Source organism: Phyllobates terribilis, unplaced genomic scaffold, assembly GCF_046119375.1.
Source record: "Phyllobates terribilis strain yellow unplaced genomic scaffold, ASM4611937v1 Scaffold_1__5_contigs__length_1240528914, whole genome shotgun sequence".
Taxonomy (NCBI): Eukaryota; Metazoa; Chordata; class Amphibia; order Anura; family Dendrobatidae; genus Phyllobates; species Phyllobates terribilis.
Window position 1 is genome coordinate 47,743,735 of NW_027362761.1, and position 255,277 is coordinate 47,999,011.

The 255,277-nt window shown below is 44.7% G+C and overlaps 2 protein-coding genes across 4 annotated transcripts; both read left to right on the plus strand.

Moving 5' to 3' along the window:
- The first annotated feature begins 52,279 nt into the window (after positions 1–52,279).
- THAP1 (THAP domain containing 1) lies at positions 52,280–67,268 on the plus strand. 2 transcript variants are annotated; one of them, XM_073651760.1, is made up of 4 exons: positions 52,284–52,393; positions 52,477–52,601; positions 60,835–61,030; positions 65,665–67,268. In XM_073651760.1, exons 2-4 carry the CDS (start codon positions 52,531–52,533, stop codon positions 66,103–66,105), a joined length of 708 nt encoding a protein of 235 aa, XP_073507861.1. In that variant the 5' UTR covers positions 52,284–52,393; positions 52,477–52,530; the 3' UTR covers positions 66,106–67,268. The 2 variants fall into 2 exon arrangements, with proteins under 2 accessions (XP_073507851.1, XP_073507861.1); XM_073651750.1 differs by having other exon boundaries at positions 52,280–52,601.
- A 20,007-nt stretch (positions 67,269–87,275) lies between these two features.
- Positions 87,276–211,548, plus strand: LOC141165822 (coiled-coil domain-containing protein 17-like). Of its 2 annotated transcripts, XM_073651773.1 has the most exons (13): positions 87,281–87,683; positions 92,975–93,100; positions 93,960–94,092; positions 112,300–112,453; positions 115,211–115,336; positions 116,815–116,954; positions 122,615–122,755; positions 147,452–147,633; positions 147,739–147,824; positions 149,433–149,642; positions 175,645–175,867; positions 179,784–179,894; positions 211,329–211,548. In XM_073651773.1, the coding sequence occupies exons 1-13, from the start codon at positions 87,549–87,551 to the stop codon at positions 211,467–211,469; spliced, it is 1,908 nt and encodes a 635-aa protein (XP_073507874.1). In that variant the 5' UTR covers positions 87,281–87,548; the 3' UTR covers positions 211,470–211,548. The 2 variants fall into 2 exon arrangements, with proteins under 2 accessions (XP_073507883.1, XP_073507874.1); XM_073651782.1 differs by lacking the exon at positions 115,211–115,336 and having other exon boundaries at positions 87,276–87,683.
- The last annotated feature ends 43,729 nt before the right edge of the window (positions 211,549–255,277 follow it).

The window sequence follows — 255,277 nt, forward strand, 5'->3', positions numbered from 1 at the left end:
ACGAGCCAGTGGGACATTCCCTCATGAAGGCCTATTCATAGTGTTGCCCACTTAGCCTCCAGACTATTCTCTAGCTATCATTGCATCTAAGACAAAAGTGGAAGGTCTGTCTTTGTTGAAAAGGACTGACCTCCCTTTCAGCCTTCACTGCCGTCTTTGAAAATGGATACGTGAGGTCAATGTAGCACCAGAAGCTAGGCCTCTGACTTATAGCCCAGTGTCGTGCAAATGCCTTCTGATGGTTTATATAGACATTGTTTGGCACTTTAGACTTGGTATGTGATGTCCAATTTTACTTTCAATTGCGAAACCTTTGGTACAGCAATTTCTCAAGTGTCCTAGGAGTCGTTTTTCAACATGACATTGCCAGGTCGCATATTACTCATACAGTACTATTTTGAGTGGCCTGCATGGCCTGAACATGCTATCAGTGGCCTTCAGTGTCTCTGAACTTGCCTCCCATTAAGTGCACATGGGATGCCAATGGTCGGCATTTGCAAAGGGAGCTGCCACCAGCGAATCTTGGTTATTTGCGTATCCAAGTGCATTGAACATAGAAGAACATTTCACAGACGACAACAGATAACCTCATTGATAGCATGCCAAGGTGTGCAAGTGTGTGTATTAATGTGCATGGTGAACATACTTGTTACTGAATGAATTGAGATTTTGAAAAATGTTGTTTCCATTTAGTTATCATTTGCATACAATGAACATGTATATCGATTTGTTAATTTCCATAATTTCATGACTTTTTCTTTTTTGTGCTGCAATTTAAAAGTTGAGGAATGTATATGTGCATGTGCTGCAATGGGCACATCACCCAAACTGTTCCAGGTCAGTTAAAGGGAATCTGTCAGTAGGATCAACTCTTGTAAGCCATTTATATGGGCATGGAGGTCATATGAAGCTGAATAAAGTGATACCTTCATATGTGCAATCTGATGTCTTATTCCAGAGAAATCCACATTTTTCTTATATGTAAATGAGCTGTTCCAGGCTATGGGTCGTACACTGATTTGCCTGAGAACCCTCCTCCAGAGATTATTTTAAATAAAAGGGAGCGTTACCAGTGTGAGACATGCGCAGCACACAGCACAGTAAGACTGAACTTTATCTCATAACAAACACGTTAGCAGCTGCAGCTCTCTCTCTGCTATATTGCAACACTATTGCAGCACTGTCTGCCTGTGAGATGGACACTGAGAGGAACCTGCAGATGTGTCTGTTATAATCAAACACATCTCTGCAGGGAGATCAGCCATTACAAATCACACTGCAGATCAGTGTTCGATCCATAGCCTGGAACAGCTCATTTACATATGAGAAAAAAGTGGATCTCTCTGGAATAAGACATCAGATCGTAGATATTAAGGTATTATTTTACTCAGCTTTCTACGCCCAACATGTCCTTACAGACGGCTTAGGAGGGTTAATCCGACTGACAAATTCCCTTTAACGATTAATTAGGTTTGTGGTGCCATGTAATAATTGTGTGTTAGGATGTCACCCAGTGTTTTACCTCTTCTCACTAAAATGCATGGTTGAGCTATAAGATATGTAGTTAGATCTGGATCCTGTTTAATGTAAGGCAATGCTATTTAAGGCTACGTTCACAAGTTGCGTTTTTGCTGCATTTTTTATGGAAATTAAAAGCTGCTTTTTACAGTACCAGCAAAAGCTAGGAGAGTTCAGAAATTTAATGTGCACACAATGTTTTTTTCCTGACTGAATTGGAAAACTGCTGCTTTTTTGAAAACTGCAATTCTTTCAACATTTTTGCAGTGTTTTTTCACCCATAGAAAGCAATGAGTACGTGCAACAAAACAGTTGCCATCAGTTTTTGCTGCATTTTTAGTGAAAAAATGCAGGCACAGCAGGATGTGAAACATATTTATATTTGTGATTTATGTTTAAACCAAAATGTCTTGGTCTCCTCACCTGAGAATGGTTGTTAGGTTTAGTACAGTTTAATTAAATCAGTGATATGTGTTAAAGTAAACAATGCATGACATCTCAATGGCAGACCAATGTGTGGGCGATACTTGCGCAGATTGAGAGCATCAATTTCGGATAGATGCTACTGTGCATGCGCTGGCACCATTTTGTTGGAGCAACAGAAAAATATGGCTCCAGCAAAATGGCGGCTGCACCGGCACAGCAGCATCTATTGGCAATACTGCTTAGCTCATAGATATAATGCATGGTGCTTGACTCATAGATATAATGCATAGTACTTAGCTCATAGGTGTAGCAATATTCCCCTCAATAAAGTGTCCTGTGCAATAACTTGGATCAGGTATCCAAACATGTGGAGGTCTGCTCAATGGCGTATCCAGGAATGAGTGCAATACTCTGCCGGTAATGTGTCACATATCGGAGGTAAAAGGTTTCTCCAGGTCTGGAGTGGTCTGTTCGATGGCAGACAATTGGGCAGTCCCCCTCCAATGCATGTCCTTACAATGCATGTGTATTGGAGGGGGACTTCCCAATTGTCTGCCATCAAACAGACCACTCCAGACCTCACAGTAAATTCCTCCACAGTACCCTCCACACGCACAGTATGATGACCCTACTGTACCCCCCCCCCTCCACTTGCCTGGCAACGTATGGTGACCCCAACACAGTATGATGCCCCAACTGTTATTTCCATACAGCCCTCCACACAGTATAATGGGCCCCACATAGTACTATATACAGTATAATGGCCCCACATAGTCCTCCATACAGTATAATGGGGCCCACATAGTCCTCCATTCAGAATAATGGCTCCACATAGTCCTCCATATGGCATCATGGGCCAAATATAATCACACTGTGAGACAGATTTGGCCCGCGGGCCAGAGTTTGACATGTATAGTTTAGATCACAGTTGCTGAGATGAGTGATGAATTTATCCAATCTTTGTTTTGTAATTTGCCAAATGAACAGTACATTATCAATGCCTGAAATTTAGCTAATGATGAATTTTTGCTCTGAAAAATTGTAGAACAGCAGTTGTTCTCTTTCCCATAAACCCAATAAAAGCTTTGCATATAATGGGGCTCACATCACGCACATAGCCTGTAGATAGTATTTATCCTTAAAATAAAATTATGAGAACAAATGCAGCAATGTCATTATTACATCTAAAAGATCTTAGTGAAGCCTTCTCATATCAAAGAAGAATCTAGTAGCACCAAGCCTTTGGTGATATCAATGCAGGTATACAGTGACTCCACATCAAATGTAATCAGCTACATCTGGATTGATGTTAACTCCATCTACCGTATTCTACAGATCATAAGACGCACTTTTTTTCCTAAAAAATTGGGAGGAAAATGAGGGGTGTGTCTTATGGTCCGAACGTAGCTTACCGGGGAATTGCGGTGGTAGTGGATCGGGATCGCAAGAAGCAGGGTCCCTCCCTCAGGAACTCGGCTGCAGAAGTGGTGAGATGCTGCGGGGCCGGTGTCAGCGGTGAGGCAGAGCGGAGTGCATTGCTTTTCCGTTGGCCACGGCCATCTTCCTGAAGCCGTGTTCTACAGGGAATCTCGGCGGCCATTTAACTAAGGCCAATTGCTTCAGGAAGATGGCTGCTTGACCAACACCACAATGCTGCGGGCTCTGGGTGGGAGAAGAGGGTGCCCCAGGAGCGGGGCACCCTCTTCTCCCACCCAGAGCCCGCAGCATTGCTCCACTTCTGCTGGTTTCCTGAGGGACCATGCCTCTTTTGACCCCCACTCCACCGTAAGATACCTATTCAGACTATAAAAGGGGCCCCCATCTTATAAAAAATATTTTTTTTCCTATTTTCCATCCCAAAATTTGGGATGCGTCTTATGGTCTGGACCGTTTTATAGTCTGGAGTTGAGTTGTGATGTTCTTCCGCCACACACTACGTACATTTTGCTTGGATTTTTCAGGAAGTGATGAGGAGGAAGACAAAGGCCCTTAAATTAACCCAGAACATGATGATAAAAAGCTGAAAATACACTGGTATCACATTATTGGACACTCGACAGGCTCTGCTGCAGAAACGTCACATGGAATACCACCAAAAGAGCACATCATTGCACAATTCCAGAACTCCCACCCAGCTGCAACTCGGTCACGACGAGCATGTACCGTCGGGCATACAACAACCAGCTAACCATACTGGAAAAGGTAAATATGGGCTAAGTGGACCATGCATGTGGAGCTGTAATATAGTAGTAACATTGTACAAAATGGACTAACATAAATATATAAAAACAGAAAAAAAAAGAAACGTATTCAATCATAAAGTATTACATGTCACATGATTATTTAAGAAGCACTCCTATGATTTTTTTTTTTCATCAAATGTGTGCATATGTGTATGGTGCGTAGTGTGAGTGTATTAATATACTCAGCGACCGCCGCGCTCTCTGAGATGTTCTGCTCCGTAGAGACATCACTGCTGTTCATGCTCTCCGGGTCACACAGCGCCTTGCAGCATTTTCCTGTACAGTTAAAGTTACCTATCACCTCAGAAAATGCTCTTTACCTGCAGATATAAGGATAATTTGCAGTTAAATACTGTTACAATGCTGCCTGTTGCCTTACTGAAAGTGCGACTACTGGGAGAAAATTAATTTATTTTCCAATGGGAGCGGCCGGCTTTCAGTCATGGGTACGTAGATTGAGCAGCTCCAGTCACCGCTCTGTGACTATTGTAGGTGGCGTCCGTGAGCACACCCCAGGACTCTGACAGCCAGCTCTGCAGCACATCTTTGCAGAGAAAGCTATTAAAGTGCCCGGGCATGCTTACAGCTGCTGCTCACAGTATAGCGTGCGGTGCTGTGACCGCTCCCTGCACCGCCTCCATGACTGAAAGCCAGAAGCTCTTGGAGGAAAGAAGTTCATTTTCACCCAGTAACCGCACTTTCAGTAAGACAGCACTGTAACACTATTTACCTGCAAATTAACCCTATATCTGCCGGGAATGTTAAATAACACACTGGAGTTTTTTTGCATATAAGTTCTGCTAAGTGCATAAAGGCAGTGTGTACTCATAAAATAAATTTATGAGGAAAAATTGATCATGAGCTGTGCACCAGTATGTAAACTTATGAACCCAAGTGTGTATTAGTATATATAACTAAGTTCAGCAATTAATGACGGTCTAGCATGCTATATACATTTTATTATTGAATTACTTGTAGCACTAAGCATTAAGACTGTGAATTGTTTTTAGATTGATTTTTTTATTTCAACTTAACTGACATTTCTGCTCATGTTCTAATGCTAGAAAAAAAAACAGAATTCAAACATTATTTCTTTTCTTAGTAAATCTTTACTACTTCTTTGAATAGAAAATGTGATCTTAAAAATGAACACAAAGCACTTGCGTGACGCTACCACATAGCCTTACAGTGATGCCATGTCTGCATTAGCTGTTAGAATTGAGTTTTCCTGTGACATTTACTAAAACACTTATACATCCCTTCTGAATGTTTAGTTATTGCCTCCTTTACTACATAATTCCAACCTTGTGTCAGTGTTTCTTCTTCAGCTATGGGTTACTGAAATTTTTTCTTGAAAAAAGATGGAAATAGTAGACAAAGCGCAGGGTTAACATATTTTATTCCAATCCAGCTATAGCTGTTCAATGACAAAACATCCAGCATTTCACATGATTTCATTTCCATTGACCGGTAGTAGGACATCTTCATTCTGAAATAAGTGAACCCACAGTTGGCATAAGGCTGTGTGCCCATGATGAGTTTTTTTAAGCGCTTCCGCAGCGGCAATTCCGCTGCAGAAACGCTTAAAAAACGCATGGTAGAAGGCCTGCCATGTTCCCCAATGATAATCCGCATGTGCTGTGCACATGCTGCGGAAATTTCCGCTGCGGATTATCATTGCGGAAAAAAATGCAGCACTACCAATTATTTTGTGGAAGCGCTGCGTTTTCGCCGCCATTGACTTTCATTGGAACGCATGGAATAAGCATCACTGCATCTGTACATGCGGAATCCATGTGTTTCAATGTGCGGATGGTACCCGGGTGTGGAGGACAGGAGACTCTCCTCCGGACCTGGGTACCATAGAACCTGTAAAAAAAAATAATAAAATAAAAAATAAATATTATATTTACCTTCTGATGGCCCCCGGTGTGCTTGTCTTCGCTTGCCGGCAGATCGCCGTGGACTGAAGGACCTGCGCTGACATCATTTAGTCATGTGATGGCACATCCTTTTAGTCTACCGCGAGCTGCCGGCAAGCCGAGACGTATCGAATCAAGACTCCGGGGGCCATCGGAAGGTAAGTATAGATTTATTTTTTACCATTCTTTACGGTCACACTATATAAATCCATGCCGTTTGAATGGATTTATATAGTGTGACCAAGTTGTCCAGCACTTTTTTTAAGATGGATGAAATAAAAATTGATATTTTAATAATAGTTTGTGATATCTTCCTAGGAAAGACAGCCTTATGAGCGCTATCTTTTGTTGTGGTTATATTATTATTGGGAGGTGGCAATTTTTTTGTGACATATGACTATATATATTATGCAAAGAGAAGAGGACATAGTGCTCCACTTTCTGTCTGCAACACTGAGCAGTGTACCTGTAAATCCAGCAATAGGGTTAGATAAAACACCTAAATTGGTAAATAATAGGTAAAAGGAACACAATGCAGAAAAATCAATGAGATTTTTTTAAATCTAATTGCACAATTATTTTCAATATCTAAATCAATTTGCTTTGTGAATTTTAAAATCCACAGGTTACCAGTATAAATTGCTTTTATACTGCATTTAACGTATATTTTTTCTATTGAGTTCAATGGAGAAGTCAACAACTTTTGAAAGCATTTCTGATGCATTTTCATGTGACAAAGAAACAGGAAATTATGTCAGGTCTCCTAGAAATATAGGTGCATCTCACTTAATTAGAATATCATCAAAAAGTTAATTTATTTCAGTTCTTCAATACAAAAAGTGAAACTCCTATATTATATAGAGTCATTACAAACAGAGTAATCTATTTCAAGTGTTTATTTCTGTTAATGTTGATGATTCTGGCTTACAGCCAATGAAAAGACAGTAGTCATTATCTCAGTAAATTAGAATACTTTATAACAACAGCTTGAAAAATGTTTTTAAAATCCGAAATGTTGGCCTACTGAAATGTATGTTCAGTAAATGCACTCAATACTTGGTCGGGGCTCCTATTGCATCAATTACTGCATCAATGCGGTGTGCCATGGATCAGCCAGTGGCAATGCTGAGGTGTTATGGAAGCCGAGGTTGCTTTGATCGCAGCTGTGAAGGGTCAATTCTATTGTAGGTGCTGGTTCACACAGGGATGCAGTCCGCAGGTTCAAACAAACTGGTGGTTTATTAAATGTTCATAAACCAGACAGGAAACTAAAATATCACAGCCTCTTTCAGGCTCCAAAAAGGTATAACAAAACACAAAATAACAAGTCTATATGCAGCACAGCCTCAGCCATTTAAATGCAGATGATTTTCTCTGCCTTCGGCAAGTTCTGAGCTACACATGCAAGCCTGCTCACTTTGCACAACACACAGACAGACTGAGACAGGCACAGACAGACTGAGACAGGCGCAGAAGTCTTAAATCAGGCCTTCCAATACCTGGACTGGAGGTAAGTGAGCAGCTGATCCCCACCAGCTCTTTCAGCTGCTCGGCACCCTGAAGACACATACCTCCCGTCCATGACCTGTCCGGCTGCAACCTTACATACCCCCCCTCTGCCTAAAGACCGGGGGCTTGGCACCTTCTGCCAACATACAATAGACCCTTGATAGGGCATCAGCATTCCTATGCTGTTTCCCCGGCCTATGCTCCACCTGAAAACTAAAATCTTGTAGGGCTAGGAACCACCTAGTTGCTCGGGCATTGTTCCCTTCTTTTCTCGCATCCACCTCAGTGGGGCATGGTCCGACACTAACCTGAACCTTCTACCTAACAGGTAATACCTCAGACTGTCCAATGCCCACTTGATGGCTAAACATTCTTTTTCCACTATGGAGTAGTTCTTCTCACACGTGGACAGTTTCTGACTGAGGTACATTATCGGGTGTTCCTCTCCATTTATATCCTGTGACAAGCCTGTTCCCAGCACGACATCCGATGCGACCGTCTGGACCACAAACTCTTTGGAGAAATAGGGCGCCATCAAGACTGGCTGTTTACAGAGGGCCAGTTTTAATTCCTGGAAGGCCGCTTCAGCTTCAGGGGACCACTTAGCCATAGCCGACTTCGTCGCTTTCAGAAGATCCATCAGCGGGGCTGCTATCAAGGAAAAGTTAGGGACAAACCTTCGATAGTAGCCCACGATGCCTAGAAATGCCCTGACCTGCTTCTTCGTAAGGGGCTGTGGCTAGTTCAGGATCGCCTCGACCTTATTTATTTGTGGTTTTATTTCCCCTCTACCAACCACGTAGCCCAGATACTTGGCTTCCTCCATTCCCATAGCACATTTCTTCGGGTTCATGGTAAAGCCTACCTTCTTTAGGGCGTCGAGTATGGCTTGCACTTTGCCAAAATGACTTTCCCAGTCCTGGCTGAATATGACAATGTCATCTAGATAGGCCTTGCATACTTTTTGTGGTGTGCTAAGATTCGGTCCATGGCTCTCTGGAAGGTGGCCGGAGCTCCCTGCAACCCAAACGGCATCCTGACGTATTGATAACATCCGTCTGGCGTCGAGAAGGCTGTTTTCTCCGTGGCCTCTTTAGACAGGGGAAATTGCCAGTATCCTTTGGTGAGGTCCAGGGTGGTGATGTACTGAGCGGATCCTAGCCTTTCGATAAGCTCATTTACCCTTGGCATTGGGTAGGCGTCAAACTTCGAGACCTCGTTCAGCTTCCTATAGTCGTTGCAGAACCGCCATTCTCCATTTGGTTTCTGCACTAAGAATATGGAACTGGACCAGTCACTCTTGACTATTCAATGACTCCCAGGTTAAGCATCCGCTTCACCTCTTCCGAGATCACCTCTCTGCGGGCTTCTGGGATCCGATACGGTTTTAGGTTGATGCGAACATGAGGCTCTGTGAGTACCTCATGCTCTATGACCTGAGTGAGTCCTGGCAACTCCGAAAACAGGTCTTTATTTCGCTGCAACAGCTCCCGACATTGCTGTTTCTGTGAGCAGGACAAGGTGTCTGCCTCCTTAACATCTTCCGCGTTGCCGTAAGGCTTGGCTACCAGACAAGGAGCTTCCATGCTTTCTCTGTACTGCCACGGTATAATAAGGTTAACATGGTAAATTTTGTAGGGCTTCCCCTTCCCCAGTAGGTGGATTTTATAGTTAACTTCCCCAACTTTCTCTGCCACCTAATAGGGGCCCTGCCACTTGGCCATGAACTTGTTCTCCACTGTGGGCACTAACACAAGTACCTGATCTCCTGGGTTGAACTGTCTCAACCTGGCTTACCTATTATACCCCGTGGACTGTGGTTCTTGTGCCTTGAGGAGGTGCTCCTTCACAATGGGAATCACGTTGGCAATCCTCTCTTGCATCTGGGCAATGTGCTCCACCACGCTCCTATAGGGAGTGGTCTCAGCTTCCCAGGATTCTTTCGCCACTTCCATGAGTCCTCAATGGTGTAGGCCATAGAGTAGTTCAAACGGGGAGAAGCCTGTGGAAGCTTGGGGAACTTCCCTGATGGAGAACCACAGATAGGGAAGCAGACAGTCCCAGTCTCAGCCATCCTTCTCCACTGCTTTCCTCAACATTGCCTTCAAGGTTTTGTTAAACCTCTCGACCAGCCCGTCGGTCTGGGGATGGTACACGGAGGTTCTCAATTGTGCAATCTGCAGTGCCTTGCACAATTCCCTCATGACCTTCGACATAAATGGAGTCCCTTGGTCCGTTAGAATCTCCTTAGGCAGGTTCTGGAAAATATATGGACCAACTCCTGGGCTATACACCTGGCGGAGGAGTTTCGTAGTGGTATGGCCTCTGGATACCGTGTAGCATAATCTAATACCACCAGGATATACTGATGCCCTCAGGCGGACTTGACCAGGGGCCCCTCTAGATCCATCACTATGCGTTCAAATGGGACCTCGATGACAGGTAACGGCACTAGGGGACTACGGAAGTGGGCCACCTGGGAGGTTAGCTGGCATGTGGGGCAGGAATGACAATATTTCAATATTTTCCTGTAGCATCCTGGCCAGTAGAATCTCTGGAGAATCCGATCCTGGGTCTTATCTGCGCCCAGGTGACAACCCAACATATGGGAATGAGCCATGTCTAACACCCTGCGTCTATAGGGCCCTGGTGCCAGAAACTGCTCTATTACCTCATCCCTTGGCTTGGTAACTCTATACAGCAAATCCCCATTCACAGCAAAATGAGGGAACCGACCGTCGGCCCCCGGCTCTTCAGGCACCCCATTTAACACGGTAACATTTTTGAATGCCCCTTTAAGAGTTAAATCCCTGAGTTGGGTAGTTCCAAAGTTTCCCTCGGACACCTCCAGCTCAGGAATATTGGCCTCAGATGATGCTACCTTATCCTCATCGCCAACAAGCACACACATGGGAAACTTAGTTACTATGGTATACTGCGAGGTTTCCTTAGGGGTGATCTGGTTGTTGTCCGAGCAAACAGGTATCCCCACTTTCCTTCATATGTCCCAGAACAACACAAAGTCCCGTCCAATTATTGTTACTTCATGAGACGCAGTGCCACAGTCTGTGTTTACATCCACCTGGGCCACAGAATAGTTCTTAGTGTCCCCATGGATACACTGGACACCCACCACCTTCCCATGGACTAGACGATGAGGAAGTGTGGCACCAACAGTCCAGTCACTCGCACCTCATTTACGGACACTGAGCATGCCTGAGGGCCCAAGCCAGGTTAAGGAACTGCGCTGCAGGCGGGGTAGGCAACATAGGAGCAGCACCGGCCTATGTTGCAGTTTATTGGCTCAGAGTTCATGGGACACCGGGCAGCTATATGGTCAGAGGTATGACACCTCCAACAGAGGATGGAAGGGGACTGATTACGCAGATGCGATTCAGCGGCCTACTGGGACTTTGGAAGCCCACCCAGTGAAGATTTATTCCCCGTCTTTTGAGAGTCATCTCCCCTTTGGGAACCCCAGAAAGGTGACCTAACCCCTGCTTGACCACCCAGGGAACCCTCTATCTCCCGGTACCTCTCCACTAGGCCCACCAGATCATCTGCATTTTGGGGATCCCCCTGGGTAACCCAGGACTGAATCGGCTTGAGAAGTGAAAACCGATTCATGACCACTCTCTCGACCATCTGATCTGGGGAACAAATCTCTGGCTGCAGCCACTTCTGGACCAGGTGCAGAAGGTCAAACATTTGTGACCAAGGAGTTTTGTCCCTGTGGAAGTCCCAGTGGTGGACTCATCAGCCTTAAGTTTGCTGTACTCCTTAGCGTTTTGCATGGCCAAATCAAAGTACGCCTTCTGTGGTTCCCCAGTTAGATATGGCGCTAGAACCTCCGCCCACTGCTCCGGTGGTAGTTTCTCACGGTCTGCCACCCTCTCAAACACACCCAGTAACGCCTCAACGTTATCCCCCGGAGTCATCTTTTTCAATGCCCCACTCATAGTTTTCCTCACCTGAGTCTCGTCGCTTCGGCCTGGTGGTGGTGCGCCTTCTCTGACATGGATGTTCTCCGCCAGGAGCATCATCTGTTCCTGCTGCTGCATTTGTTGCTGTTGAAGCTGGAATTGTTGTATAAACAATTTGTTAGTCTCCTGCTGAGCTTGCTGCTGATGTAGATTCGCCTGTGCCAACTGTTTAATCAGCTCCTCCATGGTTGCAGGCTGCGTTTGTGCTGCTACAGCTGCCTTGACCCAGGACATGCAGTGTCCAGACAGCAATCACCTGTCCTGTGGGATTTATGCCCGCATTCGAAGCACCAATTTGTGAGGGGTCAGCTATGTGGTAGGCGCTGGTTCACACAGGGATGCAGTCCGCAGGATCAAACAAACTAGTAGTTATTAAATGTCCTTAAACCAGGCAGGAAACTAAAATATCACAGCCTCTTTCAGGCTCTAAAAAGGTATAACAAAACACAAAATAACAAGTCAATATACAGCACGGCCTCAGCCATTTAAATGTAGATGCCTTTTTCTGCCTTCAGCAAGGTGTGAGCAACACATGCAAGCCTGCTCACCTTGCACAACACACAGACAGACTGAGACAGGCGCAGCTGTCTTAAATCAGGCCTTCCAAGACCTGGACGGGAGGTAAGTGAGCAGCTGATCCCCGCCCCCCCCCAGCTCTTTCAGCTGCTCATAAAACCCGGGCCTATAATCCGGGCCCATTAAATACCTCTCAGCACTATGTGTGCTGGAGCCTGCTTTTCCGAGTCCTACATCACCAAGGCATGGCACTTTGGGGACACATACCTCCTGTCCACAACCTGTCCGGCTGCAACCTTACACAGCCTTCAGCTCGTTTGCATTGTTGGGTCTGGTGTCTCTCATCTTCCTCTTTACAATACCCCATAGATCCTCTATGGGGTTAAGGTCAGGCGAGTTTGCTGGCCAATCAAGCACAGTGATACTGTTGTTTTTAAACCAGGTACTGGCACCTATCCACACTGCCAAAAGTACCAAGTCCTGCTGGAGAATGAAATTTCCATCTCCAAAAAGCTGTCGGCAGAGGGAAAAATGAAGTGCTCTAAAATTTCCTGGTAGACGGCTGCACTAACTTGGGTCTTGATCAAACACAGTGGACCTACACCAGCAGATGATATGGCTCCTCAAACCTTCATTGATTGTGGAAACTTCACACTAGACCTCAAGCAGCTTGGATTGTGTGCCTCTCCACTAGAGATGAGCGTTGTTCTACTCGAACTGTTCGCCAATCTCAAATTCGAGCTGTTTTGGGCGGTGTTCGAGCCGTTCGGCGAACACGAACAATTTGAGAAAAATTCGGCTGTTCGAGGTTATGTTCGATAACTGTTCGTGCACCAAAATCATAACTGGATTTTTTCTCAGTAATGATGAAAATTAATGTTAATACGCAGTTTGAGTGTACAGCGGGGTGGGGGGAGGGGCAGGGGATGGATCTCTGCAGGAACAATGAAGATCTCCATTTTGTTTTCTCTTTCCCGCATTTACAGTGGGGAGGTGCAATCTGTCAGCCTATCAGCAGCGCACACACGGAGCGAAGTGCTTTTTTTCACACAAGCAAGGGCATGTGTCATTGGCAGTGTATGTCACATGTCCTTGCCCTATAAGACCAAGCCATTTTCCCCGTCGCCACCATTTTCTCACTGCTGCAGCTGCGTGTTAGACGGCACCGCTGTTGCTGTGTGCGCTATACCTTGTTAATTTCAAGCCAATTTTCGCACAAATATACAGATAGCTTGGGAGTAGGGAATAGTTGTGATTGCAGTCCTTTTAAGGACTAGGTTACAGCATTTCCTATGACTTTTATCAGGCAGGTCTGTGCTCGTAAATAGATAGGTTGTGGGAGTAAAGACTAATTGTAATTGGAGTCCTTTTCAGGACTAGGTTACATCAGTTCCTATCAGTTTTTGCCAGGCAGGTCTGTGCCAGTGCTGTGCAAGTTTTTTTCACAGCATTTGGCTGAATCTAGCAAAGCTAATCCTTTTTGGCCTATTGCAGAGTGTGTTAGTCAGTGGAGTAGCCTATCTGTGTTGCAAGATATACCACCTGTGTATAGAATACCAATTTTTTTACTGCACCTAGTGAAGTAAAATCTTTTGGGCATAGCATCATTCTATTAGTCCATCTATACTGACCTCCATCAGGTTGCAAACTGAATCTAATTTTTTTCTGCATCTAGCTCTGAAAAAATATTTGGCCTTCTAGCAGTGTGTGGGACTTGTTCTATTAGTCCACCTATACTGACCTCCATCAGGTTGCAAACTGAATATGTTTTTTTCTGCATCTACCTCTGAAAAAATATTGGGCTTCTAGCTGTGTGTGGGACTTGTTGTATTAGTCCATCTATACTGACCTCCATCAGGTTGCAAACTGAATATATTTTTTTCTGCATCTACCTCTGAAAAAATATTGGGCTTCTAGCTGTGTGTGGGTCTTGTTCTATTCATCCATCTATACTGACCTCCATCAGGTTGCAAGCTGAATATAATTTTTTTCTGCATCTACCTCTGAAAAAATATTTGGCCTTCTAGTAGTGTGTCGGACTTGTTGTATTAGTCCATCTATACTGACCTCCATCAGGTTGCAAATTGAATATAATTTTTTTCTGCATCTAACCCAGCCAATAGTTTTGGCCTAATACCACAGTTTGGCCACTCAGCTCTGCTCGGTTACCATCCATTGTTTTTTTGTGCAAACAACTCCAGAGTTGTGAATTAGTTAACCACCAAAATGAGTGGAAAAAGGCCTGCTGCTGGTGGAAAGGGGAATAGGCGTGTTGGGAAGGGGAAAAAAGGTTGTGTCCGTGGGGTAGGTGTTAAAGCAACAGTAACATCTGCAGAAGAAAGACCATCTTCCAGCCAAACTAAAATGTCTACTTCTTTTAGCGGACAATGTGATAAGATCCCTTTCTTACGGCCACGCCAATCGCTACAAATTCCAGATGAGGCACAAAAACAGCAGGTGCTTCAACGGATATCAAGTGCTCCTTTAAGTGGGCTCTCCTCCACATCAACTTCAACATCACAAATACTCCAGTCCTCAAAGGTGTCACCCAAATCGCACTTGCTTCCTCACAGCTCCCAAATCTCCAGCTGCCCGTCTGAGTATGAGGTAGAACAGATGGTTGAGTCTGCAGAGCTGTTTACTCATACTATAGCCTGGGAATCAGAGGTCGACTCCAGCGCTTCTGTGAATCCAGACGAGGAAATGATCTGCACTGATGCCCAGAATCTTTATGAGTCGGATCCAGGACCAGACGCAGAAGGTTCTGACCATAATGTAGACCCTCATTCCCAAACTGTAACTCCTGTTGGTGGAGACAATGAGGAAGACGATGATAAGACTCAAATACCTGATTGGAGCGACAACTTTAGTTTTTTGTCAGGGCAGGAACAGGTTGGCTCTGAGGACGACCGGTGTGATAACACACAGGGTGATGATGATGAGGTTGGAGATCCCACTTACTGTCAACCCACAGTCAGCCAAGAGATGAGGTCAGCAGAGGAGGTGGAGGAAGATGCTAGTGACGACGAGGTCAGGTTGCGCCTTCCTGGACAGAGACGTAGTACTGGAAGCACGTCAACAACTGCATCCTCAAACACAACTCTGCCTCTCACCACAAGTCGTGGTGGCTCTTCAGGTCGCATGGGTGCTAAGCCTTGCATAGCCTGGGCATTTTTTCAGATCGATAAAGATGACCCAACTCGTGTTATCTGTAACATTTGTCAGCAAAAGCTAAGTAGAGGCCAAAAAATACATAGTTTGAGTACTTCATGCATGAACCGGCACATGGACATGAAGCATAAGTTGCAGTGGGAAGCTCAGTGTGCTACAATGCGGCCTAGCCGGCCGGGCCAACCACCGTCTGCCATATCTTGTGCATCCGCGGCCTCTTCATCCTCTGTGACTGGGGGGACAGCAGTCACACCTGTTTTGGGGCGCAGACCTGCCACCTCTTTACCCGCAACAGCCAGCGTGATTGGCAGGTCATCATTTTCTTTGGAGGTGGTAACACCAGCTGGTGTTGAGCGCTGTCCGACATCGATAGCACCACATTTGGATCAAGGCAACCTAACATGTCCGCCTGCATCTTCCTCACAGACCGGCAGTTTGCCGGGGACACCCTTATCAACCCCGTCTAAGCACAATAGCCAGCCCTCGGTCCCTCAGATGCGGACAAGTAAAAGACCATTTCCTCCTAGCCATGAGAAAGCTAAGAGGTTGAATTTCACCATCTGCAAGCTCTTGGCTGCAGAAATGCTGCCTTTCCGCCTGGTGGACACAGAGGATTTTCGAGACCTTATGTCCGTCGCAGTGCCCCAGTACCAGATGCCCAGTCGGCACTACTTCTCAAAGAAAGGTGTGCCTGCGCTCCACCAGCATGTCGCACACAACATCACCGCTTCTTTGAGAAACTCTGTGTGTGACAGGGTGCATTTCACCACAGACACTTGGACGAGTAGGCATGGACAGGGGCGTTACATGTCGCTGACTGGGCACTAGGTAACTATGGTGACAGCAGGACAAGGGGCTGCTGTCCAAGTCTTGCCGTCCCCACGAGTTGTGCGTCAATCCTCTTTATGTCAAAGTTCCTCCACTGCTTCTGCCTCCTCAACCTCCTCTCGGTCTTCCACCTGCACCCAAAGCCTGTCTGGTCATGCCACAAGCTTTCTAACTGCGCAGAAGGGATCCTGCACACCTCCTTACTATGCTGGCAGTAGGGCTCAACGTCATCAGGCGGTTTTTACATTGAAATGTCTGGGAAATGTGAGTCACACAGCTGAGGAGTTGTGGTCAGCTCTGGAGAACCAATTTCATGAATGGTTGTCTCCACTGGACCTGAAACCAGGGAAGGCCGTGTGCGACAATGCTGCAAACCTGGGTGCGGCCCTTCGCCGGGGCAATGTCACACACGTGCCTTGTATGGCTCACGTGTTGAACCTGGTTGTCCAGCAATTTTTAGCCCACTATCCCAGACTAGATGGCCTTCTGCAGAGGGCACGGTCGCTGTGTGCTCACTTCCGCCGTTCGCATCCCTCAGCTCAGCGACTTACATCTCTACAGAAGTCGTTGGGCCTGCCACTTCACCGGCTAAAATGCGATGTGCCTACCCGGTGGAATTCAACTCTGCACATGTTGCAGCGACTGTGGCAGCACCGACAAGCCCTGGTGCAATACGTTCTGACGTATAGCCTGGGCCAACGAGATTCAGAGGTGGGGCAAATCACGCTGGAGGAGTGGTCTCAGATCAGGGACCTATGCACCCTTCTGCACAGTTTTGAAATGGCGACGAAGATGTTTAGTGCTGACGATGCCATTATCAGCATGACTATTCCGGTGATTTACATGCTGGAGCACATGTTAAACAGAATTCGGAGTCAGGTGGTGGCACAAGAGGAGGTGGAGGAAGTAGAGGAGGAGGAGTTGTATGCGGAAGGGCTAACATCTGCAAGGTCCAGACGGTCGGCAGCACCAAGGCGGCAGGCATGTGAGGGTGGGGGAGATGGTTTTACCAGGGCGCATGGTAGCAGCCAAACTAGTGAGGAAGGTGCAGGAGCCCAGGAAGAAGTGGAGGACGAACTGATGGAAGACTCATCAGATGAGGGAGACCTTGATCACATTTCTGTTGTGCGAGGTTGGGGGGAGAGGACAGAGGAAGGAAGCATGATTGTTACCTCGCCACCAACACAACAGGGACTTGGTGCTCCTGGATGCGCAACACACATGAGTGCCTTCTTGCTGCACTACCTGCAACATGACCCTCGAATTGTGAGAATTAGAAATAATCCTGACTACTGGGTTGCCACACTGTTAGATCCCCGGTACAAAAGTAAATTTGCAGAAATTATTCCTGCCATAGAAAGGGATGCACGCATGCAGGAGTATCAGCAGAGACTGTTGCAGAATCTTACATGTGCTTTTCCATAAAATACCAGTGGTGCACGTAGTGAATCTCACAGTTCCAACTTGCCAACCGTGGGACCGTCAAGTGTTCAGCACTCAAACCGTAACAGAACCATAGTATCTGCTGGTAACATCAATTTTGCGGAATCATTTCACCACTTTTTTTAGCCCATCCTTTGCAAGGCCACAGGAGACAAGAAGTCTGACACATAGTCAACGCCTAGAGACGATGGTACAGGAGTATCTCCAAGTAAACATTGAAGCCACGACTGTGTCACTGGACCCTTGCTCTTTTTGGGCTTCCAATCTGGATAAATGGCCGGAGCTAGCCACTTACGCCTTGGAGATCTTGTCATGCCCCGCAGCCAGCGTTCTGTCTGAACGTGTGTTCAGCGCTGCTGGTGGTGTGCTGACAGATAAGCGCATGCGGCTCTCCACTGATAATGTAGACAGACTCACGTTCATAAAGATGAACAAATCATGGATCCGAAACGACTTTTCTACCCCTGTGTCATCCTGGGGAGAGTAAAAGCTTGATGATTGGTTAAAATCACCCTACCAACCGTTTTAAGCTTTCAAATTACTAATCATGTTTATCTGTATCTTGGCTGGAAAATAATTTGGGCTTTGTAGCAGTGTGCAGCACTGATCCTATTAGGCCATCTATACTAAAGCTTCACCAGATTTAAAATTAATAATAATTTTTAGCTGCATCTAGCCCGGAAAATAATTTTGGGGCTCCGAGATGCGCAAGACACATAAGTGCCTTCTTGCTGCACTACCTGCAGCATGACCCTCATATTGTCAGAATTCGAAGTAATCATGACTACTGGGTTGCCACACTCTTAGATCCCCCAAACTTTTCGATCAACCTTTTCATTTTAATAAAGACCAAAAAAATGGTCATTTTTGAAATTATAAGCATTAGCAGGTTGTTAGAAACTGAAATCAAACAGTTTTCAACTCAAAACTTTATTCTAGGTGATCTTACATTTTCACATAGGACCCCTTGTTCGAAAGGAGCTTCTGAACTCTCTCGTCCATTGAATTTGTCAGGTTTTGGATGGTTTCTGCTTCAATTGTTTTGCATGAGGACAGAATACCCTCCCAGAGCTGTTGCTTAGATGTGAACTGCCTCCCGCCATCATAGACACTCCTTTTAATGATGCTCCAAAGGTTCTGAATGGGGTACAGGTCAGGGGAGCATGGGGGTCACACCATAAGTTTGTCCCCTTTTATGCCCATATCAGCCAGAGATGCAGATGTTTTATGTGCAGCATGAGATGGTGCATTATCATGCAGAAAAATGATCTTGCTGTGAAATACACGGTTCTTCTTCTTGAACCATGGCAGGAAGTGCTGTTTGAGAAAATCCACATACATTATGGAGTTCATCTTTAGCGCCTTCAGGGATCCTAAAGGGATCCGACAATCTCTCTCCCCATGATTCCAGCCCAAAACATTACTCCACCTCCTCCTTGTTGGCGCTGTAGCCGTGTTTGCGTGGGGTGTCCATCAACCAGCCATCCTCCACTCCATCCATCTGGACCATCGAGCGCTGCACGGCACTCATCCGTGAACAAAACAGTTTTGAAATCAGTCTTCATGTAATGTTTGGCCCACTGGAGCCGTTTCTGCTTGTGTGAAGTGGATAGAGGAGGTCGACAGGATGGCGTATGCACAGCTGCAAACCTCTGAAGGACCCTGCATCTTGTTGTTCGGGGGACGTTGGAGGCACAAGCAGCTTCAAAAACTTGTCTGCTGCTATGACAAGGCTTTTTTGCCGCTGCTCTTTCAACCTGACGTAATTGCCTGTAGGAAAGAGTCCTCAATTTGCCCTTATCAGCACGCACACGTGTGTACTGTGAATCAGCTACATACTTCTTGATTGCCAAGACACTTCATCCTGATCATTGCACAATGTTGATTGTAGTCATGCCTTGACCTAAACACTCCACAATTTGTTGCTTCTCAGCAGCCGACACATCCTTTTTCTTTCCCATTTTGGCAGAAAATGTAGGCTGCTTAATAATGTGAGACAGCCTTGTTAAGTAGTCTTGCCTTTCATTGGACACACCTGCCAAACTAATTAGCACAGGTGTCTGCAATTGCTTACAGTGATATAAAGAGCCCTGACACACATCACCATCAATGAGTTTAACTGACAAACAAACAAATTCTTCCCTTATCACTCCTAAACACTTTTTGCATAATAATTTGGAACGCAGTGTACATGTGCTTTTCCACAAAACACCAGTGGTTCACGTAGTGAATCTTACAGTTCTAACTTGCCAACCGTGGTCTGTATGGAGTTGTTCAATAAAGGGCCCAAAATTAAGATAACATAGATGGGAGAGGTCTCTATGAATAGGAATTCCTAAGTATTTGATACCCTGTGAGGGCCAGGCAAAGGGAAAGTTGGACTGGATGGAATCCTATATGGATTTGGGGAGGGAGACATCGAGGGCCTCAGACTTCGCTGCATTGATTTTAAAATTTGACCATGTAACAAAGTGATCTATTTCAGCCATAACAGCATGGATGGATATATGTGATTGAGTGATATATACTAGGACATCATCAGCAAATAGAGAGCACTTGTACTCGGTGCCTCCCACCTCAATCCACCTAATATTGGGGTTATGGCGAATTGATGAGAGCAGGTGCTCCGTCACTAGGATGTATAAGAGAGGGGACAGAGGACATCCCTGCCTTGTCCCATTGGTGATTGTGAAAGGTGATGAAAATGTTCTGATGCACCCCCTGGGCCTTGGGACACCCGGAGCCGGACCCTTTTTGGTGGATGCTGGTGGTTGTAGTCTTTGTGGCGGCGACCCGGTTCCGTGGCTCAGGGTGGTCAAACCAGTGGCGGAACTATTTATGTGGTTTTGATGTTTAAATGTCCGACTACGCCACCCGTGGATTGCGGTCAGAGTGAACCTCCGCTGCAGGGCAGACCGCTGAGGCTGGTGTTGTGGTGCAGCAGAGCGTAGCATAACTCCCCACGGGAGGAGTATAGCCTCAGGGCAGTGTATGCGGAGGATGGGGGTGATGGTGCAGGGCAGCAGCAGTAACGACACGGAGTCAGTGATGCAGTCCAGGGCCTTTACTCACAGTTCTTATTATCCAGACCACGTCTGCAGGTAACGGCTGCCCACGTCGTACTGTGCTCACCAGGTGAGGGGCTCAGACAACTCCCAGATAACTTTGGAGCGCTTCACAGGACCCCCTTTGTGTGTCCTTTGTCTGGCCTTTCTTACCAACCCTTCTGTCCGGCTGCCTCGGGCCTCCTCTTGGTAAACTTGGCGCCAGTTTCCCTGACCCTATGTGGTGCCTTCCTAGCAGGTGTAGCGAGGGGCTGCGCCACATAAAATGTCACAGCCTCCGGTTTCTAGCTGAGGGTCGTTTCCTGCCTCCACTAGTTTCGGGGACCGGTCTCCCCCTTTGGCCTGACCCCTCCACGCAGGTGGATTCGGGCGTGCGGTGGCGACTCGCCCGTCCGCACCCCTGGGATCCCTTCATTCCTCGTTCCTGGAGCCTTCTCCGCTCCTCTTCCTTCCTTCTCCCTCTTCCAGGCCTGGGCCTCTGTTACTAGGCCCGCCTCCGGAGCAGAGCTCTTGCAGAGCCCCTGCTCCCTGCCACTTCTGCTCAGACTTCTCTGCACTGAACTAAGATGGTGCCCACCTTTTATACTCCCTTCTCAATGCACCCAGGAACTGCTTCCTCCCTGCTCCTGCACTACAGGGTTCCCCTTCCTCAGTGTTCCCTCCCCCCACTCCAGCCAGGGACAGGGACTGTCGTGCCCATCTCAGAGGCATATTGGTCGCCCTGCCCCACGGCAATGTGGTGTAATGCATGCAGGTGTCGGGTCCTGATCCACACTCCATCCTTACCTGAGAGTGAGATATCACACCTCTGGGTGAGGTGCAATACCTCTGTAGCAACCGAGCCCTCAGGGTGCTACAGTTCCATTTATCTTCAGCCTAGGTGACGTATTGTGATACAGGGCCGTGATTTTGGCTATAAAAGGGTCCCCTAGACCCCTACCCCAAGCTTTTTAAGAGAATCATATATGGCGTGCCAGGAGACTCTATGGAATGCTTTCTCAGCATCCAACGAGAGTATCTAATTACAAATTTTTAACTGCATCTAGCCCAGGAAATACTTTGTGCCTAGTAGCAGTGTCTGCTAGTCAGCGGATTATCCCGGCTGTTAAGCAAGCTACACCACCTGTAGTTTAGACACTTAATTTTTTCAAAGGAAATGCTTCGGGACCATGGGATACTCAGTGAAGAGCATCAGGAGGCACCCCAAGGCATAGGGGCTGGGACTGGCAGTAGGATGCCTTGCGGTGGACAGCCGAGCTCGATCCTTATAAAAGCTTTTTAACTGCAGCAGCTTTAGTGGACGCTACTGGAGCTGGAATTACGCGGCTGCTGGCATGAGACTTGCCCTCCAATAGATCCTTGTAAATGGATTTAAAGTGTATTCATTCAAATTAGAGAGACAATTTAAATTAAAAAGCTTAGAGCTGCCTCCACCACAGGGGGGCTCGCTCGACCCACCAGCGGACAGGCACCAGTATTGGGAGAGGGGGGCTGGCCATCAGGGTTCACCGCGGCTCTGGCACAAACCCGGCGACACGGAGGTGGCACGGGCAGGAGCGGACTGGCCGTGTCGGCTTCTCACTTTTTGGATTTTAGAAGGGCATGACATGCCTATATCTGTGTCTCCCCCTCCTTTTACTCCTCCACCTCTTTTATTTTCGCATGACTATATGTACTTGTCACTTTTCCATGTGTTAGTTATGTCTTCTGAGCAGTTTGTCAGCTTTTGGACACCTTTGAAGGTGTTTTCTATGTGTTTCTATGTGTTTTTGTTTGCCTGCCATTGGTTTTAACGGTGTTCGAAGGTGTTCGACGAACAGTTCGACGAACAGTTCGGCGAACACACGGGTGTTCGACGAACCGAACCGAACTCGAACACTACGGGGGTGGCTCAACACTACTCTCCACTCTTCCTCCAGACTCTGGGACCTTGATTTCCAAATGAAATGCAAAATTTACTTTGCATTTACTTAGTGTCAATGACTGCCTTCTGGACATCTGTGAAGTCAGCAGTCTTCCCCATGATTGTGGAGCCTACTGAAACAGGGTCCTTTTTAAATGCATAGGAAGCCTTTGCATGTGTTTTTTGTTAATTATTCTAATTTACTGAGTTAATGACTTTTTTGTGTTTTCATTGGCTGTTATTAGTGTTGAGCGAGCACTAAAATGCTCGGGTGCTCGAAGCTCGGGCCGAGCTCACTGTGATACTCGGGTGCTTGACCCGAGCAACGAGCCCAATGTTAGTCTAAGGGAGACCCGAGCATTTTTGCGGCGGCACCCCCGGCAGTCTGTAGAAAGCCTAAAAAGTGCCCAAAACGATAGTGACAGTGCTCAAAAGACATGGGGACAGCATGGGCATCGCCCCAGGAAGCAATTCTGACCCCCAGGTCACTGCTGTCAACAGAATGGTCAGTGGTATTAAGCCACTTTTACGGGCTCACAATAAAACGTTCAAAAACGAAACTGAAACGGTTTTCCTGTGAAATATGTTAAGGAACTTCCTTTTCAGGGTAAAGACTTGTGTATAAGGTAAAATAAATAACCAAAAACAAAAATACTCCTCCATACCTTGGGCTATGTTCACAAGTAGCATTTTTTATGCGTTTTTGCACTTTTGTATTGCTTTCAACCGTGACAAATGCATTCACCAGGAAATGTCATTTTAACATTTTACAATTTTATTTGGCCATGTGCTGTGTGACACATGCATACAGTGCTGAAAAGAGATGGGAACAGCATGGGGAAGACCCCTGGAAGCATCTCTGACACCCAGGTCACTGCCTAAAAGTGTGCCCATCAGAAGTGATCCTTGCCGCATCAGAAGATGCAGACTTGCAACTATCCCCGTGCAAGTCCTTGTCCCAGGGCAGTGTTCAATTGTACCTCCCCCATTCCTTGCAATGCAAGCGCAAGCATGCAGCCTGCCACCTACCCACCCCCAGGCTGCAATACCATACTGCTAGCTTGCACTTGAAATGGGGCCTTTTAGTTTGGAGGAGGCCAAAGCTGGCCACTACCTCATGGCTGCTTCGGCAGCGAGGTATCCATACTCAGTCCCCAGCCACCCGGCGGCTGGGTGTCCACGCTCGGTCCCCAGCTGCCAGGGGGTGGACGGGTGTCCATACTCGGTCCCCAGCCGCCCCGCGGCCGGGTGTCCACACACGGTCCTCAGCCGCCTGGGGGCGGCCGGGTGTCCCTAAACGGTCCCCAGCCGCCCCTATTTCTCCTGGGAACTTCCCCCACACTTTTCTTAGCCTGGCCTGCTTTAGGGCAGCATTGGATGAGCCCACCAGAGAACCAGACTCCTCCGGTGGGCCCTGGCTTCTCCATCAGGGGAGTTGAGAGTGCCAAGGTGAGGAGCATGATGATGATGATAGAAGTTAGCATCTGCTTTGTTTTCTTGGAATGCAAGCGTAATTGTGCAACCTGCCACCCACCCACCCCCAGGCTGCAATACCATACTGCTAGCTTGCTTGCAGTTGAAATTGGGCCTTTTAGGCATGTGGAGGCAGACGCTCTTGGAATGCAAGTGCATGTATGTAGTAGCGGCAAGGCCTGAGGTGGTCAGCGTTTTGGCGCATATCCTACCTCCTCCGAGGATTGCTGGATGTTTTCCTGCTACTATCCCAGTTCTATGACTCCTGTTGAAACAAAGCTTCAGGTGATGAATGATGGATGGGGTGGTAAGGCAAAGGAGAAAGAGCAAGAGGAACAGGGACCATTCACATCAATATCAGGCCAGTCAACCACACATGTCTTGTAGGATATGTTTCTGTACCAAAAGGAGCGGTTCAGCTACACAGTTATAGGGCATGCAGTGAGTGCAATGCCTACCAAAAATTTAGAGGCACTCCAATGCCCCTTGGAAGTGACATGGAGGTCAGAGGGCCTTAACTAAACCGTTTTTCCATTTATAGCAACTGGGTCTCCTGTGCACTGTTGGCCTAAGCAGTGAATGGAAGGCTTTCCAAAAATTATGGAGTACTGCAATGCCCCTAGAAACAGACGTGGATTACAGCATACTAAAAATCTTCTACCCATTATTGGGGAGTGGGTCTCCCTTAGTGTTCGCCTATGCATTGAAAAGCAAAAGCTGACTAAAATTAGGGGGAAATGCAATGCCCGTTGGAAGAATGGTGGAGGTCGCAGTGGAATAAAAAGACAATATCAATGCCCCTTGGAAAAGTGGTAGAGGTCGCATTAGCTTAACAAGACGGTTTTAATGCCCTTTGGAAGAGACGTGGAGGTCGCAGTAGCTTAACAAGACGGTTTTAATGCCCCTTGGAAGAGACGTGGAGGTCGCAGTAGCTTAACAAGACGGTTTTAATGCCCCTTGGAAAAGTGGTGGAGGTCGCAGTAGCTTAACAAGACGGTTTTAATGCCCCTTGGAAGAGACGAGGAGGTCGCAGTAGCTTAACAAGACGGTTTACATGCCCTTTGGAAGAATGGTGGAGGTCGCAGTGGAATAAAAAGAAAATATCAATGCCCCTTGTAATAGTGGTGGAGGTCGCAGTAGCTTAACAAGACGGTTTTAATGCCCTTTGGAAGAGACGTGGAGGTCGCAGTAGCTTAACAAGACGGTTTTAATGCCCCTTGGAAAAGTGGTGGAGGTCGCAGTAGCTTAACAAGATGGTTTTAATGACCCTTGGAAGAATGGTGGACGTCGCAGTGGAATAAAAAGACAATATCAATGCCCCTTGGAAAAGTGGTGGAGGTCGCAGTAGGTTAACAAGACGGTTTTAATGCCCCTTGGAAGAAGCGGTGCATGGGAATATACCTCCCGAAATAACACAGTGGATTTGACTTTATGTTACTCTGCTGTCATTTGATGGTGATGAGAAGTCTGGCCCAATCCAGCCCTTGTTCATTTTGATAAGGGTTAGCTTGTCAGCATTGTTAGTTGACAGGCGAGTGCGCTTATCAGTTATAATTCCCCCAGGGGCACTAAAAACACGCTCCGATAACACGCTAGCGGCAGGGCAGGCCAGGACCTCCAAGGCGTACAGAGCGAGTTCATTCCAAGTGTCCAGCTTGGATACTCAATAATTAAAAGGCACAGAGGAATCACGGAGGACGCTGGTATGGTCGGCAAGGTACTCCCTCACCATCTTTTGAAACTTTCCACTCCTTGTGAGAGTACCCCACGCCTCAGGGCCTGTAAGCTGGGCGGGTCTCAGAAAACTGTCCCAGAATGTTGACACTATTCCCCTGCCTCTGCTGGATTGGAGTTGCGTTTCTCTCGCCTGTACGCCTTGGTTGGTCAACGAACTGTGACCTCTGCCGCTAGCGTATTCAGATGGGAATTTTTTTAACAGTTCTGCAGCAAGGGCCTTCTGGTACTGCCACATTTTTGTAGACCTCTCCACCTCAGGAATAAGAGAGTGAAAATTCTCCTTGTAGCTGGGGTCTAAAAGTGTCACCAACCAGTAATGACTGTCACCCAACATTTTGACAACGCGAGGGTCACGGATATGGCAGCGTAACATAAAGTCAGCCATGCGTGCCAGACTGGTAAGTGCAAGACTTCCGTGTCCTCACCAAGATGATGACTGACCATGCTCTCCTCCTCCTCCTCCCCCCTATCCTCAGGCTACCCACTCTGAACCGACTGCATGACAGTTGTACAGGTACTACCGTCTACAGCGCATGATACCAGCTCCTGTTCTTCCTCCTCCTCCTCTCCCTCATTGTCCCCCAATGCACGTTGGGATGAGATGAGGCTGGGCTGTGTGTAATCGCCCATTACGGCTTCTTGATCCATCTCATCATACTCTGGCTGCAATGCCTCATCTTTAATTCTCTGCAGAGCATTGCAAAAGACAGACAAGTAGGATGCTGATGCTAATGATGGCGTCATCGCCACTCACCATCTTGGTGGACTCCTCAAAGTTTGTCAGGATGGTACATATGTCAGACATCCAGGTCCACTCCTGAGGTCTTATGTGTGGAGTCTGACCTGAATATCGACGGCCTTGTTGCAACTGGTACTCCACAACTGCTCTCAAATCCTTTGCAACATGTGGAGGGTAGAGTTCCAACGTGTGGGGACATCACACAGGAAGCTGCAAACGCTGCTGCAACACAGCAAGGGCGGTGGAAGCTGTAGCCGACTTCCAAAAATGAGCTGACAGGCGGCGTACTTTGACGAGCAGATCTGGCAACTCGGGGTACGATTTAAGAAACCGCTGAACCACGAGGTTAAGCACATGAGCCAGGCATGGTACGTGTGTGATCTCGCCTTGCCTCAGAGCCGCCACCAGGTTACGGCCATTGTCACACACGACCATGCCTGGATGTAGGTTCAGCGGTCTCAGCCACAGATCTGCCACAACTCACAAGCAGTGTGAGGTTTATCACCTAAGCTTATGAGTTTCAGCACAGCCTGTTGTTGCTTGGCTGAGGCAGTACTGCAGTGCTTCCAGCTTGTAACTGATGTGGTGATATCTGAGATGGAGGCTGAACATGAGGAGGAGGAGGAGGATGCGCAGGAGCTGTACACTGTGGGGGCAACTCTGACTGACATAGGCCCCGCAATCCTCGGTGTGGGGAGGATGTGTTCCGTCCCAAGGTCCGACTGGGTCCCGGCTTCCACTATGTTTACACACTGTGCCGTCAGGGAGATGTACCATCCCTGGCCACAAGCACTTGTCCACGTATCCGTTGTCAGGTGGACTCTCCCAGTAACTGCGTTGTTGAGGTCAAGGCAGATGTTTTGGGACACGTGCTTGTGTAGTGCGGGGATGGCACACCGGGCAAAATAGTGTCGGCTGGGGACCGAGTACCGAGGGACGGCCACCGCCATAAGGTTGCGGAAGGATTCCGTCTCCACCAGCCTAAAAGGCAGCATTTCAAACGCAAGCAGTCGTGAAGTGTGCGAATTTAGGACTGTGGAGCATAGGCTGCGAATCTGCGCTTTCGTTCAAAGCTCTGGGATATGGACAATTGAACGCTGCGGTGGGACATGAACGTTGATGCTGTTTCTTGAGAAACTGCCATAACAAGTGAAGACTGAGAGGAGGGGTCATCTTTGCATGCAGTATGGACAGGGAATTGCCTTGCACGCACAACAGGGGGTTCTATTACACACACAACAGCGGTAGAAGCAGTGGTGACACCCGCTGACACTGGTCGTGGACCCTGGGGTTTGCCCCACAAAGTCAGATGCTTTGGTGACATGTGCCTGATCATGCTGGTGGTGGTCAGGCTGGTAGTTTTGTCACCCCTGCTGATGCTGGCATGGCAGGTGGTACAAATGGCCTTTTTGGGGTTATCAGCAGAGTCTTTAAAAAAATTCCAGACTCTGGAAGACCTACCGGTTGTACTGGCAACGTCCCTCGTGTTGGTGTTACGGGGAACTGTTGCCCGTCTTCTGTGTGCGGCCACCACACTGCTTCTTCCTGCCTGTTGGGGTACTCTGCCTCCCTCCCCCTGTGTGCTGCTGGCCTCGCTTTGCGTGTCCTCCTGCCATGTTGGGTCAGTTACTAGATCATCCACCACCTCCTCCTCTTCCACTTGCGCACCACGATCCTCCTCCTCACTTTGTGGCAATTGTGTCTCGTCATCATCCACCTCTTGTGACAAATTGCCAGCGTCGACTTCCTGTGGCCGTGGCTGTTCAAATATTTGGGCATCGCTACATGGGATCTCCTCTTCCACCACTTCAAGCGGAGCAGGCAAGGGGCACAAATATGGAAATGGACCAGTGAACAGCTCTTCAGAGTGTCCAAGTGTGGGATCAGTTGCTGTCTGACGACGCTCGACATGGTGGGAGGAGGAGCATCAGGGTGAGGAGGAGTATGCGGTCGAGACTCACGGCTACTCAAACTTGACCGTGTGGAAGACAGACCGGAGGTGGTGGTGCCCAGGTAACTGGAAGTATTATCTACTATCCAATTAATAACCTGTTCACACTGATCAGTTCTCAATACTGGTGTTGTTCTGTGCTTCCCTAGTAATTCGGTCAAGAAGTGGGAGCGAGATGTGGCTGTTGGTTGTGGCACATTTTCACCTTGGCCACGGCCCCATCCTCTACACGCACCATCACCAGAACGTCCCTTGCCACGCGCCTTACCCATTGTAAATGAAGTAAAATAGCTTACACTCGCACTATCAATGGAAAAAGGGTAATAAAAAGGAGATTAGAACCGTGGAAGAGGAAAACCACAGTTCTATTTCTCTGGCCTACACCAGACTCTTTTAAACAGATATATTGGTGTCTGATCAGTCAGGGAGACACTATTACAGGTTTTTTTTTTACGGCAAAAAATGCAAAAAGCTGGACAATACAGAGATCTGACCCGTGGAACTGCAAAACCCCAGTTCTATTTCTCTGGCCTACACCAGACTCTTTTAACCCCTTTAAAGCCCATGACGTACTAATACACGTCTGTGCCCTGGGACTTAAGAGCCTGACCCGTATTAGTACGTCATTGCGATCGCACACAGGCTGTGCGGGCGCGATCGCCGCCGGGTGTCAGCTGATTGTCACAGCTGATACCCGGTACTATGTGCAGGGAGCGGTCCCGCACCGCTCCCGGCATATTAACCCCCACAATGGTGCGATCGAAGTCGATCGCAGCATTGCGGTGGCTAAGGGGAGGTGATCGCAATACTCACCTCCTCTTCCGGCCTCCAGTGCTGTCTGCCGCGGCTTCCCGGGTGTTGCCATGACGACTCGATGTCGTCATGACAACATCCGGGTCACCAGACAGCAGGAAGATTGTTTGGTCATGCGCAGTGCATGACCAAAGAATCTTCTCACTGTGCAGAGCTGAAAGCCTGCATAGCACAGGGATGGTACTCCATCCCTATGCTATGCAGGTGATCAGAATAAAAAAAGTGAAAGTCCCAGAGTGGGACAAAGTAAAAAAGTAAAAAAAAACTTTCAGAAAGTGAAAACAAAAAATTAAAAAAAATTGTAAAAATATAAAAAAAAAAAAAATAATCCACCAAAAATAAAAATATAATGTACCCATCAATAAATATTATTATGAAAAAAAACAAAACAATAAAAGTACACATATTTGGTATCGCCGCATCCGTAACGACCTGAGCTATAAAACTATCCCACTAGTTAACCCCTTCAGTGAACACGGTAAAAAAAAAAAAAAAAAAGAAGCAAAAAACAATGCTTTATCATCAAACCGCCAAACAAAAAATGGAATAATACGCGATCAAAAAGACAAATCTAAATAAAAATGGTACCGCTGAAAACGTCATTTTGTCCCGCAAAAAACAAGCCGCCATACAGCTCCATCATCCGAAAAATCAAAACGTTATAGCTCTCAGAATAAAGCGATGCAAAAAAATAATTTTTTCTATAAAATAGCTTTTATTGTGTAAAAGCGCCAAAACATAGAAAAACAATATAAATGTGGTACCGCTGTAAACGTACTGTCCCGAAGAATAAAGCTACCTTATCAATTTTACCACACGCGGAGTAGAATAAAAAAAAAAAAAAAAAAAAACAATTCATGAATTGTTGGTTTTTGCTTATTCTGCCTCCCAAAAGCTGGAATAGAAAGCGATCAAAAAATGTCACGTGCCTGAAAATGGCACCAGTAAAACCGTCAACTCATCCCGCAAAAAACAAACCATCACATGACTCTGTCGGACAAAATATGGAAAAATTATAGCTCTCGAAATATGGCGATGCAAAAACTAGATTTTACAAAATATGTGTCTTTTAGTGTGTGACAGCTGTCAATCATAAAAACCCGATATCATTCTGGTATCTCTGTAGTCGCACCGATCCGAAGAATCAGGTCGTCTAATCATTTATACGGCGTAAAAAATAAACGCTAGAGCTCGGGTGGGGTTAGGGTTGTGCTAATGCTAGGGTTGGGGTTAGGGTTGTGCTAATGTTAGGGTTGGGGTTAGGGTTGGGCTAGGGTAGGGTTAGGGTTAGGCAACTAGTGTTGAACGCAAGTGCTCGCTACTTGAGTTTGCATCAGGTGCTCGGGTATGCATTGAGTATCGCGGGTGCTCGAGTCTCCGCCCCATATGCTTCGCGGCCAAAAAAACCTTGTGGGGATTGCCTGCCATGCACGAGCGATCCCCGCATGTTTTTTTTGGGGTGTCTAATAACCATGAAACATGCGGGCGGGGACTCGAGCATTTCACTTGAGCACCCGTGATACATGGTGCAGTACCCGATGCAAACTCAAGTAGCGAGCACTTGCGCTCAAGACTAATGACAACTTATTCAATATGATGACCTAATGTCATCAAATTCTGTGCCGTACCTCTGGGTTCAAAATGTTCACTATACCCCTTGATAAAATCCTTGAGGGGTGTAGTTTCCAAAATGGGGTCACTTGTGGGGGGTTTCAACTATTTAGGCATATCAGGGGCTCTCCAAATGCAATATGGCGTCCGCTCTCGATTCCAGCCGATTTTACGTTCGAAAAGTCACACAGTGCTCCTTCCCTTCTGAACTCTGCCGTGCGCCCTAACACTGTATTTTCCCCACATATGGGGTATTGGCGTACTCAGGAGAAATTGCACAACAAACTGCATGGTGCAATTTCTCCTGTTACACTTATGAAAATGCAAAAGTGGGGGCTGAAAAACATTTCTGTGGGAAAAATGTGAAAATTTTATTTTTACGGCTCAATGTTATAAACTTCTGTGAAGCACCTGGGGGTTCAAGGTGCTCACCACACATCTAGATAAGTTCCCTGAGGGGTCTAGTTTCCAAAATGGTGTCACTTGTTGGGGGTTTCCACTGTTTAGGCACATCAGGGGCTCCACAAATGCAACATGGCGTCCGCTAATTATTCAAGCAAATTTTACATTCAAATGGCGCTCCTTCCCTTCCGAGCCCTGCCGTGCGCCCAAACAGTGGTTTTCCCCCACATATGGGGTATCTGCTTACTCAGGAGAAACTGCACAACAAATTTTGGCATCCATTTTTTTCCTGTTACCCCTGCGAAAAAAAAATTGGGTCTAAAGTAACATTTTTGTGAAAAAAGTTAAATGCTCATTTTTCTCTTCCACATTCCAAAAATTCCTGTGAAGCACCGGAAGGGTTAATAAAGTTCTTGAATGTGGTTTTGAGCACCTTGAGGGGTGCAGTTTTTAGAATGGTGTCACTTTTGGGTATTTTCTGTCATAAAGACCCCTCAAAGTGACTTTAAATATGATGTGGTCTCTAAAAAAATGGTTTTGTAAATTTTGTTGGAAAAATGAGAAATCGCTGGTCAATTTTTAACCCTTATAGCTCCCCAATAAAAAAAAATTGGGTTCCAAAATTGTGCTGATGTAAAGTAGACATGTGGGAAATGCTAATTTATTAACTATTTTGTGTGACACATCTCTCTGATTTAAGGGCATAAAAATTCAAGTTTTGAAAATTGCAAAATTTTCAAAATTTTCGCCAAATTTCCATTTTTTTCACAAATAAACGCAAGTGATATAGAAGAAATTTTACCACTATCATGATGTACAATATGTCACGAAAAAACAATCTCAGAATCAGGGGGATCCGTTGAAGCGTTCCAGAGTAATTACCTCATAAAGTGACAGTGGGTTGTAAAGGGGTTAAACAGATATATTGGTGTCTGACCAGTCTCATGCTGCACATAACACATCTGCATCTCTGGCTGCTATGGGCATAAAAGGGGACAAACTTATGGTGTGGCCCCCATGCTCCCCTGACCTCAACCCCATTGAGAACCTCTGGAGCATCATCAAAAGGAGTGTCTATGATGGCGGGAGGCAGTTCACATCTAAGCAACAGCTCTGGGAGGGTATTCTGTCCTCATGCAAAACAATTGAAGCAGAAACCATCCAAAACCTGACAAATTCAATGGACGAGAGAGTTCAGAAGCTCCTTTCGAACAAGGGGTCCTCTGTGCAAATGTAACATCACCTAGAATAAAGTTTTGAGTTGAAAACTGTTTGATTTCAGTTTGTAATAACCTGCTAATGCTTATAATTTCAAAAATGACCATTTTTTTGTTCTTTATTAAAATGAAAAGGTTGAAAACTCTGCTGTGCATAATAATTTGGAAGCATTTTGAGTGCAGTTTGAGTTTTTTATTTTTTTTTAAATATACTGTTATCATAGGCAGTTTGTACAAAAACCTTTCAATTGTACTCTAATAGTTATTTGACTGGAAAATTACAATGACTGCAATTCATATAGGTAATTTGGGAAAATCTGAGAAAATATTATTTGCATAATAATTTGGAAAACAGTGTACAAGTACCATATTTTTCGGACCATAAGACGCACCTAGGTTTTAGAGGAGGAAAATATAGAAAAAATTACAAGCAAAAAATATGGTTATGACGCACTGTAATTGGGGTAATGTGCCCCAATTATGTACTAATGTCTCCCATGCTGGTATATATATATATATATATATATATATATATATATATATATATATATATATATATGTCCCCATCTTGTTATATATGATTCCATTCCGGGTATATATGGCCCCCAATCCAGGTATACATGGCACCCCCATCCTTGTATACATGGCACCCTTCCTGGTATACAAAGCCCCCATCCTGGTATACATCGCCCCCCATCCCCATTCTGGTATACAAGGCCTCCATCCCATCCCCATCCTGGTATACATGGCCTCCATCCCATCCCCATGCTGGTGTACATGCCTCCATTCCATCCCCATCCTGATGTACATGGCCCCCATCCCCATCCTGGTATACATGGCACCCTTCCTGGTATACAAAGCCCCCATCCTGGTATACATGACCCCCATCCCCATTCTGGTATACAAGACCTCCATCCCATCCCCATCCTGGTATACATGGCCTCCATCCCATGCCCATCCTGGTGTACTTGCCTCCATTCCATCCCCATCCTGATATACATGGCCCCCATCCCCATCCTGGTATACATGGCCCCCATCACGCTGCACACACACACACAAAAATAATACTCACCTTCCATCTGCTCCCTCACAGCGCTGCGTCCTGTTCTGATGCCAGCAGCGGATTTCAGCGTGTGAGCAGTGCATAACTTCAATGCCATGCGCCCCCACACACTGAGGTCAGCTGCTGGAATATTCACTTTTCCACAAGCCGAGGACTATGGGCGTGTGGAGCAGTGAATATTCATTCTCTTTATTAGCGGGCACAGTTAGCCGCAGCGGCCAGCTCCTGCAGCGGCTGGGCGATCACGTGTGCCTGCTATTAAAGAGAATGAATATTCACTGTTTTCCACTCCCAAAGTCCCACCCACCTCTCAGTGGCAGCTTCAGTGCATAGAGGTGGGAGGGAATATGGGCGTGGGGAGCAGTGAATATTTATCCTCTTTAATAGAGGGTACAGCGTTAGGTGCAGCAGCCGGCTACTACCTCCTGTGACCCGCTACTCCAAACGCTGGCTCCCCCCACAGCCACACTATCAGGTACACCCGGACTATAAATTTTGGAGGAAAAAAAGTGCGTCTTATAGTCTGAAAGATACGGTAATTCTTTAAAATACAGGTTATATTTAATACAGAGAATGGATATCTGATAAGTATATCAATAGAAGTCTCTACTAACATGTTTTGGCCTTGCCTTGCTGTACAGATTGGAACCCAATATAGATAATGTTGGTGGTCCTAGTCCATGGTGACTGCTCCTATCAATTCCATTGTATGCCCTAAGGTCCCTTGGATGATTAACACATTGAGCATGCTTCATCCACTTGCCCAGTTTGTACCAATAAGCTCTACAGCAAGGACATGTCCCTTGTCAGACAAGTGTGACATCTATGTCGGCTGCCATCCCTCTATTTCTGCTTCCAATGCAGTGGTTCATGTGCGATTCTGGGACTGGTGGTGCCATTCTGACAGGGAGCTTTTAATTCCATGTAGATCTGACCTGGGGCCCATATTCTGACCATCCCACCTGCTTGACATTTCTGATATTGTTCCGGATCTATTGGTTTTGACCTTGGCCCATATTCTGACCATCCCACCTGCTTGACATTTCTGATATTGTTCCGGATCTATTGGTTTTGACCTTGGCCCATATTCTGACCATCCCATCTGCTTGACATTTCTGATATTGTTCCGGATCTATTGGTTTTGACCTTGGCCCATATTCTGACCATCCCACCTGCTTGACATTTCTGATATTGTTACGGATCTATTGGTTTTGACCTTGGCCCATATTCTGACCATCCCACCTGCTTGACATTTCTGATATTGTTCCGGATCTATTGGTTTTGACCTTGGCCCATATTCTGACCATCCCATCTGCCTAACGTTACTGCTCTTGTTCCGGACCTTTGAAGCAGCTTCTTTACTACTTTTTGCCAAACTACCATGTTTGCCACCCCATGACAAGGCCCAGAAAGTGTCTAAAACAACTAACAATAAATTGATGCTGTTTTGAAGGCAAAGGGTGGTCACAGCAAATATTGAATTGATTTCAATTTCTCCTTTGTTCATTCACTTTTCACATTGTTAATTTGTAAAAATAAACTATAAATACTTCTATTTTTGATAGCATCCGACTAAGTACACCTTGGCGCTGGTGGGATGGCTTTTACGTTTTTTTTATCAAAAACAGTGTTTACCAAATACCCTATGTTATTCATATGCACTATTGCTTTTACTTATTTACTTACAACAGGGTATATGTTCATTTTGTGGCTAAGGTTTTTTTTAGGTCTGTTTAATGGCCAGTGTGAACATGCTCCTACATGTTACATGTATACCAACTTATACTCCAGTTCATTTCTTTTGCCTTAGCATCCTTACTTTGCAGCATTTTTTCCACACCTGCCTAAAACGTTTGCATACTACTCTATGGTGTGGGGCACAATAGTTCGGAGACATAGATAAAATTCACTAATGACGGTGTGAGTCATTAGGGATCTAACAAGTAGTGAGGTTTACTCTTACCTAGATATGTTCTTGATATGCTGTGCATCGGGTGGGCACGTCTCCACTGTAGGCATTAGCCTAATAAGCGCACAAAGCAAGAGCTTCAAGCCATCTTTAATAGAGCGGATCATCCAATTCGATCAAACTGGTTTGAGCATAACATCTTGTTTATTGTCAAAACACATATAAAGTGTTTCAGCTCCAGTAGTTGAGCCTGACAACTATAAGGACATGTGTACACGTTAAGAATTTGCAGCATACATTTCTCCACCAAAACGCGTCACTTGGCCAAAAAAAAAAAGCTACATAAAATAAGCACTTTTTTGCCTTATTTTTGCATGTGTGTTTTTTCCCCATTCATTTGAAAAACACTATAAGAATGGACATGCTGCACATTAGAAACAGCTTCGAGCAACTGGAACTCTGAAATCTTTCACTTGCACAGATCATCGCTAGCAGTGACTTGTGCACTGTATTGGTTTTTACCATTTGTAAAACACACATTAAATATGGTATAAGTCATGAAAAAGTGTTTTTTTTGCCCAAATTTTTAAGCTGGATAAATCTTTCCCATTGTTTTCACAATCTTTGCCCAGTTTCTAAAATTCCTTTAATGAAGTATGCTTCAAAAAGTCAGTTTTATTTCACTTAAAGACAACAAAGTTGTGAAGACAGAAGGGGGCGTAGGAGGGAAAGAGAACTAGAGAAAACAGTGCTGCTGTCTTCTACTTAGGGTAAATGCACATCATGGGTTATTTTCATGCAGTTAATCTATCTTGAGAGACAAGAAACACTTTATGTACATTAAAGATTGGACTGCAATTTCTTTCAGATTGAATAATGCTTAGATGCCTCTACTGGGAACCACACCTCTAATCCCCAAACTTGTTGCGCCAGAACAAGCAAAGCGGACACAATGTCTGGATGAGGATTTTTAACACATTGCTATTTCAGGACTCCTGAAGGTGCTAGTGGAGACGCGAAGGTCAGTGGGTGCTCTCGTCCGCTAGCCTGGCTGTCTTTAGAAAGACCACATGGAGTAGGGCTCATCCCACTGAACACCCGTTTTCCTTTCCCGTGGGCTGAATACTACTTAGACAACACAGGGTGAGGGTAACACAGTGTGGCTATACCTTATTGAACCATCAATAGACAATAACATTATAGAACAGTTCCAGCAAATACAAAAGATGGTGCAAATTACAGTCTCACCCTTCTGCTGGCTTGCTGGAAATTAGAGCAGCTATGAATTCGGGGCTTCCAGGCACAACTACTCCAACCAGTGGCACTCCAATTTTGGAAGGCACCCACAAAGAGGAGGTAGCGACAAGCTTAGGAAGCTGACAGAGTATATTGATGTATGTGTCCAGGTGACTTGATTGACCCTGGGTTCTCCAAATGTCTTTGAGGGTTCAGTTATGGTCAATTAAGCAGATCTGTATTTCTCCAGTTGGTGCCATGGTTTCCTGGCTGCTGTTCTGTAGAGTCTCTTTACCTACTGGAAAATACATCTGACATAATTAAGAAGAAATGCTATGTCGTCATAGTGCTGGATTAGATTCAAAAGTTTCGTTTGATCAAGAAATCATTGTGAAAAGTTTGTAAAATTATAGTAATGACCTTTCTCATTTAAGAATCCACTATGGTTTGAACAAGTACTCATTATTGGCATCTGTCTTTTTAATGTGTCTTTTAATAAGTATAGATTAAAAGAGCTTTTTGTAAGTTTGAGGCCTAGTGCAGTCTCGGTAAGCCCTTGTCAATCTGGGCAAATTCAAGTTGGCTATATCATGGATTGTTCAAGTAACATAAGGCCTTGGTGTGTAGTATTCTGAAATACCAGGAGATAAACTTGTAAAAAACATATTTGCAACCTTGCTTTTAATTGGATTTTGCCCAGTGAGTTCCTAATTTTTTTTTGTAGCTCCTTATTATTTATTGGTTCCAAATATGTATGTGTCACTTAAAAAGAACCTGTCATTTTCTCAAAGATTTCAGTCAAATACGTACCTTGCAAAAAACTCTGAGCTCCCCTGATTCTGCCAGTCTTTTCTGTTTTGCGCTACGTCGCTCCAATACAGAGATATTCTCTGCTTGTAGTTCAACTGGGCATTTCTTCAGTCTTCTCTGGGGGCGTCCGCTTTCACCCCTCCCTGACAATGCCAATCACAGCTCAACAGTGTCAGAGACTGATAGACTGTTAGATCAGCTGCCGCAATGTGATTGGCAGCCTCTGGGAGTGAGGGGTAAAAGAACACAACTCCAGAGAAGACTCTAAAGAAACGACCAGTTGATCTACAAGCAGAGATTTCACATAGTGTGCTCCAAAAGCAACAAATGTGAATATATTTGTAATGGAGCGACACAGCGCAAAAAGGAAAAGTACAGCAAAAACAGGTGAGTTCAGGGATTTTTACACGGTATTTAACGCTATTTTTTGAGCAAATGTCAGGTCCTCTTTAACTCAAGCATGTTCGTGAATATTAATTAAACTTCTTTATTCAAAAGTCTTTTTTCCACCTTAAGCAATAACATATTGTAGAAAGGAAAATTATGAAAACATTAGTACTTAGTATGGCTGATGTCATGGTAACATTTTTTGGCAAGGTAACAAAATCAAATGCTTTTGCCTAAGCTTGTAATGGAATAATGTGAGTTATTTTGGCCCCAACCAAGGAAACACATATGAAAATCGTTATCAAATCTTATTACATCAGATTTTTTGGCAGCACTAGAAATGACCTCATCAAATGTTATATTTGTGTGATACAAACCATGCAGTATGTTAAAGGTCAGCATTCTTATATCTAAATTTTCAACAGTTTAGAAGAAATACTCTCATATCAGTAGTTTTCTTTGCATGAATCGGTTAAAAGCAAAGACAAGGGAATCATTGGTGGAGATTGATTATTATCCTTATGGCCTTTTTGGCTTCAAAAAATTTGGTGCATAATATATTTGCATTTAAATTTACTATTTATTTTACTTTTATCCACTTTTCAAAAGTACAGAAAAAAAATCAAAAAAATCTTAGTGATGAAAAATTTACCAAATTTATTTGGAAGTTTGTATAAACTAAAAAAAATTGGAATATCTTTCTACAGTGCAAAAAAGTTTAAGATTGGTGAAAATCTTCCCCAATAGCTTGTTATAGTACAAAGAATTCTTGTATATTGCAGTTAGATCCTTAAATATTTGGACAGTGAGTGAATCTTTGTGATTTGGGCTCGAAGGACACTGCAGTCCGAAACGCGCGTCGGGGCCTTTCCTGTGATCCCTCCATTATCTCTCATATACAGGTATGTCAGTTTTTCGGGCTCCCTGCTCAATATTGTGCACATTATACTTAAATAGATGTGTCACTACAACAGCATAGTCACACTGATATATGAATTGGTGATTCTTTCCTATATATATAAAAATGTGTCCTTCATGCTGTGATATATACATATACTTTTTTGATTCTGACATACGTATTGATTACTTTACTTTTGTGGGTTTGTAACATATCTTGCCCATTGCAATTGTTCTATGTATTTTGCTTTTATTAGTACGTTGCATTTCATGGTTTGTGATATGGTGGGATTGCATGTGTTTGCAGCACCACTTTGACCATTTATAATAAAGGTCTTTTTATATTCACATTGATTCATGTCTCTTGTATCCTGGACTGGACATTCGGTGGTTCTCCTATCTCCCAGGTCTTTACTGCAGTTGACTTCAGTTTCTGCTCGTTTGTGGATCTTTCTGCCTTAAGTTTTGTCTTAAGCATGTGAAAAGCATGCTCGATGGGGTTGAGATCTGCTGATTAACTCAGCCATTGCAGAATATTCCACTTCTTCGCCTTAAAAAACTCCTGGGTTGCTTTCATAGTACGTTTTGGGTCATTGTCCATTTGTACTGTGAAGCGCCGTCCAATCAACCTTTCTGCATTTGGTTGAATCTGAGCAGAAAGTATAGCACGGTACTCTTCAGTCACATCATCAAAAACACAAGTAACCTAGTGCCCTTGGAAGTCATGCATGCCCATGACATCACACTGCCTTTACCATGTTTTACAGAGGATGTGATGTGCTTTCGATCATGAGCCGTTCCAAGCCTTCTCCATATTTTCTTCTTCACATCATTCTGGTACAGGTTGATCTTAGTTTCATCTATCCAAAGAATGCATTTCCAGAACTGGGCTGGTTCTTTACATGTTTTTGGCAATGTCTAATATGGCCTATTTTTAAGGCTGATTAATGGCTTGCACTTTGTGGTGAATGCTCTGTATTTGCTCTCATGAAGTGTTCTCTTTATGGTAGACTTAGATACTGAAAAACCTACTGTTATGATAGTACAGCAACTCACTCAGGAAAATATGTAACACACTAAAAACTGCAACTGACCCTGCCGGTTCCTGTACAGACTAGAGATCCTGAGCCCACAATCCCTAGTGGTTCCTGCGCGGGCTGAGATAGCCCTAACCACAGACTAGACTATGGCAACTCAGACCTATGCTGCCTGAAAGGCCGTTGAGCGCTTCACGTTCCTCCTAAAGAACCGGAGGGCAGAGCAGAGTGCAAATTACCTACAGAAGGGAAAGTGTGCTGAAATAGAAAGAGATCCCAGAGTGAGTAAAACAAACCACAGAATACAGAATAAAGGATTAAGTACGTACAGTTAGGGAATATGCCGCCTACTTCCTAAAAAGAAACAGAACATAGGTGCAGGGTAAAAAACAAAAACAGCAGAGATAAACCCTAGCTGGTCTTTCATTGAGTGGTTTAAACCATAGCAGTATGGCTAGACATCCAAATGAGACTATCACCAGCAGGAAATACCAGCAGGGGGAAAGTATATAAAGCCGCACCCAAAAGGTGATAGGGCAGACAAATGAGTAAACGAAAACACCTGTTACCCTAAAAAGACTGAAGAAAGGATAACAGAAACTAAACACCCGTAGAAAAGGTGTATCTGCTGCAGCTCGGCGGTCAGAGAAGCCAACCGCAAAGCACAGGCTCAAGGGTTTTTCAGCCTAATGATGGCCGGTTTCACTTCCATTGAGAGCTCCTTTGACTGCATTTTGTGGGTTCACAGCAACAACTTCTAAATGCAAATTCCACACCTGGAATCAGGTACAGAACTTATAGCTGGTTTATTGATAATCGATTAACGAAGAAATAGCCCATGCAGCCCATTAAAGAGCTTTTGAGATAATTGTCCAATTACTTTTGGTTCTTTAAAAAGAGGTAGCTACATATTAAAGAGATGTAATTCCTAAACCCTTACTCCAATTAGGATGTGAACACCCTCAAATTAAAGCTTAGAGTCTACACTTTAACCCCTTCAACAACTTGGGTTTTTCCGTTTTTCTTTTTTGCTCCCCTTCTTTCCAGAGCTATAACTTTTTTTATTTTCCCTCATTAAGGCCGTGTGAGGGCTTTTTTTATACACAGCTCTGTATGTACTGCACAGATAATACAGGGATCACAGGTGACATTATACACAGAAGCTTTGTAAATAGTGGATAGTGTACAGGTAATACAGGGATCACCAGTGACATTATACACAGGAGCTCTGTATATAGTGTCAGTATACAGGTAATACAGTGATCACCAGTGACATTATACACAGGAGCTCTGTACATAGTATATAGTGTATAGTGTCAGTGTACAGATAACAAACTGACTCACCAGTGACATCTCTAGTTGAAGTCCTTCATCTTCGCTTTTCTCCTTCATCCAGCGCAGACCACCATCACTTCTACCAGCCAGGACTCGGTAGTTATCTAGAGCACATTCCACAACTTCTACACTACGCAGCTGAATACAGACGTGCACCCACCATTAAGATATAATTAGTTATTATGCAACCCACCATTCCAAATATAAATATTAATCCACCACTGTGCCCCTACTAACTATAAATAGCCACTTTCCCTACCTAATATATAAATTAATTAGAAACTGTACTCTTTCCCTCAATTCATTACGAGTCACACTCCATAATCCTCAACGCCCCCCACTCTCCCGATTCATTGTTTACATGCCCCCCTCCACCCCAATTCATTTTGTCATGTCCTCTCTCTCCCACCCCCACTTCATCATTTACTCTCCCCCACCCCCAATTCATCATCATTTGTTATCCCCCACCCTCAATTCATTATTTGCTCTCCCCCGTTCCCCACCCTCAATTCATCATTATTTGCGCTCCCCCACCCTCAATTCATTATTTGCTCTCCCCATCCCCCACTCCCAATTAATTTACTCTCCTCAACCTCCACTCCCAATTCACCATTTGCTCTCTCAACCCCCCACTCCCAATTCGCCATTTGCTCTCCCCCTCCACTACCAATTCGTCATTTGCTCTCACCCTCCCAATTTGTCATTTGCTCTCCCCACTCCCAAATTATTTGCTCTCCCCACCCCCCAATTTGTCATTTGATCTCGCAACCTCCCAATTCGTTATTTGCTCTCCCCACTAATCATTAGCTCTCCCCACCCCCACTACCAATTCATCATTAGCTCTCCCCACCCCCACTCCCAGTTCAGCATGTACTCCTCCCATCCCCACTCCCAGTTCATCATGTGCTCCCCCCACGCCCCACTTCCAGTTCATGTGGTCTCCCCACCCCCCACTCCTAGTTCATCATATGCTTGCCCCACCCTTACTCCCAGTTCATCATGTGCTCTCCCCACCCCCCTAGACCATTTAATTAATTATATTTTTTTTAAAAAATGTCATACTTACCTCTCATACGATCTTCTGCAGCAGCACTTCTGGACTGACATCCTGGTGCTCGATGAGGTCATTGCGTACTCGCTGTCTCCAGCAAATCACAGAAGCGGCGGAGGGGCTCCCTTGTAGCTGCATGGCTGTGAAAGCTCCAAGGCTCACTACGCCGAGATGTATGCCGCCGGCAGGGCCCTGGTAAAAGATACCTTGGGGCCCCGGCACAAGATACCCCGGGGCCTGGTGAGCAGAAGCACAAGAGGGGGGTCCAGACCGGGCCCCCACTCTTTACTTCTGTTGACCGGGCCACGTACAGCAGTAAGGGCAGTAATGCCCTGATGGCGGGCCTGATTACAGGTGTAATATCTCCACTAGAACCTGCTCCTGCGGCTTCTGTCACCAGGCACTGCCGTATTCAATCTGTGGGCAGCGCTGGTGATAGAGATTTCAGAACCAGAAGCTCCAGACAGTGGGCTCTGCCCAGCCACTAGGGTTAAGGAGACTGGGATCTGCAGTGCCGTCCAGTCTGACAGTATGGGTGTGTGCTGTCCAGCTGAAGTTATCATCTCCTTGCTCCAGCCAATTGGGGAGCACCACACCCTACTAAAGCTTCCAGCTTGCTGCTGGAAACTGCGTTTTGATCCCAACTGGTTTCTGACTATTCTTACGAATCCCGATTTTGTTAACATCACCTCTCAGCTCTGAACAGGGGCGTACATAAAAATCATGGGACCCCATAGCAAAAGTTCTAATTGGTGCCCCCCCCCCCCCCAAAAAAAAGAAAAAAACAAAAATTAAATAATTGTCGGGGGTCACAGAAGAGCAGATGTCACAACTTTACATCCTTTACATAGTAATTTTGCTCCTGCAGAAGTCCTAGATTCCTCTTTCATTGCCCCTATAAGGTATGATGCCAACAAAAGTGCCCCATCTAAACACAGTATAATACCCCCATGGTGAATTCCTCCACATGCACAGTATAATGACCCTACTGTACCCCACCTCAACTCCCAAGGCAAAGTATGGTGACCACAACACAGTATGATCCTCTGTGACCCCCACACACCCCTCCATGCAGTATAATGGGCCTACATACAGTATAATGGCCCGAAAACAGCTCTTCAAACAGTAAGATGGCCCCCACACAAACCTTCACATTGTATAATAGCTTGCACACAGTATAATGGCCCCACATAATCCTTCAAATATTATAATGGCCCCACATAGCCTTCCATATAGTATAATGCACCCCCCCCCATAGTACTCCATGCAATAAAATGCACTCCCCATGGTCCTCCATGCAATAAAATGCACCTATGGTCCTCCACGCAATATTATACACCCCCATGGTCCTCCACGCAATATTATACACCGCTCATGGTCCTCCATGCAATATAATGCACCCCCATGGTCCTCCATAGAGTATAATTCGCCCCCATGGTCCTCCATACAATATAATGCGCCCCCATGGTCCTCCATACAATATAATGCACCCCCATGGTCCTCCATACAATATAATTCACTCCCTATGGTCCTCCATACAATATAATGCACACCTCCATGGTCCTCCATACAGTATAATGCACCCCCATGGTCCTCCATACAGTATAATGCACCCCCATGGTCCTCCATACACTATAATGCACCTCCATGGTCCTCCATACAGTATAATGCACACCCACATGGTCCTCCATGCAGTATAATGCACCCCTCCATGGTCCTCCACACAATATAATGCGGCCCCCAAGGTCTTCTATACAGTATAATTCGGCCCCCCCATAGGGCAGCGTCAAACGCAAAGGGGGAAAGATGGGAGAGGTTGACGCTCCCACATGACGCTTCCACCTCCATCACTGCTTTCAACTGTATCGGCATCTGCCGATACAGTTGAATGCTGGTCAGGGGGTGGTGCTGGCTGTGCGGGTGGGGCCCATAGCAGTCGCGTGGCCTGCCGCCATTGGCGGTACGCCACTGGCTCTGACCCTATTTGGTGACCATTCCTACCTCTGGACAACAGCCGTTCTGTGGTAGCATTCCACTGGATCTTGTTAAATCAGATCCCTGTACAGGGGTTAAAGGGATTTCTCTGGAAACTACTAGACAGATTGGCTTGGGCCAAGTCCGTCTGAGGTAATCTTTTGAGTCTGTGGCCACAGACAGGCGTTACGATAGGGTGGGGAGTTAATGCTGAGGACACACATCCTGCTGAAACTAGCAGTGGGATCGGTGGAACCACCTCCGCTCCGTGACCATTATGTCCTAACTCAGGAGCCCACTGGGGACCAGTTCAAGCCAGTATATGGAGTGTGATTGTAAGGCCAGGGTCACATTAGCGTATAGCATCGGATGTGATAGGCTAATGACACTCTGCTCCTGCTCTGCTGCAAGTGTGAGCCGAGTGTCAGTGCTCAGTGCTCCTATTCTCTCGCATGAGATATTTACAGCACAGCTGAGTGAATGAGGATGATGAGTTGCATCCGAAGAACACCATACCTACTGTGAAACTGTTTCTCAGCCAAGGGACCAGGATGACTGATCCATGTACATGAAAGAATGAATGGGGCCATTTGAGTGCAAACCTCCTTCCATCAGCAAGGGCTTTGAAGATGAAACACGTGGCTGGGTCTTTCAGCAGGACAATGATCCTAAGCACAACACCAGGGCAACGAAGAAGTGGTTTCGTAAGAAGCATTTCAAGGTCCTGGAGTGGCCTAGCCAATCTCCAGATCTGAACCCTATAGAAAACCTTTGGAGGGAGTTGAAAGTCTGTGTTGCCCAGCGACAGCCCCAAAACATCACTGCTCTAGAGGAGATCTGCATGGAGGAATGGGCCAACATACCAGCAACAGTGTGTGCCAACCTTGTGACGACTTACAGAAAACATTTGACCTCTGTCATTGCCAACAAAGGATAAATAACAAAGTATTGAGATGAACTTTTGTAATTGACCAAGTACTTATTTTCCACCAAGATTTGAAAAAAATTTCTTTCCAAATCAGACAATGTGATTTTCAGGATTTATTTTCTCATTTTGTCTCTCATAGTTGAGGTCTACCTATGATGTCAATTACAGGCCTCTCTCATCTTTTTAAGTGGGAGAACTTGCACAATTGGTGGCTGACTAAATACTTTTTTTCCCCACTGTATGTAGCGCTCCATCCCTTCTGAGCCCTGCCCCGTTCATAAACCGTGGCTGACAACCACATATGCGGTATTACTTCACTTAAGCGAAATGGCATAACAATGAGAAACTTGTGGCTAAAACAACTTTTTTGTGGATAAAATAATTTTTTTTCGTTTTCATTGCCAAATGTTAAAAACTTTTGTAAAACACCTGTGGTGTCAAAACGATCACTACACCACTAGATGAATTTTTTGAGGGTTATACAGTGGTGGCCAAAAGTATTGGCACCCCTGCAATTCTGTCAGATAATACTTAATTTCTTCCTGAAAATGATTGCAATCACAAATTCTTTGGTATTATTATCTTCATTTAATTTGCTTGCAAGGAAAAAACACAAAAGAGAATGAAGCAAAAATCAAATCATTGATCATTTCACACAAAACTCCAAAAATGGCCCAGACAAAAGTATTGGCACCCTCAGCCTAATACTTGGTTGCACAACCTTTAGCCAAAATAACTGCGATCAACCGCTTCCGGTAACCATCAATGAGTTTCTTACAATGCTCTGCTGGAATTGTAGACCATTCTTCTTTGGCAAACTGCTCCAGGTCCCTGATATTTGAAGGGTGCCTTCTCCAAACTGCCATTTTGAGATCTCTCCACAGGTGTTCTATGGGATTCAGGTCTGGACTCATTGCTGGCCACCTTAGAAGTCTCCAGTGCTTTCTCTCAAACCATTTTATAGTGCTTTTGGAAGTGTGTTTTGGGTCATTGTCCTGCTGGAAGACCCATGACCTCTGAGGGAGACCTAGCTTTCTCACACTGGGCCCTACATTATGCTGCAAAATTTGTTGGTAGTCTTCAGACTTCATAATGCCATGCACACGGTCAAGCAGTCCAGTGCCAGAGGCAGCAAAGCAACCCCAAAACATCAGGGAACTTCCGCTATGTTTGACTGTAGGGACCGTGTTCTTTTCTTTAAATGCCTCTTTTTTTTTCCTGTACACTCTATGTTGATGCTTTTTCCCAAAAAGCTCTACTTTTGTCTCATCTGACCAGAGAACATTCTTCCAAAACGTTTTAGGCTTTCTCAGGTAAGTTTTGGCAAACTCCAGCCTGGCTTTTTCATGTCTCGGGGTAAGAAGTGGGGTCTTCCTGGGTATCCTACCATACAGTCCCTTTTCATTCAGACGCCGACGGATAGTACAGGTTGACACTGTTGCACCCTCGGACTGCAGGGCAGCTTGAACTTGTTTGGATGTTAGTCGAGGTTCTTTATCCACCATCCGCACAATCTTGCGTTGAAATCTCTCGTCAATTTTTCTTTTCCGTCCACATCTAGGGAGGTTAGCCACAGTGCCATGGGCTTTAAACTTCTTGATGACACTGCGCACGGAAGACACAGGAATATTCAGGTCTTTGGAGATGGACTTGTAGCCTTGAGATTGCTCATGCTTCCTCACAATTTGGTTTCTCAAGTCCTCAGACAGTTCTTTGGTCTTCTTTCTTTTCTCCATGCTCAATGTGGTACACACAAGGACACAGGACAGAGGTTGAGTCAACTTTAATCCATGTTAACTGGCTGCAAGTGTGATTTAGTTATTGCCAACACCTGTTAGGTGCCACAGGTAAGTTACAGGTGCTGTTAATTACACGAATTAGAGAAGCATCACATGATTTTTCAAACAGTGCCAATACTTTTGTCCACCCCCTTTTTTAGGTTTGGTGTGGAATTATATCCAATTTGGCTTTAGGACAATTCTTTTTGTGTTTTTTTCATTGAAGTCAAATTAAATGAAGATAATAATACCAAAGAATTTGTGATTGCAATCATTTTCAGGAAGAAACTGAGTATTATCTGACAGAATTGCAGGGGTGCCAATACTTTTGGCCACCACTGTAGATTCCAAAATGGGGTCACTTGTGGGTGTTTCTGCTTCTCCGGCACCTTGGACACACTGCAAATGCAACATGGCGTCTGCAATGTATTCCAGACAAATTTGTAATCCAAAAGACAAAATAGCGCTTCTTCATTTTTGAGCCTTGCCATGTGCCCAAAAATCGGTTTTACAACCACATATGGGGTACTGGCGTGTTTGGGAGAATTTACGTAACAAATTGTGGGATCCATATTCTTCTACTACCTCTTGTGAAAATTGGGGGCTAAAACATTTTAGTGGAAAAATGTAATTCTTCATGTTCAGCGTTATAAAACTCTGTGAAACAGATGTGGGTTCAAAATACTCTCTACACTCCTAGATTAATTCATTGAGCAGTGTAGTTTTTCTTTTCTGTACAACTTAACGTTAATTACTGTGAAAGTCCACAATGGTTAACAAACTTCTTGAATGTTTTGAATACTTTGAGGGGTGTAGTTTTTAACTTGGGGTCATTTTGGATTTTTCCAATATAGAAGCCCCTCAAAGTCACTTCAAAAGTAGTTTTTTTTCAGTGAAAAAAAATGATTTTCTGAATCTGAAGTAAGCGGTGACGTCAGCGAGGTGAATGGAGTTCATCGGCTATGAACTCCTCTCACCTTATTCCCGTCACGGCGAGGCACTGATGCTGCACTATCTTGGGAAGCTCATTGCCTCTTCTGGATGCCAGGCTGAATGGTCGCATCATGCCACTGTTCAGCAAGGCATCTTGATGTAGCAGAGTTGGACTCATAGTGGGACAAATGGAATATCGCCAGACAAGTGAGCAATATGGTGTTTATTATTTTTTACAATATGATTATGAGGTTAGTAATGGGGGCGTCTTATAGACCCCTCTCCATTACTAACCCCTGGCCTTGATGTCAGCTGCCAATACAAAGCTGACATGAACCCCAATACTATTACCGCACTTGCCAACGCATCAGGGCAAGTGGGAAGAGCAGAGGCGAAGCGCCAGAATTGGCGCATCGTATGGATGCTCCATTCCTGGGACAGCTGAGGGCAGATGTTCTTAGTCTGGGAGGGGGCAAATATCCATGGCTCCTTTCTAGCCTATTATTATCAGCCCACAGCTGTATGCCTAGGCTTTGCTGGTTATTAATTATAGGAGGGACCCCACTATACCATTTTTTTTTTTTGGGGGGGGGGCATTTTAATTACCAGTAAAGGCTAAGTAGACAGCTGTAAGCTAATATTAATAGCCTGGGAAGCTCTGTGTTTAATAGCCCCTTCGCAGGCTGTAAACATTAGCCCCCAGCTGTCGGCTTTCCCTCAGCTGGTTAAAAAAAAAGTAGATGGACCACACACCATTTTTTCTTTGATTCAATTATTAGCTAAATACGTGTACAGTAAGCTAGCTACACACGCCCTACACTGATTACATATCTCACTGACATCTATCAATCTATCCCATATCTATCTATCTATCTATCATCTATCTCTAAGACTGTTTTCTTAGTAAACTAGCTTGAAATGACAGAGAATTCCTGTATGTAAAAGCAGATGTTAAAAACATATTGCATACACATGTCATTCGGATGTCACACACAAGCTTGGTGAGACAATCGCATTATACTCGCATGAAACTTGCATGACACTTGTCCGACTTTTTAGGAACAACATCGGACCAATTTTTTCATTGCAGATGATTCTGAGCCCTTAAAAGTACAACTGGATGTTGGGCTCCAACTGATGACGGAGTATCCCAGGGTCATGCATGGAAAACCTTTTGGAGGCACCATTTCCTAGGATATTTCTCGACTCTTTGAGAGTCCTGGAGGTCTCCCCTTTTTCTGGTAGCCTCACTGAAGTTCTAGGAAAACATGCAGTTACATGCTTCTACGACAAGTCTTGGATGGCCTTTAGGCTATGTACGCACGTTGAGTATTTGATTGCAGAAATTTCTCCAAGGTTTCTGCATCTCTTGGCAGCAAAAATGCTGCGGAAAAAAAGCGCATTTTTGGTTTGCTTTTGCATGTGTTTTTTAAGCGCTTTTGTACAACAATGAATGCTTTCTGGAGCTAAAGATATTTGTCAGTGTATAAAGTGCTGCCAGGTGATCAGATTGTCATGGGACACTCGGGATTACGGCGGATATGTGAGTATAAATGTGTTTTTTTATTCTAATATCGACTTAGGCTGTGTGCCCACGTAGCATTTTTCAAGCGTTTTTGATGCGGAATTTCCGCAGCGGAAACGCTTGTAAAACGCTTGGTAACACGCACCCCATGGTCCCCAATGGGATTCCGCAAGTTCTAGCGTTTATGCTGCGTTCAAAAATCCGCAGCATGTCATTTAATTTTGCGTTTCCGCAAGCAGAATTGCCTTTGTTCAATGCATAAAAAACGCAAGGCAATTCCGCATGTGGAAAACGCGTGATAAACGCGCGAAAAATGCGCGATAAACGCGTGCGGAATTCCGCATGCATTTTTCCGGGAGAGGACTTGCAGAAATGAAGCAGAAATTTTCTGCTTCATAAATGCAACGTGGGCACATAGCCTTACCGTATTTTTTGGACCATAAGACGCACTTTTTTTCCCCAAAATTTGGAAGGAAAATAGGGGGTGCGTCTTATAGTCCGAATTTTACTTTACCGGTGGTGGTGAAGCGGGGATCGCAGGGTCCTCTGGCGGCGGCAGAGGCGACATGCAGCTGGAGCCGGGACCTGTACCTGTGCTGGAGTGGCTGGTGTTGGTCGGTGAAGCAGAGGAGCCAGGGCCTGTGCCGGGCTGTGAGCGGCATACGGCAGAGGAGCGTGTGCGGCTTCCGGTGGCCACGGCCATCTTCCTGAGGCCGTGGTTTACAGGAAAATGGCCACCGGAGCCAACCGGGAGCTCCGACGGCCATTTTCCTGTAGATCACAGCCTCTGGAAGATGGCCGCGGCCACCGGAAACCGCACACGCTCCTCTGCCGCTCACAGCACGGCAGGCCCCGGCTCCTCTGCCTCACTGCCGCTCACAACCAGATGACAGGCCCCAGCAGGTGACAGGCCCCAAACAGGCCACAGCCAGACACTGGCCCCGCAGCATTTCGCTTCTTCTGCTGCCGCCGCCGGGTTCCTGAGGCTGGAAACAGAGTGACCTGCGATTCTGCTCCACCACCACCGCAACTCACAACTGCTAGAGCACCGGCTTCATGTATCCAGGGTCCGCAGCATTCCTCCACTTCCGCCAGGCCGGTTTCCTGAATGACAATGCCTCCTGTGACCCCCCGCTCCACCAGCCCCCAGGGAAGATACCATACCTACTCAAACTATAAGACGGAGCCCATCTTATAAAAATTTTTTTTTTCTATTTTCCACCCCAAAATTTGGGGTGCGTCTTATAGTAAGAAAAATACGGTACTTTAACTTTTTTTTTTCATTTTTACCCGGTCAGCACAGGCGCTGGCTGATGAGACTACTTCTTCCATCATCGGCGCCTGGCCTCGCTGTTACCAGCGGCAGCAGCCGTAGGCTGGGAGAAGTAGTCTCTAATCAGCCAACGCCTGTGACCCGCGGTGAATTCTTTGTGAGTTTTTGACTAAATTGAGTCAGTCAAATAAGCAGCAAAAATAAACAGCAAATCCGCAAATATTTTTATGCCTGCATTTTTGCTGCGGATTTGACTGACTCAATTGAAGTCAATGGGTGAAAAAGGCAGCAAAACACACAAGGAATTGACATGCTGCAGATTTAAACGCAATGAGCACATCAGGATTGTCATTGCATTAGCTGGCACACTGATTACCTAGTTTTTGGCCCATTTCCGCACGGAAACGATGTGAAAAACGCACAGTGTGCACACAGCCAGAAGGTACAGCTGCCACACGCAACCAAGAGCCTGGCCTGCCTGTGCAAACACTGGCAGGTTCATGCACTCATTGACCTGCTTGCGGACAGGATCTGCAGCCCCCCTTGTGCTGTGCATATGCACCAGGTTCCTTACATGTCAAACATTGGCTTAAAGGGGATGTCTGTGGATCCACTGGGATAAATGATCAGCGGGGGTCTGACCCGTGCTAAGCATCAATCAGCAGAACAGGGCACTATTATCCTAATAAAGGTATGTTCACACATGGCAATTGTAAGCAGAGTTACAAACATGCAGCATTTTACAGTCCCAGCATAAGCAATGAGATTTAGACTATGTTCACACACGTTGGTTTTTGCAGAGTATTTGCTGCAGATTTTTATGCAAATTTTCAGCTGCGTTTTGCAGTACCAGCAAAGTCTATGAGAAACCAGAATGCTCTGTTCACACATCATGGATTTTTTTGTTCAGTATTTTGTGCCTTGCATGTTTTTTTGGACAATATAGCATGTCACTTCTTTCAGTGGTTTTTCACCCATAGGAAGTAATGGGTGGTGAAAAAAAAAATCGCATCAAAATTTGTTTGAGTTGTTTTTATGGCAAAATAGAATGGGATTTTTTTTTTTTTCACAAAACTTTATGTACATGCATAAATAGAGACAGGACAGTGAAAAAAAAAACGCTGAAAAATACTGGACAAAATACCCCTGATGATAAAGTTTTGCTGCAGATTTGTGACGCAAAGAAATCCCATGATGTGTGAACATAGCCTTATTGTGCGGAATTTGAGCCCTTCTGCGTATTTGCCAAGGGGCACCACTTTTCACCCATCAAATGAATAGGTAATACTGGAGCAATATGTATATTTCCTGCCACCACTTTGGTTTTTGGTGCAGAGAAAAAAAACTTTTGCGAAAATCGCAATGTGTGAACAAACCCTTAGCCTGGAGCTGCAATACATTCCAAGTACTACACTCTCATAGAGAATGAATGGAGTAGATAAAGTCCCCGATCTGTCAGTCGCTGCAGGTCCTAGCAGTGGGACACCCACCCATCACCGAGTTATCCCCACACGCAGCATCCTTCCTATGTCTGGAATAAGATCTTCTGAGATCTCCCGCCTCTGACGTCACGCTCCTCGTCCCCTCCCTGAAACCGATCCCACAATGACGTTCAACAGCGCTACACGAAAACTGGGCGTGTCATATGCAAATGTAATCACGTGACTCAAACTGGCAAATGGTAGGCGTGCTCTGAACTAGCAAACGTGACGAACGTTGAAGCGGTGTCAGCCATCTTGGAGTCGGGAGGAGCAGTACCCGCTAATTTCTCGCTCTTTTAATAAACGGTAATCGGCGGTGGGCGATACAAGTAACTTTCGGGACGGTGGACCGAGAAGACTTGGCGTTAATCGTTTGTTTCTGGCTCCAGGAAAATAAAACGGGTTAGCTCATCACTGGAAAACGAGGCGGAGTGAACGGCGCGATGGTGCAGTCGTGCTCTGCGTACGGCTGCAAAAACCGATATGACAAGGACAAACCCATCTCTTTCCACAAGTGAGTGATACGCGGGAAGGCGGTGAGGGCTTTTAGTTTTCCGTGAAGCCATAGTCGCCGCGCTCCCGCCAAGCGTTAATCTGCGCATGCGCTGCCTGTGAAGCGCGAAGGTGAGCGGGGGCGAGCTCAGTGTGGTGCGCGCTCACGTATAAGTGAGAAGGGGGGGAGGCCGAGTCCATCCACACTGAGGCTGCCCTGCGCTACCTGAACTGGTACTTGAAGTAATCAGTAATCAGTGGGGAGGAGCACCATGTCTTTCAGATGGTTGGATAAGGGCTGCTGCTTTCTGGGCTTCCATCATGGTGGCTTTTTGTACATAAAGCCACAAACTTCATATAGTTCTCTACTTCAGATGTTCTGATTTTAGGGGCTATGGGAACCGGTCGTGTGTTTGGGAAGGAAGCTGCGTTAGGACTTGGGTGTTTTTGCCATAAAGCGTTTTTTTTTTTTTTTTTTTGAAGAACGCTTCACATCCACATGTCCCTGGCAGGAAAACACATGTACACTCCGCATGTACAATCCGCATGTACACTCCGCATGTACACTCCGCATGTACAATCCGCATGTACACTCCGCATGTACACTCCGCATGTACAATCCGCATGTACAATCCGCATGCGTTTTTTTCTGCCAGGGAGATGCAGAAACGCTCAGGAAAAATCCAGAGCATTTCTGCATCGTGGGCACATAGCCTTATTTCTGATAAATTGCACAGGTAAAGCAGACAGTTGGGAGCTGATATTATCAGTCTGCGAAGGTCCATGGATATTAGCCTTTTCCCAGCCTAAAAAGACCAGTTCGCAGCCGTCCCAGAAGTGACGCATCACAGTAGATGCACCAATTCTGTCACTTTGCCCGGTTCTTCCCGATTGTCCTGGTGCGTTGGAAATCTGGCTTAATATCTTTGAGGGTTGATGTCAGCTGAGTAGTGTCAGCTGGACTCTTTCTCGCTGAACTTTTAAGTTCGGGTTCGCTGATCTCTAGTTACCATATCACACAGGGAAAGCTCGTCCTCGCCTTCTCTGGTGGCGTTTTTTTTTTTTGCATGATGCCTGCTTTGAATGGTCAAGAGTAAATACCCCAGACAAGACTCTCTGGTAATGCCCCCTTTATTATGGAAATTAGCATATAAATTTTACAAGGCAGCGTCTCCGCAACAGAGATGAGTAATTAAAGTAAAAAAAAAAAATCCATTTTATTGAACACTGCAGCCAGTATTCAGTGATGTGGCCAGTTAAGCATGCTGAAACTGGTGAAATGTCCTTTTTAACCCCCTCCCAGCATGCACCGCCATAATTGTACTTCTTCTCAATCGCGCGGGCTCATGCGGAGACCCTGCAGCAACGCACACAATCAGTGCTAGCATCGATTGCGGGCGTTTAACCCTTCTGATGTCACTGTCAGTAGTGCCAGCGACATCAAGGAGCATCGCAGAGGGAGTGAGCTCCCGGTCTGCTCTTATCGGCACAACGCGAGTGTGTTGTGCCAATGGTCTCCATGGTGACCCCGGGCCATCACCCAGGGATGGCGACCTGTTAACTCATGCTCACCTCCTCTCTGCCTGTGAGAGGCTGCTCTGATGCCCTGCTGTGCAGAAGAATTGCAGAGTATAGGATGGTTATTAGAAAATAGGAGGGGTACTAAAGGAGGAAAAGAATGTGAATAAAATTAAACTTTTAATAATTAGGCTAAAACTGTTTGTAAAACAAAAAATCATACATCCGAAAAGGATGTATATTGGGCCACTGCTGTAATGAGATACAGACATCTGTGACAAACAAGGTCCTGAATTAAATGTAACAGCACCAATTCAAGGTATTCCACAACCAATGTCCCTACAATTAAATGGTTGGGTATTGTATAAAATCTCTTATCTAGGGATCCCATCTATCCCCATGTTTGACTGTCAGAAAATTATTAAATGTGCCGTGTGATGAAGAACATCCTCAGTATAATGGGGGGCTAGAACATAGAAAACCACCGCCCATCAACCTCATGTATTATTTATATCAAATCTATAGGACTGATATGCTTACAGTACAGACCAAAAGTTTGGACACACATCATTTAAAAATTTTTCTGTATTTTCATGACTATGAAAATTGTACATTCACACTGAAGGCATCAAAACTGTGAATTAACACATGTGGAATTATATACTTAACAAAAAAGTGTGAAACAACTGAAAATATGTCTTATATTCTAGGTTCTTCAAAGTAGTCACCTTTTGCTTTGATGACTGCGTTTCACACTCTTGGCATTCTCTTCATGAGCTTCAAGAGGTAGTCACCGGAAAAGGTCTTCCAACAATCTTGAAGGAGTTCCCAGAGATGTTTAGCTCTTGTTGGCCCTTTTGCCTTCACTCTGTGGTCCAGCTCACCCCAAACCATCTCGATTGGGTTCAGGTCTGGTGATTGTGGAGGCCAGGTCATCTGGCGTAGCACCCCATCACTCTCCTTCTTGGTCAGATAGCCCTTACACAGCCTGGAGGTGTGTTTGGGGTCATTGTCCTGTTGAAAAATAAATGATGGTCCAACTATACGCAAACCGGATGGAATAGCATGCCGCTGCAAGATGCTGTGGTAGCCATGCTGGTTCAGTATGCCTTCAATTTTGAATAAATCCCCAACAGTGTCACCAGCGAAGCACCCCCACACCATCACACCTCCTCCTCCATGTTTCACAGTGGGAACCAGGCATGTAGAGTCCATCTGTTCACCTTTTCTGCGTCGCACAAAGACACGGTGGTTGGAACCAAAGATCTCAAATTTGGACTCATCAGACCAAAGCACAGATTTCCACTGGTCTAATGTCCATTCCTTGTGTTCTTTAGCCCAAACAAGTCTCTTCTGCTTGTTGCCTGTCCTTAGCAGTGGTTTCCTAGCAGCTATTTTACCATGAAGTCCTGCTGCACAAAGACTCCTCTTAACAGTTGTTGTAAAGATGTGTCTGCTGCTAGAACTCTGTGTGGCATTGACCTGGTCTCTAATCTGAGCTGCTGTTAACCTGCGATTTCTGAGGCTGGTGACTCGGATAAACTTATCCTCAGAAGCAGAGGTGACTCTTGGTCTTCCTTTCCGGGGGCGGTCTTCATGTGAGCCAGTTTCTTTGTAGCGCTTGATGGTTTTTGCAACGGCACTTGGGGACACTTTCAAAGTTTGCCCAATTTTTCGCACTGACTGTCCTTCATTTCTTAAAGTAATGATGGCCACTCGTTTTTCTTTACTTAGCTGCTTTTTTTTCTTGCCATAATACAAATTCTAACCGTCTATTCAGTAGGACTATCAGCTGTGTATCCACCAGAATTCTGCACAACACAACTAATGGTCCCAACCCCATTTATAAGGCAAGAAATCCCACTTATTAAACCTGACAGGGCACACCTGTGAAGTGAAAACCATTTCCGGTGACTACCTCTTGAAGCTGATCAAGAGAATGCTAAGAGTGTGCAAAGCAGTCATCAAAGCAAAAGGTGACTACTATGAAGAACCTAGAATATAAGACATATTTTCAGTTGTTTCACACTTTTTTGTTAAGTATATAATTCCACATGTGTTAATTCATAGTTTTGATGCCTTCAGTGTGAATGTACAATTTTCATAGTCATGAAAATACAGAAAAATCTTTAAATGAGAAGGTGTGTTCAAACTTTTGGTCTGTACTGTATGTCTGAAATAAATGAAAAGACGGCAGATATATCATTGTCCACGATCACTGTTATAGCAATGCGATCCTATAATGAGGAGATTTCATACATGCCAGAGTAATGTTGGCAATAACGGCTGGCTCCCCATGAGTGAATGGGTGAGCCTCCAACACATGTGCCGGTATTTGCACTTAGGAGGCAAAACCGACACAATGAGAAAGCCAGCCCTTAGAAAAAGCCGGTACCCCCGGCGAAACGCGCGTCAGGGGCTATTGTCCTGTCTGTTTAATGAATCAGCACACTAGGGACTTAAATGCCATTCCCCGGTCCTGTCATTGTGCCAGTTTTGCCTCCTAAGTGCCTTATGATATAAATAGCAGTATGCTGTATGCTGCAGTGCTCTTGTGATTTGATTATCTCTAACTGCACTGATCGCGTGCGCACCACCTGCACACGATCAGTCTGGGAGATCAGTGCGGGAGACCGCTCTAATTCACATGCTGTGCCGGCGGGATACCGGCACATGTGTTGGTGGCTCACCCATTCACTCATGGGGAGCCAGCCGTTATTGCCAACATTACTCTGGCATGTATGAAATCTCCTCATTACAGGATCGCATTGCTATAACAACAATCATGGACAATGATATATCTGCCGTCTTTTCATTTATTTTAGACATAAGCATATCAGTCCTATAGATTTGATATAAATAATACATGAGGTTGATGGACGGTGGTTTTCTATGTTCTAGCCCCCCATTATACTGAGGATGTTCTTCATCACACGGCACATTTAATAATTTTCTGACAGGCAAAGACGGGGATAGATGGGATCCCTAGATAGGAGATTTATACTGTACCCAACCATTTAATTGGTACTGTTACATTTAATTCAGGACATTGTTTGTCACAGCTGTCTGTATCTCATTACAGCAGTGGCCCAATATACATCCTTTTCAGATGTATGATTTTTTGTTTCACTTAACAGTTTTAGCCTAATTATTAAAAGTTAAATTTTATTCACATTCTTTTCCTCCTTTAGTACCCTTCCTATTTTCTAATAGTTATGTACTTGGTGGTTACCGCCTATGTGAATATCGTCCAGTTAAAATCGGACTTTATTTAATTAGAGTATATGATGAGCAATCAGGGCAGGGAAAAATGATATCCCATCCTGCCATGATGTAAAAAAAGTTATTACAAATTGTAAAAATATTTTAAAATATCACCAAATGAAGTACGGAAAAAGGAAAAATGTTAATCCAATAAATACATTTGTGTAAAAAAAAAAAAAAAAAAAATACACATATTTGGTAGCGCCACATCCGGGACGATCCAACCTATAAAACTGTCCCACTAGTTAACCCCTTCAGTGAACGGCGTAAAAAAATAAATAAGCGAGGCAAAAAACTATGCTTTATCATACCACTGAACAAAAGGTGCAATAAAACGTGACCAAAAAGACGAATGTAAATAAAAATAGTACCGCTGAAAACATAATTTTGGCCCGCCCAAAAAAACTCAAGCCGTCATACTGCTCCATCAGCGGAAAAATATAAAAGTTATAGCTCTCAGAATAAAGCAATGCAAAAATATTTTTTTTTTTCTATAAAATAGTTTTTTATTGTGTAAAAGCGCCAAAGCATAAAAAAAATTATAACAATGTGGTACCGCTGTAAACTTACAGATCCGAAGAATAAAGCTGCCTTATCAATTTTACCACACGCTGAATGACGTAAAGAATAAAAATCCTGAATTGCTGTTTTTTGTTAATTTTGCCTCCCAATGATCGGAATAGAATGCGATCAAAAAATATCATGTGCCCGAAAATGAAACCAATAAAAAGTCAACTCGTCCCGCAAAAAAACAAGCCGTCACATGACTTAGTCGGCTGAAATATGGAAAAATTATAGCTGTCTAAATATGGGGATACAAAATATTGTTTTTGCAATAAAAAGCATCTTTAGTTTGACAGCAGCCAAACATAAAAAAACGATATAATCTGGTATCGCTGTAATCGCTCTGACACAAAAAATAAAGTTGTCTAATCACTTATACCGCATGAGGAACGGTGTAAAAAATAAATAAAACCAATTCTTCACTTGCTGTTGATTTGTTCATTCTGCCTCCCAAGGATCACAGTAAGGTTCGGCTCACATTTATCCTGCGCTCTACACTGAGCGCTTACATCGGGTTGTCCATGTAAATCTCTTAAATAAGTGAGTCAGACAGAACCACCGGTGGAGGATTCCATACAATGAGGCAGATGGATTCACTGTGGATTCCTTCTGACCTGTGATCCGGCTGTGTCCGTCTTTTTAGGCGTGTATAAAAGCGCTTTCCGCCACAGTTTTGTGCACTTCTGAAAAGAAGGACACCACTGAACAGAGGCCAGACGGAGTCCAGAGTAACTCTGCTGACTCATTATAGTGAATGGATCCATCAGAGGTTTTATCTGTCACGTCACTCGGAGATTTAGATGGAAACCTCAATATAAGTGCTCAGCGTAGAGCGCCGGATAAATGTGATCTAAAATGTTATGTAAAATGTTCCCAATAAAGGCTTCAACTAGGTCCACAAAAAAAAGCAAATCCCCACTCAGGCCCGTCATCTGTTAACGGAATTATAGGGTGTTTCCACGTTACTGGTAGTACAAAGGCTCTGGAAAAGCGATATGGCCCCTCACCTCCGAAAAAAAATCCAGCAAATTCTGCTCTTCGAAATCCAAATACCCCCTCCCTTCTGAGCACCACCGTGGGCCTAAACCGCGGTTAGGGTCCACATGTTTGGCATTTCTCTAGTGATGAGAGCCTGCCTAATTTATGGGTGCATGCCTCCAGAAGCACGAGCTGGTCACTACAACGTACTGGGCACTACATCGCTCTGATCACTACAACATACTGGTAACTACAATGAACTGGGCACTACAATGGCAGTTTGCAATTTTCACTCAGCAACATCCACTTCTGATTTGTTTCTGGAGAACACCCATGGAGTCAAAATCGTCCCTACACATGTAGATAAATTCCCGAAGGGATACAATTTCCACAATGGGGTCACTTGAGAGGGGATTCTGCTCTTCTAGCACTTAGGTGCTCTGTATATGGAGTCTGCAAATTATTCTAGGAAAATCTGTGCTCCAGGAGGCAAATAGCCCTCCGTCCCTCGCCGTGTGGCTAAGCAGTACTGTAAAGCCACATATGGGGTATTTCTACAATCAGCAGAAATTGTGGGACATATTTTAGTGACATTTTACCCATTTCCCAGGGTGAAAATGTAAAATCTGGGGTTAAAACTAAATTTTGGGTGGTAAAAATGTCTTTTTTTTTTTTTTTTTTTCACTGCCCAATGGTATAAAATTCTGTGACACACATCTGGTGTCAGTATGATCACTGCACCCCTAGATGAATTCATTGAGAGGTGTAGTTAGTAAAATGGGGTCTGTTATGGGGTGTTCTGCTGTTCTGACACCTCGGGGGCTCTGCCAATGTGACCCTCAAACGAGTCCAGCAAAATATGAACTCCAATATGGCTCTTCTTCCCTTCTGAGCACTGTGCCTCAAAAGTAGTTTTCGACCACATATGGGTATCGGTGTACTTAGGAGAAATTGCACAAAATTTTTGGGGTCCATTTTGTCATGTTAACCTTGTGAAAATAAAAAAAAAAATTGCGGCTAAAAGAACATTTTTGTCAGAATTTTTTTATTTTCACGGCTCAACGTTTATAAACTTCTGTAAAGTATCTGTGGGTTCAAGGTACTCGCCACACATCTAGATAAATTCCATCTAGAATAATTATTTATGCTTGGATCTAGTTTCCAAAATGGAGTTACTTGTTGGGGATTTCCACTGTTTAGGCACATTAGGGGCTCCCCAAACGCGACATGGCATTCACTAATGATTCCCACAAATTTTGCACTCAAAAAGTCAAATGGCGCTTTTTCCCGTCTAAGCCCCGCCGTGCGCCCAAACAGTAGTTTTACCTCCATATATTGGGCTTCATCGTACTCGGGAGAAATTGCACAACAAATTTTGGGGTCAATTTTCTCCTGTTACCTTTGTGAAAAAAAAATTTCTAACTTCCTAACAGAAAAAATGTATGTTTCAAAAATTGTGCTGATGTAAAGTAGACATGTGGGAAATGTTATTTATTAATTATTTTGTGTGACATATCTCGCTGGTTTAAGGGCATAAAAATTAACAGTTTGCAAATTGCAAAATCTTCACCAAATTTCTGATTCTTTTCACAAATAAACGCAAGTCATATCGAAGAAATGTTACCACTGTCATGAAGTCCAATATGTCACGATAAAACTGTCCCAGAATCACCGGGATCTGTTGAAGCGTTCCAGTAATTACCTCATAAAGTGACAGTGGTCAGAATTCAAAAAATTGGCCTGGTCAGGAAGGTGAAAACAGGCTTCGGGGTGAAAGGGTTAAATAGGCTGCTTTTTGACCATCTAAATAAGGCTTAAAATGTATAAATGTTATATTAGCAGCTGTGAAAAGGAGTATCCAAGAGAAATCTTTAAAGAGTTGCGTATACATTTTCTATTGCCACATGTATTTCACTTTATTTTTTCTTTAGATTTCCCTTAACACGACCAATTCTTTGTAAGAAATGGGAGGCTGCAGTCAGAAGGGCCGACTTTAAACCAACCAAGTACAGTAGCATCTGTTCTGACCACTTTACACCGGACTGCTTTAAGAGGGCTTGTAACAATAAACTACTCAAGGATAATGCTGTTCCAACTGTGTTCTCTTACACTGAAAATAAGCCGATGGTAAGTTAAAATTTCTGTTTTACTTAATCTTAGAGCAGGGATGTCAAACTCAAAACACACAGAGGGCCAAAATGAAAAACTTGGACAAAGTCACGGGCGAACCAGTATACAGGATAATGGGCCTCACATAGTCCTCCATACAGAATAATTGCCCCACATAGGGGTGGTGGTTCTGGTGTTGCGGGCCAAATATAATCACCCTGCGGGTTACCGTGTATTTGGCCCACGGGCCAGAGTTTGATGTGTGTCTTAGAGGATCATTGTCATCATATTAGACACAGTGCTTAAATCCTACTGCGTTTAACCATGTTTTAACAGCTGTATGAGGAGACTTGGTACCTACAGTGGTGGCCAAAAGTATTGGCACCCCTGCAATTCTGTCAGATAATACTCAGTTTCTTCCTGAAAATGATTGCAATCACAAATTGTTTGGTATTATTATCTTCATTTAATTTGCTTGCAAGGAAAAAACACAAAAGAGAATGAAGCAAAAATCAATTCATTGATCATTTCACACAAAACTCCAAAAATGGGCCAGACAAAAGTATTGGCACCCTCAGCCTAATACTTGGTTGCACAACCTTTAGCCAAAATAACTGCGAACAACCGCTTCCGGTAACCATCAATGAGTTTCTTACAATGCTCTGCTGGAATTGTAGACCATTCTTTTTCAGCAAACTGCTCCAGGTCCCTGATATTTGAAGGGTGCCTTCTCCAAACTGCCATTTTGAGATCTCTCCACAGGCGTTCTATGGGATTCAAGTCTGGACTCATTGCTGGCCACCTTAGAAGTCTCCAGTGCTTTCTCTCAAACCATTTTATAGTGCTTTTGGAAGTGTGTTTTGGGTCATTGTCCTGCTGGAAGACCCATGACCTCTGAGGGAGACCCAGCTCTCTCACACTGGGCCCTACATTATGCTGCAAAATTTGTTGGTAGTCTTCAGACTTCATAATGCCATGCACACGGTCAAGCAGTCCAGTGCCAGAGGCAGCAAAGCAACCCCAAAACATCAGGGAACCTCCGCCATGTTTGACTGTAGGGACCGTGTTCTTTTCTTTGAATGCCTCTTTTTTTTTTTTTTTTTTTTTTTTTCCTGTACACTCTGATGCTTTTTCCCAAAAAGCTCTACTTTTGTCTCATCTGACCAGAGAACATTCTTCTAAAACGTTTTAGGCTTTCTCAGGTAAGTTTTGGCAAACTCCAGCCTGGCTTTTTTATGTCTCGGGGTAAGAAGTGGGGTCTTCCTGGGTATCCTACCATACAGTCCCTTTTCATTCAGACGCCGATGGATAGTACGGGTTGACACTGTTGTACCCTCGGACTGCAGGGCAGCTTGAACTTGTTTGGATGTTAGTCGAGGTTCTTTATCCACCATCCGCACAATCTTGCGTTGAAATCTCTCGTCAATTTTTCTTTTCCGTCCACATCTAGGGAGGTTAGCCACAGTGCCATGGGCTTTAAACTTCTTGATGACACTGCGCACGGAAGACACAGGAACATTCAGGTCTTTGGAGATGGACTTGTAGTCTTGAGATTGCTCATGCTTCCTCACAATTTGGTTTCTCAAGTCCTCAGACAGTTCTTTGGTCTTCTTTCTTTTCTCTATGCTCAATGTGGTACACACAAGGACACAGGACAGAGGTTGAGTCAACTTTAATCCATGTTAACTGGCTGCAAGTGTGATTTAGTTATTGCCAACACCTGTTAGGTGCCACAGGTAAGTTACAGGTGCTGTTAATTACACGAATTAGAGAAGCATCACATGATTTTTCAAACAGTGCCAATACTTTTGTCCACCCCCTTTTTAGGTTTGGTGTGGAATTATATCCAATTTGGCTTTAGGACAATTCTTTTTGTGTTTTTTTCATTGAAGACAAATTAAATGAAGATAATAATACCAAAGGATTTGTGATTGCAATCATTTTCAGGAAGAAACTGAGTATTATCTGACAGAATTGCAGGGGTGCCAATACTTTTGGCCACCACTGTATATGTGATACAACTATACATTTTAGGCACCATAAAGAATTTACTTCATATACCATCCTTGAAGGGGATTTCCTTATATTTCTGGTGCCGGAGATATCAGTGTCTGTGTGTTTCATATGTGTGGCATATTAGTGCCACATCAGTATCACACTTACCGGCGCCTGAGAAAAACGCTGTTCCCAGGTGCCGGGTGCTGAAGGCAGCTCACATCATTGTCGCCTAGCCTCCCTGAGATCAGTGCTATCCACTGTGTACATTGTGTGTAAAATAAAGAAATAAAAAAAACTGCGTGGACTCCCTTAGATTTTTCATAACTCTCAGAGGGAAAGCCGCCCGCTGGGGGCTGATATTACTAGCCAGGGAAAGGGCCATTACCCCTAAATGTTCCCTAGCTATTAATAACAGCTCATGACTGGTTGGTTAGCGTTTACTGGTTAGTTTACAGGGGGACGCCAGAAAAAAAATTGATGTAGGGTCCCCTTATAAATTCTAACCAGCAAAGGCTAAACAGACAGCTGTGGGCTGATATTAATAGCCAGGGAAGGGTCCATGGATATTGCCCCCCCCCCCTCCCAGGCTAATAACATCAGCCCTCAGCTCTCCCAGAAATGGCGCATCAATAAGATGCGCCAAATCTAGCGCTTAGCCTTGTTCTTCCCACTTGGCCTGGTGCATTGGCAAGTGGAGTAATATGGTTGGGGTTGATGTCACCACACGTACTGGAGACACTGACTGCAGCAGCCATTTGTGGCAACACTGTTAAATATGTTACCATTTCTAACTCATTCTAATATGATTATATTCTGCTTTAAAGGGAGTCCATCAACTCCAACATGGATTTTAAATTCGCTATAGAATGTTGTTGGGGACTTAGCCCCTATAACAACCATGGTACTGTGCCTAAGAAATAAGTTTTAATCATATGTTAATGAGGAAGCTTTGGTGCACTGTTACCTCTTTTGCATATTAGGGGCCCTTTCTCCGCTTCTGCTTGACTGTGCTGTCTGAATGCTGCCGGCATGTGTGCGGACGCAAACCGTGGCCGCACATGTTCTCCTCCCTGTCTCCTTTCTTCTGATGCCACTAGCTGCACTTCTGAGTTAATAGAGCAGCATCAGAAGGAAGGAGACAGTGAGTAGACAGCATATACGCCGGCAGCGTTCTGACACTGCTTTCTCTGGGATGTCTAGCCCATTTAAAATGCATTTTCAAGCCAACAGTCACCTTTTTAAAGTGTTTGTCCAATACTGGACAATCCTTTTTTACATGTTACAGTGCTCCACTTACTGGCCTCCCAGGCCAATGCAGTTCCAGTGATATTGGCTCTGTGTCTTCGAGTTCCTCAGCGACTAATGTCACATGACTGGTGGGAGACACAGTGCCGACATCAGTGGAATGACACCAATGAGTCCAGGTATGCTTTTTTCTATTTTCTATGGTGCATTGTAGTATTTAAGCAGGTGTTGTCCAGTAGTGTGGCCCACCCCGTTAATAAAGGGAGCTTGAAATAAGTGGACACAGTATAGTAGAGCTTTTCAGACAGCCAGTGCTATTCTACCCATTCATCAGTCAGCCTGCTTCCAGCACAGCTCTGAGTAATCCACTCAGGGAGGGAGGTGACTGCAGCACTGAGGAAAAGCAGTGTGTAGCTGGAATATGTAGTTTTAATAGTTTAAGAATAATTCCGCCAATTCTGCTCTGTGAAGATTGATGCACTGGGCCAATGAAGATGAAATAAAGACACTGAGGTAGAAGCAAGAATCTGTGTTGGGCTTAGTCTGTATACGAAGTATGCTTTTACTGTGCTTTCTGAAAAATTAATGTAATTATAGGAATAACATTTTAAAGGCTATCTTTTAATTACTGAAATACATTTAATTTCTGTTATTGGACGTTATAAACAAACTTCGACTGCAGTTTGTAACCTGCATGTACATTATTGGATGCTCAGTTTTTAAATTGGTCAGACAAGCTCTAAGGCGGTTTGGTCAAAAACCACCTCTTTTCTCTGAACCCTCATTAGCTGAAATTTGTTTTATTTGGTTGTATACATGTTGGCTTAGGCCACGGCCCCACTGTCCGTATTCGGTCAGTATTTTTTCTCAGGAGTGGAAGCCAAAACCAGGAGTGGTTGATACATGCAGAATTGGTGACTTGTTTCTATTATACCTTTTCTCTGATTGTTCCTCATCTGGTTTTGGCTCCCACTCCTGAGAAAAAATACTGACCAAATACTGATAGTGGGGCCGGAGTCTTAGATTTGTCTTCAGGAAGCCGAGTTAAACCCTTAGCGAGAGATCTCATCTGAACGAGACTTGAGCAGCCTGCAATGTATGAAAATACATGCAGGCTATGTAAGACAAAAGGTTAAACTATTTTCATAACACCAAAATAAGAAGATTTCAAAAAGTGTATAGAGTGTGTGCATATATGTAATCGCTTGGGCACCACTTTTATTTCAGTAAAAAAAAGACCCCAAAGTAACACGGTAACGGGACTTTCTCTGACTTCAATCTAATAAATGACTTTGATTTTACCAGATTAAACTAACAAAATTAGAAAATAAAAATTCTTCTGTCCAGATATCTATGCATCCATATATGTTCTATTAGTATTTAACATACATTTCTGTCATTTACTTTAGACCACAAAGACTATAAAAAAGGAAGACCAAAATCCACCAGTCCCTGCAATCCCAGAAATAGATCCTGCTATTGGTTTGCTTTTGCCTCCTCCATACACCCCTAGTCACATAGCAGTGATATGTGACCACAATTATACAGTGGAAGATACAGTCCATCAGAGGAGGAGGATACAACAGCTGGAAGAACAAGTTGATAAACTGAGGAAAAAGCTTAGAATTGCAAACCAGAGGTGCAGAAGGCAAGAGCGTAATCTGGAAAAACTGGAGAAAGAAGTGTTTGATTATAAAAATGGCGCTGGCTATGTGATTTTGCCAAGCAACTATTTTGAAGTGTACGAGAATGAAAGAACTGAGACCCCGCAATTATTAATATCTAGTCCTGGAGGAAGTGCAGGTGATCACTGTCATGTGCAGACCCATAATCACATAACCATTGCTTAATATAAGTTCTTCACTATATTCTTCCATTACATTTTGATAGCCGGGCTTCGGGCATCTCCTGTTTTGGGCATGCTGCAACAGATTTTGAAGATCTGAAGGGATCACATAAGACTAACAGTGAAAACTGGTTAAATACCTCAATACCTACTACCCTGTTCAATAAAACCTGTTACCTATTATAAAATAGTTCATTGTAACAGATTTTTAGAGCTTGGTGACTATAATAACCATAGTAATCCTTTCATGGTTGCTTAACATTTATCCTGCGTTCTGTGTTCTGTTTCCACAGTTTCATATCCAAACTGATTTTTGTTTTAATTTCATGTTAAAGGGGTATATTTCCATCTTGGTCATTGATTGAGATGGGAATACTTGTCTGTATGCGACAGCCAGAGGTAGGTGGGATTATGTTCTATCCTGTGTCCGAAACTCCCATTTCCTAATTTGGGAGTTCTGATAATGGTGTAATACAACCAACTTGTCTGTTCTATGGAAATCCGTCCACCTTTGGTCACTAAATAAAGACAGGTAATCCAATCTTGGTCATAAATGGCTAGGTGGGAATAACCCATCTGGATTATTAATATATTTAAGAATAAAGGCTTGCAGTGTGTCATGAGGCATCTGTATGTATTGTATGGAGGGATTAGTTTATATAGCATAAACTGCTATGAAGTTTACATGTTATTTTTGAAAGTATCAATTTAGTTGCAAAACATAAATCTATAAGATAAGTTCCCAGTATATCTGTTTAAAACCATATAAAATTATAATATTCCGTGATGAAGCCTCACAATTTTTTTTTTTTTCTACAGATTTTTTTTTTAAATCTTTTTTAAAGTTGGTTTTCTGATATCTGTATCAAAAGGGTGAAGACATTAACTTTTTGATACAGGTGAATTTCTTGTTTTTTTACCACTCACATTAAAGTGACCTAAGTAATTAAATGCAAACAATTGTCTTGTATTTATTTAGGCTATTGGTAAGTTAATGTTCACAAAAATATGGCTGGCATGGTTCTTTCACATAACTTTTTTCCTTTCTGCTGTTGAGATATTTTACTAGCTGTCCAATGTAAATCTGTAAATAAATATACAAGCCATGAAATGATTGTTTTTGTATATTGAAGCCAAGATATAAAAAAATAACTTTTTCAAAACTAAGATTCATTGTGTTTCCATTTGTTTCTTTTAAGGTGAGTTTTTGGGGAGAATTGTGGCTCATAAAGGGGTTTGCTCAATTACATAACTTTTTTGTTTTTAACCTCCTAGTAAGAACTGCATAAAATCCATTCAGTTTTTATTGTCAACTCATTTAGTTATGTGATACCGTTTTCAGTCGCACAGATTTAACTGGTGAAAACCTATTTATTAAACATGCTTTACCTGCAAAAACACCTGTCTATAAACCGCACCGCAAAACATTGGCAATTCACAGTAATTTTGTTAAGTCTCTGATAGATGTATTGTAAAGCTGCTGTTGTATGGTGGTCTTCCTTTGCACAAAATATATGAAATAACTTGGCCCTCAAAATGAACGTATTTCTTGATTTTGATTGCAGTCCATATAACGAGTACAAAAATAGACATTTTGGTCTCAAATCGACCTTCCTCAGTGTACCAACTGCATAAGTAGAGAAGGGAAAGAGGAGAGGACACAGTGTCCAGTGAAGCAAGTGTTCCGGATTGTTTGAGAAAACCCCAAATAGGTAACGTGCTGAACGCGGCATCCACTGTGTACACAGGAACTAGTGGTGGATGCCACGTTCAGCACATTACCTATTTGAGCTTCTTAGAGAAGTAGTCGGACAACTCAGATCCTTATCCCTCCAACGTCATCTGTAGGGGGGGCTTCCATACACATTAGACTGTTGGCCAAAGCAGTCAGTGTCGCCTGGTTTGATATTGGTCTAATATGTATGGGGGGACCTGTAGTCAAATAAGTCAAGTCTGTTCAACACTTTCAACTCCCTCCTCCGCCACTATCCTTCACCCCCAACTGTCATTGAAGGAGAGCTTACTCATCCCCTCTCCAAATCACACCTTACCACCTGTGCTCGTGTTCTCATCCTACCTCCTCACCACCACACTTATACCAGCCCTAACCCATTTCTTTAATTTATCACTAACTTCTGGTACCTTCCCTTCTGCTTTCAAACATGCCACAATTACACCTATCCTGGAGAAACCATCCCTCGACCCTACCTTTACATCCAGCTATCGACCTATATCATTTCTCCCGTTTGCCTCCAAACTCCTCGAAAAGCACGTCCACGCTGTACTTTCCTCCCACCTCTCTTCTAACCTACTCTTTGACAACCTTCAATACGGCTTCTGCCCCACCATTCCACTGAAACTGCCCTAACAGACATTTCTCTACACTCTTCCTTCTAGACTTGTCCTCTGCCTTCAGGCTGCCACGAGAGGTGGTGAGTTCCCCTTCAATGGACATCTTCAAACAGAGGCTGGACAGACATCTGTCTGAGATGATCTAGTGAATCCTGCTTTGAGCAGGGGGTTGGACCAGATGACCCAGGAGGTCCCTTCCAACTCTACCATTCTATGATTCTATGAACACAGTCAACCGCTCCCTCCTACTACAGATCATTTCTTCCCTCGGTATCACAGACCTTGCCCTCTCCTGGATCTTCTCATACCTCTCTACATACCTACCTCCACATTTAGCATCTCCTGCTCCCAGACTACCTTTTCAGCCCATCCTCTCTCTGTCTGAGTCCCTCAAGGCTCTGTCTTGGGACCCCTACTCTTCTCTATCTATACGCTGATGACACTCAGATCTACCTCTGGCCTAGACTTCACCTCTCTCCTGTCCAGAATCCCAGAGTGTCTATCAGCCATATCCTCCTTCTCCCCTCGCTTCCTAAAGCTCAACGTAGACAAAACTGAGCTCATCATCTTTTCTCCATCTCACATATCCTCCCTACCGGATCCATCTATCATAATAAATGATATCACGCTTTCCCTTGTACCTGAAGTCCTCTGCCTCAGAGTAACCCTCGACTCTGCCTTGTTCTTCAAACCACACATCCAAGCCTCTCCACCTCCTGCCTCCTCCAACTCAAAAAATATTTCCATAATCCGTCCCTTCCCCCATCTACTAAAATCTTAGTGCGTTCCCTCATCTCCCGCCTCAACTACTGCAATAGCCTCCTCTGTGACCTTCCTGCTAACACTCTCGTATCTCTCCAGTCTGTCCTCAACTCTGCTGCCCGATTAATCCACCTCTCTCCTTGCTACTCCTCTGTAAAGCCCTTCATTGGCTCACAATTCCACAACGTATGCACTTAAAGCTACTAACACTGACCTACAAAGCCGTCTATAATCTACCCATGTATCTCTGAACTAATCTGATATCTCCCACCACATAATCTCCAGTCCTCCCAAGACCACCTTCTCTCATCCTCACTCATACGTTCCTCACCTGCCTGCAAGACTTCTCATGGGTATCCCCCATCCTCTGGAATTCTGTACCACAACACGTCCTATTATCCCACACGTTCGGAACTTTCAAGCAGAACTTGAAAACCCATCTCTTCAGAACATCTTACAGTCTGAACTGACCCCGCTGCCTCCTCACCAGCACCAGAGCTGCCGCCCTACCAACACCGGAGCCGCTGTTGTCTCAGATATTTGAAAACTAAAGTATATAGTGTCAAAGATTAGATATCATTTTTAAAATGGGTTTAGCCTAGCTCAATTGAAAAAGGGGAAAAAAAGGCAAGTTGTCTAGTGTATGATTCATGGGAGATGTGTGTGTGTCACCAACTTTGAAATTTTTGATAGAATTCACAGCCAACATCCTTACAAAGCGCAGCTGCCAGTTATCAATACTTGCGAACTATCAAGCAGTATGAGGATATTTATAAGCAGTGGTAAACAGAACATGTCAAGTTCTTTGATATGAGCATTATTCATTAAAAAACATTGCTTAAACTTTAGCTCTACTTTTTACAAGAACACTTTTCAGTTTTTATTATAGGGATCTGTTTAGTATTAAAGGAAACTTGTCAGCTGGTTCATGCTGTCCGTGTCCAGCAGCACTGCCTGTGTTTCCCAGAAAACATATTTTGAAAAGCCGGCTGGGATCTCTATCTTGGATGACCAGTCTGATGATTGTCTCCAGCGGCTTTACCCTGCCCTGCTTCCCTAGTTACACGATTCTTTCTTTGTGTGTGTATATTGAGAGACCTATCAGTCTAGGGAGCCCGGGAAGGGAGAAGCCGACGGTGACCTCTGTCAGATTAATCATTTAAGACCCATAGTCCCTGGCCCGTCTTTTCAAAGTATGTTTTCCCTGAGATGACACAGCGTTTCTGACTAAAATATACATGGCTGCAATAATGCGTCCATTGTCTGGAATCATGGTGTATGTGGTTTGGGCAGCAAGAATCAGTTGACATGTTCAGTTTAAAAAATACAGTGGGATTCACCTGGATGATTCGATACCTCATAAGCGTTGATAGGCTATATATGCTAGAATGGTACCTATTTCAATGCTAAATGTGCTGCAAAATCTATATGTAGTATATAGATGCAAGCTCAATTAAACAAGGTCATAGTGTCTTCAGTAGTATTTTACATTAGCTGCAGCAGAATCTACACATATTTAGTACCATCTAGTACAGGATATGTAAACATTTAAAATGTGTTGTAAATTTTATTAATAGAAACAACTATTTTATAAAGGAATTTGTTTTTCTGATAAAGAATTTGTAGTACATTTCCTTTATATTGCTTACAAATTGGTAGGTATTATGAAGGTATTTATAAAGGTCTTTTAAAGGGCCGATTAATTAGCGCCTTTAAAAATGACAGCAATTGGCCATTGAATGAGCAGAACGATTGATTGTCAACTGATTGTTTTCTTTTTTTTATGTCCAAATGGCAGGACTTTGTGACTTTTTTTGAGTTTGGTGACCCTGGTGAGGACATGTGCTAGTCACTGAGAAGGGGCTGGGGGTAAGGTGTATCCATGGAGACACTAAGAACTATTCCATAGCCCAGGTCGACATGCACACAGACTGTTGTTCCGTGTTCTGCTAAGTGGACGTGGTCAAGGACTTGTTGCATGCTACGGGACGTGTTGGCTGTAGTGGTAGCGGCCAGTAGTCCGGTATGCCGCCAGGGGATGGCTGTGGTCACGATTTGTAATGAAGGAAGAAATCCAGCTCTACGAACAGGTTCTTTTTTCATGATTGAGGGTGTGTTTGCACCTGAAACGCGTAGATGTCTGCACAATGCCAGCGCTAATATATTTGCCTTCACACTCTCCTATGTCTTCTGTATGAACTTTGTTTGAATAAAGAAGAATCTGTTCATAGAGCTGGATTTCTTCCTTCATTACTCAATTATCCAGACCGTGGCTGAGCCAGTGTCCGAGCCCCGAACCAATTGGATTAACATCAACTGTGAGCTAGAATCCATTTAATTTATCACCTGATGTGCGGTGTGTAGAACTGTGTACATTCCTCCAATAAATTGACCTTTTAGGCTGTTATCTTCACTTGCATCTAAAGACATATTAAATGAATATTCACATTTTCCAAAATTGTTCTTATAGCAGAATTAGATGTGTAGCTTTGTTGCATTACCACTATTATGTTATGAAGACTCTGTAACTGTGTCTGTAATAAAGCCACTGTGACAGATTCAAGGTTAGAGGCACTGCAACTGGCTTTATTATGGTTGTACTATGATTAGCGCTGTTATGGAGATACTAATACCTGACCTTATACCACTGTGCTTGACTGTCATACTGATACAGTTGGCTACACTTTCTTCACGAATGCTGTCTGGTTTTATTATTTTACCCCAGGAAATACTTTGCCAAAAGGGTGAGGAAGGAAGCACATCTAAGCCAGAGTGCACACCAAAAGAGTAAGGAAGTACCTATGAGCCAAACTGCATACCAATAGGGTAAGGTATTGTCTCTGAGCCAGAGTGCATACCAAAAGAGTAAGGAAGTACATATGAGCCAAAGTGCATACCAAAAGGATAAGGAAGTATCTATGAGCCAAAGTGCACACCTTAACAGTAAGGAAGTATCTATGAGCCAAAGCACATAGCAAAAGAGTAAGGAAGTAACTACACACATGATCAAAATTGTTGGTACCCCTCGTTTAATGAAAGAAAAACCCACAATGGTCACAGAAATAACTTGAATCTAACAAAAGTAATAAATTAAAAATCAATGAAAATTAACAAATGAAAGTCAGACATTGCTTTTCAGCCCTGCTTCCACAGAATTTGTAAAAAAATTAAACTCATGAAATAGGCCTGGACAGAAATGATGGTACCCCTGAAAATAGTGTGACAAAAGGGACATGTTTAATCAAGTTGTGTCCACTAATTAGGATCACAGGTGTCTACAATCTTGTAATCAGTCAGTGGGCCTGTATATAGGAATACAGATACTCTCTGTGCTGTTTGGTGACATGGTGTGTACCACACTCAACATGGACCAGAGGAAGCAAAGGAAAGAGTTGTCTCAGGAGATTAGAAAGAAAATTATAGACAAGCGTGTTAAAGGTTAAGGTTAGAAGACCATCTCCAAGCAGCTTGATGTTCCTGTGACTACCGTTGCACATATTATTCAGAAATTTAAGATCCATGGGACTGTAGCCAACCTCCCTGGACGTGGCCGCAGGAGGAAAATTGATGACAAATCAAAGAGACGGATAATACGAATGGTAACAAAAGAGCCCATGATGATTAAATGTGAACCTCAAGCTCAAGGAACATCGTTGTCAGATCGCACCATCCATCGTTGTTTGATCCAAAGCTTACTTCATGGGAGACAACCAAGGAGAACACCATTGTAGAAAAAAATCATAAAAATGCCAGACTGGAATTTGCCAAACTACATGTTGACAAGCCATAAAGCGTCGGGGAGAATGTCCTATGGACAGATGAGACAAAAATGGAAGCTTTTGGCGAGGCACATCAGCTCAATGTTCATAGATGGAAAAATGAAGCATATCAAGAAAAGAACACTGTCCCTACGGTGAAACATAGAGGAGGCTCTGTTATGTCCTGGAGCTGCTTTGCTGCATCTGACACACAGGTGTCTTGAATCCATGCAGGGTACCATGAAATCTCAAGACTATCAAGAGATTCTAGAGAGATATGTGCTGCCCAGTGTCAGAAATCTTGGTCTCAGTCACAAGTCATGGGTCTTGCAACAGGATAATGACCCAAAACACACAGCTAAAAACACCCAAGAATAGTCTAATGTTTTCCTCTTAGCCATTCTGAAGTGGCCTTCTATGAGCCCTGACCTAAATCCTATTGAGCATCTTTGGAAAGAGCTGAAAAATGCCGTCTGGAAAAGGAAACCTTCAAACACGAGACAACTGGAGCAGTTTGGTCAAGAGGAGTGGGCCAAAATACCTGTCGAGAGGTGCAGAAGTCTCATTGACAGTTACAGCTATCATTTGATTGCAGTGATTGCCTCAAAAGGTTGTTCAACAAAATATTAAGTTAAGAGTACCATCATTTCTGTCCAGGCCTATTTCATGAGTTTAATTTTTTTTTTTAATTCTGTGGAAGCAGGGTTGAAAAGCAATGTCTGACTTTCATTTGTTCATTTTCAAAGATTTTTAATTTATTATTATTTTTGTCAGATTCAAGTTATTTCTGTGACCATTGTGGGTTTTTCTTTCATTAAACGAGGGGTACCAACAATTTTGACCACGTGTGTATGAGCCTGTGGGCCAAAGTGCATACCAAAAAGTTAAGGAAGTACCTATGAGCCAAACTGTATACCAAAGGAGTAAGGAAGTACCTATGAGCCAAAGTTCACATCAAAAGAGTAAGGAAGTACCTATGAGCCAAAGTGCAGACTAATTGTGTAAATTAATACCTGTGAGCCAGCGTGCATGTCAATTAAAATTGAAAGGTATAAACATTATATCATACTACAAAAATATATGAAATGCTATATTAGGTTTTCTATATACTTTAGAATGTGTTTGGACAAATGCTTGTTCTCGTGAAACCTTTTTCTCCACCCTACTTCACTATAAGCATTTACGCTTGGATTGGCTGAGCATCATACTTAAGATTTAGGGTGCTAGTGGCTACCAGACACTTAGTTAATATTGCAGATCAGTGTCTATCAAAAACAGTCTTCAGTAACACTCAATATATGCTGTATCAAATTTTGCACTGGAGCCCATAGAATTCTGGTTATGCCACCAGTTCCTGACAACTTTATGTGAGCCTTGGGAATGTGAGTGCAGACACTGCTTTAACAGCAATGGCACTGGAGGAGACTATAAGCTTTTTTATTTTAAAGGTGCCAAACATGGGTAATGATAAGAGGCTTTCCAAGTAATGGCATGATACTGTGTGGAGGGGCCATTATACTGTATGGAGGGCCATCATATTGTGTTATGGGGGCTAACACTCTGTGGGATGACTGTGTTGGGTACATTATACTGTGTTTGGGTCACTGCGAAGGCATCATACTGAGTTGGGGTCACTGTGGGGCGGTATCATACTTTTCAGGAGGGGTACTTAAGGGTCATCATACGGTGTGTGTGTGTGTGTGTGTGTGGAGGTCACTGTGGGGGGGGCACTTTTGCAAAATTACTTTGTAAGGGCTGCAAAGTTGTGAGATATGCTACCCAACAAATACTGTGAGATATGACCCCAACAAATATTAATGTAATGCCATACCTTTTCTTTTTCTTTTTCTATCCACATAGCTGTATTTTGACTTTTTTGTGCGATGAGTTGTATTTTTGTATGACACCATTAATTTTACCGTTCAATGTACTGAAAAACGTGAAAAAAACGAAGGGTGCTGAAATACAATTAAGTGGAGAAAATAAAATTCAGAAATTTGCAAAAAAATACTTTTTTGGGTTTGTGTCGCCACATTCCAAGATCCATAACATTTTTGTTTTTTCATTCATTGAGCTGGGTGGGGACTTGTTTTTTGCTTGACAAGCTGATGGTTTTATTGATGATATTTTGGGCAATATATTGGCTTGCAAAACTATTCACATTCCCCCTTGGCATTTTTTATGTTTTGCTACGTCACAACCTGGAATTTCACTGTTTTTTTGAGAGTTTGCATCAGTTCATGTAAAGAACATGCCTACAGCTGGGAACATTTTGTTTTTTTTTTATTGTATAGCAAACAACAAATAGGACAAAATAGCTAAAAACTTCAGTGTACATAACTATTCACCCTCTTAAAGTCAGTACTTTGTAGAGCCTCCTTTTGCGGCAATTACAGCTGCAAGTCACTTTGGATAAGTCTCTATGCGCTTTCCACATCTTGCCAATGAGATTTTTGTCCATTCCTGAAGGCAAACCTGTTCCTGCTCCTTCAAAATAGATGGTTTCTTCTGGTGAACAGCAATCTTCAAGTCTGACCACAGATTCTCAATTGGATTAAGGTTTGGGCTTTGACTAGGCCACTCCAAAACATTTACACGTTTACTCTTAATGTGTACTCTAATGTTGCTTTAGCAGTATGCTTTGGGTCATTGTCTTGTTGGAAGGTGAACCTCCATCCCAGTCTAAAATCACTGACAGACTGAAACAGGTTTTGCTCAAGAATATCCACGTATTTCACACCATCCATGTTCCCCTCGACTTGGACCATTTTCTCTGTCCCTGCTGCCGAAAAACATACCCACGGCATATTGCTGTGGGGATGGTGTTCTCGGGGTGATGCGCTGTGCTGGTTTGGCGTCAGATATAGCGTTTACCTTGGTGGCCAAAAAGTTCAATTTTGGTCTCATCTGACCAGAGCACCTTCCTCCATACATTTGGGGAGTCTCCCACATGTCTTTTGGCAAACTCAAAACAAGCTTTACAATTTTTGTGTGTAAGTAAAGGATTTTTTCTGCCCACTCTTCCATAAAGGGCACCTCTATGGAGTGTATGGCTTATTATGGTCTTATGGAAAGATATTCCAGTCTCTGCCTTTGAACTTCTCAGCTACTTCAGGGTTACCTTTGGTTTCTGTGCTGCCTCTTTGATTAATGCCCTACTTGCCCAGGCTGAGTGTTTTGGTGGGTAGCCCACTCTTGACAGGTTTGTTGTGTTACCATGTTCTTTCCATTTGATGATAATGGATTTGATGGTGCTCCGGGGGATCATCAGAGATTGGGATATTTTTTTTTTATACCCCAACCCTGACTTGTACTTCTCAACAACTTTGTCCCTGACTTGTTTGGAGATCTTCTTGGTCTTCATGGTGTTTGTTAGTTAGTGGTGGCTCTTGCTTAATGGTGTTGCAGCCTCCTGGCTTTTCAGAAAAGATGTGTATATACTGACAGACCATGTGACACTTAGATTGCATACAGGTAGACTTCCTTTCACTAAGCATGTGACTTATGAAGGAAATTGCTTGCACCAGAAATTTTTAGGAGCTTCACAGCAAAAGGGGTGAATACACATGCACATGCCAATTTTTAGTTATTTGATCCTATAAATTAAACTTATGCCTATATTTTTCTCACTTCACTTCACCAATTTTGGCTATTTAGTGCTGATGCATCGCACACAAATCAGATTACAAAAATATTTAAACACAGGTTGTAATGTAACAAAATAGGTAAACGGCCAAGGGAGGTGAGTACTTTTGCAAGCCACTGTATATGGCGTTTTGATCTGTTGTTATTGCAATTTTCGGGAGAGGAGTAATGACTAAAAAACACATTTCATTTTGATTCTGTTCATTGGTAACAGCGATTACCAATCAAATGAATTAATTTTATATTTTAATAGATCAGACTTTTATGAAAATGGTATATCACATATGTTTATTTTTTTAATTTCTTTATTTTTATTTGGGGAAAAAGAGTGGTGATTTGAACCTTTGTATTTAAAAAAATATATATATTTTGAAAAACTTTTTTTTTTTTCAGTTTCCATAGGGGACATGAATCTGTGATCTTCTGATCTCTTATATTATTTACTGCTTCACCACAGTATCTACACCACAGTGGATAGTGTAAATATCAGTCTCTTTTGAAGGTCAGCTATATGAGGAGTAAAAAGATGCCGGTAACGGTACTTTCAGCAGACCCCCTGCTGCATAGTAACCCATTGGCACCCCGCAATTGCAAAACAAGGTGCCAATGTGAGTCGGTGAGAACGAGCAGCGCCACATTCCATTTAAATGCAGCTGACAGAGATTGATAGCAGCATTTAAATGGTTAACAACCACGGCCAGAGCTCATCTCCTGCCGTGGCTGTTCGAGACAGATGCCAGTTATTTAATATTGCCTTTATGTGCCGCATGTAGAGAGAGCGCAGCCTCTAAGCCCTCTCCACACGCGATCAACCATGCAATCATGTACAGGAGTCGAAAACTTGTTTAACATCAAAGGACAATGTGCTGCCGAGAACTATGAATTTTAAACTAGCCTAAACATCATTTCACCCAACGAACAAGCATTTTACATTTGGAGGGTATGGATGATTGCTGCAATAATTATTTTAATTATAATCCCTGTGGAAGATGATGCATGTGTGGCGCCCCTGCGGGTTCAGTCGCCACAGAGGTACTGCATCTCACCCAGAGGTGTGGTATCTCACTCTCAGGTAAGGAAGGAGTACTGCCCGGGACCCTAACACCTGCATCCAACACTACACTACTCCAGACCGGCAGGAGGGGCAAGATGCGTCACTCTCCTGCTGAGCCCTGTCCCTGGCTGGAGTGGGGGGAACCAAAGTAGGGGGAACCATGTAGTGGGTGTGGGTGGAGGAAGAAGTTCAGGGGAGCTCAGTAAGAAGTGATATAAAAAGGGAAGCCATGTTGGGGCAGTTGAGTGAGTTCCAGTCAGAGGAGAAGTGAGAGAGAGTCAGAGGAAGAGTTGGGAGCAGGAGCTCTGCTCAGGCGGAGCGGGCCTGAGTGAGGAGGCACAGGAGAAGGAGAAGGAAGAAGGAACGGGAGCAGAGAGAAGGCTCCAGGACTGAAGAAAGGATCCCAGGGGTACGGGCAGTGCTGGAGGCCACCCGTACGCCCGAGTCTACCAGGTGGTGGAGGGATTGGGTCGCAGAGGGGACCAGCCCCTAACTAGTGAGAATTGCAATATTCAACTAGGTAACCGGAGGGTGCAGCATTTCAGGTGCTGCAGCCACAAGCCACATCTATTTCACCGAGAAGGTGGCCATAGAGGGCCCAGGGGACAGAGAAGACGTCACCCGACAAGGTCCGCGGTCACTGGATTGGGACACTGAGTGTGAGGTGCAGGGAGACGGCCAGAAGGAACACACAGCAGGGGGTCCCGTTATGTACCCCGGAGGTACCTGAGGGTTGGCTGAACCCCCCCCTGAGTAAGCACAGAACGACGTGGGAAGTTATGATCTGCAGTTGTAACCAGGAGCAAAGTGAGAACTGTGAGTAAATCCGGAAGACTGCACCCCACTGTCTCTGTGAATTATTACTGCTGCGCCCTCACCCCCTGCACTACACTGCATAGCAACATCTTTAACATTTACACTGCCCTGGAGCTAAGCTCTACCTGTGGAGAGCTAAACCAACTCTGCTGCATTAACAACAGCTCCCGAGGTTCTGCACCGCAGCGGCAGCTCCCTTTAGCCGCATACAACAGGTGGCGTCACAAACATTATATAAAAACTATAATCCCCTTTCCCAAATTCCCCTTTTGTTGACCGCCCTGGGTCACGGACCGGGTCACCGCCACTGTGACATCTCCCCTAGCAACAACCGGCCCGGCACCGAGTACCCCACGGCCCAGGGGGCGCGTCACATGATTACTGCCATGTTTACTGTGATTACATTTGTGGTTTATTCACTACAGTCTGCTAATCTATATTTATATGTATCATTTATTCATTCTGGTTTATTTATGCTAGTATATACCTATGTGTACGGTTTCTTCATGCTGATACTTACTTTTATGTTCAATTTATTCATTGCTTGATGCTGGTATGCATTTATAGACAGTCATGGCCAAAAGTGTTGGCACCCTTGAAATTGTTCCAGAAAATGAAGTATTTTCCCCAGAAAATTATTGCAATTACCCATGTTTTGTTATAGACGTGTTTATTTCCTTTGAGTGTTTTGGAATAACACATAAAACAGAGGAAAAAAAAGCAAATTGGACATAATTTCACACAAACCCCAATAATTGGCCGGACAAAATTGTTGGCACCCTCAACTTAATATTTGGTTGCACACCCTTTGGAATAAATAACTGCAATCAATCTCTTCCTATACCCATCAACAAGCTTCTTACACTTCTCAACTGGAATTTTGGACCAATCTTCTTTTGCAAACTGCTCCAGGTCTCTCATATTTGAAGGGTGTCTTCTCTCTACAGCAATTTTAAGACCTTTCCACAGATGTTCAATGGGATTTAGATCTGGAATCATTGCTGGTCATTTCAGAACTCTCCTGCGGCCATGAATTCCCAGTGGCGTAACTAGAGTCTGATGGAAAAAAAGCGTGATTTTAAAATCCATGTAGAAAAAATCCTTCCACCACCATACAAAAAAGCATACTGTTACGGATCCGGGTGGTGGAACCTCTGTGCTGTGATACAAAGAGGGACCAGAGGGGCGTAACTAAGTGCCTACCTGGACCGACCCTGGCCACAAGGCGGCTTAGTCGACTCCATGAACCAAGTAGGGACCGGGAAGATGAACCAGGTGCCACTCTGGGACCGACCTTGTATGAGAGCAGGCAACTCCCACGGGACTGATGGCCGAGGCCGACAGGCACAGCAGGTGAGCACGGCTGGTAGACAGGCAGGTGATGCGGGTAGACAGGCACGGCCGATAGGCAAGCTGGTGGGCATGGCAGATAAACAGGCAGGCGGGTAAGGCTGATAGGCTGGTGGGCACGGCTGATAGACAGGCAGGCGGGCACAGCTGATAGACAGGCAGGCGGGCACGGCTGATAGGCAGGCGGGCACGGCTGATAGACAGGCTGGCGGGCACGGCTGATAGACAGGCTGGCGGGCACTGGAACCTGAGGACTGAGGAGAGTGTTAGCACACAAACAACAATCTTGCACAGGCACCTCCATTTTGGAGGAGGTGCCTTATATAGGGGTAGTCCTCTGGCCATTGGCCGGGGACTCTTTAGGACGGCGCGCACGGCCCCTTTAAGAGGGAGGGAGCGCACGCACGCCCTAAGCACAGTGCCCGGGGAACTGCGCGCAGTGTGCACACCCCGGGCAGACGCAGGAGGGGAGATGGAGGACGCTGGACCGGGACCGCGGCGGTGAGGGGATCGGCGTCTCTGCCCGGCAGGAGGCTGAGACGCCGACGCTACACATACGCTTTTCAGACACAGTACTTACTAATTGCCATGTCATTCCTGTTATAATGTGTCTCATCCTGAACCCTTTTCCTGGTATAATGTCCCCCTTCCTGGTATAATGTCCTCCATCCTTGGCTCATTCTTGTATAATCGCCCCAATCCTGGGCATTGTTCTTGTAAAATGACCCCCATCCTGGGCCTCTTCCTGGTGTAATAGCCTCCATCCGGGGCCCTTTCCCTGTGCAATGACCGCCATTCCTGGGCCCCATCCATGTATAATGCTCCTCATACTGTCCTTCTTCCTTGTATAATGCTCCCCATCCTGGGCAGCTTCCTTGTGTAATGGTCCCCATCCTGGACCCCTTACAGGCATAATGTTCAGCCGCTCATTTCCAACACATTAAAACAAACAAACAAACAAAAAAAATTCTTCTCACCTTCCTCCATTCCCAAGAAGTGAGGCGTCATCTACTGGAGCTGAGTTCAGAGTGCCGGCACAGACAGCGCATGACGTCACTTCCATGCGCCGCTCATGACTGGAATGTCAGTTGCCGGCGTTTATTGCAGCACAGGGAGCCGGCGGGTTCCTGCCCTGCAATACACTTCAGTTTAATGTGCGTCCTAGGACCCACATCGAGCTAAAGTAGACGTCAGCAGGCCCCACTCCCGCATCCTCTGCAACCGCGATATTTACACTGTTGGGTATACCCATTATCACATCATCCATTTTTCTTTTAGCAAATATTTTTAAATGAGGCACCACTGAGCCAGCACAGGTAATTGAGTGCTGAGCAGTGAGACTCACTAAATTGTTACAGACTGATCTAGAATAAATGTGGTGTAATGTTTAAATGCTATTAGTTTGAGAGAGAAAATACTGGGTGCGGCAAAAGCAGAGGCTGCACAGGTACAAAAACTTAGTGCCCAGCCTCACTAAATTGCCACACACTGAATTAGAATGAACAGTGGTGTGGTGTTGAAATGCTGGTAGTTTGATATATGCCAAAGTAGTTTGGGTATGGCAAACAAATACTATTAAAGTAAAAAAAAAAAAAAAAATACTCACCTAACCCAGAATCCTGGCAAACCTGCCATGGTGAATCATGCCAGGGTATGCACAGGATTTCAGAGTCCCTGCTCGATGACGACATCATATAGTTTCCACCCCTAGTCCAATGCGTCACCTTGCTATTCTGGAGGCCACAAACCTAAAGCGACCTGTGGCCTACAGAACGAAGAACATTAATGCAGCGAGACCATGACTCAATGCTCTACTGCAATGTTTAACTGAATCGGCATACTGTACACATCGATACAGTCAGGGGTGGGGATTAAGAGTTAGGGCCCCGGGCAGTTTAGAAGGCGTGTGCCCCCTCCCTCACCCCCACACACCTGATGTATCACGTGACATGTCACATGATCCCCCTTTGATAGATCATGTGATAGTTCATGTGAAATTAATTCTGCACAATATTAATATATTAATTAGAATTATTTTTTTACATTAATTGTATGACTTAATATTGAGCACAATTAAGTATGCTGACATCCATCTATACACAGCAGGAGGCGGCAGGGCGCCATCTATACACAGTGGGAGGCCGCACGACGCTATCTATATGCAGCGGAAGGAAGCACGGCGCCATCTATACGCAGCGGGAGGCCAGACTGCGCCATCTATACATACAGGAGGCCGCACGTCGCCATCTATACGCAGCGGGAGGCCGCATGGCGCCATCTATACGCAGCTGGAGGCCGCACGGCGCCACCCATATACAGCGGGAGGCCGCACGGCGCCATCTATACTCAGCGGGAGGCCGCGCGGCGGCCCCCAGATAGAGCATGTGGCCGCACGCAGTCACACACACACAAACATATACAAAGACATATACATACACGAATAAACACATTTGAAACGCAAAAATAAATATAACCAGAAATCACACAATGATATCTGCCTGCACACAGACACACTGTGACAGACACACTGTGACACACAAACACATCATTCACCATCTCCCGGCTCAGCTCCCGTCGTCCAGCTCCTCTCCGCTGCAGCAGTGCAGGGCGCACTGTCTTACGTCACGCTAGCAGACACGACCGCGCACAGGGCCGTGTCTCCTAGCTGTGACATGGCCGGGCCAGCACACAAGCAAGTTTATAGGTGCAGTGCTGGCCCAGCCGAAGAAGAAGCAGCGGCCCTGCGCAGCTTCTGGGTGAGCGGTCCGGGAGCCCCCTGCCTGCTGGGAGATGTGCTCCGCACACATTGCCCTCATTATAATCTGGCCATGGGCCCCCCCAGAGCCTCGGTCCCTGGGCGGTAGCCCAAATTGCCCTCATTACATTCCGCCTATGGATACAGTTAAGGGTTGCGGTCACTCCGGGGAAGCACCCTCTGCTGCTACGCGACTGCCTGCATGCCTCCCATTCGTAAACAGTCTGATGTTGGCACTGAATGGAAAACTTCAAAGAATGCAAAGTTCTGTAGGTAAAGATCCATGATGATACCCAGTTTTTATTTCACTAATACATTTTACAGAAAATAATCATTCATGAAATTATTATTAGATACCAAATTAGGAAACTGAATGACAGAGTTCAATAAAAGATTTATATGATGTCACCCATGTAACATGTGATGACAGTAAAAATGACGTAGTAAGCCAGACTGAAATTTATCATTATTTTATTTAGACAGTATGCCTGGCACCTCAGCCACATCCATGCTGGGGACTCGCTGCCATCTCAGCCTCGCTTCATATATGGCATGAAGAGGAGCCAGCACTCGACTTGCTTGCTGGTAAATGGAGATGTTTTTGTTAGGCTAGTGTCTGATGATGATGATGATCATTATGATGAAGATAATGACACTTGCGGTAATTCTGCCTAACAAGATACTGTCAGAACGATAGTTGGGATTTTTCACAGTAGATTAGGGCACATGGAGAAAATGTCTTCCTCACATTGGTGGATTGTGCTGATAATGGTAATTTTGCAGACGAAATAGTACATGAAGAGCTGGTTTCACGTCGCCGTCCATGCCGGCCACATCACTGAGGACATCCAGGAATTCATTCTTCTTTTTATTATATTCTTCTCAATGTCTCTTTACTTTGTCTCTATATTCCTGGTTATTAATGAGGCTTTTCAGCTTCATCAAAATATCCTCTAAAGAAATGTCAGTGGCTGACCTTAAGATATACCTTTCCAGCCAGAACATATTTTCTTTATCCAAAATGTAATCTAATAAATGCAATCAGTTGCAAGATCCAACCAACCAAATCACTCGCTGTGCAGAAAGTGACTGAAGAACCTTCGTGGCAAAGGACCTTGACAACTCGCAGTAGTGACATCACAATGTGGGTGACATCACAGAGACAGCAACCAAATAAATAAAAATCATATTATTTAGGAAATATGGAAACTTACTTGTACCCCAACCATATATTATAATTTTCTATAGTTTGTCACTCACCTGATTTTATCTCAAAAGAACTCTGATAGTCAGTTTCTAGCCACTATAGCCATCACCAGGTCATAAGTTGCCAATTTTTGCTCTCATTTTTATTCCTGCTGATACCCTTAATAATCAATTTTTCTTTGTTTGTTTTTAAGTCCACCATACAGTTCCAGATATATGGAACTTTTTTTTTAAGTGCTATTTTTTATGATCTTTTGCTTGGGGGCCCTCGTTTTGTATGTAGCTTAAAATGTTACCAATAAAGTCTTCAACTCAGCAAAACAAGCCCCCACTGAGGTCTCTCATCTGTCATAGGGGGGCTTTCCACATTACTGGTTGCACAGAGGCTCTGGAAAAGCAACATGGCACCCCCAAAATAAATAAATCAAAATATGCCCCCCAAAAGCCAAATAAACTCCTCCCTTCTGTGCCCTGCAATCACAAGCTGAGCACAACGTATTACGCACTACAATAGCATATTTGCAATTTTCACTTTGCAACATCGCTTGTGAGGTCAGAATAGTCACTACACCCATAGATGAATTCCATGAGGGGAGTAATTTATAAAATTTGGGGCTAAAACCACATTTTAGTGGAAAACATGTTTTTCATTTTCACAGCCCAACCTTATAAAATTATGTGAGACACCGACCTATGTTGTAAACAAGCATATTACACCCCTAATGGGTTTCTTAAGAGGTTTAATTTCCAAAATGGAGTCAATTGTGGGTGGTTTCTGCAGTTCTGACTCTTCAGGGGCTCTGCTAATGGCACCCACTATCTATTCCAGCACAATCTGTGCTCCAATATCCAAATGGCGTTCCTTATCTTCTGAGCCCTGCTATGTGTCCAAACATTTAGGCCCCAATTCATCCAGACTGGCGATTTTCACATCGGTCTTGATGAGGAGGCAGACCCTCATTAAGAGGTGCCTGACCCTTTATGAATCAGGGGTGTCTAGGAAGTAGTGTGCGCCTCCTTGCAGAGTAAGATTTCTGGAGTAAGGAATGTCACAGCTCATCAGGAATTAGATGTTGTGGTGGTGTGCCCTCACTGTGTCCCCATCCTGCACCAGCTCCACCCATTTTGATGGAGCTGTGCTAAACTGGTATGGAAATGGAAAAAGTCTCAAAATGATTGCGCAAACATTTTGCGACTCTTCAAAGCGTTTTATGCCCGAATTTTGCATAGTTGCCTTGATTAATCGGGGCCTTAGAGAATTGCAGCATTCCTGAGAAATTGCACGACAAATTGTGAGGCCATTTCTCCTATTACCCATTGTGAAAGTGAAAAATTTAGGGCTCAAACAATATTTTAGTGGAATAAACATCATTTTTGGATTTCACTAACAATTGTTGTAAATTTTGTGAAATATCTGTGGGTTCAAAGTGCTCTTCACACTCCTAGATGAATTTCTTGAATGTCATTAATTGTGGGGGGGGTTGGGTTAGCTGATTTGGCAAATACGATATGGCATCTGCAATCTACTCTAGCTATATTTATGTTCCAAAAATCAATTAGTGCTCCCTTCCTTCCAAGCCCTGTCGTGTGTCCAAACATTAGTTTTTGAACATATACTGTATATGGTTTCTTCCCTGCTGATACACACTCCTCAACATTGAACTTGCAACACCAAGAAGAAAAAGTTGTGGAATTATGTCATTCATAAGATGGATAGTCATGGTAATGATACATGCATGCTGAAAGAATGGAAACAAATTTTTCAAAACATCTCAATTTGTGTGGAGTGGCACAAATATATGGTAGCCAGACCCCTCTAGTGTCCTTTTCAGGTACGCTAATAGCTCGGTGTCACATTGATTTGGTGGTGGAACTAGTGGTACGTCCATTTCACCATAGTGTCCTCAGAGAAGTTTTTCAACATGACAATGCCAGGTCACTTGTTGTTCATGATACTATAAGCAGCCTGGATGGCCTAAACGTGCTACCATGGCTTGCAGCTTGTCTCCCATCAAAAACAGAATTCCAGCCATACATAGAGTGCCTATATATCACAATAAATTATAAATCAGTTCATACACATTGCAATGACACTTAGGCTATGTTCACACACGTTGGGTTTTGCAGCGTATTTTGCAGCAGATTTTTATGCAAATTTTCAGCTGCGTTTTGCAGTATCAGCAAAGTCTATGAGAAACCAGAATTCTCTGCTCACACATGTTGCTTTTTTTTTGCTACGTATTTTATGCCTTGGTTGTGTTTTTGGGAAATTGAGCATGTCACTTCTTTCAGTGTTTTTTCACCCATAGGAAGTAACCTGCGTTTTTGACAGAAGGACAGTGAAAAAAACGCTGCAAAAACGCATCAAAAAACGCAGGAAAACCTGCATTTTTGACGCAGCTGTTTTCCTGCCAGAGAAAAGTTGTCAGCAGAGTTAGCTACAGAAAAAAACACATGTGTGAACATAGCCTTATAGTTAGCATTATGTACTCATACCCGGACTATATCCGAAACAATTAGTAAAGCCTATTCACAAAGAGATATAGTCATAGGTAGACAAAATAGTACATAGTGAGTGCACAGAGGAAGGCGATATAACATGGCAGGAGGAGATGAATTACAGTAAATGTAGAAATATACAGTATATTATCCACTTGTTATAAATATGGTACTCAGTATTAATTAAAGGGGTGGTTTGGAGGTCAAGGAAATTTTAGTCTAAATCTAATTTCTAATTAGTTTCTCATTGCATGCTGGCATACTCAAAGGAAGCATCATCAGAGCAGGGGGGAAAGGCTGCTGTCACTGTCACAGCCTCTGCCCTTTCCCTAAAACATAGGGTTATTAGTGATGCTCGTTTCAGGGGCAGGGCTAGTCCCTACACGCTGTCATTGTGCGATGTGCACAATCACAGAGCATGATTGTGCACATTGCACAATGACAGTGCACAGGGACACAGGAGGCACTAGACCAGCCCCTGAAATGAGCGTCACTAGTTTCTCGTGCAAAGAAATGAATAAAAAGGATATAGATTAAGTAAATATTGATGTGGGCCACCGTCCTCACAAGATGATGTAGAATACATAGTTATATTATGGTACCGTCTTAGCCAGAAAAATCGATGTAAATACTTTTATGCCCAAAATAACAAAAGTATTCTCGGAGTGATACCTTTATTGGCTAACCAGAAAAAAATATATATATGCAAGCTTTCAGAGCACAGAGGCTTCTTCATCAGGCAAGATTACAAAAATGTAATATTGCCTGAAGAAGGAGCCTCTGTGCTCTGAAAACTTGCATATATATATTTTTTTTCTGGTTAGCCAATAAAGGTATCACTTCCAGAATACTTGTCATTTTGGGCATAAAAATACTCCTCCTAAGATGTACCCTGTGTAATTTCCAGTCTTGCCTGTAGAGGCTGCTCTGAAGCCTTCCAAATCTGTAGCTGTGGTTTCTGATAAGTTGGGAGAAGTTCTACACAAACACAGGTTGCCATCCAGCCCTCATTGTTACAACACTGGGGAGGGGTCAGCTAAGCTCAGGAGCTGGGAAACTACAGCAAGCAAAGGATATGATCTAATTAAGTACTGAAGAAAACTCTTTAGGGATATATTTCAAGTGTTTTGAATTTTTATTATTTAATATAAACATGCAACACTTCAACATCTGAGAACAAACAGAGAAAAGAGAAAACCGATGAATGAAATATTTAACGTTTAACAGAAATCTCTCACAGAATTGGCAGGATGACAGACATATTACGCTGCCCAAGTTGCAATATGACTTTCAAGTCTTCATTATTACTGCAGAAACATAGAGAAAAATTCTGTATTGGTGGAGACATTGGCAGCGTAAGAGAAACACAGACGCCTCAGGACATGGTAAGTTTTTATCTGGTAGTTTCTTTTATTAGTCTTCCTATTAATATCTTTAGCATACATAGCGTATCCTAAAAATATGTAAAAATATAGTCAGGTATTTTATTTCCCATCCATATATAGCACCATCATATCCCCCAGTGCATAACAGACATTGTCATCACTCACTGTCCCCATTGGGACTCTCAATCTAAATTCGCTATCAGTATTTCTTTTAGAGCCTTGGAGAAAAACAACGTAAATGTTTGCCAAAGGAACCTTATTCTGTTCAGTTGGAATATATTATGAATAAGGAACCATTGTAACTGTCTGGAGTTATAAACATATATATATAATACTATATACATTCTTGTTTTTTATCTGCAGCATTCATCTATAGACACCATATCCACCCTAAAAAAGTCTAAAATATATAGGTCCTTAATCTGGATTCTAGCTGTACATCTTTATTACATCATTATTAAAGATTATATTATATGATCATATTGAAAAATATGCGTGATAAACAGTTGAACATTACAGAACGTAAAACAATTGACATCTATACTGGAGTAAATGCAGACTAAACCATCTGTATTTTGTGGTTATATCTCCATTTATCAATACACACATATAGAGTGTGTACTAAAAAAAATGAGGAGCGCCACATAGGGTAATAAGGTCGTCACAACATTATAGGAATATAGCATAAAGGTTCTTCTCACCTTAAGTTGCTGTGAGTGTCAGAAGAATAAAAACAATAAAAATAGCTGAGTTTATTAATTCAAGGATGAGCAGCGGAGATCAAGGTAAGTACTTGCTAGAAGTAAATCCCTCTGGCGGTGAATCCAGTCAGTGGGCAAAATCAGCCTTCTGTATTCGCGCTTGGGGGTCAATTTGAAATTTATCAAGTCTAAAAAGAAACTTATGTTTTACACTTGATAAATGTTATATTGACCCCAAGTGCGGATACGAAAAGTTGTTTTTAGTTATTTCTATAACCTTTATGGCATACCGATATGACACATATGGTGGCCAAAAATGGAGAAAGTCACGCTTACAAATTGTGGACCTGACTGGCCTCCAGGTACAGCTCTGTGTGCCCAGAAGACAGGTGCAGGAGCTGCCTGCTGTTTTCATGCATTAGTCTGGCCGAGTTAAGTGCATGTTACAATTGTTCTTTGTGTAAAATCACTGATATGCCCTATAATATGGGTTATTATTGGGTCAATGTGCTGTCCATTGTGCGTTTGCAAAGCACACTATTTGAACATACGTCTGTCTATACTCGGCATTAGACTGTGCGCACAAAATGCCTCTGATTTCAACCAATTTCCAAATGCCCAATGCTTTATCAGGAACCTTCCCAATATGTTTTTTTGCCTGAAAAAATAAAGTATTTTTGGTTCCTTAAAAGAGAATTCTCAAGTTGTCTCTCAAGCAGCTCATAGCTCTGCAGTCTCCTTACTTCCTGGTTGCTTGTGGGGTGGGTGCTCCTCCTTGAGTGACTGTTCTGATGAGGAGCTTCATCCTACTACAACACATTAACAGTGTGTGTGTGTTTGTTCTGAGTCTACACTGTTACTACTGTATGCTGGGTGCTGGGGAATTGTGATTAGGAGTGACAAGAGCCCTGACAGGAGCTGTGAGTGAGTGGGAGGGAGGAGAGGAGCTAGTAACTATATGGAAATCAATGGGCTGGAAAGGGCTGCCTGATATGTTAGGAGTTAACTCCTCAGCCTGGAGTAATGAGAATACTTGGCCAGGCTCTGGTGGCTTAGCACCTTGGTAATAAGCTGTGTTCTATGTAACATAAAAGCTCTCACAGCAGAATGAAAGCAGATAGAAAAAAACAGTCAATTGCAATCTTTCTTATTTTCATGCTTTCTAACTAAACCAATTTAATGACATGAGAATACCCCTTAAAGGTTGCTAAGGTTTGTTCTAGTTGCACACAGAATGGTCAGTAATAGATCATTCTATGCGCACAGACTGTCATTTTTCTCTACAGCATACAGTGGGTACGGAAAGTATTCAGACCCCTTTAAATTTTTCACTCTTTGTTTCATTGCAGCCATTTGGTAAATTCTAAAAAGTTCATTTTTTTTCTCATTATAGTACACTCTGCACCCCATCTTGACTGAAAAAAACAGAAATGTAGAAATTTTTGCAAATGTATTAAAAAAGAAAAACTGAAATATCACATGATCATAAGTATTCAGACCCTTTCCTCAGTATTGAGTAGAAGCACACTTTTGAGCTAGTACAGCCATGAGTCTTCTTGGGAATGATGCAACAAGTTTTTCACACCTGGATTTGGGGATCTTCTGCCATTCTTCCTTGCAGATCCTCTCCAGTTCCGTCAGGTTGGATGATGAACTTGGTGGACAGCCATTTTCAGGTCTCTCCAGAGATGCTCAATTGGGTTTAGGTCAGGGCTCTGGCTGAGCCAGTCAAGAATGGTCACAGAGTTGTTCTGAAGCCACTCCTTTGTTATTTTAGCTGTGTGCTTAGGGTCATTGTCTTGTTGGAAGGTGAACCTTCGGCCAAGTCTGAGGTCCAGAGCATTCTGGAAGGGGTTTTCATCCAGGATATCTCTGTACTTGGCCGCATTCATGTTTCCTTGAATTGCAACCAGTCGTCCTGTCCCTGCAGCTAAAAAACACCCCCCATAACATGATGCTGCCACCATCATGTTTCACTGTTGGGATTCTATTGGGCAGGTGATGAGCAGTGCCTGGTTTTCTCTACACATACCGCTTAGAATTATCACCAAAAAGTTCTCTCTTCATCTCATCAGACCAGAGAATCTTATTTCTCACAGTCTGAGAGTCCTTCACGTGTTTTTGAGCAAACTCTATGCGGGCTTTCATATGTCTTGCACTGAGGAGAGGCTTCCGTCGGGCCACTCTGCCGTAAAGGCCCGACTGGTGGAGGGCTGCTGTGGTAGTTGACTAGTTGACTTTCTGGAACTTTCTCCCATCTCCCTACTGCATCTCTGGAGCTCAGCTACAGTGTTCTTGGGGTTCTTCTTTACCTCTCTCACCAAGGGTCTTCTCCCACGATTAATCAGTTTGCCTGGATGGCCTGGTCTAGGAAGATATTTCAGTTTTTCTTTTTTAATAAATTTTTAAAACATTTCTACATTTCTGTTTTTTTTCAGTCAAGATGGGGTGCAGAGTGTACATTAATGAGAAAAAAAATGAACTTTTTAGAATTTACCAAAGGGCTGCAATGAAACAGAGAGTGAAAAATTTAAAGGGGTGTGAATACTTTCCGTACCCACTGGATGTCTTCTTTACACAGGACAATATGCTGCCGAGAACAAAGCAATTATTTAATTTAAAAAAAGCATTCACCCAATCAGTAAATGTTTTACTCTTTCTTCGGGTGAAGAAAGCCCATCAATCGGGTATGCGCATCACTGGGTCACACCCAGCTGCAGCCTGAACTTGAAGTGACATCAGCGGATGTCAGAGCCGGCTGAAGCCGGGTCACGAAATGCCTGGTGAGCAGTCGGTAATAGCGCTGTTCACAGGCAACAATGACCACGGGAGGTATTTACAAAACTTCTTATTTCCACCTTTTAAATCGACGGAGGCATCTGATAAGATATATTAAAAACTTTCTTATCTTTGTTTGTACTATATATTTATGGAAAACATATTTAAAGGGTAATTACTATTTAAAGGGAATCTGTCAGCAGGTTTTGGCTATGTAATCTGAGGACAACATGAAATAGGGGTTAAAACACTGAATTCAGTGGTGTGTCACTTATCAAGCTGTGTGCTGTTGTTTACTTATAATGAAGATTTTAACACAAGGACATTATCATAGCTGTGACTAGCTGGCTCATGAGCTGTTGCCTGACCATGCCCTCTCCTGTGATACATCTAAGAACTCTGATTGTGTCACAACTGCTGCACCCAGCAAACTAAGTGATACATCGTTGGATTCAAGGCCTGTTTTCCTACATGATGCTGCTCTCAGATGAGGTAGGAAAAACCTAGTGACAGATTCCCTTTAAGTTAGAATGGCCCTGTAATGACCTCAGTATAATGAAAGATGTTAGTTACGGTTATGTGATATTTATGGTGATATATGCTACTGATAGGAGCCCTACAAAAAAATCTTATTGTTAAAGGGAACTTAACAGTAGATACAGTGGGTACAGAAAGTATTCAGACCCCTTTAAATTTTTCACTCTCTGTTTCATTGCAGCCATTTGATAAATTCTAAAAAGTTCATTTTTTTCTCATTAAAGGACACTCTGCACCCCATCTTGACTGAAAAAAACAGAAATGTAGAAATGTTTGCAAATTTATTAAAAAAGAAAAACTGAAATATCATATGGTCATAAGTATTCAGACCCTTTGCTCAGACACTCATATTTAAGTCACATGCTGTCCATTTCCTAGTGATTCTCCTTCACTATGTTTTCAACTTTAGATTTTGGAGAACCTGAAGCAGAAGCTGTTGCAAGGTGGTAATTGATTGAAAAAACTGATTATCAACGCGATTATCAATAAATTGCTAATTTTAACCCATTTGGATCCAGCAGAATAACCCCACCTCTTTTTTCAGTCAGACACTGGCTTCATGATTTCAGCCATGTTGGGATGACTCTGAAACTCTGCAATGTTTCAGTGAAAAACATACTTTAAAAGCCACCAGAAACCAAGCCACATGGGTGACTAGTAGAAAAGGCTGGTCCCCGGTGGCCTCTCTCCGCTCGCCAATGACAGACAGGTCTCACCCTATACATGCATGCAGGAAGAGACTTGTTAGTTAAGGGGAGCCGGCTGAGAGAAGCCGCTGGGAATGGGAACCAGCCTTTTCGACTAATCACCAATGTGGCTTTGTCTCTTGGGCAGGCTTTTAAAGTTTTTTTTCCTCTGAAAGGCTGCAATGTTTCAGAGTCAAACTTACCTGGCTGAGATCATACAGCCAATGTCTGATACATGCTGTCAGTGGTTTGGGCAGCATGTATCCACTGTCAGGCTCCCTTTAACTCAGTGTAGATAACCTAACAATTATTAGAAAGCAAATTGTCTCCTTCCTTACACTGTTGATTTTCGAAGGTTGGATCTATCCCCAATTCATATCATATCAAATCACTTGTGGTATGTGTTTGCTATCAAATCAATCCCAGCTGAATGAATGGAAACCATCTTTACTAACAGAAATGCCTCCAACAAATCTGCCACGTGTGAATTCACTCTTATTTTCTGTTGAGTGATAAGTGGAAATGGGATTTATGTACTGTATTCTTTGGGGTTGCTCCAATTATGTGTTTTTACTCCCCTGTAAATAAGGTAAACCGACTCAAAAACTCCAGACGAAAAAAGACTGACCAACTGCAACATCATCATCAAACCAACATGATAAATGACCGTAATCACATGTTGGACTCTAACGAGGAGAAGTCTGATTCACTGAAGGTCAGTACAGTTTAATCATTACCAAATCTAAACCGGATCAATGATCCAAATGGACTCTTCACACCAATTTGTGCTTTCTTGTGCCTTGTATCCAACAGAGTTTGCTAAATCAGATGATGCATATTGTTATGCAGTCTCTGTTTCTTTCATTGTAGAAAAACAGATCACCTCTTGCACTCTACCAGTTCCATTTCACAATATTTGGGAAAGCCAAATCCTCCTACATAATATCTCAAAAATAATAGATTTTTATGAAGAAAAACAAAATGTCTTGGGACCTTCTTAAGCCTCTGTTGTAGATTCCATCATTTTTTTCAATAAAATGATAAACACCATGAGAGAAACCTGACGGATCCCTAGTATAGTTTATTGGGCGCCAATTATGTCTATCATGTGACAGATCTAGCACTATCATCAATTTTATTTTTTTTGCACATGTGATGGGGCAGAGCAATGATATGTGAATATATTGAGGTGACTTTGACATTAATAACTTGTGTTTACACTAAAGAGCTTGAAAGGGTTTCCATAAAGTATTAGGGGACCTCAGATTGTTATACATGACTTTTCTGGGCAACTTGAATACCTGCGATCTGCCAGAAATCTTGGAAAAATTTGCTGAAGCTAATGAACTCAAATTTTGAAAAATGTAATCATTTCTAGTACAAAGAGAAAGTGCATGTTGGCAGATGGTTCACACAAGTGCGATAAGGGACTTCAACCTATCAAAAAACAAAACTGACATCCGTTTTTTGTAAAAAAAAAAAAAAAAAAGATGTCCAATTTGAGGAATTGCATTTTGGTTAAGTATATCAACTTACTAACTAGTAGTGTTTAAATGAAAATGTTCTCATTTTAGATGAATGGAATTGGTAGACCAGAACCCAGGACAACAGTTAACGATACACAGCTACAGTATCTGGCTGAGGCTCACAGCAAGCAAATCAGTGAAATTATGTCTCAGAACAGGCTGTTGGAAAAACAGAGAGATGGTATGTTATGAAGCCTACTAGAAAATTCGATATAGATTTTATTTAAGAAGTTTATTGCATTCTTTATATCTAAGTATTTTAGTACACATTTTTATATAATGTGTAATTTGGAGGGCAAAATACATGTGCTCAGTATACAGTACAGACCAAAAGTTTGGACACACCTTCTCATTTAAAGATTTTTCTGTATTTTCATGACTATGAAAATTGTACATTCACACTGAAGGCATCAAAACTATGAATTAACATATGTGGAATTATATACTTAACAAAAAAGTGTGAAACAACTGAAAATATGTCTTATATTCTAGGTACTTCAAAGTAGCCACCTTTTGCTTTGATGACTGCTTTGCACATTCTTGGCATTCTCTTGACGAGCTTCAAGAGGTAGTCACCAGAAATGGTTTTCACTTCACAGGTGTGCCCTGTCAGGTTTAATAAGTGGGATTTCTTGCCTTATAAATGGGATTGGGACCATCAGTTGTGTTGTGCAGAAGTCAGGTGGATACACAGCTGATAGTCCTACTGAATAGACTGTTAAAATTTGTATTATGGCAAGAAAAAAGCAGCTAAGTAAAGAAAAACGAGTGGCCATCATTACTTTAAGAAAGGAAGGTTAGTCAGTCTGAAAAATTGGGCAAACTTTGAAAGTGTCCCCAAGTGCAGTTGCAAAAACCATCAAGCACTACAAAGAAACTGGCTCACATGAGGACCCCCCCTGGAAAGGAACACCAAGAGTCACCTCTGCTTCTGAGGATAAGTTTATCCGAGTCACCAGCCTCAGAAATCGCTGGTTAACAGCAGCTCAGATTAGAGACCAGGTCAATGCCACACAGAGTTCTAGCAGCAGACACATCTCTACAACAACTGTTAAGAGGAGACTTTGTGCAGCAGGCCTTCATGGTAAAATAGCTGCTAGGAAACCACTGCTAAGGACAGGCAAGAAGCAGAAGAGACTTGTTTGGGCTAAAGAACACAAGGAATGGACATTAGACCAGTGGAAATCTGTGCTTTGGTCTGATGAGTCCAAATTTGAGATCTTTGGTTCCAACCACCGTGTCTTTGTGCGACGCAGAAAAGGTGAACGGATGGACTCTACATGCCTGGTTCCCACCGTGAAGCATGGAGGAGGAGGTGTGATGGTGTGGGGGTGCTTTGCTGGTAACACTGTTGGGGATTTATTCAAAATTGAAGGCATACTGAACCAGCATGGCTACCACAGCATCTTGCAGCAGCATGCTATTCCATCCGGTTTGCGTTTAGTTGGACCATCATTTATTTTTAAACAGGACAATGACCCCAAACACACCTCCAGGCTGTGTAAGGGCTATTTGACCAAGAAGGAGAGTGATGGGGTGCTACGCCAGATGACCTGGCCTCCACAGTCACCAGACCTGAACCCAATCGAGATGGTTTGGGGTGAGCTGGACCGCAGAGTGAAGGCAAAAGGGACAACAAGTGCTAAGCATCTCTGGGAACGCCTTCAAGATTGTTGGAAGACCATTTCCGGTGACTACCTCTTGAAGCTCATCAAGAGAATTCCAAGAGTGTGCAAAGCAGTCATCAAAGCAAAAGGTGGCTACTTTGAAGAACCTAGAATATAAGACATATTTTCAGTTGTTTCACACTTTTTTGTTAAGTATATAATTCCACATTTGTTAATTCATAGTTTTGATGCCTTTAGTGTGAATGTATAATTTTCATAGTCATGAAAATACAGAAAAATCTTTAAATGAGAAGGTATGTCCAAACTTTTGGTCTGTACTGTATATATATATATATATATATATATATATATATATATATATATATATATATATATATACACTGCTCAAAAAAATAAAGGGAACACTTAAACAACACAATGTAACTCCACTTCAATAACACTTCTGTTTTAACTGTCCAGTTATGAAGCAACACTGATTCTGAATCAATTTCTCCTGCTGTTGTGCAAATGGAACAGACAACTGGTAGAAATGATAGGCAATTAGCAAGATACCCCCTATCAAGGAGTGGTTCTGCAGGTGGTGACCACAGACCATTTCTCTGTTCTCATCCTTTTTGGCTGTTGTTCTGGTCACTTTTTCATTTTGCCATTGCTCTCACCCCTAGAGGTACAGTAGCATGAGGCGGTGTCTACAGTACAACCCACAGAAGTTGCTAAGGTAGTGCAGTTCATCCAAGATGGCACATCAGTGCGAGCTGTGGCAAGAACGGTAGCTGTGTCTGTCAGCACAGTGTCCAGAGCATGGACATGTGGAGGGAGCCATAGGAGAGCAACAACCCAGCAGCAGGACCGTTACCTCCTCCTTTGTGCAAGGAGGAACAGGAGGAGCACTGCCAGAGCCCTGCAAAATGATCTCCAGCCGGCCACAAATGTGAATATGTCTGCACAAACGGTTAGAAAGCGACTCCATGAGGGTGGTATGAGGGACCGACGTCCACAGATGGGGGTTGTGCTCACAGCCCAACACCGTGCAGGACGCTTTGCATTTGCCTCAGAACACCAGAATTGCTAAAGTCGCCACTAGCGCCCTGTGCTCTTCACAGATGAAAGCAGGTTCACACTGAGCACATGTGACAGACGTGACAGAGTCTGGAGACGCCGTGGAAAGCAATCTGCTGCCTGCAACATCCTTCAGCATGACCGGTTTTGCACTGGGTCAGTAATGGTGTGGGGTGGCATTTCTTTGGAGGGCCGCATAGCCCTCCATGTGCTCGCCAGATGTAGCCTGACTGCCATTAGGTACCAAGATGAGATCCTCAGACCCCTTGTGAGACCATATGCTGGTGCGGTTGGCCCTGGGTTCCTCCTAATTCAGGACAGTGCCAGAGCTCATGTGGCTGGAGTGTGTCAGCAGTTCCTGCAAGATGAAGACATTGAAGCTATGGACTGGCCCGCCCGTTCCCCAGACCTGAATCCGATTGAGCACATCTGGGACATCATGTCTTGCTCCATCCACCAAGGTCACGTTGCACCACAGCCTGTCCAGGAGTTGGTGGATGCTTTTGTCCAGGTCTGGGAGAAATCCCACAAGAGACCATCCGCAACCTCATCAGGAGCATGGCCAGGCGTTGTAGGGAGATCATTCAGGCACGTGGAGGCCACACACAATACTGAGCCTTATTTTGACTTGTTTTAAGGTCATTACATCAAAGTTGGATCAGCCTGTAGTGTGTTTTTCCACTTTAATTTTGGGGGTAACTCCAAATCCAGGCCTCCATTGGTTAATAAATTTGATTTCCATTGATGATTGTTGTGTGATTTTGTTGTCAGCACATTCAACTTTGTACAGAACAAAGTATTCAATGAGAATATTTCATTCATTCAGATCTAGGATGTGTTATTTGAGTGTTCCCTTTATTTTTTGAGCAGTGTATATACAGTGCCTACAAGTAGTATTCAACCCCCTGCAGATTTAGCTCTAATAAGTTAGAGCCTTCAAACTGCAAACGAGAGTAGGTTTTATGAACAGAAGCATAAATCTTACAAACCAAAAAGTTATGTTGCTCAGTTGAATTTTATTAAATTTTAAACATAAAAGTGTGGGTCAATTATTATACAACCCCTATGTTTAATATTTTGTAGAATAACCCTTGTTTGCAATTACAGCTAATAATCGTCTTTTATAAGACCTGATCAGGCCGGCACAGGTCTGTGGAGTTATCTTGGCCCACTCCTCCATGCAGATCTTCTCCAAGTTATCTAGGTTCTTTGGGTGTCTCATGTGGACTTTATTCTTGAGCTCCTTCCACAAGTTTTCAATTGGGTTAAGGTCAGGAGACTGACTAGGCCACTCCAACACCTTGACTTTTTCCCTCTTGAACCAGGCCTTGGTTTTCTTGGCTGTGTGCTTTGGGTCGTTGTCTTGTTGGAAGATGAAATTACGACCCATCTTAAGATCCTTGATGGAGGAGCGGAGGTTCTTGGCCAAAATCTCCAGGTAGGCCGTGCTATCCATCTTCCCATGGATGCGGACCAGATGGCCAGGCCCCTTGGCTGAGAAACAGCCCCACAGCATGATGCTGCCACCACCATGCTTGACTGTAGGGATGGTATTCTTGGGGTCGTATGCAGTGCCATCCAGTCTCCAAACGTCACGTGTGTGGTTGGCACCAAAGATCTCGATCTTGGTCTCATCAGACCATAGAACCTTGAACCAGTCTGTCTCAGAGTCCTCCAAGTGATCATGAGCAAACTGTAGACGAGCCTTGACATGACGCTTTGAAAGTAAAGGTACCATACAGGCTCGTCTGGAACGGAGACCATTGCGGTGGAGTACGTTACTTATGGTATTGACTGAAACCAATGTCCCCACTGCCATGAGATCTTCCCGGAGCTCCTTCCTTGTTGTCCTTGGGCTAGCCTTGACTCTTCGGACAAGCCTGGCCTCGGCACGGGAGGACACTTTCAAAGGCTGTCCAGGCCGTGGAAGGCTAACAGTAGTTCCATAAGCCTTCCACTTACGGATGATGCTCCCAACAGTGGAGACAGGTAGGCCCAACTCCTTGGAAAGGGTTTTGTACCCCTTGCCAGCCTTGTGACCCTCCACGATCTTGTCTCTGATGGCCTTGGAATGCTCCTTTGTCCTTCCCATGTTGACCATGTCTGAGTGCTGTTCACATGTTTGGGGAGGGTCTTAAATTGTCAGAAAAGGCTGGCAAAAGATATCTTTAATCCACACATGTGAAGCTCATTATTCTTGGTGCCTGAACTACTTCTTAATACTTTAGGGGGACCAAACAGAATTCTTGTGGTTTGAGGGATTGAATAATAAATGACACTCTGAATTAACTTTTAACGTTTTAAAAAAACAACAAAAAAAAAAACAAAACCAAAATTTGCTGCAGTGCATTTCCCACTTCCAGGCTGATCTACAGTACAAATGTCACAATGCCAAGTTAATTCCGCATGTGTCAACCAGCTAAATCTGCAGGGGGTTGAATACTACTTGTAGGCACTGTATATATACAGCTCTGGCAGAGATTAAGAGACCCCTGCAAAATTTTCAGTTTCTCTGATTTTTCTCTTTATAGGTATATTTTTGAGTAAAATGTACATTGTTGTTTTAGTCTATAAACTACTGACAACATGTATCCGAAATTCAAAGCTAAAAATGTTGTATTTATTTGCAGCAAATGTTAAAGCGTCAAAATACTAAAAAAGAAACTGTGCTTTCAGACCTCAAATTATTCATGTTTTAACTCAGGAACAGTTCAGAAATCAATATTTGGTGGACTAACCATGATTTTTAATCACAGCTTTCATGAGTCTTTGCATGCTTTCCACCAATCTTTCCATGCTTTCCAATAGAAAACTGGTATATATGTATTGTGCATATAAAAAGTCTACACACCCTTATTCAAATACCAGGTTTTTGTCATGCAAACAAAAACATACCAAGAAGAATCAATTCACAATTGTTTCTGCCTTTGATGTCATCCATAATCTGTACAATTCAAATGCAAAATAAATAAATCTTTTTGGGAAAAATAAATAACTAAACTAATGTTATTGTATAAATATGCACACACTTAAACTAATACTTTGGTGAAGTACCCTTTGAATTTATGACAATATTCAGTCTTTTTGGGTGGGAGTCTTTCAGCATGGCACATCTAGAATTGGGCAATCTTTTCCCACTCTCCCTTGCAATAAAGCTCCAAATCTGTGTACAGCCATCTTCAGGTTAACCCACAGATTTTCAATTGGATTCTGGTCTTGGCTCTGGCTGAGCCATTCCAAAACTGCGATGATCTTCTGGCAAAGCCATTCTTTTGTTGATTTGGGAGTAAGCTTAGGGTTGTTGTCATGCTGAAAGGTGAAATACCTCTTCCTCTTTAGCTGAATGTTTTGTTGCAAAATTGATTGATATTTGGAATTAGTCATATTTCCCTCCATCTTGACAAAAGTCCGAGCTCCAGCTGCCAAAAAACAGCCCCAAAGCATAATGCTGCTTCCACCATACTTTACTGTGGGTATGGTGTTCTGATGATGTGCTGGGGTGGCTTTGTGTGAAACATACCTTCTGGAATTAGGGAAGTTGACTCAATGACTAATGGAAGTCTATGGGGAAAATCTGCACATAAAACTCAGTGTACCACAATAGAAATTGACATGTTGCAGATTTCAAACATGCATCGCAGATCAAAAAAGCACAGTGGGCATTAGATTTCTATCAATCCCATCCACCATCCTGCAACTGTAAGACACTGCATTTTTCTACTCAGCGAAAATACACAGCGTCAAAAACTTTTCATGGGAATTTAACCTAAATATTTGTAAATATATCTATGTGCTCACTTTCACTACTTATTCTCAAATATATCCCAATAAAAAGAAGCTTGCAGGTAACAGTTTCTCTCAAAAACAGTAGTATGTGTTCTCAAATTAAGTTTTTAATTTGTTTTAATATAATAAAAGCAACATTTTTTATATGTTCGTTCTCTAATTTGTGATTGCTAGAATAACTACTGAATAAGTACTGATGAATAGTGTTGAGCCACCCCCGTAGTGTTCGAGTTCGGTTCGGTTCGTCGAACACCCGTGTGTTCGCCGAACTGTTCGTCGAACTGTTCGTCGAACACCTTCGAACACCGTTAAAACCAATGGCAGGCAAACAAAAACACATAGAAACACATAGAAAACACCTTCAAAGGTGTCCAAAAGCTGACAAACTGCTCAGAAGACACAGCTAACACATGGAAAAGTGACAAGTACATATAGTCATGCGAAAAGAAAAGAGGTGGAGGAGTAAAAGGAGGGGGAGACACAGATATAGGCATGTCATACCCTTCTAAAATCCAAAAAGTGAGAAGCCGACACGTTCAGTCCGCTCCTGCCCGTGCCACCTCCGCGTCGCCGGGTTTGTGCCAGAGCCGCGGTGAACCCTGACGGCCAGCCCCCCTCTCCCAATACTGGTGCCTGTCCGCTGGTGGGTCGAGCGAGCCCCCCTGTGGTGGAGGCAGCTCTAAGCTTTTTAATTTAAATTGTCTCTCTAATTTGAATGAATACACTTTAAATCCATTTACAAGGATCTATTGGAGGGCAAGTCTCATGCCAGCAGCCGCGTAATTCCAGCTCCAGTAGCGTCCACTAAAGCTGCTGCAGTTAAAAAGCTTTTATAAGGATCGAGCTCGGCTGTCCACCGCAAGGCATCCTATTGCCAGTCCCAGCCCCTATGCCTTGGGGTGCCTCCTGATGCTCTTCACTGAGTATCCCGTGGTCCCGAAGCATTTCCTTTGAAAAAATTAAGTTTCCAAACTACAGGTGGTGTAGCTTGCTTAACAGCCGGGATAATCCACTGACTAGCAGACACTGCTACTAGGCACAAAGTATTTCCTGGGCTAGATGCAGTTAAAAATTTGTAATTAGATACTCTCGTTGGATGCTGAGAAAGCATTCCATAGAGTCTCCTGGCACGCCATATATGATTCTCTTAAAAAGCTTGGGGTAGGGGTCTAGGGGACCCTTTTATAGCCAAAATCACGGCCCTGTATCGCAATACGTCACCTAGGCTGAAGATAAATGGAACTGTAGCACCCTGAGGCTCGGTTGCTACAGAGGTATTGCACCTCACACAGAGGTGTGATATCTCACTCTCAGGTAAGGATGTAGTGTGGATCAGGACCCGACACCTGCATGCATTACACCACATTGCCATGGGGCAGGGCGACCAATATGCCCCTGAGATGGGCACGACAGTCCCTGTCCCTGGCTGGAGTGGGAGGAGGGAACACTGAGGAAGGGGAACCCTGTAGTGCAGTAGCAGGGAGGAAGCAGTTCCTGGGTGCATTGAGAAGGGAGTATAAAAGGTGGGCACCATCTTAGTTCAGTGCAGAGAAGTCTGAGCAGAAGTGGCAGTGAGCAGGGTCTCTGCATGAGCTCTGCTCCGGAGGCGGGCCTAGTAACAGAGGCCCAGGCCTGGAAGAGCGAGAAGGAAGGAAGAGGAGCGGAGAAGGCTCCAGGAATGAGGAACGAAGGGATCCCAGGGGTGCGGACGGGCGAGTCGCCACCGCACGCCCGAATCCACCTGCGTGGAGGGGTCAGGCCAAAGGGGGAGACCGGTCCCCCAAACTAGTGGAGGCAGGAAACGACCCTCAGCTAGAAACAGGAGGCTGTGACATTTTATGTGGCGCAGCCCCTCGCTACACCCGCTAGGAAGGCACCACATAGGGTCAGGGAAACTGGCGCCAAGTTTACCAAGAGGAGGCCCGAGGCAGCCGGACAGAAGGGTTGGTAAGAAAGGCCAGACAAAGGACACACAAAGGGGGTCCTGTGAAGCGCTCCAAAGTTATCTGGGAGTTGTCTGAGCCCCTCACCTGGTGAGCACAGTACGACGTGGGCAGCCGTTACCTGCAGACGTGGTCTGGATAATAAGAACTGTGAGTAAAGGCCCTGGACTGCATCACTGACTCCGTGTCGTTACTGCTGCTGCCCTGCACCATCACCCCCATCCTCCGCATACACTGCCCTGAGGCTATACTCCTCCCGTGGGGAGTTATGCTACGCTCTGCTGCACCCACAACACCAGCCTCAGCGGTCTGCCCTGGAGCGGCGGTTCACTCTGACCACAATCCACGGGTGGCGTAGTCGGACATTTAAACATCAAAACCACATAAATAGTTCCGCCACTGGTTTGACCGCCCTGAGCCACGGAACCGGGTCGCCGCCACGGAGACTACAACCACCAGCATCCACCAAAAAGGGTCCGGCTCCGGGTGTCCCAAGGCCCAGGGGGCGCGTCAGAACATTTTCATCACCTTTCACAATCACCAATGGGACAAGGCAGGGATGTACTCTGTCACCTCTCTTATACATCCTAGTGACGCAGCACCTGCTCTCATCAATTCGCCATAACCCCAATATTAGGTGGATTGAGGTGGGAGGCACCGAGTACAAGTGCTCTCTATTTGCTGATGATGTCCTAGTATATATCACTCAATCACATATATCCATCCATGCTGTTATAGCTGAAGTAGATCACTTTGTTACATGGTCAAATTTTAAAATCAATGCAGCGAAGTCTGAGGCCCTCGATGTCTCCCTCCCCAAATCCATATAGGATTCCATCCAGTCCAACTTTCCCTTTGCCTGGCCCTCACAGGGTATCAAATACTTAGGAATTCCTATTCATAGAGACCTCTCCCATCTATGTTATCTTAATTTTGGGCCCTTTATTGAACAATTCCATACAGACCACGGTTGGCAAGTTAGAACTGTAAGATTCACTACGTGAACCACTGGTGTTTTGTGGAAAAGCACATGTACACTGTGTTCCAAATTATTATGCAAAAAGTGTTTAGGAGTGATAAGGGAAGAATTTGTTTGTTTGTCAGTTAAACTCATTGATGGTGATGTGTGTCAGGGCTCTTTATATCACTGTAAGCAATTGCAGACACCTGTGCTAATTAGTTTGGCAGGTGTGTCCAATGAAAGGCAAGACTACTTAAGAAGGCTGTCTCACATTATTAAGCAGCCTACATTTTCTGCCAAAATGGGAAAGAAAAAGGATGTGTCGGCTGCTGAGAAGCAACAAATTGTGGAGTGTTTAGGTCAAGGCATGACTACAATCAACATTGTGCGATGATCAGGATGAAGTGTCTTGGCAATCAAGAAGTATGTAGCTGATTCACAGTACACACGTGTGCGTGCTGATAAGGGCAAATTGAGGACTCTTTCCTACAGGCAATTACGTCAGGTTGAAAGAGCAGCGGCAAAAAAGCCTTGTCATAGCAGCAGACAAGTTTTTGAAGCTGCTGGTGCCTCCAACGTCCCCCGAACAACAAGATGCAGGGTCCTTCAGAGGTTTTCAGCTGTGCATACGCCATCCTGTCGACCTCCTCTATCCACTTCACACAAGCAGAAACGGCTCCAGTGGGTCAAACATTACATGAAGACTGATTTCAAAACTGTTTTGTTCACGGATGAGTGCCGTGCAGCGCTCGATGGTCCAGATGGATGGAGTGGAGGATGGCTGGTTGATGGACACCACACGCAAACACGGCTACAGCGCCAACAAGGAGGAGGTGGAGTAATGTTTTGGGCTGGAATCATGGGGAGAGAGATTGTTGGCCCCTTTAGGATCCCTGAAGGCGCTAAAGATGAACTCCATAATGTATGTGGATTTTCTCAAACAGCACTTCCTGCCATGGTTCAAGAAGAAGAACCGTGTATTTCACAGCAAGATCATTTTTTTGCTTAATAATGCACCATCTCATGCTGCACATAAAACATCTGCATCTCTGGTTGATATGGGCATAAAAGGGGACAAACTTATGGTGTGACCCCCATGCTCCCCTGACCTCTACCCCATTCAGAACCTTTGGAGCATCATTAAAAGGAGTGTCTATGATGGCGGGAGGCAGTTCACATCTAAGCAACAGCTCTGGGAGGGTATTCTGTCCTCATGCAAAACAATTGAAGCAGAAACCATCCAAAGCCTGACAAATTCAATGGACGAGAGAGTTCAGAAGCTCCTTTCGAACAAGGGGTCCTATGTGAAAATGTAACATCACCTAGAATAAAGTTTTGAGTTGAAAACTGTTTGATTTCAGTTTCTAACAACCTGCTAATGCTTATAATTTCAAAAATGACCATTTTTTTGGTCTTTATTAAAATGAAAAGGTTGATCGAAAAGTTTGGGGGATCTAAGAGTGTGGCAACCCAGTAGTCATGATTACTTCGAATTCTGACAATATGAGGGTCATGCTGCAGGTAGTGCAGCAAGAAGGCACTTATGTGTCTTGCGCATCTCGGAGCCCCAAAATTATTTTCCGGGCTAGATGCAGCTAAAAATTATTGTTAATTTTAAATCTGGTGAAGCTTTAGTATAGATGGCCTAATAGGATCAGTGCTGCACACTGCTACAAAGCCCAAATTATTTTCCAGTCAAGATACAGATAAACATGATTAGTAATTTTAAATCTGGTGGAGCTTATTATAGATGGCCTAATAGAATCAGTGCTGCACACTGCTACAAAGCCCAAATTATTTTCCAGCCAAGATACAGATAAACATGATTAGTAATTTGAAAGCTTAAAACGGTTGGTAGGGTGATTTTAACCAATCATCAAGCTTTTACTCTCCCCAGGATGACACAGGGGTAGAAAAGTCGTTTCGGATCCATGATTTGTTCATCTTCATGAACGTGAGTCTGTCTACATTATCAGTGGAGAGTCGCGTGCGCTTATCTGTCAGCACACCACCAGCAGCGCTGAACACACGTTCAGACAGAACGCTGACTGCGGGGCATGACAAGATCTCCAAGGCGTAAGTGGCTAGCTCCGGCCATTTATCCAGATTGGAAGCCCAAAAAGAGCAAGGGTCCAGTGACACAGTCATGGCTTCAATGTTTACTTGGAGATACTCCTGTACCATCGTCTCTAGGCGTTGACTATGTGTCAGACTTCTTGTCTCCTGTGGCCTTGCAAAGGATGGGCTAAAAAAGTGGTGAAATGATTCCGCAAAATTGATGTTACCAGCAGATACTGTGGTTCTGTTACAGTTTGAGTGCTGAACACTTGACGGTCCCACGGTTGGCAAGTTGGAACTGTGAGATTCACTACGTGCACCACTGGTATTTTGTGGAAAAGCACATGTAAGATTCTGCAACAGTCTCTGCTGATACTCCTGCATGCGTGCATCCCTTTCTATGGCAGGAATAATTTCTGCAAATTTACTTTTGTACCGGGGATCTAACAGTGTGGCAACCCAGTAGTCAGGATTATTTCTAATTCTCACAATTCGAGGGTCATGTTGCAGGTAGTGCAGCAAGAAGGCACTCATGTGTGTTGCGCATCCAGGAGCACCAAGTCCCTGTTGTGTTGGTGGCGAGGTAACAATCATGCTTCCTTCCTCTGTCCTCTCCCCCCAACCTCGCACAACAGAAATGTGATCAAGGTCTCCCTCATCTGATGAGTCTTCCATCAGTTCGTCCTCCACTTCTTCCTGGGCTCCTGAACCTTCCTCACTAGTTTGGCTGCTACCATGCGCCCTGGTAAAACCATCTCCCCCACCCTCACATGCCTGCCGCCTTGGTGCTGCCGACCGTCTGGACCTTGCAGATGTTAGCCCTTCCGCATACAACTCCTCCTCCTCTACTTCCTCCACCTTCTCTTGTGCCACCACCTGACTCCGAATTCTGTTTAACATGTGCTCCAGCATGTAAATCACCGGAATAGTCATGCTGATAATGGCATCGTCAGCACTAAACATCTTCGTCGCCATTTCAAAACTGTGAAACTGAGACCACTCCTCCAGCGTGATTTGCCCCACCTCTGGATCTCGTTGGCCCAGGCTATACGTCAGAACGTATTGCACCAGGGCTTGTCGGTGCTGCCACAGTTGCTGCAACATGTGCAGAGTTGAATTCCACCGGGTAGGCACATCGCATTTTAGCCGGTGAAGTGGCAGGCCCAACGACTTCTGTAGAGATGTAAGTCGCTGAGCTGCGGGATGCGAACGGCGGAAGTGAGCACACAGCGACCGTGCCCTCTGCAGAAGGCCATCTAGTCTGGGATAGTGGGCTAAAAATTGCTGGACAACCAGGTTCAACACGTGAGCCATACAAGGCACGTGTGTGACATTGCCACGGCGAAGGGCCGCACCCAGGTTTGCAGCATTGTCGCACACGGCCTTCCCTGGTTTCAGGTCCAGTGGAGACAACCATTCATGAAATTGGTTCTCCAGAGCTGACCACAACTCCTCAGCTGTGTGACTCACATTTCCCAGACATTTCAATGTAAAAACCGCCTGATGACGTTGAGCCCTACTGCCAGCATAGTAAGGAGGTGTGCAGGATCCCTTCTGCGCAGTTAGAAAGCTTGTGGCATGACCAGACAGGCTTCGGGTGCAGGTGGAAGACCGAGAGGAGGTTGAGGAGGCAGAAGCAGTGGAGGAACTTTGACATAAAGAGGATTGACGCACAACTCGTGGGGACGGCAAGACTTGGACAGCAGCCCCTTGTCCTGCTGTCACCATAGTTACCCAGTGCCCAGTCAGCGACATGTAATGCCCCTGTCCATGCCTACTCGTCCAAGTGTCTGTGGTGAAATGCACCCTGTCACACACAGAGTTTCTCAAAGAAGCGGTGATGTTGTGTGCGACATGCTGGTGGAGCGCAGGCACACCTTTCTTTGAGAAGTAGTGCCGACTGGGCATCTGGTACTGGGGCACTGCGACGGACATAAGGTCTCGAAAATCCTCTGTGTCCACCAGGCGGAAAGGCAGCATTTCTGTAGCCAAGAGCTTGCAGATGGTGAAATTCAACCTCTTAGCTTTCTCATGGCTAGGAGGAAATGGTCTTTTACTTGTCCACATCTGAGGGACCGAGGGCTGGCTATTGTGCTTAGACGGGGTTGATAAGGGTTTCCCCGGCAAACTGCCGGTCTGTGAGGAAGATGCAGGCGGACATGTTAGGTTGCCTTGATCCAAAGGTGGTGCTATCGATGTCGGACAGCGCTCAACACCAGCTGGTGTTACCACCTCCAAAGAAAATGATGACCTGCCAATCACGCTGGCTGTTGCGGGTAAAGAGGTGGCAGGTCTGCGCCCCAAAACAGGTGTGACTGCTGTCCCCCCAGTCACAGAGGATGAAGAGGCCGCGGATGCACAAGATATGGCAGACGGTGGTTGGCCCGGCCGGCTAGGCCGCATTATAGCACACTGAGCTTCCCACTGCAACTTATGCTTCATGTCCATGTGCTGGTTCATGCATGAAGTACTCAAACTATGTATTTTTTGGCCTCTACTTAGCTTTTGCTGACAAATGTTACAGATAACACGAGTTGGGTCATCTTTATCGATCTGAAAAAATGCCCAGGCTATGCAAGGCTTAGCACCCATGCGACCTGAAGAGCCACCACGACTTGTGGTGAGAGGCAGAGTTGTGTTTGAGGATGCAGTTGTTGACGTGCTTCCAGTACTACGTCTCTGTCCAGGAAGGCGCAACCTGACCTCGTCGTCACTAGCATCTTCCTCCACCTCCTCTGCTGACCTCATCTCTTGGCTGACTGTGGGTTGACAGTAAGTGGGATCTCCAACCTCATCATCATCACCCTGTGCGTTATCACACCCGTCGTCCTCAGAGCCAACCTGTTCCTGCCCTGACAAAAAACTAAAGTTGTCGCTCCAATCTGGTATTTGAGTCTTATCATCGTTTTCCTCATTGTCTCCACCAACAGGAGTTACAGTTTGGGAATGAGGGTCTACATTATGGTCAGAACCTTCTGCGTCTGGTCCTGGATCCGACTCATAAAGATTCTGGGCATCAGTGCAGATCATTTCCTCGTCTGGATTCACAGAAGCGCTGGAGTCGACCTCTGATTCCCAGGCTATAGTATGAGTAAACAGCTCTGCAGACTCAACCATCTGTTCTACCTCATACTCAGACGGGCAGCTGGAGATTTGGGAGCTGTGAGGAAGCAAGTGTGATTGGGGTGACACCTTTGAGGACTGGAGTATTTGTGATGTTGAAGTTGATGTGGAGGAGAGCCCACTTAAAGGAGCACTTGATTTCCGTTGAAGCACCTGCTGTTTTTGTGCCTCATCTGGAATTTGTAGCGATTGGCGTGGCCGTAAGAAAGGGATCTTATCACATTGTCCGCTAAAAGAAGTAGACATTTTAGTTTGGCTGGAAGATGGTCTTTCTTCTGCAGATGTTACTGTTGCTTTAACACCTACCCCACGGACACAACCTTTTTTCCCCTTCCCAACACGCCTATTCCCCTTTCCACCAGCAGCAGGCCTTTTTCCACTCATTTTGGTGGTTAACTAATTCACAACTCTGGAGTTGTTTGCACAAAAAAACAATGGATGGGAACCGAGCAGAGCTGAGTGGCCAAACTGTGGTATTAGGCCAAAACTATTGGCTGGGTTAGATGCAGAAAAAAATTATATTCAATTTGCAACCTGATGGAGGTCAGTATAGATGGACTAATAGAACAAGTCCCACACACAGCTAGAAGCCCAAATATTTTTTCAGAGGTAGATGCAGAAAATTTTTTTATTCAGTTTGCAACCTGATGGAGGTCTGTATAGATGGATTAATAGAACAAGTCCCACACACAGCTACAAGCCCAATATTTTTTCAGAGGTAGATGCAGAAAAAAAATATATTCAGTTTGCAACCTGATGGAGGTCAGTATAGATGGGCTAATAGAGAAAGTCCCACACACTGCTAGAAGGCCAAATATTTTTTCAGAGCTAGATGCAGACAAAAAATTATTTTGAATTTGCAACCTGATGGAGGTCAGTATAGGTGGACTAATAGAACAAGTCCCACACACTGCTAGAAGGCCAAATATTTTTTCAGAGCTAGATGCAGAAAAAAATGATATTCAGTTTGCAACCTGATGGAGGTCTGTATAGATGGATTAATAGAACAAGTCCCACACACAGCTAGAAGCCCAAATATTTTTTCAGAGGTAGATGCAGATAAAAATTATTTTTAATTTGCAACCTGATGGAGGTCAGTATAGATGGACTAATAGAGAAAGTCCCACACACTGCTAGAAGGCCAAATATTTTTTCAGAGCTAGATGCAGATAAAAAATATTTTTAATTTGCAACCTGATGGAGGTCAGTATATATGGACTAATAGAGAAAGTCCCACACACTGCTAGAAGGCCAAATATTTTTTCAGAGCTAGATGCAGATAAAAATTATATTCAATTTGCAACCTGATGGAGGTCAGTATAGATGGACTAATAGAACAAGTCCCACACACAGCTAGAAGCCCAAATATTTTTTCAGAGGTACTGTAGATGCAGATAAAAATTATTTTTAATTTGCAACCTGATGGAGGTCAGTATAGATGGACTAATACAACAAGTCCCACACACAGCTAGAAGCCCAATATTTTTTCAGAGGTAGATGCAGAAAAAAATATATTCAGTTTGCAACCTGATGGAGGTCAGTATAGATGGAGTAATAGAACAAGTCCCACACACAGCTAGAAGCCCAAATATTTTTTCAGAGGTAGATGCAGATAAAAATTATTTTTAATTTGCAACCTGATGGAGGTCAGTATAGATGGACTAATAGAGAAAGTCCCACACACTGCTGGAAGGCCAAATATTTTTTCAGGGCTAGATGCAGATAAAAATTATATTCAATTTGCAACCTGATGGAGGTCAGTATAGATGGACTAATAGAGAAAGTCCCACACACTGCTAGAAGGCCAAATATTTTTTCAGAGCTAGATGCAGATAAAAATTATATTCAATTTGCAACCTGATGGAGGTCAGTATAGATGGACTAATATAACAAGTCCCACACACAGCTAGAAGCCCAAATATTTTTTCAGAGGTACTGTAGATGCAGATAAAAATTATTTTTAATTTGCAACCTGATGGAGGTCAGTATAGATGGACTAATAGAGAAAGTCCCACACACTGCTAGAAGGCCAAATATTTTTTCAGAGCTAGATGCAGAAAAAAATTATATTCAGTTTGCAATCTGATGGAGGTCAGTATAGATGGACTAATAGAGAAAGTCCCACACACTGCTAGAAGGCCACATATTTTTTCAGAGGTAGATGCAGAAAAAAATATATTCAGTTTGCAACCTGATGGAGGTCTGTATAGATGGATTAATAGAACAAGTCCCACACACAGCTAGAAGCCCAATATTTTTTCAGAGGTAGATGCAGAAAAAAATATATTCAGTTTGCAACCTGATGGAGGTCAGTATAGATGGACTAATACAACAAGTCCCACACACAGCTAGAAGCCCCATATTTTTTCAGAGGTAGATGCAGAAAAAAATATATTCAGTTTGCAACCTGATGGAGGTCTGTATAGATGGATTAATAGAACAAGTCCCACACACAGCTAGAAGCCCAATATTTTTTCAGAGGTAGATGCAGAAAAAAATATATTCAGTTTGCAACCTGATGGAGGTCTGTATAGATGGACTAATACAACAAGTCCCACACACTGCTAGAAGCCCAATATTTTTTCAGAGGTAGATGCAGAAAAAAATATATTCAGTTTGCAACCTGATGGAGGTCTGTATAGATGGATTAATAGAACAAGTCCCACACACAGCTAGAAGCCCAATATTTTTTCAGAGGTAGATGCAGAAAAAAATATATTCAGTTTGCAACCTGATGGAGGTCAGTATAGATGGACTAATACAACAAGTCCCACACACAGCTAGAAGCCCAATATTTTTTCAGAGCTAGATGCAGAAAAAAATTATATTCAATTTGCAACCTGATGGAGGTCAGTATAGATGGACTAATAGAATGATGCTATGCCCAAAAGATTTTACTTCACTAGGTGCAGTAAAAAAATTGGTATTCTATACACAGGTGGTATATCTTGCAACACAGATAGGCTACTCCACTGACTAACACACTCTGCAATAGGCCAAAAAGGATTAGCTTTGCTAGATTCAGCCAAATGCTGTGAAAAAAACTTGCACAGCACTGGCACAGACCTGCCTGGCAAAAACTGATAGGAACTCATGTAACCTAGTCCTGAAAAGGACTCCAATTACAATTAGTCTTTACTCCCACAATCTATCTATTTAAGAGCACAGACCTGCCTGATAAAAGTCGTAGGAAATGCTGTAACCTAGTCCTTAAAAGGACTGCAATCACAACTATTCCCTACTCCCAAGCTATCTGTAGATTTGTGCGAAAATTGGCTTGAAATTAACAAGGTATAGCGCACACAGCAACAGCGGTGCCGTCTAACACGCAGCTGCAGCAGTGAGAAAATGGTGGCGACGGGGAAAATGGCTTGGTCTTATAGGGCAAGGACATGTGACATACACTGCCAATGACACATGCCCTTGCTTGTGTGAAAAAAAGCACTTCGCTCCGTGTGTGCGCTGCTGATAGGCTGACAGATTGCACCTCCCCACTGTAAATGCGGGAAAGAGAAAAAAAAATGGAGATCTTCATTGTTCCTGCAGAGATCCATCCCCTGCCCCTCCTCCCGCCCCGCTGTACACTCAAACTGCGTATTAACATTAATTTTCATCATTACTGAGAAAAAATCCAGTTATGATTTTGGTGCACGAACAGTTATCGAACATAACCTCGAACAGCCGAATTTTTCTCAAATCGTTCGTGTTCGCCGAACGGCTCGAACACCGCCCAAAACAGCTCGAATTTGAGATTGGCGAACAGTTCGAGTCGAACAACGCTCATCTCTACTGCTGAATAATGCATGTAATCTCATCTAACACAAATACAGATATCGTGCAAAGGCTGAATGAAATAGCGGCTCGAAGCAGAAATACAGATTACTTAGAAAGGATGATCAGGCATTTGAATGCTCAAGAGCAAAAGAATGAACAACTATTAACTACTATGAAGCAACAGATTGACCTGCTGCAGAGTGAAGCCATGTAAGAATAATACCTTTTTAATATTACTTACGTTTTATATTAATTGTATTTTGCAAAATTAATTCAAGCTAAAACAGAAGACTATATTATTTCTTTATTAGCTCATTATTGCTTTACTGGTGAAAACCTTTAATAGTGCTATTAAACATTTCAGGTTTCGCTTCTATTTTTTTATGCAGTTTTTGGGGCCAAAAGCAGGAGGGTATAAACAAAAACGTAAAAAATATTTTATTGGTTAATATCATAATTGTAACTATAGTAAATGTAATATCTGTACTTTATACATTGTCTTAATTTGTGATTCACACTTGGTTTTAAAACCTACATGACAAAATATCTGAACAAAACCTGACACATGTACAGGTGAGACCTGGTTACCGAATGCAGGAAGCTAAACCATATGCAGAAGTTGAATCAGACTCGGCACACGACTTTGTAGATTGTGTTGCCATCGGCCAACACATCATTGTTCTCATGCTTAGGCTAAGTCCACTTGAGCGAATAAAAAATGAATTAAATTTTTTATGCGCTCATCCGGAAAAACAGACGTTTTTCATCTGTGTTGTCACACTTATGATTTCTGATTTTATACATGAGCAGTTATTAAAATTTGCAAGAACAAATACAGTTTCCTATGTTAAAGAGTTGGAGTGTATCTGTAAAAATCTGATGCTGTACGGGATCTATTTTTTTTGTTCATCCATAGACTTGAAAACTCAAGTCTCATCTGAAATGTGGAAGAGACTAGCGCATTAGGTCCACGTAAAAACAGTCATTTGAACAGCACTATTGAATATCATCCGTCCGAGTGCTGTCAGTTTTTTTCATGGAGACCACAGTCATATGAATGTAGCCCAGGACCACGGTCACACTATCAGTATTCGGTCAGTATTTTACATCAGTATTTGTAAGCCAAAACCAGGAGTGGAACAATCAGAGGAAAAGTATAGTAGAAACACATCACCACTTCTGTATTTATCACCCACTCCTGGTTTTGGCTTACAAATACTGACCAAATACTGACCGAATACTGAACGTGTGCACATGTCCTAGTGGTACCGTTAATCAGGTACTTACGAGATCAAGAGGAATGATTACACTTATTACCACAATTTCACTTATTACCACAATTTATTCCTAATGACAACTCCCCTATTTATCATGAGCAATAAAAGGAACAGTATGATTCTGTCTTAAGTGTAGCTTTACTTTCAGATATTACCTTTTAAAATGGGTAATACATTCTAAAAATAAATGATCATATTTAGTATTATTGCAGCAAAAAATGGATTCAAACCACTAAAGGGATAATACTCAAAATGATCAAGTGATAGCAGCAGAGGGTATATAGATTCTAGAATATAACTTTTGATCGATAGATAGATAGATAATAGATAGATAGATAGATTAAGACAATGTGTAACATTCAATACGAACAATACAAAACAAAGAAAAAAAGACTCTAAAAATTTCCCATCAGAGAAGGTTGCGCCCTTTATGAGAGTAAATAGGCTTCTCTTCAGAGGAAGAGGATGAGTAGCTGAATAAACTCAGTGTAGGGGCGTGTATGTCACCAGGATTATCAGAATGAGGGGTGTGAGTCCTCTTAATGTAAGATCTGAAAATCCGGTCAGTGCTAGTCACCCCTTCCGCTGTCCAGTGGATCGGTCTGTTTAACTGGACACAAATGGGAATTTTTAAGCACCCCCAATATCTTGTTTGACTGGGTTAAATCAAGTACGAGGTATATAAGTCAGGGTGTGAGCAAGATATCCCAAAATAGAAATAACAGATACAGGGGAAATATGTAAAACACACAATTCAATGATCACAGAGTTACCCAAAAATATTATAAATGTCCTTACAATCAAATAAACTGTACAGACCCCCCAGTGGTGGGTTAATAATGTAAATAGGAATGTTCCCACCGCTTCAGGAGTCGGTTGTCAATGCATTGGCTCCAGGGTATTCCAGGTCATACTGTATAGATGTCCAAGGTAAGGGACTGGGTACTGGCCCTATTAGGCCCTATAATGACTACAATATTCTAGTTCCCCGTTAGCTCCCACCCTAACAAGGGCAGTCCACAGCTGGCCCTAATGTAGGGGCCCTGCACTCTCCCGAAATGTCTCCTGTATGTCCTGACGCATTTCTTCCTAAAGGAGTCATCAGGGGATCATTAGGAGTCTATGCCAACTTAGTGCATTTAGTTGTAGCCACTTCTGTCTCTGCTCTTTCTAAAAACCAACTAAAAGAAAGAGCAGAGACAAAAGTGGCTACAACTAAATGCACTAAGCATAGACTCCTATTACGCCACGTGTAATGGTTCCCAGATACATCCTGTCTGTGGGGGCCACTGGTTGAGGTAGTTTGCCCTGGAAATCCCAAAGTCGCAGCTGCTCTATTCCAGGTGGGCCAGCGGAAGGGTGTGACTGTGTAATTTTGTTCTATCTGTTTATTGTCCGCTTTGTGATTCAATAAAGTATTGCCACATTGTTTTACCCTTACCCTGTGTTGTCTGAGTGGTATTATGCCCACAGAAGACCCCGTGTCTTCACAGTATCCAATTTTTTTGATTATCTCAAAAAATAACAAATATTCCTTGATATTTCTAATTGCCATTTATGCAGCCATAGAATCACCTGCCATCTGACAACTCTTAGGCTACACTCACTCATCGGTGTGACACATCCATAAATTTTGTCAAGAATCGCTAAATGTAATTGGATACTTTTCTTATTTGGCTTCATATTCTAGAAAAAGAGGTATTTCAACAAGGCCCAGTGTATCCCCAGCCTCTCGAAAGATAGAAAGAGTTCCAATAGCTTTTCAACAACCATTTGTTCCAATTTATGGAGGCGGAAGCTTGACTTCTGAAATCAGGTAAAAGCCTTTCTCCTTGGAGCTATGAAAAGTTTACAAAAATATAAATTGCACAATTAAAGTAACTGATGGTTTAATTTCTGGGGATACATGTGCATTCATTCCCTGCTATTCAGAGTATAGACTAATAATCAGAAATTATGAAGGAGAGAGAGTACTAATTCCAAATCATAACTCTGTTCTCAAATAGCATGGCCAACAGGCAGCGAAATAACCAGTCACTGTCATAGACTTTAATTTTGTACATTATCTAGGTTCAGACTGGGGTGTAGCTAGGTACCCAGAGCATCCTGCTTGGTGTCAGGGGGATGATGATATGCCAGTTTGGGCCAGTGTATTTAGATACAGGATCAGTGCAGTAGTTTGCAGGATAGCCTATCTACAGTTTTATGTATATATACCTAATTCCTGCAGATATACCTAAAAAATGTGATCCATGGCAGGCTGACTCTTAAGTGCTGTCATTCATAATAGAAATAAATGGGATATTATGAAAAAGCCAAATGTTATCAAATGGCTGCTTTTATATCTATTATATTAAGTATTAACCATCAGTTTCCCTTTCAGAACAAAGACTCTTCCTCAGGATCAATATAGGCGCCAACAACTGAAGTCCCGACAGTCAAAGTTTTATGGCATATCTAATTCATATACCATAAAACATAAAGTGTGAATTCCCTATCAAAATAGCAACAGAAAGTGAGAGTCTACATTTTCATTGCAACTTTACCTCTTCCCGATATTCACCGTGCACGTATGGTGCATGTCAATGTTTACGTTTGGAGCGGCTCAGTAGCTGAGCCCGCACTATACCCGGCAACTGCATGTAACAACAGCAATCAAAGCTAGTCTAAAATTGCTGCTGTTAACTGCTAAGTCCCAGCACTTAAATATAATAAAAAAATAAACATTCAATATTGTAGCATTTGTAAGTCTGATAAAAATATCAAAATATAAAATTATTTATACTGTATAGTAAACACTTCCTCAAAAACATGCAAAAGATCAAAACATTATATGTACCGGTACCCCAAAATTGTTAAATAAAAATATCAATTACAGGTCACAGAAAATAGCAAAACAAATACATTTTTTTTTACAAATTTGGTACCGCCATAATAGTACTGTCCCGAAAAACCAAATCACACAGTACCGCACAATAAATGCTGTAATAGCAAAATCTAAAAAGTAATGGCAAAATTCTGGGGAGGAGGGGGTGGTGGAGATTGCAGTATCAACCCCATTTGGAATTTTTTTCCTGTTCTCCAGTACATTATACAGTAAGGTGAATTAAAAACTACAGAAGCAAAAAAAAAGCCCTCAAAAAAAAAAGTTATGGTTCCCGGAAGAAGGGGAGGAAAAAGCGAAAGTGCAAAAATGAAAATTTGTTGCTGCGGGAAGGGTTTAAAGGGGTAATTGATGTTTCAAAAATGTGCATTAAACGTCTTCACCGATTTAATGTTTACTCATTCACACAGTGCATTACGCATGACCTATCTGCAGAATGGCGGAAATGATCAAATGATCTTGGCGAATTTACAGGATCTCCTTACTGAGGCACAGCTTATAGAACAAAGGGAGAAACGCGCACGCTCCATTCGGAAGAAAAAAAACAAAAGTAGGTTATATACTTAATCTTTTATTCATGACAGCTTTTACAATATCTTTGAAATAAGGTATTATGTATGAACTTAAGTCTCATTCTGTGGGTAACAAGGTTTTCATGATTAACTATTCATGCCTTCAGTCAGGTAGGCACCCATTGTAGTTTCCATAACCTGATAGACAGCTTTGTGGTCAATCCTTCACTTGTTCTGCTTTGTATCTAATGTACAATTCACACCTAGCCAATTTAGACATATGATAGGTTTCATTTTTTATATTTAACACAAACTCTTTTGTGAATGTTTGGGATTCATTATTCTATTAAAAGGAAGTAATCATATTTAATAAAACTGTTTACCTTCCTCTTCTTTTCAGTTTTTGTCTCTGGCAGATTTGTAGTTTCATGTAATCTAGTATACTTGAGTCTAAACATTTTTATACACTTCAGAGATGTTAAGGGTTTAGAAGTTAAAGGGAAGTTTCTCATTTTATGGACATGTATGGCATATTCTCATGACCCCATTCAACGACTCAGGGTTAAACCAGTAGATGACTACCTTGTTAGTTTGTTCTTCTGAATGGTAGTGGACCTGGGTGTCAGCTCTCTCCATACCAAAATATCAATAGCTTATCTTTAAGGTAGACCATCAATCAGTAGCGGACAGAGACAGAAGATGACCTCTGTGAAAGAACAATATTTGGACCCTTTTCAGTACAATAGCTCATCATAATGCACAATTCCACCTGCTTTGGAGGTGGATGTGGGCCTGCTCATCTCTAGGGCCCCTGTGCGGCATCACAAGTTGCACCAACGGTATATCCATCAATATTGCTTTTCAGAAAACAAATGACGACAACCTCCTGTGTGTGTCCTATTGAAAAAAATTACTGAAAATGTCATAAAAGTTAGTCCCCTGCTTAAAACGCCTTTATAAATCAGAGCAGAGAACTGCTGTTAAAGAGCAGCACCTACTCTGGCACTTTATGGATGGCTATTCATTCATGAAAGTCACCATGTAATACTGCAAGGGAAAGATCTGACAAGCCATGGCTTCCTTCCCTGTGCTTATTAGCTATGATGAATTAACTGGGGATTAAGGTCTACAGTCAAAATATTTTCTTTACTGATTAAGGGGGCTGTCCAGGCTGGGACCTCAAGTCTGCAGTCACTCTATTTAACTGCAGACTTGTGAGTCCTCACATCATGCGCACTGTGTGCTGTCAGGATTCTCCGGCACCAGGAGTGGGCAGGCACGTGACCTCAATTATGCAATTTGCATACATGCAGTCACGTGCCTATTTGACGTGCACTTCCACGCTCAATACAAGTGAATTGAGCGAAGTCGGACACATCTATTCGGAATGTGGCCCGAAGTATGCAAATCTCCATCCACTCTCAGCGCTGGCACTGGAGAATCCTGACAGTGTGCACTGTGCGCGCTGTGAGGATTCACAAGTCTGCAGTCACATAAAGTGACTGCAGACTTGAATCTCAAACCTGGACAAAGTTAATGTAAAAAGATAAAAGCATATCATTTATAATAAATAAAAGATCATAGAATCATAGAATCATAGAATGGTAGAGTTGGAAGGGACCTCCTGGGTCATCTGGTCCAACCCCCTGCTCAAAGCAGGATTCACTAGATCATCTCAGACAGATGTCTGTCCAGCCTCTGTTTGAAGACGTCCATTGAAGGGGAACTCACCACCTCTCGTGGCAGCCTGTTCCACTCATTAATCACCCTAACTGTCAAAAAGTTTTTTCTAATATCTAATCTGTGTCTCCTCCCATTTAGTTTCATCCCATTGCTTCTAGTCTTTCCTTGTGCAAATGAGAATAAAGATGATCCTTCTACAATGTGACAGCCCTTGACATATTTGTAGACAGCTATTAAGTCTCCTCTCAGTCTTCTTTTTTGCAAGCTAAACATTCCCAAATCCTGCAACCGTTCCTCATAGGACATGGTTTGCAGACCAGTCACCATTCTGGTCGCTCTTCTCTGAACTTGCTCCAGTTTGTCTATGTCTTTTTTTAAAATGTGGTGCCCAAAACTGTGCACAGTATTCCAGATGAGGTCTGACCAAAGAGGAGTAAAGACCGATAATGACTTCACGTGATCTAGACTGTATGCTTCTGTTAATACATCCCAGAATTGTATTTGCCTTTTTTGCTGCTGCATCACACTGTTGACTCATGTTCAGTCTATGATCTATTAGTATACCTAAGTCTTTTTCACATGTACTGTTGCTTAGCTCTATTCCTCCCATTCTGTATATGATTTTTTCATTTTTATTGCCCAGATGTAGTACTTTGCATTTTTCCCTGTTAAAAACCATTCTGTTGGTTGCTGCCCACTGCTCCAGTTTATTTAGGTCTTTTTGAATCCTCTCTCTCTCTTCTCTAGTATTAGCTATCCCTCCTAGCTTTGTGTCATCAGCAAATTTAATCAGTTTACCCTCAATTCCTTCATCTAAATCATTGATAAAGATGTTGAACAATACAGGTCCCAGGACGGAGCCCTGTGGTACCCCACTTGAGACATTCACCCAGCTGGATGTGAAGCCATTTACAACCACCCTTTGAGTCCGATCACTAAGCCAGTTATGAATCCACCTAACAGTTGCCTGGTCCATTGCATACTTGGTCATTTTTTCAATAAGGATGGTGTGAGATACTTTGTCAAATGCTTTGCTGAAGTCAAGATATACTATATCTACAGCATTTCCCTGATCCACCCAGTCAGTGATTCTGTCATAGAAGGAAATTAAGTTAGTCTGACATGACTTGTTAGTTACAAACCCATGCTGGCTCTGGTTAATCACTTCATTCTTATCCATGTACTTACATACATGTTGTTTAATAATTTGTTCAAAGATCTTTCCTGGTATAGAAGTCAGACTCACCGGCCTATAGTTCCCTGGGTCCACCTTCTTCCCCTTTTTGAAGATAGGAACAACATTTGCTCTTCTCCAGTCTTCTGGGACTTCTCCTGTTCTCCAAGAATTTTCAAAGATTATGGAGAGTGGTTCTAAAATTTCTTCTACGATCTCCTTCAGTACTCTGGGGTGTAATTCATCTGGACCTGGTGACTTGAACTCATTTATGTTAGCTAAATATTCCTTCACAATCTTTCTGTTTACAGATAACTTGGATTCCTCTATTCCTTTAAAAGGACAGTGAAGATCAGTTGATGTTACATTTTCTTTCTGAGAGAAAACAGATGCAAAATAGGAATTAAAAAGTTCGGCCTTCTCAACATCCTCTCTTACCATTTCTCCATTTTCATCCTGTAAAAATCCTATAGCATCTTTGACTTTTCTTTTACTTTTGACATACCCCCAAAATCCTTTTTTATTGCTTTTGACATCTCTTGCAAGCCTTAATTCATTGTCAGCTTTAGCTAACCTGATACGTGCCCTACAGGATCTGCAGACTGCATTATAATCTTCTTTAGATATGCCTCCCTCTTTCCATTTAATAAACATTTCTTTCTTTCTTTTTAGCATGTGTTTAAGTTCTGTGTTCATCCATCCTGGTTTCCTTAAATGCTTCCCATTCTTCCTACTTTTCGGGATTGTTAACGATTGTGCTTTGAGAATCTCATTTTTAAAAATTTCCCATCCTTCCTGGACATTTTTGTCCTTAAGGACATCCAGCCATTGGATCCCTCCTATTCTCTTTCTGAGTCTCTTAAAATCTGCCTTTCTAAAATCTAACCTTGAAGTTTGAGTCTTCACATGTCTTCCTCCTCTAGTTATCCAAAATTCTATAATAGCATGATCGCTGCCTCCTAGGGTCCCAGCCACCTTTACCTCCTCAAACATTTCCTCCCTGTTTATAAGGATTAGATCCAAAGTAGCAGATCCCCTTGTTTTCTCCCCTACCTTTTGGAAGATAAAGTTGTCAGCAAGAGAGGATAAGAATTTGCTTGACCTGTTAGTTTTACTTGAGAGAGATTCCCAACAAATGTCTGGATAGTTGAAATCTCCCATGACCACTACGTCATATTTTTTGGAGAACTTGGTCATTTGATACATAAAGAGTTCATCCATATCTTCAGCTTGCCCAGGTGGCCTGTAGTAAATGCCTACAATGGTGTCCTTTCCGTTGTTCTCTCCTTGTATTCTTACCCAAACAGTTTCCACAGAACTCCCAGTCTCTGAAGCTTCCATCTCTGTGCAGATATACGCTTTTCTAACATACAATGCAACACCTCCTCCTCGTTTATCAAGTCTGTTTCTTGCAAATAAGTTGTATCCTTTTAGCCTTTTATTCCAATCATGTGTATCGTCCCACCAAGTTTCAGTGATTCCAATGACATCATATTCCTTTTCCTGCGTTAGTAGTTCCAATTCTCCTTGTTTGTTGCCCATGCTTTGTGCATTTGTATAAAAACATTTTAGTTTGTGATTGGTTTCTCTTCTCTTTTTATTATTTAAATTGTTTTGTCTTTGTTCTTCCTTTCCACTTCCAGTAGCAGAGATCTCAATAGTATTTGTCAGCTGTATGGCTTTTTCTGGCCTTTTGCTTCCCTTCCCACATTGTTCTAGTTTAAAGCTCTTCTGATGAGTGTAGCAAGGCGACTTCCAAATACATGTTTTCCAGTCTTCGTAAGGTGCACCCCATCTCTAGCAAGTAGTCCATCGTATAGGTAATTCATTCCGTGATCCAGAAATCCAAATCCTTGTTGACGGCACCATCGACGTAGCCAGTTGTTCACCTGTAGAATCTTATTCCACCTCATTGTTCCATGGCCATCCACTGGGAGGATGGATGAGAAGACCACCTGCGCTCCCAAAGATAATACATACAAAATACTTTAAACATATTTGGTTTTCCAAAAACCTGTGCAATACATTCAGAACATGATTAAAGATAATCAGTGCATTGTAAGATGTAAAATAAATATAAATTAACTGCTAATGTACCAAAAGAGTGTTGCCTAGTTTAAAGTACAACTTGCCCCCCCTCTAAAAAAAAACTTTATTTAACTACGCTTCTAAAAGAAAATGGCAAAAATCAAAGTTGTCATGATCCTCAAACAGCATCTGCTATTTTTTTTGCCAAGCCAATCAGTGTTTCTACTGTTAATTTGGTTAGTTTGCACTTTTAGATGCTTTTTTCTTTGGTATCTTCTACTAGTAAACAAGCCTCCTTATGTAATGAATACTAATACTTAAAGCTAATATGTCTAATGGTTATACTGACCTATCTAAACATATAGGGCTGTTACCTTTCATATTGTCTGTGATGATTATGACTGCTGAAAAGTCTACTCTACTTCAAAGGAAGTGTAAGTTTAGTATAAGCCCTAGTGGCCACTGTGAAAATTGCATGATTTCTCCTTTGTTCTTTTTTTATATAGATACTGGTATGGAAATTTGATAAACATTATTAAATTAAAATAAAAACCTGATCTAAACAATAGATAATTTTCCGGTGACATATTTCCTTTAAATTAGATATCTGACTTAGGTCACATCCTCAATAGTTTCTTAATTTGCAATTTGAGTTACAAACTACAACCAAAGTGTATTAATGCAAAAGTTTGTTGTAATCAATAGACATACTGCAAAAAGACACTAGTGTGGATGAGCCCTTACATTCCCAAAACAATACATCTAATATACAATTTTGTCTTTGCCTTTCGTGTCTGTTTTTGCCATGTGCAGAAGGGTACACAAGTACAAAATGGGACTTGAATGAGAAATTAATTACTCTTGAATTTGAAAATCAGCAGTTAGAAGATGAACTCTTCAAACTTCAACTTCAAAGGCAAAAAAACACCAGGATTCCCAGAACAACAAACGGAGGTATGGCGTGGATTCTCTCCACATCTACGGCTAGGCATTTCTTAGATGGGGAATTATATAATATATAATGTACAACTTTTCTGAGCACTGCATATGGAAATACAGAAGCATTGTGTATAATTGGTGTTTACTAGTGTTGAGCGAGCACTAAAATGCTCGGGTGCTCGAAGCTCGGGCCGAGCTCGCCGTGATACTAGGGTGCTCGACCCGAGCAACGAGCCCAATGTTAGTCTATGAGAGACTCGAGCATTTTTGAGGTGGCACCCCCGGCAGTCTTTTAAAAGCCTAACAAGTGCCCAAAACGATAGTGACAGTGCTCAAATGACATGGGGACAGCATGGGGATCGCCCCAGGAAGCATTTCTGACCCCCAGGTCACTGCTGTCAACAACGTGGTCAGAGGTATTAAGCCACTTTTACGGGCTCACAATAAAACGTTCAAAAACGAAAGTGAAACTTTTTTCTTCTGAAATATGTTAAGGAAGTTCCTTTCCAGGGAAAAGACTTGTGTATAAGTTAAAATAAATCACCAAAAACAAAAATACTCCTCCACACCTTCGGCTATGTTCACAAGTAGCATTTTTTATGCGTTTTTGCACTTTTGTATTGCTTTCAACTATGACAAATGCATTCACCGGGAAATGTCATTTTAACATTTTACAACCTTATCTGGCCATGTGCTGTGTGACACATGCATAAAGTGCTGAAAAGACATGGGAACAGCATGGGGAAGACCCCTGGAAGCATCTCTGACTCCCAGGTCACTGTCTAAAAGTGTGCCCATCATAAGTGATCCTTGCCGCATCAGAAGATGCAGACTTGCAACTCTCCCCATGCAAGTTCTAGTCCCAGGGCAGTGTTCAATTGTACCTCCCCCATTCCTTGCAACACAAGCGCAAGTATGCAGCCTGCCACCCACCCACCCCCAGGCTGCAATACCATACTGCTTGCTTGCTTGAACTTGAAATTGGGCCTTTTAGGCATGTGGAGGCGGAATCTGGCCACCACGTCATGGCTGTGTTGGCGGCCTGGAATCCATACTCAGTCCCCAGCCGCCCGGCGGCCGGGTGTCCATACTCGGTCCCCAGCCGTCCCGCGGCCGGGTGTCCACACACGGTCTCCAGCCGCCTGGGGGCAGCCGGGTGTCCATAAACGGTCCCCAGCCGCCCCTATTTCTCCGTGGAACATCCCCCCACACACTTTTCTTAGCCCGGCCTGCTTTAGGCAGCATTGGACGAGCCCACCTGAGAACCAGACTCCTCCGGTGGGCCCTGACTTCTCCATCGGTAGAGTTGAGAGTGCCAAGGTGAGGAGCATGATGATGATGACAGAAGTTAGCATCTGCTATGTTTTCTTTTAAAGCAAGTGTAAGTGTGCAGCCTGCCACCCACCCACCCCCAGACTGTAATTCCATACTGCTAGCTTGCACTTGAAATGGGGCCTTTTAGTTTGGAGGAGGCCGAAGCTGGCCACTACCTCATGGCTGCTTCGGCAGCGAGGTATCCATACTCAGTCCCCAGCCGCCCCTATTTGTCCTGGTGTGCCTTATACATAAGATTAAGCGCGTATACCAAAACATTACCTGTGCCCTCCCCAGTGCATTTAGAGGGAAGGAGAGCCTATTCCGCTGTAGTGTGTGCATGCCAAACCCCTGTTCATGGTACATGCGAAGATGCCTCCCACCTTGCACCTGTCGTTGCAGACTTGCAACTATCCCCATTCAAGTCCTTGTCCCAGGGCAGTGTTCAATTGTACCTCTCCCATTCCTTGCAATGCAAGCGCAAGTATGCAGCCTGCCACCCACCCACCCCCAGGCTGCAATACCATACTACTTGCTTGCACTTTAAATTGGGCCTTTTAGGCATGTGGAGGCGGAATCTAGCCACCACGCCATGGCTGTGTTGGCGGCCTGGTATCCATACTCAGTCCCCAGCCGCCTGGTGGCCGGGTGTCCCCGCTTGCTCCCCAGCCTCCAGGGGGTGGCCGGGTGTCCATACTGGGTCCCCAGCCACCCCTATTTGTCCCGGTAACCTTTCCCACACTTTTCTTAGCCTGGCCTGCTTTAGGGCAGCATTGGCCGAGCCCACCGGACTATCAGACTCCTCCGGTGGGCCCTGGCTTCTCCATCAGGGGAGTTGAGAGTGCCAAGGTGAGGAGCATGATGAGGATGATAGAAGTTAGCATCTGCTTTGTTTTGTTGAAATGCAAGCGCATGTACAGTACAGACCAAAAGTTTGGACACACCTTCTCATTTAAAGATTTTTCTGTATTTTCATGACTATGAAAATTGTACATTCATACTGAAGGCATCAAAACTATGAATTAACACATGTGGAATTATACACTTAACAAAAAAGTGTGAAACAACTGAAAATATGTCTTATATTCTAGGTTATTCAAAGTAGCCACCTTCTGCTTTGATGACTGCTTTGCACACTCTTGGCATTCTCTTGATGAGCTTCAAGAGGTAGTCACCGGAAATGGTCTTCCAACAATCTTGAAGGAGTTCCCAGAGATGTTTAGCACTTGTTGGCCCTTTTGCCTTCACTCTGCGGTCCAGCTCACCCCAAACCATCTCGATTGGGTTCAGGTCTGGTGACTGTGGAGGCCAGGTCATCTGGCGTAGCACCCCATCACTCTCCTTCTTGGTCAAATAGCCCTTACACAGCCTGGAGGTGTGTTTGGGGTCATTGTCCTGTTGAAAAATAAATGATGGTCCAACTATACGCAAACCGGATGGAATAGCATGCCGCTGCAAGATGCTGTGGTAGCCATGCTGGTTCAATATGCCTTCAATTTTTGAAAAAATCCCCAACAGTGTCACCAGCAAAGCACCCCCACACCATCACACTTCCTCCTCCATGCTTCACGGTGGGAACCAGGCATGTAGAGTCCATCCGTTCACCTTTTCTGCGTCGCACAAAGACACGGTGGTTGGAACCAAAGATCTCAAATTTGGACTCATCAGACCAAAGCACAGATTTCCACTGGTCTAATGTCCATTCCTTGTGTTCTTTAGCCCAAACAAGTCTCTTCTGCTTGTTGCCTGTCCTTAGCAGTGGTTTCCTAGCAGCTATTTTACCATGAAGGCCTGCTGCACAAAGTCTCCTCTTAACAGTTGTTCTAGAGATGTGTCTGCTGCTAGAACTCTGTGTGGCATTGACCTGGTCTCTAATCTGAGCTGCTGTTAACCTGCGATTTCTGAGGCTTGTGACTCGGATAAACTTATCCTCAGAAGCAGAGGTGACTCTTGGTCTTCCTTTCCTGGGGCGGTCCTCATGTGAGCCAGTTTCTTTGTAGCGCTTGATGGTTTTTGCAACTGCACTTGGGGACACTTTCAAAGTTTTCCCAATTTTTCGCACTGACTGACCTTCATTTCTTAAAGTAAAGATGGCCACTCGTTTTTCTTTACTTAGCTGCTTTTTTCTTGCCATAATACAAATTCTAACAGTCTATTCAGTAGGACTATCAGCTATGTATCCACCAGACTTCTGCACAACACAACCGATGGTCCCAACCCCATTTATAAGGCAAGAAATCCCACTTATTAAACCTGACAGGGCACACCTGTGAAGTGAAAACCATTTCCGGTGACTACCTCTTGAAGCTCATCAAGAGAATGCCAAGAGTGTGCAAAGCAGTCATCAAAGCAAAAGGTGGCTACTTTGAAGAACCTAGAATATAAGACATATTTTCAGTTGTTTCACACTTTTTTGTTAAGTATATAATTCCACATGTGTTAATTCATAGTTTTGATGCCTTCAGTGTGAATGTACAATTTTCATAGTCATGAAAATACAGAAAAATCTTTAAATGAGAAGGTGTGTCCAAACTTTTGGTCTGTACTGTATGTAGTAGCGGCTAGGCCTGAAGTGGTCAGCGTTTTGGCGCATATCCTACCTCCTCCGAGGATTGCTGGATGTTTTCCTGCTACTATCCAAGTTCTATGACTCCCTTTAAAACAAAGCTTCAGGTGATAAATGATGGATGAGGTAGTGGCAAAGGAGAAAGAGCAGGAGGAACAGGGACCATTCACATCAATATCAGGCCAGTCAACCAGATATGTCTTGTAGGATATGTTTCTGTAACAAAAGGAGCGGTTCGGCTACACAGTTGTAGGGCATACAGTGAGTGCAATGCCTACCAAAAATTTCGAGGCACTCCAATGCCCCTTGGAAATGACATGGAGGTCAGAGGGCGTTAACTAAACCTTTTTTTCCATTTATAGCAACTGGGTCTCCTGTGCACTGTTGGCCTAAGCAGTGAATGGAAGGCTTTCCAAAAATTATGAGGAACTGCAATGCCCCTTACAAGAGCCATGTGTGGCACCCCAGGGGTCTGGTCACCACAGTAATAGAGATATTACGTCGGAGAGCAAGTGGGAGGTTTCCTGGTCAGGATCCCTTAAACATGCAACATCCTCCTGCCCCAGTCCTGGGAGGGGAGAATTCTGCCCCTATAAACTGGATCTGGGGCGGGGTTGAGTGAGTCAGAGAACAGAGAACAGTCAGAGTCAGAGTGAGAGCAAGGGAAAGTAACAGCAAGGAGCTCTGTAGGAGCTAAAGACCAGGGGCTGGAAGCTGAGCAGAGCTCGCCCTGGCAGAAGACAATAGGAACCGGACACAGGAGTCCGAGGCTGTGAGGACTTATATATCCAGCAGCAGAAACCAGCCGGCAGGGGGATTTCAGGTCCTCTGGCCATAGAAGCCCGGAGGCTCAGTCACAAGCAAGGGACCAGCACCGCCGTCGTGGAGCGGAGGCTAAGAGAAGGCCCCAAGTCACCAGCCATATGGGTGAGCACTACACGGTACACTCAGGGACGTGGGCTACTTCTACCCGCTTACAGCAAGGTAGCCAGGAAGAGTGCAGACAGACGGGGAGGCCTACAACTCCACCTGGCCAGGGGAACTCCTGCTTGCTCACAGACTGACCAGGCCTCTTATGCTAGCCAGTACTCCCGGGAGGGTCTACCTTATAATCATCAGTAAAGACCCTGAACTGCACTGCAAAGACTCTGAGTCATTCCTGCTGCGCTCGTGCACCATCACCCCCATCATCCACACTCACTGCCCTGAGGCTATACTCCTCCCGTGGGGAGTTATCCCATTCTCTGCTGCGCACACAACACCAGCCTCAGCGGTCTGCCTCGCAGCGGTGGTACTCCCTGACCGCAATCCACGGGTGGCGCAGTCGGACAATTAACCTCAAAATCTAAGAAAGACTGCCTCTGGTTTGACCAGCCTGAGCCACGGGACCGGGTCACCGCCACGGAGACTACAGACCCCAGAGACCTGGCACCGGGTATCCCACACACGTGTACACACGGCCCAGGGGGCGCGTCACATGCAGTACAGCATATTACAAACATAAGTCCCATTATTGGGGAGTGGGTCTCCTATAGTATTTGCTTATGCCTTGCAAGCAAAAGCTGCCAAAAATTAGGACGGAGCAACTTGCAATGCCCCTTACAAGAGCCATGCAGTACAGCATATTACAAACATAAGTCCCATTATTGGGGAGTGGGTCTCCCATAGTATTTGCTTATGCCTTGCAAGCAAAAGCTGGCAAAAATTAGGATGGAGCAACTTGCAATGCCCCTTACAAGAGCCATGCAGTACAGCATATTACAAACATAAGTCCCATTATTGGGGAGTGGGTCTCCCATAGTATTTGCTTATGCTTTCCAAGCAAAAGCTGCCAAAAATTAGGACGGAGCAACTTGCAATTAGAGATGAGCGGTGTTCGACTAGAACTGTTCGCCAATCTCAAATTCGAGCTGTTTTGGGCGGTGTTCGAGTTGTTCGACGAACCCGAACGATTTGCAAAAAATTCGGCTGTTCGAGGTTATGTTCGATAACTGTTCGTGCACCAAAAGCGTGTCCTGCATGTCTGGTGCTATTTAGAGCACCAATCATGCAGGGATTGTCTGCCACTCACTGTAATGCCACAGCCATGGTGGTTGTGGCATTACAGTGATTGCCCAAATCGATGGGAACAGTGCCAACAGTGAAACATGAAAAGCCGGCAATTCAGCAGCGGCATACACCGGTACCCGACAATTTAGAACCGAAAGAATAGAGCTTCACACATAGATTAGATAGATATAAACATGTCAGCCACATATATACGAAGTACAGTGAAAGTGCTGCTTACTGTACTTGTCATTTAGCGTAAAGGATTTATCAAAAAAAATAATAGTGTTTTCATGCACCGTCTCTTTAAAAAAGCCGGCCGGCAATTCAGCAGCGGTACCCGACAATTTAGAATAGAAGGAATAGAGAATCACACATAGATTAGATAGATAGAAACATGTCAGTCACATATATATGAAGTACAGTGACAGTGTTGATTACTGTACTTGTCATTTAGTGTAAAGGATTTATCAAAAAAAATAATAGTGTTTTCATGCACCGTCTCTTTAAAAAAGCCGGCCGGCAATTCAGCATCTGTACCCAACAATTTAGAATAGAAGGAATAGAGAATCACACATAGATTAGATAGATAGAAACATGTCAGTCACATATATATGAAGTACAGTGACAATGTTGCTTACTGTACTTGTCATTTAGTGTAAAGGATTTATTAAAAAAAATAATAGTGTTTTCATGCACCGTCTCTTTAAGAAAGCCGGCCGGCAATTCAGCATCTGTACCCGACAATTTATAACAGACAGAATAGAGCTTCACACATAGATTAGATAGATAGAAACATGTCAGTCACATATATATGAAGTACAGTGACAGTGTTGGTTACTGTACTTGTCATTTAGTATTAAAATAAAGGATTTATTATTAAAAAAATTGGCGTGGGGTTCCCCTTAATTTTAGGCTCTAGCGGAGGTTAAGCAGACAGCTGGGGCAGATGTTTGAAGCCTGGGAAGGGGGTAATACCCACGGAGCTTCCCAGGCTACTAATATCAGCCCCCAGCTGAATACATAGCCTTTACTAGCTATTAAAATGGGGGACCCCCCAAAAAAAATGACGTGTGGTCCCCCCTAATTTAATAGCTAGCAAAGGCTAGGCAGACAGCTGGGGGCTGATATTAATAGCCCAGGAAGGTAGCCATGAATATTGGCCCCCTCCCAGGCTAGAAACACCAGCCGTCAGCCGCCCCAGAAATGGCGCATTCATAGGATGCGCCAATTCTGGCACTTAGCCTCGCTCTTCCACGCTGCCCTGGTGCGGTGGCAGGGGGTAATAGGGCTGGGGTTGATGTCAGCTTATAATGCCAGCTGACATCAAGCCCAGGTTAGTAATGGAGAGGCGTCTATAAGACACCCCCATTACTAACCCCATAGTCAAAGTTAAAAAAAACACAAACACCCAGAATAAAGTCCTTTAATTGAAATAAAGACACAATTCTTTATTGTTCTAAATTAAACCATACTTACCATCACGCCCATTCCAGCTGAAGCCAACGATCTCCTGTAATAAAAATAAAATAATAAAGCAACCTCATCCTTACCTTTCCATGGTTCCCACGACAGCTTCAGCTCTGCTACATCGAGATGACAGGCTGGACCGCAGCAGAACGCCGCCATCCAGCCTGTCATCCCGCAGACACTGAGAAGCGCAGGCTTGCTTGCGCTCTGCAGTGTCTGGCTGTGACGGCATAAAGATGAGACGAGTTCATGTCCAATGAACTCGGCGCACCTCATGCACGTCACTTACAGCGTGGGAGAATTCTCACGCTGAAGCGCTGAGTGCAGGAGAATTTTCCCACGCTGTCAGTGAGGTGCATGAGGTGAGCTGAGTTCATTGGACATGAGCTCACCTCATGCACGTCACTGACAGCGTGGGACAATTCTCCTGCACTCAGCACTTCAGCGTGAGAATTTTCCCACGCTGTCAGTGACGTGCATGAGGTGAGCTGAGTTCATTGGACATGAACTCGGCTCATCTGGATGCCGTCACAGCGAGACACTGAGGAGCGCAAGCATGCCTGCTCTTCTCAGTGTCTGCGGCATGACAGGCTGGATGGCAGCGTTCTGCTGCGGTCCAGCCTGTCATCTCGATGTAGCAAAGCTGAAGCTGTCGTGGGAACCATGGAAAGGTAAGGATGAGGTTGGTTTATTATTTTTCTTTTATTGCAGGAGATCGTTGGCTTCAGCTGGAATGGGCGTGATGGTAAGTATAGTTTAATTTAGAACAATAAAGAATTGTGTGTTTATTTCAATTAAAGGACTTTATTCTGGGTGTTGTGTTTTTTTTAAATACTTTACTAGAAATTCATGGCGGTCATGTCTAATACTGGCGTGACCCCATGAATTTTGGGCTTGGGACCAGCTGATAATACCAAGCTGGCCCTAACCCCTTTATTACCCAGTGAGCCACCGCACCAGGGTCCTGGATGAGTTGGGTACAGCGCCAGAAGATGGCGCTTCTATGAACGCGCCATTTTCCGGGGTGGCTGCGGACTGCAATTTGCAGCGGGGGGGCCCAGAAAGCTTGGGCCTCCCTGCGCTGCAAATTCCAGCCCCCAGCTGCCTAGTTGTACCTGGCTGGACACAAAAATAGGGTGAAGCCCCACGTATTTTTTTTTTAATTATTTCATGAAATTCATGAAATAATTAAAAAAAAATTGACGTGGGGCTTCGCACTATATTTGTGTCCAGTCAGGTGCAGCAGGCAGGAACGGGCTGCCCCCAACCACCAGCTGCCTATTTGTACCTGGCCGGACACAACAATATAGGGAAGCCCTTTTTTTCTTAATTATTTCATGAAATAATTTAAAGAAAATTGACATGGGGCTTCGCCCTGTTTTTGTGTCCAGCCAGGTACAACTATGCAGCTGGGGGCTGGAATCCGCAGCGCAGGGAGGCCCAAGCTTTCTGGGCCACCCCCGCTGCAAATTGCAGTCCGCAGCCACCCCGGAAAATGGCGCGTTCATAGAAGCGCCATCTTCTGGCGCTGTACCCAACTCATCCAGGGCCCTGATGCGGTGGCTCACTGGGTAATAAAGGGGTTAGGGCCAGCTTGGCATTATCAGCTGGCCCTAAGCCCAAAATTCATGGGGTCACGCCAATATTAGACATGACCACCATGAATTTCTAGTAAAGTATTTAAAAAAAACACAACACCCAGAAAAAAGTCCTTTAATTGAAATAAACACACAATTCTTTATTGTTCTAAATTAAACCATACTTACCATCACACCCATTCCAGCTGAAGCCAACGATCTCCTGAAATAAAAGAAAAATAATAAAGCAACATCATCCTTACCTTTCCGTGGTTCCCATGACAGCTTCAGCTCTGCTACATCGAGATGACAGGCTGGACCGCAGCAGAACGCTGCCATCCAGCCTGTCATCCCGCAGACACTGAGAAGCGCAGGCTTGCTTGCGCTCCACAGTGTCTCTCTGTGAGGGCATCCAGATGAGCCGAGTTAATGTCCAATGAACTCGGCTCACCTCATGCACGTCACTGACAGCGTGGGAAAATTCTCCTGCACTCAGCGCTTCAGCGTGGGAGAATTCTCACGCTGAAGCGCTGAGTGCAGGAGAATTCTCCCACGCTGTCAGTGACGTGCAGGAGGTGAGCTGAGTTCATTGGACATGAGCTCACCTTATGCACGTCACTGACAGCGTGGGAGAATTCTCCTGCACTCAGCGCTTCAGCGTGAGAATTTTCCCACGCTGTCAGTGACGTGCATGAGGTGCGCCGAGTTCATTGGACATGAACTCGTCTCATCTTTATGCCGTCACAGCCAGACACTGCAGAGCGCAAGCAAGCCTGCGCTTCTCAGTGTCTGCGGGATGACAGGCTGGATGGCGGCGTTCTGCTGCGGTCCAGCCTGTCATCTCGATGTAGCAGAGCTGAAGCTGTCGTGGGAACCATGGAAAGGTAAGGATGATGTTGCTTTATTATTTTTCTTTTATTGCAGGAGATCGTTGGCTTCAGCTGGAATGGGCGTGATGGTAAGTATGGTTTAATTTAGAACAATAAAGGATTGTGTCTTTATTTCAATTAAAGGACTTTATTCTGGGTGTTTGTGTTTTCTTTTAACTTTGACTATGGGGTTAGTAATGGGGGTGTCTTATAGACGCCTCTCCATTACTAACCTGGGCTTGATGTCAGCTGGCATTATAAGCTGACATCAACCCCAGCCCTATTACCCCCTGCCACCGCACCAGGGCAGCGTGGAAGAGCGAGGCTAAGTGCCAGAATTGGCGCATCCTATGAATGCGCCATTTCTGGAGCGGCTGACGGCTGGTGTTTCTAGCCTGGGAGGGGGCCAATATTCATGGCACCCTTCCTGGGCTATTAATATCAGCCCCCAGCTGTCTGCCTAGCCTTTGCTAGCTATTAAATTAGGGGGGACCCCACGTCATTTTTTTGGGGGGGTCCCCCATTTTAATAGCTAGTAAAGGCTATGTATTCAGCTGGGGGCTCATATTAGTAGCCTGGGAAGCTCCGTGGGTATTACCCCCTTCCCAGGCTTCAAACATCTGCCCCAGCTGTCTGCTTAACCTCCGCTAGAGACTAAAATTAAGGGGAACCCCACGCCAATTTTTTTTAATAATAAATCCTTTATTTTAATACTAAATGACAAGTACAGTAACCAACACTATCACTGTACTTCATATATATGTGACTGACATGTTTCTATCTATCTAATCTATGTGTGAAGCTCTATTCTGTCTGTTATAAATTGTCGGGTACAGATGCTGAATTGCCGGCCGGCTTTTTTAAAGAGACGGTGCATGAAAACACTATTACTTTTTTTAATAAATCCTTTACACTAAATGACAAGTACAGTAAGCAACATTGTCACTGTACTTCATATATATGTGACTGACATGTTTCTATCTATCTAATCTATGTGTGAAGCTCTATTCTGTCTGTTATAAATTGTCGGATACCGCTGCTGAATTGCCGGCCGGCTTTTTTAAAGAGACAGTGCATGAAAACACTATTATATTTTTTAATAAATCCTTTACACTAAATGACAAGTACAGTAAGCAACACTGTCACTGTACTTCATATATATGTGACTGACATGTTTCTATCTATCTAATCTATGTGTGAGGCTCTATTCCTTTTTGTCTAAATTGTCGGGTACCGGTGTATGCCGCTGCTGAATTGCCGGCCGGCTTTTTTAAAGAAAGCGTCTTCTGAGCAGTTTGTCAGCTTTTGGACACCTTTGAAGGTGTTTTCTATGTGTTTCTATGTGTTTTTGTTTGCCAGCCATTGGTTTTAACGGTGTTCGACGGTGTTCTAAGGTGTTCGACGAACAGTTCGACGAACAGTTCCTCGAACATCCCGGTGTTCGACGAACCGAACCGAACCCGAACACTACGGGGGTGGCTCAACACTACTTGCAATGCCCCTTACAAGAGCCATGCAGTACAGCATATTACAAACATAAGTCCCATTATTGGGGAGTGGGTCTCCCACAGTATTTGCTTATGCTTTCCAAGCAAAAGCTGCCAAAAATTAGGACGGAGCAACTTGCAATGCCCCTTACAAGAGCCATGCAGTACAGCATATTACAAACATAAGTCCCATTATTGGGGAGTGGGTGTCCCATAGTATTTGCTTATGCCTTGCAAGCAAAAGCTGCCAAAAATAAGGACGGAGGAACTTGCAGTGCTGGCACCCTGGTGGTATAGTGGTGGTGGAGGCTGAGGATAAGGAGAAGATAAAACAGCCGAAACGAGGAAGCGTATACCCATGTGTGGGTGTGAAGCGGTGCATGTGAATACACCTCCCGAAATAACACAGTGGATTTGACTTTATGTTACTCTGCTGTCATTTGGTGGTGATGAGAAGTCTGGCCCAATCCAGCCCTTGTTCATTTTGATAAGGGTCAGCTTGTCAGCATTGTCAGTTGACAGGCGAGTGCGCTTATCAGTTATAATTCCCCCAGCGGCACTAAAAACACGCTCCGATAACACGCTAGCGGCAGGGCAGGCCAGGACCTCCAAGGCGTACAGAGCGAGTTCATTCCAAGTGTCCAGCTTGGATACCCAATAATTAAAAGGCACAGAGGAATCACGGAGGACGCTGGTACGGTCGGCAAGGTACTCCCTCACCATCTTTTGAAACTTTCCACTCCTTGTGAGAGTACCCCGCGCCTAAGGGCCTGTAAGCTGGGCGGGTGTCAGAAAACTGTCCCAGAACGTTGACAGTGTTCCCCTGCCTCTGCTGGATTGGAGTTGCATCTCTCTCGCCTGTATGCCTTGGTTGGGCAGCGAACTGTGACGTCTGCCGCTAGCGTGTTCAGATGGGAATTTTTTTAAGAGTTCTGCAGCAAGGGCCTTCTCCTACTGCCCCATTTTTGTAGACCTCTCCACCTCAGGAATAAGAGAGTGAAAGTTCTCCTTGTAGCGGGGGTCTACAAGTGTCACCAACCAGTAATGACTGTCACCCAACATTTTGACAACGCGAGGGTCACGGTTAAGGCAGCATAACATAAAGTCAGCCATGCGTGCCAGACTGGTAACGGACAAGATTTCCGTGTCCTCACCAAGATGACGACTGACCATGCTCTCCTCCTCCTCTTCCTTCTTCCCCCTGTCCTCAGGCCACCCACGCTGAACCGACGGTATGACACTTGTACAAGTACTACCGTCTACAACGCATGATAGCAGCTCCTGTTCTTCCTCCTCCTCCTCCTCCTCTCCCTCATTGTCCCCCAATGCACGTTGGGATGAGATGAGGCTGGGCTGTGTGTAATCTTCCGCTACGGCTTCTTGATCCATCTCATCATACTCTGGCTGCAATGCCTCCTCTTTAATTCTCTGCAGAGAGCGTTGCAAAAGACAGACAAGTGAGATGCTGACACTAATGATGGCGTCATCGCCACTCACCATCTTGGTGGCCTCCTCAAAGTTTGTCAGGATGGTACATATGTCAGACATCCAGGTCCACTCCTGAGGTCTTATGTGTCGAGTCTGACCTGAATATAGATGGCCTTGTTGCAGCTTTTACTCCACAACTGCTCTCTTCTGCTCACAAATCCTTTGCAACATGTGGAGGGTAGAGTTCCAACGTGTGGGGACATCACACACCAGTCAGTGTGCCGGCAGCTGCAAACGCTGCTGCAACACAGCAAGGGCGGCGGAAGCTGTAGCCGACTTGCGAAAATGAGCTGACAGGCGGCGTACTTTCACGAGCAGATCTGGCAACTCGGGGTACGATTTAAGAAACCGCTGAACCACGAGGTTAAGCACATGAGCCAGGCATGGTACGTGTGTGATCTCACCTCGCCTCAGAGCCGCCACCAGGTTACTGCCATTGTCACACACGACCATGCCGGGATGTAGGTTCAGCGGTCTCAGCCACAGATCTCCCTGCTCTTTCACAGCTGTCCACAACTCACAAGCAGTGTGAGGTTTATCACCTAAGCTTATGAGTTTCAGCACAGCCTGTTGCCGCTTGGCGGAGGCAGTACTGCAATGCTTCCAGCCTGTAACTGATGTGGTGATATATGAGATGGAGGCTGAACATGAGGAGGAGGAGGATGCGCAGGAGCTGTACACTGTGGGGGCAACTCTGACTGACATAGGGCCCGCAATCCTCGGTGTGGGGAGGATGTGTTCCATCCCAAGGTCCTACTGGGTCCCGGCTTCCACTATGTTTACCCAGTGTGCCGTCAGAGAGATGTACCGTCCCTGGCCACAAGCACTTGTCCACGTGTCCGTTGTCACGTGGACTCTCCCAGTAACTGCGTTGTTGAGGGCACGGCAGATGCTTTGGGACACGTGCTTGTGTAGTGTGGGGATGGCACACCGGGCAAAATAGTGTCGGCTGGGAACCGAGTACCGAGGGACGGCCACCGCCATAAGATTGTGGAAGGATTCCGTCTCCACCAGCCTAAAAGGCAGCATTTCCAACGCAAGCAGTCGTGAAATTTGCGAGTTTAGGACTGTGGTCTGTGGGGCTTTAGCTGCGAATTTCCGCTTTCGTTCAAAGGTCTGACGACACTCGGCATGGTGGGAGGAAGGAGCATCAGGGTGAGGAGGAGTATGCAGTCGAGACTCACGGCTACTAAGAGTTGACCGTGTGGAAGACAGACCGGAGGTGGTGGTGCCCAGGTAACTGGAAGTATTATCTGCTATCCAATTAATAACCTGTTCACACTGATCAGTTCTCAATACTGGTGTTGTTCTGTGCTTCCCTAGTAATTCGGTCAAGAAATGGGAGCGAGAAGATGTGGCTGTTGATTGTGGCACATTTTCACCTTGGCCACGGCCCCGTCCTCTGCACGAACCATCACCAGAACATCCACTTCCACGTCCCTTGCCACGCGCCTTGCCCATTGTAAATGAAGTAAAATAGCTTACACTTGCACTATCAATGGAAAAAGGGTAATAAAGAGTAGATTAGAACCGTGGAAGAGGAAAACCACAGTTATTGTTTACTGGGGTATGCCACACTTTTTTAAATAGAGATATTTGCGGCTGAACAGTGAGCGACACACTCAAACTGCTTTTTTTTCAGATACCAAAGGCCCAAAACTGGATAGTACAGCGATTTGACCCGTGGAACTGCGAAACCACACTGGGATGTCGGGCCTACACAAGACTATTTTCAACAGATATATTTTTGTGTCACAACAGTCAGGAGACACTACTGTTTTTCTTTACGGAAAAAAATACCAAAAGCTGAATAATAGAGATTTTTTACCGTGGGATGGCAAAACCACAGTTATTGTTTACTGGGGTATACCACACTTTTTTAAATAGAGATATTTGCGGCTGAACAGTGAGCGACAAACTCAAACTGCTTTTTTTTTAGATACCAAAGGCCCAAAACTGGATAGTACAGCGATTTGACCCGTGGAACTGCGAAACCACACTGGGATGTCGGGCCTACACAAGACTATTTTCAACAGATATATTTTTGTGTCACAACAGTCAGGAGACACTACTGTTTTTCTTTACGGAAAAAACTACCAAAAGCTGAATAATAGAGATTTTTTACCGTTGGATGGCAAAACCACAGTTATTGTTTACTGGGGTATGCCACACTTTTTTAAATAGAGATATTTGCGGCTGAACAGTGAGCGACACTCTCAAACTGCTTTTTTTTTAGATACCAAAGGCCCAAAACTGGATAGTACAGTGATTTGACCCGTGGAACTGCGAAACCACACTGGGATGTCGGGCCTACACAAGACTATTTTCAACAGATATATTTTTGTGTCACAACAGTCAGGAGACACTACTGTTTTTCTTTACGGAAAATATACCAAAACCTGAATAATAGAGATTTTTTACCGTGGGATGGCAAAACCACAGTTATTGTTTACTGGGGTATACCACACTTTTTTAAATAGAGATATTTGCGGCTGAACAGTGAGCGACACACTCAAACTGCTTTTTTTTTAGATACCAAAGGCCCAAAACTGGATAGTACAGCGATTTGACCCGTGGAACTGCGAAACCACACTGGGATGTCGGGCCTACACAAGACTATTTTCAACAGATATATTTTTGTGTCACAACAGTCAGGAGACACTACTGTTTTTCTTTACGGAAAAAAATACCAAAAGCTGAATAATAGAGATTTTTTACCGTGGGATGGCAAAACCACAGTTATTGTTTACTGGGGTATACCACACTTTTTTAAATAGAGATATTTGTGGCTGAACAGTGAGCGACACACTCAAACTGCTTTTTTTTTAGATACCAAAGGTCCAAAACTGGATAGTACAGCGATTTGACCCGTGGAACTGCGAAACCACACTGGGATGTCGGGCCTACACAAGACTATTTTCAACAGATATATTTTTGTGTCACAACAGTCAGGAGACACTACTGTTTTTCTTTACGGAAAATATACCAAAACCTGAATAATAGAGATTTTTTACCGTGGGATGGCAAAACCACAGTTATTGTTTACTGGGGTATACCACACTTTTTTAAATAGAGATATTTGCGGCTGAACAGTGAGCGACACACTCAAACAGTTTTTTTTTTTAGATACAAATGGCCCAAAATGGATAATACAGAGGTTTGAACCGTGGAAGTGCAAAACAACACTTCTGTTTCTCTAGCCTACACCAGACTATTTTCAACAGTTATATTTGTGTCTGAAAAATCAGAGACACGCTTTTTTTTGGGGGGGAGGGGGGGCAAAAGTTTAATAAGATGGGTATTTGCACAGTGTGAAGGAGGAAAAAAAAAGGAGGATTTAGATGAAAATTTTTCCTGGCCCCCGACACCTGCTGCTAAGTCCAGCAATTTCAGCAACAGGAGCACACAGGACTGTAATGCAGCGTTTGCTGGTATAACCACTGTGTCTCCTATACAGCCTGCCTGCCTGGTATCTGGGATGGATATTAGTCCTGAAAAGGACTGTGTTTGTTCTGGCAGCCTTTACAGACCCGACACTAACTATTTCGCAGTTTATATCTCTCCCTAAATCAGCAGCGCTGTCCCTACACTGTCTAATCCGGAGCGACTGTGTCCAAGATGGCGGCGCCCGGTTTTAAATACTCGAGGTGACGCTGTGCGGCCAGCCAATCACTGTAATGCCCACAACCAACATGGCTGCAGCATTACAGTGACTGGCTGGCAATCCCTGCATGTTCATTGGCTCTGTAAAGAGCGCCAAACATGCAGGGCGGAGACCCGAGCTCCTGCCCGAGTAACCCGGAAATGCTCGGTGCTCGCCGAACATCCCGAGTAGCGTGATGCTCGGGCGAGTACCGAGCAGTGTCGAGCATGTTCGCTCAACACTAGTGTTTACCCTAAAAAGACTTTAGAATGAGTGGACGGGAGCAGACCTTGTGGACTGTAGCCGAGGATGTGTCTTTGTTTTTGAATAGCCAAGAACTGCATATGTACAGATCATTGAACACAGTTGCTCCAAATAAAAGTATAAATAAGGATAATCAAGTGGCAAAATCTATTGGTGCTCAGTGTTAAACATTGACTTTAATATTACAAATTACAGTAAAAAAGTATTGATAACATCTTTTTCTTTAGAAAATGTTAATAAATTCATCTTATTTTTAAAATCCCCAATGATTGTAAATTGGTGGTTATGATTATACAATTTAGTTACCGTATTTTTCAGACTATACGACGCACCGGACCATAAGACGCACATGGGTTTTAGAGGAGTTAAATATGGGAAAAAAATGTAAGCAAAAAATGTGGTCATGATGCCCTGTTAAGGGGGAAAGGGTCTGCTGCTGACACTGCTATAGGCGTAATATCCCGTAATTCTGTTCTAATAGTCCCCATCCTGGTATGCATGGCACCCATCATCCTGGTATGCTTGGCACCCCTCATCTTGGTATGCTTGGCACCCTTCATCCTGGTATGCAAGGCCCCCCTCATCCTGGTATGCGTGGCACCCCTCATCCTGGTATGCATGGCACCCCTCATCCTGGTATGCATGGCACCCCTCATCCTGGTATGCAAAGCCCCCCTCATCCTGCTATGCAAGGCCCCCCTCATGCTGGCATGCAAGGTCCTCTTCATCCTGGTATGCATGGCACCCCCATATCCTGGTATGCCTGGCACACCCACATCCTGGTATGCCTGGCACCCCACATCCTGGTATGCCTGGTACCCCCACATCTTGATATGCCTGGCACCCTTACATATTGGTATGCCTGGCAGCCCCACATCTTGGTATGCCTGGCACCCCCACATTCTAGTATGTCTGGCACCCCCACATCCTGGTATGCTTGGCACCCCCACATCTTGATATGCCTGGCACACCCACATCTTGATATGCCTGGCAACCCCACATCTTGATATTCCTGGCACCCCCACATCCTGGTATGCCTGGCACCCCCACATCCTGGTATGCCTGGCAGCCCCACATCCTAGTATGCCTGGCACTCCCACATCCTGGTATGCCTGGCACCCCCACATCCTGGTATGCCTGGCACCTCCATCCCCATTACACAAAAAAATAAATACTCATACTTACCTTTCTTCTTCTCTCCTCCAGCGCTGTGTCCTCCTTTGCAGCCTGCACAGATCTCCCTGTGTGAGCTGCGCATGACGTAACTGACATGCGCGCTCACACAGGGAGATGCTGTGCCGGAAGAGTCACTGCTCCCCACGTCGGGACTGTGTGCGTGGGGAGCAGTGACTGCACGTTCATTCATAGCGGGTGCACACTGGAGCCGAAGTGCGGCTCCTGCTGCCGGGCGATCGCGTGTGCCCTCTATTAAAGAGTATGAATATTCACCCCCTCTCCACTCCCATGGGCGTGGAGAGGGGGTGAATATTCATGCTCTTTAGTAGCGGGCACAAATGACGGCCGAGCGCTGCAGGAGCCGCGCTGCAGCTACACTGTACACCCGTGATTAAGGAGAATGAATATTCACTGCTCCCCACGCCTATGGGAAAGTGAAAGTGAATATTCATTTTCTTAAGCAGCGGGGACAGTGTAGGCTGCAGTACAACAAGACAGTATATAATAGAAGGTTCGGACTATAAGACGCACTCCTCACTTTCCTCCAAAATTTTGGAGGAAAAAAGTGCTTTTTGTAGTCTGAAAAATACGGTAAGTTTTAAGCAGTGAGCTTTTGAGGCGCATAAGGTTGTGGTAGCAGCTGTAATGCAACAGCTTCTGTGAATAGGGATGCATTGAGCCTTATATACACACAACTTCAACAAGATTTTTATCTGAATGTCAAATGTAAAAAAATAATATATTTTGGCTTAAGACGTGGACAAAATTGATATTATCCTTCTGGTAAAGTAAGAAAAAACAACAATGGTCACTGAAATAACTTGAAACTGACTAAAGTAATTTTCTATTTACATATACTAAATATGACTGATATCAGACATTGCTTTTGAATTGTGGTTCAATAGAAAAATAAAAAATAAAAAAGTAGTGAAAATGGCCTGGACAAAAATGATAATACTGTAAAGCAGGAGACCGAATGCAATGCACAGAAGGCACGAGGCAGGAACAATCAATGAACAATTTATTTCTATTCGATATAGTAGGAATTCGCAATGGTTAGGAAACAGTTAATAACATAAAACAGTGTAAACAGCAGTAAACCATTTGACAATAAACACGCAACGAATTGAGGAATGTAATTAGAATAACTTCCTTCCTACAAGGGTGGTACACCCTTTCCAGGGAGCTACTAAGTTAGCTCTTTCTGCAACAATGGCCTTAGTGGGGGTCTCATAAGCCGCACCTTCTCACAAAGTCTATCAAGGAACGTTGGGCTTCCTGTGTACCAACCAGCCACAACCTCACCTGTTGTCCTAAACCAAGTCGACCCCTGTACCATACATTATAGCCGGCCCAGCTAACTTGTGTCGTCCTTCTGTAACCACAGGTGTCCTCCTCTGATAGACGTCTCCTCGCTAATCTTCGGTGCTTGACCAACAGCGGGTGTCTCCTAGACCTGGGAAAGAGAGGGCTGGGTTCCGGCTCTCGACGGGTGTCACCTGGGCTCTGAATCTTGACTGGCGTAGGGCGAGGGTTCTGACTTTGACCGGCGCAGTCTAGGTTCTGGATCTTGACCAGCTCAGGTCAGGTCTTCGGGTCTTAACCAGTGTAGTCGTGTCTTTGGATTTCACTGGTCATCATCTGGGCCTTGTCTGACGGTGGCCAACGCCCTGCCGGCGTACGCTCTCCGCTGAGGCCTGCCACACTGGCTTCAACAACTTCTCTGGCCCATATCCGCACCGCTTCTCTGCTTGGCGCCAAATCCTCCCACGGTTTAGCGCAAAGGACTTTTATATCGGGGGAACTTCGTCATGCAAGGCACCTGACTGGGTCCTGCACATGAACTGGTTCCTCCGGCAACTCTTCTGATGCCGGTTGGTATGCCAGTTGGTTCTGCCTGATTTCATCCAGCCAGCCAATGGCAGTCCTTCTTCACTAATGCCACATCATGCAGGGGCTCTTCAGGAGTACCATTGCTTCCTCTTACAATACCCTTAGAGAAGATTGAAAATGATTTAACCTGAGGTGTCACTCTCGCAGGTGACGCTTGTGGTTTGTGGATCCACTTTGCCACGAGGATGGGCTTGATTAGGAGGGGCACAGCTAAGTGACTACCAGGTTTTCACTGGAGCTCCTGATGGTGGAGTCAGGTTTGAGCTGCAGGTAGCCACCAGGTACCACTCCCAGGCAGTCCCTGGTAGTGCAGCTGCTGACCCCTAAGGGGCAGGTACACTGACATGGACTGGATTCAGAGTCACAGACAAGCCTGGATTCACAGCCTGTTCAGACAGGTGCAGTTTCAGGATTCAGGTACCACCAGAGCAGCTTCTGGTTCAGGATCCTCCGCAGCTACAGAACTAACATATAAAGTTGCACTCTGTATTTTTTTAATGCTAAAGCATGTAAACATGAAATATATGAAATTTGAATTGCATTACTGCTCTAGAAAATAGGAAAAACTAAGATTCTTATCACATAATTTGGCCAATTCATGCATGCACAGCAGCCAACAACAAGGCGATCTTCTTATGCTGGGAACCTATCCTAATGTGATTCCTCTCCCGGGCTGATAGCCTACATTCATATGGGTAAATAGGATCCTGCTGTAATTAAAACTACCACGGGCTGCTTGGAGGAGTGTTTGGTCAGTGCAACTTTATTTGTTATGTATGGAGATGGCTACTCTTAGTATGCACCTGTTCATACTAGTGTTCTGTTTGGAAGTGACGGTCAGTCTTTTGTTATTTATATGCATAGGCCCTCTGACTGAGTACTCCACCCATCAGCCTGTGGCAGTTTTAATCCGCCAGAGCAGCCACAGAGTTCAGGTACAGCCAGAGCGGCTTCAGGGGAAAGTACACACTATACTGGACTAGAGGAACAGTATCAGGATAACTAACTAACTTAACTAGATTGGATGAGGGACTTGGCAAAATACAGTTGCACACACAGAATGTAGGGAAACTACAGGGGTTGCTCCCACACCTCCCTACTGGGGAGGGTGCTTTTTATACAAAATGCCTCCCAGCTATTGGCTGGGGGGCATTTTTCAAAGTGTGTGCACTGCCCCTTTAAGAACAGGGGCGCATGCGCTCTAGGCATGCAGCCAGAAGCCTGTGCAGTGTGCACAGGAAACAGGGAGGAGGAAGCAGGGAACGAGGACGGCGCCATGGCAGGGGTGATGAGTATGTCGGCTTCTCTGGCAGCATAGTGTTACACGAGGGACATGTAAAAGTAAGGTGTCTCCTGTAAGTAGCATCACAAGTGTCTACAAACTTATAATCAGTCAGTCTGCCTATTTTACGATGGGTGAAAAGTGGTCACTGTGTTGTATGGTATCATGATATGTACCACTTTGAACATGGACCAAAGACAGCTAAGGAGAGCATTGCCTCAGGAGATTAGAAAGAAAATTATAGACCAAAATGTTAAAGATAAAAGCTATAAGACCATATCCAAACAGCTTTGTGTTCTTGTTACTACAGTTGCACATATTATTCAGAAGTTTAAGGTCTATGCAACAGTAGCTAACTTCAAAGGACGTGGCAGGAAGAGGATAATTGATGACAAATTGAAGAGATGGATAATACGAACAGTAACCAAAGAGCCCAGAATAACTTCCAAAGAAATTAGAGGTGAACTCCAAAGTCAAGGTACATCAATATCAAATTGCCCCATCTGTCGCTGTCTTGGCCAAAGGAGACTTCATGGAAGATGACTGAAAAGGAAGCCACTGTTAAAACCAAAGCATAAAGAAACAAGACTGGCATTTGCCAAAATGCATATTGGAAAGTCATAAAGTTTATGGGAGAATGTCTTTAGGACAGATTAGACAAGACAGGAGCTTTTTGGCAAATCACATCAGCTCTATGTTTACAGATGCAGAAATGAAGCATACAAAGAAAAGAACATTGTACCTACTGTGAAGGAAGCATGGAGGAGGCTCGGTTATGTTTTGTCTCTGGTTTACCACATCTGGCACAGGGTGTTTTGAATCAGTGCAGGGTACAAGGAAATCTCAAGATTGTCAAGGTATTCTGAAGTGAAATGTGCTGCCCAGTCTCAGAAAGCTTGGTCTGAGTGACATCATGGGTCCCCCAACTGGGTAATGACCAAAAACACACAGCTAAAAACACCCAAGAATGGCTGATCTAAGCCCTGATCTAAATTCTGTTGAACATCTGTAGAAGGAGCTGAAACATGCTAGAGAATGCACTCTTCAAACCTGAGACAACTGGAGCAGTTCACTCATGAAGAATGGGGTAAAATACCTGTGGCAGGTGCAGATGTCTCATTTGACAGTTACAGAAATCGTTTTTTGCAGTGATTGCCTCAAAAGGTTGTGCAACAAAATATTAAGTTAATGGTACCATCATTTTTGTCCAGACCATATGTCGCGATATAGACTTGCTAATACTATGCAAGTTATGAAAAAATGGAAGCAAAATTTTCAAAACTTCTCGATTTATTCAGTATTGAGGATAAGCGCCACGTGCAGAAATATCCATGTTTAAACACCCTGGCTTGAGCTTATTTATGATTGTCTGAGGAATTTTTTGCCATACTGAATGCATTTGGGCATGCCAATCACGATTTGCTGCTGGCAGCTCCCTTTGCAATGGCCGACCACTAACATCCCAAATGTGCTCTATGGGAGACAAGTCTGCAAAGCGCTGAAGGTCATGGTAGGGCATTTAGATCACTCATGCTGCTCAGAGTAGCATGAAGAACATGTGGCCTGGCGTTATCATGTTGAAAATGGCTCCTGGGGCACTCTTGAGAAAAGGCCATACCCATAGGCGGATTATAATGAAGGCAGTCTGGGCTATCGCCCGGGGCCTGGGGCTTCAGGGGGGGCCCATGATCAGATTGCCCTCATTATATGGGTGCAATCTGGTGCATATTTTGCATCTGCAGATGTGCACCAGAGGACCTGTGCGTTAATCACGTAACCTATCACATGTTCTCTCAATGGAATCATGTGACTTGTCATGTGATTCTTCGGGTGCTGGGGGAGGGGCAATGCTCTCTAAACTGCCCAGGGCACTGACTACTCTTAATCCACCGCTGGCCGTATCACTATTTCCACCACCAAACCAATGTAATGCCATGCTGTCTGGCTACTATACATTATACCGCCCCTCACCATTATCCCGGGAGTATGACCGGTGTGACGTTTATTTGTGAAGGCCTCTTCATAGAGCAGTGCTCATCAAAGAATGTTTTCTCTGGAAATAGGATTATTGGCTTATCATAGCCATATGCTTCTGCGCTATGGGGCCTTTTTGCACCCTTTTAAGATTTTTTAAATGTATGTTTCCTGTGATTAGTTTATAAAATGAATAATATTTTGAGTATCCTCTTGCGCTATAAAGTGTTTTTTTTCATGCTTAGACATTTCAATTTGACCCTTGTCAAAGTCAATTTTCTTCTTAGCCCGCCGCTTTACTGCTGCCTTTATCACAAGATAATTAATGTTATTAACTTCTGCATTCGGTTTATATTATGGCTGATGGTTCTCTAAGTATAATTATTTTTATTTTTCTATTTCTATTCTCAAATTTACAGTTGAAAGGATTTAAGTTGTATTTCTCAAATGAATTTCCTTGTGGCAGTCTATTGGCTATTAGCTGTGACTGTCAATATGTTTGTAGTATGAATGAAAGAGATTATAGGTCTAGTGTGTCTACCACAGTATATTTGCCCACAGTGACTAATGCAGGTTAATGCACTTTAATGATTTAGGTAAGAGTGGTGTAATAAGTGAAATGACTGTTATTGTGTACATAAACATGGGTGAGGCATCTCCTAGTTACAATAACCAGCTACACGTTGAATGCAAGCTCTACGTTGTCGTACGAGACTAGAAAAGAACAAAAACCAAAGGTGCAACAGATACATTTTGCAAGCCAAGTAAAATATTACACAGATTGAAGGAGCCCACGTTGCTTTTCCACATTTGCTGTCGAAAGAAATGTTTAAAGACACTTGGCTTTTACTGCCTTCACTCATTTTTACAATTTTCCTATTGCTTAAGCATCTTTATAGATCACTGAGGGCTTCTCAACAGTCCAATTTTACCTTAAAGAAGCTCACCCATGAACTCCCCCCCCTAATTCTGTAGATATATGTATGTAATGTAGTGTTGATATCCTCACCTATTGCCATCTTCTCCGATATCCAGTGCCATTAGCTCCTCTACTGAGTCACGTGAAGCCTATCCGGCTCATTCTGTGCTCTGTGTGTGAGCCTCAAGTCTCTTTTATAATGTAAGCCTGTGGAGCCTTGTTCTGACGCTCCATAGACTTACATTGTAAATGCCTCTTCCGAGTAACGCAGAGCGCAGCTGGACCTGGGGAGGCTGAAGAACGGTGACGTCACTCAGAAAAGATGCAGAATGGGGCCTGATACCAAATAAGACGGTGGTCTATGAGTATATTAACACACTGACAGCACAACACATACACATATATACACAGGTGTAGGGGGGGAAATATTAATGAGACTGCTTTCTTAAATGGGTCTAAGCTGCATTATCAGACACCGACTTTCTGCTGATTGGTGATGGTACCTAGAGCAGGATCTCCATTGATAGTTCAATTAAGCCCTAGCTTCTATAAGTTATCAATTAACCTCTATGTGTGAATGAAAATAGAAAACAAAAAAAAACAAACCAAAGATTAAAGTGAATTGTGATAGAGAGTAGATACATAAACTAATCATCTCCATTGTCTATGTGGAAAGCATCTTATTATTGTAGTGATTTTCTTTGACCATTTACTTGTTGGTGTACCATATGTTTCATTAACAGAAATTGAGAGGAACCTTCAATTCCCCAGGTTTGTGAAGGCACAAAGCCAACAAAATGTAAAGACTCTAAATGCAGAATTAGAGGTGTTAAAACAGGAACTGGAAATTCAGAAGCTAAAACGTCGCATTAAGACATCTGTTACTCAGCGAGCCAAACCCCAGCTGGAGATACTTCATCCAATGGTAATATTCAATGTTTTGTTCAAAATGGGGTGATAAATTGTTTAATTAGAGAACTGTCAACAGACACTATCCAAAGATCAATAATTTATTACAACTGATCCACAGGAAATGAATAAACCCGACAGTCCAAATCTTGGCAGACATTTTTCAAATCTCAGTCATGGACTAGAGCCTGCTCCATACGATCCAGTGTGAGTATTACGGGGAATTATGTGCGCTCAGCACCCGAGGGCCAATATGATTACAAATGGTGGTGACAAACCCAACTGAGCCTCTCTACTTAATACCAGGAACTACTATCAATATCTTAATAAAATAAAAAATATAATAGCAATATTAGGCATCTTAGGCCACATTTATCAATGTATTACATCTTTTTTACTTCAAAGTTATTTCTACTACCATTTTGTCCAGGCATTTTGGTAAGAGCTTTTGACTTGGAATTGTTTGAGGCAGGTCCTGGCTGTAACACACAGCCATGACCTTCCGGGTATTGGGCGGGCTCACCCCGCGAGCCTGCTCCATACATCCACTTCCAACTTGCGCGGTACATGTACGGCATGTCATGGAGTGGTTAATTGCAATTTCTCATACCACTCTTTGTGAAGGTTGAATTTATGATGCTAACATTTAAACAAAACATTTATTGTCTTGTAAGATTTAAAGGGGTATTCCCATCTCCAAGATCCTATCCCAATATGTAGTAGGTGTAATAATAATATTAGCAAGTACCTCCAATTAGAAATGTAGCATAGTTTTTCTGATTCGCTGTCTCTTTCCTCATGTGCAGGCATTACAGGACCTTAATTATCCATGGCTATGATCAACTGGCAACTGGCTAACTGTCACTATATCAGTTGTCATAACCATGGATACCTAAGGTCCTGCAATGCCTGTACATGAGGAAAGAGACATAGCAAATCAGAAGAACTATACGACATTTCTAATTGGAGGTATTTGCTAATATTATTATTACATCTACTACATATGGGGATAGGATCTTGGAGATGGGAATACCCCTTTAACTCTGCCATAGGTCATTCCCTTCAATACACATCCATATCCTCGCAATACCCAGCCATATGTCTATGAAGCAGTTATCTCAGTTCAGTAGACTGGATAGTCAGGCTAGGTATTGCGATCTGCGCGTGGTCAGTATTTCACGGTATTTCTTTATTCTATAATTGACACTTTTTTATACCATCTTTTTGTTTATGTTAATAAACTTGATATGGTTGAAACTAAAGTATTGCCTAACTTTTTGCGGCAAACATGAATATAGAGGGGGCACGGCTTGCAGCTTGGTCATAATTTAGACATATTTATGGATGCGCCATATTTGAAATGTTGCAATTTTTTTCACTCTCTCATTATTTAAAGATCCATCAACTTTATCAATTACTGTATGAGGTTTTGATGCAAAATGAAAAATCTTACCCCACGGGTTCAGCTTCACAATTTTCAATTATAGGGGGGTTTTATATATATATATATATATATATATATATATATATATATATATTTTAAGCAATATAGTAAATAACAACAAAAATCTTCTCTAGGTTTTCAATATATATTTTGTTGTAAACAGGACCCTGAGTTGTGAATAATTAAGTCGACAGCGGTGCTATTAATTAATACATGTATATATATATTTCTAGATTGCTTTGATAAATATTCTTCTATAGAATCTGCTAGAAAAAAACAAATCTAAAGATCTTATACTAATGTACTTAGATTTGTGTTATTGACTTGTTGGATTCTTTTTTTGTGCTAACTTTTTTGCTTTTGACTTGCAGCTCTGGCTTTGTAGTATTTTATGACTATCTTCTTGGACTTGAGCCTTCTTATCGAGTATGCAGACTAGTGGTTAGTTTGTGCAGTGGCGGGCAGGAGATGGGAAACCCTTCTACCCTTCCACCTGTGTATTGTGATGCTTCACTAGCCAAGTTGTACGAAAGCAAGAAGCAGAATATAGCAATTCTATCTACAAAGCAGGCTGTGCCCAGGTACTTTACTTCTTATAATTACTTTTTTTATTCACCATTATGCGGTTATATATTATTTTCATGTACCGTATTCAGTGCTATGTAAAGATACATTATCAAATAGATGTTATAGCAGAGCATCAAAAATAATTGTATGTAGTAAATTGGGTGGGTCTCAGAGGGTGCTATTGAAACTGCTGAAGAGCTCCCTGATCTTCCTTTTCGATGCACTGCATGTTAGTTCCTGATATGCCTTTACACTACATTCATGTGAGTGTTAGGTTGGGGTTAGACGAGCGTATGAAAAAAAACTTGGATGAGTTTTATCCATGTTATCATCCGTTTGACAATATTTTTCGTCCGTGTGATATCCATGTGCCAACCGTTTTTATGCATCAACGTTTTAAAATGTACACAATCAAATACAGTTTCCTAGGTTATTAATGACAATTTATCTGTAATAATCGGATGCAACATGCATGATCTGTATGCGATTCGATTGTTTTTGCACACCTGTTAGGGTGAACATTTTGATATGTTCACTAGTTGCCTGCTCCTGGCCTAATGGATATGATCAAGTGCATGCAAGAAAGAATAACATCAGACACACACAGTCGGATGTAAGCTCTCCTTGATTAGCTATGGCACAGCTCCAAGTGTCTTTATTCAACCCGAACATAGACTTATATAAACTGTAAATAGGGGCTCGGTTAACCCTACAATGGGAGTAACCAGATGTATTCATTGGTTAAAGGATTGGGCAATGGGCAAGTCCATGGGAGGATCCATGAGGTCATCAGGGTGGGTTGGTCCATGAGGTCATCAGGGTGGGTTGGCCCATGAGGTCATCAGGTGGCGTGGTCCATGAGGTCATCAGAGGGCGTGGTCCATGAGGTCATCAGGGTGGGTTGGTCCATGAGGTCATCAGGGGCATGGTCTCGATCGGGTGTCTCCAAGCGATGTGTCACTCTGTGATTGGTTAGTCCTTCTATAGAATTCTGCTTCCTCCCGGAACTTCCTTGTTCAACAGGATGTAGTCATAAATAAAGTCTCTACCTTTGCCACATGTACAACAGGATGTAGTCATAGGTTCAGTCGCCATCTTGCATAACAGTGCATGGTGTGGTGAAACAGGAAATGGAAGCCATCTTTTGATCTAAACAAGCTTATGTCAGGTGAAATGATACACTTTGTGGGTCTTTTCTCTCAATCTCCTATGTCTTGAGGTTAATTAAGTATTTGATTCTATGGCTCTCCTCAACACACCTATATACTTAAATGGGCGATTTTCATCCGATATGCAGAAGAGAATAGTGCATGTTTTTTGCACGTGTGAAAAAACTGTCATCTGAGCAATCCTATTGAATAACATTGGTCAGTATAATACATACATACATATAATACAGACTGTATAATGCACTAGTTGGAAAGAGCCCTCAGCATCCAAGAGAAACAGACCGATTTTTTTATCAGGTGTCATCCTAGTTGCCTCCGTTTTTTTTCTCATCTGTTTTTTTTACTTAATCAGGTAGACTGAACTTTTTTGTGCATTGACTATTAAATGCATCAGGCTACATTCACAAGTCCATGTGATACATCCTAGTGCTGTCTGTTTTTTCTTGGACAGCAGACTGACCCATAGAGTTTCATTCATACAAGTGGTACAGTGTCCATTTTAGGAGATGATCAGATATCAAAGTCAAACATCAGAATAATGTCAATTTGAGGCTAAATACCCTGTCTGAGAACTGATTTTGATATATGATTTTGACATCTGACTTTGGCATGTGACTTTGACATCTGACTTTGATATCTGACTTTGACAAGTGACTTTGGCATGTGACTTTGATAAGTGACTTTGATATCTGACTTTGACAAGTGACTTTGACATGTGACTTTGATAAGTGACTTTGGCATCTGACTTTGATATGTGACTTTGACATGTGACTTTGACAAGTGACTTTTACAGCTGATAATAATAATAAAAAAATGTCACTGTTTGCTGGGACTTGAACCTAAAACTCTAAGTCTAGAAGCCAGTGCACTTAACATTGAGCTATACACTCAATTGATGAAAGCAGTTTTTCTTGGTTTATGAGATCAACCATGAAAATACTCAGAGTGTCTAAAACTCATTGTGATTCTGATTCTGATGTTTGAAGAAAGTCAGATATCAGACTCGCATATCAAAGTCACACATCATTTGAATTTGGCTTGGAGGAGGTATGTGTGAAAGTCCCAATGAGTTTCAGGCAGGTTTGCACTGAAAATCACATAACCAAATAGAACGACTAGGTTGCTCAACTGAGTGTATAGCTCAATGCACTGGCTTCTACACATAATGTTTTGGGTTCAAATCCCAGCAGCGAAAAGTGACTTTTTTTATTATTATTATCAGTTGTAAATTTTTCTTTCCATCAACCCAAAAACTGTCTGAAAACTCCAGACCACTAGGGCAGTGGTCCCCAACCTTTTTTGCACCAGGGACCGGCTTGAAGCAAGATCATTTTTCCATGGCCCAGCAAGGAGGGGGTGGGGTGGGCGGGGCTTTGGTCATATGGGGGCGGGGTAATGGAGGGATTTGGAGTTTAGTGCATACTTATCATATAGTGTAGACCAGGTCCCCGCCAGGAGCTATGCCAGGAGCCCCACATAAGGTGCTGTGCCAGGAGCCGCATCACTGAGGCCCCATCACGCCCTGCAGCAGGACAGGGCAGCTGTCCTGACAGCTGCTGTTCAGCTGCATTTACTTCATCCCAGGGGCGGACACAGACTGTAGTGGGCCCCTGTGCAAGAAATTTTTGGGGTCCCCCCCGCCCTTCATAAGGCAACAAAGTTATGTAAACATAACCCCCCATGTGCATCTCTCACCCCCCCATGTGCAGCTCACCCCCGTGCATCTCTCATCCCCCTCCGTGCATCTCTCATCCCCCTCCGTGCATCTCTCATCCACCCCCCGTGCATCTCTCATCCCCTCCGTGCATCTCTCATCCCCCCCGTGCATCTCTCACCCCCCCGTGCATCTCTCATCCACCCCCCGTGCATCTCTCATCCCCCCCGTGCATCTCTCACCCCCCCGTGCATCTCTCATCCACCCCCCGTGCATCTCTCATCCCCCCCGTGCATCTCTCACCCCCCCGTGCATCTCTCACCCCCCCGTGCATCTCTCATCTCTCCCCTCCCTCCCATGTGCATCTCTCATCTCTCCCCTCCCCCCATGTGCATCTCTCATCTCTCCCCTCCCCCCATGTGCATCTCTCCCCTCCCCCCATGTGGATCTCTCATCTCTCCCCTCCCCCATGTGCATCTCTCATCTCTCCCCTCCCCCCCATGTGGATCTCTCATCTCTCCCCTCCCCCATGTGCATCTCTCATCTCTCCCCTCCCCCCCATGTGGATCTCTCATCTCTCCCCTCCCCCATGTGCATCTCTCATCTCTCCCCTCCCCCCATGTGCATCTCCCATTCCCCCCACTCCTAGTTAATTGTATTTAAAAAAAAATAAAACTTGTTATACTTACCCCCATGCGATCCCTGCAGAATCCTGGCGCTCGTACAAATCGTTGACACCAGGTTCTCCTGACTTCCGGCCATGTGACGGCGCCGTCACATGACCGGAAGTCAGGGGAATCATGAAGGTGCTGCCGCAGCAGCGCAGCGCTAAGATGTCCCGGACCCGGCGCTTAGCATGCGGCCGGGGGCCCCATGAGGAGAGAGACGCACAAGAGGGGGGCTCCGAGGGGGCTCCTACCGGCCGGGCCCCATACTGGAGTCAGGGCAGTCATGCCCTGATGGCGGCCCTGCTGGAGGCTGGAGGGGCCCCCTCTCCCCGCGGACCGGCTGAAAAACCCCAACGGCCCGGTCCTGGTCCGCGGACCGGCGGTTGGGGACCTCTGCACTAGGGGATCTCACTAGTCCACTGCCTGCTAGGCATGGTCCTTCTCTAGCAGCAAAAACAGGGTGGATAGAAAGAAAAATTTACAATAAAGAAATGTGATCATTAGACCTTTTCCTAAGAAATTATGCAAACGTACAGTCACTTTGAAATTTATATATAGTAAATTAGTGCCTCCCAATTTACTTTGGCTATGTGATTTGCCATGTAAATAGACAGCGTGTCTGAAACTCTTCCTTAACATGGCTGGATGACAATAAGAATGTCCGATATTAAAAGTAAAACATGAGGGAAAGACTAAGTGCCCAATGACGGGAAGAGGGGGAGGAAGCCCAAACACTGCGAAACCACACTGGGATATCGGGCCTGCACAAGACTATTTTCAACAGATATATTTTTGTGTCACAACAGTCAGGAGACACTACTGTTTTTCTTTACGGAAAAAACTACCAAAATCTGAATAATAGAGATTTTTTACCGTGGGATGGCAAAACCACAGTTATTGTTTACTGGGGTATACCACACTTTTTTAAATAGAGATATTTGCGGCTGAACAGTGATAAGGAAAGGGGAAGTGGAGACCCCTGGAGTATTTCAGCCAAATTTGCACTCCAAAAATAAAATAGCACTCCTCTTCTGAGCTCTGCCATGTGCCCAAACAGTAGTGTCCAATCACATATGGGGTATCAGCATACTCAGGAAAAATTGCAAAACAAATTGTGGGGTCCATTTTCTGTTTTAATCCTTGTGAAAATGAAAACGCAACATTTTATAAAAAAAAAAAAGTCATTTTTTTCCCTTCTAGTTTGTATTAATTCCTGTAAATCACCTGAAGGTTTAGCAAACTTTCTAAATACATTTCAATACATTGAAGTGTGTAGTTTTTAAAATGGGGGTTTGTTTGTGGGTTTTCTGAGATATAGGACCCTCAAAGTCACTAAAAAGTGAAATTGTACCCAAGAACCCTAACCCCATAGGTTTTGTAAATTTCATTGAAAAAATGCTGCTAATCTTTTAACTCTTCTAGCATCCTAACAGAATTTTTTTTCTCAGAAATGATGCTACTGTAAAGTAAATATGGTAAAATGTTATTTATTAACTATTTTGTGCAGTATGACCTTTTTCAAGGGCATAAAAATTCAAAGTTCAAAAATTGCAAATTTTCCAACATTTTTGTTGAATTTTAGATATTTTTATATATAAACACAAATCATATCAACCTTTATTTACCACTAACATAAAGTACAATTTGTCATGAAATTCAGTGTCAGGATCACTGGAATATATAGAGGCATTCTAGAGTTATTACCACATAAACTGACACATCAGATTTAAAAAATTTGGCCTGGTCAGCAAGAATCCGTGTAAAACGGTTGACACACTGAAGACATACTTTGTACTTCAGAGTTACATCTCTGTTTCATCTGTTTTTAACTGATCCATTGTTAAGAGTCAAGGGCGAAAAAAAGTTCACAGTCTACATGCTTCAATAATAATAATTTTATATACACTGCTCAAAAAAATAAAGGGAACACTTAAACAACAGAATATAACTCCAAGTAAATCAAACTTCTGTGAAATCAAACTGTCCACTTAGGAATTTCAATTTCACATGCTGTTGTGCAAATGGAATAGACAATAGATGGAAATTATTGGCAATTATCAAGACACACTCAATAAAGGAGTGGTTCTGCAGGTGGGGACCACAGACCACATCTCAGTATCAATGCTTTCTGGCTGATGTTTTGGTCACTTTTGAATGTTGGTTGTGCTTTCATACTCGTGGTAGCATGAGACGGACTCTACAACCCACAGAAGTTGCTCAGGTAGTGCCGCTCATCCGGGAGGGCACATCAATGCGAGCTGTGGCAAGAAGGTTTGCTGCGACCGGCCAGTACACGAGGAGACGTGGAGGGGGGCGAAGTAGGGCAACAAACCAGCAGCAGGACCGCTACCTCCGCCTTTGTGCAAGGTCGAACAGGAGGAGCACTGCTAGAGCCCTGCAAAATGACCTCCAGCAGGCCACAAATGTGCATGTGTCTGCACAAACGGTTAGAAACCGACTCCATGAGGGTGGTATGAGGGCCCGATGTCCACAGATGGGGGTTGTGCTCACAGCCCAACATCGTGCAGGACGCTTGGCATTTGACACAGAACACCAGGACAGATGTGACAGAGTCTGGAGATGCCGTGGAGAGCGGTCTGCTGCCTGCAACATCCTTCAGCATGACCGGTTTGGCAGTGGGTCAGTAATGGTGTGGGGTGGCATTTCTTTGGAGGGCCGCACAGACCTCCATGTGCTCATCAGAGGTAGCCTGACTGCCATTAGGTACTGAGCTTAGATCCTCAGACCCCTTGTGAGACCATATGCTGGTGCTTTTGGCCCTGGGTTCCTCCTAATACAGGACAATGCCAGACCTCATGTGGCTGGAGTGTGTCAGCAGTTCCTGCAAGATGAAGGCATTGAAGCTATGGACTGGCCCGCCCGTTCCCCAGACCTGAATCCGATTGAGCACATCATGTCTCGCTCCATCCACCAACGTCACGTTGCACCACAAACTATCCAAGAGTTGGCCGATGCTTTAGTCCAGGTCTGGGAAGAGATCCCACAGGAGACCATCCACAACCTCATCAGGAGCATGCCCAGGCGTTGTAGGGAGGTCATACAGGCACGTGGAGGCCACACACAATACTGAGCCTCATTTTGACTTGTTTTAAGGACATTACATCAAAGTTGGGTCAACCTGTAGTGTGTTTTCCACTTTAATTTTGGGGGTGACTCCAAATCCAGGCCTCCATTGGTTAACAAATTTGATTTCCATTGATGATTTTTGTGTGATTTTGTTGTCAGCACATTCAACTTTGTACAGAACAAAGTATTCAATGAGAATATTTCATTCATTCAGATCTAGGATGTGTTATTTGAGTGTTCCCTTTATTTTTTTGAGCAGTGTATATAGCGCTAACATATTCCGCAGCACTTAACAATTAAGCGGGGACATGTACAGATAATAAAGACATTACATAGTAAAAGGGGCAGCCATCAGGGCATTACTGCCTTTACAGGCGTATGGTGCCCGGTGAGCAGAGGGGGGCCCGGACTGGGCCCCTCTCTGCTCACAAGGCCCCAGGGCAGGATCCTGCCAGTTCAGTAACTGAACATGTGTCCTCAGACGCACGTTCAGTTAAAAGCTATTGCCGTGCGGCTTCTTGTCACAAGCCAGCAGCTGACGTCAGTATGCACGTTGCCAGCGTATGACATCACTGTCAGGCGCCGGGGCGTCCAGACCTCAAATAGATAAGGGAGAGGATGCCTCTGGACCTCGACTGGGTAAGGAGAAACTTTTTTTTTTTTTACTTTCTTTGTACTGAAAGTGGCAAGCAACAATATGGGTCAGGATGGAGATGGCAGGTTCATGGGGCAGGATGGAGATGGCAAGTTCATGGGGCAGGGTGGAGATGGCAGGATCATGGGACAGGATGGAGATGGCAGGATCATGGGGCTGGATTGATATAGCAGGATGGGGATGGCAGGATCATGGGGCAGGATGTAGATGGCTGGATCAAGGGACAGGATGGAGATGGCAGGTTCATGGGGCAGAATGGAGATGGCAGGATGGGGATGGCAGGATCATGGGGCAGGATGGAGATGGCAGGATCATGAGGCAGGATGGAGATGGAAGGATCATGGGGCCGGATGGAGATGGCAAGTTCATGGGGCAGGATGGTGATGGCAGGATCATGGGACAGGATGGAGATGGCAGGATCATGGGGCAGGATTGATATAGCAGGATGGGGATGGCAGGATCATGGGGCAGGATGTAGATGGCAGGATCATGGGACAGGATGGAGATGGCAGGATCATGGGGCAGGATTGATATAGCAGGATGGGGATGGCAGGATCATGGGGCAGGATGTAGATGGCAGGATCAAGGGTCAGGATGGAGATGGCAGGATCATGGGGCAGAATGGAGATGGCAGGATGGGGATGGCAGGATCATGGGGCAGGATGGAGATGGCAGGATCATGAGGCAGGATGGAGATGGAAGGATCATGGAGCAGGATGGAGATGGCAAGTTCATGGGGCAGGATGGAGATGGCAGGATCATGGGACAGGATGGAGATGGCAGGATCATGGGGCAGGATTGATATAGCAGGATGGGGATGGCAGGATCATGGGGCAGGATGTAGATGGCAGGATCATGGGGCAGGATGGAGATGGCAGGATCATGGGGCAGAATGGAGATGGCAGGATCATGGGGCAGGATGGAGATGGCAGGTTCATGGGGCAGAATGGAGATGGCAGGATCATGGGGCAGTATGGAGATGGCAGGATCATGGGGAAGGATTGAGATGGCACGATCGTAGGGGAGGACAGGGATGGCAGAATCATGGGGCAGGATGGAGATGGCAGGATCATGGGACAGGATGGAGATTGCAGGATCATGGGGCAGTATGGAGGTGGCAGGATGATGGGGCAAGATGGAGATGGCAGGATCACGGGCCTGGATGGATATGGCAGGATCATGGGGCAGGATGGAGATGGCAGGATGATGGGGCAAGATGGAGATGGCTGGACCACGGACCAGGATGGATATGGCAGGATCATGGGGCAGGATGGAGATAGCAGGATCATGGGGCAAGATGGAGATAGCAGGATGATAGGGCCGGATGGAGATGGCAGGATGGAGATGACAGATAGGGCAGGATGAGAGACACATGGGTCAGGATGGGAGATCATATGGGACAGGTTGGAGACACATGGGACAGGATGTGAGAACATATGGGGCTTGGAATGAGACACAAGGGGCTAGGAATGAGACATAAGGGGGCCAGGATGGGGACATTATCACTGTCGGGGCTAATTAAGGGATATTATTACTGCTGTGATGTATTTTATTTTTGAGGATACTGTTTTCAAAGGATGGATGGGCCCTGTTATTGTGCAGGGTGGCAGTATGTCGATTTTTTTCTTCATCTGGTGTAGCGTAGAAGTTAGGAAAAAATTGGGGAATGTGCTCTGGAAGCTGTCCTCTAAATAACTGTGTTATTTTCTGCAGAGACTACTCCTGGCTGGAAGAAGTGATAGTGGTCTGCGCTGGATGAAGAAGAAAAGTGAAGATGAAGGGCTTCAACTAGAGACTTCACCAGTGAGTCAGTGTGTTACCTATACACTATCTATAATATAACAGTAGATGTGTCCCTCTGTCCGAAGCCTCTATAGACTGCGCAAGCAGTCTGGTTTCAGATAGAAGAACACATCTAGCCGTTACAGGTAAGAGGAACATATGGCGCCGGAGGAGTGTTACCACGGCGCCTCTGTTCTGGCCAGAGGCCAGGGTCGGACTGCGGCATCGGAATTGGCGCATGCGCTTAGCGCGCCATCCAGCGCCATTTTACTGAAGACACAAAATGACGCCGGACAGCGTGGTATGGGCACGGGCGTACTCCAGCACCACACTCCTCTCCCGGCCTCTGGCAGAATGGGACACAACGCTGGAGCACAGGGAAGAAAGGTGAGTAGAAGTGTTTGTTGTTTTGTGTGTGTGCAGTGTGATGGGGATGAGGTGCCATGCATACCAGGATTTGGGGATGAGGAGTACCATGCTTACCAGGATACGGATGAGAGGCCATACATATCAGGATAGGGATGAAGGGGGCCATACATACCAGGATTGGGGATGAGAGGCCATACATACCAAGATAGGGATGAGGAGGCCATACATACCAGGATTGGGGAATGAGGGGTGACATGAATACCAGGATAAGGATGAGGAGTGCCATACATACCAGAATAGGGATGAGGGGTGCCATACATACCAGGATAGAGATGAGGGGTGCCATACATACCAAGATAGGAATGAGGTGCCATGTATACCAGGATTCGGGATGAGGGGGTACCATGTATACCAGGATAGGAATGAGGGTTGCCATGCGTACCAGGAAAAGGGGTGCCATGCATACCAGGATAGGGATGAGGGGTGCCATGCATACCAGGATAAGGATGAGGGGTGCCATACATATGAGGATAGGAATGAGGGAGGCCTTGCATACCAGGATAAGGATTATGGGGGCCTTGCATATAAGGATGATGGGGGCCTTGCATATAAGGATGGAGGGGTGCCATGCATACCGGGATGGAGGGGTGCCATATACCAAGATGGGTGATATTAACAGAATTGCGGGACATCTATAATATAACCAGGGATGTGTCCTTCTGTCCGAAGCCTCTATAGACTGCCCATGCGTGACGCGCCTGCGCAGTCTGGCTCCAGACAGAAGAATGCATCCAGCTGTTACAGGTAAGAGAAGTATACGGCGCCGGAGATTGCGATATCTGTAGACACTGAATGCATACCGCGAGCTCCGGCGCCATAAGTACATGCCTGACCCAAAGGAATGTTGCCACAGCGCCTCTGTTTTGGCCGGACTCCAGGGGAAGAGTGTGGCATCGGAATTGGTGCATGCTTATAGCGTGCTATCCTGCACCATTTTAGTGAAGACTAGTGTTGAGCGAGGACAAAAATGCTAGGGTGCTCGAAGCTCGGGCCGAGCTCACTGTGATGCTGAGGTGGTCAGCGTTTTGGCGCATATCCTACCTCCTCCGAGGATTGCTGGATGTTTTCCTGCTACTATCCCAGTTCTATGACTCCCGTTAAAACAAAGCTTCAGGTGGTGAATGATGGATGAGGTGGTGGCAAAGGAGAAAGAGCACGAGGAACAGGGACCGTTCACATCAATATCAGGCCAGTCAACCACACATGTCTTGTAGGATATGTTTCTATACCAAAAGGAGCGGTTCGGCTACACAGTTATAGGGCATACAGTGAGTGCAATGCCTACCAAAAATTTCGAGGCACTCCCATGTCCCTTGGTAGTGACATGGAGGTCAGAGGGCCTTAACTAAACCGTTTTTTCCATTTATAGCAACTGGGTCTCCTGTACACTGTTGGCCTAAGCAGTGAATAGAAGGCTTTCCAAAAATTATGAGGAACTGCAATGCCCCTTGAAACAGACGTGGATTACAGCATACTAAAAACCTTCTACCCATTATTGGGGAGTGGGTCTCCCTTAGTGTTCACCTATGCATTGAAAAGCAAAAGCTGACTAAAATTAGGAGGAAATGCAATGCTCGTTGGAAGAATCTTGGAGGTTAGAGGTAATTAAAAAAACATTTCAATGCCACTTGGAAGAGCTGTGGAGTTCAGAGTGGTTTAACAAGACGGTTTTAATGCCCCTTGGAAGAGACGTGGAGGTCGCAGTAGCTTAACAAGACGGTTTTAATGCCCCTTGTAAGAATGATGGAGGTCGCAGTGGAATAAAAATACAATATCAATGCCCCATGGAAGAGTGGTGGAGGTCGCAGTAGCTTAACAAGATTGTTTTAATGCCCCTTGGAAGAGACGTGGATGTCGCAGTAGCTTAACAAGACTGTTTTAATGCCCCTTGGAAGAGACGTGGAGGTCGCAGTAGCTTAACAAGACGGTTTTAATGCCCCTTGGAAGAATGGTGGAGGTCGCAGTAGCTTAACAAGACGGTTTTAATGACCCTTGGAAAAATGGTGGAGGTCGCAGTAGCTTAACAAGACGGTTTTAATGCCCCTTGGAAGAGACGTGGAGGTCGCAGTAGCTTAACAAGACTGCTTTAATACCCCTTGAAAGAATGGTGGAGGTCGCAGTAGCTTAACAAGACGGTTTTAATGCCCCTTGGAAGAGACGTGGAGGTCGCAGTAGCTTAACAAGACGCTTTTAATGCCCCTTGGAAGAATGGTGGAGGTCGCAGTGAAATAAAAAGACAATATCAATGCCCCTTGGAAGAGTGGTGGAGGTCACAGTAGCTTAACAAGACGGTTTTAATGCCCCTTGAAAAAGACGTGGAGGTCGCAGTAGCTTAACAAGACGGTTTTAATGCCCCTTGGAAAAGTGGTGGAGGTCGCAGTAGCTAAACTAGATGGTTTTAATGCCTCTTGGAAGAGATGTGGAGGTCGCAGTAGCTTAACAAGACGGTTTTAATGCCCCTTGGAAGAATGTTGGAGGTCGCAGTGGAATAAAAAGACAATATCAATGCCCCTTGGAAAAGTGGTGGAGGTCACAGTAGATTAACAAGACGGTTTTAATACCCCTTGGAAGAATGGTGGAGATCGCAGTGGAATGAAAAGACAATATCAATGCCCCTTGGAAGAGTGGTGGGGGTTGCAGTAGCTTAACAAGACGGTTTTAATGCCCCTTGGAAGAATGGTGGAGGTCGCAGTAGCTTAACAAGACGGTTTTAATGCCCCTTGGAAGAGTGGTGGGGGTTGCAGTAGCTTAACAAGACGGTTTTAATGCCCTTTGGAAGAATGGTGGAGGTCGCAGTAGCTTAACAAGACGGTTTTAATGCCCCGTGGAGATCGCAGTAGCTTAACAAGACGGTTTTAATGCTCATTGGTAAAGTGGTGGAGGTCGCAGTAACTTAACAAGACGGTTTTAATGCCCCTTGGAAGAATGGTGGAGGTCGCAGTGGAATAAAAAGACAATATCAATGCCCCTTGGAAGAGTGGTGGAGGTCACAGTAGCTTAACAAGACGGTTTTAATGCCCCTTGAAAGAGACGTGGAGGTCGCAGCAGCTTAACAAGACGGTTTTAATGCCTCTTGGAAGAGATGTGGAGGTCGCAGTAGCTTAACAAGACGGTTTTTATGCCCCTTGGAAGAATGGTGGAGGTCGCAGTGGAATAAAAAGACAATATCAATGCCCCTTGGAAAAGTGGTGGAGGTCGCAGTAGATTAACAAGACTGTTTTAATACCCCTTGGAAGAATGGTGGAGGTCACAGTGGAATAAAAAGACAATGTCAATGCCCCTTGGAAGAGTGGTGGAGGTCGCAGTAGCTTAACAAGACGGTTTTAATGCCCCTTGGAAGAGTGGTGGGGGTTGCAGTAGCTTAACAAGACGGTTTTAATGCCCTTTGGAAGAATGGTGGAGGTCGCAGTAGCTTAACAAGACGGTTTTAATGCCCCGTGGAGGTCGCAGTAGCTTAACAAGACGGTTTTAATGCTCATTGGTAAAGTGGTGGAGGTCGCAGTAACTTAACAAGACGGTTTTAATGCCCCTTGGAAGAATGGTGGAGGTCGCAGTGGAATAAAAAGACAATATCAATGCCCCTTGGAAGAGTGGTGGAGGTCACAGTAGCTTAACAAGACGGTTTTAATGCCCCTTGAAAGAGACGTGGAGGTCGCAGCAGCTTAACAAGACGGTTTTAATGCCTCTTGGAAGAGATGTGGAGGTCGCAGTAGCTTAACAAGACGGTTTTTATGCCCCTTGGAAGAATGGTGGAGGTCGCAGTGGAATAAAAAGACAATATCAATGCCCCTTGGAAAAGTGGTGGAGGTCGCAGTAGATTAACAAGACTGTTTTAATACCCCTTGGAAGAATGGTGGAGGTCACAGTGGAATAAAAAGACAATGTCAATGCCCCTTGGAAGAGTGGTGGAGGTTGCAGTAGCTTAACAAGACGGTTTTAATGCCCCATGGAAGAATGGTGGAGGTCGCAGTAGCTTAGCAAGACGGTTTTAATGCCCCTTGGAAGAATGGTGGAGGTCGCAGTAGCTTAACAAGACGGTTTTAATGCCCCTTGGAAGAGACATGGAGGTCGCAGTAGCTTAACAAGACGGTTTTAATGCCCCTTGGAAGAATGGTGGAGGTCGCAGTAGCTTAACATGACGGTTTTAATGCCCCTTGGAAGAGACGTGGAGGTTGCAGTAGCTTAACAATACGGTTTTAATGCCCCATGGAAGAGACTTGGAGGTCGCAGTAGCTTAACAAGATGGTTTTCATGCCCATTGGTAAAGTGGTGGAGGTCGCAGTAGCTTAACAAGATGGTTTTAATGCCTCTTGGAAGAGACGTGGAGGTCGCAGTAGCTTAACAAGACGGTTTTAATGCCCCTAGGAAAAGTGGTGGAGGTCGCAGTAGCTTAACAAGACAGTTTTAATGCCCCTTGGAAGAGACGTGGAGGTCGCAGTAGCTTAACAAGATGATTTTAATACCCCTTACAAGAGCCATGCAGTACAGAATATTAAAAACATTATTCCCATTATTGGGGAGTGGGTCTCCCATAGTCTTTGCCTATGCCTTCCAAGCAAAAGCTGTCAAAAATTAGGACGGAGGAACTTGCAATGCTGGCAACATGGACCACGGTCACCCTGGTGGTATAGTGGTGGTGGAGGCTGAGGATAAGGAGAAGAGCAAAAAACAGCCGAAATGAGGAAGCGTATACCCATGTGTGGGTGTGAAGCGGTGCATGGGAATACACCTCCCGAAATAACACAGTGGACTTGACTTTATGTTACTCTGCTGTCATTTGGTGGTGATGAGAAGTCTGGCCCAATCCAGCCCTTGTTCATTTTGATAAGGGTCAGCTTGTCAGCATTGTCAGTTGACAGGCCAGTGCGCTTATCAGTTATAATTCCTCCAGCAGGACTAAAAACACGCTCTGATAACACGCTATCGGCAGGGCAGGCCAGGATCTCCAAGGCATACAGAGCGAGTTCATTCCAAGTGTCCAGCTTGGATACCCAATAATTAAAAGGCACAGAGGAATCACGGAGGACGCTGGTACGGTCGGCAAGGTACTCCCTCACCATCTTTTGAAACTTTCCACTCCTTGTGAGAGTACCCCGCGCCTCAGGGCCTGTAAGCAGGGCGGGTCTCAGAAAACTGTCCCAGAATGTTGACAGTGTTCCCCTGCCTCTGCTGGACTGGAGTTGCATCTCTCTCGCCTGTACTCCTTGGTTGGTCAACGAACTGTGACCTCTGCCGCTAGCGTGTTCAGATTGGAATTTTTTTAACAGTTCTGCAGCAAGGGCCTTCTGGTACTGCCACATTTTTGTAGACCTCTCCACCTCAGGAATAAGAGAGTGAAAGTTCTCCTTGTAGTGGGGGTCTAAAAGTGTCACCAACCAGTAATGACTGTCACCCAACATTTTAACAACGCGAGGGTCACAGTTAAGGCAGCGTAACGTAAAGTCAGCCATGCGTGCCATACTGGTAGCGGGCAAGAGTTCCGTGTCCTCACCAAGATGATGACTGACCATGCTGTCCTCCTCCTCCTCCTCCCCACTGTCCTCAGGCCACCCACGCTGAACCGACTGTATGACAGTTGTACAGGTACTAATGTCTACAGCGCATGATACCAGCTCCTGTTCTTCCTCCTCCTCCTCTCCCCCATTGTCCCCCAATGCACGTTGGGATGAGATGAGGCTGGGCTGTGTGTAATCGCCCACTACGGCTTCTTGATCCATCTCATCATACTCTGGCTGCAATGCCTCCTCTTTAAGACAGACAAGTGGGATGCTGATGCTAATGATGGCGTCATCGCCACTCACCATCTTGGTGGACTCCTCAAAGTTTGTCAGGATGGTACATATGTCAGACATCCAGGTCCACTCCTGAGGTCTTATGTGTGGAGTCTGACCTGAATATCGACGGCCTTTTTGCAGCTGGTACTCCACAACTGCTCTCTTCTGCTCACAAATCCTTTGCAACATGTGGAGGGTGGAGTTCCAACGTGTGGGGACATCACACACCAGTCGGTGTGCCGGAAGCTGCAAACGCTGCTGCAACACAGCAAGGGCGACAGAAGCTGTAGCCGACTTGCGAAAATGAGCTGACAGGCGGCGTACTTTGACGAGCCGCCTCAGAGCCGCCACCAGGTTACGGCCATTGTCACACACGACCATGCCTGGATGTAGGTTCAGCGGTCTCAGCCACAGATCTGCCTGCTCTTTCACAGCTGTCCACAACTCACAAGCAGTGTGAGGTTTATCACCTAAGCTCATGAGTTTCAGCACAGCCTGTTGCCGCTTGGCTGAGGCAGTACTGCAGTGCTTCCAGCTTGTAACTGATGTGGTGATATCTGAGATGGAGGCTGAACATAAGGAGGAGGAGGAGGATGATGCGCAGGAGCTGTACACTGTGGGGGCAACTCTGACTGACCTAGGGCCCGCAATCCTCGGTGTGGGGAGGATGTGTTCCGTCCCAATGTCCGACTGGGTCCTGGCTTCCACTATGTTTACCCAGTGTGCCGTCAGGGAGATGTACCATCCCTGGCCACAAGCACTTGTCCACGTGTCCGTTGTCAGGTGGACTCTCCCTGTAACTGCGTTGTTGAGGGCACGGCAGATGTTTTGGGACACTTGCTTGTGTAGTGCGGGGATGGCACACCGGGCAAAATAGTATCGGCTGGGGACCGAATACCGAGGGACGGCCACCGCCATAAAGTTGCGGAAGGATTCCGTCTCCACCATCCTAAAAGGCAGCATTTCCAACGCAAGCAGTCGTGAAATGTGCAAATTTAGGACTGTGGCCTGTGGGACGTTGGCTGCGAATTTGCGCTTTCGTTCAAAGCTTTTGGATATGGACAACTGAATGCTGCGGTGGGACGTGGACGTGGACGTTGATGCTGTTTCTTGAGAAACTGCCATAACAAGTGAAGACTGAGAGGAGGGGGCATCTTTGCATGCAGTATGCACTGGGGATTGCCTTGCACGCACAACAGGGGGTTCTATTACACGCACAACAGCGGAAGAAGCAGTGGTGACACCCGCTGACACTGGTCGTGGACCATGGGGTTCGCCCACACAAAGTCGGGTGCTTTGCTGACATGTGCCTGATCATGCTGGTGGTGGTCAGGCTGGTAGTTTTGTCACCCCTGCTGATGCTGGCATGGCAGGTGCTGCAAATGGCCTTTTTGGGGTTATCAGCAGAGTCTTTAAAAAAATTCCAGACTCTGGAAGACCTACCGGTTGTACTGGCAACGTCCCTCGTGTTGGTGTTACGAGGAACTGTTGCCCGCCTTCTGTGTGCGGCCACCACACTGCTTCTTCCTGCCTGTTGGGGTACTCTGCCTCCCTCCCCTGTGTGCTGCTGGCCTCGCTCTGCGTGTCCTCCTGCCACGTTGGGTCAGTTACTAGATCATCCACCACCTCCTCCTCTTCCACTTGCGCACCACGATCCTCCTACTCACTTTGTGGCAATTGTGTCTCGTCATCGTCCACCTCTTGTGACAAATTTCCAGCGTCGTCTTCCTGTGGCCGTGGCTGTTCAAATATTTGGGCATCGCTACATGGGATCTCCTCTTCCACCACTTCAAGCGGAGCAGGCGAGGGGCACAAGTATGGAAATGGACCAGTGAACAGCTCTTCAGAGTGTCCAAGTGTGGGATCAGTTACTGTATGACGACACTCGGCATGGTGGGAGGAAGGAGCATCAGGGTGAGGAGGAGTATGCGGTCGAGACTCACGGCTACTAAAGCTTGACCGTGTGGAAGACAGACCGGAGGTGGTGGTGCCCAGGTAACTGGAAGTATTATCTGCTATCCAATTAATAACCTGCTCACACTGATCAGTTCGCAATACTGGTGTTGTTCTGTGCTTCCCTAGTAATTCGGTCAAGAAGTGGGAGCGAGAAGATGTGGCTGTTGGTTGTGGCACATTTTCACCTTGGCCACGGCCCCGTCCTCTACACGCACCATCACCAGAACGTCCCGTTTCACGTCCCTTGCCACGCGCCTTGCCCATTGTAAATGAAGTAAAATAGCTTACACTCTCACTATCAATGGAAAAAGGGTAATAAAAAGGAGATTAGAAACGTGAAAGAGGAAAACCACAGTTCTAGTTATCTTGCCTACACCAGACTCTTTTAAACAGATATATTGGTGTCTGAACAGTCAGGGAGACACTATTACTGTTTTATTTTACGGAAAAAATGCCAAAAGCAGGATAATACAGAGATTTGAACCGTGGAGCTGCAAAACCACAGTTCTATTTCTCTGGCCTACACCAGACTCTTTTAAACAGATATATTTGTGTCTGAACAGTCAGGGAGACACTATTACTGTTTTTTTTACCGAAAAAATGCCAAAAGCAGCTTAATACAGAGATTTGACCCGTGGAACTGCAAAACCACAGTTCTAGTTATCTGGCCTACACCAGACTCTTTTAAACAGATATATTAGTGTCTGAACCGTCAGGGAGACACTATTACAGTTTTTTTTTACGGAAAAATGCCAAAAGCAGGATAATACAGAGATTTGACCCGTGGAACTGCAAAACCACAGTTCTAGTTATCTGGCCTATGCCAGACTCTTTTAAACAGATATATTGGTGTCTGAACAGTCACATACACACTCAATTTTTTTTTGGGGGGGGGGGGAATACCAAAAGGTTAATAAGATGCATATTTGTACAGTCTGACTGAGGAAAAAAAAATACAGGATTTAGATGAAAAAAATAAGGATTTTTCCTGGCCCCTGAGACCGGGGGTAAGTCTAGCAATTTGACCAACAGGAGCACACAGGACTGTAATGCAGCGTTTGCTGGTATAACCGCTGCGTCTCCTATACAGCCTGCCTGCCTGCCTGATATCTGGGATGGATATTAGTCCTGAGAAGGACTGTTTGTTTGTTTGTTTGATTTGGCAGGCTTTAGAAACCCTACACTACCTATTTCGCACTATATATCTCTCCCTAACTCAGCAGCACTCTCCCTACACCGTCTGATCCAGAGCGACTGTGTCCAAGATGGCGGAACCCAGTTTTAAATACTCGAGGTGATGCTGTGCTTCCAGCCAATCACCGTTATGCCCACAAACAACATGGCTGCGGCATTACAGTGACAGGCTGGCAATCCCTGTATGTTCATTGGCTCTGTAAAGAGCGCCAAACGTGCAGGGCGGAGACCCGAGCTCCCGCCCAAGTAACCTGGAAATGCTCGGTGCTCACCGAACATCCCGAGTAGTATGTAACAGGAAGGGGGAAGAACATAACAGGATGGGGGCAGCACATAACAGGATGGGGGCAGCACGTAACAGGATGGGGGAGCATATACCAATAAAAATGCTTGCCACCCGGGCATAGAACGGGTTCAATAGCTAGTATAATATATACAGAGATCCTGTATGTAATGTCATTGGTGATTACTGTATTACCTATACACTATATACAGAGATCCTGTGTATAGTGTCAATGGTGATCCCTGTATTACCTGTACACTATATACAGAGCTCCTGTGTATTATGTCACTGGTGATTCCTGTATTACCTGTACACTATATACAGAGCTCCTGTGTATAATGTCACTGGTGATCGCTATATTACCTGTACACTATACTCTGTATGCTATGTACTGAGCTCCTGTGTATAATGGCACTTATGGTAATATTAGTATTTTGTTTTTTTTTATTTTTATTAATGATTAGTATTGTAGTATTTGGTCACTGTTTGGTGGTAATATGTGGTCTGGTCATGATGTGGCAGTATTTGTCCCTTGTACATGGTATTATTCTGTCACTATGTGGTGGTAATATGTTATCTGGTCATGGTGTGGCGGCATTTGTCAGTTGTATGTGGTATTATTGACCACTATGTGGTGGTAATATGTGGCCTGGCCATGATATGGTGGTATTTGTTTCTTGCATGTGGTATTATTCGGTCACTTAGTGGTGGTAATATGTGATCTGGTCATGGTGTGGCAGTATTTGTTCCTTTTATGTGGTATTAATGGTTACTATGTGGTGGTAATATGTGGTCCGGCCATGGTGTGATGGTATTTGTCCCTTGTATGTGGTATCATTCGGTCACTATGTGGTGGTAATATGTGGTGTGGTCATAGTATGAGAGTATTTGTCCCTTGTACATGGTATTATTCAGTTACTATGTGGTGGTAATATGTGGTCTCGCTATGGTGTGATGGTGTTTGTTCCTTGTATGTGGTATTATTGGTCATTTTAAAAAAATGTGACACATTCTCTTAAAGAAAAATAAAGAAAAATATACCTAAAAAGAATATTGGATATTTTAACTAATGTTTAATATTTTACTGTAGAGTGGGGCCCTGCCAAAAGCGTCTACATTGTCATGGTGGCAGGCTTAAAAAATCTTTTGGCCAAAAAAAGCTGATGGCTATGTATGTGATATGGTGTTCAATGGGAACTGTTCAATTTTTGATTGGTAAGGACGTGGTGCAGAAGTGGAGTTTTTCCAAGAGTGGGCGGTGGGATTGTGAAAGGTTTGCGGGGTGGAGGCTGAGCTGGGGGTAGAGCCTGGGCGGAGTCTCAAGGGGGCCCGAAAATTTTGCCAGTATGGGGCCCTGAAATTCCTTGTGGCAGCTTTGATTGTAACACATAATTCAACAGTTACAATAGGAGTGAGGGTCCTGCTCGCAAGCTTACAATTTATAAGAAAAAAATAGTGGAAAAAACAAAACAAAACAGATGAGAATAAAAAGTAGAAGAAACTAGGGTGACACCTGAGAAAAAAATGTGTAAATATAGTCATAAAAATAGATGAAATTCACATGGAACTTTGAAGAACAAAGTATTTCTTCAGTGTGTCATCAGTTTCAGGGCTTGCTCACACTGGCATATAAATCGGATGAGTGTAATGCGGAAAAAAAGGTATTGCACTCAGACCAATGTTATTTAATGAGGCAGACCAGTTTTCCCTATTTTTTCTCAGCTGTATTCGGCATGAGAAAAAAATCACAGCTAGATGTTATTTCACTCCAAAATCTGATAGGTGAGAAAAAAATCGGATGCCATTCGGACCATCAGTATGACATCCGATTTTTATGGATGCAAGACTATTCTGTAGCATAGGAAACTGTAAATTGTCCTGTGAATGATAATAGTTGCTGAGTAAAAAAAAACAATTGCATACAGTACAGACCAAAAGTTTGGACACACCTTCTCATTTAAAGATTTTTCTGTATTTTCATGACTATGAAAATTGTACATTCACACTGAAGGCATCAAAACTATGAATTAACAGATGTGGAATTATATACTTAACAAAAAAGTGTGAAACAACTGAAAATATGTCTTATATTCTAGGTTCTTCAAAATAGCCACCTTTTGCTTTGATGACTGCTTTGCACATTCTTGGCATTCTCTTGATGAGCTTCAAGAGGTAGTCACTGGAAATGGTCTTCCAACAATCTTGAAGGAGTTCCCAGAGATGCTTAGCACTTGTTGGCCCTTTTGCCTTCACTCTGCGGTGCAGCTCACCCTAAACCATCTCGATTGGGTTCAGGTCTGGTGACTGTGGAGGCCAGGTCATCTGGCGAAGCACCCCATCACTCTCCTTCTTGGTCAAATATCCCTTACACAGCCTGGAGGTGTGTTTGGGGTCATTGTCCTGTTGAAAAATAAATGATGGTCCAACTAAACGCAAACCGGATGGAATAGCATGCCGCTGCAAGATGCTGTGGTAGCCATGCTGGTTCAGTATGCCTTCAATTTTGAATAAATCCCTAACAGTGTCACCAGCAAAGCACCCCCACACCATCACACCTCCTCCTCCATGCTTCACGGTGGGAACCAGGCATGTAGAGTCCATCCGTTCACCTTTTCTGCGTCGCACAAAGACACGGTGGTTGGAACCAAAGATCTCAAATTTGGACTCATCAGACCAAAGCACAGATTTCCACTGGTCTAATGTCCATTCCTTGTGTTCTTTAGCCCAAACAAGTCTCTTCTGCTTGTTGTCTGTCCTTAGCAATGGTTTCCTAGCAGCTATTTTCCCATGAAGGCCTGCTGCACAAAGTCTCCTCTTAACAGTTGTTGAAGAGATGTGTCTGCTGCTAGAACTCTGTGTGGCATTGACCTGGTCTCTAATCTGAGCTGCTGTTAACCTGCGATTTCTGAGGCTGGTGACTCGGATAAACTTATCCTCAGAAGCAGAGGTGACTCTTGATCTTCCTTTCCAGGGGCGGTCCTCATGTGAGCCAGTTTCTTTGTAGCGTTGATGGTTTTTGCAACGGCACTTGGGGACACTTTCAAAGTTTGCCCAATTTTTCACACTGACCGTCCTTCGTTTCTTAAAGTAATGATGGCCACTCGTTTTTCTTTACTTAGCTGCTTTTTTTTCTTGCCATAATACAAATTCTAACAGTCTATTCAGTAGGACTATCAGCTGTGTATCCACCAGAATTCTGCACAACACAACTGATGGTCCCAACCCCATTTATAAGGCAAGAAATCCCTCTTATTAAACCTGACAGGGCACACCTGTGAAGTGAAAACCATTTCCGGTGACTACCTCTTGAAGCTCATCAAGAGAATGCCAAGAATGTGCAAAGCAGTCATCAAAGCAAAAGGTGGCTACTTTGAAGAACCTAGAATATAAGACATATTTTCAGTTGTTTCACACTTTTTTGTTAAGTATATAAATCCACATGTGTTAATTCATAGTTTTGATGCCTTCAGTGTGAATGTACAATTTTCATAGTCATGAAAATACAGAAAAATCTTTAAATGAGAAGGTGTGTCCAAACTTTTCGTCTGTACTGTACATACAGCACACGGACAGCACACTGAACGCAAGTGAGAAAAAAATCGTACCACTTTTTTGGATGAATGGGACAGATTTTTTATACGCAAGTGTGAGCGAGGCCTAACATGGTTTCTCATAGACTTTAATAGCTGAGACTGATCCATAAAACATATAATAGGACATGGTCTGAGTCTCATAGACCAGAAAACACAGATCCATTTTTAAAATTTATGTGTGTAACGATCAATTAGGGTATGTGCACATGTTCAGGATTTGAAGCAGAAATTTCCTGAGTGTTTTTGCCTCTCCCTGGCAGAAAGAAACGCATGCAGATTTACATGCGTTTTTGACGCGTTTTTGCATACTTTTTTTGAAGCGTTTTTGAGCATCAATGCATTCTTTTTGGAGTTAAATAAAGTTATTTGGTGGGACGTTGCTTAAGCCCTTGGATTACCATAAGAATTGGGGTGAGTATATTGGTTCATTTAAATGATTAAAGAATGGGTCTGTTGTCTTTCAAATAAAGTGTTTACACTGTGTCTGTGTGTTTCTTTACTTAGTTTGGTCATGAAAAGGTCTGATTGACACCTTGACATCACCAAAAAAAAGAGCTGGGTGTCAGCTAGTCCCACTCATCCAATCTTCTTTAGCATTTCTATTCATGTAATTTATGCAGCTGCTGTGAGGTGCCATTAGGCAAACATGGTCCCTGGCCATTAAATAACATCTCACAGCTGGTTTGTTAGCCGCTATGTCCCCACAAACAGCACTCAGCAACGCTTTGGACACAACGTATTTAGGTTGCGTACGCGGTGTTCTTATGCCGCACTTTTGTTGTCGGTACATGTGAATCCATCGCATGTAATGACACTTCAATCGGTCAAAATCTGCAGCAGAGACTAGCGTGTCTGCTACAGAAATTGATACGCTGCGGATGAGTTTGGGTACCGGGCCACGATCAGGAGCCACTGCAGGTTTGACGCTGCATGTTTATAAAGCATCAAACCTGAAGCGTCCAGATATTACGTTATAGTGGTTGGGATCTCTAGAAATTGCATGTCCACTATGCGTGCATCAGAGGCTGCGAGTCACCCGTGGACACTGACATGCCACACGTCTTTCAGAGCCGCAGCATGTCAATTTCTCTGGCGGAGTCGCTAGTCTCCACAACAGAAATTTGTCCACTAGAATGTATTGAATTCGGTAAATACGCATAGTTCAGTGAACACATGTGGATTTACCTGCGTTCAATAGAATGCAACGTTTTGGACGCAGCATAAATTTGCGTCCAAAGTGTTGCTGCGTCTGAATTATGGGCACAGATCCTATAATTTAAAAAAAAAAATGTCAAGAGCTCCCGCGTCATTTTTATAACCAGCTGAAGAAAAGTCGACCACTGGGAGTTGATATTAGTAGCCAGGAAGGGGCCATTAGCCAACAATGTTCCCTGGCTATTAATATCAGCCCACAGCTGTTTGTTTAGCCTTTACTGGCTAGATTACAGGGGGACCCCAGAAAAAAATTGACATTGGGTCCCCCTATAAAATCCAACCAGCAAAGGCTAAACTAGACAGCTGTGGGCTGATATTAAGAGCCAGGGAAGGGGCCATGGATACTAGCCCCCTCCGCGGCTATTAATATCACCCCTCAGCAGTCCCAGAAATGGCGCATCCATAAGATGCGCCAAATCTGGCACTTAGCCTCGCTCTTCCCACTGCCCTGTAGCAGTGGGGTAATGGGGGTTGGGGTTCATGTCAGCCTTGTATTGGCGGCTGACGTGAAGCCAAGGTTAGTAATGGAGGGCATCTATAAGAGACGCCCCCATTACTATCCGCGTAGTAAAATGGTCGGCGCTTTTTCAATAAAAACACGGCCAGAATAAAATATTTTAATGAAATAAAAAACACACGTTTTTTTTAAAAAAATTGTATTGCATGCCTCCGCGAAGCCCTCGATCTCCTGAAAAAAAACATAAAATAACAAACAACCATATCCCTCACCTGTCTGCCGTCAACGACGCAGTCCACGTAATGCCAAGTGTCCCACGACGATCCAGGTCAATTCTACAGCTGTGACATCAGAAATCACTGATGTCACAGCTGTAGAATACAGCACTGTATATTGACAGGGGTGTAAAATCACCCCTGTCAGTATACAGGCTGCAGGAGGTCACTGGGGTTCATCAGTTGAAGATCAGCTGATGAGCCCCGGTGAGCTAGACACTGTGGGAACATTCTTGTGAATGTTCCCACGGTGAACATCAGCTGATCGGTCATGAGACCTATCAGCTGATGGTCACGTGACCATCAACTGATTGCTGCCGACACTGATCAACTGATGGTCACGCGACCATCAGCTGACCGCTGACGTCACCGATCACCTGATGGTCGCGTGACCATCAGGTGATCGCTGACGTCACCGATCAGCTGATGGTCGCGTGACCATCAGGTGATCAGTGACGTCACCGCATGTCCTAGCAGTACACTGCAGGGCACGAGCTCACGCTCTGCAGTGTACCACTGACCGCCGACGAGAGAAGATGGCCACCGGGGACCAGGAGGACATGGGGGGCCACCGGACAGGTGAGTATTACGTTTTTTCTTTTCTTTTTACTTTTTTATTCTTTTTTTTACTACGGCGGGCACACAGGCTGGGAAGAGAAGATCGCTGCTCCTCCCATCCACGCTGCTCTCGCTGTTATCAGCCAGAGCAGCGGTCGGATGAGAGGAGTAGCAGCCTCCTCTCCCGACCCAGGTACCAGCCGCAACGCGATTCCGGCGTGATTTTGCGCCTATTGATTTTCATTGAAACGCAGCAAATCCGCATGTATAGATATTATACATGCGGGTTTGCTGCGATTCAATGCAAGTCAATGGTCGCGAATTTGCCGCGGAATCGCGCATGAATTGGTTATGGTGCGGTTTTTGCCGCAATGATAATCCGGAGCGGAAATTTCCGCATAATGTGCACAGCACATGCGGATTATCATTGCTATATATGGCAGACCTATTACCAATCAGTTTTAATGCGTTTCCGTGGTGGAAAAAACGCCGCAGAAACGCATTAAAACCGCATCGTGTGCACTCAGCCTTAAACTGTATGGTCAGTGTGCTGTCTGAGAAAAAGAAACGGAAAGAAGACAGATTTGCGAATGTAGTGTATTATATGAACACACTAATCAGTGTAATTCATTAGAGGTGTTCAGATGACAGTTTTCACAGCATGCACTATTCTCTTCCAAGTATTGGATGACACTCACCTATACATGTCTACAGGTGCACAAACAAAAATCAGATCCCATACGTGACATCCATATTGCATCCGATTTGTTTGGATACATTGTCGTTATTAACACTGGAAATAGTAAGTGATCATGTGCATTTTAAAATGTTGACATTTAAAGATGGATGCAACAAGTATGTCACGCGGGCATAAAATACAGACACATGGATGACAAAATGGATGAAAATTGTCTGCGTTTTCTGTCTGAAAATAGGACGATTTTTATGACTTGTCTGACCTCGGTCTTAAGGACATAAGTGCAGTGTTCACAAGATGCTTCTTGCCTGTTTAACTGCAAAATTCTACAAATGCTATAGCTTCCTCTAGACAACTTTGGGCTCTTATACAAGATGTACTTAATGATAGAAATCATTTCATGAAAGTGTTATTTCAGATAAGATACAGTAATAACCGCCAGAACATGGAAAACCTTGACCAACTCACTTTTCAGTTACTGTGCCGTCCTGTAAAAATATTTAAGTCTTGCATTATATAGATCCAGTATAAATAATAGTAAATCAAATTAATTATTATTATTTTTTTAAGGGTACGACCTTCTCCTAACATATCTCTAATAATTGAATTGCAAGCATCTGGTGGATATGATCCGTATGGGCAGGAAGTCAGTCGCTTGATTCCTCGAGGATGGGTGAAGGTGGACATTTTTGATTATCAGAACCGAGTCATAAGTGGACAGTGGAAAATACCAGTTCGAATTCTTCCTGTTAAGCCATCACGGACAACAGGAGCTTTAAATGGAGTGCCACAGGTACAACCATATGTCCAAGATATTATACATCTATCATGTATATGTTGTCATTGTGTATAATAATTAGTGATGAGCGAGCATGCTCGCCACTCGCCCAAGCATCTCAGTACTCGAGATGCTCTCAGCTCGCCGAGTACTTGCGCGATGCTCGGACGGGAGCTCGGGTCCCCGTCCTGCATGTTTGGCGCTATTTAGAGCACCAATCATGCAGGGATTGTCTGCCACTCACTGAAATGTCACAGCCATGGTGGTTGTGGCATTACAGTGGTTGCCCAAATCGATGGGAACAGTGCTCACAGTGAAACATGAAAAGCCGGCAATTCATCAGCGGCATACACCGGTACCCGACAATTTAGAACAGAAAGAATAGAGCATCACACATAGATTAGATAGATAGAAACATGTCAGTCACATATATAATAACTAGAGTGACAGTGTTGGTTACTGTACTTGTCATTTAGTGTTAAAATAAAGGATTTATTAAAAAAAAAATTGGCGTAGGGTTCCCCGTAATTTTAGTCTCTAGCGGAGGTTAAGCAGACGGCTGGGGCAGATGTTTGAGCTTCCCAGGCTACTAATATCAGTCCCCAGCTGAATACCTAGCCTTTACCAGCTATTAAAATGGGGGACCCCCCAAAAAAATGATGTGGGGTCCCCCCTATTTTAATAGCTAGCAAAGGCTAGGCAGACAGCTGGGGGCTGATATTAATAGCCCAGGAAGGGTGCCATGAATATTGGCCCCCTCCCAGGCTAGAAACACCAGCCGTCAGCCGCTCCAGAAATGGCGCATCCATAGGATGTGCCAATTCTGGCACTTAGCCTCGCTCTTCCCACTGCCCTGTAGCGGTGGCAGTGGGGTAATAGGGCTGGGGTTGATGTCAGCTTATAATGCCAGCTGACATCAAGCCCAGGTTATAACATACCCCCATTACTAACCCCATAGTCAAAGTTAAAAAAAACCCACAAACACCGAGAATAAAGTCCTTTAATTGAAATAAACACAAAATTCTTTAATGTTCTAAATTAAACCATACTTACCATCACGCCCATTCCAGCTGAAGCCAACAATCTCCTGCAATAAAAATAAAATAATAAACCAACCTCATCCTTACCTTTCCATGGTTCCCAGGACAGCCCCAGCTCTGCTACATTCACATGACAGGCTGGATCGCAGCCGAAAGCTGCCATCCAGCTTGCCATGTCGCAGACACTGAGAAGCGCAGGCATGCTTGCGCTCCTCAGTGTCTGGCTGTGACGGCATCCAGATGAGCCGAGTTCATGTCCAATGAACTCAGCTCACCTCATGCACGTCACTGACAGCGTGGGAGAATTTTCCTGCGCATGCGGTGAGCGTGAGAGAATTCTCCTGCTCTCACTGCGATCCAGCCTGTCATGTGAATGTAGCAGAGCTGAAGCTGTCCTGGGAACCATGGAAGGGTAAGAATGAGGTTGCTTTATTATTTTACTTTTATTTCAGAAGACATTGGCTTCAGCTGGAATGGGCGTGATGGTAAGTATGGTTTAATTTAGAACATTAAAAAATTGTGTGTTTATTTCAATTAAAGGACTTTATTCTGGGTGTTGTGTTTTTTTTAAATACTTTACTAGAAATTCATGGCGGTCATGTCTAATATTGGCGTGACCCCCATGAATTTCGGGCTTAGGGCCAGCTGATAATACCAAGCTGTCCCTAACCCCTTTATTACCCAGTGAGCCACCGCACCAGGGCCCTGGATAAGTTGGGTACAGAGCCAGAAGATGGCGCTTCTATGAACGCGCCATTTTCTGGGATGGCTGCGGACTGCAATTTGCAGCGGGTGGGGCCCAGAAAGCTTGGGCCTCCCTGCGCTGTGGATTCCAGCCCTCAGCTGCCTAGGTGTACCTGGCTGGACACAAAAATAGGGCGAAGCCCCACGTATTTTTTTTTTAAATTATTTCATGAAATTCATGAAATAATAAAAAAAGGGCTTTCCCATATTGTGTCTAGCCAGGTACAAATAGGCAGCTGGTGGTTGGGGGCAGCCCGTTCCTGCCTGCTGTACCTGGCCGGTCACAAAGATAGGGCGAAGCCCCACGTAAATTTTTTTTAATTATTTCATGAGCTTCTCAGTGTCTGCGGCATGGCAAGCTGGATGGCAGCTTTCGGCTGCGATCCAGCCTGTCATGTGAATGTAGCAGAGCTGGAGCCATCCTCGGAACCAAGGAAAGGTAAGGATGAGGTTGGTTTATTATTTTATTTTTATTGCAGGAGATCGTTGGCTTCAGCTGGAATGGGCGTGATGGTAAGTATGGTTTAATTTAGAACATTAAAGAATTTTGTGTTTATTTCAATTAAAGGACTTTATTCTGGGTGTTTGTGTTTTTTTAACTTTGACTATGGGGTTAGTAATGGGGGTGTCTTATAGACACCTCTCCATAACTAACCTGGGCTTGATATCAGCTGGCATTATAAGCTGACATCAACCCCAGCCCTATTACCCCACTGCCACCGCTACAGGGCAGTGGGAAGAGCGAGGCTAAGTGCCAGAATTGGCGCATCCTATGGATGCGCCATTTCTGGGGCGTCTGACGGCTGGTGTTTCTAGCCTGGGAGGGGGCCAATATTTATGGCACCCTTCCTGGGCTATTAATATCAGCCCCCAGCTGTCTGCCTAGCCTTTGCTAGCTATTAAAATAGGGGGGACACCACGTCATTTTTTTGGGGGTCCCCCATTTTAATAGCTTGTAAAGGCTAGGTATTCAGCTGGGGGCTGATATTAGTAGCCTGGGAAGCTCGGTGGGTATTACCCCCTTCCCAGGCTTCAAACATCTGCCCCAGCCGTCTGCTTAACCTCTGCTAGAGACTAAAATTATGGGGAACCCCACGCCAATTTTTTTATAATAAATCCTTTATTTCAACACTAAATGACAAGTACAGTAACCAACACTGTCACTGTACTTCATATATATGTGACTGACATGTTTCTATCTATCTAATCTATGTGTGATGCTCTATTCTTCCTGTTCTAAATTGTCTGGTACCAGTGTATGCTGCTGATGAATTGCCGGACGGCTTTTTTAAAGAGACAAAAACACTATTTTTTTTTTTTAATAAATCCTTTATTATAACACTAAATAACAAGTACAGTAACCAACACTGTCACTGTACTTATTATATATGTGACTGACATGTTTCTATCTATCTAATCTATGTGTGATGCTCTATTCTTTCTGTTCTAAATTGTCGGGTACCGGTGTATGCCACTGATGAATTGCCGGCCGGCTTTTTTAAAGAGACGGGTGCATGAAAATTGGAGGGCACTAGTGTGTTCCAAGTGCCCTGCTATGTTTTTCATGCACCCTCCTATATACCCTGCCTGCCTGTCTGCCTATATATGCTGTCTGCCTGACGTTTAATTGAGCACCGTTCCCATCGATTTGGGCAATTTTTGACCTTCTGCAGACCGCCGGGGGGTGGGACCACCAGAAAAATGCTCGAGTTTACCATAGACTTCCATTGGGCTCGTTGCTCGGGTCGAGCACCCGAGTATTCTAATGTGCTCGACCTGAGCTTCGAGCACCCGAGCATTTTAGTGCTCGCTCATCACTAATAATAATGTAAAATATAGCTAGGACAGACAACATAAGACTACAGATACTATATTGATAATATAGATCAGGGTTCCCCAACTCCAGTCCTCAAGGCCCACCAACAGGTCATGTTTTCAGGATTTCCTTAGTATTACACAGGTGATAATTGCATCACCTGCACAGGCAATAATTCCATCACCTGTGCAATACTAAGGAAATCCTGAAAACATGACCTGTTGGTGGGCCTTGAGGACTGGAGTTGGGGAACCCTGATATAGATGATATCTAGAAATTAAAGGCAATGAATTATTGCAAACTCATTAATTACTTTAATTTTCTTGTCTAGTTAGAAAATGCAGAACTGTTCATTCGACTTGTGAATGCGAGGGATGCAGATATTCAGAGCACCTACCCCATTAATATCAGTAACTCAATATACTATAAATATCCTCCTTTGGTAAGTCCTATACGCTTGGGTTGTTTGCATATCCTATTATGCTTTATTTTGTACCAGATGGAGAAACTCTACAGAAGTTTTCCTTTAGTATTAATTTTTTATTGAATTCTTTTAAATTGAGACCCTTGCTATCATATTTATAGCCATACAGGTGAGATATATATTTAATTAATAAAAACATACTTACAGTGGCTATGTACAGTTGAAACCAGAAGTTTACATACACTATATAAAAAGACACATATGCATGTTTTTCCTCAATATCTGACATGAAATCAGAATAAACCTTTCCCGTTTTTGGTCAATTAGGATTACCATAATTTTTAATATTTGCCAAATGCCAGAATAATGAGAGAGAGCGAATGTTTTAAGGCATGTTTATTACTTACTGCAAAGCCAAAAGTTTACATACACTAAGATTACTATGCCTTTAAACAATTCTGGACTGCCCATATGATGATGTCATGTGTTTGGAAGCTACTGATGTTTTTTGGCAACATCTGATTTAATTAGAGACATACCTGTGGATGTATTTTAATCCACACCTGAAACACCCTGCTTCTTTGTGTAGCATCATAGGAAAGTCTAAAGAAATCAGCCAAGATATCAGGAAGAGAATTGTGGACTTGCACAATTCTGGCTCATCCTTGGGTACAATTTCAAGATACCTGAAGGTGCCTTGTTCATCGTACAAACAATTATATGCAAGTACAAACAAGATGGGAATGTCCCGCCATCATATCGCTCAGGAAGGAGACGGGTTCTGTGTCCCAGAGATGAACGTGCTTTGGTTTGACATGTGCATATCAACCCAAGGACAAAAGCAAAAAGACCTTGTGAAGATGATGGCGGAAGCTGGTAAGATTGTGTCAATATCTACATAGAAACGAGTACTGTATCAACATGGGCTGAAAGACCACACTACCAGGAAGAAGCCATTACTCCAAAAGAAATATAAAAAATCCAGATTAATGTTTGCAAATGCACACAGGAACACAAACCTTAATTTTTGGAGACATATCCTGTGGTCTGATGAAACTAAAATTAAACTTTTTGGGCATAATGACCATCGTTACGTTTGGAGGAAAAAGGGAGAAGCTTGGAAGCCTAAGAACACCATCCCAACTGTGAAACACGGGGGTGACAGCATCATGTTCTGGGGTTGTTTTGCTGCAGGAGGGACTGGTGCACGTCACAAAATAGATGGCATCATGAGACAAGAAGATTATGTGGCAATACTGAAACAACATCTCAAGACATCAGCCAGGAAGTTAAAGCTTGGGCGGAAATGGGTCTTCCAAATGGACAATGACCCAAAGCATACTGCCAAAATGGTAACAAAGTGGCTTAAAGGTGTTTTCCCATGAACAAAAGTTCATTTTAAAAATTGGCTCTGTCTGACCATGTATGGAACATACCACAGCTCCTGGGCAGGGGAGGAAGCAAAAGAGTACACAGATATTACAGCAGGGGATCGCAGAGGAAATGTATGTACACATTTGACTTTGCAGTAAGTAATAAAAATGCTTTAAAGCGCAACTGTCAGCAGGATTGTGCTCAGTAAACTACATACGCTGTCAGGTGGGTGACATTACACTGATTAATATGATACCTTGGTTAATGAAATCTGTCCAGTGGTTCTTGTGTAATCTTTACTTTTAGTTTGGAGATAATGATATGCTCGTGCTTAGGGGCGGCCTGTGAGGGGCGTTCCATCTGGTGCTCTGCTTACATATTCATTAGTGTGCTTATATGACAGCTCACTGTGCCTTCACTGACCTGCCTCCTATTTTACATAATGCATCTAGTAGTGTAGGGCTAGGTAAAATAGGAGACAGGTCAGTGAAGGCATAGTGAGCTGTCATAAGAGCATATAGATGAATATGTAAGCAGAGCACCAGATAGAGTGCCCCCCACAGGCCACCCCGGAGCACAAGAACCACAGGATGGATTTCCACAGGATGGATTTCATCAACAAAGGTATCATTTTAATCAGTGTAATGTCGCCCAACTGACAGTGTATGTAGTTTACTGAGAACAATCCTTCTGACAGGTGTGCTTTAAAACATTCTCTCGCTCTCATTATTCTGGCATTTGGCAAATATTAAACATTATGGTAGTCCTAATTGACCTAAAATGGGAAAGGTTTATTCTGATTTCATGTCAAATATTGAGAAAAACATGCATGTACGAATTTACGTGGTTACGTGATTGCGGGGCAACTACTGCATTTTTTACAGTTTTGCTAGCATAGTGCTTGCGTATGATGAGCGGGGAGATGAGTGGGGGGGTTGGTGATAGCTCAGAACAGGTCAGATCAGCGGCGCACTGTTTTTTTTTCTTCCTTTAGGCGGTAACTAGGTCAGGAAAGCGCGGCTAGCCAGAGCGCTGGAAGCATCCACAGTGTCCCAGACACAAGGACTTCTGCATTTGGCTGCTGAAATCACATGTCCTCCCTATATTAAAAGCGGCCATGTTCCCTCTGCGCCATTTTTTGCATGTCACTGCTGGAGACACACGCTGGTGAGTGTGCGCTGTCCTGTGTAATGAGAGATATTAGCTAGATAGCTGGGCGCTTCTGTGGCAGTCAGATAGTGTAGATAAGTCCTGTGCTGTGTACCTGTGCAATCGACCTTGCAGCCTTTTTTTGTTTTTGTGCAATTACTGACATTCTCACAGAAAGAGCAGGGTCTATAGCTCAGAACAGTGCTGTGCATCGGTTGTATTGTGCTCCATGCAGACCTTCAATCTATGTTTGCACTTGCTAATGTGATAAAGCAAGCAAGCCCTTGTAGGCCACTTTTTGTTTTTGTGGGGTTGAAATTCAGCTATCTGCAGAGCTTGTCAGTGCAGAGCTTCAGCTTTTTTTTTTTTATTTGCTAATATGATAGTGTAAGCTGTGTTAGCCCAGTTTGTCATTTTTTTGGTGGATGAACTTCAGCTTTATATACAGTAAAACAAATATTTTTTTTCTATTGCTAGCCGCAGTCTAGCAAAGATTTTTTTGTGTGGCAAACATGATACAGTCTGCTAAAAGCCACCTACTATCTTAGTGGCGGTGAACCTCAGCTGTTTTCAAAGTAAAAAAAAATTATTTTTTTGTCTTGCTAGGCAGAGTTCACCAAAGATTTTTTTTGTATGTCAAAAGTCATACACTTCTATACCGCACCTACTACGTTAGTGGCGGTGAACCTCAGCTGTTTTTAAAGTAAAAAGTAAAAAAAAAATTTTTTTTTTGTCTTGCTAGGCAGAGTCCACCAAAGATTTTTTTGTGTCGCAGACGTGTTACACTCTGCTATAAGCCACCTAGTGCTTTTAGTGGCAGTGAAATGCAACTGTTTTCAGAGTAAAAAAATAGATATTTTCTGTTGCTAGCCACAGTTCAACAAAGATTTTTTGTGTGCCAAACGTCATACACTCTGCTATACGTCAGCTACTATTTTAGTTGCGGTGAAATTCAGCTGTATACAGAGGTTATGTAGAGTAAATAAATCTATTTTTTACTGTGACTAACGTGATACAGCAGTTTGAAATATCTTGGAGCTTATATTCTATGTTATACAGGCCTCATCCACAGTCAAAAAATACTTTCTTTGATTTCTAACATTATACAGCAGGGGATATCTCAGTTTGAATTAGTTTGGAGAAAATCTCGTATGTTATACAGGCCTCATCCACAATAAAAAAATACTTTCTTCTGTTACTAATGTGATACAGTATTACTAATGTGATACAGTAGGGGACATCTCAGTTTGAAATTGTTCGTGCATATCTCCTATGTTATACAGGCCTCATCCACACTAAAAAAAATACTTTCTTCTGTTACTAACGTCATACACGAGGGGACATCTCAGGGTGCCAAGGGAGGGTGGTTCACTGCGATCAAGGGGGGTTGACGATACCAGAAAAACTATTAGTGAAGGTGTTAGTGAAGGCGAGGTACAAATGGAAGAGGAAGAGGTGATGGGCGAGCAACAGTCAGAACATGAAAAGGATAATCATCCCCTCTCTAATCGTGTTTGGCGGGTGGGGACGGAGGAAACAAGCATCAGAATTACCCAGCCACCAACACAGCATGGGCTTGAACCACAGGAAAGAGGCCGACATATGAGTGCGTTCTTGCTGCACTATCTGCAACATGATCCTCATATAGTTATGATTCAAAATAGTGCTGACGACTGGGTTGCCACTCTGTTAGATCCACGTTATAAGAGTAAATTTTGCCAGATCCGTCCCGCCCTGGAAAGGGACCCGCGAATGCTGGAGTATCGAAACACGCTTTTACACAACCTTAAGATAGGATTTCCAGTAGTGAGGCACACAGAGTTCATCGCAGCTCTACACTTCCAACCTCCGACACGTCAATGCCAAAATATTAGCAGTAGCAGTAGTGTAAGTGGCAGAAGCAATTTCTGTGAGTCCTTTCACACGTTTTTTAGACCAGCTCGTGCACCTGCACAACAGAGTACAAGTCTGACATGTTGTGAACGACTGGAGAGGATGGTGCACTCCTGATTGAGTCTCCATCTGCTTGGTTGGCTGTAGTGGAAGAGATTTTGGTTCCTAATTCTACAATTTCTACTGTAGTGAAATTAATGCCACTTTGCTGGTGTCTGCCACTAATTTTTGGAAATGTGGGGAATCCTGATAGGGTCTCCATCTACTGGGTTGGCTGTAGGGGAAGAGGTTTAGTTCCTAATTGTACAATTTCTACTGCACTGAAATTGATGCCACTTTGTTGGTGTCTGCCACTAATTTTTGGAAATGTGGGGAATCTTGATTGGGTTTCCATCTATTGGGTTTGGCTGTAGTGAAGAAAATGTAGCAATTGTTACTGACTGCATATACCGAACGCTAAACAATAACTTTTAATAAATACATTTAAAAAACCGTAACAGTAGTAAAGTGCAGAAAATAGTGCTATCACACGTGGTGAAATGATACCTGTAACAAACAGGGAACTAAAAGGAGGTGCCTGTGTGTATCCACTAAATGACAAAAGTCAGGGAAAACAGGGAGCACCTTCTCTTGTTTTTATGGTATACGTCTTTTTATCATTTCCCCTTTACAGTCTCGGTATAAGAGATGCTGCCAATAGTATTGCACAAAAGCGGGAAGGAAGACTCAATGTATGCAAGTGCAGATAATGCATCCACTATTCGTCCATCAAAGGACCATAACAAACTGGTGAAAACCAGCCACACACCCCAACACTATAGAGTGGCGGAGTACACTTAGACATATAATACCATACTAAACAACTGCATGGAAATGTACTGGATGTTTACTCTGTATTTTCTCTATATATTCACATCCATTGATTATAGACCATTGCCTGGACATATATTTACCAGGCAGGTTTGTATCATAACATGATGCACAAATAAGTATAACAAATACCGTCTTAAAAATAGCACCAGGCAACAGCCTAAACACATTCAGTGCAGACTAGTATTTATTGTATAAGGAACAATCTCACCCCTTCTTATCTTGCCACAGTCAGGGATCACTGGTGAAGGAACCTCTGTCCATACATAGGAATGGCTGACGGGGGAGTTGTCCTCAAAACGTGCTCCCAACGTGTTTCATCGGGTGTAGACTCATCAGGGGAGAAATCTTTAAGACCGCATCATGAGATCAATGCTTGCCGCCTAATAGACTCACCGTATGTGATGCTTGAAATAGAGCCGCGCCATTGTAATGCCGGTGCTGGAATGCAACACACAGAGACACAAGGCGAGGACAGTCAGAGATGAATATAAACAGTTTATATATAGATATAACAGGTATTCTGAACAAGGGAATGGCAGCAGGGGTAATTAACGGTAATTTTAAATATTAATAAAATGCGAAGTCTCTCAAGGGAGTGTGGTGCACCCAATCATGGGAGTCACCACGTCTGTTCTTTAACTCTGTATATGGCCCTAGCGGGGGTCACCAGCTATTCCCGCTAGGCCGAAAGTCTTTTCCGGACAAAGTCAATTAAATCACGTTTAGCTTCTTCCGCCCCAACCGTTCCCCTCCCAACCTAAACCCAACGGGCCCCGGTACCATGAGTGAACAGTAGAAGTGACAGCCCTGTTCACGCATGCAGCTCCTCTGCTTTCACTGGCGTGACTTTCCTGACGCAGCCATCTCCCAACTTCTCTCTTCCTGGCCATTGGAGGCAGTCTCTCCAGCCGTGGATAGGGGGGTCCAGACCTCGTCTGTTGGTGGGCGACGTCGGGTTCCGCGAACTCACTCAGCACCGCTAGCATTTTCCGACTCTCCTCAGTAGGCACAGCACTCGGGGCACATCTGTGAGGGATCCAGAGCTCTTCCACCGGTGTCCGGCTGTGGCACCTCGCAGGCCTCTGGCTTAGGCCTGCCACGCAGGGCTTCTCAGCACGTAGGGAGCACGTCTGCTCCTCTCTGCTGCTTGGCGCCAAAACCACCTCAGACTTGGTGCACTGGCCTCTTATACCCAGGAACTCCTTCCTGGAAGTCACCTGACTGGGTCCAGCGTCTAAATCTGCTCCCCCTTCAACTTCCCTTGCACATCTTGGTTCCGCTTGACTGTCTGACCAGCAGATGGCAATCTCTCTCCATCTTTGAAGCATCCTGTAAGAATTCTCTTAAAGGCTCTCTTGCCTCTACTACATTCCTCCCTCCTTTTTGTTCGCCAGTCCTCGGGCGAGTGGATTTCTTGCGGGATTGATGTCTCTTTCCAGGCAGTGCAAGTTCAGACAGGAGTTGGGCACACTCCTCTGTTTTCTGTTGGATCTGAGACCAGATAAACTCTTCTTGAGCATACCGGTTAGGAGGAATTCTGGCATTAGCCCGCTCAGTTCTACAGGGCTCCTCCTGCGGAGGTGACTCCAGGATATCCGATGAATCAACTACTGGGGATTGCAAGTCACTTCCCGATTTATTCTGGGTCCCACTCTGTGTAGGCATCGACGGTTCTGACGTGCCCAACTGCATTGTGGCCCATCCTTCTTCATCTCCCAAGGTTCCTGTATGTGGCACTTCAGCCAATTCGTTTGAAGGCCCAACTCCGTTACAGGCCTCTGCTTCAGAGGAGCAAGGTCGCAGCATATTGCCGTGCAACACCATGGGTGTCGTGGCGTCATCCCCTTCGGGCCAAACCTCGTAGACTGGGTTGTCTGGGTGAATCTTCTTCACCACCCGATATGGTATCACCTCCCAACGATGGTCCAGTTTACTCCCAAATCGTTTGACCCTTACCAGCACACTGTCTTCTGGCTGGAGTGATCCACCCGAGATCGGGGCCGATCTGCATGCTCTACTTCCTGAAACTTCTGCGCAACCAATCTTCTCACTGTATGAAGCCGGCACTTGTGTTCTCGAATCCAGGTACTCGGGCTATTGCCCGGGCCGGAGTCTTCTGAGTCTAGCTCTAGTTCAGTAATTTCTCGCCCACTCCTTCCAAACAGCAACATGTAAGGGTTGTAGCCAGTAGTCGCATGAACTCGATTATTATACACCCACACCAGCTCGGACACGAATTCGGGCCACTTCATCTTTTTGTGAGCTTCCAGCGTTCGCAACATTTGCAACAGGGTCCGGTTGAAGCGCTCGCATGCGCCGTTCCCTTGAGATAGTATGGCATTGTTCGGGATCGGTCAATCCCATAAATACGGTATAGTTCATCCATCACTCATCCTTGGAAGCAGGCCCCCTGGTCAGAATGTATTCGCTTCGGGCACCCATGAATCCGGATGAAATCTTGACAGATGGCCTTAGCTGCAGCTTCTGCTATCTTGTCTCAGATAGGCATCACCACTGCGAGCTTGGTGAAGTGATCAGTCATTACCAAATAGTGTCCGTAACCATTGTATGAAGTAGTCAATCATCAGGACTTCCAAGGGTGCAGAAGTTCGGATGGTCTGAATGGGAGCTCTTTGTTCCGGGGGCTTACTCAACTCACACTGGCGACATGTTCGGCAGACCCCTTCAACTTCTTGCCCCAGTTGAGGCCAATACACCAGCCGTTGTAACCACTGAAATGTCTTCTCCACACCAAAGTGAGCACCTATTCTATGAGTTTCCTGGGCTAGCTGCATTACAAGCACTTCTGGAACTACTACTTGCCAGGTAACATCAAACTCTCGAGGTAGCTGGATTCTTCGGCATAGCAAGCCATCCTTCAGGAATAGCCTCTCCCATTGGCCTAGGATTTGTAGAGTAGTTGGAAGTGAAGCGGCTCTGGCTTCCTGGTTGGGTCTTTGACCCAGGGCGACCCATTCTCTCAGCTTTGCCAGCTCTGGGTCGGATTGTTGCAGATGTATCCACTCGTCTCTTGAGCGGCCCAGAATTTGAGTGGGCCTCGGCTCCTCTCTGGTCTCCTGGGCGTCGACCACGGCAGCGGCGAACTGGCTGAAATCCGGAATCTCGTCGCCTTTGAGCTCCTCATCTCTGTCCCACTTCGGCCCCGTCTGAGTGACCCGGACAGGGCATCTGCATGAGTGTTCAGGGCCTTGGACCGATAGGCGATTTTATACTGGTATTTGGACATCCTTGCGACCCACCGCTGCTCTAACGCGCCCAGCTTGGCGTTCTCCAAGTGGGCCAAAGGGTTGTTATCTGTCTGCACTTGCACTTCTGACCCGACAAGTACTCAGCAAATTTCTCGGTCATGGCCCACACCAGTGCCAGTAGCTCCAGCTTGAACGAACTGTAGTTGTCCAGATTCTTCTCCGTATCTCGGAGCAACCTGCTGGCATACGCGATCACCCGCTATTTTCCTCCTTGCACTTGAGCCAGCAATGCTCCCAGTCCATGCAAGCTTCCGTCAGTGTACAACACAAAAGGCTGCAAAAGTCAGCATAGGCCAGAATTGGGGCATCCGTTAGCGCCATTTTCAATGCTCAGAACGCCTTTTCTTGTCGTGGGCCCCACTGAATGGGCTGCCACTTGGCTCCCTCAGCCATTCCTCTCAGCAATTCATTGAGTGGGACTGCAATCTTAGCGAAGTCTTTAATGAATCTGCGGTAGTATCCAGCGTGCCCCAAGAATGCCCTCAGTTCTCTTAGATTGGCGGGTGTGGGCCACTTCTGCACAGCAGCTACTTTCTCCACAGTGGGGTGCACTCCTGCACTGGACACAGTGTGCCCCAGATATTCAATTTCTCGCTTAAAGAGACGACACTTACAAGGCTTAATTTTCAGGCCGTGCCTCTGAAGCCGTTCTAACACTTGTTCCATTCGGCGGAGATGATCTTCAAACGTAGCGGAATAGATAATTATATTGTTCAGATATATTAAAGTGGCTTCAAAGTTCATGTCCCCCAAGCATCTCTCCATCAGTCATTGGAAGGTCCCCGGTGCATTTGTTAGCCCCTTACGGCATCAGATTGAACTCAAACAAGCCCATAGGGAGGACAAAAGCTGTCTTTGGATAATCCTTCTCAGCTACTGGGACCTGTCAATAGCTACTGGGACCTGCCAATAGCCACTGGCCAGGTCAAGGGAAGAGAAGAACTTGGCTCTTCCTAGTGCAGATGGAGACTCTTCAATTCGGGAGAGAAGATAGGAGTCCCGCACTGTACATGCATTCAGCTTCCGATAGTCTACACAAAACCTCAGGGTACCATCTTTCTTCCGGACCAGCACGATAGGAGCCGCCCAAGGACTCTGACTTTCGCGGATCACGCCGTTCTGCAACATGTGGGCCAACAGTTCTTTCACCTCCTGGTACATTTGAGGTGGGATCTACCAATATCTCTCTCGAATGGGAGCAGTATTTCCGGTGGGTATTTCGTGCTGAATGTCCCGAGTGCACCCAAAATCGTCTTCATGTTGTGCAAACACTCCCTGATACCGCTGTAGAAGTTGTTCGATCTGTCTGACTTGTCCAGCAGAAAACTCAGTAAGATTAGCCTCCATTTTCTCCAAGAGATGGCGCCCAGCCAACGGTTCTCTTCCATTCTCTTGGCTGTTGAGGGACACCTCCAGGGTCCATAGCTCTCCTTCCACAGGTGCCAGCCCTATAGCATAAGCTCTGGTAAGGGCCTCTGGCATTATGCAAACTCGCGCCACCTCTAGTCGGGGCAACAACTGTAAACTCGTGCCACTTAGATTGATGCAACACATGGGCACTCGGCCCTGCCGCATGGTGGCCAGGGTCCGAGCAACCAGGAGTCCAGAAGGCACTTCCTCTCCCTCCATTGGTTCAATCTGAATGTCCACGCCCTCTAAGGACGCATGTGCCAGTACCTGTAAAGTGAGTACAGTCTGTCCCACTGGCAGTGTCATTGTGGCTTCGGGCGGTATTGATACCTTACCAAGGTACTGAGAGGTAGCGGATAATTTTTGAATTTAACTGACTCGCACGAGATGCTGGAATACTCTCTTGTTAGCTGGGTCACGAGTGGCATGGGTCCAGTTGTTTTTGTTAGAGCCCTCAGCCAGGAACTGTCCGACCTCCTTCAGCACATTCATGCCTAGGGTTACAATGGGCCCATCGCCTCCAGGCCCTGTGGTCAGTACTATCCCTTTCCGATCGAGGTCCTTTCCGCATGCCCGGACAGACATCCATACTACTCCCGCTACTGGGATAGGTAGTTGATTAGCCGCCACCAGTTTGACAGTGGGTTCCTGCCATGAACGAGCAACTTCAGGAAAGTTACTTTGGAAATAAGTCTCAGGCATAGTGGTCACCTGAGACCCAGTGTCCATTACAAAGCAGATCCACTGCCCATTAAATTCAGCCCAGATGATGGGCCTCTCGGACACAATGTCTTCAGAGCTCCCTCTTCCACTCTCTGAAGCTTGAGACCCCACGGTATGCTCCACAACTGTGGGGCATCTTAGTTAACGGCTGCCTCCGCCTCTTCTTTTCTCGGTTTGGACAGTCTTTGGAGATATGCTCCTACAGCCGCAGGTCCAACACTCTGGTCCTCGTTCTTCCAATAGGTCGGGTACATGACGTGCTGGGTCCTGGTAGGAATGTCTTTCTCGCTCTTGTCTCCGTCCATGTGGGGCAGTACGGTCCATCGGCAAGGGAGCAGCAGGGGTCTTTCTAATAGTGTTCAGCTCACCCCGAATATCTCGAATTTCCTGACGTATCTCCCGTACCCAATCAGGCTCTTTGTGGGTGAATCCAGGGGCAATTGCCTCATGACTTCTAACTGTGGCCTTGAGAACAGGAACTTCTTTCTCCAGGACTCTAGCTTCAGCCCCAACCTCCAGAAAGCCCAGATCGGGGCTCAAACGCAGCCGCTCCTTCAAGATCTGCCTCAGGGAAGGGTCTTTCAAGCCAGCAATCAGTTGGTCACGCAACACTTCATCCAATGGTACCAGTCTTCGGTTCTCATCTCGAGTCCTCTTAACGATATGGACCGTCACTTCCTGTAATGCATTAACATACTGATTTATGGTCTCATTTTCCCCTTGGACCCACTGAAGTAACCATAGGCGCAAGTGTCCCAGATCAGTGGTATCACCGTGTATCTCCTCTAGAATTTTTATCACTTTGCCCACGGTGTCATGGTCCCCAGGTGGGCGGTACATCACAGTTTGCTGGGCCTCTCCATCAAGGGTTAGGAGGGCCAGTTCCGCCTGGGCTAGGGGATCGAGGGGATACATACGTAACATACTTCTCAGTCTTTCTACCCAGTCCCACAGTGACATGCCATCCCCCGTGAACTTGGGAAGATGGCTGAGCATAGCCCCCAGGGGTATATGGCTCTGGCCGGACCCAGCCACAGACTGATCTGCCATCTGTGCGTCTGAATGTTGCATCCTGCCGACTACACCAAATGTAATGCAGGTGCCGGAATGCAACACACAGAGACACAAGGTGAGGACAGTCAGAGATGAATATAAACAGTTTATATATAGATATAACAGGTATTCTGAACAAGGGAATGGCAACAGGGGTAATTAACGGTAATTTGAAATATTAATAAAATGCAAAGTCTCTCAAGGTAGTGTGGTGCACCCAATCATGGGAGGCACCACGTCAGTTCTTTAACTCTGTATATGGCCCCAGCGGAGGTCACCGGCTATTCCCACTAGGCTGAAAGTCTTTTCCGGACAAAGTCAATTAAATCCCGTTTAGCTTCTTCCGCCCCAACCGTTCCCCTCCCAACCTGAGTACCTAAACCCAACGGGCTTCGGTACCATGAGTGAACAGTAGAAGTGACGGCCCTGTTCACGTATGCGGCTCCTCTGCTTTCACTGGCGTGACTTTCCTGGCGCAGCCGCGTCCCAACTCCTATCTTCCTGGTCGTTGGAGGCAGTCTCTCAAGCCGTGGATAGGGAGGTCCAGACCTCATCTGTCGGTGGGTTCCGCGAACTCACTCAGCACCGCAAGCAGGTTTCGACTCTCCTCAGTAGGCACAGCACTCGGGGCACATCTGTGAGGGATCCAGAGCTCATCTACCGGTGTCCGGCTGTGGCACCTCGCAGGCCTCTGGCTTAGGCCTGCCACGCAGGGCTTCTCAGCACGTAGGGAGCACGTCTGCTCCTCTCTGCTGCTTGGCGCCAAAACCACCTCAGGCTTGGCGCGCTGGCCTCTTATACCCAGGAACTCCTTCCTGGAAGTTACCTGACTGGGTCCAGCGTCTAAATCTGCTCCCCCTTCAACTTCCCTTGCACATCTTGGTTCCACTTGACTGTGCCTGACCAGCAGATGGCAATCTCTCTCCATCTTTAAAGCATCCTGTAAGAATTCTCTTAAAGCCTCTCTTGCCTCTACTACACCATCTTGGCTCCGCCCTCGGCGGGCGATGCGGATCCGGTCTGTGGACCGCATCTCCGGCTTGTGGACCACACTTCCGTTCGGTGGAACACAAACTGTGATGCAACTTCTGGTATATGCGCTCCACCGTCCTTGAGAACAAATGCGCCCCCGCCGGACATGATGGGAGTATTGCATACTCCATGAATGCAGCGCTGGCAGAAACTAACGCTGCCAAGGCTCAGAAGGCTGACCACTTGCCTGAGAGGTATAATCCAGCTAAACCCTATTTGATGGGTGTGATCAGTGGGTACAATTTTGAGTACCTACGTCATTAGGCTGATCTGTTTGTTCTCCTTTGGGCAACATAGTGGTCAGCCTTCTGCGCCTTGGCAGCATTAGTTTCTGCCGGCGCTGCATTCATGGAGTATGGAATACTCCCATCATGTCCAGCGGGGGCACATTTGTTCTCACGGATGGTGGAGTGCATATACCGGAAGTTGCATCACGGTTTGAGTTCCACCGACCGGAAGTGCAGTCCACAAGCCAGAGATGCGGTCCACAGATCGGATCCGCATCACCCGCCAAGGGCGGAGCCAAGATGGCGCTGCTCTATTTCAAGCATCACACATGGTGAGTCTATTAGGCGGCAAGCATTGATCTCATGATGCGGTCTGTTTGTGGCAGACCTTAAAGATTTCTCCCCTGATGAGTCTACACCCGACAAAATGCGTTGGGAGCATGTTTTGAGAACAACTCCCCCATCAGCCATTCCTATGTATGGACAGAGGTTCCTTCACCAGTGATCCCTGACTGTGGCAAGATAAGAAGGGGTGAGATTGCTCCTTATACAATAAATACTAGTCTGCACTGAGTGTGTTTAGGCTGTTGCCTGGTGCTATTTTTAAGACGGTATTTGTTATACTTATTTGTGCATCATGTTATGATACAAACCTGCCTGGTAAATATATGTCCAGGCAATGGTCTATAATCAATGGATGTGAATATATAGAGAAAATACAGAGTAAACATCCAGTACATTTCCATGCCATTGTTTAGTATGGTATTATATGTCTAAGTGTACTCCGCCACTCTATAGTGTTGGGGTGTGTGGCTGGTTTTCACCAGTTTGTTATGGTCCTTTGATAGACGAATAGTGGATGCATTATCTGCACTTGCATACATTGAGTCTTCCTTACCGCTTTTGTGCAATACTATTGGCAGCATCTCTTATACCGAGACTGTAAAGGGGAAATGATAAAAAGACGTATACCATAAAAACAAGAGAAGGTGCTCCCCGTTTTCCCTGACTTTTGTCACTTAGTGGATACATACAGGCACCTCCTTTTAGTTCCCTGTTTGTTACAGGTATCATTTCACCACGTGTGGTAGCACTATTTTCTGCACTTTAGTACTGTTAAGATTTTTTAAAGGTATTTATTAAAAGTTATTTTTTAGCGTTCTGTATATGCAGTCAGCACCAATTGCTACATTTCCTTACAATTTATTTTAGTATGTATACCCTCGCTACAGCTAGTTTGGCTGTAGTGGAAGAGGTTTCTGTCTCCATTAAACTACTTCTCTGGTGAAATTGATGCCACTTTGGTGGTGTTAGGCCCTAATTTAGGGAAATGTAAACACGTCTTATTGAGTCTCCATCTACTGAGTTGGCTTTAGGGGAAGACGTGTCGTTCCTAATTCTACAATTTCTACTGTAGTGAAGTTGATGCCACTTTGCTGGTGTCTGCCACTAATTTTTGGAAATGTGGGGAATCCTCATTGGGTCTCCGTTATTGGGTTTGTCTGTAGTGGAAGAGGATTCTGTCTCCATTAAACTACTTCTACTCTAGTTAAATTGATGCCACTTTGTTGGTGTTAATTTAGGGAAATGTGAACACTCCTGGTTAGGTCTTCATCTCCTGGGTTGGTCGTAGTGGAAGAGGTTTTGGTCTCCATCTATTTGTATAGATATACTGTAGTGAAATTAATTATGTGGTGCTGATATTGTTCTTCACAAAGGGGTACACAAACATGATTAACTCAAAATTGGTTTTCAATAAAAAAAAACATCAGCCGCCTCATCAAACGCATCTGCTTCTTCCTCCTCCTCTGTTACTGTGCCAAGTATTGTCACGCAGGTCTCCGACCGCAGAACCTACGGTTGTATACTCGCTCCAGTCAGGCTGAGTGAGAGCCCGTCAGCTGTAACAGAAGCTGACATACCTGCTGTTTTTGTTTCACTGAACACACCACACGTTGCTCAATCCACTGTAACATCTCCGCCTGCACCTCACTCACGGTCTAGCAGTTTGTCAGTTTCACCGTACTCTGCCCTCTCTCAGCACTACAGTCAGCCCTCGGTCCCGCAGTTGTGGTCACGTAAAAGATTGTTTACTCCTACACATGACAAAGCTAAGAGGTTGAACTCCACCATCTCCAATCTGTAGGCCACGGAAATGGTGGTCTTAGGCCCTTTTTTTTATAAATGTTAACAGTTCTGCTTGTGTCTCCATCTGCTGGGTTGCCTGTAGTAGAAGCAGTGTCGGTCCCCTTTATACTACTTAAACTCTAGTGAAATTGATGCCACTTTGCTGGTGTCTGCCACTAATTTTTGGAAATGTGGGGAATGCTGATTGGGTCTCCATTTATTGGGTTGGCTGTAGTGGAAGCGTTGTCGGTCCCCATTATACTACTTAAACTCTAGTGAAATTCATGCCACTTTGGTGGTTTTAGGCCCTCATTTTTTTAATTTTGAACACTACTGTTTGTGTCTCCATCTATTTGGTTTGGCTGTAGTGGAAGAGGTTTCTGTCTCCATTAAACTACTTCAACTCTGGTGATCTTGATGCCACTTTGGTGGTGCTAGACCCTAATTTAGGGAAATGTAAACACTTCTAATTGAGTCTCCATCTACTGGGTTTGCTTTAGGAGAAGACGTGTCATTCCTAATTCTACAATTTCTACTGTACTGAAATTGATGCCACTTTGCTGTTGTCTGCCACTAATTTTTGGAAATGTGGAGAATCCTGATTGGGTCTCCATCTATTGGGTTTGGCTGTAGTGGAAGAGGTTTCGGTCTCCTCTAAACTACTTCTACTTTGGTGAAATTGGTACCACTTTGCTGGTGTCTGCCACTAATTTTTGGAAATGTGGAGACTCCTGATTGGGTCTGCATCTATTGTGTTTGGCTGTAGTGGAAGCGGTGTAGGTCCCCATTATACTACTTAAACTCTAGTAAAATTCATGCCACTTTGGAGGTTTTAGGCCCTCATTTTTTTAATTGTGAACACTCCTGATTGGGTCTCCATCTATTTGGTTGGCTGTAGTGGAAAAGGTTTCTGTCTCCATTAAACTGCTTCTACTCTGGTGAAATTGATGCCACTTTGCTGGTGTCTCCACTAATTTTTGGAAATGTGGGGAATCCTGATTGGGTCGCAATCTATTGGGTTGGCTGCAGTGGAAGATGTATTGTTCCAAATTCTACAATTTCTACTGTAGTGAAATTGATGCCACTTTGCTGGCGTCTGCCACTAATTTATGGAAATGTGGAGAATCCTGATTGGGTCTCCATCTATTGGTTTTGGCTGTAGTGGAAGAGGTTTCGGTCTCCCCTAAACTACTTCTACTCTGGTGAAATTGATGCCACTTTGCTGGTGTCTGCTACTAATTTTTGGAAATGTGGAGAATCCTGATTAAGTCTCCGTCTATTTGGTTAGGCTGTAGTGGAAGAGTTGTCGGTCACCATTATACTAGTTCTACCCTAGTGAAATTAATTCTTTCGTGCAGATATTTTTGTCATAGGGGTGCACAAGATATAATCGAAATTGGTTTTCTTAGTACCGTGGTATATAAAGCAGGCTATATTTCATCTTTTAATTTCTTGGTGCTGATATTGCTTTCCATACAGGGGTACACATTAGTAATGAGAGAGCACTAAATGTTCTCAACTTAGTGGTTCAGCGGTTTCTCCAAACCTACCCAGATCTGCCAGAGCTGCTTGTGAAAGTACAACGCATGTGTGCCCATTTCAGAAAGTCAGCTATAGCTTCCTCCACCCCGGCAGTGCTTCAGCGGCATATGCAGCTTCCAGCTCACCGACTGTGCGAGGTCACCACATGTTGGAAATCAATGTTGCAGATGTTGGGAAGGATTTGTGAGCAGCAGAAGGCAGTTGTTGAGTTCCAGCGTCAACACGCCCATCGGCATTCAGGTCAGCCTCCGCACATAAGAACTGATGAGTGGGCATGGATGTCTGAGATCAGTGCCATCCTCCAAATCTTTGAGGACTCCACCAAGATGGTGAGTGGCGATGACACCATAATTAGCGTCACCATCCCGCTTCTCTGTCTACTGAAACGCTTGGTGCTCACAGTTAGAGAGGAGGCATTGCAGGCGGAGCAAGGAACTATGCAGCCCAGCCTCATCTCATCTCAATGCGGATTGGGTGATAATGAGTAGTGTTGAGCCACCCCCGTAGTGTTCGAGTTCGGTTCGGTTCGTCGAACACCTGTATGTTCGCCGAACTGTTCATCGAACTGTTCGACGAACACCTTCGAACACCGTTAAAACCAATGGCAGGCAAACAAAAACACATAGAAACACATAGAAAACACCTTCAAAGGTGTCCAAAACCTGACAAACTGCTCAGAAGACACAACTAACACATGGAAAAGTGACAAGTACATATAGTCATGCGAAAAGAAAAGAGGTGGAGGAGTAAAAGGAGGGGGAGACACAGATATAGGCTTGTCATGCCCTTCTAAAACCAAAAAAGTGCGAAGCCGACACGGCCAGTCCGTTCCTGCCCGTGCGACCTCCGTGTCGCCGGGTTTGTGCCAGAGCTGCGGTGGACCCTGACGGCCAGCCCCCCTCTCCCAATACTGGTGCCTGTCCGCTGGTGGGTCGAGCGAGCCCCCCTGCGGTGGAGGCAGGTCTAAGCTTTTTAATTTAAATTGTCTCTCTAATTTGAATGAGTACACTTTAAATCCTTTTACAAGGATCTATTGGAGGGCAAGTCTGATGCCAGCAGCTGCGGGAATTCCAGCTCCAGTAGCGTCCACTAAAGCTGCTGCAGATAAAAAGCTTTTATAAGGATCAAGCTTGGCGGTCCACCGCAAGGCTTCCTACCGCCAGTCCCAGCCCCTGTGCCTTGGGGTGTCTCCCGATGCTCTTCACTGAGTGTCCGGGGGCCCGAACCATTTCCTTTGAAAAAATTAAGTGTCCAAACTACAGGTGGTGTAGCTTGCTTAACAGCTGGGATAATCCGCTGACTAGCAGACACTGCTACTAGGCACAAAGTATTTCCTGGGCTAGATGCAGTTAAAAATGTGTAATTAGATACTCTCGTTGGATGCTGAGAAAGCATTCCATAGAGTCTCCTGGCAAGCCATATATTATTCCCTTAAAAAGCTTGGGGTAGGGGTCTAGGGGACCCTTTTATAGGCAAAATCACGGCCCTGTTTCGCAATACGTCACCTAGGCTGAAGATAAATGGAATATTTTCATCACCTTTCATAATCACCAATGGGACAAGGCAGGGATGTCCTCTGTCCCCTCTCTTATGCATCCTAGTGATGGAGCACCTGCTCTCATCAATTCGCCATAACCCCAATATTAGGTGGATTGAGGTGGGAGGCACCGAGTACAAGTGCTCTGCATTTGCTGATGATGTCCTAGTATATATCACTCAATCACATATATCCATCCCTGCTGTTATGGCTGAAATAGATCACTTTGTTACATGGTCAAATTTTAAAATCAATGCAGCGAAGTCTGAGGCCCTCGATGTCTCCCTCCCCAAATCCATACAGGATTCCATCCAGTCCAACTTTCCCTTTGCCTGGCCCTCACAGGGTATCAAATACTTAGGAATTTGTATTCATAGAGACCTCTCCCGTCTATGTTATCTTAATTTTGGGCCCTTTATTGAACAACTCCATGGCAAGTTAGAACTGTAAGATTCACTACGTGAACCACTGGTGTTTTGTGGAAAAGCACATGTACACTGTGTTCCAAATTATTATGCAAAAAGTGTTTAGGAGTGATAAGGGAAGAATTTTTTTGTTTGTCAGTTAAACTCATTGATGGTGATGTGTGTCAGGGCTCTTTATATCACTGTAAGCAATTGCAGACACCTGTGCTAATTAGTTTGGCAGGTGTGTCCAATGAAAGGCAAGACTACTTAAGAAGGCTGTCCCACATTATTAAGCAGCCTACATTTTCTGCCAAAATGGGAAAGAAAAAGGATGTGTCGGCTGCTGAGAAGCAACAAATTGTGGAGTGTTTGGGTCAAGGCATGACTACAATCAACATTGCCAAGACACTTCATCCTGATCATCGCACAATCAAGAAGTATGTAGCTGATTCACAGTACACAAGTGTGCGTGCTGATAAGGGAAAATTGAGGACTCTTTCCTACAGGCAATTACGTCAGGTTAAAAGAGCAGCGGCAAAAAAGCCTTGTCATAGCGGCAGACAAGTTTTTGAAGCTGCTGGTGCCTCCAACGTCCCCCGAACAACAGGATGCAGGGTCCTTCAGAGGTTTGCAGCTGTGCGTAAGCCATCCTGTCGACCTCCTCTATCCACTGTACACAAGCAGAAACGGCTCCAGTGGGCCGAACAATACATGAAGACTGACTTCAAAACTGTTTTGTTCACCGATGAGTGCCGTGCAACGCTCGATGGTCCAGATGGATGGAGTGGGGGATGGCTGGTTGATGGACACCCCACGCAAACACGGCTACAGCGCCAACAAGGAGGAGGTGGAGTAATGTTTTGGGCTGGAATCATGGGCAGAGAGATTGTCGGCCCCTTTAGGATCCCTGAAGGGGTAAAGATGATCTCCATAATGTATGTGGAGTTTCTCAAACAGCACTTCCTGACAAGGTTCAAGAAGAAGAACCGTGTATTCCACAGCAAGATCATTTTCATGCATGATAATGCACCGTCTCATGCTGCACATAACACATCTGCATCTCTGGCTGATATGGGCATAAAAGGGGACAAACTTATGGTGTGACCCCCATGCTCCCCTGACCTCAACCCCATTGAGAACCTCTGGAGCATCATCAAAATGAATGTCTATGATGGCGGGAGGCAGTTCACATCTAAGCAACAGCTCTAGGAGGGTATTCTGTCCTCATGCAAAACAATTGAAGCAGAAACCATCCAAAACCTGACAAATTCAATGGACGAGAGAGTTCAGAAGCTCCTTTCGAACAAGGGGTCCTATGTGCAAATGTAACATCGCCTAGAATAAAGTTTTGAGTTGAAAACTGTTTGATTTCAGTTTCTAATAACCTGCTAATGCTTATAATTTCAAAAATGACCATTTTTTTGTTCTTTATTAAAATGAAAAGGTTGATCGAAGAGTGTGGGGGATCTAAGAGTGTGGCAACCCAGTAGTCAGGATTATTTCGAATTCTGACAATCTGAGGGTCATGTTGCAGGTAGTGCAGCAAGAAGGCACTCATGTGTCTTGCGCATCTAGGAGCTCCAAAATTATTTTCCGGGTTAGATGCAGCTAAAAAATATTATTAATTTGAAAGCTGGTGGCGCTTAGTATAGATGGCCTAATAGAATCAGTACTGCAAACTGCTACAAAGCCCAAATTATTTTCCAGTCAAGATACAGATAAACATGATTAGTAGTTTTAAACCTGGTGGAGTTTAGTATAGATGGCCTAATAGAATCAGTACTGCACACTGCTACAAGGCCCAAATTATTTTCCAGCCAAGATACAGATAAACATGATTAGTAATTTTAAATCTGGTGGAGTTTAGTATAGATGGCCTAATAGAATCAGTACTGCTCACTGCTACAAGGCCCAAATTATTTTCCAGCCAAGATACAGATAAACATGATTAGTAATTTGAAAGCTTAAAACGGTTGGCGAGGTGATTTTAACAAATCATCAAGCTTTTACTCTCCCCAGGATGACACAGGGGTAGAAAAGTCGTTTCGGATTCATGATTTGTTCATCTTTATGAACGTGAGTCTGTCTACATTATCAGTGGAGAGCTGCGTGCGCTTATCTGTCAGCACACCACCAGCAGCGCTGAACACACGTTCAGACAGAACGCTGGCTGTGGGGCATGACAAGATCTCCAAGGCGTAAGTGGCGAGCTCCGGCCATTTATCCAGATTGGAAGCCCAAAAAGAGCAAGGGTCCAGTGACACAGTCATGGCTTCAATGTTTACTTGGAGATACTCCTGTACCATCGTCTGTAGGCGTTGACTATGTGTCAGACTTCTTGTCTCCTGTGGCCTTGCAAAGGATGGGCTAAAAGAGTGGTGAAATGATTCCGCAAAATTGATGTTACCAGCAGATACTGTGTTTCTGTTACGGTTTGAGTGCTGGGGCACTGCGACGGACATAAGGTCTCGAAAATCCTCTGTGTCCACCAGGCGGAAAGGCAGCATTTCTGTAGCCAAGAGCTTGCAGATGGTGAAATTCAACCTCTTAGCTTTCTCATGGCTAGGAGGAAATGGTCTTTTACTTGTCCACATCTGAGGGACCGAGGGCTGGCTGTTGTGCTTAGACGGGGTTGAGAAGGGTGTCCCTGGCAAACTGCTGGTCTGTGAGGAAGATGCAGGCGGACATGTTAGGTTGCCTGGATCCAAAGGTGGTGCTATCGATGTCAGACAGCGCTGAACACCAGCTGGTGTTTCCACCTCCAAAGAAAATGATGACCTGCCTATCACGCTGGCTGTTGCGGGTAAAGAGGTGGCAGGTCTGCGTCCCAAAACAGGTGTGACTGCTGTCCCCCCAGTCACAGAGGATAAAGAGGCCGCGGATGCACAAGATGTGGCAGACGGTGGTTGGCCCGGCCGGCTAGGCCACATTGTAGCACAGTGAGCTTCCCACTGCAACTTATGCTTCATATCCATGTGCCGGTTCATGCATGAAGTACTCAAGCTATGTATTTTTTGGCCTCTGCTTAGCTTTTGCTGACAAATGTTACAGATAACACGAGTTGGGTCATCTTTATCGATCTGAAAAAAGGCGCAGGCTATGCAAGGCTTAGCACCCATGCTACCTGAAGAGCCATCACGACTTGTGGTCAGAGGGAGAGTTGTGTTTGAGGATGCAGTTGTTGACGTGCTTACAGTACTACGTCTCTGTCCAGGAAGGCACAACCTGACCTCGTCATCACTAGCATCCTCCTCCACCTCCTCTGCTGACCTCATCTCTTGGCTGACTGTGGGTTGACAGTAAGTGGGATCTCCAACCTTGTCATCATCACCCTGTGTGTTATCACACCCGTCGTCCTCAGAGCCAACTTCTTCCTGCCCTGACAAAAAACTAAAGTTGTTGCTCCAATCAGGTATTTGAGTCTCATCATCGTCTTCCTCATTGTCTCCACCAACAGGAGTTACAGTTTGGGAACGAGGGACTACATTATGGTCAGAACCTTCTGCGTCTGGTCCTGGATCCGACTCATAAAGATTCTGGGCATCAGTGCAGATCATTTCCTCGTCTGGATTCACAGAAGCTCTGGAGCCGACCTCTGATTCCCAGGCTATAGTATGAGTAGACAGCTCTGCAGACTCAACCATCTGTTCTACCCCATACTCAGACGGGCAGCTGGAGACTTGGGAGCTGTGAGGAAGCAAGTACGATTGGGGTGACACCTCTGAGGACTGGAGTATTTGTGGTGTTGGAGTTGAGGTGGAGGAGAGCCCATTTAAAGGAGCACTTGATATCCGTTGAAGCACCTGCTGTTTTTGTGCCTCATCTGTAATTTGTAGCGATTGGTGTGGCCGTAAGAAAGGGATCTTGTCACATTGTCCGCTAAAAGAAGTAGACATCTTAGTTTGGCTGGAAGATGGTCTTTCTTCTGAAGATGTTACTGTTGCTTTAACACCTACCCCACGGACACAACCTTTTTTTCCCTTCCCAACATGCCTATTCCCCTTTCCACCAGCAGCAGGCCTTTTTCCACTCATTTTGGTGGTTAACTAATTCACAACTCTGGAGTTGTTTACACAAAAAACAATGGATGGGAACCGAGCAGAGCTGAGTGGCCAAACTGTGGTATTAGCCCAAAAGTATTGGCTGGGTTAGATGCAGATAAAAATTATATTGAATTTGCAACCTGGTCGAGGTTAGTATAGATGGACTAATAGAACAAGTCCCACACACTGCTACAAGCCGAAATATTTTTTCAGAGCTAGATGCAGAAAAAAATTATATTGAATTTGCAACCTGGTGGAGGTTAGTATAGATGGACTAATAGAACAAGTCCCACACACTGCTACAAGCCAAAATATTTTTTCAGAGCTAGATGCAGAAAAAAATTATATTGAATTTGCAACCTGGTGGAGGTTAGTATAGATGGACTAATAGAACAAGTCCCACACACTGCTACAAGCCGAAGCCCAAATATTTTTTCAGAGCTAGATGCAGATAAAAATTATATTGTATTTGCAACCTGGTGGAGGTTAGTATAGATGGACTAATAGAACAAGTCCCACACAATGCTACAAGCCAAAATATTTTTTCAGAGCTAGATGCAGAAAAAAATTATATTGAATTTGCAACCTGGTGGAGGTTAGTATAGATGGACTAATAGAACAAGTCCCACACACTGCTACAAGCCGAAGCCCAAATATTTTTTCAGAGCTAGATGCAGATAAAAATTATATTGAATTTGCAACCTGGTGGAGGTTAGTATAGATGGACTAATAGAACAAGTCCCACACACTGCTACAAGCTGAAATATTTTTTCAGAGCTAGATGCAGATAAAAATTATATTGAATTTGCAACCTGGTGGAGGTAAGTATAGATGGACTAATAGAACAAGTCCCACACACTGCTACAAGCCGAAATATTTTTTCAGAGCTAGACGCAGAAAAAAATTATATTGAATTTGCAACCTGGTGGAGGTTAGTATAGATGGACTAATAGAACAAGTCCCACACACTGCTACAAGCCGAAATATTTTTTCAGAGCTAGATGCAGAAAAAAATTATATTGAATTTGCAACCTGGTGGAGGTTAGTATAGATGGACTAATAGAACAAGTCCCACACACTGCTACAAGCCGAAATATTTTTTCAGAGCCAGATGCTGATAAAAATTATATTGAATTTGCAACCTGGTGGAGGTTAGTATAGATGGACTAATAGAACAAGTCCCACACACTGCTACAAGCCAAAATATTTTTCAGAGCTAGATGCAGATAAAAATTATATTGAATTTGCAACCTGGTGGAGGATAGTATAGATGGACTAATAGAATGATGCTATGCCCAAAAGGTTTTACTTCACTAGGTGCAGTAAAAAAAATTGTTTTCTATACACAGGTGGTGTAGCTTGCAACACAGATAGGCTTCTCCACTGACTAACACACACTGCAAGAGGACAAAAAGGATTTGCTTTGCTAGATTTAGCCAAATGCTGTGAAAAAAACTTGCACAGCACTGGCACAGACCTGCCTGATAAAAGTGATAGGAACTGATGTAACCTAGCCCTGAAAAGGACTGCAATCACAATTAGTCTTTACTCTCAACCTATCTATTTAAGAGCACAGACCTGCCTGATAAAAGTCGTAGGAAATGATGTAACCTAGTCCTTAAAAGGACTGCAATCACAACTATTCCCTACTCCCAAGCTATCTGTAGATTTGTGCGAAAATTGGCTTGAAATTAGCAAGGTATAGCGCACACAGCAACAGCGGTGCCGTCTAACACGCAGCTGCAGCAGTGAGAAAATGGTGGCGACGGGGAAAATGGCTGGATCTTATAGGGCAAGGACATGTGACATACTCTGCCAATGACACATGCCCTTGCGTGTGTGAAAAAAAGCAGTTCGCTCCGTGTGTGCGCTGCTGATAGGCTGACAGATTGCACCTCCCCACTGTAAATGCGGGAAAGAGAAAAAAAAATGGAGATCTTCATTATTTCTGCATCATCCATCCCCTGCCCCTCCCCCCGCCCCGCTGTACACTCAAACTGCGTATTAACATTAATTTTCAGCATTACTGAGAAAAAATCCAGTTATGATTTTGGTGCACGAACAGTTATCGAACATAACCTCGAACAGCCGAATTTTTTTCAAATTGGTCGTGTTCGCCGAACGGCTCGAACACCGCCCAAAACAGCTCGAATTTGAGATTGGCGAACAGTTCGAGTCGAACACCGCTCATCTCTAATAATGAGGAGGAGGAGGATGAGGAGAAGAACATGGACAGTCGTCCTCTCGGGGCGGACAGGGAAGTTTTGGCGGTCTTGGAAGTCTTTATACCCCTCTTTAAGTCTGTGGGAAAGCTGTATGAGTTTTGCTTAATGACCTTCAGTGGCATAAACCATGGCTTTGCTTATGCATGTTATTTCTCAAAGCGTATTGCAGATCAGGCCATTGTCCAACTCTGTAGTGATTAAATTCAAGGCGTAAAGAAAGATCTTTGTCTGTGATTAAGCACCACCGAGAAGTGTGAGCTGATGTTGGGCGGGCTGCCATTTCTTATGCAATAAGCTGCATTAGAGGACTTCCTGGGAGAAATGACAGCCGGAGTAGATACGGTGTCCCTCTATGCCAGTCCTTTCACCGAGCTAAAGAATATGGCTGTGGTAAAATACAACTCTCACCGAGAAGCAGTGTCAGACTGAAGAACATTGGGCCCACCAGAGGATTTGATTCTGAGGGACCACCTTTCTCCCCCACTAAAGAGCCCCATAGCAGCTGCAAGGTTTGTTCTATGAACTCTCCTGAAGGAGAAGCCAGGGCCCACCGGAGGATTCTCCGGTTCTCTGGTGGGCCCATCCAGCCCTGCTGAGAAGCATACCTCACTAAGAAAAGTGTGTGGGAAGGTTCCCGGTCACTCTATGGCTGTTTTTTTTATTGTGGACTGGCTGGCTGCATACTTGCGCTTGTATTCCAAGTAACAGAAAACTAAGGATATTGATGGCCTCATCATCACAACCTGGCTAAGAAAAGTGTGTGGGAAAGTTCCTGGACACTCTATGACTGCTTTTTTTACTGAGGTGGTTACCTGCACAAACACGGGGAGAACATACAAAATCCTTGCAGATGTTGTCCTTGGTGGGATTTGAACCCTGGACCCCAGTGCTGCAAGGCTTCAGTGTTAACCACTGAGCCACTGTGCTGCCCTCTCTGTTTTTCATCTGATATCTAACATACTGGAGAAACTTGCACGTACTGCCACTCAGTATCTTCAGCTCCTTTGTATTTGGGCAGCCACTCAGTCTGCCAAATAAAATTCCTGAGAAGGAAATTGTGGATGGCTTTGCTACTGGTACTGGGGGCGCTGCTAATACCATGGCATCATGCCATAATTCACTGGACATACAAGGCCATCCATAACTTTTCTTTTCCGTATATCTCTGAACTAATCTCCCAATATATTCCCTTCCATAATCTTCAGTCCTCCCAAGACCTCCTTCTTTCCATACTTGTTTGTTCCTCACCCAACCACCTCCAATACTTCTACCAAATATCCCTCATCCTCTGGAATTCTGTGCCTCAACACATCCGATTAGCCACCACATTTGGATCCTTCAGCCACAACCTGAAAACCCATCTCTTCAAGACAGCCTACAGCCTGCCATTGCCTCGCTGCCACCTCACCTCAACACCACCGGAGCTAATGCAACTCCACGACCTATTGTCTCCTTCTCCACGATCCTGTAGAATGTAAGGCCGCAAGTGCAGAGTCTATAAGACTTAAGGTGCAATATGGCACTTTGGCAAAGCCCAGTTATGGTCTCTCTCTGATATCTAACAATAACAAACAAGTCATGCTGGAGAAACTTGCACCTACTGCCACTCAGTGTCTTTAGCTCCTTTGTGAGAAACTAATGTTTGCTCAGCCAGTCTACCAAATAAAATTCCTGAGGTACGGAAAGTGTGGATGGCTTTGCTTCTGGTACTGGGTTCTAATACCAAACCGTGGTGTGCCATTCACTGGATATTCCTGGCTGGTTGGAGACAAGGTCATTCCCACAGAAAAGTACCAGGAAGCTAAGGAGATGGTGGCCTCTATCATCATGAAGCAGTTTGCTCGTTGTCTAGTAGTCTGGCTTTCATACTAAAGATCCTGCTCATTTTTATAGTTTTAAGTGAGCACGCAGAGACCGTGGTTTCTGCAGCAGCGCATCCAGGCTGGGATAGAGGCGGAGAAATTGCTGTACCATCAGGTTGAGGATGCGAACCATGCAAGGCACGTTTCTGAGGTTTCCCTGGTGTAAGGCACTGTTACCGCACACAGCCTTCCCTTGCTCCAGGTTCAGTAGAGACAGCCATTTCTCAAACTCGGCCTGGAGAGCTGTCCACAACTCTTCAGCTGTATGACTGCAATCTCCAAGGCATATTAATTTTAACACTGCCTGATTGCGGTGAGACCTGGCTGCGCAGTACAGAGGTGGGGGGATTCTCTCTGCACTGTTGGAACGTGTGTCTCAGTAAGGCAGAGGTTGAGGGCGCAGGTGAAGGCCCTAGAGGAGGTAGAGGATGCAGAAGCACTGGAGGAAGTGTTAGACACAGAGGTTTGTCCTGCAAGCCTTGGGGATTCCAACACTCGCTGTCTAGTGACACCGTGGTGTCTAGTGGTTTAGTTCTCTATCCCCTGGTGTGTAGTGGTTTAGTTCTCCAACCCTAGCTGTTTAGTAGGTTAGTTTTCCAACCCTTGTTGTCTTATTAGTTTAGTTCTCCAACCCCTGTTTTCTATTAGATTAGTTCTCCATGTTCTGGTGTGTATTCGTTTCATTCTCCAACCTTAGCTGTTTAGTAGTTTAGTTCTCCAACCCCTGTTGTATATTAATTTAGTTCTCCATGATCTGGTGTGTATTTATTTCTTTCTCCAACCCATCCATGCCCACCCCCAGGGGTTAGTGTCTGGTGATGAGGATTTGGATTCTTCTCAGACCCTACTTCGTCCGGCCCAGATCAACTGAAAAAAAATTTGGGCATCGCCACACATGATTTCCCCCTCTTAAGTCTGTGAAGCTTTGGATCAGACCTCTGATGCCCTGGAATAGAATGTGTGAACAGCTCTGCAGACTCTCCAATATGCACTTCCCCATAGTCAGATGGTCGGTTGGAGAGTTTTGACGTGGGTGAAAACAAGGGTAATTGGGGTGGCACCTCTGAGGACTGTACTGTGTGTGATGTTAAGGTGTAGGAAGAGGAGCAGAGGCCACTTAATGCAGCGCTTGTCATCTACTGGAGCACATGTTCTTCATGCTCATTCTTCAAGCAGAATATTGACAACACAGGGCAAAGCTTTTGCTTAAAGTCCCAACAGCTCCTTCTCTCTCATAACGACTCAACTCTCCTCCTCCAAAACCAGCTTCTCCGCCATCACAGCATATCATCTTTACTCTCCAAATCACATCTCACCACCTGTGAACTTGACCTAATACCATCCCACCTCATTCCAAACCGTACCACAGTCTTCATCCCAAGCCTAACCCTCCTCTTCTACCTGTCACTAATAACTGGCATCTTCCTATCATGATTCAAACATACCTCGATCACACCCATCTTCAAAAAGCCCTCCCTTGCCCCATCCTATGTTTAGCTATCGCCCCATCTCACTTCTCCCCTATGCCTCCAAACTACTGGATCAACAAGTCTATTTTGAACTGTCCTCCCACCTCTCCTCCTGCTCCCTCTTTAACCACTTGCAATCAGGCTTCCGACCTCACCATTCCACTGAAACTGCACTGACTAAAGTCACCAATGACCTACTAACTGCCTAATCCAAGCCAGACTACTCTGTCTTCCTCCTCCTAGACCTGTCATCTGTCTTCGACACAGTAGACCATATGCTCTTACTACAGTCTCTCATCTCTCGGCATCACAGACTTGGCCCTGTCTTGGATCTTTTCATACCTAACCGACAGGACATTCAGTGTCTCCCACTCACACACCACCTCCTCATCTCACCCCCTATGTGTCGGTGTCCCCTAGGGTTCAGTTGTAGGACCCAGGCTCTTCTCCATCTACACCTTCGGCCTGGGATAGCTCATGGTCTCACGGCTTTCAGTATCACCTCTATGCTGATGACACACAGAGCTGGACCTGATATCACCTCTTTACGAACCAGAATCCCACAATGTATGTCCTGTATTTCATCTTTCTTCGCTGCTAGATTTGTAAAAATTAACATGGATAAAACAGAATGCATTATCTTTCCACCATCTCACTCACCACCCCCCAACTGACCTATCTATCAAAGTGAATGGCTGCCCAATCTTCCTAGTCCCGCAAACTTGACTCTGATCTGTCCTTCAAACGTCAGATCCAAGCCCTTTCCACTTGCTGCTGACTCCATCTCCAAAGTATCTCAGGGATCCGCATATTCCTCAACCATGAATGTAGAAAAACACCAGTGCACGCCCTCATCATCTCCCGCCTCGACTACTACAAGCTCCTGCTCTGTGGCTTCCCTTCTACCACTCTCGCACCCCTGCAATCTATCCTAAACTGTGCTGGCCGATTAATCCACCTGTCACCCTGCTATTCCCAGGCTTCTCCCCTCTGTCAATCCCTGCGCTGGCTCCCTGCTGCCCAGAGACTCCAGTTGAAAAGCCCAACTTTGGCATACCAAGCCATCGAAAATCTGTCTCCTCCATACATGTGTGACCTAGTCTCCCTTCTAGTTACCTGCATGCAACTTCCCATCCTTCCAAGATCTCCTTCTCTACTTCCCTCTTATCTCTTCTTGTCATGATCACATACAAGATTTGTCCCGTGCATCTCCGCTACTGTGTATTGCTGTACCCCAACACATCAGACTCTTGCCTACCGTGCAAACCTTGAAAAGGAAGCTGAAGACCCACTTCTTGTGACAAACGTACAATCTGCAGCAAGCCTCACTCCAGCATACCGTTGCACGACTAGCTATACCTTGACCTACTGTATCCTCACCCATCTCTTGTAGATTGTGCGCCCTCGCGGGCAGGGTCCTCTCTCCTCTTGTACCAGTCGGTAACCCCTTTTGACCTGTAAAGCGCCATGGAATAAATGTCTCTGTAATAGTAATAATAATTATAGTACTAGTACTCTGGGTCAATTGATGTCACTTTCCAGGTGTCTACCCCTAATTTGATGTGTTTTGGCAGCTTTTGGGACAGTTTTAAGGTGTTGTGTATGCGTTTTTTTTGTACCCCCCATTGAATCCTATGGCGTTCGGTACCATTCGACGAATAAATCGGCGAATATTGCAAATTTGATTATCGTAATCTGAAGCGAATATTGAAACATTCGCTCATCTCTACTCAGCACCCCTGGTATCTCCAGTATTAGATCAAATTGACCTAGTGGATTGCAGTGTAAGCAACTTTTTCTTACATCAACATTCCTCCTATCTCCAGTATTAGATCAGATAGACAGGTTGGACAGCAGTGTGAGTGGCCTCTTATCTTAGGACTTCTGGTATCTCCAGTATTAGATGAGATAGACAGTGTAGACAGCAGTTTCAGCTGCCTCTTATCTTAGCTCTCATGATATCTCCAGTATTAGATCAGATAGACAAGGTGGGCAGCAGTCCAAGGAGAATCTTCTTATCTCAGCTTACTTGTTATCTCCAGTATTAGATCAGATTGACATAGTGGATTGCAGTCTGAACAGCTTTTTCTTACATCAACACTGCTGGTATCTCCAGTATTAGATCAGATAGGTTGGACAGCAGTGTGAGCTTCCTCTTATCTTAGGACTTCTGGTATCTCCAGTATTAGATCATACAGACAGGGTATACAGCAGTGTGACCTGTCTCTTCTTATCTTAGCACTCCTGGTATCTCCATTATTAGACCATATAGACAGGGTGGGCTGTAGTGTGAGCAGCCTCTTCTTATCTTAGCCCTCTTGGTATCCCTATTATTAGATCAGACATGTTGGACAGCAGTGTGAGCAGCCTCTTCTTACCTCAGCACCTCTGGTATATCCAGTATCACATCAGAAACATGCGATGAACAGCAGTGTGAGCAATCTCTTCTTACTAGTGTTGAGCGAGTATGTTCTGTTAACCCTTTCGCCGAGTATGCTCAGGCCGAGCACCGAGTAGTTACAGCTGCTCGGTGATATGGTTGAATCGCTCCCGTGTGCATGATTTGCAACTGTTTGACAGTTTTAATACATCTGAGGAATGTCTATTTCTTACAAATTCCTCACATTTAATAAAGCTGTCAAACAGTTGCAAATCATGCACACGGGAGCGATTCAACCATATCACCGAGCAGCTATAAATACTCGGAGCTCGGGCCGAGCATACTCGGACAGAACATACTCGCTCAACCCTACTTCTTACCTCATCACCCTTGGTATCTCCAGTATCACATCAGACAGATGCGGTGGACAGCATTGTGAGCATCCTCTTCTTACCTCAGCACCCTTAATATCTCGAGTATTATATGAGATAGACAGGGTGGACAGCAGTATGAGCAACCTCTTGTTTCCTCAGCACTCTCAGGGTCTGCAGTATCACATTAGAATATCCATTGGTAGAACATCTTCTTAGACATGAAGAGAGAGAGGAGCTTCTACTGAACATGATCATAGGCACTTGTCCTGATATTCTAGGAGAGTTTTCTGTCAGTGTAATAAAGAGGCTATATGCCAATGGTAGATATAGTGATTATTTCCCTAGAGAAAATAATATTTATTTGCTAATTAAATGTATTTAGGCATTAATTTATAATGATATTTCCTTTACGTGTTTAGATTTTTGAATTCCTTCGAAACCAGTTTTGAATGTTGACTTCATAAATGTCTTTTTGCTCCACAGACAGCAGCATACATCCATCCAGAGGAACTTGTCCTTCCATCTCCCTACTATTCACCCTCGTACCTCTTCCCAAATGTGCAGCCTATATACGGAGAAAATGTGGATTCTCCCCCTTCAAGAGATGATCTAATGACACAGTGACTGATGCTGTAATCTAAATTTGTGATAATCAATAACTTCTGGAAATGATTTCATTCATAATAAAATGTATCTTTTTTTATATTATGTGAAGGGTTACCGTATATTCCGGCGTATAAGACGACCTGGTGTATAAGACGACCCCCCTACTTTCCTGTTAAAATATAGAGTTTAGGATATATTCACCGTATAAGACTACCCCTTTTCCAACGCATACCAAACACCGGTAAAAATTAAAAAAAAACAGATTTGAATTTAACATGGTCCCTTTTTAATTTAAATTCTTATGACATGCAGGTATATAGCAGGAAAACTGTCACTCATAAACATATTAAAATAGGGGGGACCCCACGTCATTTTTTGGGGGGGTCCCCCATTCTAATAGCTAGTAAAGGCTAGGTATTCAGCTGGGGGCTGATATTAGTAGCCTGGGAAGCTCCGTGGGTATTACCCCCTTCCCAGACTTCAAACATCTGCCCCAGCCGTCTGCTTAACCTCTGCTAGAGGCTATAATGATGGTGGATCCCACGCCAATTTTCTTTTTAAAAAATCCTTTATTTTAACACTAAATGACAATTGAGGGGTTAATAAAGATGCAGTCCCTAAATTATTATTAATTTTGTAATTAATTTTTCCCAAAAATGTTGACGTGGGCTTCGCCATATTTTTGTGTCCAGCCAGGTACAGCAGGCAGGAACGGGCTGCCCCCAACCACCAGCTGCCTATTTGTACCTGGCCGGACACAACAATATAGGGAAGCCCTTTTTTTTTTAATTATTTCATGAAATAATTAAAAAAAAAAAGACGTGGGGCTTCGCCCTATTTTTGTGTCCAGCCAGGTACAACTAGGCAGCTGGGGGCTGGAATCTGCAGCGCAGGGAGGCCCAAGCTTTCTGGGCCACCCCCGCTGCAAATTGCAGTCCGCAGCCACCCCGGAAAATGGCGCGTTCATAGAAGCGCCATCTTCTGGCGCTGTACCCAACTCATCCAGGGCCCTGGTGCGGTGGCTCACTGGGTAATAAAGGGGTTAAGGCCAGCTTGGCATTATCAGCTGGCCCTAAGCCCGAAATTCATGGGGTCACGCCAATATTAGACATGACCACCATGAATTTCTAGTAAAGTAATTAAAAAAAACACAAACACCCAGAATAAAGTCCTTTAATTGAAATAAAGACACAATCCTTTATTGTTCTAAATTAAACCATACTTACCGTCACGCCCATTCCAGCTGAAGCCAACGATCTCCTGCAATAAAAGAAAAATAATAAACCAACCTCATCCTTACCTCTCCATGGTTCCCAGGACCGGTCCAGCTCTGCTACATTCACATGACAGGCTGCACCGCAGCAGAACGCTGCCGTTCAGCTTGCCATGCGGCAGACACTGAGAAGCGCAGGCATGCTTGTGCTCCTCAGTGTCTGACTGTGACGGCATCCAGATGAGCCGAGATCATGTCCAATGAACTCGGCTCACCTCATGCACGTCACTGACAGCGTGGGAAAATTCTCCTGCTCCCCGCATGCGCAGTAGAAGTTTCCCACGCTGTCAGTGACGGACGTCCAGGAGGTGAGCTGAGTTCATTGTCGGCTCATCTGGATGCCGTCACAGCGAGACACTGAGGAGCGCAAGCATGCCTGCTCTTCTCAGTGTCTGCGGGATGACAGGCTGGATGCAGCGTTCTTCTGCGGTCCAGCCTGTCATCTCGATGTAGCAGAGCTGGAGCTGTCCTGGGAACCATGGAAAGGTAAGGATGAGGTTGCTTTATTATTTTTCTTTTATTGCAGGAGATTGTTGGCTTCAGCTGGAATGGGCGTGACGGTAAGTATGGTTTAATTTAGAACAATAAAGGATTGTGTCTTTATTTCAATTAAAGGACTTTATTCTGGGTGTTTGTGTTTTTTTTAACTTTTACTATGGGGTTAGTAATGGGGGTGTCTTATAGACGCCTCTCCATTACTAACCTGGGCTTGATGTCAGCTGGCATTATAAGCTGACATCAACCCCAGCCCTATTACCCCCTGCCACCGCACCAGGGCAGCGTGGAAGAGCGAGGCTAAGTGCCAGAATTGGCGCATCCTATGGATGCGCCATTTCTGGGGCGGCTGACGGCTGGTGTTTCTAGCCTGGGAGGGGGCCAATATTCATGGCTCCCTTCCTGGGCTATTAATATCAGCCCCCAGCTGTCTGCCTAGCCTTTGCTAGCTATTAAATTAGGGGGGACCCCACGTCATTTTTTTTGGGGGGTCCCCCATTTTAATAGCTAGTAAAGGCTATGTATTCAGCTGGGGGCTGATATTAGTAGCCTGGGAAGCTCCGTGGGTATTACCCCCTTCCCAGGCTTCAAACATCTGCCCCAGCTGTCTGCTTAACCTCCGCTAGAGACTAAAATTAAGGGGAACCCCACGCCAATTTTTTTTTAAATAAATCCTTTATTTTAACACTAAATGACAAGTACAGTAACCAACACTATCACTGTACTTCATATATATGTGACTGACATGTTTCTATCTATCTAATCTATGTGTGATTCTCTATTCTGTCTGTTATAAATTGTCGGGTACAGATGCTGAAATGCCGGCCGGCTTTTTTAAAGAGACGGTGCATGAAAACACTATTATTTGTTTTAATAAATCCTTTACACTAAATGACAAGTACAGTAAGCAACACTGTCACAGTACTTCATATATATGTGACTGACATGTTTCTATCTATCTAATCTATGTGTGAAGCTCTATTCTTTCTATTCTAAATTGTCGGGTGCCGGCTTATGCCGCTGCTGAATTGCCGGCTTTTCATATATTGTCACAGAAGCGATGCGAACTTCCCTGCTCCGGACACAGCGCAGCGCTTCTGTGACAAGTGAAAGCTGTCGGCACAGAAGCCCTGCGCTGTGTCCGGAGCTGGGAATACGCAGCGATGTGTCAGTTTCAGCACAGAAGCGCTGACTGTCTGGACCTACCGCCGCCGTATTTTAACTCCCTCCACCTTATATTAACTCCGACATGGCAGGGATACGGCCACGGCAGCTTATTAACACCCCCAGAGTATCCCCGCATGTCAATTTCTGAAAGTTCAAAAGCATTACCGGCGTATAAGACGACCCCAGACTAGACAGAAGATTTTTCAGTCTTCAAAAGTCGTCTTATACGCCGGAATATACGGTACATCAATCAAGTTGACATTTTTGCTCTCCTTACACTTTGCTGTAAAATACCGTACTGACTGCAATGAGCAAAGAAGTACTGCTTAAAAATTAAGTTTCAGCATCACAGCTTTAAAGCCGTGTTCACACATTCTGGATTTTTTCACGATAAACGCATGGATTCTTTTTTTAATATCCAAAAAGAGCTTATAAATATTGTAACATGTACTGACAGATTTTCATGAATTGAGGACTACAGATGAATAAAGGCAATAAAATGGCACACTAAGAACACGCATTGTAGAAATATTGTGAGGGGAGCTAACATTGCCACAAACAAAACAAAGGGTAAATGTACTTTCAAGTAACTTTTCAGAATTAAAAAGAACTCTTATTAAGACTTCTAACATTCACTGTTTGAGTATGCACTGTAATGTGCGGACTGGCTGCAAGTCTTCTGATCTGAACTTATATTTGTTTAAGATGCTATTGAGTTCATCACTAGAGACCCGAGGCTAGTCTGGAAATTGCGGTCCATACACAAACCGTGAATGCTGAAAGTGTGAAACCTGTCAAACGCTATCTAAGGCCAGCCTAACAGTATATCACACTGTATTAAGACTCATGCTTGCAGTTACCCCACATCAATTGGTTGTGCAGAAATAATATTTATATTCGAACATTAGATACAGAACCATTGATTAAAAATACAATATGAGCCATGACATGTTTTGTATGTATAGATGCATATATAAAACATAAATACAATGGCTTTGTGCAGTACATATTAGAAATGTTTCTTGTTCTATCTAATTGATGATAGTTTGCAAAATAGGAAAAAATAATACTGGAAATGAAAATGGTTGTCAAGCCTCAATGAACATCTATAGCACAAATCATACAGTAGGTACAGTGGGGAAAATAAGTATCTGATACACTGTCGAATTTGCAAGTTTTCCCACCTACAAAGAATGGAGAGGTCTGTAATGTTTATCGTAGGTACACTTCACCTGTGAGAGACAGAATCTAAAAATAAAAAACAGAAAATCACATTGTATGTTTTTTAAATAATTAAATTGCAGTTTATTGCATGAAATAAGTATTTGATCACCTACAAACCAGCAAGAATTCTGTCTCTCACAGACCTGTTAGTTTTTCTTTAAGAAGCCCTTCTACTCTGCACTCTTTACCTGTATTAATTGCACCTGTTTGAACTCGTTACCTGTATAAATACATCTGTCCACACAGTCAATCACACTCCAACCTCTCCACCATGGCCAAGACCAAATTGCTGTCTAAGGACACCATGGACAAAAGTGTAGACGTGCACAAGGCTGGGATGGGCTACAGGACAATAGGCAAGCAGCTTAGTGAGAAGGCAACAACTGTTGGCACAATTATTTGAAAATTGAAGAAACGCAAGATGACTGTCAATCTTCCTCGGTCTGGGGCTCCATGCAAGTTCTCGCCTTGTTGGGTAAGGATGATTCTGAGAAATGTCAGGAATCAGCCGAGAACTACACGGGAGGACCTGGTCAATGGCCTGAAGAGAGCTGGGACCACAGTCTCAAACATTACCGTTACTAACATACTGTGCCGTCATGGATTAAAATCCTGCAGGGCATGCAAGGTCCCCCTGCTCACGTCAGCACATGTCCAGGCCCGCTTGAAGTTCACCAATGACCATCTGGATGATACAGAGGAGGCATGGGAGAAGGTCATGTGGTCAGATGAGACCAAAAGAGAACTTTTTGGTATCAACTCCACTCGCCATGTTTGGAGGAAGAAGAAGGATGAGTACAACCCCAAGAACACCATCTGAACCGTGAAGCATGGTGGGGAAAACATCACACTTTGGGGGTGCTTTTCTGCAATGGGGACAGGATGACTGCACTTTATTAAAGGGAGGATGGATGGGGTCATGTATCGCAAGATTTTGGCCAACAACCTCCTTCCCTCAGTAAAACCATTGAAGATGGGTCGTTGCTGGGTCTTTCAGCATGACAATGACCCCAAACACAGAGCCAGGGCAACTAAAGAGTGGCTCCGTAACAAGCATTTCAAGGTCCTGGAGTGGCCTAGCCAGTATCCAGACCTGAACCCAATAGAAAATCTTTGGAGGGAACTGAAACTCAATGTTGCCCAGCGACAACCCCGAAACCTGAAAGATCTGGAGAAGATCTGTATGGCTGAGTGGGCCAAAATCCCTGCTGAAGTGTGTGCAAACTTGGTCAAGAACTACAGGAAATGTCTGACCTCTGTAACTGTAAACAAGGGTTTCCGTACCAAGTTAAGTTCTGTTTTTCTATTGCATCAAATATTTATTTCATGCAATAAAATGCAAATTAATTATGTAAAAATCATAAAATGTGATTTTTTGGATGTTATTTTTAGATTCTGTCTCTCACAGTTGAAGTGTACCTATCCCATTCTTTGAAGGTGGGAAAACTTGCAAAATCAGCAGTGTATCAAATACTTATTTTCCCCACTGTAGTAATAACATACAGTATTATATACTTAGGTTTAGGCCGAATTGATACACCATGAAACATAGACTTGATGCGGGTCTCCAGAACTTAACAGTGTCATAGGCATACAGTCATGGCCGAAAGTGTTGGCACACTTGATATTGTTCCAGAAAATGAAGTATTTCTTCCAGAAATTATTGTAATTACACATGTTTTGGTATACACATGCTTATTTCCCTTTGTGTATATTGGAACAACACAAAAAAACTAAGAAAAAAAGGCAAATTTGACATAATTTCACACAAGACTCCAAAAATGGGCCGGACAAAATTATTGGCACCCTCAACTTAATATTTTGTTGCACTACCTTTGGAATAAATATCTGCAATCAATCACTTTCTATAACCATCAACATGCTTCTTACACCTCTCAACTGGAATTTTGGAGCACTCTTCTTTTGCAAACTGCTCCAGGTCTCTCGTATTTGAAAGGTGCCTTCTCCCAACTGCAATTTTAAGATCTCTCCACAGGTGATTAATGGGATTTAGATCCGGACTCATTGTCCTGCTGAAAGACCCATGACCTAGAACGCAAACCCAGCTTTCTGACACTGGGCACTACATTGCGACCCAAAATCCTTTGGTAATCTTCAGATTTCATGATGCCTTGCACACAGTGAAGGCACGCAGTGCCAGAGGCAACAAAACAATACCAAAACATCTTTGAACCTCCACCATATTTGACTGTAGGTACTGTGTTCTTTTCTTTGTTGGCCTCATTCCATTTTCAATAAACAGTAGAATGATGTGCTTTACCAAACACCTCTATCTTGGTCTTATCTGTCCACAAGATGCTTTCCCAGAAGGATTTTGGCTTACTCATTTACATTTTGGCAAACTGCAGTCTAGCTTTCTTATGTCTCTGTATCAGCAGTGAGGTCCTTCTGGGTCTTCTGCCATAGTGTTTCATTTCATTCAAATGTCGACGGATAGTTCATGCTAACACTGATACACCCCATGCCTGCAGAACTGCTGGAATTTCTTTGGAACTTATTTGAGGCTTCTAATCCACCACCCGGACTATCCTGCATTGCAGCCTGTCATCAATTTTTCTCTGCCATCCAGCCACGTCCAAGGTGATTAGCTACAGTGTAATTGGTTGTAAACGTCTTGATTATGTTGCACATCATGGAAAAAAGAACATCAAGATCTCTGGAGATGGACTTGTAACCTTGAAATTGTTGATATTTTTCAACTATTTTGGTTCTCAAGTCCACAGACAGTTCCCTTCTCCTCTTTCTGTTCTCCATGCTTAGTGTGGCACACACAGACACACAATGCAAAGATTGAGTCAACTTCTCCCCTTTTAATCTGATTTCAGGTGTGATTTTTCATATTGCCCACACCTGTTACTTGCCACAGGTGAGCTTGAATGAGCATCACATGCTTGAAATAAAGTTGTTTACCCACAATTTTGTAAAGGTGGCAATAATTTGTCCAGCCTATTTTGGGGGTTTTGTGTGAAATTATGTCAAATTTGCCTTTTTTTCAGTTTTTTTTTGTTGTTCCAATATACACAAAGGAAATAAACATGTGTATAACAAAATGTGTAATTGCAATAATTTTCTGGGAGAAATACTTTATTTTCTGGCACAATATCAAGTGTGCCAATAGTTTAATTCAGCTCAAGAGACCCACAGCCAGTCCATACACAGAATGTATTTCACGCACGTCTGAATTCGACCTTAGGGTATGTACACACAACAGCTTTTTTTTAGGTGTAAAATGAACAAAAGAGTGAACATAGGCAATTGCATATGTTCAGTCTTTTGAACATCTTTTAACTGCTTCAGGTTTCTAATAACGCCAAGCAGTTAAAAGAAGTGACATGTCCATTCTTCTGGCGTTTTCTGTTTGGAAGATACTCAGTACCTTACAATACAAGTCAAAGGCGGAAGCTCAAAAGACACCTGGAAGATGCATCAGTATTTTTTGGAGCAGCTTGCTTCATTTCTGCTAAAAATCCCTTAAAAAAACACTAGCGGTTTCTTCATAATTCAATGCAGTGAAAAAATCTACCAAGGGGGGAGTGGTTAGCTATGCTGGAGTGAAGACACATGATCCTGAGCTCTTCTGCTGTTACCAGGATTAGCATTGGCTTTCTCTGCCTTATTATGGGAAACTCTCCTAACGTACAAGAGCTTGTTCCTCCGTGAGGTCCTCATCTCCCCAGGGAGACATCAGGATTCCACAGCATATCATCCAGCATATCCATGGTGATGCCGCGCCCGGGATCCCCGTCTGAGGAACCCCTAGGTGGAGGTTGCTCACTCTTCCCCCGTTCTCCTCCAGGAACTTCCAAATCTAGGAGAAGCAATGTTTGAGAGCAAGGCAGTGGCGCCAAAAGATGGGTTCTCCTGCCTGACTCCACTGATGGATGAAGTAGGACCAGTTTCTTCATGGTTCTTTCTACCCCATTTGCCTGGCCCAGACCTAGATCATTCTCCTCAAAGGACCTCCATGTTGTCCAGGACTCAGTCCCCCTGTCGCCTAACGGAAGCAAAAGTGATAATGGACCTCTTCTTGCCAGCACCGATAGTACCCAGATCCATGGGATACTGCTGGAACCCCAACTTTGCTGCCCCTCAGGACCCCCCACACCACCAGCAGGGTGTTCCTGTTCTGCAAATCCTGTGGGCCCATCCTGGACAGTTTCTCATACCTATCTGCCTCAGGTCTCCCCTGCACCAGCCTCCACATCGCTGCATGGTCCACCAGCTCCTCCTGGGGTGTCTCCCTCCCTCGTACGTACTCAGGGGGCTACCTGATGCCTGACCCCCTAATACAAGTTACCAAAGGTAGCTTGGAATACGCATCCTCGCCCGGTCCCATGGCTACTTCCAACCTGTATCTTATCGTAACCATTGGTGGTGGCAAAGGCAACGCATTAATGTACAGACATCAAATATTACATGGCACTTCCTATCAAAATCAACTGCTACTCGCCAGCTCCATCCCTAACGCCACAGGACAGTTGACCTTTATTGATGATAATAGACCTGCATCACTGGCTGACCTTCGTTTACTCCTCCAATCCATACCTACTAGTAGCGATATTTCTGCGCTCTCAAATCAGATGGTCGCTGAAGGCAAACAGGAGTTGGCACTGTTTCATACTGAACTTTCTGCAATCACTGCCAGGATCGATACCCTATCTCAGGTCCAAAGTGCAGACACCTCTGTCATACATGAATTCCAAGACACTGTATGGATTCATTCGGCGCAACTATTCTCTCTCCAACAAAATGTTGACGACCTGGAGAATAGGAGCAGGTGCAACAATCTCCGAGTTCAGGGGCTGCAAGAATCTATTTCTGTGCCTGACATTTAATTTGTGCTCATATCCATCTTCAATGAGCTCCTTGGACCCCCCCCAGGACGTGCAATAGACACAGATGACCCCTACCCCAGTGACATAATTTGCTGTGTCCACTTCTACGTAATCATGGACTCTTCAAGCTGCACAGATGAATCGAAATCTCACATCAGGCCCAAATGCCCGCTGGGCTGCAGCACTGGGCTGAAAAGTGGGCCGCAAGCCACGGTTTTTGGCCACCGGCCCTTTTAGTGAATACAGTGTGTGCGGGCGCACTGATGATGCCGCCGCGGTGCACACAGGAACATCATCATGTCCGACGCTGGCTATTACCAGCATCAGGAAGTTTTTCTGTGGGCGGAGTTCACGCTCTGCTCTGTCCCCGGCGTCCCCATGAAATATGCTCCACGCTGCCACCTTTCATCTTCCCTTCATCAGGATCTGGGTAAGTCCCGACATGGAGAATTTATTACTGTATCGAGTGGTCATAGCCTCAACTTCCTGTCCTGTGTATACCCTGGTCTATTGTGAATAAATAAAATTATACTTTACTTTAACAATTTATTAAAAATAGATATCACATGCACCCGTGTGGATACATATAAGGTCAAAGCCAAAAGATTGTAATTGGGCAGTGACCCAATAAATCCTAGTTAGGCTCTGGTGTGAGAAATATATATTCAAATAGGATATCTTACCATAGTCCCTAACAATGAATTAGTCAGGCTATATAATCTCCATATTAGTTACATAGGATCCCCATAATGAGACATCACATTTAAAATATCTACCGTCCTGGGTGAGATTGGAATTACTATTAAATGCTAGGGGATATATTATCCACTCTTGCTGTGTCATATTTCCAGCCAATCTAAATGATCATGTGAGTTGTTAGATCATATAAATAATAACTTCCAAATTTTATGAATATACAGTACAGACCAAAAGTTTGGACACACCTTCTCATTTAAAGATTTTTCTGTATTTTCATGACTATGAAAATTGTACATTCACACTGAAGGCATCAAAACTATGAATTAACAAATGTGGAATTATATACTTAACAAAAAAGTGTGAAACAACTGAAAATATGTCTTATATTCTAGGTTCTTCAAAGTAGCCACCTTTTGCTTTGATGACTGCTTTGCACACTCTTGGCATTCTCTTGATGAGCTTCAAGAGGTAGTCACCGGAAATGGTTTTCACTTCACAGGTGTGCCCTGTCAGGTTTAATAAGTGGGATTTCTTGCCTTATAAATGGGGTTGGGACCATCAGTTGTGCTGTGCAGAAGTCTGGTGGATACACAACTGATAGTCCTACTGAATAGACTGTTAGAATTTGTATTATGGCAAGAAAAAAGCAGCTAAGTAAAGAAAAACGAGTGGCCATCATTACTTTAAGAAATGAAGGTCAGTCAGTGCGAAAAATTGGGAAAACTTTGAAAGTGTCCCCAAGTGCAGTTGCAAAAACCATCAAGCACTACAAAGAAACTGACTCACATAAGGACCGCCCCAAGAAAGGAAGACCAAGAGTCACCTCTGCTTCTGAGGATAAGTTTATCCGAGTCACCAGCCTCAGAAATCGCAGGTTAACAGCAGCTCAGATTAGACACCAGGTCAATGCCACACAGAGTTCTAGCAGCAGACACATCTCTACAACAACTGTTAAGAGGAGACTTTGTGCAGCAGGCCTTCATGGTAAAATAGCTGTTAGGAATAGAGATGAGCGTTGTTCTACTCGAACTGTTCGCCAATTTCAAATTCGAGCTGTTTTGGGCGGTGTTCGAGCCGGTCGGCGAACACGAACAATTTGAGAAAAATTCGGCTGTTCGAGGTTATGTTCGATAACTGTTCGTGCACCAAAATCATAACTGGATTTTTTCTCAGTAATGATGAAAATTAATGTTAATACGCAGTTTGAGTGTACAGCGGGGCGGGGGGAGGGGCAGGGGATGGATCTCTGCAGGAACAATGAAGATCTCCATTTTTTTTTCTCTTTCCCGCATTTGCAGTGGGGAGGTGCAATCTGTCAGCCTATCAGCAGCGCACACACGGAGCGAAGTGCTTTTTTTCACACAAGCAAGGGCATGTGTGATTGGCAGTGTATGTCACATGTCCTTGCCCTATAAGACCAAGCCATTTTCCCCGTCGCCACCATTTTCTCACTGCTGCAGCTGCGTGTTAGACGGCACCGCTGTTGCTGTGTGTGCTATACCTTGTTAATTTCAAGCCAATTTTCTCTGAAATCTACAGATAGCTTGGGAGTAGGGAATAGTTGTGATTGCAGTCCTTTTAAGGACTAGGTTACAGCATTTCCTACGACTTTTATCAGGGAGGTCTGTGCTCTTAAATAGATAGGTTGTGGGAGTAAAGACTAATTGTAATTGGAGTCCTTTTCAGGACTAGGTTACATGAGTTCCTATCAGTTTTTGCCAGGCAGGTCTGTGCCAGTGCTGTGCAAGTTTTTTTCACAGCATTTGGCTGAATCTAGCAAAGCTAATCCTTTTTGGCCTATTGCAGAGTGTGTTAGTCAGTGGAGTAGCCTATCTGTGTTGCAAGATATAACACCTGTGTATAGAATACCAATTTTTTTACTGCACCTAGTGAAGTAAAATCTTTTGGGCATAGCATCATTCTATTAGTCCATCTATACTGACCTCCATCAGGTTGCAAACTGAATATAATTTTTTTCTGCATCTAGCTCTGAAAAAATATTTGGGCTTCTAGCGGTGTGTGGGACTTGGTCTATTAGTCCATCTATACTGACCTCCATCAGGTTGCAAATTAAAAATAATTTTTTTATGCATCTAGCTCTGAAAAAATATTTGGGCTTCTAGCGGTGTGTGGGACTTGGTCTATTAGTCCATCTATACTGACCTCCATCAGGTTGCAAATTAAAAATAATTTTTTTCTGCATCTAGCTCTGAAAAAATATTTGGGCTTCTAGCAGTGTGTGGGACTTGGTCTATTAGTCCATCTATACTGACCTACATCAGGTTGCAAATTAAAAATAATTTTTTTCTGCATCTAGCTCTGAAAAAATATTTGGGCTTCTAGCGGTGTGTGGGACTTGGTCTATTAGTCCATCTATACTGACCTCCATCAGGTTGCAAATTAAAAATAATTTTTTTCTGCATCTAGCTCTGAAAAAATATTTGGGCTTCTAGCAGTGTGTGGGACTTGGTCTATTAGTCCATCTATACTGACCTCCATCAGGTTGCAAATTAAAAATAATTTTTTTCTGCATCTAGCTCTGAAAAAATATTTGGGCTTCTAGCGGTGTGTGGGACTTGGTCTATTAGTCCATCTATACTGACCTCCATCAGGTTGCAAATTAAAAATAATTTTTTTCTGCATCTAGCTCTGAAAAAATATTTGGGCTTCTAGCGGTGTGTGGGACTTGGTCTATTAGTCCATCTATACTGACCTCCATCAGGTTGCAAATTAAAAATAATTTTTTTCTTCATTTATCTCTGAAAAAATATTTGGGCTTCTAGCAGCGTGTGGGACTTGTTCTATTAGTCCATCTATACTGACCTCCATCAGGTTGCAAATTAAAAATAATTTTTTTCTGCATCTAGCTCTGAAAAAATATTTGGGCTTCTAGCAGTGTGTGGGACTTGGTCTATTAGTCCATCTATACTGACCTCCATCAGGTTGCAAATTAAAAATAATTTTTTCTGCATCTAGCTCTGAAAAAATATTTGGGCTTCTAGCAGTGTGTGGGACTTGGTCTATTAGTCCATCTATACTGACCTCCATCAGGTTGCAAATTGAATAAAAAAATTTTCTGCATCTAGCTCTGAAAAAATATTTGGGCTTCTAGCGGTGTGTGGGACTTGGTCTATTAGTCCATCTATACTGACCTCCATCAGGTTGCAAATTAAAAATAATTTTTTTCTTCATTTAGCTCTGAAAAAATATTTGGGCTTCTAGCAGTGTGTGGGACTTGTTCTATTAGTCCTTCTATACTGACCTCCAGCAGGTTGCAAATTGAATATAATTTTTTTCTGCATCTAGCTCTGAAAAAATATTTGGGCTTCTAGCGGTGTGTGGGACTTGGTCTATTAGTCCATCTATACTGACCTCCATCAGGTTGCAAATTAAAAATAATTTTTTTCTGCATCTAGCTCTGAAAAAATATTTGGGCTTCTAGCGGTGTGTGGGACTTGGTCTATTAGTCCATCTATACTGACCTCCATCAGGTTGCAAATTAAAAATAATTTTTTTCTGCATCTAACCCAGCCAATAGTTTTGGCCTAATACCACAGTTTGGCCACTCAGCTCTGCTCGGTTACCATCCATTGTTTTTTTGTGCAAACAACTCCAGAGTTGTGAATTAGTTAACCACCAAAATGAGTGGAAAAAGGCCTGCTGCTGGTGGAAAGGGAAATAGGCGTGTTGGGAAGGGGAAAAAAGGTTGTGTCCGTGGGGTAGGTGCAGAAGAAAGACCATCTTCCAGCCAAACTAAAATGTCTACTTCTTTTAGCGGACAATGTGATAAGATCCCTTTCTTACGGCCACGCCAATCGCTACAAATTCCAGATGAGGCACAAAAACAGCAGGTGCTTCAACGGATATCAAGTGCTCCTTTAAGTGGGCTCTCCTCCACATCAACTTCAACATCACAAATACTCCAGTCCTCAAAGGTGTCACCCAAATCGCACTTGCTTCCTCACAGCTCCCAAATCTCCAGCTGCCCGTCTGAGTATGAGGTAGAACAGATGGTTGAGTCTGCAGAGCTGTTTACTCATACTATAGCCTGGGAATCAGAGGTCGACTCCAGCGCTTCTGTGAATCCAGACGAGGAAATGATCTGCACTGATGCCCAGAATCTTTATGAGTCGGATCCAGGACCAGACGCAGAAGGTTCTGACCATAATGTAGACCCTCATTCCCAAACTGTAACTCCTGTTGGTGGAGACAATGAGGAAGACGATGATAAGACTCAAATACCTGATTGGAGCGACAACTTTAGTTTTTTGTCAGGGCAGGAACAGGTTGGCTCTGAGGACGACGGGTGTGATAACGCACAGGGTGATGATGATGAGGTCGGAGATCCCACTTACTGTCAACCCACAGTCAGCCAAGAGATGAGGTCAGCAGAGGAGGTGGAGGAAGATGCTAGTGACGACGAGGTCAGGTTGCGCCTTCCTGGACAGAGACGTAGTACTGGAAGCACGTCAACAACTGCATCCTCAAACACAACTCTGCCTCTCACCACAAGTCGTGGTGGCTCTTCAGGTCGCATGGGTGCTAAGCCTTGCATAGCCTGGGCATTTTTTCAGATCGATAAAGATGACCCAACTCGTGTTATCTGTAACATTTGTCAGCAAAAGCTAAGTAGAGGCCAAAAAATACATAGTTTGAGTACTTCATGCATGAACCGGCACATGGACATGAAGCATAAGTTGCAGTGGGAAGCTCAGTGTGCTACAATGCGGTCTAGCCGGCCGGGCCAACCACCGTCTGCCATATCTTGTGCATCCGCGGCCTCTTCATCCTCTGTGACTGGGGGGACAGCAGTCACACCTGTTTTGGGGCGCAGACCTGCCACCTCTTTACCCGCAACAGCCAGCGTGATTGGCAGGTCATCATTTTCTTTGGAGGTGGTAACACCAGCTGGTCTTGAGCGCTGTCCGACATCGATAGCACCACCTTTGGATCAAGGCAACCTAACATGTCCGCCTGCATCTTCCTCACAGACCAGCAGTTTGCCGGGGACACCCTTATCAACCCCGTCTAAGCACAATAGCCAGCCCTCGGTCCCTCAGATGTGGACAAGTAAAAGACCATTTCCTCCTAGCCATGAGAAAGCTAAGAGGTTGAATTTCACCATCTGCAAGCTCTTGGCTACAGAAATGCTGCCTTTCCGCCTGGTGGACACAGAGGATTTTCGAGACCTTATGTCCGTCGCAGTGCCCCAGTACCAGATGCCCAGTCGGCACTACTTCTCAAAGAAAGGTGTGCCTGCGCTCCACCAGCATGTCGCACACAACATCACCGCTTCTTTGAGAAACTCTGTGTGTGACAGGGTGCATTTCACCACAGACACTTGGACGAGTAGGCATGGACAGGGGCGTTACATGTCGCTGACTGGGCACTGGGTAACTATGGTGACAGCAGGACAAGGGGCTGCTGTCCAAGTCTTGCCGTCCCCACGAGTTGTGCGTCAATCCTCTTTATGTCATTTTTCCACCACTGCTTCTGCCTCCTCAACCTCCTCTCGGTCTTCCACCTGCACCCAAAGCCTGTCTGGTCATGCCACAAGCTTTCTAACTGCGCAGAAGGGATCCTGCACACCTCCTTACTATGCTGGCAGTAGGGCTCAACGTCATCAGGCGGTTTTTACATTGAAATGTCTGGGAAATGTGAGTCACACAGCTGAGGAGTTGTGGTCAGCTCTGGAGAACCAATTTCATGAATGGTTGTCTCCACTGGACCTGAAACCAGGGAAGGCCGTGTGCGACAATGCTGCAAACCTGGGTGCGGCCCTTCGCCGGGGCAATGTCACACACGTGCCTTGTATGGCTCACGTGTTGAACCTGGTTGTCCAGCAATTTTTAGCCCACTATCCCAGACTAGATGGCCTTCTGCAGAGGGCACGGTCGCTGTGTGCTCACTTCCGCCGTTCGCATCCCGCAGCTCAGCGACTTACATCTCTACAGAAGTCGTTGGGCCTGCCACTTCACCGGCTAAAATGCGATGTGCCTACCCGGTGGAATTCAACTCTGCACATGTTGCAGCGACTGTGGCAGCACCGACAAGCCCTGGTGCAATACGTTCTGACGTATAGCCTGGGCCAACGAGATTCAGAGGTGGGGCAAATCACGCTGGAGGAGTGGTCTCAGATCAGGGACCTATGCACCCTTCTGCACAGTTTTGAAATGGCGACGAAGATGTTTAGTGCTGACGATGCCATTATCAGCATGACTATTCCGGTGATTTACATGCTGGAGCACATGTTAAACAGAATTCGGAGTCAGGTGGTGGCACAAGAGGAGGTGGAGGAAGTAGAGGAGGAGGAGTTGTATGCGGAAGGGCTAACATCTGCAAGGTCCAGACGGTCGGCAGCACCAAGGCGGCAGGCATGTGAGGGTGGGGGAGATGGTTTTACCAGGGCGCATGGTAGCAGCCAAACTAGTGAGGAAGGTGCAGGAGCCCAGGAAGAAGTGGAGGACGAACTGATGGAAGACTCATCAGATGAGGGAGACCTTGATCACATTTCTGTTGTGCGAGGTTGGGGGGAGAGGACAGAGGAAGGAAGCATGATTGTTACTTCGCCACCAACACAACAGGGACTTGGTGCTCCTGGATGCGCAACACACATGAGTGCCTTCTTGCTGCACTACCTGCAACATGACCCTCGAATTGTGAGAATTAGAAATAATCCTGACTACTGGGTTGCCACACTGTTAGATCCCCGGTACAAAAGTAAATTTGCAGAAATTATTCCTGCCATAGAAAGGGATGCACGCATGCAGGAGTATCAGCAGAGACTGTTGCAGAATCTTACATGTGCTTTTCCACAAAATACCAGTGGTGCACGTAGTGAATCTCACAGTTCCAACTTGCCAACCGTGGGACCGTCAAGTGTTCAGCACTCAAACCGTGACAGAACCACAGTATCTGCTGGTAACATCAATTTTGCGGAATCATTTCACCACTTTTTTAGCCCATCCTTTGCAAGGCCACAGGAGACAAGAAGTCTGACACATAGTCAACGCCTAGAGACGATGGTACAGGAGTATCTCCAAGTAAACATTGAAGCCACGACTGTGTCACTGGACCCTTGCTCTTTTTGGGCTTCCAATCTGGATAAATGGCCGGAGCTAGCCACTTACGCCTTGGAGATCTTGTCATGCCCCGCAGCCAGCGTTCTGTCTGAACGTGTGTTCAGCGCTGCTGGTGGTGTGCTGACAGATAAGCGCACGCGGCTCTCCACTGATAATGTAGACAGACTCACGTTCATAAAGATGAACAAATCATGGATCCGAAACGACTTTTCTACCCCTGTGTCATCCTGGGGAGAGTAAAAGCTTGATGATTGGTTAAAATCACCCTACCAACCGTTTTAAGCTTTCAAATTACTAATCATGTTTATCTGTATCTTGACTGGAAAATAATTTGGGCTTTGTAGCAGTGTGCAGCACTGATCCTATTAGGCCATCTATACTAAAGCTTCACCAGATTTAAAATTAAAAATAATTTTTAGCTGCATCTAGCCCGGAAAATAATTTTGGGGCTCCGAGATGCGCAAGGCACATAAGTGCCTTCTTGCTGCACTACCTGCAGCATGACCCTCATATTGTCAGAATTCGAAGTAATCATGACTACTGGGTTGCCACACTCTTAGATCCCCCAAACTTTTCGATCAACCTTTTCATTTTAATAAAGACCAAAAAAATGGTTATTTTTGAAATTATAAGCATTAGCAGGTTGTTAGAAACTGAAATCAAACAGTTTTCAACTCAAAACTTTATTCTAGGTGATGTTACATTTTCACATAGGACCCCTTGTTCGAAAGGAGCTTCTGAACTCTCTCGTCCATTGAATTTGTCAGGTTTTGGATGGTTTCTGCTTCAATTGTTTTGCATGAGGACAGAATACCCTCCCAGAGCTGTTGCTTAGATGTGAACTGCCTCCCGCCATCATAGACACTCCTTTAAATGATTCTCCAAAGGTTCTGAATGGGGTAGAGGTCAGGGGAGCATGGGGGTCACACCATAAGTTTGTCCCCTTTTATGCCCATATCAGCCAGAGATGCAGATGTTTTATGTGCAGCATGAGATGGTGCATTATCATGCAGAAAAATGATCTTGCTGTGAAATACACGGTTCTTCTTCTTGAACCATGGCAGGAAGTGCTGTTTGAGAAAATCCACATACATTATGGAGTTCATCTTTAGCGCCTTCAGGGATCCTAAAGGGGCCGACAATCTCTCTCCCCATGATTCCAGCCCAAAACATTACTCCACCTCCTCCTTGTTGGCGCTGTAGCCGTGTTTGCGTGGGGTGTCCATCAACCAGCCATCCTCCACTCCATCCATCTGGACCATTGAGCGCTGCACGGCACTCATCCGTGAACAAAACAGTTTTGAAATCAGTCTTCATGTAATGTTTGGCCCACTGGAGCCGTTTCTGCTTGTGTGAAGTGGATAGAGGAGGTCGACAGGATGGCGCATGCACAGCTGCAAACCTCTGAAGGACCCTGCATCTTGTTGTTCGGGGGACGTTGGAGGCACAAGCAGCTTCAAAAACTTGTCTGCTGCTATGACAAGGCTTTTTTGCCGCTGCTCTTTCAACCTGACGTAATTGCCTGTAGGAAAGAGTCCTCAATTTGCCCTTATCAGCACGCACACGTGTGTACTGTGAATCAGCTACATACTTGACCTAAACACTCCACAATTTGTTGCTTCTCAGCAGCCGACACATCCTTTTTCTTTCCCATTTTGGCAGAAAATGTAGGCTGCTTAATAATGTGAGAGAGCCTTCTTAAGTAGTCTTGCCTTTCATTGGACACACCTGCCAAACTAATTAGCACAGGTGTCTGCAATTGCTTACAGTGATATAAAGAGCCCTGACACACATCACCATCAATGAGTTTAACTGACAAACAAACAAAATTCTTCCCTTATCACTCCTAAACACTTTTTGTATAATAATTTGGAACGCAGTGTACATGTGCTTTTCCACAAAACACCAGTGGTTCACGTAGTGAATCTTACAGTTCTAACTTGCCAACCGTGGTCTGTATGGAGTTGTTCAATAAAGGGCCCAAAATTAAGATAACATAGATGGGAGAGGTCTCTATGAATAGGAATTCCTAAGTATTTGATACCCTGTGAGGGCCAGGCAAAGGGAAAGTTGGACTGGATGGAATCCTATATGGATTTGGGGAGGGAGACATCGAGGGCCTCAGACTTCGCTGCATTGATTTTAAAATTTTACCATGTAACAAAGTGATCTATTTCAGCCATAACAGCATGGATGGATATATGTGATTGAGTGATATATACTAGGACATCATCAGCAAATAGAGAGCACTTGTACTCGGTGCCTCCCACCTCAATCCACCTAATATTGGGGTTATGGCGAATTGATGAGAGCAGGTGCTCCGTCACTAGGATGTATAAGAGAGGGGACAGAGGACATCACTGCCTTGTCCCATTGGTGATTGTGAAAGGTGATGAAAATGTTCTGACGCACCCCCTGGGCCTTGGGACACCCGGAGCCGGACCCTTTTTGGTGGATGCTGGTGGTTGTAGTCTTCGTGGCGGCGACCCAGTTCCGTGGCTCAGGGCGGTCAAACCAGTGGCGGAACTATTTATGTGGTTTTGATGTTTAAATGTCCGACTACGCCACCCGTGGATTGCGGTCAGAGTGAACCGCCGCTACAGGGCAGACCACTGAGGCTGGTGTTGTGGGTGCAGCAGAGCGTAGCATAACTCCCCACGGGAGGAGTATAGCCTCAGGGCAGTGTATGCGGAGGATGGGGGTGATGGTGCAGGGCAGCAGCAGTAACAACACGGAGTCAGTGATGCAGTTCAGGGCCTTTACTCACAGTTCTTATTATCCAGACCACGTCTGCAGGTAACGGCTGCCCACGTCGTACTGTGCTCATCAGGTGAGGGGCTCAGACAACTCCCAGATAACTTTGGAGCACTTCACAGGACCCCCTTTGTGTGTCCTTTGTCTGGCCTTTCTTACCAACACTTCTGTCCGGCTGCCTCGGGCCTCCTCTTGGTAAACTTGGCGCCAGTTTCCCTGACCCTATGTGGTGCCTTCCTAGCGGGTGTAGCGAGGGGCTGCGCCACATAAAATGTCAGAGCCTCCAGTTTCTAGCTGAGGGTCGTTTCCTGCCTCCACTAGTTCGGGGACCGGTCTCCCCCTTTGGCCTGACCCCTCCACGCAGGTGGATTCGGGCGTGCGGTGGCGACTCGCCCGTCCGCACCCCTGGGATCCCTTCATTCCTCGTTCCTGGAGCCTTCTCCGCTCCTCTTCCTTCCTTCTCCCTCTTCCAGGCCTGGGCCTCTGTTACTAGGCCCGCCTCCGGAGCAGAGCTCATGCAGAGCCCCTGCTCCCTGCCACTTCTGCTCAGACTTCTCTGCACTGAACTAAGATGGTGCCCACCTTTTATACTCCCTTCTCAATGCACCCAGGAACTGCTTCCTCCCTGCTCCTGCACTACAGGGTTCCCCTTCCTCAGTGTTCCCTCCCCCCACTCCAGCCAGGGACAGGGACTGTCGTGCCCATCTCAGGGGCATATTGGTCGCCCTGCCCCACGGCAATGTGGTGTAATGCATGCAGGTGTCGGGTCCTGATCCACACTCCATCCTTACCTGAGAGTGAGATATCACACCTCTGGGTGAGGTGCAATACGTCTTTAGCAACCGAGCCCTCAGGGTGCTACAGTTCCATTTATCTTCAGCCTAGGTGACGTATTGCGATACAGGGCCGTGATTTTGGCTATAAAAGGGTCCCCTAGACCCCTACCCCAAGCTTTTTAAGAGAATCATATATGGCGTGCCAGGAGACTCTATGGAATGCTTTCTCAGCATCCAACGAGAGTATCTAATTACAAATTTTTAACTGCATCTAGCCCAGGAAATACTTTGTGCCTAGTAGCAGTGTCTGCTAGTAAGCGGATTATCCCGGCTGTTAAGCAAGCTGCACCACCTGTAGTTTAGACACTTAATTTTTTCAAAGGAAATGCTTCGGGACCATGGGATACTTAGTGAAGAGCATCAGGAGGCACCCCAAGGCATAGGGGCTGGGACTGGCAGTAGGATGCCTTGCGGTGGACAGCCGAGCTCGATCCTTATAAAAGCTTTTTAACTGCAGCAGCTTTAGTGGACGCTACTGGAGCTGGAATTACCGCGGCTGCTGGCATGAGACTTGCCCTCCAATAGATCCTTGTAAATGGATTTAAAGTGTATTCATTCAAATTAGAGAGACAATTTAAATTAAAAAGCTTAGAGCTGCCTCCACCACAAGGGGGCTCGCTCGACCCACCAGCGGACAGGCACCAGTATTGGGAGAGGGGGGCTGGCCGTCAGGGTTCACCGCGGCTCTGGCACAAACCCGGCGACACGGAGGTGGCACGGGCAGGAGCGGACTGGCCGTGTCGGCTTCTCACTTTTTGGATTTTAGAAGGGCATGACATGCCTATATCTGTGTCTCCCCCTCCTTTTACTCCTCCACCTCTTTTATTTTCGCATGACTATATGTACTTGTCACTTTTCCATGTGTTAGTTATGTCTTCTGAGCAGTTTGTCAGCTTTTGGACACCTTTGAAGGTGTTTTCTATGTGTTTCTATGTGTTTTTGTTTGCCTGCCATTGGTTTTAACGGTGTTCGAAGGTGTTCGACGAACAGTTCGACGAACAGTTCGGCGAACACACGGGTGTTCGACGAACCGAACAGAACTCGAACACTACGGGGGTGGCTCAACACTAGTTAGGAAACCACTGCTAAGGACAGGCAACAAGCAGAAGAGACTAGTTTGGGCTAAAGAACACAAGGAATGGACATTAGACTAGTGGAAATCTGTGCTTTGGTCTGATGAGTCCAAATTTGAGATCTTTGGTTCCAACCACCTTGTCTTTGTGCGAGAATAGTATCATGCTCGAAACGCGTAGCTGGATCCTATGATGTGATTTATCCATTGAATTTTTATCTCATTACCTGAACTGATCTGAACTATTTTTCTATCAATAAAATAAAAATTGGGGGGAAATTTTTTCCTGGAAGCCAGTTTCTTCTTACATTTATACTGTTTCTACTACGTGAGACCACACGTTACCAGGCTTTCCTGCACCAGGAGCATGTGAGAACCAGGTGAGCTGAATTTATTTTATTTTTTATCTTGCATTTCCTCTATCCTGTATATATACACTGCACTGTACCACTTCTCCTGTCTTGCATATATGCACTGTACAGTACCACTTCTCCTGTCCTGTATATATACACTGCACAGTACCACTCCTCCTGTCCTGTATATATACACTGCACAGTACCACTCCTCCTGTCTTGAATATATACACTGCACAGTACCACTTCTCCTGTCCTGTATATATACACTGCACAGTACCACTTCTCCTGTCCTGTATATATACACTGCACAGTACCACTTCTCCTGTCCTGTATATATACACTGCACAGTACCACTTCTCCTGTCCTGCATATATACACTGCACAGTACCACCTCTCATGTCCTGTATATATACACTGCACAGTACCACCTCTCATGTCCTGTATATATACACTGCACTGTACCACCTCTCATGTCCTGTATATATACACTGCACTGTACCACTTTCTCCTACCCTGTATACTGGGTGCAATTCTCAGTATCTGTATTATTCTGTATATATACACAGTGCACAGTACCACATCTCATCTCCTGTATATATACACTGCACAGTACCACTTTTCCTGTCCTGCATATATACACTGCACAGTACATCTTCTCCTGTCCTGCATATATACACTGCACAGTACGACTTCTCCTGTCCTGTATATATACACACTACACAGTACCACTTCTCCTGTCGTGTATATATATGCTGCACAGTACCACTTCTCCTGCCCTGTATATATACACTGCACAGTACCACTTCTCCTGCCCTGTATATATACGCTGCACAGTACCACTTCTCCTGCCCTGTATATATACACTGCACAGTACCACTTCTCCTGTCTTGTATATATGCACTGCACAGTACCACTTCTCCTGTCCTGCATATATGCACTGCACAGTACCACTTCCACTGTCCTGTATATATACACTGCACTGTACCACTTCTCCTGTCCTGTATATATACACTACACAGTACCACTTCTCCTGCCATGTATATATGCGCTACACAGTACCAGTTCTCCTGTCCTGAATATATACACTACACAGTACCGCTTCTCTTGTCCTGTAGATATACACTGCACAGTACCACTTCTCCTGTCCTGTATATATCTGCACAGTACCACTTCTGTCCTCAATATATACACTGCACAGTACCACTTCTGTCCTCAATATATTCACTGCATAGTACCACTTCTCTTGTCCTGTATATATACACTGCACTGTACCACTTTCTCCTACCCTGTATACTGGGTGTAATTCTTAATATCTGTATTATTCTGTATATATACACACTGCAGAGTACAACTTCCACTGGCCTGTATGTATACACTGCACAGTACCACTTCTCCCGTCCGGTATAGATACTGCACAGTACCACTTCTCCTGTCTTGCATATATACTGTACACTGCACAGTACTACCTCTCACATCCTGTATATATACACTGCACAGTACCACTGCCCCTGTCCTCAATATATACACTGCACAGTACCACTTTCTTTTGTCCTGTTTACCAGGTGTAATGTTCAGTATTTGTATTATTCTGTATACATACACACACTGCACAGTACCACTTCCACTGTCCTGTATAGATGCACTGCACAGTACCACTTCTCCTGTCCTGCATATATACAATGCACAGTAACACCTCTCATGTCCTGCATATATACGCTGCACAGTACTGGGTGTAATTCTCAGTATCTGTATTATTCTGTATATACACTGTACAGTACCACTTCTCCTGTCCTGTATAAAGTGGTATGAAAAATTGTTTGCTCCCTTCCTGTTTTCTTATTCTTTGGCATGTTTTTCACACTTAAATGTTTCAGATCACAAAACAAATTTCAATATTAGACAAAGATAACACAAGTAAACACAAAATGCAGTTTTTAAATTAAGATTTTTATTATTAAGGGAAAAAGGAATCCAAACGTACAGGGCCCTGTGTGAAAAAGAGATTGCCCCACCCCCCAAAACATGAATTAACTGTGGTTTATCACATCTTTGGGAAGCTGAGTTCAATTTCCCTAGCCACACACTGCTACACCTGTTCTCAATCAAGAAATCACTTAAATAGGTCCTGCCTGACAAAGTGAAGTAGACCAAAAGATCCTCAAAAGCTAGACATAATGCTGCGATCCAAAGAAATTCAGGAACAAATGAGAAACAAAGTAATTGAGATCTATCAGTCTGGAAAAGGTTATAAATACTGATGAGCGAGCATTAAAATGCTCGAGTACTTGTTGAAAATTGGGATGCTTGAGTGCTCAGTCTGCGTAACCAGCCCAATGTAAGTCTATGAGAAACTCAAGCATTTTTCCGGCGGCCTCCCCCGGCGGTCTGCACAGGACCTAAAAATTACCCAAATCGATGGGAACAGTGCTCAAATGTCATGGGAACAGCATGGTGAAGACCCCTGGAAGCATCTCTGACTCCCAGGTCACTAATGTCAACAACGTTGTCAGAGGTATTACGCCACTTTTACGGACTTACAATAAAACATACAAAAACGAAACCAAAATGGATTTTCCTGGGAAATATGTTAAGAAACATCCTTTCCAGGGTAATGACTTGTATATAAGGCAAAATAAATATATAAAAACAAAAATGCTCCTCCACACCTTGGGCTATGTACACACGTAGCGTTTTTGCACTTTTTCATTGCTTTCAACAGTGAAAAATACATTCACCGGTAAATGTCATTTTAACATTTTACTACCTTCTCTTGCCATGTGGTGTGAGACATAATCAGACACATCCTGGTTCATTTACAAAGGAGGGACTCTAAAAGTCACAATCACTATTTTTATAGGGCCATCAGGCAGCCCTTACTATTCTTAAAGGGCCAGCAGTCGGCTATGCTTTGTTGTACCCATTATTAAAGAGTGGGTCTCCTATACTGTTATCGGGTATGCAGTGACTGCAAGGGCTGCCAAAAATTTGGACACACCCCAAGACCCCTTTGAAGAGACATAGAGGAGGGCCTCAGTAAAAAATATTTTCCCATTATAAAGAAGTGAGTCTCCTATAGTGGTAATGCCCATGAAGTGACTGCAAGGGCTGCCAAAATTTGGGAAAAACCCCAATAACAATTTAAAGATACATAGAGGTGGGCCTCAGTTAAGACATGTTCCCATTAGAAAAGAGCAGGTCTGCTACACAGCTATAGGGTATGCAGTGAGTCCAATGGCTGCCAGAATTTAAGAAAAACCCCAATACCAATTTAAAGACACATAGAGCTGGGCCACAGTAATGACATGTTCCCATTAGAAAGAAGCGGGTTTGCTATCCAGTTATAGGGTATGCAGTGAGTCCAATGGCTGACAAAATTTAAGAAAAACCCCAATAACAATTTAAAGACACATAGAGCTGGGCCACAGTAACGACATGTTCCCATTAGAAAGGAGAGGGTCTTCCATACTGTTCTTGCTTATGCAGTGACTTCAACGGCTGACAAAAATTTGGAGGAACTAAAATGCCCCTGCAAGAGATGTAGAGGTCGGGGAGCCCCCTGAAAACAATGTTTCCATTATTAGGAACTGGGTCTCCCAAACTGTTTGACTATGCAGTGAATGCAACGACTGCCAAAAATTTGGAGAAAATCCAATGCCCCTTGCAAGAGATGTAGAGGTCAGAGAGCCTCCTGAAAACAATGTTCCCATTATTAGGAAGTGGGTCTCCCATACTGTTTGCCTATGCAGTGAAGGCAACAGCTGCCAAAAATTTGGAGGAACTCCAATGACCCTTGCAAGAGAAGTAGATGAGTAGGAAGACAGAGGTGCATGGCAATACAGTTAGACCTCCCAAAAAAAAGACACTGGATTTGAGTTTATGTTACGCTGCTATCATTCAGTGGTGTTGAGAAGTCTGGCCCAATCCAGCCCTTGTTCATTTTTGTAAGAGTCAGCCTGTCAGCATTTTCACGGCACTAAAAACCTTTGACAAAACGCTAGCGGCAGGGTAGGCCAGGACCTCCAAGGCGTAGAAAGCCAGTTCATGCCTCATGTCCAGCTTGGATACCCAATAATTAGAATGCACAGAGGAATCATGAAGGACGTTGGTACGGTCAACAAGGTACTCCCTCACCATCTTTCAAAACTTTTCCCTCCTTATGAAAGTATCCCACACGTCTCAGGGCCTGTGCGATGGGAGGGTCTGAGAAAATTGTTCCAGAACTTTGACAGTGTTCCCCTGCCTCTGCTGGATTGCATTTGTGTCTCTCTCGCCTGTACTGTCCAACGAACTGTGACCTCTGCCGCCAGCGTTTTCAGATGAGAATTTATTTAATAATTCCGCATTTCTGAGACTGCCCCATTTTTTTAGGCCTATCCGGCATGGGAATAAGTTCTCCTTGCAGCGTGGGTCTAGGGTCTAGAAGTGTCACCAACCAGAAATGACTGTCATCCAAAATTTGGACAATGCGAGGGTCACGGGAAAAGCAGCGTAGCATAAACTCAGCTATGTGTGCCAGACTGTTAACAGACAAGACTTCCGTGTCCTCACCAAGAGGACGACTGACCATGCTCTCCTCCTCATCCTCCTCCTCCTTCCGGTCCTCAGGCCATCCACGCTGAACAGACGGTATGACAGTTGTGCAGGTAGTACCATCTATAGCGCAGGAAACTAGCTCCTGTTCTTCCTTCTCCTCCTCCTCTTCCTCATTGTCACCCAATCCATGTTGTGATGAGATGAGGCTGGGCTGTGTGGAATCACCCTGTATGGTTCCTTGCTCCATCTCATCATGCTCCGCCTGCAATGCATCCTCTTTAATTGTGAGCAGGGAGCATTTCAGAAGACAGAGAAGCGGGATGGTGACACTAATTATGGCATCATCGCCGCTTACAATCTTGGTGGAGTCCTCAAAGTTTTGGAGGATGGTACAGATGTCTGACATCCATGTCCACTCCTGAGGTCTTATGTGTGGAGTCTGACCTGAATGCCAATGGCCTTGTTGATGCTGGTAGTCAACAACTGCCCTCTTCTGCTCACAAATCCTTCCAACATCTGCAGTGTAGCGTTCCAACGCGTGGGGACATCGCACACCAGTCAGTGAGCTGGAAGCTGCAAACACTGCTGAAGCACGGCAAGGGCAGCGGAGGCAGTAGCTGACTTTCTAAACTGGGCACACATGCGGTGTATTTTGACAAGCAGATCCGGCAGCTCCGGGTAGGTTTTGAGAAACCGCTGAACCATGAGGTTAAGCACATGGGCCAGGCATGGTACGTGTGTGAGCTTGCCTCAGAGCCGCCACCATGTTTTAGCCATTGTCACACACGACCATGCCTGGCTGTAGGGTCAGTGGTGTCAGCCACAGTTCTGCCTGCTCTTTCAGAGCTGTCCACAACTCTTCAGCGTTGTGCAGTTTTTCACCTAAGCATATTAGCTTCAGCACAGCCTGTTGCTGCTTGGCAGAGGCAGTGCTGTAGTGCTTCCAGCTTTTGATTGATGTGGTCATTTTGGAGATGGATGCTGAAGAGGAGGAGGAGGTGCAGGAGCTGTAAAATGTGGGGGCAACCCTGATTGACCCAGGGCCCGCAGTCCTTGGCGTCGAGAGGACGTGTTCCGTCCCAAGGTCCGACTGGGTCCCGGCTTCCACTATATTAACCCAGTGTGCCGTCAGTGAGATGTACCTTCCCTGCCCACAAGCACTCGTCCCCGTGTCCGTGGTAAGGTGGACTTTCCCAGTAACTGCGTTGTTGAGGGCACGGCTAATATTGTGGGACATGTGCTTCTGTAATGCAGGGACGGCACACCGGGAGAAATAGTGGCTGCAGAGACTGAGTACCGAGGGACGGCCGCCGCCATCAGGTTGTGGAAAGCTTCCATCTCCATGAGCCTAATAGGCAACATTTCCAGCGCAAGCATTCACGATATGTGTGAATTTAGTAGTGTGGTCTCTGAGGCGTTGGCTGCGTATTTGCGCTTGCGTTCCAAGGACTGGGGTAAGGACAACTGAACGCTGCGCTGGGACAAGTACGTGGACATGCTTGCTGATCGTGCTAGTTGAGATTGAGCAACGACAGGTGCAGGGCGGGAGACATCTTCGCCTGCGCCATGGACAGGGAATTGGCGTGCATGCACAACAGTGAAAGAAGCAGTGGTGTCACTGGCAGACACTGTTTCTGGACCCTGGGGTTTGGCCCACTTAGTCAATTGCTTTGCTGCCATGTCCCTAAAATTTGCTGGTGGTGGTCAGGCTGCTAGTTTTGCTACTCCTGCTGATGCTGGCCTGGCAGGTGGTGCAAATAGTCTTTTTGGGATTATCTGCAGAGTCTTAAAAAACAACCAGACTCAGGAAGGCCTAACAGTTGCACTGGCAACTTCCATCGTGTTGGCGTTACGGAGAACACTTTTCCGCCTTGTGTCTGCGGCCACCACACTGCTTCTTCCTGCCTGTTGTGGTGCTACACCTCCCTCCCCCTGTGTGCTGCTGTCCTCACTTTGCATGTCCCCCTGCCAGGTTGGGTTAGTTACTATATCATCCACCACCTCGTCTTCCACTTCCGCACTCTGGGCCTCCTCCTGACTTTCTGAGAATTGTGTCTCATCATCATCATCCACCTCTTACGACAATAATTGCACTTTCCCACCATTGCCTTCTTGTGACCGTGGCTGCTTAAATATTTGGGCATCGCTACATGCGCTGTTCTCCTCTTGACTCACTTGAAGCTGGCCGGGCGATAGGCCCGAATCTACAAATGGAAAAGTGAACAACTCTTCTGAGTGTCCATGTGTGGGATCAGTCGCCTTACGTCTGACAGAGAACCACGGTTTTAAATAACAGGCCTGTAGTTTACTAATACTATACTTCACAGAGACCTAGTGTGAATAGCTTGACCGACACACTTCAACAAAATGGAAATGGAAGGCAGAAATGGCTGATTTTGGAACGCTGTTACAGTGGTGGCCAAAAGTATTGGCACCCCTGCAATTCTGTCAGATAATACTCAGTTTCTTCCTGAAAATGATTGCAATCACAAATTCTTTGGTATTATTATCTTCATTTAATTTGCTTGCAAGGAAAAAGCACAAAAGAGAATGAAGCAAAAATCAAATCATTGATCATTTCACACAAAACTCCAAAAATGGGCCAGACAAAAGTATTGGCACCCTCAGCCTAATACTTGGTTGCACAACCTTTAGCCAAAATAACTGCGAACAACCGCTTCCGATAACCATCAATGAGTTTCTTATAATGCTCTGCTGGAATTGTAGACCATTCTTCTTTGGCAAACTGCTCCAGGTCCCTGATATTTGAAGGGTGCCTTCTCCAAACTGCCATTTTGAGATCTCTCCACAGGTGTTCTATGGGATTCAGGTCTGGACTCATTGCTGGCCACCTTAGAAGTCTCCAGTGCTTTCTCTCAAACCATTTTATAGTGCTTTTGGAAGTGTGTTTTGGGTCATTGTCCTGCTGGAAGACCCATGACCTCTGAGGGAGACCCAGCTTTCTCACACTGGGCCCTACATTATGCTGCAAAATTTGTTGGTAGTCTTCAGACTTCATAATGCCATGCACACGGTCAAGCAGTCCAGTGCCAGAGGCAGCAAAGCAACCCCATAACATCAGGGAACCTTCGCAATGTTTGACTGTAGGGACCGTGTTCTTTTCTTTGAATGCCTCTTTTTTTCCCTGTACACTCTATGTTGATGCTTTTTCCCAAAAAGCTCTACTTTTGTCTCATCTGACCAGAGAACATTCTTCAAAATGTCTTAGGCTTTCTCAGGTAAGTTTTGGCAAACTCCAGCCTGGATTTTTTATGTCTCGGGGTAAGAAGTGGGGTCTTCCTGGGTATCCTACTATACAGTCCCTTTTCATTCAGACGCCGACGGATAGTACGGGTTGACACTGTTGTACCCTCGGACTGCAGGGCAGCTTGAACTTGTTTGGATGTTAGTCGAGGTTTTTTATCCACCATCCGCACAATCTTGTGTTGAAATCTATCGTCAATTTTTTCTTTTCCGTCCACATCTAGGGAGGTTAGCCACAGTGCCATGGGCTTTAAACATCTTGATGACACTGCGCACGGAAGACACAGGAACATTCAGGTCTTTGGAGATGGACTTGTAGCCTTGAGATTGCTCATGCTTCCTCACAATTTGGTTTCTCAAGTCCTCAGACAGTTCTTTGGTCTTCTTTCTTTTCTCCATGCTCAATGTGGTACACACAAGGACACAGGACAGAGGTTGAGTCAACTTTAATCCATGTTAACTGGCTGCAAGTGTGATTTAGTTATTGCCAACACCTGTTAGGTGCCACAGGTAAGTTACAGGTGCTGTTAATTACACGAATTAGAGAAGCATCACATGATTTTTCAAACAGTGCCAATACTTTTGTCCACCCCCTTTTTTAGGTTTGGTGTGGAATTATATCCAATTTGGCTTTAGGACAATTCTTTTTGTGTTTTTTCATTGAAGACAAATTAAATGAAGATAATAATACCAAAGAATTTGTGATTGCAATCATTTTCAGGAAGAAACTGAGTATTATCTGACAGAATTGCAGGGGTGCCAATACTTTTGGCCACCACTGTATATGTGATACGTCTGACAGAGAACCACGGTTTTAAATAGCAGGATTTTAGTTTACTAATACTATTCTTCACAGAGGCTTAGTGTGAATAGCTTGACCAACACACTGCAACAAAATAGAAAAGGAAGCCAATATTTTCCACATTCAGTTCAAATTTCTGGATTTTTATTGCTGTAATATGGAAAAGATCTGTCTGTATTCTGCAGTGCTAACAAGCAAATGGAGCAGAAAAATGGTGTACTCTGGATTGCTTTCTAAGCAAATAACCAGTATTAAGATAAAAAAATGTGCTCTGGCCCCTGATATCTGGGGCTATGTCTACAAATATTTGTCACAGCAGGATCACTCAGAAGTTGAACATGCAATGGACCCTCTTGTGCTGTATCATGCACTGCAGTCTGTCACATACCCTGCCTGCCTTGGTTTTTAAGCAAATAACCAGGATTAAGATAAAAAAAAATATTTTGCCCTGGCCCCTGATACCTGGGGCTATGTCTACAAATATCTGTAAGAAAAACATCAGCAGGAATGTGCTATCAGTGTTGAGCCACCCCTGTAGTGTTCGAGTTCGGTTCGGTTCGTCGAACACCCGTATGTTCGCCGAACTGTTCGTCAAACTGTTCGTCGAACACCGTTAAAACCAATGGCAGGCAAACAAAAACACATAGAAACACATAGAAAACACCTTCAAAGGTGTCCAAAAGCTGACAAACTGCTCAGAAGACACAACTAACACATGGAAAAGTGACAAGTACATATAGTCATGCGAAAAGAAAAGAGGTGAAGGAGTAAAAGGAGGGGGAGACACAGATATAGTCATGTCATGCCCTTCTAAAACCAAAAAAGTGCAAAGCCGACACGGCCAGTCCGTTCCTGCCCGTGCGACCTCCATGTCGCCGGGTTTGTGCCAGAGCTGCGGTGGACCCTGACGGCCAGCCCCCCTCTCCCAAAACTGGTGCCTGTCCGCTGGTGGGTCGAGCGAGCCCCCCTGTGGTGGAGGCAGGTCTAAGCTTTTTAATTTAAATTGTCTCTCTAATTTGAATGAATACACTTTAAATCCTTTTACAAGGATCTATTGGAAGGCAAGTCTCATGCCAGCAGCCGCGTAATTCCAGCTCCAGTAGCGTCCACTAAAGCTGCTGCCGTTAAAAAGCTTTTATAAGGATCGAGCTCGGCGGTCCACCGCAAAGCGTCCTACCGCCAGTCCCAGCCCCTATGCCTTGGGGTGCCTCCCCGATGCTCTTCACTGAGTGTCCCGGGGGCCTGAACCATTTCCTTTGAAAAAATTAAGTGTCCAAACTACAGGTGGTGTAGCTTGCTTAACAGCTGGGATAATCCGCTGACTAGCAGACACTGCTACTAGGCACAAAGTATTTCCTGGGCTAGATGCAGTTAAAAATTTGTAATTAGATACTCTCGTTGGATGCTGAGAAAGCACTCAATGGAGTCTCCTGGCACACCATATATTATTCCCTTAAAAAGCTTGGGGTAGGGGTCTAGGGGACCCTTTTATAGGCAAAATCACGGCCCTGTATCGCAATACGTCACCTAGGCTGAAGATAAATGGAACATTTTCATCACCTTTCATAATCACCAATGGGACAAGGCAGGCATGTCCTCTGTCCCCTCTCTTATACATCCTAGTGACGGAGCACCTGCTCTCATCAATTCGCCATAACCCCAATATTAGGTGGATTGAGGTGGGAGGCACCGAGCACAAGTGCTCTGCATTTGCTGATGATGTCCTAGTATATATCACTAAATCACATATATCCATCCCTGCTGTTATGGCTGAAATAGATCACTTTGTTACATGGTCAAATTTTAAAATCAATGCAGCAAAGTCTGAGGCCCTCGATGTCTCCCTCCCCAATTCCATACAGGATTCCATCCAGTCCAACTTTCCCTTTGCCTGGCCCTCACAGGGTATCAAATACTTAGGAATTCCTATTCATAGAGACCTCTCCCGTCTATGTTATCTTAATTTTGGGCCCTTTATTGAACAACTCCATACAGACCACGGTTGGCAAGTTAGAACTGTAAGATTCACTACATGAACCACTGGTGTTTTGTGGAAAAGCACATGTACACTGTGTTCCAAATTATTATGCAAAAAGTGTTTAGGAGTGATAAGGTAAGAATTTTTTGGTTTGTCAGTTAAACTCAATGATGGTGATGTGTGTCAGGGCTCTTTATATCACTGTAAGCAATTGCAGACACCTGTGCTAATTAGTTTGGCAGGTGTGTCCAATGAAAGGCAAGACTACTTAAGAAGGCTGTCCCACATTATTAAGCAGCCTACATTTTCTGCCAAAATGGAAAAGAAAAAGGATGTGTCGGCTGCTGAGAAGCAACAAATTGTGGAGTGTTTAGGTCAAGGCATGACTACAATCAACATTGCCAAGACACTTCAGCCTAATCATCGCACAATCAAGAAGTATGAGGCTGATTCACAGTACACACGTGTGCGTGCTGATTAGTGTTGAGCCACCCCCGTAGTGTTCGAGTTCGGTTCGGTTCGTCGAACACCCGTGTGTTCGCCGAACTGTTCGTCGAACTGTTCGTCGGACACCTTCGAACACCGTTAAAACCAATGGCAGGCAAACAAAAACACATAGAAACACATAGAAAACACCTTCAAAGGTGTCCAAAAGCTGACAAACTGCTCAGAAGACACAACTAACACATGGAAAAGTGACAAGTACATATAGTCATGCGAAAAGAAAAGAGGTGGAGGAGTAAAAGGAGGGGGAGACACAGATATAGGCATGTCATGCCCTTCTAAAATCCAAAAAGTGAGAAGCCGAGACGGCCAGTCCGCTCCTGCCCGTGCCACCTCCGTGTCGCCGGGTTTGTGCCAGAGCCGCGGTGAACCCTGACGGCCAGCCCCCCTCTCCCAATACTGGTGCCTGTCCGCTGGTGGGTCGAGAGAGCTCCCCTGTGGTGGAGGCAGCTCTAAGCTTTTTAATTTAAATTGTCCCTCTAATTTGAATGAATACACTTTAAATCCATTTACAAGGATCTATTGGAGGGCAAGTCTCATGCCAGCAGCCGCGTAATTCCAGCTCCAGTAGCGTCCACTAAAGCTGCTGCAGTTAAAAAGCTTTTATAAGGATCGAGCTCGGCTGTCCACCGCAAGGCATCCTAGTGCCAGTCCCAGCCCCTATGCCTTGGGGTGCCTCCTGATGCTCTTCACTAAGTATCCCGTGGTCCCGAAGCATTTCCTTTGAAAAAATTAAGTGTCCAAACTACAGGTGGTGTAGCTTGCTTAACAGCCAGGATAATCCGCTGACTAGCAGACACTGCTACTAGGCACAAAGTATTTCCTGGGCTAGATGCAGTTAAAAATTTGTAAGTAGATACTCTCGTTGGATGCTGAGAAAGCATTCCATAGAGTCTCCTGGCACGCCATATATGATTCTCTTAAAAAGCTTGGGGTAGGGGTCTAGGGGACCCTTTTATAGCCAAAATCACGGCCCTGTATCACAATACGTCACCTAGGCTGAAGATAAATGGAACTGTAGCACCGAGGGCTCGGTTGCTACAGATGTATTGCACCTCACCCAGAGGTGTGATATCTCATTCTCAGATAAGGATGGAGTGTGGATCAGGACCCGACACCTGCATGCATTACACCACATTGCCGTGGGGCAGGGCGACCAATATGCCCCTGAGATGGGCACGACAGTCCCTGTCCCTGGCTGGAGTGGGGGGAGGGAACACTGAGGAAGGGGAACCCTGCAGTGCAGGAGCAGGGAGGAAGCAGTTCCTGGGTGCATTGAGAAGGGAGTATAAAAGGTGGGCACCATCTTAGTTCAGTGCAGAGAAGTCTGAGCAGAAGTGGCAGGGAGCAGGGGCTCTGCATGAGCTCTGCTCCGGAGGCGGGCCTAGTAACAGAGGCCCAGGCCTGCAAGAGGGAGAAGGAAGGAAGAGGAGCGGAGAAGGCTCCAGGAACGAGGAATGAGGGGTGCGGACGGGCGAGTCGCCACCGCACGCCCGAATCCACCTGCGTGGAGGGGTCAGGCCAAAGGGGGAGACCGGTCCCCGAACTAGTGAAGGCAGGAAACGACCCTCAGCTAGAAACCGGAGGCTCTGACATTTTATGTGGCGCAGCCCCTTGCTCCACCCGCTAGGAAGGCACCACATAGGGTCAGGGAAACTGGCGCCAAGTTTACCAAGAGGAGGCCCGAGGCAGCCGGACAGAAGTGTTGGTAAGAAAGGCCAGACAAAGGACACACAAAGGGGGTCCTGTGAAGCGCTCCAAAGTTATCTGGGAGTTGTCTGAGCCCCTCACCTGGTGAGCACAGTACGACGTGGGCAGCCGTTACCTGCAGATGTGGTCTGGATAATAAGAACTGTGAGTAAAGGCCCTGAACTGCATCACTGACTCCGTGTCGTTACTGCTGCTGCCCTGCACCATCACCCCCATCCTCCGCATACACTGCCCTGAGGCTATACTCCTCCCGTGGGGAGTTATGCTACGCTCTGCTGCACCCACAACACCAGCCTTAGCGGTCTGCCCTGTAGCGGCGGTTCACTCTGACCGCAATCCACGGGTGGCGTAGTCGGACATTTAAACATCAAAACCACATAAATAGTTCCGCCACTGGTTTGACCGCCCTGAGCCACGGAACCGGATCGCCGCCACGAAGACTACAACCACCAGCATCCACCAAAAAGGGTCCGGCTCCGGGTGTCCCAAGGCCCAGGGGGTGCGTCAGAACATTTTCATCACCTTTCACAATCACCAATGGGACAAGGCAGGGATGTCCTCTGTCCCCTCTCTTATACATCCTAGTGACGGAGCACCTGCTCTCATCAATTCGTCATAACCCCAATATTAGGTGGATTGAGGTGGGAGGCACCGAGTACAAGTGCTCTCTATTTGCTGATGATGTCCTAGTATATATCACTCAATCACATATATCCATCCCTGCTGTTATGGCTGAAATAGATCACTTTGTTACATGGTAAAATTTTAAAATCAATGCAGCGAAGTCTGAGGCCCTCGATGTCTCCCTCCCTAAATCCATATAGGATTCCATCCAGTCCAACTTTCCCTTTGCCTGGCCCTCACAGGGTATCAAATACTTAGGAATTCCTATTCATAGAGACCTCTCCCATCTATGTTATCTTAATTTTGGGCCCTTTATTGAACAATTCCATACAGACCACGGTTGGCAAGTTAGAACTGTAAGATTCACTACGTGAACCACTGGTGTTTTGTGGAAAAGCACATGTACACCGCGTTCCAAATTATTATGCAAAAAGTGTTTAGGAGTGATAAGGGAAGAATTTGTTTGTTTGTCAGTTAAACTCATTGATGGTGATGTGTGTCAGGGCTCTTTATATCACTGTAAGCAATTGCAGACACCTGTGCTAATTAGTTTGGCAGGTGTGTCCAATGAAAGGCAAGACTACTTAAGAAGGCTCTCTCACATTATTAAGCAGCCTACATTTTCTGCCAAAATGGGAAAGAAAAAGGATGTGTCGGCTGCTGAGAAGCAACAAATTGTGGAGTGTTTAGGTCAAGGCATGACTACAATCAACATTGTGCGATGATCAGGATGAAGTGTCTTGGCAATCAAGAAGTATGTAGCTGATTCACAGTACACACGTGTGCGTGCTGATAAGGGCAAATTGAGGACTCTTTCCTACAGGCAATTACGTCAGGTTGAAAGAGCAGCGGCAAAAAAGCCTTGTCATAGCAGCAGACAAGTTTTTGAAGCTGCTTGTGCCTCCAACGTCCCCGAACAACAAGATGCAGGGTCCTTCAGAGGTTTGCAGCTGTGCATACGCCATCCTGTCGACCTCCTCTATCCACTTCACACAAGCAGAAACGGCTCCAGTGGGCCAAACATTACATGAAGACTGATTTCAAAACTGTTTTGTTCACGGATGAGTGCCGTGCAGCGCTCGATGGTCCAGATGAATGGAGTGGAGGATGGCTGGTTGATGGACACCCCACGCAAACACGGCTACAGCGCCAACAAGGAGGAGGTGGAGTAATGTTTTGGGCTGGAATCATGGGGAGAGAGATTGTCGGCCCCTTTAGGATCCCTGAAGGCGCTAAAGATGAACTCCATAATGTATGTGGATTTTCTCAAACAGCACTTCCTGCCATGGTTCAAGAAGAAGAACCGTGTATTTCACAGCAAGATCATTTTTCTGCATGATAATGCACCATCTCATGCTGCACATAAAACATCTGCATCTCTGGCTGATATGGGCATAAAAGGGGACAAACTTATGGTGTGACCCCCATGCTCCCCTGACCTCTACCCCATTCAGAACCTTTGGAGCATCATTAAAAGGAGTGTCTATGATGGCGGGAGGCAGTTCACATCTAAGCAACAGCTCTGGGAGGGTATTCTGTCCTCATGCAAAACAATTGAAGCAGAAACCATCCAAAACCTGACAAATTCAATGGACGAGAGAGTTCAGAAGCTCCTTTCGAACAAGGGGTCCTATGTGAAAATGTAACATCACCTAGAATAAAGTTTTGAGTTGAAAACTGTTTGATTTCAGTTTCTAACAACCTGCTAATGCTTATAATTTCAAAAATGACCATTTTTTTGGTCTTTATTAAAATGAAAAGGTTGATCGAAAAGTTTGGGGGATCTAAGAGTGTGGCAACCCAGTAGTCATGATTACTTCGAATTCTGACAATATGAGGGTCATGCTGCAGGTAGTGCAGCAAGAAGGCACTTATGTGTCTTGCGCATCTCGGAGCCCCAAAATTATTTTCCGGGCTAGATGCAGCTAAAAATTATTTTTAATTTTAAATCTGGTGAAGCTTATTATAGATGGCCTAATAGGATCAGTGCTGCACACTGCTACAAAGCCCAAATTATTTTCCAGTCAAGATACAGATAAACATGATTAGTAATTTGAAAGCTTAAAACAGTTGGTAGGGTGATTTTAACCAATCATCAAGCTTTTACTCTCCCCAGGATGACACAGGGGTAGAAAAGTCGTTTCGGATCCATGATTTGTTCATCTTTATGAACGTGAGTCTGTCTACATTATCAGTGGAGAGCCGCGTGCGCTTATCTGTCAGCACACCACCAGCAGCGCTGAACACACGTTCAGACAGAACGCTGGCTGCGGGGCATGACAAGATCTCCAAGGCGTAAGTGGCGAGCTCCGGCCATTTATCCAGATTGGAAGCCCAAAATGAGCAAGGGTCCAGTGACACAGTCATGGCTTCAATGTTTACTTGGTGATACTCCGGTACCATCGTCTCTAGGCGTTGACTATGTGTCAGACTTCTTGTCTCCTGTGGCCTTGCAAAGGATGGGCTAAAAAAGTGGTGAAATGATTCCGCAAAATTGATGTTACCAGCAGATACTGTGTTTCTGTTACTTTTTGAGAGCTGAACACTCGACGGTCCCACGGTTGGCAAGTTGGAACTGTGAGATTCACTACGTGCACCACTAGTGTTTTGGGGAAAAGCACATGTAAGATTCTGCAACAGTCTCTGCTGATACTCCTGCATGAGTGCATCTCTTTCTATGGCAGGAATAATTTCTGCAAATTTACTTTTGTACCGGGGATCTAACAGTGTGGCAACCCAGTAGTCAGGATTATTTCTAATTCTCACAATTCGAGGGTCATGTTGCAGGTAGTGCAGCAAGAAGGCACTCATGTGTCTTGCGCATCCAGGAGCACCAAGTCCCTGTTGTGTTGGTGGCGAGGTAACAATCATGCTTCCTTCCTCTGCACTCTCCCCCAAACCTCGCACAACAGAAATGTGATCAAGGTCTCCCTCATCTGATGAGTCTTCCATCAGTTCATCCTCCACTTCTTCCTGGGCTCCTGCACCTTTCTCACTAGTTTGGCTGCTACCATACGCCCTGGTAAAACCATCTCCCCCACCCTCACATGCCTGCCGCCTTGGTGCTGCCGACCGTCTGGACCTTGCAGATGTTAGCCCTTCCGCATACAACTCCTCCTCCTCTACTTCCTCCACCTCCTCTTGTGCCACCACCTAACTCCGAATTCTGTTTAACATGTGCTCCAGCATGTAAATCACCGGAAGAGTCATGCTGATAATGGCATCGTCAGCACTAAACATCTTCGTCGCCATTTCAAAACTGTGCAGAAGGGTGCATAGGTCCCTGATCTGAGACCACTCCTCCAGCGTGATTTGCCCCACCTCTGGATCTCGTTGGCCCAGGCTATACGTCACAACGTATTGCACCAGGGCTTGTCAGTGCTGCCACAGAAGCTGCAACATGTGCAGAGTTGAATTCCACCGGGTAGGCACATCGCATTTTAGCCGGTGAAGTGGCAGGCCCAACGACTTCTGTAGAGATGTAAGTCGCTGAGCTGCGGGATGCGAACGGCGGAAGTGAGCACACAGCGACCGTGCCCTCTGCAGAAGGCCATCTAGTCCGGGATAATGGGCTAAAAATTGCTGGACAACCAGGTTCAACACGTGAGCCATACAAGGCACATGTGTGACATTGCCCCGGCGAAGGGCCGCACCCAAGTTTGCAGCATTGTCGCACACGGCCTTCCCTGGTTTCAGGACCAGTGGAGACAACCATTCATGAAACTGGTTCTCCAGAGCTGACCACAACTCCTCAGCTGTGTGACTCACATTTCCCAGACATTTCAAAGTAAAAACCGCCTGATAACGTTGAACCCTGCTGCCAGCATAGTAAGGAGGTGTGCAGGATCCCTTCTGCGCAGTTAGAAAGCTTGTGGCATGACCAGACAGGCTTTGGGTGCAGGTGGAGGACCGAGAGGAGGTTGAGGAGGCAGAAGCAGTGGAGGAAGTTTGAGATTAAGAGGATTGATGCACAACTCGTGGGGACGGCAAGACTTGGACAGCAGCCCCTGTCCTGCTGTCACCATAGTTACCCAGTGCCCAGTCAGCAACATGTAACGCCCCTGTCCATGCCTACTCGTCCAAGTGTCTGTGGTGAAATGCACCCTGTCACACACAGAGTTTCTCAAAGAAGCGGTGATATTGTGTGCGACATGCTGGTGGAGCGCAGGCACAACTTTCTTTGAGAAGTAGTGCCGACTGGGCATCTGGTACTGGGGCACTGCGACTGACATAAGGTCTCGAAAATCCTCTGTGTCCACCAGGTGGAAAGGAATCATTTCTGTAGCCAAGAGCTTGCAGATGGTGAAATTCAACCTCTTAGCTTTCTCATGGCTAGGAGGAAATGGTCTTTACTTGTCCACATCTGAGGGACTGAGGGCTGGCTGTTGTGCTTAGACGGGGTTGAGAAGGGTGTCCCCGGCAAACTGCCGGTCTGTGAGGAAGATGCAGGCGGACATGGTAGGTTGCCTTGATCCAAAGGTGGTGCTATCGATGTCGGACAGCGCTCAACACCAGCTGATGTTTCCACCTCCAAAGAAAATGATGACCTGCCAATCACGCTGGCTGTTGCGGGTAAAGAGGTGGCAGGTCTGCGTCCCAAAACAGGTGTGACTGCTGTCCCCCCAGTCACAGAGGACGAAGAGGCCGCGGATGCACAAGATGTGGCAGACGGTGGGTGGCCCGGCCGGCTAGGCCGCATTGTAGCACAGTGAGCTTCCCACTGCAACTTATGCTTCATATCCATGTGCCGGTTCATGCATGAAGTACTCAAACTATGTATTTTTTGGCCTCTACTTAGCTTTTGCTGACAAATGTTACAGATAACACGAGTTGGGTCATCTTTATCGATCTGAAAAAATGCCCAGGCTATGCAAGGCTTAGCACCCATGCGACCTGAAGAGCCACCACGACTTGTGGTCAGAGTCAGAGTTGTGTTTGAGGATGCAGTTGTTGACGTGCTTCCAGTACTACGTCTCTGTCCAGGAAGGCGCAACCTGACCTCGTCGTCACTAGCATCCTCCTCCACCTCCTCTGCTGACCTCATCTCTTGGCTGACTGTGGGTTGACAGTAAGTGGGATCTCCAACCTCATCATCATCACCCTGTGTGTTATCACACCCGTCGTCCTCAGAGCCAACCTCTTCCTGTCCTGACAAAAAACTAAAGTTGTCGCTCCAATCAGGTATTTGAGTCTCATCATTGTCTTCCTCATTGTCTCCACCAACAGGAGTTACAGTTTGGGAACGAGGGTCTACATTATGGTCAGAACCTTCTGCGTCTGGTCCTGGATCCGACTCATAAAGATTCTGGGCATCAGTGCAGATCATTTCCTCGTCTGGATTCACAGAAGCTCTGGAGCCGACCTCTGATTCCCAGGCTATAGTATGAGTAAACAGCTCTGCAGACTCAACCATCTGTTCTACCCCATACTCAGACGGGCAGCTGGAGACTTGGGAGCTGTGAGGAAGCAAGTGCGATTGGGGTGACACCTCTGAGGACTGGAGTATTTGTGATGTTGAAGTTGAGGTGGAGGAGAGCCCACTTAAAGGAGCACTTGATATCCGTTGAAGCACCTGCTGTTTTTGTGCCTCATCTGGAATTTGTAGTGATTGGTGTGGCCGTAAGAAAGGGATCTTATCACATTGTCCGCTAAAAGAAGTAGACATCTTGGTTTGGCTGGAAGATGGTCTTTCTTCTGCAGATGTTACTGTTGCTTTAACACCTACCCCACGGACACAACCTTTTTTCCCTTGCCAACACGCCTATTCCCCTTTCCACCAGCAGCAGGCCTTTTTCCACTCATTTTGGTGGTTAACTAATTCACAACTCTGGAGTTGTTTGCACAGAAAACAATGGATGGGAACCGAGCAGAGCTGAGTGGCCAAACTGTGGTATTAGCCCAAAAGTATTGGCTGGGTTAGATGCAGATAAAAATTATTTTGAATTTGCAACCTGATGGAGGTTAGTATAGATGGACTAATATAACAAGTCCCACTCACTGCTACAAGCCGAAACATTTTTTCAGAGCTAGATGCAGAAAAAAATTATATTGAATTTGCAACCTGATGGAGGTCAGTATAGATGGACTAATAGACCAAGTCTGACACACTGCTAGAAGGCCAAATATTTTTTCAGAGCTAGATGCAGAAAAAAATTATATTGAATTTGCAACCTGATGGAGGTTAGTATAGATGGACTAATAGAACAAGTCCCACACACTGCTAGAAGCCGAAATATTTTTTCAGAGCTAGATGCAGAAAAAAATTATATTGAATTTGCAACCTGATGGAGGTTAGTATAGATGGACTAATAGAATGATGCTATGCCCAAAAGGTTTTACTTCACTAGGTGCAGTAAAAAAGTTGGTATTCTATACACAGGTGGTGTATCTTGCAACACAGATAGGCTTCTCCACTGACTAACACACACTGCAAGAGGACAAAAAGGATTTGGTTTGCTAGATTTAGCCAAATGCTGTGAAAAAAACTTGCACAGCACTGGCACAGACCTCCCTGGCAAAAAGTGATAGGAACTGATGTAACCTAGCCCTGAAAAGGACTGCAATTACAATTAGTCTTTACTCCCAACCTATCTATTTAAGAGCACAGACCTGCCTGATCAAAGTCGTAGGAAATGATATAACCTAGTCCTTAAAAGGACTGCAATCACAACTATTCTCTACTCCCAAGCTATCTGTAGATTTGTGAGAAAATTGGCCTGAAATTAACAAAGTATAGCGCACACAGCAACAGCAGTGCCGTCTAACACGCAGCTGCAGCAGTGAGAAAATGGTGGCGACGGGGAAAATGGCTGTGTCTTATAGGGCAAGGACATGTAACATACACTGCCAATGACACATGCCCTTGATTGTGTGAAAAAAAGCAGTTCGCTCCGTGTGTGCGCTGCTGATAGGCTGACAGATTGCACCTCCCCACTGTAAATGCGGGAAAGAGAAAAAAAAATGGAGATCTTCATTATTTCTGCAGAGATCCATCCCCTGCCCCGCTGTACACTCAAACTGCGTATTAACATTAATTTTCAGCATTACTGAGAAAAAATCCAGTTATGATTTTGGTGCACGAACAGTTATCGAACATAACCTCGAACAGCCAAATTTTTTTCAAATCGTTTGTGTTCGCCGAACGGCTCGAACACCGCCCAACACAGCTCGAATTTGAGATTGGCGAACAGTTCGAGTAGAACACCGCTCATCTCTATGTGCTATGGACCCTCTTGCACTATATGCACTGCAGTCTGCCACATACACTGCCTGCCTGCCTAACTCCTGCTATCACCACTAAATATAGTGTATTAGTCCTCAGAAATAAATATAGCTGGATTAGTCCTCAGAAATACTGTTATTTAAGATGGATATATATATATATATATATATATATGTTGTGGAATACCTATACTAAATACTGTATAAATAAACCAAATCTCTCCCTGACTCAGCAGCATCTCTCCCTACTCTGCCGGTTTCCGGGGTATACTGTGACGAGCATAGCGGCGCCAGGTCTTATATAGACCTGATGACGCTGTGTGGTCAGCCAATCACTGTAATGCCCAAAACCTACATGGCTACAGCATTACAGTGCATGGCAAGCAATCCCTGCATGTTCATTGGCTCTCTAAAGAACACCAAACATGCAGGGCGGGGATCCGTGCTCCCCCCAAATCTGAAGCTCTCAAGATTTCATTATCACAACATGTAACGGAAACCCTAAAACATAATTTCCCCTATAAATGGCCCACAAACTACAACATCAATTACTTGGGCATCCATATCCCCACAGACTTATCTTTTCTCTTAATTTTCAACCATTCTTATCCAAACTACAGGGAAAATTAGCTCCTGGAATCTTTGTGAATTCTCATGTTTAAGCAGAATTAATATTCTCAAAATTACTGTCCTTACCTGACTGCTTTATCACTTTAAAACTATCCAAGTACATATCCCCTCCTCCTTCTAGAACAAAACTCAGCATTACTTTAATTGTTTTGTGTGGTCTACGGGTCAATTAAAGCTAACATTTTAAGCAGGCCTCAACATGCAGGAAGTATGGGAATGCCTGACTGCCGCCGATAATAACTGGCCGTAGTCCATGCACAGATACTTGACCTTGTACATTGTTTCAACTCAAAGCCTTCGGTGAAATTAGCACATAACACACATTTGGTGGTCTTGTCAGATTTTAGGGGCTTTCTGGGAGGGTGTCATCAAGGTGATCCTTGAGATAATGGGGGTAGCAATACTTAGATCATTATAAGCGGCACTATTATTCATGTTTCCTATATCTGGTCACTGTTTTAAGAAGTCTCTCTTGAGACACTTGCTTCAAGAGGCTAAGACAGTAATTCCTCGCCACTGGAAATCTCCAGACGCGCCATCTCTAGAAGAATGGTTTGCTGAAATTGCTCTGACCCAGCTCATGGAAATGTTAATAATCCAAACTCAGGAGGAGAAGATCAAAAATGCCAATATGTCGTTCCACTTGGATTCCTTCTTACCCTCCCCACTATATACAGTAGCTCCATTCTAAGATAAACTATTTTAATTTTGAACCATCCGCATCTCACTTTCCTTAAATGATATGT

Coding starts and splice junctions, on each gene's coding strand:
- THAP1 (XM_073651750.1), top strand. CDS start 52,531: ATGGTGCAGTCGTGCTCTGCGTACGGCTGCAAAAACCGATATGACAAG. Junction 52,602..60,834: donor AAACCCATCTCTTTCCACAA/GTGAGTGATACG, acceptor TTTTTTCTTTAG/ATTTCCCTTAACACGACCAA. Junction 61,031..65,664: donor ACACTGAAAATAAGCCGATG/GTAAGTTAAAAT, acceptor CATTTACTTTAG/ACCACAAAGACTATAAAAAA.
- LOC141165822 (XM_073651773.1), top strand. CDS start 87,549: ATGACAGACATATTACGCTGCCCAAGTTGCAATATGACTTTCAAGTCT. Junction 122,756..147,451: donor TCCCAGAACAACAAACGGAG/GTATGGCGTGGA, acceptor TTTCATTAACAG/AAATTGAGAGGAACCTTCAA. Junction 147,634..147,738: donor TGGAGATACTTCATCCAATG/GTAATATTCAAT, acceptor ACTGATCCACAG/GAAATGAATAAACCCGACAG.